This window comes from Babylonia areolata, chromosome 23, assembly GCF_041734735.1.
Source record: "Babylonia areolata isolate BAREFJ2019XMU chromosome 23, ASM4173473v1, whole genome shotgun sequence".
Taxonomy (NCBI): Eukaryota; Metazoa; Mollusca; class Gastropoda; order Neogastropoda; family Buccinidae; genus Babylonia; species Babylonia areolata.
This window is the reverse complement of record NC_134898.1, coordinates 43,815,797-44,038,296: the sequence shown is the minus strand read 5'-3', so window position 1 is coordinate 44,038,296 and position 222,500 is coordinate 43,815,797. Positions and strand designations below refer to the sequence as shown.

General features: G+C 40.6%; 9 protein-coding genes and 3 non-coding genes across 16 annotated transcripts in view; 6 read left to right on the top strand and 6 right to left on the bottom strand.

Annotated features, from left to right (window-relative positions):
* LOC143298063 (uncharacterized) overlaps nucleotides 1–556 on the bottom strand; it is a 67,353-nt gene extending 66,797 nt beyond the window's left edge. Inside the window, exon 1 of the mRNA XM_076610734.1 lies at nucleotides 90–556. Within this exon, the coding sequence (XP_076466849.1) occupies nucleotides 90–369 (280 nt within the window). The 5' untranslated portion in view covers nucleotides 370–556. The remainder of the gene's footprint in view (nucleotides 1–89) is intronic.
* A 20,564-nt stretch (nucleotides 557–21,120) lies between these two features.
* Nucleotides 21,121–51,874, bottom strand: LOC143298021 (macoilin-like). Its single transcript, XM_076610682.1, has 12 exons — nucleotides 51,647–51,874; nucleotides 47,144–47,285; nucleotides 44,745–44,871; nucleotides 43,927–44,056; nucleotides 41,147–41,213; nucleotides 38,633–38,729; nucleotides 37,132–37,678; nucleotides 32,129–32,287; nucleotides 25,999–26,181; nucleotides 25,077–25,200; nucleotides 22,430–22,604; nucleotides 21,121–21,421 (listed from the first exon to the last, which is right to left on the bottom strand). Exons 1-12 carry the CDS (start codon nucleotides 51,727–51,729, stop codon nucleotides 21,195–21,197), a joined length of 2,061 nt encoding a protein of 686 aa, XP_076466797.1. The 5' UTR covers nucleotides 51,730–51,874; the 3' UTR covers nucleotides 21,121–21,194.
* On the top strand, nucleotides 51,822–73,527 carry LOC143298022 (T-complex protein 1 subunit theta-like). Its single transcript, XM_076610683.1, has 15 exons — nucleotides 51,822–51,965; nucleotides 55,637–55,727; nucleotides 56,033–56,244; nucleotides 59,576–59,645; nucleotides 60,210–60,338; nucleotides 61,289–61,488; nucleotides 62,015–62,086; nucleotides 63,573–63,746; nucleotides 64,094–64,181; nucleotides 64,543–64,658; nucleotides 65,836–65,907; nucleotides 69,414–69,506; nucleotides 69,922–69,993; nucleotides 71,460–71,576; nucleotides 72,847–73,527. Exons 1-15 carry the CDS (start codon nucleotides 51,906–51,908, stop codon nucleotides 72,910–72,912), a joined length of 1,632 nt encoding a protein of 543 aa, XP_076466798.1. The 5' UTR covers nucleotides 51,822–51,905; the 3' UTR covers nucleotides 72,913–73,527.
* Nucleotides 73,528–80,274: 6,747 nt separating this feature from the next.
* Nucleotides 80,275–80,356, bottom strand: Trnal-aag (transfer RNA leucine (anticodon AAG)). The gene has a single exon. It is a non-coding gene; the product is annotated as a tRNA-Leu (tRNA).
* Nucleotides 80,357–84,208: 3,852 nt separating this feature from the next.
* Nucleotides 84,209–84,290, top strand: Trnal-uag (transfer RNA leucine (anticodon UAG)). Its single transcript has one exon. It is a non-coding gene; the product is annotated as a tRNA-Leu (tRNA).
* Nucleotides 84,291–92,567: 8,277 nt separating this feature from the next.
* LOC143297981 (tRNA wybutosine-synthesizing protein 5-like) lies at nucleotides 92,568–119,315 on the bottom strand. The gene is made up of 10 exons (XM_076610615.1): nucleotides 118,807–119,315; nucleotides 115,818–115,884; nucleotides 115,318–115,443; nucleotides 113,453–113,499; nucleotides 112,777–112,869; nucleotides 108,667–108,846; nucleotides 104,464–104,533; nucleotides 103,020–103,067; nucleotides 96,945–97,016; nucleotides 92,568–95,365 (listed from the first exon to the last, which is right to left on the bottom strand). Exons 1-10 carry the CDS (start codon nucleotides 119,247–119,249, stop codon nucleotides 95,261–95,263), a joined length of 1,251 nt encoding a protein of 416 aa, XP_076466730.1. The 5' UTR covers nucleotides 119,250–119,315; the 3' UTR covers nucleotides 92,568–95,260.
* Nucleotides 119,316–119,729: 414 nt separating this feature from the next.
* On the top strand, nucleotides 119,730–119,848 carry LOC143298398 (5S ribosomal RNA). The gene has a single exon (XR_013057389.1). It is a non-coding gene; the product is annotated as a 5S ribosomal RNA (ribosomal RNA).
* Nucleotides 119,849–124,399: 4,551 nt separating this feature from the next.
* On the top strand, nucleotides 124,400–150,587 carry LOC143297863 (heterogeneous nuclear ribonucleoprotein Q-like). Of its 4 annotated transcripts, none has more exons than XM_076610389.1 (12): nucleotides 124,400–124,491; nucleotides 128,238–128,400; nucleotides 130,755–130,975; nucleotides 131,474–131,581; nucleotides 135,567–135,743; nucleotides 136,424–136,559; nucleotides 136,989–137,197; nucleotides 137,811–137,984; nucleotides 143,016–143,134; nucleotides 144,905–144,987; nucleotides 146,436–146,558; nucleotides 149,229–149,456. In XM_076610389.1, exons 2-12 carry the CDS (start codon nucleotides 128,238–128,240, stop codon nucleotides 149,318–149,320), a joined length of 1,605 nt encoding a protein of 534 aa, XP_076466504.1. In that variant the 5' UTR covers nucleotides 124,400–124,491; the 3' UTR covers nucleotides 149,321–149,456. The 4 variants fall into 4 exon arrangements, with proteins under 4 accessions (XP_076466504.1, XP_076466505.1, XP_076466503.1 ...); XM_076610390.1 differs by having other exon boundaries at nucleotides 146,436–146,561; nucleotides 149,232–149,456; XM_076610388.1 differs by having other exon boundaries at nucleotides 124,411–124,491; nucleotides 128,238–128,313; nucleotides 146,436–146,557; nucleotides 149,232–150,587.
* Nucleotides 150,588–152,172: 1,585 nt separating this feature from the next.
* Nucleotides 152,173–160,240, bottom strand: LOC143297867 (protein DGCR6-like). Its single transcript, XM_076610395.1, has 4 exons — nucleotides 160,011–160,240; nucleotides 159,315–159,475; nucleotides 154,879–154,985; nucleotides 152,173–152,924 (listed from the first exon to the last, which is right to left on the bottom strand). Exons 1-4 carry the CDS (start codon nucleotides 160,097–160,099, stop codon nucleotides 152,709–152,711), a joined length of 573 nt encoding a protein of 190 aa, XP_076466510.1. The 5' UTR covers nucleotides 160,100–160,240; the 3' UTR covers nucleotides 152,173–152,708.
* Nucleotides 160,241–160,344: 104 nt separating this feature from the next.
* On the top strand, nucleotides 160,345–166,227 carry LOC143297865 (uncharacterized). The gene is made up of 5 exons (XM_076610392.1): nucleotides 160,345–160,551; nucleotides 162,074–162,280; nucleotides 163,274–163,419; nucleotides 164,300–164,638; nucleotides 164,771–166,227. Exons 1-5 carry the CDS (start codon nucleotides 160,548–160,550, stop codon nucleotides 165,149–165,151), a joined length of 1,077 nt encoding a protein of 358 aa, XP_076466507.1. The 5' UTR covers nucleotides 160,345–160,547; the 3' UTR covers nucleotides 165,152–166,227.
* Nucleotides 165,302–186,126, bottom strand: LOC143297866 (CUE domain-containing protein 2-A-like). Its single transcript, XM_076610394.1, has 8 exons — nucleotides 186,084–186,126; nucleotides 184,153–184,265; nucleotides 183,560–183,703; nucleotides 181,847–181,908; nucleotides 180,834–181,228; nucleotides 180,259–180,323; nucleotides 177,068–177,128; nucleotides 165,302–170,530 (listed from the first exon to the last, which is right to left on the bottom strand). The coding sequence occupies exons 2-8, from the start codon at nucleotides 184,233–184,235 to the stop codon at nucleotides 170,384–170,386; spliced, it is 957 nt and encodes a 318-aa protein (XP_076466509.1). The 5' UTR covers nucleotides 184,236–184,265; nucleotides 186,084–186,126; the 3' UTR covers nucleotides 165,302–170,383.
* Nucleotides 186,127–203,531: 17,405 nt separating this feature from the next.
* LOC143298195 (uncharacterized) overlaps nucleotides 203,532–222,500 on the top strand; it is a 40,237-nt gene continuing 21,268 nt past the window's right edge. For both annotated transcript variants that reach the window (XM_076610961.1, XM_076610960.1), the window contains exons 1-7: nucleotides 203,532–203,635; nucleotides 207,295–207,590; nucleotides 211,847–211,929; nucleotides 212,819–212,938; nucleotides 214,800–216,117; nucleotides 217,123–217,357; nucleotides 222,027–222,124. In XM_076610961.1, coding sequence (XP_076467076.1) covers nucleotides 207,329–207,590; nucleotides 211,847–211,929; nucleotides 212,819–212,938; nucleotides 214,800–216,117; nucleotides 217,123–217,357; nucleotides 222,027–222,124 — 2,116 coding nt within the window. In that variant the 5' untranslated portion in view covers nucleotides 203,532–203,635; nucleotides 207,295–207,328. The remainder of the gene's footprint in view (nucleotides 203,636–207,294; nucleotides 207,591–211,846; nucleotides 211,930–212,818; nucleotides 212,939–214,799; nucleotides 216,118–217,122; nucleotides 217,358–222,026; nucleotides 222,125–222,500) is intronic.

Sequence of the window (222,500 nt, the reverse complement as noted above, 5' to 3'; positions counted from 1 at the left end):
ACACACACACACACACACACACACACACACAAGCAGAGAGTAAATAATTACCAAAAACAAAAAGAACAATAATGATAATAGATACTCACGTATGGGGACCTTCTTGGAGTCGAGGCGCCCCACCCCTTCCTTAATCCTCTTCACACGATGGATAATCCTCTCCGTGTGATCAAACACCCTCTGACACTCGTCAGCCAGGTCACAAAACAAATCATCGGCATGACGAACCAAACTGGCCAGCTGGACCAAAGCGCCCAACACGGCATTCTGTGTGATTGCTACCTGAACCACATCCTCTCCCTTCTCCTCCTCCCGTAACGGTCGTCTGCCCAGGTAAACTGGTTCAATCGTCCGTACTGCCAAAGGCATGATGTCAGCGATTTCATTCAAACTCTCACATGTTTCGGAAATCAAGTCACTCCTGAGACAAATAATCGGGCGTACACAAGTTGACAACGATCAGCCCTGTTCGGCTTCCGACTCAGTTGTCGCCATCGTCCCAAACGAACCGTTCTGATAAGTAAAGAACTCGGGAGTTCTGCTCGCTGTGCGTGCGTTGCCTGCCTGAAAGTCGTCTGCCCCACGCGCGACCAAACTGTTCCGTCAAGGTGGGGCTGTTCTCGTATGCGTCGTTCCTCCCTCCGATTGTTAAAACTACCGAGGTCGAAACGTCGGCGATTTTCAGACGATTTTTTGATTGTCACTGACGTGCGCGAGCGAGGATTGGGCGGAGTTTTGTCCACGTTTCTCACTGGAGTTGATTTTGTTTAGTGGTCACGTACGCCCTTGCTGACCTGTTCAGCATTCTGTGTTTACATGACAGAGGGTGTGATTGTGTGCATGTGCCAGCTCAGCACGTTGGGCTTCGATCCGGAATAAATTACCTGAAGCAGCCAATCACCGGGCCCAGTGCAAAGGTTGAATCGGTGTTTTGATCTTGTGTTTTCATCCCACGCTTTCAAACAGTCCCACACTGCCAAACCGGCATCGGTTTCAGTTCAAAGAATTATTCTGGTGAACTTGAATCTCTTTCCAAAATCACTGGGCGTTGTAATATGTTTTTCTACTCCTGAGTTTGGCATCCATTATGAATTTAATCACATGGGGTAAAGATATACATGGTGCACATTCATTTTAACGCAAACACGAGCACACGCGCGCCGCGCAGCGCACTGACGCGCGCGCGCGCGCACGCACCCCCCCCCCCCACCCCGACCCCACCCCCCCACACACACACACAGCGACAGAGAGTAGGCCTATAAGATGGAAAGTAATATCTGGAGAAAAGAGAACTGACCGAACCACTGAAGGAGCAAACCTTCATATTGACCAACACCACTGGCAGAAACAGATCAAAACCCAAGCAAGATGTATTACTAAGCGAAACAAATCTGAACTGCTGATTTTTTGTTGTTGTTTGTTTGTGTTTTTTGTTGCTGTTGTTGTTGTTTTTGTTGTTTGTTGTTGTTGTGTGTGTTTTTTTGGGGGGAGGGGGCTGTTTTGTTTGGGTTTTTTTGTTTGTTTGTTGTTGGGTTTTTTGTTGTTGTTTTTTCAAGAGTGGTGTATCCATAGAGCAAAAGTCTTCGGCTGATTGTTGTGGAGATTGATAAATGACTTTAAACATCACTTACTCTCTTTTTTGCTTTAGTGACTTGGAACACCATTTACTGTTTGTGTGTGTGCGTTTCGGGCAGTCAAGAGGTTTTAATAAACTTGAGACATAACTAAGTGGCCGCGCGGTGTATTGAAACGGGGCACGGATAGAGAGGGGAGGAGGGCCGGGGGCGGGCGGAAAGGAGATAGCCTGACAACCATACAGCCTCCTGTCAAATCACACCTTTCACTGAGTGCAACAAACGCCAGCCCTTCAGTGAGAATCCATCTTCTGATTCTTTCTTCTTCTTCTTCTTCTTCTTCTTCAGTCTTCGTTCGTAGGCTGCAACTCCCACGTTCACTCCTATGTACATGTGTATGACCGGCGTTTTTAACCCCGCCAGTGAGGCAGCCGTTTTCGGGGGTGTGCATGCTGGGTATGTTCTTGAAACCCACCGCCGGAACGCTGACATGGATTACACTGAGGATCTTTAACGTGCGTATATGATCTTCTGCTTACGTATACACACGAACGGGGGTTCAGAAACAAGTAGGACTGTACATATGTTGTTGACCTGGGAGATCAAAAAAATCTCCGCCCTTTACCCACCATGCGCCGTTACCGAGATTCAAACCCGGGACCCTCAAAGTCCAACGCTTTAGCCACCGGCGCCCGTCCTCCTCTGATGATGAAGGGAACCATTTGTCATGCTCGACGTGACATGCAAACAATGGTGACATCAGTTGTAATGTAATAGTCCCCCCCCCCCTTTCCCCCCTCCCCCCGCTTTCAAACCTTTCCTTGCGCTTCACAATACACGTCAGTCAGACACAAAGCCCGCTCAAACACACACACACACACACACATACCGCGCACGCGGCACACACGTGCACGCAAGCACACGTAATAAACATGCACCGCACAAACATGTATGAAAGAAACAGTTCACGGGTTAAAAAAACAAAACAAAAAACAAAACCCAAAAACCGGGGGGGGGGGGGAGGAACAAACAAAAAAACAGAAAAGAAAAGGCATGAACTTCAAAAGGACAGACTGTACGCGTGAACAGCGAACAGTCCATGCGCTAATGTGCACAGCAGTCCGTGCAGGAAACTGTTGTGTTTATTATCAAACAAACAAAAAAAAGTAATGAAAATAGAAGAAGAAAAAATTAAGGGCGGGGAGGGGAGGGGGGGAGAGGGGGCCACGAAGGACGAAATAAGCGTTGGACTTTCTTTCAATCTGAGGGTCCCGGGTTCGAATCACGGTAACGGCGCCTGGTGGGTAAAGGGTGGGGATTTTTCCGATCCCCCAGCTCAACATATGTCAGTGCAGACCTGCTCAGTGCCTTAACCTTCTTCGTGTGTACACGCACAGAAAGGATAAAACACAAAGGACTTGTCAAATCTGTGGCTAAGTGCAAGTGAGTGAGTGAACGAGTGCGAGTCACTGAGTGAGTTAGTACGAGTCGGTGAGTGTGAGTGAGTGAGTGAGTGCGAGTTGGTGAGTGCGAGTCAGTGAGAGAGTGAGTGAGTCCGAGTCAGCCGGTGAGTGAGTGAGCGCGAATGAGTGAGTGATGTACTGAATGTGAGTGATTCGGTGACTGTGGGTGAGTGAGTGACTGGGTGAGCGTGTGTCAACAAAACAACAACAACAACAAAAAGCAGGCACAGAGAGACAGAGAGAGAGTGAGATAGGGAGAGGGAGTGAGACAGAGACAGAGAGAGCGTGAGACAGAGATAGGAAGAGGGAGTGAGACAGAGAAAGAGAGAGCGTGAGACAGAGATAGGGAGAGGGAGTGAGACAGAGACAGAGAGAGCGTGAGACAGAGATAGGGAGAGGGAGCGAGACAGAGACAGAGAGAGCGTGAGACAGAGACAGAGTGAGACAGAGACAGAGAGTGAGACAGAGATAGGGAGAGGGAGTGAGACAGAGACAGAGAGAGCGTGAGACAGAGATAGGGAGAGGGAGCGAGACAGAGACAGAGAGAGCGTGAGACAGAGATAGGGAGAGGGAGTGAGACAGAGACAGAGTGAGACAGAGATAGGGAGAGGGAGGGGCGGGCAGGCAGGCAGGATGAAAGGAGATAATGTCAATTATTGAGAATCAACTGTTTTTCAACTCGCTTTCATGTAAAGGAGCTTGAATGCCGAGGAGATCGAGCGAAAGAAAATCTTCCTATCTGTATGTATGCTTGCGTGTGTGCAAGAGCGCGCGTGCGCGCGTTGGAGATAAGGGAAGAGACGGGATGGGTGGGTGGGGGGAGGGGTGCGTGCATGTGTGCGTGTGTGGGTAGGGGTGAGGGTTGGGATGGGAGGGGGGGGCGTGTTCGTGCTTGCGTGTGTGTGCAGTTATGTGTGTGGAAGTGGGGAGGGTGGTAGCGTGTGTGGGTGTGTGGGTGGGGACGGGAAGGGGGGGGTGGTGCGTGCATGTGTGTGTGTGTGTGTGTATATGTGTGTGAGTAGTATGGAGGGGGATGGAGAGAGGTAGGGATATGGTGATTTCTGAAGATAAAGCAATGACAATTGCAAGGAGTTTGCGTGTTTGTTGTTGTTGTTGTTTTCTTTCGTTTTCTGTTTGTTTATGTTTTGTTGTTGCTGTTTTTTTAATGGCCTCCTCTGCAGTGTACCTTTCCATGCATTGAATCTCACTGTCCCGTCCTCATTCACACACACACACACACACACACACAATCACACACACACACACACACACACACACACACACACCAGATCAGTGAATTACCCAGTCACACGGCATTACACATTAAACAGCAAGATGAAGAGAGTGACCCGCCTGCAACTGAGTGCGTTAAGAAATATTTTGAAAAAAAAAAGACAAAGAAAACCCAGGCGCACGCAGAGAGAGAGAGAGAGGGGGGGAGGGGGAGGGAGAAACTGAGAGACAGAGGGAGAGGGATACATAGAAAGAGAGGAGAGGAGAGACAGACTGAGAGAGAGAGGGGGGAGGGGCGGGTAGTGGGGAGAGAGAGAGATAGAGAGAGGGACAGAGAGAGGGAGAGAGAGACTGAGAAAGAGAGAGAGGGAAAGAGAGGGGGGGAGAGATAGAGACTCAGGGACAGAGAGGGAGAGAGACAGACAGAGAGAGAGATGTAAAGACAGGTAGGGAGATAGCGAGGGGGGCTGGGGGGTGGGGGTGGGGTGGAAACGCGAACCAACGGGAGATAGTGTCAATTATTGAGTTTCAGTTCAGCTGTTTTCTCACCGCTTTGATCAAAGGAAGCTCAGATGAAAGGAAAACTTCTAGTCAAGTTGCGTAGTGTGCGTGCTCTCTAGTGCACGTGTGCATAGGTGTGTGGGGGGGTGAGGGTGGGGTGGCGGGGCTCGGGGTGTGTGTGTGTCCTCTGTGTGTGTGTGTGGAGTGGGAGTGGGGAGGTACCGGCAGTCGGTTATGTGTGTGTGATATTGTCACGGTGTGTGTGTGTGTGTGTGTGTGATATTGTCACGGTGTGAGTGTGTCACCGGATGTGTATGTTTGTCAGTTTGTGTGTGTGTGTGTGCCGGTGTGTGTGTGCCGTGTGTGCGAGCGCGCGCATCCATTAGTGCAGGCCGTGATCACTGCCGGTGTGTGCGACATGCGTGCACGGCCGGCACGCGCGCGCCGGCGTGCCAGTGTGTGGCGGTGTAGTGTATGTCAGTGTGATTTCTAACGGTGGTGTGGTTTCTGGGGACATGGATTTTCACTGTCACACTTTTTCAGCTGAAAGGATCAAACCCTTAAAGTGACGATAGTGGAGGGAGTTTTGTTTGTTTTGTTGGGTTTTTTTGTTTTGTTTTGTTTTTGTTTGTTTGTTTGTTTTGTATTGTTTTGTTTTGATTTTTCCTTTCCCCGTTTTTTTTGTGTGTTTTTTGTTGTGTTTTTTTCACCCCCGGTAGGCTTTCGATATGCACCGGCTTCAGATCTGCCTTCCACACATTCAGTGAATCCTCCCTAACTCTCCCGAACACAGAGAGAGAGAGAGAGACTGAGAGTGAGAGACAGATAGACATACAGAGACAGATAGAGACAGACAGAGAGAGAAGCAGATTTGGTGGGGTGGAAACCCACTGGGAGGTATATTATATTTTTAGATCAGCGCTGGAAACCACGAGAAGACAAAAAACAAAGGGGGATAACTTGTGGCGGAAAAGAAAACGAAGGTGGCCGGCTGCACCGCCTTGATCGGACGTCATGGAAATGAAAATCGAGGAGACGACATAGAAAACTGGTGAAGACGGACGATAGACAATAAATAAGACAAACCAAAATATGAAGAAATGATGACACAGAGTAATAAGAAAAGAACTGGGGAACTTCAAAGGTGTATTGCTGACGTAAGGCATGAATGAACTACAGTTAAATGATTGTAAAACTGAAGCAATTATTATTTCTTCGAGCAGACTGTCTCATAAACAACTCCTTGACAGTGAGCGCATGTGTGTGCGTGTTTGGAAATTACGCTTTGAGCTCTCTTTAAGGAAGGCAAGCGCTCAACAAATGTCCATTATTATCATTATTAGTATTATTATTTGAAAACTAAAATAAAACAATATAATTCAATTCAATTCAATTCAGTTCGAGTCGGAGTCAACTACTTTATCGTCTGCTTCAACCAAAACAGAAAATTCTCTTTCGGCTCACTTAATGTGCCTGACAGCAAATATCAAAGAGAAAAAAACAAGTAACTGACACACCGTTCAATGATTACCATGCGCACATCACTGAGCTACTTTTTATGTAAAAATAAAAACATCAGTTTGGGTGTGATAGTATGATTATAAGATAGAGTGAAACAACTGTGTATGTATGTGTGCGTGCGCGCGTGTGTGTGCGTGCGTGCGCGTGTGTGTCAGTGTATGTGTGCGTGCCAATGCGCGCGTGTGTGTGCCAGAGTGTGTGCAGTGCCCGGCGCGCACTGTGATGTACGCGCGCGCGTGTGTATGTATCAAATAAAATGATATAATGTAATCTAATACAAAGCTCGCGCGCGCGCACACAGACACACGCGCACACACACACACACACGAAAAGAAAGTTCCACAAACACTGGCTCCACACCATGCAGGCTTCCAAAGCCGCGTGGCAGAGATCACACATGTTGTCAGTGAGGAGGGACCGAGGAGACAGCGAGGGAGGGAGAGATACGACTTCGTACTCTTTTCTACTTTCCTGACGATAATCGATCGTTTGTTCATTTCCAGCTGAAAAACCACCGAGGCAACCATATGTTTGTTCTGTATTGTCCATGTGTTCTGTGTGGCTTGTTGAGGATTAAAGAAGGCTATGCCAGTCTTGAATGAAAGCCAGTTTGTGTTTACACATTTCTTCTGTCATTGCTGTTGTGTGCACATGTCAAATGATCGGTATAAGGACAGGCCCGGCGCTACCTTTTTTGAGGAAGTGTCTGGGTTTGTTCCAATGTACCTTTTATTTTATTTTATTTTATTTTTTGTTTTTGTTTTGTTTTTTATCACAACAGATTTCTCTGTGTGAAATTCGGGCTGCTCTCCCCAGGGAGAGCGCGTCGCTTCACTACAGCGCCACCCATTTTTTTGTATTTTTTCCTGCGTGCAGTTTGATTTGTTTTTCCTATCAAAGTGGATTTTTCTACAGAATTTTGCCAGGAACAACCCTTTTGTTGCCGTGGGTTCTTTTACGTGCGCTAAGTGCATGCTGCACACGGGACCTCGGTTTATCGTCTCATCCGAATGACTAGCGTCCAGACCACCCCTCAAGGTCTAAGTGGAGGGGGAGAAAATATCGGCGTCTGAGCCATGATTCGAACCAGCGCGCTCAGCTTCTCTCGCTTCCTAGACGGACGCGTTACCTCTAGGCCATCACTCCACCTACTTGTGTGCTAGCTGAATCGGTAGCGTGGCAGCACTGATTTGAAGTTGTGTACCTTGTGAATGGAGAGTTACCACTCTTTACTATTTGTTAATCATCACTGAATCATCTCCTGACCTCATTGTTTGTTAATTTCCAGATCGAGATAATCGGTGACGCCAGGTGACGGCAACGGAGTTTTAAAAAGAATGTAAGAAAAGCCCTCGGAGTTGCTTTTAAGTCTGTGGGAGACGCCAGTCTCAAAAGCGGAAACAGTCACTAAATATTCTGTGGAAATCTTTTGAGATGATTTGATAAAAGGATGATGTCAACGATTTCAAGTTTTATATCTTTTCAGCCATTGCAGTTGTCACCCCTTTGTTCACTCCCACGCCCACGGTGTCTTCTTTTCAAGTTCTCTTTTCTCAGTTGCTTTTATTTATCTTTGCAAATTCGTTTCCAAAACTGACGACAGAGAGGTTGTTCACTAGTGACCCGTTCATAATTTTTCACCAATCTTTACACACACAGAGAGTTTTCCACAAACGTAAAAATGCTGAAGTAGCTCAAGATTAGTCGTTTTCATAATTAAGGTTAAAAAAATAATTAAAAAAAAAGAAAAGAAAGAGCAACCGATACCCCCAGGGAAGAATATTATAATGAATGTAAAACTTGCGCCGAAAACGTTATGACTCTTTGAAAAAAAACAACAACAAAAAAACAAACCTACTGTCATGGCATGCACGTTGTGTGTGTGTGTGTGTGTGTGTGTGTGTGTGTATTTGTTTGACTTGTTTACTTCAGTATGTGTTTAACTTGTTTGATTATGTTTTTAATCATTTCATTTCATTTTATGACAAATGTTTTACACTACGAAACTATAGTGGCGTAGTGTCTTAAGGCCTGATCAGCGTTTTGGGTTGATAATGCGAAGGTCAGGCATCTGTTTCCCTCGCTTCACATCCCCTCTATATATATGTGACGCAGCACGCGAAAACCCGGCTAAAGTCGCAACTTTCGCAGGGTAGCCAGTAAAACCGTTGAAAACTGACTACATTCATACGCTGTCTTGATTCTTCAGGCCTAGGGGAGACGATTAATGCCTGTTCACTGCTTATTTCCATTGATGACTTCGCAGACCGGAGTTTCCCCGTCTTCGTTGCATTCAGCATGCAACTGGAATAGGGCAAAAGAGTGCAGTATTTTTCTACATGGCTTTGACAGGCATGCACATGAAAACATTGAAAATACTACAGTTCCAGGGTGTTTTGTGCAAAGATACTTACCGACAGCAAAGATAAGACTTCGAAGATGCGATATAAAAAAATAAAAATAAAATAAAATTTTAAAAAAATCCCGATATTCGTAATTTTGATACCAACTTCTTGTTTTTGTGTGCAGCTAAGAATCGCTGGATGCGACTTTAGCCGTGTTTTCGCGTGCTGCGTCACACACACACACACACACACACACACACACACACACATATATATATATACATATCAAAGCAGACGTGGTGTAGCGTGTATGGATCAGTCCGCACTGTTTGACACCTTGAACTGAAAGTGAAAAGCGCAATAGCCGAGTGCCAGTGGTTAAAGCGTTGGACTCTCAATATGAGGGTCCCGGGTTCGAATCTCGGTAACGGCGCCTTGTGGGTAAAGAGTGGAGACTATGATTTTTCCGATCTGCCAGGTCAACATAATATTATATATGTGCAGACCTGCTTGTGCCTGAACCCCCTTCGTATGTATACGCAAGCACAAGATCAAACACGCACGTTAAAGATCCTGTAATCCATGTCAGTGTTCGGTGGGTTATGGAAACAAGAAAATACCCAGAATGCACACCCCCGAAAACGGAGTATGGCTGCCTACATGGCGGGGTAAATATCCAAAACGGTTATACACCTAAAAGCCCACTCGTGTTCATACGAGTGAACGTGGGAGTTGCAGCCCACGGACGAAGAAGAAGAAGAAAAAAAGCAACTGGAGGACATTCTTTGTACTATTTCCCTGTCGCCGATGAACCAAAGGACAACTATTCAACTTCGCTTCATTGTTCTTTTTTTTGGGGGGGTGGGGGGGGGGGGGGGGGGGGGGGAGGGAGGTTGTGTGTTGTGTGTTGTTTATGTTTGTTTGTTTTTAACCTTACACCGATATTTTCTCACAAAATAAGTGTATCTTCACATCAGACTCCATGAGAGACCGCTAGGTGTACATAATAATGCCATAACTATCCTGCCGGGGAGATTTACTAGGTGAATTGAATCGGCTTTCTTTGAGCACGTATTACAAAATGATCGGTTGAGTTTTGGATTAACCCCCCCCCCCCCCCCCCACCCCAAAAAAACAAAACAACAACAAAAAAGAGCAAAAAAAAAAACAACAACAACAAAAAACAAAAACACAACAACAACAAACAAACAAAAAAACAACAACAAAAAAAGGTTAAGATAAAATGCGTACATGCAAATTGCAAACTACTACTACTACTACTTTCTACTTCAACTACTAAGATGATAACTCGTGTCAGATAGAACTATCATGACATGAGACAATAACCCGAAGAAATGTAAATGGCATGAATAATATTTGCTGGCGGTCATTTTAAATGAGCCGAAAGAGAATGTTCCGTTTTGGTTGAAGCAGACAAGAAATTATTTTGAATTGAATTGAACTGAATCATAGACAACAGTGGCTTTTCTATTGCTATGCGTTGTTTTTTTCTTTACTTTTCTTTTTATACACTTTTTTTTAAACACTCTCTTTCTTTCGACAAGGTAATCAAAGTACACTGAGTTCGGACAACTAGTTTAAACAAAAAATTTGCGTTTTTTAAATGTCACAAATACGTGCGATCACAACACACGCACACACACACGCACGCACCCTCGCACGTATACACACATACATACACATACACACACGCACACGCTTGCTTGCTTGACTGATTTCAACCAAACGTTGACAGAGATGAGGTAGGCCTTCAGCAAAACGAACAATGCTTTGTGTACTCAAAGAAATGAACGCCGCAACACATTCGATCAATATGGGGTGGTCCACAAACAACGCGCGCGCGCACACACACACACACACGCTCACACCCTCACACACACGTGCACGAGCGCGCGCACACAATGCACGCGCGGTCATGAGCACACATTCCCTGTCCCTATCCCCCAGGCGTCACCAACGTAATTAGATCACGCTCCAAATGGCGCTGACGTTGTGATGAAAACATCATTAAGGTGGGTGCATCTCTCTCTCTCTCTCTCCCCGTCTGCATTTCGCTGTCTGTTGGTCCCTTGGCTCTGCGTATTTCTTTGTCTGTCCCGGTCTCTCTGCATTTCGCTGTCTCTGTCTGTCTCACCCCCAACCCTCCCCCCCCCACGAGTAATTATTAAGCGGCGAAGCCTTCATGGCTCACGTGTGAATCCTGATGATTATAAAACTACGATAATGAAACCGAAAACGCGGGTGGTGGGGTGGGGTGGGGTGGGGGAGAGAAAGTGGGGGTTTCCGTTCCATTGGGTATTCATATAAACAGGGCGGTGCACTCAAGTCATGCTCGACCCTTATGCTCACTATCTGAAGCAATGCGTGGAGGAAAGAAGTAATATTCCCCCCCCGATTGGTGTCGATAAAGTAAGTATTTAAAGAGAAAATGAATTTGTATATGTTAACCACACACACACACACATACTTTACCACAATCATCAGTGTGACAGGACATTAGACAACCCCCCCCCCCCGCCCCCCACCTCCCCACACACTGAGACGACAAAAACACAGGGTTATTACACAGACTCACGCTATCCATAAGCCAATAAACCGGGGACATGAACAAGGGCTGGGTACTGTAAGCGATCATAGCAACGCTAAGTCTGCTTAGTGTTTCGAAAATTTTCCTCAAGTTTATGCTAATTCCATAGGCTTAGGAAAGCTCTTGCTCTCTGAGCAAACTCAGCTCTGTTCAGACCATTTTTGCAACCAAGCCCTGGAGCTTCCCCCCCCCTGCATAAGTGCTTAAAGCACCTCACTTTTATTTTGTGTAATGTTTGAGAAAATATCCATCTATAAATATCAATTATTCGAATCACAAATAATTATTTTGTTAAAAAAAGGAGTGGTGGATGGGAGGGGGTAGAAAGAGTGCCAAACCAAAAACCCAATATACATGTATAGGGTCTTCACTGGGTGGGAAGGGGGCAGGGTGGGGTATCGTAGCTTGGTATGAATTCAGCAGCTCACTGCTCTGCTCCTGCCTGCTGTTCCTTTTGGCGTTTGCTACACACACACACACATAATTATGGTTATGTTTGGGTGCATGCAACAAGGTCTTCAGAATCAACCACACCTACTCAACCCAAAACGTGAAGATTTCTGTGTGCATGTATTAGTAGTCAAAACATATCTAACGACAACATAATTTGCTGTTGTTCTTGTTGCTGTAGTTTTTTTGTGTTCTTTTGTTGTTTTTTTCTTGTGTTCGTTTTATTGTAGTAAACACAACAAATGAAATATTGCTGAAAACGAATTGAAAGGTTCAAATTTTGAATTGTCAAATATGTGTATTCCTGTTCAGTCCAAATATTTCCAGTTGTCACAAACAAAATAAAGTTCACCCACACAAACTGTCGATTATTTCTATGTACACACACACATATATATACAAAACACCAATACATACACTCTTTCAAATGAATTAAACCCACAACCAGACAATTCTTCTTGAAAGCACCAGAACACTGGGCCCAGTTTAATATTTAGGTCACGACAAAAGTGGCAGATTATCTCGCAGATACATTTTTTTTCAGTTTAGCTTTTTTTTTTCTTTTCTTTTTATTAACCATACACTTTAACAGCAGCTGAGACAAGAGCCTTTAATTGGTTCTTTTTCTGTTGCTTTCTGGGACAAATCATCATTCACTGGTTCCCTTCACTCCTCTTCTTCCCCCTTCAGTTCCCAACACACTATCTGGGATACAAATGCAGCAGGTTAAAACACGTGGCTAAATCTGAGATGGAGGGGGGCTGTGGGGTAACATTTCTGTCCACAGCATAAAAAAAAAATAAATCATGGAGTGTAGGCTTTAGGGTGGTTCACTAAAGTGAAGGCTGGCAAAGTAAGTCTCAACAGAACACCATGCCACATTCAACAGCAGACTGCTACATGCCTGCCAACCTTTTCAAGAGATCACACCAAAAAAAAAGCCAAAAAGAAAACAACAGCAAAAGCAAAACTAAAAAGCACATTCAGAATGTGTATATCTCTCACCACCCACTTCCAAATGTTCCATCAATAATATACTGCATTTTACTGATCGTGAGTGGAACTGTGGTTAGGGGGGAGGGTGTTAGGGAGGAGAAGTATAGCAGTACAATTCAAACAAAAGTTAAACGTAAGCTAGCTCCTTAGCAAAAGTACATAGACAGATCTTTGCATCTTTCATTTCTTTCATGAAATAAACCAACACATATATCAACATAAAAAAACAACAAAATCTGGGATGTCCTAAATGACACAAAGGTACCTTAAAAACATTTACATTCCCATCTTTCTCTTTCAATGCTGAAGTGGTTGACAAAAGGTAAAAACTTGTGAGCAAGCACTTTTCTCAGTCATTCATGAGTCGGGCTAAAAAAAAAAAATCATTTCAAAAGTTAAGCCAAAATCAAGAGTTTAAAAACAAAACAACCCCCCCCCCCCCGCCCCCTCAAATTTTTCACACCTTAAAAAAGAAAAAAGAAAAAAAAGTGTCATCCCATGAAGTACCAGCCAACTTTTGTGAACACAAATAAAATACATCAACTTTGACATTGTTGCTTAATATCCAGCTGACCAGACAGGGTCATATCAGCACCGTCAAACTCAATAAAATATTTGACCACTTTCCATATCTTAACCTTCCAAGGTGAGTAAGAGCTCAAAACAAGACTTTAGACTCAAAACAAAACAAAACAAGTAATTTAAAAAGATGTGTGAAACATCTCTGTCCTACACCAAACACCTTAGCTAATTCAGATACAACCAGGCCTTGACTGTTTCATCATTTTGTCAGTTTGTGTGTGTGTGTGTGTTTGATAAGACCTTTTTGTGTGTGTGTGTGTATTTGATATTCAAGTGTTAATTCTCCACCTCTGTACAAGCATCTAAATTACCACTATGTTCAAAATGCTTCCGAGTCATATCCTCTGTACAAACCAGCATTTCATATACTGTTAATTACCTTTAAATGACTGACTTTTCAGTTTACTTCAGTTAAAATGAAATGTCCCAAATTCACAACAACAAAAAAAGAAAAAAAGATGACTAAATTCTACAGTGAGTGATGGTAATTAAAGTAATTACACACACACACACCACACCACTCATACACACGCTAAGTTCACACACACACACACCACTCATACACACGCTAAGTTCACACACACACACACACACACACACACATTGAACAAGCTTCAAACCTGCTGGAGCTTTCAACCACTTCTTTACAACGTAGAGTTGTTCCACACAGCTCTAAGCACTTCCACAGTAACTTGGGCAACTCAATTCCCAGGAGATGTACTAGCACGGCTTTACATCGTTTGTACAAATGGCACAGTCAGGATAACACCTCTCCATGGTGGTGGTGTCCAGCGATTCAACTTAAAGCTTTCATTAACTCAGTGCTGCTATGATAAATACTGTGTTTCGTCACATATTCTTGTGTGGTGAAATTCACGCTTCTCTCCCATTGAAGAGCATTTTGCCACAGTGCAGTACCTTTTTTTTTTTTTATTTCCACCTGCAAGTGTATTTGAGTTTCTATCAAAGTAGATTTTTTAATTTTTTAATTTCTATTTTATTTTACAGATAGACCATTTATCTTAGCATTCGCAAAACAGTCATGGTTTTCAGCTTGATTAATGTCAAACTGAAAACAACGAGTGGAAAACAAAACAAAAACAACAACAAAAAAGAGAAGAAAACTTTGAACACAAAAATAAACAAGGAATACTGAGGAAAAACACCCCCCCCCCAAAAAAACAACAACCCAACAACAAAAAACAAACAAGAAGAAAACAGAGAGACAAAAAGAAGAAAAGAAAACCCAATGCACTGCCAATCTGCTAGCTGATCTCATCACACAAAAACACTATATAATAATTTTGTAAGTATACATATAATAATAATAGTGATAAAGCACTATCAACCATACACTAAAGTGTAATACTAGCAAGACGTACGGTGAGTCAACAATACTAAAAAAACAAAAACAAAAACAAACCCAATAAATGTTTACACACAAAGGGTTAATTAATTATAGGAGGCCCCCAAACTCATCAACAAAACAGCTGCTCTACGCTTGGCAATGGATTTTAGACATTACATGGTCACATGTAGTTATGCTGCGAGGAGATGATATCACCATACAAACCAGCACTATCTGCATGACTGTGAGAGCAGAGAATGGAACCTGGTGTGTGTATTTGGGTTTTGTGGTCGGTGTGGATTTTGTGCGTGCGTGCATGCCTGTGTGTGTGAGACAACAGAATGGAGAAGCATGAGGTTTGAGTGTGAAGTCACTAACTTCATGGTGTAGGATGGGCATGTTTGTGTGTGTGTGTGTGTGTGTGTGTGTGTGTGTGTGCACCATATGTGTGGGTAGATGTGTTTCTGTGAGATAGGTGAATGAGAGAGAGAGAAGAGAGAGAGAGAGGTGTGACTGTGCAAGAGAGAGAGAAGAGAGAGAGAGAGAGAGGTGTGACTGTGCAAGAGAGAAAGAAGAGAGAGAGAGAGAGGTGTGACTGTGCAAGAGAGAGAGAGAGAGAGTGTCTGTTCAAGCATGTCTGTAATATACATCTGAGATAACATTACCTTTCTAAATCATAACTTGACTATCCAGTACAGCATTGTAGCATATTTCAAAAGCAACTGTTAAAAACTGACGAGAAGGGGGGGGGGGGGGGGGGGGGGGGGGAAGAGTTCAGTTTTCTGGGTTCAGAGTCAGCACCAACATGGTCCACATTTACAAGAAAAGGAACATCCTTCACTTTTGTCTTTGGCATTCTACACCTTCACAATGGTCGTGTTAGCACTGATGCATGATCTGCAATGTGTGAACCACAGTGTATGCTGAAAACCCAAAGTCTGTGTGTTCATGTGTGCATATGCACCATATGTGTGGGTGGGTGTGTGTCTGTGAGATAGATGAATGAGAGAGAGAGAAGAGAGAGAGAGACTGTGTTAATATGTTCACTTTTCATTCTTCATTTCTCTCTCACCTTTTCATGTACAACAGTCCATACTGGGCTGACAAAAAGAAAAGAAAAAAACAAAACAAAAACAGACAAACATTACTGTTTATCCAACAGAGAATTTGAGAAGCCCATACAAAAATGGGTAGCAAATACTGAAAGCAGTAGCCATCACAAAATAACTATTCCTGTCTCAATTTCTTTTACTATTTATTCTTGAATCTTTCAGTTCACATGTTAATGTATAAACAGGCATGCATACCAATGTGTGTGCATGTGAGTGTGCGCTTGTATGCGTGTGTGTAAGTGCACATGTGAACGCTTTCCAAAATAAACATTTATGGACAATGATTTAGTTTTCAGCAAAATGATTCCCGTAATAGAAAATCATAGAAAAAATAAGATTTCAGTGAAAAATCTTAATCACAATGAAATGTACAATAAACAAAAACCATTCTACATCACATGATTTCCCTTCCCACTCTTGCTGTTGGCTACAAAACATACACCACACATTTAAGAAGAAAAATGTGTCATTGGCTTCTCTGCTTTCTTCTCCACTTGAAGGCATTGTCACCTGAAGACTCCTCTTTTCTGAATAACTGTAATCATGGAATCAGTCCCGTGATCAAAGTGGAACTAATTTACAAGGCTCAACAGATCCACCAGCTTCTGTCTTGTGATCTGTCCAAAATGCCCGGACACAAAAAAACAAAAACAGCACCAACAAAAATCTGACAGCACAAAAACAAACAGCAAAAGCAAACATACTGAATTATTCGGTTCAAATTGGACAGTATACCAGTGAACAAATACCACTGTGACAATACCGAGGCTCTCTGACAACAATTAGTAAGACTTACCCACTCAGTAATCATTTTATGACTTGAGGACTCTTTCCATTCACTCTTTCTTCGCTTTTTTTTTTTTTTGTTAGCCGCTTAGTTCAAAACGAGTGTTGATTATCATCATTGGCATCAGATTATTAGTGTGGTTTTCTGAAAGTGGTTTTACATGCAAAGGGATAGAAACACTGTATCACAGTATGTAAGAATAATGTGATAGTGTGTTCATGTGGGTGCAAGTCTACAAACATGGGAAACTGTGTGTGTGTGTGTGTGTGCGTGTGCATGTGCGTATGCCTGCAAGCATGTGTGCATGCATGTATGTCTGCGCATATGTGACTGCATGTGTCATTTTTTTGTTAATAATCCTCTCATTTGTAAATGTCAGTCAGTGTGGAAATTTAATGCAAAATTTTGAGGAATAAAATATCTAAGAAAGGATGAATTTATTTTGCTTTAATTTCTGTAGTTTCTTTTTTTTTTCCCCTTCCAGACATTCCCTTCCCAAAAATAAGTGATGAAGGTGGGGGAAGGAGGGGGGTAGGGGGTGCGGGGGTAGGGGTGCAAAGGCAGGATGAGCAGAGAAAGAACTGAAAATAAGACTGACAGATTCACCACAATGTTTCAGTCAACAGAGAGACACAGACAGGACCACCTTTTGTTCACAGTAACACAATACTGAAGCCACTTCAAAAGCAAACACTACACAACACATACTCTGACGTTTGACACAAGGGAAAGCTGAAGCCAAAGCACACTTACTTGAGAGAAACAGAAAGCTCAACTGCCACAAAACAACGAGATCGATGACACGTAAAAAAATATTTAGCAAAAACATGCTATACACCAGGGGCCAGGCCCCTTCCACTCTCAGCAACTGTTGAAAAATCATTTTTCAAAAGGACAACCAAAAAAAAAAAAAGAAAAAAAACACAAAAAAACTATCTATAGGGATTTTTCTACCTGTGTGAAAAGCTAGCCTCCAGTCCATGTACATTCACTGTTCCAGCACCGTAACATGGGGTGGTAGTCCACCTCTGTTGAAATTCAATCTGGTTTGCTTCCTTCCAGCATAGTGTGTGTAGTTCATACGCCAGGGACTTAAGGTCATCAGGAAAAAAATTGTACCTGTGGAGACTTTGGGAGACACCCACCTTATTTACTTTTTCTAATGATAGGTATTAACATACTGTCAAGATGGAGTCTTCTTGTGAGCAAATGGCTTGTCCTACAGAACAACAGATGCTTTATAACGGTTTGTCAAATTCTCCACTTGGACTGATCAATGAATCACTGCCACGTCACACAACTTGCATGATGTTTTGCACAAACAACATTAACTGGGAGAGAGTTCAGTAGAACCGAGATCTACCACACGGTCCAGCAATTATTTCACTGCACACAGAATGGATCAGAAATGTAAAAAAAAAAAAAAAAAGAAAAAAAAAAAAGAAAAAAAAAGACTTTGGTGATGAGGACTTGTTTCACGCTTCTGAGCTGTGATCTGTGATGACGCAGCTTAACTGTTCACACACATGAAGCAGCATGTTAAGTTGTCAGAGAGAGAGAGAGAATGGGGGCATGGGGGGGAAAGAGCCAGCAGTAGTTATGATTAAGTCACAGATCTGTACTGCAGATAACATATCGATGCCAGCACCACCCCTCCAGTGCCTCAGTACAGCAGGCGTTTCAGATTCCATAGCATCGGTGACAGAGTGAGCATGGTATGTACCAGTGAATGAGGGACAAACGTCCGTCAGCTGCCATTGGACAGACCCATTTCCTACACAACCAATGAGATCTGGACAGATGGTCAGCAGTGAGATGGGTGCTGACTAAAGCAAATAATCTCTAAAGATTACCCTGTGAACAGTTCAATGGCCACCTAAGGAGAAGCAGTATGAATGCAGATGGGCAAAAAAAAAAAAAAGAAAAAAAAAAGTGTATAAAGGCAATCAATGAAACTGATACAGAGCATATTTCTGAACAATGTACACTCTAACCTTGTAGTAAGTCTGGAATTTACAGGGAAAAAAAAAAGAAGAAAAAAAGGGGCTTCTTTTAAAAAGATCGGGAATATTGGTTGAGTGGAGTAAAAAAAAAAAAAAAAAAAAAAAAAAAAAAAAATCCTCCGTTGTACTAGAAATTGGAATTGAAAAAAAACCCAAAAAAACGAAGGATAAAAACGTTTTACACAGGGTTCATGAAAAAAATATGTGTAAATGAAATGCAAATATTACTATGATACACTGACCACACAACCTTTTGTAAATTAGGAGAGAGGAAAAAAAAAGTGTTGAGTGTCAGGCGAACTGCTGCACACTGACTGGAACTCCGATTTTTCTGTCTTTGATTTTTTTCATTATTGCCACTCTCAAAATATCACTAATATCTCAAACTGGAGAAAAAAAAGAACAGATCTCACAAGATTACAAATACTTGAGTTTTGATTCATATACTGTACCAAATGTCCCCCATCTCTGTGCAAAAAAAAAAAAAAAATAATAATAATAATAATTAAAAAAAAAAAAAAAAAAAGAAAAAGTTTCAGTTTCAGCAGCTCAAGGAGGCGTCACTGTGTTCGGACAAATCCATATACGCTACACCACATCTGCCAAGCAGATGCCTGACCAGCAGCGTAACCCAACGTGCTTAGTCAGGCCTTGAGAGCAGAGAAAGAAATATCAGAAGTTGCTTTTGTTTTAATCACTGAACGACAAGTTGTTTTTCTCATTGTAATTTATTTACTACTCTGGCGGAACGGACAACTGCGTGATTTTCTCACCAGAAATTTAACAGGTGTTTCCAAAGAACACCACCTCTAAACTATGAATGAACCATCTGTAGAAAAGAAGAAGAAAGAAAAAAAAAAAGGAAGAAAAAAAAAGAATCAAGGGGAATTTAATGTTACTACGAACATTACAGATACATATCTTAAAATATTAAACTCTCACTAAAAAAATAAATAAATGAAACATCTGTCAGCAGCAAGTAGATGAGCCAACAGATTGTGGCACAAATTCAAATAAAAACAGGTGCAGCACAGATTTTTTTTTCATTTTGTTGTGAAAGAGTAGAGCTATTTTTTTCATTTTTTGGTTTAAAAAAAAAAAAAAGCACCCCCCCCCCACCCCCAAAACAAAAACAAAAACTGCATAGGCATCTAAAAATCTGCAGGTGCTTTGAAACAAAACTGTCAACCAGTGTTGCTTCGCACGCACTAGTGATACCGCGCCAGGTACAAGTGGTGATGTTTTATAGCTTTTTATATAAAAAATATAGGCAGTAAGTGAAAATTCACTGCTGAGGGTTCCAAACAAAAAGGAAATCAGAACCATGAAGCATTTTTATATTATCTTAAGTAAATTAAAGCATATAATTATATATTTGTTTTTGTTTCTTTTCATGTATGTCTTCATGCACTGTTGTATGCTATCATGCACTGCTGCATACATATTCTTTCACAGGAAGCGCTTAGTACCTACTCTATGGGGAGTTTGCACCATATAAGTATTACATATTATTATCATTGAAACAGAAAAGTGTGGCAATGTCTTTGTGTTTGTAGCTTGTTTTCTTACCTTCTTGCAAGGAACTTTTGTTTATATTGCGAAGACAAAATTAAGTCTGAAGTCTCCATGTTTTCAGTACAGAATTCACTGGCGACCAAGGACATTACCATACTTAAAACAAAAAAACATAAAATGGGAGACTTTGTTTCTGTGATCAATCTGTTCTTATCCTGTATTATGAACATTACTTCTTTTTTTTTTCTTTTTCTAATTACGATTAACTTGTGAACACAAAGAACTGCTTAAAATTATTTTTTTCAATCTGATTTTCTAAAATAACAGCTGTACTTAAAAGACTTTCTTTTTGTCCTGTTGAATCAGTTGCATTTGTACTGCGACATTTCCAAATAAAATATTGTTTAAACCAACAGCCAAAACCTGCATCCAGACACTGAGAGAAATTTGAAAGATGAGTCTCAATCAGAAACTACATTTAAAAGAAAAAGAAAAAAGGAAAAGAAAGAAAGAAACCATCTGCCCAAACTCGACCTGCCTTGCTGAACCGATTCTGAACACTTGGAAATCCAGCTCTGATGACACACAAATCCCTTCCCGGCCCCCCACCCCCACCCACCCCCAGAACGCTTAGTCCAAACTGAAAAACACCATTAGCTCATTCCAAGCAGTCGCTAACTACAATAAATGAAGTGAAATGAAATGCAACTATCGACCCAGCCTGGTTTCCAAAAATAAACCTTTATTCTTCTTTTCTTTTTTTTTTAAGTCCAAACTTGTGACATGATACAGTGAGAGGGAAGCTACGAGCAATGTATGATATGCCGTGAATACCAGACGTCAAACTCTGCTGCTGTGAAGTCAGATCAGCCAGGTGCTGGTTGCTCAGTTTACCCTACAACCAACATGTCAGCGGTGGTGGTGGTGGTGGCTGTGGTGGCAAAAACATGGTGATTTATGCCACTGAGAGGGTTGGTGAAGCACGGAAAGAAAGAGGACTGGGAGCTGGCGGGGAGATAAGGGCCGGGGGGGAAGGTGGGGGGGGGTGGGGGGGGAGGGGGGGGGGGGACTGGAAGCAGATTACTGAAGGAGGAGGAGGAAGTCAATGGGGAAGGGGAGGTTGGGAGAGAGGGGCCGGGTGGTTATAATCAAAGATCTAGATGGTGGCCTTGGGGGTGTAGTCGGAGGCATTGGGGTTGAGGTCGGAGGCGACAGCCAGGTCCTCCTGGCAGAAGGAGGGGGTGGAGGAGAAGAGGGGGGAGGAGTTGCGGTCGGAGGAGCCTAGCGTCTGGTAGGACGTGGTGGTGCTGGGGATGAGGGCCATCACTTCCGCTATCTTCGACTTGAGCTCCCGGATCTCGTGGTCACGCTCCTGAAGGTCGTCTGCAAAAGGGGAACAGGAAGGAACACACCAGTGTAGCAGCTTGTTTGTACCGTCGATGGGTTTTTACCCCACGGTCCAAGTCTGGTTAGCCCAAATATACTGTATTGGTGATGCAGCCTATTTGTACCCTGCAGTTGGGTTTTACCACAGGATCCGTATCTGACTAGCCCAGACAGACTGGTGTTGCAGCCTATTTGTACCCCCCACTGAGTTTCACCTAAAGGTCCAAATCTCACTAGCCCAGATTAACTGTGGGTGGGGTCAATGTAGATTATCCAGGAATGACCCTTACCCCCAGGGCAGACTTCGGGAAATGACCCACCCTAGTCAGATTTTACCCCTCCTCGTCATGGACATGGGGGTCAATCTGGACTAGACAGACATCTTATGAAAGTCTTGGTGTCAAATGAATCACTTTTTAGTATATTCATCGCCATGGCTGCTTAAAGAATGAAACACTGATATCAATAACTTGTCATTAATACGCAAATGGAAAACGTTTATTCTAACATCACTGCTACGTTTATTCTAACATCACTGCATCTGTGTAATATTCACTAGCCATCTAACTAAAAAAAAACAAACCATAAATAATTCATCATGTGCTTGAACGTGATAAAAAAAAACTGCTTGTTGCTCTGCTGTTTATGTGTACACATATAATATGAATGAATGAATAAATGGTTTGGATACTTATATAGTGCCAATCCTCAATCAGAGACCAAGCTCTAAGCACTCTACAAACTCAGGGGTCATTTGCACAACAGGCTGCCTACCTGGGTAGTCAATTGATGGCTGCCATTGGGCACTCATCATTCGTTTCAAAATCCGTACAGAAAGACTTGTTTCTTCTTCTTCTTCATTCATGGGCTGCAACTCCCACATTCGCTTGTATGTTCATGAGCGGGATTTTACATGTATGACCATTTTTACCCCGCCATGCAGGCAGCCATACTCCGTTTTCGGGGGTGTGAGAGAAAGACTTGTTTAAAAGCAAAAGGACTCACTCTGCAGAACCTTGAGCATGTGCCTCTCCTTGCCGAGGGCAGAGAATAGATCCTGCTTGAAGCGCGTCTCCTGGGACAGGCTGTTCTCCAGCTCCACGTTCTTGTCCTGCATGTCCGACAGGGCCTTCAGCAGCACCTCCGCCTCCTTCTGGGCGTCCTTGTACTGTCGCAGGGACTGCACACACACACACACACACACACACACACACACACGCACACATACAGATATTATAATAATACATAACTTTTCTATGGCGCAATATATCCAGTACAAATGCTGCTCAAAGCACCTTACATCATCCAGATAGATGTAAACATAACGTAAAAAACATTTAACAACAGATCTTTGTCAGTCTGACACGTTCACAGTTGAGAATCAAAAAGCATAATCCAGCAAACAATAAAAACCTATCAAGTAAATAATGCTTAGATAAAAATAAAATACACTCCATAAAGTACACATTTCATTAACACACACACACACACACACACACGTGCACATTAACAGACAGTGGACTAGTAGCGAGACATCTTATCACCGAGTTGCCACAAAATTTCGGCCAAGAGGATCAAACATACAGGCCTGGTTTGCATCAGTTTGACATGGTACAGTATAAAGTACACATTAATCTGTCCTTGGAGACAATAAAGTTAAATCAACTTGACGACACACACAGACACATACAAGCACACATGCACACGCAAGAACACATGCATGCACACATGCAAACGCACACACATGTATGCGCGCGCACACACACACACACAAACACTCATGCACGAACATGCACACATACATACACGAAAACACAATAAGCACACATGTACACACACAACCTTTTTTTCTTTTCCAAACGAGATATCCACTCTTTGCATTTCTATAAATTTCACTACAACAGCAGGTGAAGACTGAACTGTTGCTGTTTTTCTTTCTCTCCACAATGACAACGGTGGACGGCGTCTTGCCTAATCATACAAACTTCAAACAAGAAAAAGAGAAAATGGTGGCGTTGGGACTTCTGAAAAGAGTCTAACCTCCACAAAGAATGCACACAAAATAAGTGTTTTCTACTGCTTTCCCTCCCTTTCCTTCTGTCCTTTCATCACAGTATTTTAATAATAATAACAACAACATTTCAATATTACTATCATCATTTTCTTATTATTATCATTATTATCATCACTGTTATCTTATTATTATTATTATTATTATCAGTATCATTAAAGGAAATTTTCTATGTAAAATTACGTTTAAATAACATACTTACCGTGACCCAACTAGTGCAGACTCCGGCAGGGGTCTGACATTCCTGCCTGTGCAAACTACTATCTGCCTATGCGGAGAAAACAAAACTACAACCAATAACCTCCCGGAAGTAGGTAACCTCCCCTTTGTCCCGCTGGCTAGCGCCCTCTTTTGACGGCAGCCATTATGACTCCTGTTCCTGTGCTCTCCATACGGCTAAGTTTTTTCGTTTTTTCTGTCTGTCTGTCAATTCTCTGGCGTTCTTGTTTTTTGTCAAATTTTGTCTCGAACCAGGTCACATAATTATATGGTTCGATTGCATTTATTATGTGCTCTACCTCACCACAGGGGTCCAGAGTGCGAATATCAATATTGGGGGGGAAATGGTCACAAAATCTTAACACCATGGGGTGCTAAAATCAAGACTTTTTAACAAGACAAATTAAATGTGTCAGTGACAAGGCACACACACACACACACACAAGCGTGCACACACACAAGCAGGCATACTTAAGATGTTTTGAATAATTATTTATTACTCTGACAGATTTCTGAATGCTTGAATTGAAGTCCAGTTGGTATGTACCTTTATATTTTTCTTATAAAGAGCATGCCTTATCTTCTTAGACTTATAGGAATGTTTGAGATAGTTACACTTTACCCTTAGTCCAATCTTTCGCACAGCAGAGCATGCTTTATCCTGTTATAGGAATGTTTGAGATAGTTTCACTTTACCCTTAGTCAGTCCAATCTTTTGCACAGCAGAGCATGCTTTATCCTGTTATAGGAATGTTTGAGATAGTTTCACTTTACTCTTAGTCAGTCCAATCTTTCGCACAGCTCTTCCTTTTAACCTCTGATGCATTTTATGTCTCCTTCCCTGTCTCAGTCATCCTACCGCCTCTTTTCATCACCCCTAACCCGTTTCCCCCACCCCCGTGTTCATGCATAGACATACTACATTTCCCCCCATCTAATATCACTTAACATATGTATGTATGTATATGTATGCATGTGTGTACATATATATGTTTCTGGTACGCATATATTAATAGCATTGGTCCATTTCATATGGAGCAATGTAGAGTAAAAATGAAGAACCTCAAATACATAGAACTACTAAGGACATATAGTTAGCGCTCTACAATGTTAATATATAAAATGTTGAATACATAGTTGATATATTCATGATGCATATTTTCTTGTTATGTAAATGTCTTCTGTTATTTATGTGAAAAATGTAAACGCAAAAATGAATAAAAAAAAAGTTTGAACAAAAAATGTATGTATCACTTAACACTGGAAAGATGTTAAACAGGAGAAAGAAAATGCACACACACACACGCACACACACACACACGCACACGCACACACACATAGAAAACAAACTGGAAGCAGTACCTGGGCCTCTCGTTCCAGAAGTCGGACCTGGTCCTCCCTCACTTTGAGGTCACGACGCAGCTGTTTGATGTCATTCTCCATCTCCCTTCTGCGCAACTTGCAGCTGTCTGTACACTCCCCAGTGCTGAGAGACAAAGAAGCAACAATAAAATAATAATAGTGCATTCATATATATTACATTATCATAATATCATATTATATATATTATACATTTCAAACCTCTCAAAGCACTTTACAACAGTATGTCAGACACACACACACATACATGTGCACCCCCCCCCACACACACACAAGCATGGAAGAAATGAAAGTTCATCCACGGAATACAGACGATGGAATGAAGTGCCTTCATTACACAGAGACTGACTGAAAAGGAATCTTGTTTCATTTTTTTCAAAGGATGCGAGTGAAGGACTGTGATGAAGTTGACCTATCACTGAGCAATTGAGTTTTCAGAGATTTTTTTTTTCAGAAATGCACACACACACACACACACACACACACACACGCAAACACACACACATATATCATACATGCACACAAAAATGTTAACAGCGATTACGTTTACTATATAAGACATACTGACAAAAGGAGCATTATTTAGACCTGCAAAAACCACATATTCATGTACATGTCTCTATCTTATCAAGTTGTCACTATTCATCTGAGTGTGAAACAAAACAAGAGAGGAAGCTTTCATGGCTAACATGTCATTGCTACCTGACTTAAAAACAATGAAAAAACATCTTTCAAAGACAAACACACACATGCGTGCGCAAGCATACAAACACACACACACAAAAACAGTTCCCAAAACCAATTTCTTCCAACTACCCACAAAACCAATGCCACTCCCCAAAATCATCACAGGCAGACACACATGGAAACCAATCCCCCACCCCCTCCCCCACCCTGGCCTTACCGACTGGCCGTCGCTATGGCCACGGCTCTGGCCGCTGCTGCCTCTTCAGCCTTCCTGGACTTCCTCTCCGACAGCAGCTGCTGGTCAACTGCCACCTTGGCCCTCTTCTCCTCAGCCAGCTTGCGTTCCATGGTGGCCACTGTGGCCCGGTCCTGCTGCCGCCCCGTCACCAGGTTGTGAAGTCTGCACACACCACAGGCACTCTAAGGTAATTTTTTGTTGCTGTTTTTGTTTGTTTTTTTTCTTTGCTGTCCCATCATCTGTCTGGAACAGTTTACCTCACAATCTTCGCCCCCCCCCCCCCCCCCCCCCCCCCCCTCCCCATTTCAATCTTTTAAAATTGGTCTGAAAACCATCTTTTTGAAAACACCTATGCATGGACCTTCCATCCCTTTCCAATGACATTCAGTTATAACCCATGCAAACTTTGTGTGTGTGTGTGTGTGAGTGTGTAATTAAGAAATACAATAGGCATGGTCTTTGAATCTGTTTTATGCTTTTTTGCCTCAAATCATTATTTTTTCTTCTTCCTTTTGTAAGTTATTGCGTGTGTGTGTATGTGTTTAATGTTTACTGTAAAGCACTTTGAACTCCCTGGAAAGTGCTCAACAAGTATCCATTATTATCATCATCCCCGCTGTTTCAGTGGCATTACTCCCACACACCACTCAGCCAACTCCCCCCCCCCCACACCCCCACCCCATTCTCCCCTCCTAGCCTCCAAACCCCACACACAGCAACATCCTGGTTCATCTGTTTGTGGTCCCAGCATCGGAAGTCCACAGGGAACTGTTGATGTTAGGTATCTAGAAGGCCACACCACCAAAGGAGAGCCTGTGCTGCTGCTGAAATCCCTTCGGTGGTGTTCAGTAGTGCCTATTCTGATTGAAACTTAGTAAGGATACCACCAAATAAGCAGTGAAAGCCAGGCAATGAAAGCAGTTTGAGGTACTGAGCCAGGTTAACCCTTTCAGTGCCGGGCGTTACTTAGGCCTGTGCTTCCTATTAGCCAGGTGGTTTCTGGTTGCTAAGGGTAATAATTAACAAAAAATTCTAGCGTGTATACCACTGCAAGAACATATACATAATCCATACTTTTCTGAATGGCAAATGAACAGACTACCAATTTCTCATAGTCTGAAGCTTACTTAACATACTGGTGAACTGTTACATGAGAAAAATGTATTTTCCATACTTTCTGAACATATGTCATAGATTGTTAGTAAAAGCAGCTGAACTGAACCTAGAAAATATATGAAAACTGAATGTTTCACTGTTCCTTATGTATATACAGAGTCATAAATTGTACTCCAAATTTCTGGAATTCTACACATTTTCAGCTCATTGTTTACACAGTTTCTTGGTAACTGCAATAGAAATGTGGTAAGCAAACTGTTTCTTTTCGCTTTTTATTTTTCAAGAGAAACAGAAATCACACACACACACACGCACCACGCACACACACACACAAGTCTTTCACATGCCATACGTGCCAGTGCCACACCCACTCACCTCATGCTCCCTTTCAGACAACATCAAAGAGGTTAACCCCTTCACTGCTAGTACGTTTTGCTATGGCCTATGCTGAGAAATGTTTTCAGAAAAACAAGAAAAACACGCCAATGATTTTAATTTGCTTATATTTCAAAAAGTACTGAAGATAAGTGCATAAAAGTATATATCAAATGAAAGAAAAATGAACCAAGATTTGGTTTTAATACTCAAATGTTCAAATAATGAGTCAATCTGACAGAAAAATTCCACAAAATGCATTAATAAAAAAAAAAAAATTGGGACTGTCATTCCATCATGTAGGTGCTACAATATCAACCAGTCTTTCTTGTGACTGTTGTGATCAACCACACACACTGTCAAGGCTGAGCAACAGTGTCTAGGTACATAAGACTCCAATACAGTCCACACAAAGAATGAAAAGGGTGTACTCACCCAGGATCTATCGCCAGTAAAAACGCTGTGTGTGGTACTTGCAGAAACAGTCTTCAAGACACAGTTTTGGTTTGCTGGGGCAGTCTGGGCAGTAGAACCCCACATCCTTTCTTTGTCCTTTCTTCCAGCAGACTCTGCACCTCCTTTGTGGCCAGGCCTTCTGTGGGGTAGGTGGGATGAAGTGTCATCCACACAAGACAAACAGTGTGGTCATCTTTAGCAGTGTCTTGGTCTTTGTCACCAAAAATCATGGCACTAATTACATCCTTCTGAAGTCCAGGAGTGTACTGCTGTTGCCTGCATTTTTGTACAGGATGTGTGCATTCAGCATGGCAATTTGTAGAAAATGCACACACAGCTATTTGTACCACTTCAGGGTTTTCCTTGTGACATCATAGGGCTGCAGCTGTTGGTCATGATGGTCCATGGCACCCATGTTTTTGTTGTAATCCAGAATTGCTGGAGGCTTGTTTACTGCCCTTTGGTCTTGCTGCTGCTGGTCTTCAGCTGTAGGTTTGTGGCAAGTTGTCAACTCCAGATAGTCCAGGATGAACATCGTGATCATCACCATGCTGCATACCTGAAACACATTGCATAAAAGACTAAGTTTGTTGGGTTTTTTGGATTTTTTTTTTTTTTTTACATATAAAAAGATCATGAAATGGTACCATTTTGTTTCTGATTGTTTTCAGAAGCTGAAATACAAACACACACACACCTGCCCCACCCCCCACCCCAAACCCCAGCCAGCAAGCCACGACCCCTTGGGCTGTGATGGTCAGACACAGTACCCACGTGACTGACTCTCTCACTCATACACACTGATCAGTGACTGATGAAGCCACTTACCACAGCTAACACATTCAAAAAACACACAATGCAGTCATATTCATTGTTACAACAAACAGAAAGCAAATAATAAACTGACGAACCTCGTAAACACCCACCTGCATCTTGAATCAGCTGAGCTTGTCTGTCTTCAGTTTCGTCAAGCAACTCCACCTCCCACCCCTCTCCACTGTCAACATCAGCGTCTTTGGCATCAACTTCACACAGTTCTGTCTCATTCAGTCCACAATCTTCATCTCCACTGTTTGCATCGTGAAAGAATTCTTTCAATACAAGTGCAAGTGTTGGGGTTTGTCTGCGTTCAGCCATGGCTTTGCAAACACAACTTGAGCTTCGTAAAAATTGCAAAACTTTCGCCATAAATATGACAATCCAATGAATAATGTTAACTTATGGAACTCAGGAGATTAAGAGCTCTCAGGGGAATGGTTAGCAGACTGTATTTTCTGTTATGCGGGACTCGAAACATAGAACGTTGTAACATGACGTACGGCGCACGTCAATACAGCATTGGTGAGCGACATTTCATGACGTATGCCGTATGTCAATAGCGCAGTCAAGAGGTTAAAAGTGTTCTAGTTGGCAGACAGTGCTGGGGAGGGGGTGAGAACAGTTTAGATTTTCACCTGCAGGCAATAGTTGATCCCCTTCATTGATCAACGCCTGTGTGATTTTCAAAAACCACGCTTCTCAAGTGATTGATGCAACGCACATTGTTCCACTTCCATCATCAGACCCACCCTGCCCTGAATAAGGGGATTAGTTGTCTTTGAGGTCAATTCTGGGTCAGCCGCAGAGCTATTCTTGGCTTCCTGTCTGCTCTCCCACTCCTTTTATTGCAACATCAAGTTCTACAGCTACCTCCCTTCACCATCTGACAAGATTTTGTAACCATAAGCACTAACTGCATCATCTTCAATAACTTTTAACACTTGTGCAGTATCTTGTGTGTCAAAATCACTAAGGGTGTTTGCAACACACTGCAAGTCACCAGAGCCAGATTGACATTCATTGTCACCCCCGAAAATGGAGTATGGTTGCCTACATGGCGGGGTAAAAACGGTCATGCACATAAAAGCCCACTCGTGTACATGCAGGTGAACGTGGGAGTTGCAGCCCACGAACGCAGAAGAAGAAGACATTCATTGTCTGCCATCTTGAAATTTTCTAAGAGGGGCAATGTCAATAATCCAGTTACTACCACACAGAGTGTATCTGGCCATTGCTCCTCATAGTTAATAAACGCAAAAATATCGAGCTTTCTGACTGGTGGCTTTGGTACATATCAACTTTAAAATAATAATCGACGGTTGACTGCCGAAACCTAGTATCTTTGTTTTTCATACTTCCGCAGGAAACACTTTTGAAAGTTTCGAACACTTGTCATGATGCTGGAAATCAAGTTTTCCTTTTTAAAAAATGTACAACACTGCAGACACATACCCCCGCACATGACAACTACGGTATCTAAAACATCTTTCTTCTTTGTTTAAATAAATAAATTTGAACCTTGGTGAAGATACAGCATTTTGGACAGCCATATGTGCCCAAATAGCGCAGCAGAGAAAAGACACAGTGAGATAATTGGTTTGTGCGGTTGCATGACCAAGCAGAAAATGAGAAAGTGTGGCTGCCGAAACCTGGTATCTTGACCTGCTGTTGCGAAGCTAGTGCTTGTACTGGTATTTTGGGCAGCAGAAAACGCGTATCTGTATTTACTGTCTTTCTGCTGTGATAAAATGCTTTTGTTTAAGTCTCACAGAAGCAAGTATTTTTAAATACACGATTTCGGCTGATAAAAGTATTAGCTCTTCTTGAATTCTGAAGCTGTATAAAGTAACTCATCAAAGTAACTAGTTTCTGCGGTCACAAAATAATGCTATTTATCCAGTGAACAGTCTGTTAATTCAGTGAAATGAGAGAGAGGGAGAGAGAGGGAGGGAGGAGACAGACAAACACACATGAACAGACACATACAAACATGCACACACATACAAACAATTGAAAAAAATACTCCGTAACGTACTGGCCATGATCCATTTAGCAACCAGACCTCCCCCTCACCCCCCTCACTTGTTCTGCATGTTTGTCCACCCCTCTCCCCCCCCCCATTCACTTGTTCTGCATGTTTGTCCACCCCTCTCCCCCCTTCACTTGTTCTGCATGTTTGTCCACCCCTCTCCCCCCTTCACTTGTTCTGCATGTTTGTCCACCCCTCTCCCCCCTTCACTTGTTCTGCATGTTTGTCCACCCCTCTCCCACCTCACTTGTTCTGCATGTTTGTCCACCCCTCTCCCCCCTTCACTTGTTCTGCATGTTTGTCCACCCCTCTCCCCCCTTCACTTGTTCTGCATGTTTGTCCACCCCTCTCCCCCCTTCACTTGTTCTGCATGTTTATCCACCCCTCTGCCCCTTCACTTGTTCTGCATGTCTGTCCACCCCTCTCCCCCCTTCGCTTGTTCTGCATGTTTGTCCACCCCTCTCCCCCCTTCACTTGTTCTGCATGTTTGTCCACCCCACTCCCCCCTTCACTTGTTCTGCATGTTTGTCCACCCCTCTCCCCCCTTCGCTTGTTCTGCATGTTTGTCCACCCCTCTCCCCCATTCACTTGTTCTGCATGTTTGTCCACCCCTCTCCCCCCTTCACTTGTTCTGCATGTTTGTCCACCCCTCTCCCCCCTTCACTTGTTCTGCAAGTTTGTCCACCCCTCTCCCCCCCTTCACTTGTTCTGCATGTTTGTCCACCCCTCTCCCACCTCACTTGTTCTGCATGTTTGTCCACCCCTCTGCCCCTTCACTTGTTCTGCATGTTTGTCCACCCCTCTGCCCCTTCACTTGTTCTGCATGTTTGTCCACCCCACTCCCCCCTTCACTTGTTCTGCATGTTTGTCCACACCTCTCCCACCTCATTTGTTCTGCATGTTTGTCCACCCCTCTCCCCCCTTCACTTGTTCTGCATGTTTGTCCACCCCTCTCCCACCTCACTTGTTCTGCATGTTTGTCCACCCCTCCCCCCCATTCACTTGTTCTGCATGTTTGTCCACCCCTCTCCCACCCATTCACTTGTTCTGCATGTTTGTCCACCCCTCTCCCCCCCACTCACTTGTTCTGCATGTTTGTCCACCCCTCTCCCCCCCACTCACTTGTTCTGCATGTTTGTCCACCCCTCTCTACCCCCTTCACTTGTTCTGCATGTTTGTCCACCCCTCTCCCCCCCTCACTTGTTCTGCATGTTCGTCCACCCTCTTCCACCCCCAGTCCCCCCTTCACTAGTTCACCCCTCTTCCAACCCCCTCACTTGTTCAGTAAGTCAGTCCATTCCCCCACCCACTCACTTGTTCTGTAAGTTTTCGTTGTCCTGCTGCAGCTGGAAGAGCTCGGAGTGGGAGGCCTTCTCACTGGCCAGCAGCCCATTGATCTGCAGCCTCAGCTCCTGCTCTGTGTTGCGGCTGCTCTGCAGGTCCGCCTTCAGCTTTTTCACATCGGATTCTAACCTGGAGAAAAAAAGAAAAGAAAAAAAGACAGCAGTCAGTCATCACCCATTAGATTAAAATGATGAGTGCCCAATGGCAGCCGTCAGTTAGCTCTACCCAGGTGGCTAGGCAGCCTGTTGTGAAAATGACCCCATGTTTATAAAGCGCTTTGAGTTTGGTCACTGACTGAGGATAGGCGGTATGTAAGTATCAATATCATCATTAAAAGGTCTGACTTCAGCCTCTTCATGTCAGACTCTAACCTGAGAAAAAAACAAAACAAAAAACCCCCCAAAAAAACAGGAGCAGCGGTCATTCATCACTATTAGGATAAAAGGTCCAATTTCAACTTCTTCAATTTGACTCTAACCTGGAAAACAAGAGAGGCAAGGCCTTCAAGACTCACTTGTGATAAATTAAGTCCCCTAGCATTAATTACAGAGTAATTTCCCTTTTTTACTATCTGCACCAAAACGTTTGCAAAATAAATTAAAATTCCATGCTTAGCAAAAGAAGTTCCTGTTTGAACAAAAAATGATAATAATGACTCCTCTTGTTGTTGTGTCAGAATAAGAGGTCAAAGTGCCACATTTAGAGAATACAAAAAATATAACAGTAAATGCAGTTTGCATATAATTAGGCTTCTTTTTTTAAAAATTTTTTGTGTCCATCCCAGAGGTGCAATATTGTTTTAAACAAGATGACTGGAAAGAACTGAATTTTTCCTATTTTTATGCCAAATTTGGTGTCAACTGACAAAGTATTTGCAGAGAAAATGTCAATGTTAAAGTTTACCACGGACACACACACACACGGACACACACACACAGACAACCGAACACCGGGTTAAGACATAGACTCACTTTGTTTACACAAGTGAGTCAAAAAAAAACGGATGAAGCAAGTCATTCATCACCATTAGGTTAAAAGGTCCACCTTCAACTTCTTCACGTCTGACTCGAACCTGGAAAAAAACAAAATGGAGGCAGTGGTCAGTCATCACCATTACATTAACTCAGTACTGCCAGTTAACTCCCTTGACTTTCCCCAAAGACAACCCACTTGCATAGGTAAGAGATAAAATCGCTTAAAAAAAAAATGTTAGAATATATGAACTGAAAACTTCAAAGACTGTTCAGTAACATAATAAGTCTAATTCTGTTGTCTGCCTTGTGACTGAGACAAAACTGGGTCAGAAGCCATTGCTGACACGCACTGTTCACATGAATCAGTCACTGCGAAAATAACTCTCCTGATCACGAGCGCAGCAACAAAAACACTGCATCTATTGGTCGCAGTGAAGAGTGGAAAGGTCAGTTAAGATATTATTAGCATATAAATTCTTTATAATGTCATTATGGAAAATAGGTGCCACTCCAAAAACTCAAAACTATCCTAGGCCTCGATTGGGTCCCTTCGTCTGAAACGGTTGTAAACAGTAGGGCACCGATCAAGGCCCTTTATCCAGAGTGAGTTAAAAGATCCCCTAGCCTTTTATGGCTATAGGGGGCAGTGAAGACATACCCACTGTGTCCAGGGCCAAATCCTCTCCTTTCACCATTTTTGTCTTCCCCAATCGAGGTCAGGCACCCTCACTGATTCACACCTGGGTGGAGTGAGGAAAATTGGAGCAAAATGCCTTTCCCAATAACACAACACCATCTGAAATGGGGCCTCAATCCATGTCGGGCCTGATCATTGGTAGCCGATTAAGCCATGGCACCTCCCTTTTGCCGAAGGACCTCTCCAACACCATTATGACATTTAAATAAGGTGATTTCTAGCTGCTGATTGCGCATAGGAGTGTGACTATATATTCATATTCATTGATTAGGGCAATAAGAGAGACAGAGAGAGAAACAGAGAGAGAGAGATTCAGATTCATACGATTTATTCATTAATAAGCATAGGCCCCTAATGAACATACATACTGTCAAACAAAATGAAAATAACTTACCCACCATGTATCAATGCACACAATTACAGAAACACTGGAGACAGAGACTGAGAGAGAGAGAGATACAGAGAGAGAGAGAGAGAGGCATAAGTTGAAGCATGTAATGAGTCTGAGGGTTCAAAAATAAATGTGAGCATGCATTTATGTGCCTACGCTTATGTGCATGTGTCAGTGTATATGCATGTGTGTCTGCGTGTGAGCACATTGCCTCATGGGTGGTATTTTTGTGTACAGTATAGTATGCCTGCATTTTTCTTTTTTACAAAAAAAAAAAAAAAGGAGTTTCCCAACCCAGCATATGTATATAGACCTCAACTTAAATTTCTTACTCTGGAAACAATTTCGTATTTCATCACCAAAAAGAGAAGTTCTGACAACCATGCAAAGTGTCTGAGAAAGCAGTTATCAGCATTTTTTTTCTGTAGAGCTCTCACTTACTGGCTGGTGAAGGAACCCATCTTGACACACAGAAATAACTGACCCACTGACCCATCTTAACACCGAATGGGAGCAAAGTTCAAGGGAAAGTGCTCTTTATAGGTATCAAAGACCAAGTAACAATCACCACTTTGTTTTCTGTGGCTTCAGTCAGCTGCCTTCGATTAAGACCAGTTTATGTGGTGAGAACATTGCTATGAAAACATTCAATACATATTCATACCCTTTGATCATTTATTTATTTGTGCATCCTCACCCTTTCATGCTTTTCCCAGGCATGGTTTCAGACAGATATGTGATGTGCAGCCTTACATCTGTTACATTCAGTAAGGTCACTTACAAAGTCTTTTTTCAAATCTACAGAATATGCGCAAACACGTGTACACACACACGTACACATATACAAGTGTAGAACTGAGCATATGCATGCAGCCAAACACATGCTCTCTGCATCTTCAGAAGTCCTCGTTGTGTTCACCTCATTCATGCATTGATAAGAACACATATTTTAAATCAGACAGAGGTTCAGGAGGTTCCACACGCAGAACAATAAAACAAGTAAAGACCGGAGTCCCAAAATGAGTCCCAGCATCTAACATACTGTTGGTCTGTACTTTCTCTCTTACTATGATGACCACTACTCCAGTTGCCAAGGCAAAAAGGTTAGTGTTGCAGACAGACGACTGGGAGGACATGGGATTAAGCCCCATCAGTGGTGGGGTTTTTTTTGGCCTTTGGCGGGCTTCTACCCAGAGCTAAGTGAGTGTGTCTGTGTGTGTACCCGAGTGCATGAGAGAGAGAAAGAGGGAGGGAGGGAGGGAGAGAGAGAGAGAGAGAGAGAGAGAGAGAGAGAGAGAGAGAGAGAGAGAGGGAGGGAGGGAGGGAGGGAGGGAGAGAGAGAGAGAGAGAGAGAGAGAGAGATTGAAACAAGGAAAAAAGGAGCAATAAGCCTCAGTCTCTTCATCATCATAATATGATAACGATCTAAATCATAAAAGTTTTCTTCCTCACTGTCTGCATTTTTCATAATTTCCTAATATGTTTAAAGGGATCATGAGTCCAAGACCATCATGACAAAGAAAACTGGTTTTCGTGTAGAAGACAGTTTCATTTTTTGTGAAAAAAGATTTCTTAAGAATAGTGTGTCTCAGTGAACTGGAAAAAAGGAAAAGAAAAAAATCACATTTAGGAACCTTGCCTAAGCTCAATGACATTCGTCAATGTTTTCCACCTGCTGAAATACGCACAAATTTTTGATGAAATGCCTCCATTAATTTAACTCTTTCACCGCCATTGGTGACTTTAGTTGACTAGACATCAAAAGGTCATGTTGACAAGACCATTTTTCACATTCTAACAAAGCTCAACAGCTGCAACCAGTTTCCTGCCAATAAAACAATGACTAAACTTTGCCCCCTGACTGAGTTTCAAGTGAACAAGTCCATTGTGTTGTTCTGACATGAATCGAAGCCTGTGACTAAGAGCATCATTCCTAAAATGTTTGGTGCTGTGGAGCGTTTTTCACACAGAAACTTGGCAGTGAAAGAGTTAACGGAGATAAGCGTAACAAAGGGCTTAAAAAGCTCTGTTATTTTAACAGACAAGGCAGTCAAGGGGTTAAACCCAAATCTGATTGCTGAGGCTGATGAGTTGTGGGCGCCTTATCCATGTCTGAAAATAACAGTTTTACCACCACCACTCAAAGCACACATGTGACAACACACTCAATGTCTGACAACATCCTTAGTTGATCACGATCAATCCACTCCACCAAGCTGAACAACAACAACTCTGTCTTGCCATAATATACCACATGAAAATGACACATCTCTTCTGAAGAAACACATGTTTTCAGACTTTTCTAAAGACACAGAAATTCATAATGCTCTGATGGTTCTAGTACCTATTAAGATCTTGTGCCAGCACCATGGCTTCAGACTAGGTCAAGAAGTATTCTGCAATTTCATAAACTGTGCTTCATGTGGACAAATTAACCTGGTTTTAAATATTCTCTTTAACCAGTTTCACTCCCTCTGATGTTCTCTGAAGTACAATGAAAACTGAGGATTATTTGAACCCCTGGATTAAATTTGAAGGCCATTCTTCTAGTATATAACTGTCAAATGTAACAGTTATATGATGCTATGACTCATGGCTATGACCAGAGCGATGGGTTTATGTGAACGTCAGGTATCTGCTCTTTTGCTTTTCACCCTAAAGCAGATGTGTAATGTGTGCAGATCCGAAACTGAAACTATAAGAGTTATATTCAATTGTTTGAAAATCACACACACACACACATACACACACACACAAAGTGTTAAAGTCCAGAAAAACAAAATAAAAGGAAACTGCAGTCACAAAAAAAAAAAAAAAAAAAAAAAAAAGAGATCACTTAAACATTGCTCTTCAAAGCTAAATCTTCCCCACATTTTTACTGACCCGAACTTTGTGCACCAGATAAACTCACCTACTAATATGCTCATCTTTGTTGTTTGTGAAGCTGGCTGAGGCTGGCAGCTGCTCTTTCCAATAGTTCTTTCCTTTCTTGGCACTGTTGTCTTTACTACTGTTCACCTGTTTGCTGCTCACAGTTTTTGTCACCGACGACGATGATGACGACGACGATGCTGCTGCTGCTACTGCTGCTGACCCTGACCCCGACGCTGACCCCGTTGAAGGCGATGGAGACGCACCACTATTACTCACAGGCACAGCTGCCCCATTTGTCGCTTTGAACGCTTTGGTTGGCTGCTCCCCCGAAAAACTGTCTGTGCTCTCATCAAACTGATTGACGTTGGGTTGCTTCTTCGGCAAGCTTTTTTCTATGTATTCTAACTCATCGTCTTCGTTCATGTCTGTGTTTTTCGCAGGGAGGGAGGAGGAGGAGGAGGAGGGTGGGGGAGATGACGATGACTTCTTTGTCTCCTTCTCCTTCTCCTCCTCCCCACCCTTGGCTGCCTTTTTGCCTGGCACGCCGTTCGAGATCACCTCCTCTTCCGATTTGGGCGGTAAAGCTGAAACAAGCACGTTGACAGCGTTAGGTTACAAACATTGGCAAAACTGATATAAAAAGGCACAAAACACAAAGCACATGCACCCATTCATTCAGTAACCATGCACACATACACATATACACAATCAGGTCACAACACACACATGCGTACACACACACACACAATCTAGTCGCCACACACACACACACGCATTCACAATTCAGTCACCACAAACACACACATTCTTTAACCCTTTCTGGCAACCAAGGTAACCTTGCCAAACAAGGGAATGGCAATGAACAACCTCAACAAATAACTAAGTAAAATACATACATAACACTGAGCACCACCAGAACACATGTATACACATGCATACGTAACTACCAGTGCCACCATTACTATCTGCTGCAGTACTAGATATCCCAATCATATCCATCCCCTGTGATGTTAGACCACCAAAACACAAGAAAAGTGGACCAGTCGGTCACACAACAATGTGAGATAATCATCTGTTTCTCCCGCTGACTCTTGGTGATGCTCTTAAACTTTAATTAACCAGGATTTTCATGACTGTCATGACCAAACCAATCGTCTTATCACATTTTATGCTTTGAATATATGGGCATGTACCCTTATATAATAGCGAGCAATGTGTGCACACTGAAGCATATGTATGTGTTGGGTGTGTGTGTACACATGCTTGTGTATGTACCATAATTGTCAAAATCTATGCATGAGCAAAGAAATGTGCAACATAAAAACAGTGCAATTAATTGCTGATCACATCCTACAGTACTGGAGAGAAAAGGAAACAAATCTATAAGGCTTTTACAAAAATTGTGAGATAATAATTTTTAAAAAACCCAAAAACAGAATGGTATTTCAGTTATTTGACACATAAGACAGGCTTTCCCTCTCTCTCACTATTGCACCCATCACACTTACACTCCAACACACACCATACAACGAACTGACCTTTTGGTTTATCTGAATACTGCATCTCTGGCGGCAATGCTTGTTGTAATATCTGCATGTAAAATTCATTTTCTTTCTGCACTACTTTCTGGCGTCTCTGAAACACAAATGTACTGAGGTTAACAAACACAGATCAATTTGTTTGGTTTAGAAAGGCATCTAAAAACAGGAATACAAAGCAAAAAAAAACAAAAAACAAAAAAACACACCAAAAACAAAAAACATTAAGATATTAAGTGTAACAAGGGGTATTGTGTGTTGTCTAAATGGCCACACTCATACAAATCACATACTCCTGCATGGATTCAGATCCAGAGAACTCAAGAAGGAAGTGATGAAAGAACTTGTGATGTGAAATACAGAACTACAACCAATCCTCCCTAACCCTGTCCACACAGCCCTGTGTTTAGCACTCAACCCTCGACACCAGCAGGCCTTTTATTATCATTGTTTTCTTTACTTGTGTTCAACTTCTATGTATTGAAAAAAAAGCAAAAAAAAAAAAAAAAGCAGTTGAGCTTATTCCACAACTCTCTTGAATTAAAAATTCTTTTCTTTTATTATGTGTCACTGTTCATCAAAATGGGAATACCTTTAAAGATTACAATGACTACAAATTAGGTTATTCACAATTTATGATGAAAAGGTGCTATCTTGAAGAACGGTGGGCAAAAGGAAATCTTTCCTATAAATGCTGTCCATCTGAAAAAGTAACAATTCAAAAATCAACAAATGCTTAGGAAATTCCAGGCATAATATCATCACTGATGCTAGAAAGATTCGCTAGAAAAAGTTATCGATTTCAAAAAGTGAACTGATGGTATATCTAATCAACAAAGAGGGAAAATTATAACTGACCTTCCAGATGATCAATCTGGTCCAAAAATAGTATTTTAAAAACTTTGAGAAAAAAAAAGAAAACATTACAGGCAAAATAATGGGCAAAAAACAACAAAAAATCCCACACCCTATGTGTAGAGCACAGGTTCAACGCCCTTCCGGCAAGTACAAAATGAATAAACATCTAAGTTGCTGTAAACATTGTCCACAAAGTTCTGTCAGCTCCAAACTCCTGATAGTGCACAGCTCTAATTCTGTTCACTTTTTTGACAACAACTCACCCTTCCACCAATGGCACCATGCAAAAAGAAACAACTTGTTATCAGGGAAACAACCCATGCATTTTTTTTCATCTGCTCTCAAATGATTCTCTCCCCTCTCTCACACTGCCCAGCAACTTGCACAAAAGTAACAAATTGACTGGGTCACATGAATGATTGAGATAATAGCTAGGGAGGGAAAAGAGTAAGGAAAGGGGGAGAACATGGGAAAGACACAGCTTAGGGAAAGAAAAGGGCGAGTGGGGAAACATGACAAACACTGTGGCCTTTACCCACATGTGATCAAGCGAGAATCATTGTTTTCATGGTTTCCAATGTCTGAAAGGTGTGTGTATCACAAACTGCAGTTTCAACAGGAGTGTGGGCAGAAGAGTGAAGCACTCAGTGTGCTGACTTTCACCCTTAAAGGAGGAAGTGGCAAGGGAGTGTATGGTTCAAACCCAAGGAATACATGATAGGTTGATGTTTCAACATTTATACATGATAGGTTGATGTTTCAACATTTAGGTATCTCCCAGGTCAACCTGTGAGCAGGACTTCCAGCGTCTTAAACCTTTCTGTGAATAGATGTATGAAGAATAACAACATGTGTGCTAAAGATAATCAAATCCAAGCTTGTGTTCAATGGATTATGGAGACAAAGAATGAATGTAGAAACGTACCCAGCATGCACCACAACTAAAAAAATTTTTTTTTTAAACGGTTGCCTAAATGGTGGGATAAAAACTGTCATGCCATGTATTGTTTGTACTACTTTTTGAAATTCAGACTGGTAATCCTAAGGGCAGCACATCACCACAGAGACACCGTTTTCTTTCTTTTTTTATATGCATGTTTGCTTGCAAGTGTACATATTTTTCAGACCATCCAAGTGGATTTTCTACAGAATTTGTCAGGGACAAGTCTCTTGTTGATATAGGTTCTTTTACTCTATGCACGACCTCAACTCACTGTCTGGTCTGAGAGACCAGCATCCAGACCACCAAATCAAAGTCTGATGGTGGGGGCAATAAAAATCCTGGTTCATGTAGAATTGAACTGTTGTACACTCGCGACCAAGTTGGGCACTCTATCAGTAAGCCACTGCTCCACCATGCAGGAGTAAGTGAACGTGTGAGATTCAATTCATGGAGCAGATGAAGAAAAAGAATCATCAATGTCTAGCTGGGCTCCAAGTTTACTATATTCTGAGAAAAATCATTTGAATTTTTTACTGTTACAACTGAACTCTGAAGCATTTTGGAAAAAACAAGAATCACATCAATATTTGTTATGAAGATGCAACTGCTTTCTACTAATCTTTCTGTTGTAGCATCAAGCTTATGACTAAAACTTCACACAGTGTGACATAAAAAATTTAAAAAAAAGAGATAAGAAAAATGCTGATACATACCAACCGCAGTCTGTAGGATATGTAGCTTTTGAATCCGAAGCCTAATGTGACCACAGGATAACCAATACTGAAACACACACACAATTACACCTTGCTATATGTAAACCCCATCAGTCAACCCAAAAATATATATATAATATATATATAAACACTTTGTACAGAAACCAAGAGCTGTAAACTGAGTCTGTTACTTTAATGTTTAACAAGCAAGTTCCAGTTGATTAAAAACCCTAGTTTTAACATCTATAAGCAACAAACATACTGACAATGCTGGAAAAGTTATTCATCAAAGTCCCTTTTCTTTTATTTTCACATGTGGAACATTATATCAAGGTGTCTTAAAATGGTGGCTTCATAAAACTGATTTTGCAAATAAAAACACAAAATTAATTATTGTTGGTGATGACTTTGCGATCAAAGATTTTCTGCACATGTATAAATGTTATATATCCTGATCAGCTGTTACTTTTTTTGTAGGAATGCAGAACTCACTGTGCATATGACAATGCATACCCTATCCAACAACAATCCTGAAATGGAGTGGTGTGGAGTGATGGTGATAAAAGGTAACGCGTCCTCCTAGGAAGCTAGAGAATCAAGCGCACTGGTTCAAATCATGGCGCAGTCGCCAATATTTTCTCCCCCCCCACTAGACTTTGAGTGGTGGTCTGAATGCCAGTCATTTGGATGAGACAATAAACTGAGGTTCCATGTGCAGGATGCACTTAGTGCACATAAAAGAACCCATGGCAACAAAAGGGTTGTTCCTGGCAAAATTCTGTGGAAAAATCCACTTCGATAGGAAAAACAAATAACAGTGCACACAAGAAAAAATACAAAAAACAAGAGAGGCAAGGCCTTCAAGACTCACTTGTGATACACTTAAAAAAAAAATCCAAGCTTTTTATGTATTGAGTATAATTTCAAAATGTAATGTTTGAGATGAGAAAGATCAGTTTAAAGCAAATTAACTCCCCTAGCATTAATTACAGAGTAATTTCCCTTTTTTACTATCTGCACCAAAACGTTTGCAAAATAAATCAAACTTCCATGCTTAGCAAAAGAAGTTCCTGTTTCAACAAAAAATGATAATAATGACTGCTCTTGTTGTTGGGTCAGAATATCAGATCAAAGTGCCAAGTTTAGAGAATACAAAAAATATAAATATAACAGTAAATGCAGTTTGCATATAATTAGGCTTCTGTTTTTTTTTGTGCCCATCCCAGAGGTGCAATATTGTTTTAAACAAGATGACTGGAAAGAACTGAATTTTTCCTATTTTTATGCCTAATTTGGTGTCAACTGACAAAGTATTTGCAGAGAAAATGTCAATGTTAAAGTTTACCACGGACACACAGACAGACACACACACACACACACAGACAACCGAACACCGGGTTAAAACATAGACTCACTTTGTTTACACAAGTGAGTCAAAAATGGATGGCGCTCTCAGCGTAGCAACGCACTCTCCCTGGGGAGAACAGCCTGAATTTCACACAGAGAAATCTGTTGTGACAAAAAACAACAACAACAAAAAGAGAGATATACAATACAAATGACCCCCCAAAAAATATGTTTGGAGCTAGCTAGAATTTTTTCTTATCTGGAAACAGATATATCATAGAACATGCATCCCTGGCATTTTGCAATTCCCCTGGAAGACGATAAACTGGTCATGTTCACTAATATTGATCAGGCATGGGAAGTGCTTAGAAAAAAAAACAACCGAACCAACCTCTAAAAACTATGGTATCCTGGTGGCATGCTCCCCTCAGAGAAAATGTTTTTTCAAAGTATGGAAATCTGTGCAATCTAGGACAATCCTGAAGTTATTTTCTAGTTGAAAAAGATTACTGATATAATACATAATTTACATTCAATAAATTGTGATTGGGTATATTTGATGCTAACAACAACTCAAGGTGACTTCTCTCAGTCTACCTCTCCACTGTGTGTCACTGTGCCACATCCGTTTGCAAGAAATGCCTCTTCATTTCCTGCTTTGTGCATTAATGCTGTGAAACAAAAATGTGGATGCACAGCTCAAGTGTCAACAAACACCACTGGAATGACACCATAGAAGTGCAGGGCCTCCTGATGGGTGTGGCCTCAGGGCAACCTCACACTTACTGCTGCTTCTGGGACTATGGACCAAATCAATAAGTTTGGGTGCGGCTATGTATTGGGGACATGGGATCAGCAGTGTGAAAGAAATGCCATTTAAACTGTGCAAAAACTGGACCAGTGAAAAAATGAATAAATAAAAAAGGCCACATGGAAGGGCTAACAATATACAAATGGATGCTTTCCAAATTCTGTAGTTCATTGGTGAAAGTAAAAAGTGGGTCAATCGCACAGTGATCTTCCTAGCCCAGGATGTGAGTTAAGCAGACTGTCAGGAATGCACAAGATGCTGCCTGTAGTATTCTAACTGCAATGCTTTTTATGTATATTTTCTTCTTCTTTTTTTCTCTCTATATACAGCACTAGACAGGTGTTGTTCCCTCTGGGTATGGCCAAGTTAATATTAGGCACATGAGACCCATGATAAAATGCTCTTAAGCACAGCTGACTATGTAGCACTGTGAATCATGCATACATATCTACAATGTAACAGCTGGTTAGGACACATCACACTTACACGCAACAGCATATTCATCAACTGCCTAACAACAAAGTCATCTGCTAACATGGCCATAACACATCAGGTGGGCAATTAGCCTGCTCAGTTCAGTGGCTGAATATTTGATAACAGCTGAATTTTGTACTGTGCTCACCAGTGTGCTGCAAACGGTCGACAGAGGTCTAAATAATACGGCAAGTTTCTCAGCTCTCTCATCCGGACTGACGCTTCTATGTAGACAAACAGCAGCCACAGTGATACTGTAGGAAGGCATATGCCTCGCTCTGAAAAAACAACAACAACAACAAAACGTTATCATTTATATTAAAATGTTATCATTTATATTTCATAAAATAAAAAACAAACAAAAAACGTTTACATACAGAATAGACAAACAAAAGCCATAATGATGAAGCAGGAAGAAATATTCATCGCTCCACACACACACACACACACAAACACAAAGTGCAATGTGATAACTGCCTGAAAGAGTTTCGAACATGCGTGCATGCACGCACACACATACACAAAGTGCAATAAGTGCATATTACATGTAATAGGAAATATACCTCAGACTGAACATATTTGACTATCTTTTTAGTTCAAATCATGCACAATAATTCAAGGAATAATATGAGGAAGAAAACATGTAGAAGTATTTAAAAATAAATCAAAATTTTTTTTTAAAGCCACAAGGGGAAAACAGACAAATGAGAATGCATATTTGCATGTGCATGTGCATGCGCATGTGCGTATGTGTGTGTGTGTGTGTGCGTGTGTGTGTATGCGTGCGCATGTGCACATGTGCATGAAAATGAGACAGACAGACAGGAAAAGTGAAGAAGGCAGACAGAATGCTAAAAAAAAAAAAAAAGAAAAAAAAAGACTGCATTAAACAACCAAGACAAATGACCTTCACAGAAAACTTTTTTTTTTTTTTTTAACACTGAAAAAAAGAAGAGACAAATGTACCTGTATGCCAGACATACTGCACCCAGACGTATGTGCTTGCAGCAAAGAAGAGCCACTGGACAGGTATGAACAGGTAGCACACGACGTCAGACGTTATGGCAATGCACACGAAGAACACAGAGAAAGCCTGAAAAAAAAAAAAAAAAAAAATAATAATAAAAACTGAAAAACTACACACTATAACAAATTATCTGTTTATTTATCTACAATTAGGAAATCTAAAAATCTACAGCTTCTTCTTCTTCGTTCATGAGCTGCCACTCCCACGCTCACTTGTATTTATATAAAGACAAGTAGGCTTTTATGTGTATGACTTTTTATCCCCACCATATAAAATCTTACAGCTCACAGATATAATTATATTTTCATTCCATACATTTTCCATTCTAAATTATAGAAACAGGTCTCTTTTTTATCCCTTTCTTTATGCATCTGCACAAGTGAAAATTTCAAGAGTAATTATTCATTGTCTAAAAGATTTTTTACAAAATTTTTGGCATCTAGTGACATGTGTCTATAAATATGTATATGCACTGTGAGTATGAGTATGAAATTATACATCTGAATATGTGTTCTCTTGTACATGAATGCTATATACCACTGTCAGAGCGTGTATCATTGTATGTGCTTGTTCATGCATGTCAGATAATCATTTGTTGATGCTACATTAACACACATATGCGCGCACAGGCATGCGCACACACGTGCACGCATGGAAACACCAATAAACCAAGAACAGGAAAGAAGTTTTGAAATCCTATATTTCAAGCATATTCAAATACTTTTGTCCTGAGACACCTGAATACCAAACGCCTACAGGAAAATGTTACCATATTTGTCAATTGTCAATACAAGATACCATCTGGGTTTATGTGAAGGTTTGAGGTCTGCTCCTTTTTTGTTTTGTTTTTTAAACCAGATAGCAGACACGGTGCACGCATAGCATAAATGGATCAGTCCACATGCATTGATACCCTGAAAACAAATGAAAAACAGAAACTGAGTTCAATGCAGGAGTTTCAATTAACAGGAGATGATAATAATATAATAAGATCAATATATATATATATAACTATTCTAAGAAAAAAAAGAAGATGATTTTCACCTATTAAAACACACACACACACACACACACACACACACACACACACTCACACACACACACATCTCAACTGTCAGGGGGGAAAATAATGTTTCTAAAATAAGAGAATAGTTAAAGGACTAAAGGAGGCATCATTCAGTATTAGGTCTGTACGTTATTGAGCTGTATTCTCTCCCTATGCTCTAACAATGGCAATCTCAACAGAAAAGAAACAAATTATAAACAAACCAAAAAAGACATGAAAAGGATAATGCTGGCATACACACTTGTTATAACAACTAAAAAATAAAAACAAAAATAATAATAAAGGCAAAACTCTCAGTGGGTAAGAACGAGAGGAGAAACAGAAAGACACACAGAAAGACAGAAGTGCATACAGACATGGTGTTATTTCTGGAGTAAGCTGTGTGAGCACACGCCAGCAACAGGTCTGATACAGCGATAGAAGGTCCCAAGGGATCCACAATTTCAAGGCATGCAGACCAGAGGAGATGCAGTTTATCATGAAATACAGATACGGTGGGAAAGATAAGAGCAGTATCAGGCCCTGAAAATGTGGTGACAGAGGAGATGGGTACTTCAGTAACAGAACCAAGGAATGCTGAGAAGTAATGCAGTTCCCAGAAGAAAAAAAAAGAAAAAGAGACAAATCAGCCAGAGACTGTGTACAGTTGTGCAGTTTCAGCATGCAAACATGACCCCCCCTCCAATTTCTCCTCCTCACCCACTTCTCTCTCTCTCTCTCTCTCCCCTCTCTCTGTTCACTAAACACACACTAAACAACTACAAACATTGTGCATAAAAAACTACAACAACAAAAAAACAACAACAAAAAACAGGACAGTTCTGGGGGCTTCTGAATTAATATTCCACAACTGATGCTTCTCCATATCTCCTCATGTGTGATAAAATGGAAAATAAAGGCTGCAGCACAGTTCCTTCCCCTATCATTTCCTTTTAAACTTTTCTTTTCATAAAACATTGAAAGAAAGTTGGGAGTACGGGAAGTCAAACATAACAAAGCTTAAAATAAAGACAAACAAAAGTAATGCAGGAAAAAAAGGCAAGTAAAATAACAGAACCAAACAAAACAGAAAGAAAACAAAAGCAAATGAGCTGGCTGTAAAGGCTGTAAGATGGAGTGCACAGCTCAATTAACTGGTGAGGATTACTGCAACAGACTTTTGCAGAAGATTACTTCTTTTTTTTTCTTTTTTTCTTTTTTTTCAGTTTGTTAGAGTCAAGGCACATTTATCTTTTCATCTTCTACAAAGGAAACCAGTTTTTCTGAACTCACCAGTCCTTGATACTTGAAGGAGTCATAAACGCTGCGCAGCAGCAACCAAAAGGGCCACAGATACTCAAAGCGGAATTCCAGAATGAAGTCTGCCATCAGCACCAGTGCCCACACCAACAGGAAACGCAGGTACAGAAAAGTGCTGAAACAAAACAAGCATAACTCATAACTGTACAATTACAATAATGACACATTTCTACAGTGCATGTTTCTGGTTAAATTTTACACTTTGAATGTTTCACAAGCAAATTTCTCATGAATCAATGCTGAGAAACATGACTGAATGATAAATTCACACACACACACACACACACACACACACACACACACACACACACTGACACTGACACACACACTAACACAAACAAAGAGCTCAGTCTGATATTGACCATTACTAAAAGGACAACAATAAAAACATTTATTAGCGAGTTATTTCAATCTTATATTGAAAATATATATCAAAATCATAAGAAAATATATATGACTGATTAGTGACTGAGTAAAAAGCAGCTTGTGCACATTCAATACATAATCTGAAGATCATTTCATATTGGATACAACAAATCAATTTTTATGGCTGAACTCACTGCCATATTGGTTTCATTAGATTTCATCATTAATATATATGAGATACTCTTAACATTGTTTTCTTTGTTGATTCTAAGTCAGTGCTTCTGGTGCTACAATCTTTGAAACAACAAACAAGATCTGAAATCACTGTAATCAGCCACTTAATGCTCTAGGTTTGCGTGGCAACATCCTTCCATATAAACAGGAACATAACATCACTCATGTGTAGATGAAAAACTAATAATTTTTAAACCAAAAATACTGGAAATACATATGGATTTATGAACAAAATATCATCCCTGAACATATCCTTACCTGTGATGTTATAAAGCAATATGAAATCCCAGTACTTTCAAAACATTCTGTTCAAAACATCTTAAAATCACCAACATATCATTTCTTTGTCTCCTCACCAAATAGTCCAATAACTGAATAAGTGATTACTCAGAGTCTGGACTTTTGTCTTGCTTTTAATTAAAATTTAAGAATGGCAAAATATTAAAGCATGAACTGACTAAGAAATGATCATACACACACATATATCATACGGGGAGTGGGGGGTGGGGGGTGTTAAATGTCACTCACAGTGAACAGATGTAAAATTGAACACACACACACACACACACATACACACACAGAGTAACAAACACGACTGCATGAACATGTTCATGCACATGAGCACACCAACACACACTGAGGCACACCAAACACACTATCTCACCACACATACCTACATATCAAAAGCATATGCACACCCATGCTTACTTGTAACAGAATGCACATACCATACTTATTTAGTTATTAATATTACATCATTTGTATCAATCAGAAAAATGTAAATTTTTGCACAGATGGCACAGTATAGTTCATTAGATTAACTGTTTACACACACAAACACACACGCATGTGTACACACACACACACTTGTGTGTGTGTGTGTGTGTGTGTGTGTGTGTGTGTGTGTGTGTGTGTGTGTGTGTGTGTGTGTGTGTGTGTGTGTGTGTGTGTGTGTGTGTCTGTGTGTGTGGAGAGAGACAGACAGAGACAGAGAGAGTGACACTGAGCTGAAATTAAACAAGTATATAAAAAACAAGAGAGGCAAGGCCTTCAAGACTCACTTGTGATAAATTAAGTCCCCTAGCATTAATTACAGAGTAATTTCCCTTTTTTTACTAGCTGCACCAAAACGTTTGCAAAATAAATTAAAATTCCATGCTTAGCAAAAGAAGTTCCTGTTTGAACAAAAAATGACAATAATGACTCCTCTTGTTGTTGTGTCAGAATAAGAGGTCAAAGTGCCAAGTTTAGAGAATACAAAAAATATAAATATAACAGTAAATGCAGTTTGCATATACTTAGTCTTCTTTTTTTAATTTTTTTGTGCCCATCCCAGAGGTGCAATATTGTTTTAAACAAGATGACTGGAAAGAACCGAATTTTTCCAATTTGTATGCTAAATTTGGTGTCAACTGACAAAGTATTTGCAGAGAAAATGTCAATGTTAAAGTTTACCACGGACACACAGACACACGGACACACACACACACACACAGACAACCGAACACCAGGGTTAAAACATAGACTCACTTTGTTTACACAAGTGAGTCAAAAATGAAAATTCCACTTTTGACAAAAGTGGGGGTGGGGGTGCATGTATGGGTGCATGCATGCATTTTAATTAGTTTCTGTCGTGTGTGTATGCATGCATGAGAGAATATATTATGGATGAGTATGCAGCTCCCTGTATGTGTGGTGTGGTGTGTATCTCTGCATGTGCGGTGTGTGTGTGTGTGTGTGTGTGTGTGTGTGTGTGTGTGTGTGTGTGTGTGAATGCACAACTGTGCTTATAATATAAGACTATAATCTATAGTATAATAAAATGTAGTTAAGTTTAAGAGTAAATGAATTATGAATGTTTAACTTCAGTTCAAGTTGAGAAAATGAGTGTGTGTGTGTGTGTGTGTGTGTGTGTGTGTGTGTGTGTGCGTGTGTGTGCATGTGTGTGTGAATGCACAACTGTGCTTATAAGACTATAATCTATAGTATAATAAAATGTAGGTAAGTTTAAGAGTAAATGAATTATGAATGTTTAACTTCAGTTCAAGTTGAGAAAATGAGTGAGTTTGCAAAGGTCTAAGCAAGACAGATCATCTAAAAAACAAAACAAGAATTTTCAATTATCTTTCAACTTCAACTTCCACAAGATGAAAATAAAAACAACTGGTCATTTAAGTTTTACATGCGCTATTAGTTTTCTCTCTAAAGATTTTCCCCAGAGCTTAAAAATAGAAGGAAAAAAAGTTTCCTGTTTCGAAAAGCACTGCTTCTTCAACTAACTTCTTTTCCTGTCAGTTTCATGATTTTGCTTCCTGGTCCAGTGAATCTCATACAGTGGCAGTGTATATCATACTTATCATTCAATCAGAGAGAAAAAATTTAAGTGGTTTTTCTTGCAAAAATAATGCAGTTTATTTTCTCAAGAAATTAAAAAACAGGTAACTTATGGAGAGATTTGCTTTCGGACGTTATATATAAAAAGAAAGAGAAGAAGAGAAGAAAAAGAAAAGAAATGTGAAACAATTTTGTGATTACTGCATTTCATTTATGAGGCACATCTGGAAGAGAGTGCAAGCTTTCTCTAAAACTAACTGCTCATCCACATTCAGTTAAGGTTTAAGCAATAACATTAAAGTTCAGGGCTCCCTCTTGTTTGCTGAAGAGGGTTGCTTTATCTCCTATCTTTTTTGCTCATGCCTCAAATGTCTTTCTTATAGGGAGTCCAGAAAATTAAAGTTTTTTTTTGTTTTTTTTTTTTTCCTGATCCTTACTAATTTCTTTCTTTTAAAGAGTCAAGAAAATTTAAGCAATACTTTATACCATACTGTTTATTCACCAATCTCTTCGTGAACTGTTCAGAACTTGACTTTGACTTACAGTGCATAATTATGGTCCTAAGCGACTTCTCAGTTCTAACCAAGGAGATGCACTCAACAGAATTTTAGCTAGTGAATCCATCTCCTGCTTTTAAATGCAGGCGACGAAGTGCATATATATATATGTATGAAATTATCTATGGAAGTGAAATTACGATCACATGTATTGAGCTCCTATATGTCATTGGGAGCCAGATTTTTGCTTCAGTAAGGAAATACTGTATACTTGCAGGCATAATCACTCACACACATACACACACACCCATGCACTCACTCACATGTGCGGGCGCACACACACACACATACAGAGTGTTATACTATAGAATAGATCCCAACTTCAACTGTCATCCACCAGACCTTAGGGCATGCATTCATTTGCGTTGTAGTCTCACACTTACCATCTTATTCATAAATAAAACTTAATGCTAAATAAAAGCACACGGACATTGTATGAATGCATATCAGACACGGATCATCTGATGAACTTGGAATCAAAAGCATTCACACACACACACATACACTGCATGTGTGTGTGTGTGTGTGTGTGTGTGTGTGTGTGTGTGTGTGTGAATTACAATGAGCTGCAAATGTCTTGACTTAAATATCCAGTGCATGAGCTTTGTAAGTTTCCCTGTTAAAACCATTTCTCCCTACTATAAATGCTGGCAGTTTGTGACGATGGAATGTAGGGGAACTGCTGTTAAGAAAATAAACTGCCATTACTATGCCAGCGTGTCTGCTGCTTCTGTGCTGATGCCACCAACACGCTTTCAGTTGCATCATATGTGTTGCCATACACGCAATACTAACGCGCATGCCAAAAACTGCGAACTTTATAAGAACTGTCAGTGGGTCTTACATAGAACGCCAGTTAACCGACCCGTTTTCTATCTGTGGCATCCTCTTCATCTGGCACTTTACAAAATATGCAAAGAACTGCCATATTGAAAAAAAGATGAAAAATGAAAGGAAAAAAAATAAAGGAAAAGTGAAACCATACCTTCCATAGATACCATCCGTTATCTTACTCCTCTTCAGAGGTCTTCGTATTTTCCCGCAGTCAACATTTCGCGGCCTCTTCATAATTCTGGCAGTCTTTGAACATGAAGTCTTCCCGACGCTTCTCTCTACAGAAACAGTCTTTTCCTAATTATTATGACAATCCTGGAAGTACTTCCACGGCTTGATGTCCTTGCACATGCGCCATTGGTCATTACCTTCAGCCCGAATTGCATGCTGGGAACACACGAACAACAAACATGGCGATGCACGTACCACGCGCTCCGGGCTTTGCCCAAATGATGAAAGAAGGTGCCAAGGTAACTTATCCAAGAAGTTAAAGCTATGTCAGGCGGTGAACTATTTACTTTTTGTACAGTGTATTTGATATCAGGCGCTAAAGTAATGTAATTTGGTCTTATCGTGAGGATCAAGAAATGATCATGCCGGTCGCAGCACGTTGTCATGCCAGAACATGGTTGCTGCTCTCGTGAGAAATGCCCAGAACATTCCATAAACGCGAAAAGTATTCAGCCGGTTATAAGAGTTTTTGTTAGCGTCTTAAGTTGTAAATTTTGGCAGAGGTTTTGTGTAACATTCCTCAGCAGTTATGCGCTAATTGAATTTGAAGTAATACTTGCCAGTTACTGAGTTTGTATCGATGTTCGTGACTCATAATTCCACACTTCCAGTCATTTTTCACAACCTAATTCCATTTTAGCACTAATGATACAACTGAAAAGTTACCGAGACGACACCAAAAAAACAACATCAATGATCGGTAAGTAATTTGATTATTTCAAAACACAGAGTTAACAAACTTCAGGACAGCCCAGCATGTATAAAACTTAAAAGTAAAATCACAGAATCACAGAAATGTTTGGCTATAGGCTAAAAGCCTTTTGCCCTCGTAATCAGTGTCCATTTATGTGCTTTTGGATCACTTGTTGTGAACAAACCCTTGTTTAAATCTGGCATAGTGTATACTATATTTATCTACAGCTCAGTAAAGATTTAACTCTGTGGAAAATACATGGTTCTTAAACTTTTTGTCAATGTGATTTTTGAAGGCGTTTACCGATGGTGCATTGATGGTGTCATAGGAAAGGTTATTCAACAGATTTATGATACAGTTAGTAAAGAACTTGCGGAACTGGTTAGTTACGAAATTAGTTTTGTTTATTTTGAAGTTGTGCCCTCGAGTTTTATCGTAGTTAGCCATAGTAAACAATGAAGAGGTGGTGCAAGGATCATAAATATTGTGCATGATCTTATATACTTCAATGAGATCACCTCTTAATCTTCTAAACTCAAGGCTAGGCATATTAAAAAGAGCCAGGCGCTCCTCAAAACTAAGATCACGAGTTCTAATAGTATTACTAGTTATACACTTGGTAAATCTGCGTTGAACTCCTTCAATCATATTTATGTGCTTTTTAAGGTAAGGGCACCATACTGAGTTTCCATATTCAATAATGGGTCTAACCAGAGCTTTGAACAATGGAATCATAATTTCGGGAGATTTATTAGTTATAGTTCTCACAAGAAGACCAGAAATTTGATTTCCCTTTTTCACTATATTATTTATATGTGCCTCAAAGCTTAGTTCTGGGTCCATCGTGATCCCTAGATCTCTTTCCGCTGTTGTACTATCCATTGTTCGAGTTACGTAAAACTAAATGACGTATAACCAGATATGCATTTTTAGTTTGAATAAAATAAATTAATGGTCAATCATTACAGAACATTCCTTTAAAAAAAAAAAGATGACACAGAAACAGAAGACAATCATGTATATTCATCATCTGTATCATACAAACAGAAGAAAGAAATAAAGCTATTTTTACCTTTATTATTGTTGAACTATATCCTGTAATTACATAAGAAAGTGACAGAATTGCAGTTCCCAAAAACACTTTCAGTCAATCAAAATCCAATGTTGGCAAGTCTGGGTGTTTTTTTGTTTTTGTTGTTTTTTTTGTTTTGTTTTTTTTTTTTGCTTTTCTTGGGGGGATGTGGTTTTGGGGTAGCACTCAGCTGAATAATGGATTAATGCACACATTTCAACCAAAAAGAAAGTTCTTATACATAAATTTGATAAAAGTATGAATTGCTGCATTGTTTACAAGGCTAACACCACATCCTTGTTTTATACCCCTTTGTGGACCTCTCTGGTTGTTTGCTTGACTCAAGATATCAAAGGAGCCAGCATGCTGTCTTTTTTTTTTCTTCTGTTGCATCCGCAACACTGTTTTACAGGCAATATTCACATGCCGCTCATTCTAAGTCCCTGTTAGTGTTACACAGCAACACCTAGGATCGTCTGTAGCAGTCCCAGCTTCTGTAGTTCACAGGGAAGTATCACATTAGGTCACCAGTATGCCACACACCAGAAGAGACCCTGCACTGCTGCTGACTCACTAAGGTGTTCAGTAGTGCCAGTACTGATTTAATGGACTTAGGTCACCATGTGCTAAGCCCCCTACAGAAGATGACTATAGCATAGTCACAGAGCTAGAATAAGTGAGCATCCCAACCAGAGTGGAGACTGCCACCACACCCCTCCAACTACAGTCCCCCATGAATCTGCCGACACTGAAGATCTTAACAGGACTCACCCAAGTATGGAAGTAGAGAGGAATTGAAACTGAGGTCACCATGAGAGCAGGGCATGAAAGGCCACAGCAAATTTGGACAGTTATGTGTTCAGTCATGATAGTGGAGTAGGAGAAGGATGACTATGTTACTAAAAAATACTAAGGAGGTCTATTTTGTTTTGTGATGACGTGATAAGGCTGTATGCTTCCTTTTATAATGATATCTGGTGTTAACCAGGCCCAAGAGATGCACTTGTATTGTTGGTCAGGAAATTTGAGCAACACACCCAAAGATGCAGCCTTAAAGTGGATGATTGATGCTTGACTGTGTTGTCCTAGTCTTCCCATTTACGCCTATACGTTGCTCAGCTTTGGATAGGAGCCGGCTTAAAAAAAAAAAAACAAACAAACAAACAAAAAAACCCACCCATTTCTGCTGTGAATTGAACCTGTGTATTCCCAGCTATCAGTCCACGGTGCTAACTGCTTTACACGCATCTGGTTCATTGTCAGAATCATTGTCTGATTCTGAATGTTGGTAAAACTTTTCACTTACACTTTCATCATTGAAACTGCTCTATTTCTTCTTCATTGCTGTCATAATTCTTAAACAACGAGGCCACCTCTTCTGCAGTCTGTCCTCTTCCATACTGCTGTAATGATGATGCCATTTCTAGAAAAAGACTCGACAAAAATCAGTAAAGAATTGTAAATTGGACTGGTCGAACAAAGCTTCCTATTTCTGCTTCCAGAATGTAGCGGATGGTTCAGCTTATAAAGCCAACTGAACCAAGCAAGAATAAAGTAGAATAGTGTGTCAGTATGACTGCTGGTCAACAAAGTGGTGGTACAAGTTGACTCATACCGGGAATAAAATATGTTAGATTTAATGCAAAACATTCATTACATGAAGTAACTTCAAGTACAAAATCAGGAATTACTTCTTTTTTCTTCTTTTTTTGAAAGGTATATGAAATACATAATGAATTGAGAATTTCTTCAGTGCTACATACTGACAAATCTTTAATGCTGTACACAGAGGCCACCAGGCACACCATGTCATAATTTTTTAGGTTTCTTGGCCAAGAAATGGTGAAGGGAAACATCTATGAAGCAGATGATCCTGGCATCAGACTGAAGCTTGAATACATGATTTTTCACTTTATTTATAATTTTGTGTGTGTTCGTTCTTGAAATTTATAGAAGTTGCGGGAGCTTGCTTGGTAAACATCTGGGGCATCCTTTCCATTTAATGATTTTGAAAGTGTCTGGGATTCATATTTAACGATTCAGACATGATCAGAAGTGATGCATATGCAAGTGCAAGTGGTCATCTTACTTAGTGATATATATGTGGTTTTGCTAAATCCAAGGTATTCCATGTGTTTTTTCAGCACTACAGTGGCTTGGAGGAAGCAGTGTACAGGAATATTGATGCCTGTAAAGAACTGGCTCATACGACCCGTTCTGCATATGGACCTCATGGTAATACTCATGACATAGACATCAAACAGTATCTTACAAAAAATATTGTGAATGCAATGTTTACAATTTTAACGATGGTTATTCTGTTTTGTATGTAATGACAAAAGACTAAGACAGGTGCCTCCTTTGTTCGTTCTCTTTTAATCTTTTTCTCCTTTTTAAAATTTTTTTTAATTTTTTTAATTTTTTTTTTATACAGGAGAGGTAGTGTTATTAAAATATTGATCAGTCCACATACTTTCGACACCACTTCAAAGCTGAAACTGAAAGTGAAACTTTGGTAAAATTCTCTAATTTTCCTTCAGGCCAAAACAAGATGGTGATCAATCACCTCGAAAAGCTGTTTGTCACCAACGATGCGGCCACCATTCTGCGAGAGCTGGAGGTGCAGCACCCAGCCGCCAAGATGCTGGTTCTTGCTGCACAGCAGCAGGAACAGGAGTGTGGGGACGGCACCAACTTTGTCTTGGTGTTTGCTGGGGTGCTTCTGGAAAACGCAGAACAACTGCTCAGAATGGTAAGTCTAGGTTCATGAAGCCACAGATAGTTTTTTTTTTTTAATTCTGCTGTCTGAGGGTGTGTTTGTTTTTGTTTTGTTTTGTTCTGTAATATGCACTATTACTAGTTAGTAGAATTTGTACAAACTGAATTCATCACTAGGAATTTATTTATGCATGTGATGATGTGCGTGTGTGAAGGGGTTTAAGGTGGATTATACACCTGTGCTTGTGAACAACATTGATGCCTGATGCAATGATTGGGGTGTGGGGAGAGTTGACAGGTGCACATAACTCAGGTGTTCACTGTGTTGCAGTCAGTGTCTCACTTGGTAGCCTGTGCTACACTAACCCGTCCTCTGTCTGTCTGACCTCTGACCTCTGACCTCTCTTCAGTGCAGCTCTACAGACAGGGGATACATACCATGATTTTTTAATTTAAGAAAAAGAACTCTTATAGCCTTTGGTAGACATTTTAGTGGTTTCTCTCAGTGTCTAAAGACAGGGGACACAATGTGTCCTTGTCATGTGTTGGGTCATGGGTGATTTTTTGGGGGGTGTGCGCAGTCATTATTTCTGACAACCTTTCAATAGAAATTTGAGATCACAATGAATCAAATGGTCATGAAACGAGTTTGGAGCATACATGAAAAAATATTCTTATAAACATTGTCTTTTAATGTTTTTGCAAGTGAACATTAAGAAAATTAGGTTATAATATAAATTGTACTGCGAAAGTAAGATGGCACAGTCTCGATTATCAAAAACATGTATACAAAAAGAAAACTGGTATTGCCTTGTCTATTGTGTCTGCTTTGTTGTTTTATTTGCTTTTTAATATTTTTAATGATTAAGGTATACTTGGAGAAGGTGGAAAGTAACTACAGCACATAACTCAGGTGTACACTGTATTGCAGTCAGTGTCACTTGGTAGCCTGTGCTACATTAACCCGTCTTCTGTCTGTCTGACCTCTGACCCCTCTTCAGTGCAGCTATTCAGACAGGGGACACAATGTGTCCACTTCATGTGTTCAGTAATGGCTCAGAGATCATTTTTTCTGGGGCGTACAATCTTTTTTTCTTTCTTTTTTCCTGAAAACTGTTGAACAGAAATATTAGATTGCACTGAGTCAGATTTCCTTGAAACATGATTTTGGACTGTGCACAAAGAAAATACTGTGACAGCCTATAAGTTTTAATGTTTTTGCAAATGGATCTATAAAAAGAAAGAAAGAAAGAAAAGAGAAAAAAAATCTGGTAGCTTTTGACAGACATTGGAATGGTTTCTCTCTTTCTCTGAGTCTGTAGCTCTACAGACAGGGGACAGGCTGTATTCATGTTATGAACTGGGTCTTGTGTTGTTTTTTATGTAACTGTAAGGACGTTCCTGTGCCCCCAGTTCACTTTGGGTAGAAATGAGAGATTTTACTGAATAAAACAGGGACGAAATCAAGTTTTTGCAACACTGATGAGTATGATTTATAGTAGCAAACAATTTTTGCTGTCTCATGTTTGCAAATGGATCTTTATGTTAAAGTTTGTGTACTGTGTGATTTTTATATCATGTTGTAAAGGGGAAAAGATAACAGATGCACATAACTCAGGTGTTCACTGTTTTGCAGTCAGTGTCTCACTTGGTAGCCTGTGCTACACTAACCCGTCCTCTGTCTGTCTGACCTCTGACCTCTCTTCAGTGCAGCTCTTCAGACAGGGGATACATACCATGATTATGTTTGTTAAAAAAAAAAAAATAAAAAAAAAAAATAAATAAATAAAAAAAAGTTTGTTTTTTTTAAAGAAAGAAAAGAAAGAAAAAAAAGAAATCTGGTAGCTTTTGACAGACATTGGAATGGTTTCTCTCTTTCTCTCAGTCTGTAGCTCTACAGACGGGACAGGCTGTATTCATGTTATGAACTGGATCTTGTGTTGTTTTTTATGTAACTGTAAGGATGTTCAAATAACTGTAAGGATGTTCTTGTGCCCCCAGTTCACTTTGGGTAGAAATAAGAGATTTTACTGAATAAAACAGGGACGAAATCATCAAGTTTTTGCAACACTGATGAGTATGATTTATAGTAGCAAACAATTTTTGCTGTCTCGTGTTTGCAAATGGATCTTTATGTTAAAGTTTGTGTACTGTGTGATTTTTATATCATGTTGTAAAGGGGAAAAGATAACAGGTGCACATAACTCAGGTGTTCACTGTGTTGCAGTCAGTGTCTCACTTGGTAGCCTGTGCTACACTAACCCGTCCTCTGTCTGTCTGACCTCTGACCTCTCTTCAGTGCAGCTCTTCAGACAGGGGATACATACCATGATTATGTTTGTTAAAAAAAATAAAAAAATAAAAAAAAGTTGTTTTTTTTAAAGAAAGAAAAGAAAGAAAAAAAAGAAATCTGGTAGCTTTTGACAGACATTGGAATGGTTTCTCTCTTTCTCTCAGTCTGTAGCTCTACAGACAGGACAGGCTGTATTCATGTTATGAACTGGATCTTGTGTTGTTTTTTATGTAACTGTAAGGATGTTCAAATAACTAAGGATGTTCTTGTGCCCCCAGTTCACTTTGGGTAGAAATAAGAGATTTTACTGAATAAAACAGGGACGAAATCATCAAGTTTTTGCAACACTGATGAGTATGATTTATAGTAGCAAACAATTTTTGCTGTCTCGTGTTTATGTTAAAGTTTGTGTACTGTGTGATTTTTATATCATGTTGTAAAGGGGAAAAGATAACAGGTGCACATAACTCAGGTGTTCACTGTGTTGCAGTCAGTGTCTCACTTGGTAGCCTGTGCTACACTAACCCGTCCTCTGTCTGTCTGACCTCTGACCTCTCTTCAGTGCAGCTCTTCAGACAGGAGATACATACCATGATTATTAGAATTTTTAAAAAGTTAAAAAATAAAAAATAAACAATTCTGATGGCTTTTGATAGATATATGAATGGTTTCTCTCTTTCAGTTCTGATAGATTTTTGGTTTGGGTTTTCAATTTTGGAATCCTTTCCTCTGTGTGTTAAATGGATTTTCAATGCCATTATGATGTTTATCTTTGACATCATTTTGTTATTGTAAAATTTTTGAAAAAGTCTGCTGTGAGTCTTTTATTTCACCAGTGGTCTTTGTACGTAATTTGTTTGTTTGTTTGTTATACTCTGTGTTTTCAAAATGCAGTCCTGAGTCTGGTATTTTACCAGCTGTCTTAGAAGCCAATTCTTCCCCATCCCCATTCAAAAGATTACAGCAAGTTTTTGTTCTGACTTGTTGATGTTGAAATGAGGAAGATGAACAGAAAAGGAGAAAGAAGACCGGTTTCAAACTTGATACAGTCACTGGTGCTGTTGTGTTTCAGGGTCTGTCTGTGACGGAAGTTATTGAGGGTTTTGAACTGGCTCTCAGGAAAGCCCATGAAATTCTGCCAAGTGAGTATGATTTTGTGATCCTGCTTATGATTATATAAAACCTGGATGTTTTCGTGTGTTCAGCATTACTGACAGGTTTCTTTCAATTGGTAGTTCAGGCTTGCTGTTTCTTGTAATCTTACATGCACTGGAACTGAAGTCTGCTGCTGAAGTAGCATTCAGTTTGTGTTATTCTCTTTACCCTAGTAAAATAAGCTTTAAGTTTCATTCCTTCTCCCCCTACCCCTCTGTACACACACTCACTCTGTCTGTCTGTTTCTCTCTCTCTGTCTGTCTGTCTGTTTCTCTCTCCCTCCCTCTCTCTCCCCTTTCTGTCTGTCTGTCTCTCTCTCTCCCTCTCTCTCCCCCCTCTCTCCCACTCTCTCCCCCCTCCCACTCTTCCTCTCTCTCACACTTGTACTCACACAAAAAAATAGGGAATACTTAAATCTGATCTCACAAGACTTTAAGTTGTTTTACATACTGAGGTTGATATTTCCCATTCTGTGTGATTTTCTCTTGGGAATGGTTCAGCAGTTCGAAACAGAGTGTGAAACAGTTATTTCTTGGTATGTGTGTGTGCAGACCTTGTGATTGGACAGGTGAAAAATCTGCACAACAAAGACGAAGTGAAGAATGCCATCCGTACTTCTGTAATGAGCAAGCAGTATGGAAATGAGGATTTCCTGGCAGACCTCATAACCAGTGCCTGTGGTAAGTTGGCAGTTCTGTTTGATCTTAACATTTTTTTCTTCCCCCCCCCGGCCTTGTTAATTGATCATGTGCTCTTTCAGGAAGATTGTTATTCCAACCAGGATGAAGGTGGCAGAATGGTTAAGACACTTATCTAATAGCCAATACAGTGTCCATTAGGTCTTGGTTCAATTCCTGCTCTCACCCTTTCTCATGGGTTTGACTGGAAAATCAAGCTGAACATCTGGTCATTCGGATGAGAATATAAACAAAGGCCCCATGTGCAGCACGCAGTTGGCTCACAGAAAAAGATCCCATGGCAACAAAAGGGTTGTCCTCTGGCAAAATTCTGAATGAGAAATTCACTGTGATAGAAACACATATATAGGCAACCAATCAAGGCCTAGGTGCATTGGGTTATGCTGCTGGTCAGGCATCTGTCTAGCAGATGTAGTATAGCATAGAATGATTTGTCTGTACGCAGTGATGCTTCCTAAGTAACTGAAACTATTCCAACCAGCCTCTGTGGTGAAGTGATTTGTGTCACGGACTGACTGGTTGGTTGCAGGTTTGATCCCCATCAAAGGTAGTATTTTTGGGGCCTGTGTCCAGCTTCCACCCAGAGCTGAGTGGTATGTGCTCAAATGGGAAGACTGGGACTACACAGTCAGGGGTCATCCAGTTCATTGATGCATCTTTGCTAGCGTTGCTCAAAGTTAATAATCAACACTGCAGGTGTGAGTCAGTATCTCTCAGTCTGGTTGATGCCAGGACATATTATGATAGAGCAGCCTTCTCAAATTGTCCCAGACCTAAACAGACTTCCATAGCAGCATTGTCATCACCCCTATCATCATTCAACATCATCGAGATATAGAGAGCTAAAATGTTCAAAATTCTGGGGCACATAAATACGGTGAATACACAAAGTGGTTGGCAGGTGGCGTTTAGCAAAGATGATGTGTTTCCAGTGTCTGTGCTGCCAACCAAGCTGTCGTTCAGCGTGGACAACGTGCGTGTGTGCAAGATTCTGGGCAGCGGCCTGCTGCAGAGCAGCATCATTCAGGGCATGGTCTTCAAGCGGCAGGTGGAAGGGGAGAAAACCAAGGTGGACAGCGCCAAGGTGGCTGTGTTTACCTGCCCCTTGGACAGCATGCAGACAGAGACCAAGGTAGGGTCAGTGGTTGTGTGTGCAGGTGGGTGCGTGGGTGGATGGGTGTGTGTGCTGCGATCTTCTTTGGGAAGGGTTTGGGAGCAGGTTTTGATTCTCTGGTTTTTTTGTGTGTGTAGATTCTCACTCCTGGGCTCCCCTCCTGGCAGGGCATCCGTCACTTCCCTTTTATACCCCTTCTATCTTGCTCACTCTCTCTCTCTTTCTCTCTCTCTGAGTCACATGCCTCTTTTGACTCCACATCCAACAAAAACACTCAAAATCTATGCATGAAGAAAGCATCCAGGCATGCTAAATTTCTGCATTGGGGGGCAGATTTCCATTGATTTTAATGTTGTAAAGAGAATTGGATGTAAAGAATGTTGGTATTTGAATTAAAGACTACTGTACTGTACTTGTTTATTGTTTTGTTTTTGTTTGCTTGTTGTTGTTTTCTTTATTATTGGCCTGTTTATTTGTTTGAGCAGTAAATTAATAAATGTATGAAAAAAATGAATGAAAAAAATTGCATGTTATATTTTTTCAGGGAACGGTGTTGATAAAGAACGCTGAAGAGCTCATGTCTTTCAGTAAAGGAGAGGAAGACTTGATGGAAGCGGTAGGTACTGGTCTGACTGGTCTGACTGATGATAATCATTACAGACCTACATGGGTTCTGACATCTCATGTCATATCTCTTCTCCATTTGTAACTTTGTTGTTTTCAAGCTGCATAAAAGATTTGAGAAATTTGACTTGCACAGACCTCAATATTAATACTATATAAACACAGAGATTCTATTGTTTATAAAATTGCACTTTGGGGTGTGCTTTTTGTACATTATGCTGCAACTAAATCTTCCCTGTTTTCTTCTTGTATTTCTTTGAAGTATGCTGTCAGGATAGCAAAAATGCATGATATGAGTTTAAAAAAAAGAAAAAAAAGGAAGCTTACATAAGTTAAAAACAGAGCAGTAGATTGATATCTGTTGCTTAATGCTTTAAAGGTGTTACTGCACTTAAAACACACTTTTTTCTGAGTTTTGTATCATTGATGTCCATCAGTTGATAATACATTATGGTCATCATCAGTTTGAAAATGGCCAAGGTTTAGGGAACTGAAGTAATTTCATATTTGGCAGGGTATTGTTTGATAACAGCCCAGAGACTTTCACCTTTGGACAAAATTATCACACTGAAAAGCACACTTTACAGAGTTTGATAATTCATACTTGTTGGTTTCTCAGTTTATGGCTGTTTGAAACCTGTCCATACAGATCATTGGATTGTGCAATTGCCACTAAATTCGAAGAGCACAAAAATATGTTCCTCTGTATGCGGCATAAAGTTGCATATGTATGTGTGTGTGTGTGTGTCCATCTCTCTCTTTCTCTCTCTCTCTCTCTGTATTTTTTAGTGCGTGTGGAAACAGCAGTACATCTCACATGTTTTTGCATCGGCTTAGCTCTTACCATTTGTGAAAAATTCACATGAATTTGTTAAACTGTAAATGATGAAAAAAGACAGAAAGATAGTCCAACCGCAGTCATCAGAAACAAAACCAGCAGCATAGCTTAATATCTGTCGCTCGCACCCAGTTGTGTGACCAGGTCAGACTTGTCTGACACTCTTCATTTTCTTCGGTCACCGATCATTTAGTTTCTCAGCCCCAACTGTCTGGAACTCACTGCCTGCTGACCTGCATAAGGCTACTTCCCTGGACTCGAAATTTCAAGTCCCAGCTTAAAACTTACCTTATTTGTCTTGCATTTAAGTAACAGTTTAGTCTAATTTGGGTCTGATTTGCTGTTAAATGAGGCATGTACCACTTTTTCCATTGCGTGCGTGTGTATGTGTGTGTGTGTGTGCTGTTCATGATGCAAGGATGGTGACTGTTTGATTCATTTTCATATGGTTGTTGCTTCTCTTTTGTAACATGTAATTTGTTGAGCACCATAAGTGATTGATTGTTATTTGAATTCTCTCGAGATTGTTGTTTCTTTATTGTTATGTTCAGTTTGTGAAGCGCCATGATGGCGTGAGCCTCTGTGTGAGGGAACAGCACTGTAGAAGAGCACTTCATTATTATTATTATTATTTTGGCAGCAAATCAAGGGCATCACAGAGGCTGGGGTCAACGTCATTGTGTCAGGGGGAAAGGTCGGTGACCTTGCTCAGCACTACTGCAACAAGTACAAGGTCATGGTCATCCGACTTTTGTCCAAGTGGGATGTGCGGCGACTCTGCAAATCGATAGGTGCAACAGCTCTTCCCAAGATTGTGAGTACTTACGTTTGTTGTGAGTGTTGTTGTTTGTATCAGTTTCCATGCCAGTTCCTGGGTTAGATAATGAATGAAGCTGGTGTTAAAAAGCTACAACAAATCAGACAATAGAAATCATTAAAATCTTAGAGCCTTGGTTACTGAAATAAATTCACGGGTCAATTACAAAAAAATGATAAGAACAAAAAAAAATGCATTTTTAGAACAGCTATGGTCTTGTCATGAAATACAGTTCTCAGAAAAATGAGATGGTAATGACAGTGAAACTTCAGTACTGAAGACAGTGGATGGCATGATGGAAAATCATGAAAACGGCTCTGAAGTGAAAGCTGCTTTTATTTCAGACCACCCCAAGGAATGAGGAGTGTGGACACTGTGATCAAGTGTACGTGGACGAGATAGGAGAAACACCTGTTGTTGTCTTCAGACAAGGTGAGACCAATAGACTTAAAAGTGAAGGACATTTATTCTTTCCTTTTGTTTTGGTCTATGTTTCAGCAGATTTAAAGACAAGATTTCAGTGAATTGAGATAAAGATGTACTCAGACAAATGAATAGATACAGTGAAGCCCATTTATTCCTTCCCTTTTGTTCTGGTCAGTGTTGCAACAGATTTAAAGACAATGTTTCAGCAAACTGAGATAAGGATGTACTCAGACAAATGAATAGATATGTTTATTGCTCATTGCTGGTATTAGGGTCATGCTTTTCTTCAGTAAGTTAGATTGACTGCATCAAGAGCTGTTTGCCCTGTGTGACACTGTACCATTGAATGTTCACTGTGACTGTTCAGCGAAGGAAGCCACTCCCATCTCCACCGTGGTGATCAGAGGATCCACAGACAACATCATGGATGACATCGAACGTGCTTTGGATGACGGTGTCAACACCTTCAAAGCTCTGACCAAGGTGAGCTGTTGCCTTTTGTTGATTCTTCTGTGTGACTGTCTGTCGCACTCTGAGTGTTGTATTCTTCTGTGTTCTCCTGTCTGTTTGTCACACTCTCTGTGAGTGTGTTGTATTCTGTGTTCTCCTGTCTGTCACACTGTCTGAACAATACAACACAGACAGTATGACAGACAGACAAACAGGAGAACACAGAAGAATACAACACTCATGGAGTGTGTAACAGACAAACAGGAGAACACAGAATACAACACACTCACGGAGTGTGTAACAGACAGACAAACAGGAGAACACAGAAGAATACAACACACTCACGGAGTGTGTAACAGACAGACAAACAGGAGAACACAGAAGAATACAACACTCATGGAGTGTGTAACAGACAAACAGGAGAACACAGAATACAACACACTCACAAAAGAGTGTGACAGACAAACAGGAGAACACAGAAGAATACAACACACTCACAAAGAGTGTGACAAACAGGAGAACACAGAATACAACACACTCACAAAGAGTGTGACAGACAGGAGAACACAGAAGAATACAACACACTGCCAGAGAGTGTGACAAACAGGAGAACACAGAAGAATACAACACACTGCCAGAGAGTGTGACAAACAGGAGATCACAGAATACAACACAGTCACGAGTGTTTTGTATTCTGTGTTCTCCTTTTTGTCTGTCTGTTACACTCTCCGTGAGTGTGTTGTATTCTTCTGTGTTCTCCTGTTTCTATCTGTCATACTGTCTGTGTTGTATTCTTCTGTATATCTGTCACACTTTGTTCCTTTTTTTCTGCCTTCCGCCTTAAATATTGCAGTTCCTAACAATATAAATTTAGAACACTATTCTTTCCCTTTTCATTCCTGTTCATGTTTAAAATGATGTTGCACTGAAGGAGCTGAGCTTCTCTCTGGGCGTTCCACCAGGTATCAATGTCTGATTGCAACTGAGGCAGGTGCTAGGATTTCTCCAGAAAATGAGGGGCAGTTTTGATTGCCTTTAAAAGCTGCTGTTTGCGATCTCGATCTCTCTCTCTCTCTTCTTCCTTTTTTTTCTCCTTATCTCTTTTCTTTTTTACTTGCTTTCTTTTCTTTCTTTGGTAAAGAAAACATGGTAAATTTGACAGATGTTTTAGATGTTGCCTGTACATTAAGTGTCATGTGTGTGATTGCAGGATGATCGGTTAGTACCAGGGGCAGGAGCCACGGAGATTGAGCTGGCCAAGCAGATTACCAGCTTTGGAGAGGTCAGTACGAACAGGAAACTGAATGGAAGGCATGCTGAAATATTATTTTGAAAGTTGAGCTACAAATGGGTACGCAAACATGGATGAATTCTGGCGTTTTTAAACAGAATTCCCATCTACAGGAATTTGAATGGGACATCATGTAGGTAGGACCACTTAAATTTTGAAATTCAATATATCTAAAAACTAATTACACCATTGGAAAGAACATAAAAAACTAAGTTCACATGCAAATTTTCATTGCATTATACCAAGTAGTTTTTAAGAAAAACTGCGTCTAAAATGTGCAAAAATGACGCGTTTTGACAGATTTAACAAATTGCTATTTTTAGACTGTCATAAAATTTTAAGATGAAGACTTACCACATTGTTCTTTGCTGTACTTGGTTCCACCAATACCTAGTTTATGCTGAATTTTTTCTGGCCTACTCAAGAACATGCTTAGGGAGAGACAGTGCCTTCAAAATAGCAAAATATTCAGTTTTGTCAAGTGTCGAATGGCCTGATTTCACAGTGATAACATGCTGACTTATAATGCTGATATCTCAGAAAGTTTTCATGCTACAAAAACATTTCAGATATGTGCATGTTCAGAAAAGCATGTAGAATACAGTTTTTTGGAAGACTTAATGCTATCAGAAATGCAATTAACAATGAAAACAGTCACAAAGTATATGGTTTTTAGTAACAAATGAGCAAGTTTTTTACAATCATGATGATACTATGCTGTCAGATATCACCAGAGTAATTGTAAATGTGCATATTTGACATAACAGAAGTCCAGTCATTTCAGCATCCTTGATTTGCAGTTCCCTTTCTTTTTCACTCAGTTTTGCTTTAAGAAATGACACCTCCTCTGTCGTTGTTCTTAGTTCCTGTGTGATAATGTCCTCATTTTTTTCTTTGCTGCATGCTGGCTCTGGGTCTGAAGTAGAGGTAGCTGTTTGACAGTTTTTTGCTTCTTCCTGCAGTCTCTGATGACCTCTGCACTTTCAAAAGGAAGTTCTAAAAAATCTTGAAGTGCACTCTCTCCCCCTGGTTTACTTCTGTTTTTACGCAGGTGAGCCTCATCTGCTCTGAGCCTCCCCAGTTTTAATTTGAGCTGTTGGGTTGGTGGCAAATCTCTGACCAGGTGTCATTTATGCAATGTTGCATCCTTTATCCTCAATATCCTAGCTAAGTTACATACTTCAGACACAAGACCAATAGGACAACTGAGTAAAGCCTCACAGTCCTCTACAGTTCCTTTCAAAAGATCTGCATGTGTAATTCCAAACTTCTGACAGGAGGGACCAGGGAAGATGCATGAATCTTTCCTTTCTTGTAAAAAACATTCAGCACCACTGATCGTTTCACACTTGCTGAATTCCTTAACTATTGACACCACACGTGGAAAGGTACACTCTGGGAACAATTTGTGTAGAAAATGTTCCATTTCCCCCCAGGTTTTGTTTTCTTGATACTTTAACATATTTAACTGCATCAAGAGTTTGTTGTTGGATGGAACCTTGGGTGCTGATGGTGGTCTTCCTCGTCCACTGTGTGCAACAGTCACCCTTAAGGCTTTATACTGATCATCATCTGAAATACACAGTCATGAAATTTGAGACAGCTCTAATGCTTTAAAATACTTCTTTTTTTTTTCATTTCATAGATGCTTTTGCATATATATCATTTATATGTGTGTGTGCATGAGTGTGTGATGATACATGATCTACTAATTTCATTACTACTCCACTGTAATGGTTTCACTTAAATTGATGTAAGTTTTATGTAACAACATATCTTAAACTTATTTCATGTTTACTAATCATATAAGTTATTTATTCTTTACATCATTTACACACACACACACACACACACACACACACACACACACACTAATCCATACTCAGGCAACCTCATGTATGCATGCTACATCAGTTCAACAGACACTAACTCTGTGCATACACTCTTAGTATATAAGATACATACTAATGCGCGCACGCACGCACGCACACACACACACACACACACACACACACACACACACACACACACACACACACACACACACACACACACACACACACACACACACACACAGACGTGTGAAATTGTCTTGGCGTTTGATGATCAGAACAGAAGTGGAAAGATACACGTGTTCCCATGCTGTCCGACGTCGGTCACAATATTAAACCATCAATCCGCTCTCACTAACTCAAAACCCTTGTACAACAAAAAATTACTGAATAATCTGACACTTCATCTTCTAGATACAGCTGTCGATCGTGGTAAATTTTTGAATAAAAGATCATAATTGTGCTAAAAAAAAAAAAAAAAATAACGTGACTGACGAAGCGTTACTGTTCCCAGTTACACATCAACACTGCTGAAGCAAAGTTGTTAGGATTCATCCAAACCCACAAAAATATAAAAAATATGACATTTATTTTCAAAATAAACATATTGAAAAAAAATTTGCTTACAAACCTGTAAGTTGGCGTGTTTTCCATTCTTCAAACGATGATGACGAGCAGACGGCTTCGATCGCCGCCATGGTCGAGCAGCGTTGCGGGATCCGAAATCGGTCACTCGTTTTTCTTCCAAAGCGCGTTCGAGACTCTTTCTTTATAGAAAAGCCATGAATTGCACTTGAAAGTGCATAGTTTAAACTTTCTTTTCTTGTAATTTGCTCGTGATTTGAAACACTGGTTCGTATGTTATAGGGTCGCAAACATCAGTCTCACACTTTAGCTGTGACTTTCAGATCTACTTTCTGTGAAAACCCCAACAAATTTCTAGCCAATCAAAAACTTGAGAATCCTGGCTTGCCAGTGACATAGTTTCTAAATTTATACATGGCCAAACAATGCAGCGCGAAACGATCGAGTGACACACATGTTATTCTACTCGCGCGGCAAGCACGGCGGAGTCTGTCACCGCAGTAAAAATCGACGCGACACCCTTTGTGTTTGAACGCCCGGCACATACCAGTTTGACTCGAATGATAAAAACAAATACCACAGGAAGATAGATGAAAGAATGAACTTTATTCCAGTATAAGATTGGTGTCATTTAATTAAGTTTGGTAGTGAAACGAGCGAGTTGAAAATGGTCAAATTATGGGTCTGGACTGCGCTGTTAACCACAGCCACAGTGGCCGCAGACCGACCTACATCATGTTATAAGTGTGATTGCCATGTGCAATCATGTTCACCGTAAAATGAGTTGTGTAAGAGAGCACTAGCTCAGTTGTTGAATTCAGTGATATGAATTTGAGTAAATTTCATGCATAGTACTTGCTGTGTAGGCATATGTAAATGTGCTCAGAAGCTATTCCAGTCTCCCATATTTTTTGTTTTCGGTCACATTCACCAATTTGTTTTCTTTCCTTTTCCCTTGTTAACATTGTTGACTTACTGTCTGCTCACAAATCTGTTTATGTGACATAAGGTGTAGAGTAACTGAGGAAGGAAGAATTGTTTTCAGAGCAGAGTGTAAATGAAATGAGGTTTGTATTTCAGAGTCTACCTGGGCTGGAGCAGTATGCCGTCAAGAAGTTTGCTGAATCCTTGGAAGTGATTCCCCGTGCTTTGGCTGAAAACGCTGGCATGAAGGTGAGTAAGATGTAAAGAGTGGGTGAAGAACACTTGTTGAAATTCACCTTTTGCTCAGAAATGGTGCATGCTCAGTGGCGTAGACATGTGTGTATTTGGAATGTTATTCTAGTATTCTGTCTGATCTGTAGGTATGACTTTATAAAACAGAATAACACATGACTGGTTGTCTTGACAGTTTGTTGATGGAAGTGGATGGTATTCATGGATATGTATGTGTGTGTACACACACATAAAAAAACAAACAACTTTACGTGTTTCTATGTCAAATTTGGAATTCGTGGTTCAGTCTGGTACAAGACTTTTCTTGGTGATTATGACTTTTTCATAGGTAAGCTTCTTCTTTTTTTTCTTTCACCTCCCTCTCTGTTCCAGTCTCTGCATGTTCATTGTCATAAAAACAATGTGTCTGCAGGCCACAGAAGTGGTGTCCAAACTGTACGCTTTTCATCAAGAGGGCAAGCAGAACGGTGGTGTTGATGTGGAGGTGAGGTTCTTTTTTTGCATTTATGAGGCTGAATTGACGATCCGCTATCTGTGGCAATGTTTAAGAGTATAGCTATATCATGAACATATACTTGTAGCACCAGTTGCTGAGAATGACAGAGTGCACAACATTTTGTGTGTGAGGGTGAGGACAGGCCAGGAAAATTCATTAGGATGAGAATTTATTTTGAAATTATGGAAATTATCCATTTGTGTTGACAGAGGTTGTGAAATAATCGTTGTGTATAGTTTGGGAAGGGGAGGGGGGTTATCTGGGGGTAAATGGAGGTAACTGGCCTTTTATGTAGATTGCAGCCTAATTTGTTACATAACATTAGATCAGCTTGGTATGTCGAGGAGTGTGATACAAGTCGTTATGGCTATTAGCACAGGCAGCACAGGTATCATTCTTAAATCCTGTTTTGAATCTTGTTGCTTTCTTTTTATCTAAAATACTATGATCCACATTTTCTTCTTCTTCTTTTTTTTTTTTTTTTTTTTTTTTTTTTTCAAAAATCCAATGATCCAAAATACTTCCAACAACAGATGCAGTGTTCACACAGAGTCAAGGAACTCTGAAAATATATTGGAATGATAATGACAGGGCTGGAAAGGTTTTGGGAGAAAAAATTTTATGCCTTTCAGGGTTTAGAAAAGTATTGGAATTTTAATGAAACCCTTGACATGTACCATTCAACAAAGAGCTTAATGCATTTATAAAAAAAAAAAAATAAAAAAGAAGCAAAAAGCGTTGAAAAAATAAGCATTGATATCAGGATATCCGTTGATCTCTTTCATCAGCGGTGTTGCAGACAAATTTTTTATTCAGTTTGTGTCTGGTGTGTAGAATGTTGTTCTTTGTTTGTGGGCTACAACTTCTATGTTCACTTGTACAGTATGTACAAGTGGGCTTTTACATGTATGACCGTTTTTACCCCCACCATGTAGGCAGCCATACTAATTTTCCGGGGTGTAAAATGTTCAGTAGTCTGGTGTGAAAAAAGTAAGTACAGAATTTTGTTTGGTTATGGCTATGAGAACGAGGCGTTCATGTGTGATAGGTCTGAAAAAAGTACAGAATTTTGTTTGGTCACAGCTATGAGAATGAGGTGTCCATGTATGATAGGTCTGAAAAAAGGTCAGAATTTTGTTTGGTCATGGCTATGAGAACCAGGCATTCATGTATGATAGGTCTGTAAAAAGTACAGAATTTTGTTTGGTCACAGCTATGAGAACCAGGCATTCATGTATGATAGGTCTGTAAAAAGTACAGAATTTTGTTTGGTCACAGCTATGAGGACCAGGCATTCATGTATGATAGGTCTGTAAAAAGTACAGAATTTTGTTTAGTCATAGCTATGAGAACCAGGCATTCATGTGTCACAGGTCTGTAAAAAGTACAGAATTTTGTTTGGTCACAGCTACATGTGTGCAACATGCATACAACATGTATGATGTGTGGTTCAGGATGCCAGCAACGTGCTGGATGCCAAGCAGGCCAACATCGTTGACCTGTACCTGACCAAGTACTGGGGCCTCAAGTTTGCCACTGCTGCTGCCTGCACTGTGCTTAGGGTGGATCAGGTAAACCTCCACTGCATTCTCCCTCTGTGTGTTTGTTTGTGTGTGCAGAGATGCCAACTGGTACGATTTCGCCTTATTTTGATACGCTTGATCGCAGTTTGATCTGACTTTATGCCAACATCAGAATTGTTCTGACAAGTTCATTTTTGACTACATTGCATGGTCACATGCTTTCCTGTCATAACATTACCCAAACCTATCAATCACGAGGCCAGGGCAGTCACTAATAACCTTGGTCTCGCGTGATGATGCTCAGCTACTCATGTGCGTGTTTACATTGAAACAGCATTGTGTGGGCCAATCAGTTTAATCATTTGCCCGATCACAAGAGAACATAGCTAAATCAAGTGTTTGTTTGCCTTGTAGATAAAATGTAAGTTTGCTGATGTGGCTTGGAGTCCGAGTGTTCCTACCAAATTCAAAATGTTCATACCAAATTTGCTGATTGTTCCTACAAACACTGGACAGGGGTTGGCATTTTTGGTGTGTTCCTACAAACACTTGACAGGGGTTGGTATCTCTTGTGTGTGTGAGAGAGGGGGGGGTTGGGGGCGAGGGGAGGTTGTAGCATGGGGCAGTCCAGCTGTGTTCTGTCTCAGTTGAAGTTTATTAAGAGGTGTGTTTTTTTCTGCAGTTCACATGTTCTGTTAAAAGTCTGGAATTCAAAAATGAAATCAAATATATAAATAATTTGGATGATCGTTGGGTGTCCATATTTGTTCGTTGTCAGAAGCAGTTTGTGAAGGCAAGAAAGAGGAGGAGGAGGTAGTTCAGATGAGCTGTTTTTCCTTCTTAGTCATGTATACCAGATATTTACATGGTTACTGCCAACCTCCAGATTGACTTCACATACCACAAACACTACAGATTTCATAACACAGTGCTCCTGCTCTGTTTTTGTTTTTTGTTGTTTTTTTAATCTTCAGCAAATCATACAGAAAATTAACACAAATAACAGCATACAAAAAAGACCTACATGAAATGCATAAAAGTGATCAGTCAAAATGCTACTTTCTTTTCCTTCTTTTTTTCCATTTTGTTTTTTATTCTGTTGTTTTGTAGGAAATACTTGTAGTTTTGTTGAACACATTTATATCAGCACAGGACTTTGTTTTAGATTTACATGTTCTTCTATTTATTTCAAACTGAGGTGTATTGTGACATATTCCAAATAAAATACTGTGTTTTAAAAAATTATAATTAAAAAAACAACAACAAAAAAACAAGAGGAAGTTCAGGATTTATTAAAGAAGACGCATTCTGTTTTCAGATCATCATGGCTAAGCCAGCTGGCGGTCCTAAGGCCAAGGAGAACAGAGACTGGGACGAGGACTGATGATTGTGCAACAATATTGACAGTTCTTCATTATGAACAGCCCACCTCTTTTTTTTTTCTTTTTTTTTTCCCCTCTCTGTCTCTTCCAAGCGCAGTTTGATGTCAACCACATGTGACAGATTCATCATGCATGAATGAGCGTCAGTGGAAGGCCATGAACGTTTGTGTGTGTGTGTGTGCGTGTGTACTTTTGGTTCCCATAACCATTATCTTTTAAAGATTTGTGATCTGATGCTGATTGAAGGCATCTGCTCGTTCATTATTTCATGAACATGAAAATTTGTTTAGAGCAAAAGAACATTAAACAGACACGTGTTGCTAGACTGTCATATGATTGAAGAGGCTTTTCTACTTTTGTTGCTGCCTGTAATGATAACCAAGTTATCTGATCATTGTGAATTAGCATGTTTTAATCTGTTTAATTTGTAAAGCAATTTTATTTATAACTTGGGAGTTTTATTCCAGAGTAATTGTGAGTTCTTCTTTTCTTTTTCATTATTTAAATTGCTGGGAGGTACTGTAGTCTTATAGGAGGATGGGATGGGGTGGCTGGATTACAAAATGGTAATATTGTTTTCTGACACGTTGCTTTGAAAAATAAATGAAGTTCTTTCATTTTTTCACTTTCAACTTCTCTCATTGACACAGTTGTAGTGAGCGTAATGGTTGTGACGTGAATTGTGAATTCAAGGAATTTGTATTGACGAAGTTCTTGTCAAAAGACACAATTAACACTACAATTTGATAACATCAATAATATTTATTCAGAAAAATTGCTTTTCTTTGAAATAGTAATTCATAAGGTTTACACAAGACGTACCCCACCTGCGCACACAGAGACTCACCTCCACACCCCATACCCCCCCACACATCCCTATCTTTCTTTGTTGCTTCTTGACAGCTTGAAAAAAAAAATTAAGAAAATTGCTATTCCTTTGTTGTTAGAAAAATGCTTCCTAAGAAAGTATTTGTCTGAGGATATAACCTATCAGGCAACCTCCCACTTCACCCCAACCAGTTACTTCCTCAGCCCATTCTGTCACACCCCTCCTGAGCTCTCATGTACACACCGCAGTTATTGTACCCTCACTTTCCACCTTTGCATATTTTGTCATGCGTGTGTGCAAAAATATTCTCTTTTTTTTTTTTACCATCTCTGAAGATTTTGAATACCTTATTTTAATTTTTTCTCCCTTCCATTAGGCCCCTTCCCCTCATTTTAATTCACAGACTACTTCTAAGTTATAAGTTTAAAATGTTTTGTTTAGTATGTATTGTGAGGGGCTGAGGCAAGAGAAAAAGAGAAACTAAAAGAGTGTGTGTTTTTTTAAACAATTACTTCCTCTTACGGTGATTGCAAACCGTCAGTTGATTGTTAGTGTGTTCCTCCCAGAACTATAAAAAAAATAAACCGTTATAGGTTTGCTTTTGTGTGTGTTCTCTTAAGAGGGGCAGGCAAAAGAGATTGGAAGGGGAGAAACAGAATTTCAAACCAATTCTGTTGTGACTGCACTCACTAAAACCAAATCTGAATATAAAGAAGAAAGCGCAGAAAATGAACATTCCTTCTTTTTTTTTTTTTTTAACCAGAATAAGCTCATATATAGGTTTGATTGCAAAGGTAACATGCTTCCTTTCTGTCTCTCTGCCCCTCGATCCAAGCAAACAAAAATAATACCAACAACAAAATTACAAACAAGCTACTCTCTATAAATGGTAAGTCAGCAGAAGTCTGTGATTCCTGCTCCCTCTAATGCTCAGGATCAAGATGAATGAGACTGGGTCACAAGAAAAGTGGTATCAGTAGCAGCCAATTAATGCCTCGCATGTTAACCCCAGTAAGACGTTGAATGCTGTCATGTTCAGTGGCATTTCGTGTCTAAAATGTTTCCTAATGAATACAAAAAAACACAAGTGTCCTAAATTCATGGCCTGGCTTCGCTGACGAAGATCTAGGAAGGGCGTTGTCCACGTCTGATGCAGGCACGCTCATGGCTGACAAGGCCAATGCAGGAAAAGCAGAGTCGGCCGCAGCGGTTGCAAGGGAAAGTCTGGTCTGGGTTCGCGGCTGCAGCGTCGTGGTTCTTCCTCCTCCTGCGTTTGTCCTCAAGGCTGGCCCTGCGGTTGTTTTCGAAGGAGGAGACAGCTTGGTGGATGGTGCGTCGCCAGGTCTCTCGATCAGCGGCTACTGCGGACCACTGGCGATGGTCAATGTGACAGACACCGAGAGCTAAATAAAACGTAAAAAAAACACACCAAAACACCACCACAAAGAAACAAACTAGATAAAAGAAAATTGAATGAATAGAAGTGTTCTCATTCCACCAGGTTATTTCAAACATTTTCATTTTGAATACAGAGACATGCCTGCAGACGAGAAGTAGAACTTTGAAAATAAAAAGTTGTACTCATGAATGGGGACACAAACAGGACAAAGAAAACGATGAGGGAAAGTGACATGTTTCAACCCTTGGGTGTTTACAAACCAACAAAGGAAACGAGGCAAGACACGGTGGGGTCACGTGAAAATGTTACATATTGTGCATGCATTCAAATAAAAACAAATTTTAACTGTAGTAAAGATGGAGCTTTTCAATGTTACAATGCGGCTTGCAGCATTTTTTGAGGAGAAATAGATCAAATTGCTTGAGATCAGCACATGATATCCCTTCTGTCTGTTGTGGAGAATGCCAGTCAGCTGTGCAGTTTTGTGCTCGTACGTATACAAATGCAACCTAATGCATTTCATCTGGTACAAGACAGGGCCTTGTGCTGCAGGAACTGGGTAAAAAATGGTGACGGCATCAGATCATGCAGAATGATAAACTGATTTTCTCTCTCTCCCACCACCTCAAATGTTTGACAGAGATTCTGCATATTAGATAAAAGAAAGAAAAGGTACCTGTGCCAGGCATCGCAGAAATGAGAATCCTGACTGCTGGAACACACTGGAGATAAAACATGAAAGAGACAACAAGGAGCACAAGCTTCTGACCTTGACCTAGTTGCCAGCCTGCCCACCATTGCATCATAGCTTTTGTGTGTTCTTATGCCATGTATGTTTCTGAAAATCGATTCTTTTAATAACAACAGATGAATATAACTATGACACAATTTCCAGTACCAATGCTGCTCAAAGAGCCTAACATGATCCAGTTAAAAGCAAACATGACAAAAACATCACAGAAGATTGACATGTCAAAAACATCCAATTCGTTCACACTTTCAAATCAATACCTGCATTCAAAAATGTAATAGAACATTTCCAAATCCACCAGTCAATAATTGTCTTGTATTAGATTATGCTCTGTTTAAAATGAAATACATTTCTTAAAGGAAACTTAACATGTACATCCTAAACGCGCAAATGCACACTAACCAGCACACACACATGCCCAAACACTCCACCCTCCACAAATATGCACACAGATGGAGGAACACACACACACACGCGCTCACACACACAAACTGGCTGTAATTAACCGGCATATAAAAACGTGACATCTAAGACCGGATCTACTTGGCTACTTATCGTGACGCAATGGGACAGACAAGACATGAGGATCACCAAATCCATGTGTGGCGCAGAATGGACCGACCACACACTGTCGGCTTCCAAGCTGAAACTCCATATTATACAGACCCCCACAAAGTAAAAAGCCACCAAAACGCCCCAATGTCTCCAAACTGAGGGACATCCAAACCAGAGTCCTTAACTGATGCCATGGACAGCAAACTCACATCGTTGAAGAAGAGACTAAAAAAAATGATAGAGAGCAAATGTCAGCCTTCAGAGACACAATAAATGCTGCAACCAGCAATGTAATCGGAATGGGCAATCGCTAGCAGAGGGACTGGTTCAGACAAAAACAATGAAAAATTTAATGCTATCCTTGATGAAAAGCACCAGCTTCATTAGACTCACCTGAACAAACCCTAAGTCAGCCAACAAGGAGGCTTTGAATGACAATGCCCCCCAAAAAAGACAGTGCAGAGGGAGCTAAGACAGATACAGGACAACTGGTTAATCAGCAATGTAGAAGAGATTCAGTCCTATGCTGACTGTAACAACTTGGAGAAATTTTATGTTTCGCTTTCAGCAGTGCACGGCCCCCATGCCTCTGGTTCTTGGCCACTGCTGAAGAGATTCAGTCCTATGCTGACTGTGACAACTTGGAGAAATTTTATGCTTCGTTTTCAGCAGTGTACGGTCCCCATGCCTCTGGTTCTTGGCCATTGCTCATCTCTAATGGAAATAACATCAGGCAGGGACAGTGGAAGAGCAGAGTGAAGACATGGCAAGGACAATCTCCTCAGCAACTGTCTTCACGAGCCTGGTTGTGATGTCATCAGGTTCACAGGCTTTTTTTTTCGGGTTGAGACTCAGAAGCAGTTTTCTTATCCCTTCCTCCATGATCTTGATGTCTTTTTTTCTTCTTCTTCTTCTTCGTTTGTGGGCTGCAACTCTCAAATCGGTTCACTCGTATATATACGAGTGGTCTTTTACGTGTATAACCGTTTTTACCCCGCCGTGGAGGCAGCCATACTCCGTTTTCGGGGGTATGTTCATTGTTGACTGATGTCACTACATGTGGGGAGCAGTGTAAGTCCGGTAGTGAGGGACATCACTGGTTAAAATCGTCAGCTGTGATGTACTCCTTGCAGCTGAAGACAGGCGAAAACTACTTGTTTAGAACCTGGGTCACTGATAAGCCTTCCTGCATCTTTTAATGCAGAGACACCAGATCCTTCAGTCTTCTTTGCTTTAAAGCTCCAGAACATCTGTTTAGTTGCGGCTTAATCTGGAGTGTCTGTTTTCTTCAGTTTAACGTCTATTCACTGTAAGTGTTTTTAGACGGAAGGAGTAAAGTAGTGGATAAAGGAAAGGGAATGCATGTGAAAATTAGTGTAAAAAGTGTTCATGTTATGTATCAGAGGAAAAGTATTTTATAAGAAAAAGTCTAAAGAGATTGTGGTGTGTATTGAATGAGGTGACATGGGAAGGAGAATATGTATATGCATATCAACAAGTATGTAATTTGTCTTGAATGTGCTGCTGGTGTCAAATTTAGAAAATGTTTGGGATTAGCTGCAGTCTTTGTGTTTGCACAACATTGGTAATATTGATTAATTGAATCTGTAAGTAATTTCTTAAATCGATTTCTAGATACATTTTCTATACAACTAATGCATTCATGTAGATCTAACTGGATGTCAAGTTGTATTGCGCCTTCGAAATTACGTGCTGCTGTTCTAGTTGCTTGGTCTACCCACTCATTTGAAGATATTCCACAGTGCGAAGGTACCCAACAGAAAGTTATTTTAATGCCTTGTTTTGTCAGTTGGTGAATAATATGTTTCATTTCCATTGTCATCTCAATCCGCTTCTTTGAATTTGGCGATTCTATAGCTTGTAATACTGGCTTCCAGTCTACACATAATAAAATTTCACTTACAGTTTTCGGAATGTCTGAAATATAATTTAAGGCTATAAGTATGGCTTTAAGTTCAGCTGTGAAAATGGAATATTGTCTACCAATATAGTATAATTTTTCTATTCTAAATGAAGGAATTACAAAAGCCGCTCCTGAATTACCATCTTCTAGAACAGATCCGTCTGTGTATATTTTTAGATAATTTGAATATTGATTTTCTATATCGGAGAGCACTTAAGGTTTTAACAAAAATGGTGACTGGTTCTTGGATAAATCTGTATAATCCATGTCAAATGTAGCTTTACACTGCTCCCATTCAGGGACTGGTGAAAAAGAAGGTATTTTTGCAATTTGCTTGTCTTTTGATTCCGTAGCACTAATGATATCTGATGCAAATGTATTAATGGATGTCATAGACTGTATCGTCTTAACTCTTTTAACAAAATCTTTTTGTGAACTCAAATTAGCTGCTTCTTTTGAAAAGGTTTCATATGCGAAAGATTTGATAACGAATTTCGCGGCTGAAGCTTTCCTTTGTTCACCAAGAGATAAAACACCTGCTTTTCAGTAAGTCCCTAAATTTGATGTAAGAATGGGCACACCCAGAGCGAGTTTATAAGCCTTACAATCAATGCTTTGCAGCTTCTTTAACAAATGCAATGGAGAACTGAAAAATACCTCTTGAGCGTATGTCAAGAGTGAACGTACGAGGGAGGTAGCGAGAGATATCAATGCTTTGGTATCTTGCCCCCACTGCTGTTTACAAATTATTTTAAGGAAATTTAGACCATTTCTTGCTTTGTTTAGTATGTATATAGTCAATATGATAATTCCACGAAAGGTTTGAAGAAAGATAGACCCCCCAAAATTTAACAGATTGTGTATATCTGATGATAGTACCATTAATATTTTATTCTAAACACGGGGAGCTTTTCTGGGTCTGATCCTGTATTAAATAGCATCATATTTGTTTTTTCTAAGGACAATGATAAGCCATTTTCTGTCATAAAGTTGCTGATTTTATCAAATTCCCGCTGGTATATTTTCTTCAAGTTATGCAATTCAATGTCCTAGTAGGCGTTTTATTTTTCATTGTCACCTTCATCCACTGATAAACAAATGTCATCAGCAAATTGAACCAAGACTGTATCTGCGGTGGGGTGTATGTGCATTTCGCCGTCTGTGTATGCTTTGATGCTTGGTTTTTAATTACGTAGACTGCGGAGATACTTTGGTCCAGTTCGCGGCTGTTTACGGTGACTGTTTAGTTCACACGGAATGGTTTTCGGCCGGCGGTTTTTGGAGCATGTGGATGTGATTTTGTGCCGTATAGAGTTTTTAATTTTGTTACATTTTACTAACTCGTAATGTGCCTCAGTTGAGCATCACTGTATTTTAATGAAAGGCGCAATATAAATAAACTATTATTATTATTATTATTATTATTATTATTATTATTATTATTAATCTAAATGTACTGTGCTTATTTATTATTGTAACCTACTTGTTTATATTTGAAGGTCGTTTTACGGTAATTTTTATAACGAGTGTGAAACTAGTGGAGACTGATGGCGGACCGGACGCATGGATATTCGAGTTGATGCAGCTGAGATCACGATTGTGTGCGGCTTCTGAGCGGCGCATACAAATTAGCTGAATGGCTTATGCATGTCTATAATTATCTGTACTAAAAGAATTAACTGTGTGCCACCACACCAAGCATCTCCATTCAGTTAAGGACAATAAATTATCTTGTGATCTTGTGATAACTTACGGTGTTCCTGAATATGGAAATACATTTCAATTGTTCTGATGGTGTTTGGGCTGGGACTGTGAAACAAAAGGTGGAGAGGGAAGAGTGTATTTATATATAATTATGTAGACAGTGAGAAGGGGTGGGAGGAAAAAAAAACGCCAGAAAAAAATATGGCAGCGGTGGGATTCGAACCCACGCCTCCGAAGAGACTGGTGCCTTAAACCAGCGCCTTAGACCGCTCGGCCACGCTACCGTATACTAGCAGCGTCTGATTTTAATACTACAAAACCAGTACATCTCCTCACCCTCTTTCTTCTTTTTGGCAAAAAGTCACCGACTATCCTTGTGATGCTGGTTGTTTTAAGAAATAAGTTTTGGGATTTAATCTAAAAAAGAAACAAAAAAAACCCCTGAAGTATTAAAGTTTGTGTCTTTTGATCTTTCTGTTTATTTTTATTGTTACTATGCTTTCGTGTGAGAAAAGCTGGACTACTTTATTTCCACAAAGAGATTTTTCTTTTTTTTTCAGAAACAAATGTAAGCATAGATCACTGAAACATACTTCAGAGTGGATGACAAGGGTCGAACGCCTGTCATCCTAAACTTACAGAAGCGACAATGCACGGTATATTTCGTGCATATTACAAAGCAGGCTTGAAGTACATCATAAATAACAATCATGTGATCTTTGCCATCCACTCTGGATAGGTGAATTGTGGTGTAAAGCCTAAAAAAAATTACAGTCAGTCGGTTACACTGATGTAAAAATATTTTTAGATCAGTGGTCATAACTCCTTAGTTAACTTGATAACGACATTACACGCTTTCCCGTACAGCCGCCATATTTGCTGTTTATAACGTGACCGACACGTCACCGTTGTGTGTGTGTGTGTGTGTGTGTGTGTGTGTGTGTGTGTGTGTGTGTTATCTATAAATAGCACGGGGCGCACATGGTACTGTTTACAAAATAGCGCGTTGTTTAATATTGTTTCCTCTCCAGTTTGTGTGTATCGTGGGCGGGGAAGGGGAGGTCGCGTCTAGTTCCCTCCTGATATTTTAAATTCTATATTCATTTATCTAAAATAAAAAATAAAAACAATAATTAAAAAAAAAGATCAGGGCATTTACTGAGTTTGGTTTTACTTGTTTGTTGTGCTGTCGTGAAAAAAAAACGGCAACAGAAGCAAAAATAAAAAAAACAAAAACAAAACCGGGGAGGCACGTGTGCATGCATGTGTACCTGGCGCGTGTGTACTGATGTGCGCCGCAGTTCAGAGACGCTGACGTAGGCATTGGCATCAGGTACCGCACAGATGGCTCACTCCTCAACCTCAGGAGGCTTCAAGCAAAAACCAAGGTGAGGACAGACACCGTCAACGACTTCCTGTTTGCTGATGACTGCGCTCTCAACGCTGCCTCCGAACCCGGCGGAAGCTGACATGCAACACAGCGTCGACAAGTTCTCTGCTGCCTGTGACAACTTTGGGCTCTGTCACAATCAGCACGAAGAAGACTGAGGCACCAGCCAGCTCCAGGAAAGCCTTACGTTGTACCAAACATCTTCATCAACGGACAACGACTGAACGCGGTGGTCAACGGTTCACATACCTGGGCAGTACACTTTCTCGCACCGTTGTCATCATGATCGACGACGAGGTGAATGCCAGACTCGCCAAAGCCAGCGCTGCCTTCGGCAGACTCCATAAGAACGTTTGGAACAGGAGAGGCATCACCCTGGAGACGAAGCTCAAAGTATACAAAGCCATAGTTCTCACCACACTGGTTTGTGGATGTGAATCATGGACTGACGGTCTACAAACGCCACGCCAAAAAGCTGAACCGCTTCCACACCACCACAGAAAACTTCTCGGCATAAAGTGGCAAGCGAAGATCCCTGACACAGAGGTGCTCACTCGTGCAAACTTGCCCAGCATCTACACCATCTTGATGCAGGCCCAGCTGCGCTGGGGAGGCCATGTAGTTCGCATGCCAGACCACAGGCTCCCCAAGAAACTGCTGTACGGCGAACTCCAACATGGCAAGCGCTCCCATGGAGGCCAAAAGAAGCGCTTCAAAGACACTCTGAAAGCTTCTCTGAAGGCCTTCAACATCAGCCACGACACATGGGAGCTGAATGCAATGGACAGGCCAAACTGAGTGGCGTTCAGCTGTCCACAAAGGCGCCAAATCCTGTGAGGCCAACAGAATCGCTGCAGCAGAGCAACGCAGACAGGCCAGGAAAAGCAGTGCCAGCAAGTCCCCGACAGGCGCCACCATTCCCTGTCCACACTGCGTTAGAACCTTCCGGGCGCGGATTGGACTCACCAGTCATCTGCGAACACACAGAGCCCAACCCACCCACCCCCAGGATGACTAGATGGTCCTCGTCGATCCCGACGGACGAACCACATGTGCATCGCTTGCACGTGTGTGTATGCATGTGCGTTTGCACGTGTGCGTGTGTGTAGTATGCATGTGCCGGCGCTTGCGCGTGTGCGCGTGTGTGTCACAGTGCATGTGCACTGTGTGTAGTATGGCATGTTCGTGAGCAGTGTATGTGCCGCGTGTGCGCGTGTGTATGCATGTGCGCACAGCACTGGCATGCGCGTCACAGTGTATTCATATGCGTGTGTGTATGCATGTTCGCATGCACGTGTGCGCGTGTGTATGCACAGTGTGCGCGTGCGTGCGTGTGTATGCATGTGCGTCCCCGCAGTCACTTGCGCGTGTGCGCTTCAGTGCGCGTGTGTATGTATGTGCGCTTGCGCTTGTGCGCGTGTGTATGCATGTCAGTGCGCTTGCGCATGCATGTGCGTTTGCGCACCGTGCAGTGCAGTGTGCGCCGCGTGTGTATGCATGTGCGCTTGCGCGTGTGTAGTATGCGGCATGTGTCTCCTCTCAGTTCAGTTGTCTCCTCTTGTCTCCTGTGCCAGCTGTCTAGTTATTCTAATCTTCAGAAAATCATCGGATGTCACCACTATTACTGTTACTACAGCTACTTCTGTTACCACTGCCGGATATCTCACACACACACACACACACACACACACACACACACACACACACACACACACACACACACACACACACACACTGCACACACACTGACACACACACACACACAACCTGAATACACACACACATACAACCTGAACACACACACACACACTGACACGCGCGCGCGCGCACACACACACACACACACACACACACACACACACACACACACACACACGTCCAATACCACCCAAAGTGAAAAGACGTTAAATTAAAGAAAGAAAGAAAGAACGAAAGAAAGAAAGAAAGAAAGAAAGAACACACACACACACACACACACACACACACACACACACACACACACACACAAACTGAAAGAACCACAATAACAATTTAAAAAATTAGAGAGAGAGACATTAAAATGATAAAATTTACTACTTTAAGAATACAAACAAAACAAAAGAAGAACAATACTCATCATCACCATCGTCATCAAAGTTTATATGTCGTCCTAGTAACTGAGCCGGTTTTAACAATGCCTCGTCAGGCCAACACGTCGCGAGAATTGACGGTTTTCATGACAAAAAAATATGATTCTGATGATTCCGATTCTTGCGACATGCGCTATTTTGTAAACAGAACCATGTGCACCGCATGCTATTTTCCAATTATACACACGAAACAATGACGTATTTTGTCACGTGATGTACAGCAAATATGGCGACTGGTAAAGGAAAGCGTGCTGTCGTTGTGAAAAACAACAACCAAAAACGATGAATTTCGAAGGCACGCTTTATAGCGGATGTTGAGATTCAAACGAATGTCATTATATACTTCATGCCGGCTTTGCAATAGACACGGAAAGTACAGTATATAGTTCCAGGACACTAAAATAGGCCATTATCTTCATGCACTTTACCGAGGACTTCACTCCAGATGCATTAATCATGCTTGGGAAATATGGCTAGGGAAAGGGCCTAGGGGGAAGAATAGGTCAAAGTTAGGTTTCCTCATTACCACAAAAAATTAATAACAAATAAAACGTGGGATGAATCCAGTGTCAATACACTAAGTAGATATTGTTTTTTTGTGCACCAATTGGCAGGGCGGTAGCGTGGCCGAGCGGTCTAAGGCGCTGGTTTTAGGCACCAGTCTCTTCGGAGGCGTGGGTTCGAATCCCACCGCTGCCATTTTTTTGAACTTTTATTTTCGGGGCAGAGGATGGAAATTAACTTAGACTTTTCGGAGGGATTATAATTTTTCTTCGGTCTTAAATCTTTTTCTTTTTAAACGAGTAACAGGGAAGACAATTTGACTCAGTATAATAAAATCCATAAATATATGGGCAACTACATGCACTAATTCATGTTGATGCACAATCTGAAATCTGCATAAAACTCCCAAAGACTAAATCCGTAACTGTCATGTTTCATTTCTTTGTGACAGATTCATTGTCTGTTCTATCATGACGATTTAGACAAATGTGGAACGTTATAATGCCTGCAACATTACTAGCTTCAGTTTCAGTTTTGAATTTCTCAAGGATCGAACTGTTACTGCATTCTGACAAATCCATATATGCTACACCATATCTGCTAGGCAGATGCCTAACAGCAACACATGACCCAGTTAGATAGCCAGGACCTGAGTGCATGCACATAAAATTTGTGTGCCTTTCAGAGTGGGGTTATCTTAAGGAATTTTGCCAGAGGACAACGCTTATGTTGCAATGGGTTCTTTTTCAGTGCATCTTCTTCTTCTGCGTTCGTGGGCTGCAACTCCCACGTTCACTCGCATGTACACGAGTGGGCTTTTACTTGTATGACCGTTTTTACCTCGCCATGTAGGCAGCCATACTCCGCTTTCGGGGGTGTGCATGCTGGGTATGTTCTTGCTTCCATAACCCACCGAACGCTGACATGGATTACAGGATCTTTAACGTGCGTATTTGATCTTCTGCATGTGTTTACACACAAAGGGGGTTCAGGCACTAGCAGGTCTGCACATATGTTGACCTGGGAGATCGTAAAAATCTCCACTCTTTACCCACCAGGCGCCGTCACCGTGATTCGAACCCGGGATCCTCAGATTGAAAGTCCAACGCTTTAACCACTCGGCTATTGCGCCCGTCTTTCAGTGCATCAAAAGTGTGCTGTACATGGGACCTCAGTTTATTGTCTCATCTGAATGACTAGATGATAAGTTTGATTATCCAGTCAAACTTGGGAGAGAGAGTGAGATCAGGATTTGAACCCAAACTATCACAGATACTGTATTGGCAGATAATCATCATCACCATTCTGCTACCTTCCTCCTGGCAATCAAAACATATATTTCTCTCTACCAAACTCTTTTTTTTTTTAATCAACATTTACCACTATTCTATAATGTTGAATGCAAGTTTTGAAAATAAGTACTTTGCAGTTATTGTCTGACACACTGACACAATCTATTTTTATTTTGCAAAATATAGCAACTCCCAGACAGAATCCAATCCTGTGTCAGTTGAATATGTATATTTCTGAATATGGAGCGCCTACCTTTGGATAGAGACCTTCTTCTTCTTCTGCGTTCACTCGTATGCACATGAGTGGGCTTTTACGTGTATGACCGTTTTTACCCCGCCATGTAGGCAGCCATACTCCGCTTTCGGGGGTGTGCATGCTGGGTATGTTCTTGTTTCCATAACCCACCGAACGCTGACATGGATTACAGGATCTTTAATGTGCGTATTTGATCTTCTGCATGCGTTTACACACAAAGGGGGTTCAGGCACTAGCAGGTCTGCACATATGTTGACCTGGGAGATCGTAAAAATCTCCACCCTTTACTCACCAGGCGCAGTCACCATGATTCGAACCCGGGACCCTCAGATTGACAGTCCAACACTTTAACCACTCGGCTATTGCGCCCGTCGGGATAGAGACCAAACTTAAGCACTTTACAAACATGGAGCCATTCGCACGAGTGGCTGCAAACCTGGATGTAGTGCTTTTGGGCGCTCATCATTTGTTTCCTGTGTCAATCAGGCTTCAGTCATGTGCACACGTCCACGTTTGTATGAGTGGATTTTTCTTCAGAATTTTGCCAGGGAGAACTCCTTTGTTGCTGTGGGTTCTTTTACTTTTGTTGAGTGTATGCTGCACATAGGACCACAGTTTATTGTCTCATCTGAATGACTCATGTTCAGACCACCACTCAAAGTCTAGTGGAGGGGCAGAAAATTCTGGCAACTGTCAGATTTGTTCCAGCACCCTATGCGGATGTGTTACCACAAGACCACCACTCCACATTTGGATGAAACCATATCCCAACTTTGACCTTGTGCGCATTTGTATATGCACACTTGAATGCCTGTACAAGTGCGTGTGTGTGTATGTGCTGTATGTGCATGCACGTTATATGAACAAGTATATGTATGCGTGGGTAGACATGTGCACTGAAATTTTGTTCACATCTCTCACGAAATGTGTGAGTGGGTGGGAGCATGCATACACATTTGTGACAGTCTCTCAGAGAGAGAGAGAGAGAGAGAAAGGACAAGTATGCACACATCTGTTCCAGACAGAGACATAACTTGGGAAAGCAAACAGAAATGGTGACTTCACAGAATTAAATACTTTATTATAGAAAGAATGAATAATTGGTACATTGCACTGCTTATATAGATTTATAAATATGCACTGCAAGAGGCAGTACATGATATTATTCAACACCCACATAAAAAAGCCAAGAAAGGTACATCCACCAGTTCATGAAAAAAACCATGAAAAGGCAAAGAAAGAGATCAAACAACAGTAGTATGAGCATAAAGTACACAATAAACAGGGAAATAATGGTCAAGGTAATAATTAACGACTAATGCATGCCTTTTTTTTCTTGACTGATTGACCAACAAAATGAGGGGGCTGGGGAAGTGGGAAGAGCTGGTTGACATTATGAGAGTGTTTATATCTACATCTATACACATACACACATATATTTGTATTTGTATTTCTTTTTATCACAACAGATTTCTCTGTGTGAAATTCGGGCTGCTCTCCCCACGGAGAGCGCGTCGCTACACTACAGCGCCACCCATTTTTTTGGTATTTTTTCCTGCGTGCAGTTTTATTTGTTTTTCCTATCGAAGTGGATTTTTCTACAGAATTTTGCCAGGAACAACCCTTTTGTTGCCGTGGGTTCTTTTACGTGCGCTAAGTGCATGCTGCACACGGGACCTCGGTTTATCGTCTCATCCGAATGACTAGTGGAGGGGGAGAAAATATCGGCGGCTGAGCCGTGATTCTCTCACTTCCTAGGCGGACGCGTCACCTCTAGGCCATCACTCCACACACACACACACACACATATATATATATATATAGAGAGAGAGAGAGAGACTGTGCGTGCGCGTGTGTGTGTACCATATCATATTTGAATAAGTGTGTGCCTGTGTGTCTTTATGAGTGAAAGAGAGAGAAGAATATGCAAAATTCAGCTGAAGGTCTTGTGAAAGACTAATAATATGAAACATTTATAACCAGACATGTTAAGTCACAGTCTGAGTCTTGATAACAAAAATGAAGTAAGAAAAATAAACACAATAATAATAAAAGCAACGACTGATCATAAACAGAAGTCTTGATTGTGGAAAAAAAACAAAAAACAAACAAACCCAACAAACCGGAAGTAAAGTCTGGTTTTTACTTTTCTACTTTTAACCTCCTAACATTTACACACAAACACAAAGATGCATATAAATTATTTTAAATGGACAGCTCTGCTGAAAATTTCATAATGACAACTCCACTCATCTTCCCTCCCCTCCCCCTCCTAACCTCTCCTGAACAACCCCCTCATCTTCCTACCACTCATGACCAATTAAGCAAAAAAGTGGTCAGATCACACTATCCAGAGTCAATCAGGAAACACATCACTGTTCACCTTTTCCCCTCCTCCCGACATGGCAATGCCACTGACATTTTCATGTTAGAAAGCACTTCAACAATGCACCAGAGTCGTGTTTCCTACACGCTCGTTTGGCGAGGTTCTCTTGAGACACGTTGAAGGTGCGTTTCATTTTTCCCATCTCACAGCTAGAGCGGCTTGGTTCTTGCAAGTCAAGGCGAGGTAGCCCTCAGAGCAACTTTGCCGCTAGGTAAGGATAACATCTACTTCCTGCCTTGCATCTGTTTCGTTGCACATGTACTCTTTGCCCTTGCCACTGATTAAGAAATGCATCTCAAATGTCTTATGTTCAGGAACCAAAATCAACTGAACACAGGAAAGCACTAATAAATGCACTGGCTCAGAGCATGTGCAAAAAAAAAAAGACAAAAAAGACAAAACAACACCAACAAAATCACAAATTCTTTTACTTGCACAATGCATGGTAATTTTTTTTAGCTGACTACCCATGAGACACACACTGGATAATAATACCAAAAATATTGCAAGGTATATGTTAGTAATTTGATACTAAAAATATTGTTTCAGAAGTCTTGATGATTTCTTTATAAAAATATATACATTCATATATATATATACATGTATATATCTTTTATATATTTACACACATACATCGATTGGTAAAAATGTGATGAAATTTTCTAGATTCAGAGTGTTATTCTGATCCAATTCCTTTATTCTAACCAATGATTGTATTTTTCTGAGACCAAAAAAAACAAAAACAAAACAAAACCGTATAATAAAGAAAAAGAAACAATAATACTCCTTGAATAGAAGCTTCAAGCCTCAAAAATATAATATTGATAAGTGTAAGTGAAAGCTCAATTACATTCTGTGAACACAAAAAAAATTTTTGGAATGTAAGTTTCAAATTCATTAAATAGTAAATCAAACAAGACATGTGTCTTTCAGATCCCACATATGAATGACTTAGATCATTTATGTATATAGCTGTTTTTAAAAAATATATATATGCTGATCAGTTTTAATGGTAAAATGATATAAAAACAAAAACAAAACCATCTGAAAGAAAAACCAGGGGAAGACTGGCCCATCTTGCCATCAGCAGTAAACATAAATAAATAACTTTCCAATACTGTATACATCAAAGCAAGAAAATATTCAAAAGATCAATTTCTGATTCATTTGACAGCTACATGACAGTATTTTGAAGCTTAATATGGCTAAACCAGATAACCTTCCAACATGGTAACCATTAAAGCAAGAAAATGGAAACAGGTAACAAATAATGGAATGAGAGACCAAAGGCTTTTGAGCAGCTTACTACTGTAACACACAAAGGTTAAAAAAATCCCCATAAATATCTTAACAAGTCAAAACTGCAGTAGATCCAAGTTTGTACAGTTTATCAGCAGCCGTGGCGAAGTGGTGAGCATTGTAGAAAGACTGCTGAGGGGATGCGGGTTTGAATCCCAGTGGTGTTGGGTTTTTCGGCCTGCGGCCAGCTCCAACCCAGTGTGCTATGGGCTTAAATGGGAAAACTGGGACCACACTGTCGAGTATCATCCACTTCATGGATGCATCTTTGGGTGTGTTGCTCTAATTTCCTGACCAACACTGCAAGTGTCTGTATCTCTCATGCCTGGTTGATGTTGGGATATCATGACAGGAAGCATGGAGTCTAGCCTTGTCACATTGTCCCAAACCTAAATGGACGTCTATAGCAGCAGCATCGTCATCCTTCATCATCAATGCAAAAAAAAGTCCCAGATTATTTGGCCTTTCATGCCCTGCTGTCATGGTGACCTCAGTTTCGATATCCCTTCATTTCTGCGCTTGGGGCAAGTCTTTTGCTGTTGGAGGGATGTGGTGGTGGTCTCCACTTTAGGAGGGGGGGATGCTCACTCAGTCTAGCTCTGCGACTAAGCCATTATTGTCATAAGTAGGGGGGTTAGTAGGTGGTGTCCAAAGTACATTAAATCAGAACAGGCACCACTGAGCATCACCAAAGTGACTCAGCAGCAGTGCATTGTCTCCTCTGGCGTGTGGCCTCCTGGCAACTTAACATCAATGGTTCCCTGCGGACTGCTGACACTGCGACTGTGACAGATGAACCCGGGTGTGGATGTGCAACGGGGACTTGGAATGAGTGGCATGGGAGTAATGCCATTGTAATGGTGCAGATGATGGGGTAAAAGAAAAAAAAAAAAATTTGTACAGATTGGCTCAAATGGAAACAGCTAAAATTACAAAACATAAAAATAAAAGATAAAGGGCTGTCCAGAAACTATCAAAACAAGAAAATGGAAACATGTAAGAATTGAATACAGTACACACACACAAAGGTTAAAATTAACCAAAAAAACAGACACCCCCCCCTCCCCCCCCCACCACCCACAAACAACAACAACAACAACACACATTAATATCGTATGTTAATATTTTAACTTGATAAAACTGCAGCAGATCCAAATTCGTACATTTTGGCTGAAATGGTAACAACTAAAATTACCAAAACATAAGAATAAAAAGACAAGGGGAAGTCTAGACCTAACAGATTCTTCACACCTCAATGATAATGCACTGCATAAGCAACAAGAATCTATTCACTTGTTGTTGATTAAAGTCTTGCGGACTGTGCAGGGCCTATCAGTGTTATCAACAAGTGAAAAATATTCCAAGATCACAAAGCTAGCCCAAGGCAAAAGTTCTTAAGACAAAAACAGTTTGGGTCATTTCTAATTATACTGCTTCATCTGCAAACACCAAATAGTGCTGAAGGTATCACACATCCCAACTTAATTCATCACCTACAGATTGCAAAAACAAGTTTAATAACAAAAGAGGCATGGCCTTCAAGACTCACTTGTGATAAATTAAGTCCCTTAGCATTAATTACAGAGTAATTTCCCTTTTTTACTATCTGCACCAAAACGTTTGCAAAATAAATAAAAATTCCATGCTTAGCAAAAGAAGTTCCTGTTTGAACAAAAAATGATAATAATGACTCCTCTTGTTGTTGTGTAGAATAAGAGGTCAAAGTGCCAAGTTTAGAGAATACAAAAAATATAAATATAACAGTAAAAGCAGTTTGCATATAATTAGGCTTCTTTTTTTGTGTGTGTGCCCATCCCAGAGGTGCAATATTGTTTTAAACAAGACTGGAAAGAACTGAATTTTTCCTATTTTTATGCCTAATTTGGTGTCAACTGACAAAGTATTTGCAGAGAAAATGTCAATGTTAAAGTTTACCACGGACACACACACACACACACACAGACAACCGAACACCGGATTAAAACATAGACTCACTTTGTTTACACAAGTGAGTCAAAAATATTATGTTGCTCTAGAAAAAACAACAACAAAACACATAAAAAAGGGACATGCTGGAAAACGGAACTGCAGGATGGGCAGGTAGCATTCCACCCCACTGTTTACATACATTCATAATATTGCCCAGTCATTGCAGAGCAGCAGTTGAACTAGCTGTTCATTCACTTGTAAATGAACAGAAACAGGAGTGAAGACTTTCAGAGAAAAGCAACAGCCCCCCCCCCCCCCCCCCCCCCACCACCCCCCACCCCCCCAAAAAAAAGAAACCCCCCAACCCCCCAACCCCCAAAACAACAAAGGCTGAGAAAGCCCTGTGGAGGGGAAAAAAAAGAAAAGAAAAAATAAACCGAAACAAGCACCCCGAGGGAGCAAAAGAAGAGATGAAATTTCCAGCAAGAAACCTCCAGAAGACAGGAAAACTATTTTTGACAGAAAGGTGCCTTTGCCAACTGAACAAGAAAGCTATTGTAATAAAAAAAATTTAAAAAGGAAAAAAAAAAGAAGGTTAAATGAATGAAAGATTAATAACAACAAAAAGTAGGTGAAACATGTGTAGGAGAAAATGAAGCAAATAACATCATAATCAACAATTATGATTATGAATGAGGGATATTATATCATAAAGTAATTCATCAAAGACTGTTGAATGGAAACCATGGGAATTAAATCATATAAAACGTTTCAACAATGAATTCATCTCTGTATGCATAGAAGAAGATTAATAAGATATTGAAGGAATAATGCAAAAAAATGGAAGGCCATAAAAGAATCAATAAGAAAAAATATAAAAATATAACTTAAAACGTGGGGGTAGGGGAGTGGGGGGAGGAAGAAGGAGGCCCCACTAATCAAATTAAAAAAGTATTTCAACAGGATATAATAAGAAACCTTGTTGTGTCATTAGTAGGAGACAATTAAACTGGATAGATACCAACATGGAATAACAAATAAGCAGTGCACTTGAAAATGTCCCTAGGTAAGGCCTACTTCTTTCGTTCTTTTATTTATTTATTTTTTTAGATCAAGGTTTAGGCAATGTGGCTAACACATTTCCATTATTAAAACCTCTATCTGTATGTAAAAAAAGGTTTAGGAATTTAAGTTCAATATTTCCATTGGTAAACCTTTTATTTGTATATATATATATATATATATATATATATATATATAGATAGATAGATAGATAGATAGATATAAAGTTTCGACATTGTGGTTGAACATTTCCAAAGTAAAGAATCAAGCAACAACAAAAAAAAGCTCCCAAAACATTAAGGCACTGTGGTTGAACATTTCCAAGGTTAAGTTGAAATTCTTCCGAACAAAAAAAGAAAGAAAAAAAAAGGCACTGTGGTTGATCATATCCATACTTCAGTCCTTTTTCTTACCAAAAAACAACAAGAAAAAAACCAAGAAAAAAACCAAAACAAAAACACGTAGGGTGAGAATACATGAGGCCTGCATGAAATGTTTAGGCACTGCAATTAAACATTTCCAGAACTTAGGTCTATCTCTTTTGAAAAAAAACAAAATGTTTAAGCACTGTGACTGAACATTTTCACAGTTCCACAAGCCCACTTACAAAAAAAAAAATAAAAAATCAGGCACTGTGGTTGAACATTTTCACTGTTTAGGCATACTTCTTTAAAAAAAAACACAAAAAAAACAAACGTTTTGGCACTGCTGTTTAACATTTCCATAGTAAAGGCATACATATTTCTTTCAAAGAAAAGAGTTAGCAGTGTGGTTGAATATTTCTATCTCTTTTCAATTTTACAAAATGTTTCCGCACAATGGATAACACTTCCATAATTAAGGCATGTTTCTACAAATAAAAAAGAAACAAAAAGAAAAAAAGATTATATATATATATATATGTGTAGATTGACTGAGTGATTGATTGATTGATTGATTCATTCATAAGAACAGATGTTTTAGTTTGATCCAAAGCTCAAAACAATAAAAGACTACTAATAAAATGAGAATGCAAAGCAGTCTGATTATATTTTTGATTTTGACTTCACCTGCCACCAAAAAGCCGAGTATGGCTACATAACTGGAAGAGTAAAAAAAAAAAAAAAAAAAAATGTCATACACGTAAAATCCCACATGTAGTAACGAACTGATATGGGAACTGTGCCTCCCAAAATGCAGAAGAAACCCTGGCACAGGAATTGGCCAAAACATTGAACACACTTTGCAAAGATTGCTTCAATTCTCTCATTTGAAAATTGCAAATCTGGAAAGAATTTCCTCCAGTGTCAGCTCTATATCCTAGAACCCCAGATATGAAAAACTGAGTGTTGCCATCACAGGATTACAGAGACAGCTGAAATGTCAAGCTGCTTTGATACAGTCCAGCTTTTCTCCAGAGCAATCAAATGAATGGCTGACTAAGTTAACATAGCACTGATACACCACTCACTCCACTGTTCTGTCTCTTAGCAGGGAGGGTGTGCAGACCCGCTTTTGTCCGATTTTCGTTGGGACTCCCCGGTTATTTTCCGTGAGAACCGCATGCGCATGCACGTCTCCATTGCCAGTTTTTTCCAGGTCACCTACAGGCTAAAATTTTGTCGTGGAAATCGCTGTTCCAACAAAAGGATTCTAAACTTCTTCTTCTTCTTCTGCGTTCGTGGGCTGCAACTCCCACATTCACTCGTATGTACACAAGTGGGCTTTTACGTGTATGACCGTTTTTACCCCGCCATGTAGGCAGCCATACTCCGCTTTCAGGGGGTGTATGCTGGGTATTTCTTGTTTCCATAACCCACCGAACGCTGACATGGATTACAGGATCTTTAACGTGCGTATTTGATCTTCTGCTTACGTATACACACGAAGGGGGTTCAGGCACTGGCAGGTCTGCACATATGTTGACTTGGGAGATCGAAAAAATCTCCACCCTTTACCCACCAGGCGGCGTCACCGAGATTCGAACCTGGGACCCTCAGATTGAAAGTCCAACGCTTTAACCACTCGGCTATTGTGCCCGTCAGGGAATCTGAACAATTTCTGTGGGTATTTTTGCAAGTTTACAAGCTATATTTAGTTTTTATAATTACACCAATTATTTGCTTTAATCTTTTATGTTTACTCTGAGCATGTTTCATGTCCAATCTCTGCCAGTAAGTATTCAAACTGATCTATTCACAATTCAACACAGAGCCTCACCTGGCTTCAACTGTGGAGAGGCTTGACACACACGCATATTTTTTCATATCTTTGTATGGAGGGGAAATTGTTGTTTTGGATAACTGTCAACAGGATCTATTATACATATATATTCTGTTTCAAGGCAAATTTCCATGGATTATGTGATTTGCTTTCTGTCATTTGTTTATGCCAGATCTTGATTGGAGGAATCTATAACACCATTTTCTCTTCTCTCTTTTTTTGTATAGTAATAAATTTACCGTTTTGCTTTCTTTTAAAATGCTGTTGACGTCTTGAGCTCCAAAGATCTTTTCGATGACATAGTTTTTGTTGTTTGGTTCAGTCTGTGCAAAAAGAAGATGATGCAACCAAACTCTTCCATAAAGTTGCCCAAAGCAAGGCAGTGCAAACCCATAAAAGCTAGTTACGGTGGTGGACTGCCCATGATGTTATATGACCTACTTCTGGCTCTGCAAGCGACGAAAAGTCCCCGATGAAAGCGGGCCTGCGCATTCTCCCTAGTGCCTTCTGAAAACCTGTCACAAACTGTGGTTGTCCAGTTCATCTGTTAATCCCTGAAATATTGCCCATGTTCGTTTGAAGTAAAAGAAGGAAAACCATTTTTTTTCAAAAGAAAAAAATTATCTCAGACCAAAATGACAACTAAACAATTATTAGGCAGTGGCGAGTGAATTCTAAACTGAAATAACAGGAGTGAAAGCGATATCAGATAAACAAAGTGTGTTTGTGGTGCAGATCTTCACAGTTCATCTCGGGGCTCTTCCATTTGTCCTTCGTCATCTTCCTCTTTGGCTGCCAGGATCTTCAGCTGGGAGAACACGCGTTTCTGAATCTTCTGCCAAGTCTGCAGACAGAAAAAAGTACAATGCTGGAAAAAAAAGTATCTGAAGAGAGTCTAGATAGACAGAAAGCAAGAACTGTGACACACTGATGAAAGACATACAGACCAAAACAGAAAAGAAAAGAAAAAACAGGAAGAAAAACAACAAAGAAAATCACCACAAAGAAAAACCTGTCACAAACTAACCAGCCCCTCTCTGTTTTGTTTTTTTCATTCTGTTTTTTTTTTTGTTTTTGTTTTTTCAATCCATCTTCTGTGCCTTGACTTCAATATGTTTAACCCCTTAACCGCTGAACCTTGGCGTAATGAGGTCAGTGTGGTGTGACTTTTGCCCTGTGGGTTGGGCACTAATAGAATAGACCACTGCCCTGCCATGCATGTCTTAAGAGGCGACTAAGGCAGGACCACCTCGCCCGGAGGATAAAGGGGTTTGCGTAGGGTTAACTACCCTGCCTGCAAAAAAGACCAGTTCCAAAAGCATCGACGACAAAGAACCAAAACATTCACCTGGGCAAGGAAGGGTTTCCGTCCCAGAGACTTATGAAGCAGCAAGGGACAAACTGGACTGGAATGGCCAGAACAGCCCAGAACAGAGTGCGATGGCGAGGGGTCGTCGATGGCCTATGATCCACCGGGAGCGATGGGCATAATGAATGAATGAATGACGTACTTCTGAAGTGGTGTCATGAATTTCTTTGAACACAATGTCACACAAACCCAAGAGGAAGCTGTCCACACAAAGAATGGTGACCACAATCCTGACCTGTGATCTCAATCTGAGCTCCGTACTCCTGACAGCCTCAAAGTGACGAGCACACTCGTCAAGGGTTTACACTTCTGACATCAAAAGTTGTGGCCAGAGATCTGTTCAGTTCTAACAGAGAGAGCTGTGAATCATACTTTTGAGATAAACGTTGAAAATCTGGATCAGACCAAATCTGACGATTGGACTTTCTATCTTTATCTGATTCCCTCTCTCTTTTTTTAAATTTTCTTATTTTCTTAATTTTAGTTGTTGTTGTTTTTTTACTGGTGTCCCTTTTCTTTTGCATGACAACAGTTCTGTCAAAAATGAAAATTTATTGGGCATATTTCCGTTTGCAGATGGAAGAGTTTTGCTCAAGATAAAAAAAAAATCTATATAATAATAATAATAATGGATACTTATATAGCACACTATCCAGAAATCTGCTCTAGGTGCTTTACAAAAACGCTTTTGTTAACATACAACATTACATCTATGTTACATACACACACCAAAATATGACTACACACACACACACACACACACACACACACACACACTGCGTACATACATTTTAACAATACATGTGTATCTAACAGCTACCCTAACACATACGCACACATAGTCAGGCACAAAAAACATAAAACAATCACAAAATATAAACATAAGCAGTGAAAGAGTACTCAATAGAGAGAGACACAGACACAGACACAGACAGATTTTAAAAAATAATAAAGCCAAACGAACTGGCATGCTTTTCCCTTTGTAAAAATAATTTATACCCAGCTGTTACAGAAAAACTATAACGGTGAAAGGTAAACAGTATAACATACACACCTCAACAGGAATTTTGTCGTTCTCTTCTTTGGGGAGCATCCCATCCTTGTTCAAATCCATCAACTTAAAAAGCTGGAAAAAAAAGGGGAAAAAGCAAAAAAAGCCACTTAGCAATGACAAGTTGGAAAAAAAAATTAGACAGTACTAACTGGTTATCTCCAGGATCTCAATCCATATCTATATCTATACACAGAGAGAGATACTGATGAGTGTGTGTGTGTGTGTGTGTGTGTGTGTGTGTGTGTGTGTGTGTGTGTGTGTGTGTGTGTGTGTGTGTCCATGTGTGTGTCTGTGTGTGTGTGTGTGTGTGTGAATAACAAGGATTGACACACACTGCAATGAGCGCAGTTTTCATATGAAGTCCCACGTAGCTAATTAGAATGACACAGTAATGTCTGTGTGTGTGTGTGTTGTGTGTGTCCCCGCGCGCGCGCGTGTGTGTGTGTGTGAATAACAAGGACTGACACACATTGCAATGAGCGCAGTTTTCATATGAAGTCCGACGTAGCTAATTAGAATGACACAGTAATGTCTGTGTGTGTGTGTGTGTTGTGTGTGTGTCCGTGTGGCTGTGTGTGCTGTGTGTGTGTGTCCGTGTGTGTGTGTGTGTGTGTGTGTGAATAACAAGGATTGACACACACTGCCATAAGCGCAGTTTTCATATGAAGTCCGACGTAGCTAATTAGAATGACACAGTAATGTCAAGTGAATGCCAGCACAGAATGATAGCCAGCCAGTAAATATTTTCTTTTAAAAAAAATTTTAAAAAAGAGAAAAAGAAACCTGAAAGAAAGAAAAGAAAAAGAAAACGAAGGAATGAACATTCATCTCAGGAAACCTGATAAAGCTTTGTTAGTGCTTAAAAATATGCATTCTTAAACACACACACACTCATACACACATGCTCTCTCTCTCTCTCTCTCTCTCTCTCTCTCTCCTGTTTCTTCAATAATGAATAAGGACACTTATGATACTTACAGATTGTTTAAAAGTGATTTTGAATGTGAAAAATATTTTGAATTCATGAACATAAGATGTTTCCGGGGCTGTCTTGTGAAACTACGAATCGGTGTGTTACCAGTAAAAGGACCCAGGTGGTGTAGGTCCCTCAACTTAAATTCCAGTTATTTATGCACAGTCTGTAAAGCTGATGAATCTGAACACCACTTTATTCATGTGTTTCCCTCATATACCAGCATCAGAAACAAGTACTTACCAGGTATTACCCAAGACTACACTGAAATACTGAAACATGGATCTATTGAAAAAATAAGAAAGTTGAGTATCTATCTTTTCCATGCTCTTCGTCATAGACAACGGTTTGCAAATGTGTAATTTGACCTTAATAAAGAATAGTATGGTTTGATTATTCAAGTTACTGCACAACTGACATGATATGCATACCAAAGATGTACACTCTTTTAGCCAGAGACCCTTTCCTATGGGCTGGTGGCCGCCTCAAGGTATGAACTTTATTCTTGTTCTTGTTCTCTCTCCTGTGTCTTTCTGAGATGAGACTAGCTTTTGTCAATATTTGAGGAGACCAGTTCTCTACAAAAGTGAATTTTGTTGATAAACCTAAAGACCATTTGAGCTCAATGTCAATGGGCAAAGAAGCCGAATGGTTAAAGCGTTGGACTTTCAATCTGGTGGTCCCGGGTTCGAATCACGGTGACGGCACCTGGTGGGTAAAGGATGGAGATTTTTACGATCTCCCAGGTCAACATATGTGCAGACCTGCCAGTGCCTGAACCCCCTTCGTGTGTATACGCAAGCAGAAAATAAAATACGCATGTTAAAGATCCTGTAATCCATGTCAGCGTTCGGTGGGTTATGGAAACAAGAACATACTCAGCATGCACCCCCCCAAAAGCAGAGTATGGCTGCCTACATGGTGGGGTAAAAACGGTCATACACGTAAAAGCCCACTCGCGTACATACGAGTGAACGTGGGAGTTGCAGCCCACGAACGCAGAAGAAGAAGAAGAGCTCAATGTCCAGGCAAGTACTCTGTAGTATTGTACACATTTCTTTTTATACCTCCTCCCCTCTCTCTCTCTTACACACAATCTCAATGTATGCTGGCGAGAGCAAAATTTCACACAAAGAACTCTGTTGTAACAATAAGTAATACAATACAATAATTGTTGCTATTCAAATACACAGGAGTGGTAGTACCACTCTATTGTTTTGTTTGACAGCTAGATGCCTATGCAACACATGTGTTAATGTTTTTGTTTTTTTGGTTTTGTTGTTGGTTTTTTTTTTCAGTTGTTGTTCTTTTTAAACAAGAATAAAGTGAATTTTGAGACGCAAGTTATTACAAAGGTAAAAATAATGATGAATGAAAGTATGGTCTGTCACACACACACACACACACACACACACACACACACCCTTCTCCCACCCATCCCACCATGCACACACACACACATGCATGTCAGTACACATGGGCATTCTCATTCACATGCTAAACATATTGCACACTCACACAGACACATTCCCTTGCCTACCACCAATAGTGAAGAACACTTAGGAAAAAGAGACAGGACCGAATGCAATACTGAGGATGCAAAAAAGCAAACAATGAAATACTCAATGGAAGAAGCAGAGATAAAAGCTGAAACAAGTTTCAGTTACTGTTTCAAGGAGGTGTCAGTCAAAATGTGTGGACTGATCCATATACACTACATATATGCTGCAAAAAATATTTTTTTAAAAAAAGAAAAAAAAGGGCAAATGCCTTAGGCCAGCCAGATGGAAGAACAGATTCAGCTTCAGTTTCTTAAAGAGGGTATCACGGTGTTCGGACGAATCCTTATATGCCACACCACATCTGCTAGACAGATGCCTTACAGCTGCACAACCCAATGCATTTAGGCCTTGAGCGCTTGTCAGGCCTTCAACACATACACATGTATTTGTGTACCTACCAGAGTGGATTTCTTTTACATTATTTTGCCAGAGGACAACCGTGTTCTTGCCATGGGGTCTTTTTCAGTGCACCAAGTGTGTGCTGCACATGGGACCTCAGTTCATCATTTCATCCAAATGGCTGGATGCTCAGTTTCGTTTCCCAGCCGAACTTGGGAGAGAGGGTGAAAGCAGGATTTGAACCCCGACCCTCACAGATACTGAACTGGCAGACAGCTTCTTCACCAGTCTGCTACTTTGCTCCTTGAAGAACACAAAGTTGCAGAACTGAAGAGAGTGAAGTCCAGGGAAAAATACCAAAGGCAACAAAACTAAAGGAAAGAGACAATGACAGAAAACTGCATGGGGGCAGGGCATGGGGGGCAAGGTATGGGGGGCAAGGCAAGGGGGCAGGGCATGGGGGCAGGGCAAGGGGGGCAAGGTATGGGGGGCAAGGCAAGCGGGCAGGGCATGGGGGCCAGGGCATGGGGGCAGGGCATGGGGGCAGGGCAAGGGGGCAGGGCATGGGGGGCAGGGCATGGGGGGCAGGGCATGGGGGCAGGGCATGGGGGCAGGACATAGGGGGCAGGGCAAGGGGCCAGGGCATGGGGGGCAGGGCATGGGGGGCAAGGCATGGGGGCAGGGCATGGGGGCAGGGCATAGGGGGCAGGGCAAGGGGGCAAGGCATCGGAGGCAAGGCATGGGGGACAGGGCAAGGGGGAAGCGCATGGGGACAGGGCATGGGGGGCAGGGCATGGGGGGCAAGTCAAGGGGGGCAAGGCATGGGGGCAAGGCAAGGGGGCAGGGCATGGGGGGGCAAGGCATGGGGGCAAGGCATGGGGGACAGGGCAAGGGGGCAGCGCATGGGGACAGGGCATGGGGGGCAGGGCATGGGGGGCAAGTCAAGGGGGGCAAGGCATGGGGGACAGGACAAGGGGGCAGGGCATGGGGGGCAGGGCAAGGGGGCAAGGCATGGGGGGCAGGGCAAGGGGGCAGGGCAAGGGGGCAAGGCATGGGGGGGCAAGGCATGGGGGCAGGGCATGGGGGGGTAAGGCATGGGGGGCAGGGCATGGGGGGCAGGGCAAGGGGGCAAGGCATGGGGGGCAGGGCATGGGGGCAAGGCATGGGGGCAAGGCATGGGGGCAAGGCATGGGGGGCAGGGCAAGGGGGCAAGGCATGGGGGGCAAGGCATGGGGGGCAGGGCAAGGGGGCAGGGCAGGGGGGCAAGGCATGGGGGGGGCAAGGCATCGGGGGGTAAGGCATGGGGGGCATGGCAAGGGGCAGGGCAAGGGGGGAAGGCATGGGGGCAAGGCATGGGGGGGCAGGGCAAGGGGGCAAGGCATGGGCGGGCAAGGCATGGGGGGGCAAGGCATGGGGGGCAGGGCAAGGGGGCAGGGCAAGGGGGCAAGGCATGGGGGGGCAAGGTATGGGAGCAAGGCATGGGGGGCAAGGCATGGGGGCAGGGCATGGGGGGGGCAAAGCATGGGGGCAGGGCATGGGGGCAGGCGGCATGGCACGGGGGCACGTGGCACGGCATGGGGGAGAAAAGCCACATGATGGAACCTCTCCAAAAGCAAACGACAGAATCACTGGTCTGATCCACAGGAACGAACACGGCCAAACACACGAACCACAGAAGACAACAAAAAAAAGAAGGATGAAAAAATCCAGTCATCCCTGATAATGAAAATGTCCGATTCCCTTAAAAAAGAAAGAAAAAAAGAGTTGTAATATTTCTGTTTTAAGAAAGTATGCCGATGGGTGCAATAAGCAAGCAGAGGGTCAAATACACACGTTAAAGATCTTGCAATCCATGTCAGCGTTTGGTGGGTTATGGAAACACGAACATACCCAGCATGCACACTCCTGAAAGCGGAGCATGGCTGCCTACATGGTGGGGTAAAAACGGTCAGACACGTAAAAGCCCACTCGTGTGCATATGAGTGAACGTGGGAGTTGCAGCCCACGAACGAAGAAGAAGAAGAAGAAAGTATGCTGATGGGCGCAACGGCCAAGTGGTTCAAGTGTTGGACTTTAAATCTGAGGGTCCCAGGTTTGAATCCATGGTCACAGCACCTGGTATGTAAAGGGTGGAGATTTTTTTTTTTTTTTTTGTATCTCTCAGGTCAATAGATGTGTAGACCTGATAGTGCCTGAACCCCCTTTGTGTGTATATGCATGCAGAAGATCAAATATACACACCAAATATCCCATAATACATGCAGACATTTGTTGGGTAAAGGAAACAAGAACACATGCATGCAATCCCCCTGCGAAAGAAAAATAGAGTATGCCTACATGGCAGGGGTAAAAAGGAAAAGCCAACTCATGTATACAAGTGAATGTGGAAGTCACAACCTATGAGTTTAAGTTTAAGTAGCTCAAGGAGGCGTCACTGCGTTCAGACAAATCCATATACGCTACACCACATCTGCCAAGCAGATGCCTGACCAGCAGCGTAACCCAACACGCTTAGTCAGGCCTTGAGAGGGCATCACAACCTATAAATGAAGAAGAAGAGGAAGAAGAAAGTGTGCATGTTAATCTTTCCGAGCAATTACCCGCTCATTTTGCAAAATGCATGACATCATACCTAACATAAACATGTGTACTTTCAGCATCAGATTGTGATGTAAAAAGAAAACCACCAAAGCAAGCTAACAAAAAAGAAAAATACAAGAAAAACACAAAAAAAGGGAAAAAAAAGGTCTTTGCATGCAGAAATCTTTCTTCCTTTTTTTTTTTTTTTTCAAGTAGAGAAAAACAAATATTTGCAAACTGTTTTTCTTTAATGAGTATTCACATTACATTTGACCCCACAGATTTACATCAATTATCTATATCATATGTAACATAATACTGATTAACATTGATTTATATCTCTTTCCTGAAACTTTTTCTTCTAATTTTGAGGTCAACGACAACATAGGACAATTATATGAAATTGCAGTTATTCATTGGGAGTTTTTTTGCAGGTTGTTTGAACAGCAATACATGTCTTGCATTTGGAAAGAATGATACATTTTCCGCTAATATGTCACCTGTAATGAAGTCATTATTTTCTTCATAGAGAAGGAAATCTAGAAAATACTTTTCTTGCTGATCTAAAAAAAAAAAAAATAAAAAATAAAAGTGAACGAAGTCAATAACATGTTTATTTACCTCTTTGGCCATATCCTCAGCCTCAGTCGGGGAATCCTGAAAAAAATCCTGTACACCTGAATTAGTTTGTCTGTCCACACGCTGGTTTCTCTCCATCACAGAACTGCTCTCTGGAACTGGGAGGAGGGCGGGGGGCGGGTGTGTGTGTGTATGTGTGTGTGTGTGTGTGTGTGTGTGTGGAAGGATGGACTGAGACCTGTGGAAGCGTCCTCAAAAACAAGCCAATTAATGATTTTAAATCTGTATCCATGTTTTTCCTAAATCGTCTCTAACCTCACCATACCAGTTGTAGTTTGTCATCACAAACTTATGACCCGTTTTATTTTCTTCAACAGATACATTCTGACAACAAGCATGCTATTTCCAGCTGTGTTTTGTTTGTTTTTATTTTTGGACGTCATTTTGTGGAAGTGGAAATGGACTTTTATTTTTGGTTGTACAAAAAATATTGTCTTCTCTTTCAAATGCCTAAACATTTGTCTACAATAAAAATTATTGGGATAAATAAATAAAAAACAAAAAAACAACAACAGAAGCCCAGATTCAGAATCTATATTCATTTCCTTTACAAAAAACATTTACTTCCTTTCTGTATTTCCTATAGTTTTTATGCTAGAATTAATATGGATATGTAAAATCTCTCTCTCTCTCTCTCTCTCTCTCTATATATATATATATATATATATATAATTACCCCTGCATCCTCAAATTTCTCTGGTAAGGGGAAAGCACTTTTTAGGTTTATTTACAAAATTCTTTGACATTGAACCGGTTAACTCTTGCCATACGAACGGCGAGACGACGTTAACAGCGTTTCACCACAATTACCATCATCAAAATATTGCAAGCGGAAGGCTCTTATACTGAAGACGTGAATGTTGACAAAGAATACCACAATTCTGACGACGGAAGCTAAAGGTTGGGTCATTCAGACACCCACTGGACATCCAAGGGGTCTGTGTAGAGGAGAAGAGAGGACTGGCCGTACTGAGTGAGTTAATACAAAGCTTTTCCCCTACAAATATAACTACCCTCCACCACGCCTTCCGGCCCCAAAGCCCACTACACTCAGCCTTTTTCCCCTGGACGTAAAGCTAATCACTGTGGCATAAACCTCTGTCCCGGTCTTCATTTGAAACTGCCATTTAATGTCAGTACTGTTGTAAAAGTCAATGGTGAGCAGTTTCATCGCAAGCAAAACAGTAAGTTCAATCAAACTAGCAAAAAGCAAACACTGTATAGTAACTCAAAACAGCTTTCACACAGTAAATAAGACACACAGAGAACCAAACATAGCAAAAAGAAAACAATGTATCGGTTTAACTTTCCGTCTCTAGTGTCTGGATAAAAAAAAAGTGTTACAGTTCAAAGTTATTTTCAGTCGAAGAGTAAAATCTAAAAGTGCCATGAACAATGAGATTCTGACATTTCTATAGATACTCACATCAGACAATGCTTGGGCCAAATCTTCAACAATGACAGGTTTACTCTTAGCAATTTCAGCAATCCAGTCCCTGCAACAGGAAAAAAAAACACGTTACAAATTTACATGAACAATGACCACACGAAGAATGTCAAAGGGAAGAACAAGTGATCATCAACTTTTGTATGACTTTCAAGCAGTTATGCAACTATCATCAACAGCGATCAAATATGCACGTCAAAGATCCTGTAATCCATGTTAACGTTCAGTGGTTTATGGAACCAAGAACAAACCCAGCATGCACACCCCCCGAAAACAGAGCATGGCTGCATACATGGCAGGGTAAATAAATAACAACAGTCATAAATGTACAACGTTACATGCCTGAGTGCCACTGAGCGCTCATCACTCATTTCCTGTGCCATTCAATCGCATCTCAAGTACACACACATACACACTCAGACAGACACGTAACATTACCGTGTGTGTATGCATGCGTGCGTACGTGCGCGCGCGCGTGTGTGTGTGTGTGTGTGTGTGTGTAAGTGTTTGGTGTACACACGTGTGTGTGTGGGGGGAGGTGGGGGGTTGGGGGGGGGGTGAGGGGGGGGGGGCAGATGAGCCTAGATAATGCCGTGTAGGGTGTGGTTTGGGATGACTTGCACACAGACCCAAGGTGCTTGTCAGGTCTTGAGAGTCTATCGAGTACTAGAATACGTAGTCAGAGGGGAAAAAAAAAAAAAAAAAAAATATATATATAGAGAGAGAGAGAGAGAGAGAGATACACATACATATATCTATGATATGATATGAATAATATAAATATCAGAAAATAAAGGAAGAAAAGGCAAGGAACAAGAAGAAATGGTGATATGGAAGCCACACAGCTTCCTAATGTAGGTTCTGCACAATATTTCTGTCTCGCTGTGCTGTTCTGCATGTTGTAAATATGAAGGTACAACCTAAAGCTTGTCCAAAAAACAAAAACAAAAAGAATTGTAAAACAAAAACAAAAAAAAGCCCAAACAAATAAAACAAATACAGATGGCACATTTAAAAAATATATTTCTTGGAAATAAGGAAAATTCTTAACCAACCAGGAAATAATAATAATAATAATAATAATAATGTCAACAGCTGGAAAATTGCAACATTACTCATTCCTACCTCCACTTGTTATTCTTTTTTTTCTGTGTGTTCTTTTTTTTTGCAACTGTTGCCCCATCAAAACACCATTAATATGGTGTTACTCTCATGCTGCTCAACCCAAACGCCACCCTACACAGCAACATCTAGGCTCATCTGCCACACACACACACACACAAATGTGTACGCCAAACACACACACACACACACACACACAAACATGTTCACAACATCTAGGCTCATCTCACACACACACACACACACACACACACAAACATGTTCACAACATCTAGGCTCATCTGCCACACACACACACACACAAATGTGTACACCAAATACACGCCACACACACAAAAAAGCAGCATAGCCATTTCAGTCCCCTCCCCCACCTCAACCTGCCCCCATGAGTAACCACACGACTAAAAACACATAAACAACAATGACGCAGTTGTGTAGCAGACTAGTTTTGTCTCACAGTTAACTGTGGAGTTTGGCCAGCACAAGCTGACTGCAGCAACCCTGAAGATAACTCTGGAACCACTGATCAAGGAATGTAAACCACCACCATCCCAGGAAGAAGACAAGAATGACTGCAGGATTCTTCAAAGACAAAAAACTAAAGTTTACAAAAACCTTTTGGGTGGTAGTTGAATCCTCTTTGTTTTGACACGACGTTTCGGACCATAGGCCCGTTGTCAAGTGATGAGAAGAGGACAGTGTGAATAGGAAAGCCTATGTGAGGAAAGGGTGATGACATCTCACTACTTTCTGTTTTGATGGGCCATGCACACTAAACACTTGCTGATCACCATTCAGTGCCATACGTACTCACTCACACACACACACACACACACACACACACACAAACCAAAAAAAAAAAATTGCATACACATATATATTGCTTCTAAAAAGAGGGATAGGAGGTAAAGAAAGAATAAGGACAGAGAGATCAGGCAGAAGGGCCCAGGCGCTAGACGTCAGTGACTCTGATGTTCAATCCACTCGGCTGTGCAGTCCCCAAGCATCATTTTGTGTGTGTGTGTGTGTGTGGGTGCGTGTGCGTGTGTGTGTGTGTGCGTGTGCGTGTGTGTGTGTGTGTGCGTGTGTGTGGGTGTGAGTGAGTACGTATGGCACTGAATGGTGATCAGCAAGTGTTTAGTGTGCATGGCCCATCAAAACAGAAAGTAGTGAGATGTCATCACCCTTTCCTCACATAGGCTTTCCTGTTCACACTGTCCTCTTCTCATCACTTGACAACGGGCCTATGGTCTGAAACGTCGTGTCAAAACAAAGAGGATTCAACTACCACCCAAAAGGTTTTTATAAACTTTAGTTTTTTGTCACCACCATCCCTTTCCATTGCTGGCAGCAACGCTCTCTTTGTCTCTGCCTCTCAGGCTCTTTCCTTGCATGACAGAGGCTTTCACTTCCACCCTGACTCCACTCTTAGTGCAGGGATGGCCTAGAGGTAACGCGTCCGCCTAGGAAGCGAGAGAATCTGAGCGCGCTAGTTCAAATCACTGCTCAGCCGCCCAAATTTTCTCCCCCTCCACTAGACCTTGAGTGGTGGTCTGGACGCTAGTCATTTGGATAAGACGATAAACCAAGATCCCGTGTGCAGCATGCACTTAGCGCACATAAAAGAACCCACAGCAACAAAAGGGTTGTTCCTGGCAAAATTCTGAGGAAAAATCCACTGCGATAGGAAAAACAAATAAAACTGCACGCAGGAAAAAAAAAAAAAAAAAAAAGGGTGGCGCTGTAGTGTAGCGACGCACTCTCCCTTGGGAGAGCATCCCGAATTTCACACAGAGAAATCTGTTGTGATCAAAAGAAATACAAATTCAAATACAAATAAAACAAATTATGTGAAGACCTCTCTGCACTGTGACCTATAGATAGGATAAAACACTTAACCCATTCGACCCTGGGGAAATTACAGCCGTGGCAGCCTTCCAGGCCATACTGATGTGGGAAAAAATGCAGAAAATTTACTGTTTTTCCTCCAAACTACATGCAGACACATCCGCAAAATACTCCAGAAAAGTTAGTAATCTTTCTTCCTCCAAACTACATGCAGACACATCCGCAAAATACTCCAGAAAAGTTAGTAATCTTTCTTCCTCCAAACTACATGCAGACACATCCGCAAAATACTCCAGAAAAGTTAGTAATCTTTCTTCCTCCAAACTACATGCAGACACATCCGCAAAATACTCCAGAAAAGTTAGTAATCTCTCTTCCTCCAAACTACATGCAGACACATCCGCAAAATACTCCAGAAAAGTTAGTAATCTCTCTTCCTCCAAACTACATGCAGACACATCCGCAAAATACTCCAGAAAAGTTAGTAATCTTTCTTCCTCCAAACTACATGCAGACACATCCGCAAAATACTCCAGAAAAGTTAGTAATCTTTCTTCCTCCAAACTACATGCAGACACATCCGCAAAATACTCCAGAAGTTAGCACTCTTTCTTTGCAGCTTATGCACATGCAAGGATATGAAAACCGTTTTAATGAGACAAATTCTGACTCCAGAGCAATGCTCAGGCGCAGGGCTCGATGAGTGTAAAAAAAAAAAGAAGTACAACTGGCATTCTCAACAACATTATCACATTGGTGGCAGTGGTGGGATTACAGACGCATTCTTCTTCTTCTATTATCATTATTCTTTTGTAGGCTGCAACTCCCACGTTCACTCGTATGTACACGAGTGGGCTTTTATGTGTATGGCCGTTTTTACCCTGCCATGTAGGCAGCCATACTCTGTTTTCAGGGGTGTGCATGCTGGATATGTCCTTGTTCCCATAACCCATCGAACGCTAACATGGATTACAGGATCTTTGATCTTCTGCTGGGGTATACACATGAAGGGGGTTCAGGCACTAGCAGGTCTGCACATAATGTTGACCTTTGGAGATCGGAAAAATCTCCACCCTTTATACCCACCAGGTGCCGTTACTGAGATCTGAACCCGGGACCCTCAGATAGAAAGTCCATCGCTTGAACCACTCGGCTATTAAGCCCGTTCACAGATGCATAAAAACGAACAAACCGTTTTTCTCTACAACACACCTGAGGTTCTCATAACTGCCAGCTAAAGTGTCCGTTCCATGGAGGACCACCTGGTCCAGACTCAGGTTGTGATTGCATTGCTCCTGGCCGGCCTGAACGTGGTCGAGGGTCTTGCTATCGTAATGGTTCCACCAGAAGTTGACCGCCACGTTACTGTTGTAGGACCGGACCTGGTGAATCCTGGAAACAAAAAAGAAAAAGAAAAAAGTGAGCAACAGAACTTAGTGACCAAAAAAAAAAACTATGCGGAAGAAAAAAACAAAAACAAAAGACTTTTGTTGCCATGTGTTTTAATCTCCCAACTGATCACAGCAAAACACTGCCGAAGGAGTATTAAAGAAAAAAAAAAGAAAAAAAAAGTCTTTCACCATCTACCTCTCAACAGCAAGATGAGAGTGTGACACCTTACTGAAGAGGAAAAAAAAGAAAAAGAAAAAAAACAACAACAAAAAAAACAAGAGAGGCAAGGCCTTCAAGACTCACTTGTTTATTTTTTTTGTGCCCGTCCCAGAAGTGCAATATTGTTTTAAACAAGATGACTGGAAAGAACTGAATTTTTCCTATTTCTATGCCCAATTTGGTGTCAACTGACAAAGTATTTGCAGAGAAAATGTCAATGTTAAAGTTTACCACGGACACACAGACACACAGACACACACACAGACAACCGAACACCGGGTTAAAACAGAGACTCACTTTGTTTACACAAGTGAGTCAAAAACCAAATGACAAAATAAAATAAAACTGCAGCCAAAAGCAGAGAAGAAGAAAACAACAACTTTGCCATTACCTTAATCAACACCAAGGTAGTGTAAAAGAAAGAAAGAAAGAAAGAAGAAGAAAGAAAGGGCAGAAAGGAAACAAAGACACAAAAATTCATTCACACATTTCTTTCTTTCTGTCTCTCTCCCTCTCTCTTTCTTCTTTTATCATTATCATCTTTTTTTATGTGGGCACCCAGCATAGGAAATTTTCTATCTAAAATTACGTTTAAATAACATACTTACCGTGACCCAACTAGTGCAGACTCCGGCAGGGGCCTGACATTCCTGTCCTGTGCAAACTACTATCCGCCTATGCGGAGAAGACCCAGCATCCTTTTTTTTTTCTTTTTTTTTTTTAATTAACAAAATGCATGGATTACACTGATGATACAAGGCAACACCAGGAAAACTTCAAGAATGCACAGAGAACATCATTACAAAACAGAACTTATTTTCTTACATGTCGTGTTAAGCATCCTACATAATTATGAAGTCACATAGTCAAAGTGTATCATGATTTAGTTATTGTTTCAAACTGGCTGAACATTGCTGTGTACTACAGCTACAAAACTCAAGGTACATTTCATCATCAAGCAAGTAAAACATGACACTGCATGTTGCATTGCCAAGAGACGGAACATTCTATTCTTTTTTTTTCTTTTTTTTTTTCTTTTTTTTTTTTTACCAGGCATGATGAAACACCTCTCTGTTATAAATGGTGTCCCTTTCCAAGGTGTCAAGACCAGGATCATTGCTGTCATTACTGTGACATCTGGTGACAGACATCCGTGAGATATTCATCAAAAAAAAAAAAAAAAAAAAGAAAAGAGTAACAGCTGGTACAACGTCAAAAGAAAAAAAAAATCTGTTTCACTCCACCGCACAACATTCAAAAGGACCCATGGGGATAGCAGCAGACATGACATCCGGATGTAGCTTTGTATGGGGGATTCAGAATGAATGATGTGTGAATAATGCCACTGAAATGGTGCATATGATGAAGCAGGAAACACACAAACAACAAAAAACAAACAACAACAACAAAAAACAACCAAAAAAAAAAACAAAAAAAAAAAGAAAAGAAAAAAGACCCAAATGGCAAATGGCTGTCACTGATGGTTTACTCTAAACATTAGTCTAACACAGTCTAACAATATCTATCTTGCCCTTTACCTCCTCCCCTGTACACAAAATTCAGGAATGGAGGGGGGGAAAAAACTAAAGAATCACACACACACACACATACACACACACACATATATATACACACAAATACACACACTCACACACACATGCAACACACACACACTCACACACACATACACACACTCACACACATATATATACATACAAATACACACACAAATACACACACACACTCACACACACACATATATATATACACACAAATACACACACTCACACACACATGCAACACACACACACTCACACACACACACACAACACACACACACACAAACACACACACACACACACACACAACACACACACACACACACACACAAACACACACACACACACAGAAATACAAATACAGACAGAACACTACCAATATAGTTAAGTGTGAAAAAAAAAAAAAAGCAAAACCTTTATATGGTGCAATCTCCAGTGCATGTACAAATGCTGCTTAAGACGGGCGCAATAGCCAAGTGGTTAAAGCGTTGGACTTTCAATCTGAGGGTCCCGGGTTCGAATCACGGTAACGGCGCCTGGTGGGTAAAGGGTGGAGATTTTTCCGATCTCCCAGGTCAACATATGTGCAGACCTGCTAGTGCCTGAACCCCCTTCGTGTGTATACGCACGCAGAAGATCAAATACGCACGTTAAAGATCCTGTAACCCATGTCAGTGTTCGGTGGGTTATGGAGACACGAAAATACCCAGCATGCATGAACCACGACAGAGTCATCGGCAAGTCGATGTTGGTCGTGTAACGGAAAGAAGAAGAAGAAGGCGCCTAACAGGATCCAGTTAAGACCAAACAGGATACCAAAACATCACAGAAGCTCTCTGTTGACAAAAGCATCTAGTGTGTTCACATCAACACTTGCATACGTTATAGTGTGTCAGGCACCAATGGTAGAGATTTTGCAGCACACGTTGCTTACTGACAGACCCCTCCTACTCCCATCCCCCCTCCTCTCCTTCCTTCCCCCTTCTCTTCTTACCAATACACTAAATGAACTCCTTCCTCGGACAGGCTGTAAACCCCACCAACCCCCTCCCCCCCACCCCCTTTTCGACCATCTCTCCCTTCCCCCATCCCCTTTATCCTTGGCCACAGAGTGCCGAGATAGCAAGAGCAGAATTAATGGGCGTTGATACTTCATAGGATGGCACCCCATTCTCTGCCTGTTATCCTACTCTACCTCTTCACCTTCTACACCTACCCGTACAACCCCTACCCCCACCACTACTCTACCCCTTTTAACACATACAAAATTACAGCAGACCATTTCCAAACCCATCAAACAGTAAATGATAGAAAGAAGCCGGGTGTTAACCACCCATTATGGACAGGCAATGGCAGGATACAGAAAAATGTTGAAGAAGTGAGGAATGTACACAACATAAGTCTTCATTAAAATGGGAACACATACTATACAATAAAAGAATTGTTCATTCAGATCTCTTGTGGGAAAAAAAAAAAATCATTCTCTGAACTTAAGAAATGAATTGCTTGATTCATAACAAATAAATCAACAAAAAGAAATAAAGCACATTCAAATTTTGAAAACTGAGAACTCACTGAAATATCAATTTAAAAAAAAAAAAGAATAGAAATAAAAAACCCACAAAAAACACTGAGACAGATTTGCTGGAAAGTTAGCTGGCACAACAACATGGAAGAAAGTAAAGGACGCTTTGTACAACACATGTAACAGTTAATGTTTAATGCTTTGATGATTATCCAGCTATCATCCTCTCATACCCCCTTTTCCCCCTCCCCTCCCTCCCCTCTGCAAATATTTGAAAAAAAAAAAAAAAGAAGAAGAAGAAGAAGAAAAGATTAATGTATTAACTATTATCCAGTTGGCTCATTTTTCAATTCCTCACATCCTGTCACAGAGTAATATCACCACCTGAACCAAACAAGACTGGTACCTCTCAACACTTAAGTCACTATGTTGTTTTTTTTGTTTGTTTGGGGTTTTTTTTTTTGTTGGTTTTTTTTTTTTTTTTGGTGCTGCCCCATCATCTGCACCATTTCAGTGGCATTAATCCCAAGTTGTTCATTCCGAGTCCCCCATACACGCAGCCACACACGGGCTCATCTGCAGTAGTCTCAGCGTCTTTGGCGGAGGTTATTACACAGAAGCACTCACCACTTGTACGGGATGTAGAGGCAGTCCCCTGCAGTAAGGTTCACATGGTAGAACTCTATCTCTCCCACAGCAGGGTACTTGGTCAGGTCCACACTGCAGCATCACAACCATCACATGCCAAAAAAAAAACCCACCTCACAAACTTCAGTTGACACTGTTTGCAAATCATTTGTAGTTGTAGTAATAATAATAATAATAATATATAGCATTTATCAAGCTAAATTCTTTCAGAAGAAATTTGTTGCATATATACGCACACACACACACACACACACACACACACACACACACTCACACACTCACACACACACATAGAGGCACAGACAGACAGACAGACAGACAGACAGACACACACACACACACACACAGCCCACAACTATGCAAAATAGTGGTAGGGATAAAAAGAAGAAAAGGAACACACAAAAACAACAACAACAAATGAACGTTTCATAAAAAAAAAAAACTTCTCTGAAAAAGTAAGATTTCAGATTTTGTTCAAACTCGGTTAAAGTTGGTGCATTTCTTTGACTACCAGGCAGTGAACTCCTAATGGCTGCGGGCAATCAAGCTGAAAACATGCAGGTAAGTATATTTCTTTTCGGAATTTTGAAAAGCTTCTCATTTGTTTACTATTTGTGTGTGTGTGTGTGTGTGTGTACATATTACATAAACGTACCTGTCAACATCAATGTCAGAATAAGCACCATCGTAATGCAGCTTTATCTGTGAAACAGACAAAGTATTCAAATCGATATTTGTGGTAAGTTTAATGTACTTAAAAAAAACAACTTGTTTTATTACATTCAACAGCATAATACTTTAATAGGGAAAACAATCACATTCGTTTGCCTTCTTTTGGATACTTTTTCACAAAACATACATATACTAAAGGCCTAAATACATGGTGGGTAAAGGGTGGAGAAGTTTCTGATCTCCCTGGTCAACAAATGTGCAGACCTGCTAATGCCTGGACTCCCTTCAAGCGTATACACATGCAGAAGATCAAGTACTCACATTAAAGATCCCGCATTCCATGTCAACGTTCTGTGGGTTATGGGAACAAGAACATACCAGGCATGCAACCCCCCCTGAAAATGGAGTATGGCTGCCAACACAACAGGGGTAAAAATGGCCATTCACATGAAAACCCGCTTGTGATACTAGTGAACATGGGAGTAACAGCCCATGAACGAAGAAGAAAAATACATACATGCTGTGGGGTGTTGGAGAGTTGTATCCACAAAAATAAAAAATCAGAGCATTCAAATATGAGTGGGACTCAGTTACCGGTACACTGCAATGGCCCGATATACGGACTCCAGTTAAAACACAGTATTTCAAATGAAGGCAACAATGTCAGGCCTCTAGGATATTACATTAAATGGTCAAGTTAAACTTAAATCATTTTCACATTTTCAACATCATATAAACCTAATGTAAGGGAAGTGTAATAACAGAATGTAGCAAAATCAACCATTAAAAAATATAAACAAACAAAAACAAAAACAGAAACAACACATTTGCCAAAACTATCTGCTGGGTAGCAGAGAGGAAGAAAGAAATTACTCCAAGAACATCTTGGCTTATAAGCTTTAATGCATTTATTAAAAGGGTTACATGTTCTTTCTTCTTCTTCTTCCACGTTCACTCGTATGCACACGAGTGGACTTTTACGTGTATGACCATTTTTACCCCGCCACGTAGGCAGCCATACTCCGTTTTCGGGGGTATGCATGCTGGGTATGTTCTTGTTTCCATAACCCACCCAATGCTGACATGGATTACAGGATCTTTAACGTGTGTATTTGATGTTGTGCTTGCATATACACACGAAGGGGGTTCAGGCACTAGCAGGTCTGCACATATGTTGACCTGGGAGATGGTAAAAATCTCCACCCTTTACCCACCAGGCGCCATCACCGTGATTCAAACCTGGGACCCTCAGATTGACAGTCCAACGCTTTAACCACTCGGCTATTGCGCCCGTCGGTTACATGTTCAAATGGCAAGTGTTATATACCTCAATATTTACCTAATCTAGAGAACTTGACACAAATAATCACGAGTGAGAATCATCACCACATTGACACATCATCAAATGAAAAGTCAGTTCTTTTGATACCAGTCAAGATGACTGCGTGTATGTCTGAATTTTTCCTTTCTTTTTTTTCCAGGATTTGATTGTATACATGTGTTCCTGTTCGGAAATTTTGCATGTGTGTACCTACATATGTGCATCTGTGTATGAATGCCTCTGTTTGGAAGCAGTCCACTGCTTCATGTCAAAGGGGTTTATAAATCATTTTAATACTTTATCCTGAAGTACTCCTTTCAGCTCACTTTTTCTATGAATGAGTACAAACTATGGAAAGTACAACCCTCCTTTCAAGTTTGTTTTTGTTTTTGTTTTTTCAGCAAGCATGCAAAACAGACAGACAAACAACCTTTTCATTGTTTTTCTGTTCCTTTTCTCTTCTCTCCACCTCAGGTAACCCCACCCTCCACGGCTCTTCTTTTCATAACCAGCCTTGGGCACAATACCTTATCTCGGTCTCTTGCTGGATCAACCATGACGAAAGCCTTCTCCCCACGAATCACGCAGATGATGTTGTCGAAACTGTCCGTGTGGATCACCGACTTGGTGCCACCGCTGCTGAACCACAGCATCTGAAGCGTCAGACAGACAGACAGACATAGTTTAACCCCTTGACTGCCGTGTCTGTAGAATCTATGGTCACAGTGATGTCCCTGATGACACCAACAAAAGAAGAGAAATAACTCTCGAAGGCTTCAAAATTCACACATGTTTGATCCAGAGTGGTATATCTCCAGAGCGTGTTCTCAGTTTCTGGCTGATTGTTCTGGATATTGGTTTGTGACTTCAAACACTATTTTCTACACACACACACACACATTCATACATTCTTTAGGTAACACCACCACAACCTAGTACCATCAGCAATAACAGCAACAATACCAACACTACAGAAACTGACTTTAGTAATATTACTAAGCAGCAAATGCTATTCACAAATACTTACAACAAGTGCCATTGAATTTTCCAGTAGTTCTTTATGCTGTATACTGCATGGCACCATCACATCAGGTCTGAAAATAAACCATATTAATCATGTTAAAAAAAAGTTATACAAACATGTTTTCAAAATGTTGCATACTCATGCTACCAATATCTCAAGGAACAGGATTATGATACTGTTCACAAATATATAGACAATAAACACAATAACTGGATAAGGAGTTGTATTTGTTATTTAATATCCACCCAGTTGGGGTATCTCTCTTTCCCTGAAATCCCTCCGCCTCTTTGAAAATTAAAATTTCATACTAATACATTCTCAGCTTTCTTGCTGAACTGTACAATATTTTGATAATCTTAAAACAATATCCAGGAAATTCTGGTCTGCTTTGACATACCTGCCATTTGCTATTATCTTCTTCTTTGTTTGTGGGCTGCAACTCCCACGTTCACTCTTATGTACACAAGTGGGCATTTACGTGTCTGACCGTTTTTACCCCACCATGTAGGCAGCCATGCTCCGTTTTCAGGGGTGTGCATGCTGGATATGTCCTTGTTTCCATAACCCACCGAACACTGACATGGATTACAGGATCTTTAACATGCGTATTTGATCTTCTACTTGCGGATACACATGAAGGGGGTTCAGGCACAAGCAGGTCTGCACATATGTTGACCTGGGAGATCATAAAAATCTCCACCCTTTACCCACCAGGTGCTGTTACCAAGATTCGAACCCAGGACCCTCAGATTGAAAGTCCAACACTTTGACCACTCGGCTATTGCGATTTGCTAAAATAACTGCTGCACATGGATTTAGTGTCAAACTCAAAGTATTTTCCACACATCAAAATTCAGTGTTTATACAGGTTTTCAGCCACAAAATTGAGAAGAAAAAAAAAACAGAAAAAAAGATTTTGTTAAATGAGTAGTAAAAAACTGAAAAGCTGTCACATCAGGAACTTAAATGAAAGGTATGGCATTTTCATATCCACCAAAAGCCCTTTCCATAAATTGTCATCAGATAGTAGATGAGAACATTTCATTTTCCATTAGAAAGATTCTTTAGGAATTTTTGTTTGATAATTATATTTTACTTTTATATGTAAGTTCGAGTGGAACATTTCAATTTTGTGTTTCTTCACAGACAACCTTTTTTTTCTTCAATACTACAAACAGCCAAAAAGGTTAAAACTTTCAACAAGCTTGGGCCATATTTTAAAGAGTTTGAAAAAGCACGTCATTGTTTACAAATTCTTGAAAAAACAGTATGACCCCTGAAAAGGTATTCCTGAAATGAAGGGTGATTTTTCAAATATCAGAATTGCTGAGATGTGGGTGACCTGCTGAGTTTTGGAGGCAGGGCTTTTGGCTGTCACACTAACAATAATTCAAAACTTTCAATCTGAGGATCCTGGGTTCAAATCTGAGTGACGGCGCCTGGTGGGTAAAGGGTGGAGATTTTTCCGATCTCCCAGGTCAACATATGTGCAGACCTACTAGTGCCTAAACCCCCTTCGTGTGTATACACAAGCAGAAGATCCTGTAATCCATGTCAGCGTTCGGTGGGTTATGGAAACAAAAACATACCCAGCATGCACACCCCTGAAAACGGAGCATGGCTGCCTACATGGTGGCAAACCAGCAAACTGGAAAAGTATTATTTTTGAAAGTATCATAAAAGTAGACGTCTCTCTCTCATTCTGCATAATATTTTGAAAGACAGTTATCGTTTTACATTCCTGCTTTTAAATTTACACTTGAAAATAAATACATCTTTTAAATCATTTGGACAGCCTTAATCATTGAAAATTGTCCCATCAACTACTACTTTTTAATCGTATTAAAGTTAGCATCCAGTTTGATTTCTTTCAAATATTCAATCTTCTTGATTGTGATTTAAAAAAGTAAATTGCAGAAAGCTTATTTACATCACTTTAAAGTAAGATTTGGGTGATCTATATATCATTCAAATGCAAACAAACTACCATACAGTCAACTGATGTTTGTGACAAATTTATATTTGATTCCATAAGATGGGACAAATAAACCACAGAACCCTAAAAATCATTCCTATCTACAACTGATACATATGGACCACAAAAGCCTTATAAACCATTCCACCTACAACTATGACATATGGACCACGAAAGCCTTATAAACCATTCCACCTACAACTATGACATATGGACCACAAAAGCCTAAAAGAACGGTCCCATCTACAGCTCATACATATAGAGCACAAAAGCCTAAAAACATTCTCATCTTCAAATAATACATGCCAACCACAAAAGTCTAAAAAAACAACAACAAAAAAACACAAAAAAACCCCAACCATATGGAGCACAAAATCTGGGGGAAAAAAAATCCAGACCCATTTACTGCTAACAACATATGGATCACAAAAGCCCAAAAACCAGTCCCAGCTATAACTAACATAACATATATGGATCACAAAAGCAAAAAACAACAACCCCCCCCCCCAAAAAAAAAACAACAACAAAAAACAAAACAAAACAAAACAAAACAAAAAAAACCAGTCCCATCTACAACTAACACATATGGACCACAAAAGCCTGAAAAAACACCCAAAAGACAACAACAAAAACCAGTCCCACCTAGGACTAACAAATGTGGACCACAAAAACCTATAAAAACAAACAAAAAAACCCAGCCCCATCTGCAACAAACACACATGGACATATTGGCAACAAAAGCACACACACACACACACACACACATATATATACATATATATATCCCATCTATAACTAATACATATAGTATATGGACACATGGATCACAACAAACAAACAAAAAAAATCCATCTACAAGTGTGACATATGGACCACAAATGCTTAAGCAATTTTTGTTTTGTTTTGAAAGTCCCATCTACAAATACTATGTAAAGTTTTTACTGCTGCCACAACTGCTTATGCTACTTCAATTAAACACAATAAAATAAGGAAGATCACAGCCACAGCTTCCTGAACCTGAGATAGGCTGGCACGTCATCAACGATGTAGTGCTCAGTGGCGTTGTATATCTTCAGAAACTGATGGAAATGCATTTCCTCCGTTCCCTGCTGGCGGTCCTCTTTTTTCATGGTCTCCAACTGAACAACTGAATCTGCTGGAACATCCAGAGACAGCAAATAATCATCTGTCCACAGACGAACTGCCCTGGAGTTTCGTGCTACCCCCGACAACTTGAGAGGTTTATAGCGTTGAACATAGTTGGCGAAAAAGTCGGCCGGCGCTGGAAATTCAGTTTTCTCCTCGATTTGCAAGCTGGGGCCACTCATACCAAACGGCTGCAAATGCCCTTTCATCTTGTCACCTGTAGTAACTTCTGCATTCTGCGAGTGTGGTACGTCAGCCCTTCCAGATGTTAAAACTGGAATAAAATATAGAACATATGGTAGCATGCGATACATGGCGATCAGGGTAATGTCGTCGGCGACCAGAAAGCGTAGAGACGCTGTTGACACAACTCTCCAAACTGTGACGGGAGAAATCCGGGATGAAGTGGGGCTACTTTCTAATCAGTGTCGGTGGATTTCCGCTTTCGGTTCCGTTGTGTTGGTGAGATTTGTGTCTACGTGAAATTCTGTATTTTTTGCCCGGGCCAATAACAGCTGGGGGTTCAACAGGCCTTGAGAAATTGTTCAGGGAGGGAGAAGGAGGGGAAGACATAAAAAAAAAAAATTAAAAAAACCCCAAAAAACAATGGACTGACAACATTTGCAGAATAGACAAGGAAACCATTTTCAGAGACCCTGGCTTTGAAACCAGAACTTGCCGACGCAATTGAACCTAGTGGAGGAAGTGACCAGTTCTGTGGCTCCTGTGAGAGGAACCTTCCTTCTGATCAGTACTCACTGATCTGTCAGTGGTGCTTTGATCACTTTTCTCACGCCAACGGCCATACCACGTTGAAAACACCGGCTCTCGTCCGATCACCGAAGTTAAGCAACTTCGGGCCCGGTTAGTACTTGGATGGGTGACCGCCTGGGAACACCGGGTGCCGTTGGCATTCCTTTATCTCAAGGCCTGACTAAGCGCGTTGGGTTACGCTGCTGGTCAGGCATCTGCTTGGCAGATGTGGTGTAGCGTATATGGATTTGTCCGAACGCAGTGACGCCTCCTTGAGCTACTGAAACTGAAACCGAAACTGAAACTGTGGCTCCCCAGTGACACTTCACAGAGTTGCAGTTGCATTGGTTTTGTAACAGTTCGTGCACATTCTTTACTACAAAAGCTTTCAGATGAATAGCCAAGCTTGAGCTTGATGTAGATAAACTTACAGAAAGAAGTAGATGACCGACTTTTCAAAATCGAGGAGGGCAAATTCCCACAACCAATGAAAGAAGCCGGCCATTGTACATATACAACGCAAAGTCCAGGAGTGAACACACTGAAACTGGAGGAAGTAAAAAGAATGGTCGACATCAAAGCAAAAGAATATACAGCTGAATCAGAGGATGGAACAAGGAGGCTATCAAACCTGATAATTTTCAGACTCCCTGAAAGCTCAGACCAAGACAATGAAAAAAAAAGAAGGCAGAGGATGAAGACAGAATCAGGCAGGTTCTGAAAGAAATTGGATCCAAGTCTCAACCAATATATCCGACGTATGAGAACCCAGACATCATACAAAAACTCAACAAAGAAGGATAGACCATCCTCATTCTCCAGCCAAGTAGCACGAGATGAAATTCCCAGAGCCTTCAACAAAGTAAAGAAAGAAGAGAGATCAATTGAAAATACTGAAGATGAGAGACTGATTAGCAAGACAGCAATGCGTCGGGACATGACACCAGCAGAAAGAAAACAGGAAGAAGAGCTTTATAAGAAACTAAAGAAGAAACAAGATGATTCACCGAAGTCGGGGGACGAGCTCACCAGATGGGCACGCAGGAACGGCCAAGTGGTCAACATAGGGAAATACCCACACAAGCACCCAGAATCGAAGAACTTAGTCACGAAAAGAAAGTAGCATGAAAAGGAGAGACCCAACAACTGTAGATAGTTTTAAAGTTTCCTTTGATTTAAACAATTTTGACAGTTCTGCTTCCAGTCAATCAAACCTTTCGTCTTGTTGCCCTTTGAATTACTCTTCTTGTTCATGTTTGTACACGGATGACTGTTTGATGAACAAAAGAGCTGAGCTTCAAGCACAGATTGAATTGTTCAATCCTGCTATTATTGCTATAGCAGAGGTCAAGCCGAAACATTGTCGATGCCCAGTTCAGGAATAAGAAATCGACGGCTATGACCTTTTTCATAACTTAGAAAAGGGACGGCGAGGGATCGCCTCATAGGCTAAATGTAGCCTGAAACCGTCTCTCCTTGAGGACCTTGAGACTGAATTTGAAGAATCGGTATTTATAGACTGCAGATTCGACGAACTTAAGGCAAAAGTATACTTGTGGGGCTTATCTGCAGAAGTCCTAACAGCAGTGCAAGGAATAACAGAAGGTTAAACGACCTGTTTAGAAAAATGACAGACAAAAACCCCAGCTCATCTGCTGCTTCTAGGTGACTTTAATTATCCAGAAATTGATTGGATAAAGGAGACTTCCAGCTTGGGAGAGGATCACCCAGCCAACAGTTCTTGAAGATGTGCAAGGACACCTTGATCCTACACCAGAAGATAGCTACCCGATATAGGGTAGGCCAGAAGCCAAGCCTTGTAGATTTGGTCTTCACAAACACGGAGGAACTTGTGAACGAAGTCATCACCGATGCAGGACTGGGAAAACGTGACCACGCTACGATCAGAGTGAACTTGTCATGCAGCAGCAAGAAAGAAAATTATAAGATATGCTACAACTTTTCCAAAGCTAACACTGGAGAAATAGTAGATGAACTGAGATCAGTCAACTGGGAATCGGAACTCATGGACAAGACAACAGAGGACACCTGGACCCACATTATGAATATATTGAATGTTGCAATCGAGAAGCATCAATTCCCAAGATCAACAAGACAGGCACACAATCCAAAAAATGGATGGACAGGGGAACTCTGGAAAGTGTTATGAAGAAACATCGAATGTTCAGAAAGCGGATCAAAAGCGAAAGCAGAAAGTCGAGCAGACAAGAAGACAAAGAAAATGATAGAAACAGCCAGGAGTTCCGAGACTATGCCAGATCCCGCAACCAAGCAAGAAAAGCAACAAGAAAAGCCCAGAGAAACTTAGGAAAAACTGTTGCAGCCCAGGCAAAGAAGAATCCAAGATCCTTCTGGACATAATGTCAAAAGCAAGACAACAACTAAGAGTAGCGTTGTAGATCTAAGAAGAGGCGATGGATCACAGACTTCAACTGACAGTGAAGAGGCAGAACTGCTGAACGACTTCTTCAAGAGCGTCTTCACTGCTGAAAAGGATGACGAGTTGCCTGAACCACCCCATTATACCTACACTAGCGAACTAAAGGATATCAAAATATCAGTAGAAAAGGTCAAGAAACTTCTGAGTGAGCTTCACACAGACAAATCTCCAGGTCCGCCGGATGGGCTACATCTTCTGATCTTGGCGAAGGCAGCAGATGTGTTGGCACCACCGGTCACTCGACTTCTCTTCAACGGGTCACTGAGCAAAAGAAAGATTCCTGATGATTGGCGTCACGCAAACGTCACACCCATCTTCACGAAAGGAAGTAGACTCTCCACCAATAATACCACCCTGTTAGTTTGACCTGTATGTTGGGGAAGGTGATGGAGAAGATAGTGAGAGCTGAGCTGATTCAACATCTGGAGAACAGACTGATCAGTGATAACTGAAACAACACGGCTTTGTGAGTGGGCAGTGATGTATCACACAGCTGATTGATGTGCTAGACTTTTGGACGAAGACTCTGGATGAAGGAAGTTCCGTGGATTTAATATACATGGACTTCCAAAAAGCCTTTTATAGTGTCCCTCACCATAGACTTATTTCCAAGATCAAATCACATGGTGTGAACGGCCAGGTGATCCAATGGATTGAAGATTTCCCGAGTGATAGGCAGCAGAGAGTGGTGACTGGTGACGCACAGTCTAGACCAGCTAGCATGATCAGTGGAATCTCTCAAGGGAGCGTGCTGGGCCCAATCCGATTAATTTTGTCATGTACATCAATGATTTGCCCAATTGTGTACACAGCTATGTTCGCCTTTTTGCAGACGACACTAAACTTTTCTTCAGGAGTGACAATGATGAGGCCACACATATCAAGTATTACAGGCAGACCTTAATAGATTACAGAACTGGTCACTGAGAGCAGTGGCTCCTCTGCTTTTACCCAGAGAAGTGTCATGTCCTGAAACTGGGGAGAAATAAGTCAGGGGCAGTGCACCAGATGAGAGGGAAGAACACTGATGACGAACCTTGCCCAGTCAACCTAATAGAGAGTGAAGTGGAGAAAGACCTTGGTGTCAACATAGACAACAAGCTCTCATTCAAAGATCATGTGGCTCAAGCAAAAAAACGTCAAAGGCCGGACGTTAGGAGTGATAAGACGAACTTTCGACAACCTGTCAAAGAAGAAATTCGTCCAGTTATACAAATCTCTCGTCAGACCTGTGCTGGAATACGGACACTCAGTCTGGCAGCCCCAACATAAAACATTGTGTGCTGAAATAGAGAATGTCCAACGCAGAGCAACAAAACTCCTGTCCTTTCTCAAAGACAAACCATACCCAGAACGCCTAGCTGCCCTCTGTACAAAATCCAGTATTTCAAGTACTGGAAGGTAAGGACATAATGGGCAATTGCCTAAAATTCTTCAAGGGACATAGCCGTTTGCTCATTAGAAGCAACTACTTTGCAGAACGTACGTGTCATCAACACCTGGAATAACTTTCCAGACTATATAGTTACAGCACCAACAGGCAACACTTTTAACACCAGACTGGGTGCCCACTGAGCAAACATACCGACACAACTAAATTCTGCTTGCTACGAATAGGTAGGACAGTAAGACCTGTATCGCCACGCATGCAAGCAGTAGTTCAAACCTGACGGTGAACAGGCCTTAGAAAAGGCCTCAAGCACCACAAGTTCAAGTTCAATTTCAAGTCGAAGTTGACTTGATTATGTGAAGCAGAAAGCAGCCCAGACTGGCAGATCAATGAAATGGGCCAGTGCATGAAATGCCCTCTAACACATCTGCCAACATACCTTCAACACACAGCATGTAGAATTTTCTGTTGAAATTGGTTTACTTCGCAAAGACCTACCTCTGCCGTTAGAAAACAAAACAAAAACAAACAAACAAACAACAACAACAACAACAACAACAACAACAACAACAACAACACACACACACACACACACACACACACGCACCCCCCCCCCCCCCCCCCCAAAAAAAAGGACAATATTTAACGAGGTGTAATGATAAAGCATCGCATTTGGCAGTGTTACTCTCTAATACAAAATAAGTGTTGATTCATTGCACATATCATGAAAGAACACTTCAACAAAGTCAATCTAGTTTTGATAGAAAATATTTTATGTATTGTTTTAGTATGACAAACGGAGCAGTTTTCTCTTTGCGCGTGTGCACGTGTGTATGTTTGTCCGTGATACCGAAACTGTAAACCCCATACTGGACGAAAGCCGCCATTTGTTATTGTGGAGGAAAAGATAGGAGCACGCGTAGCACTCAGAAGCATACGTCTACCACGAACGGTGAGTTTACATTGCCGTGTTTGTTATTTCAAAATACTGAACCAAAATTCTTGGTTGTAGACATAGCTACATTGTTCATGATCATCACAAGTCGTCTGTTGCGTTTTAATGTTATTTGTATCCCCCGACCGCTACTGTGAGAAGCCGCTGAAATATGGCGTCCAGGATCTTTTTGGCAACTTGTCATCCTTTGTCAAGAGAATGAAATCATCATGGTAAAAATCGAATCAGATCCGTTAAAGGATTTGAACCCAACACATCCCCCACACTGACATACATTAGCAAGATTTTCGCCGTGTCTTCAGGCTGAACTATGGTTCGTCATTTAAATTGTCATGCTTGTTTTTTTTTGTGTTTTTTTTCAGTCTTTTTTTTTTTTTTCCATTTCAACCACGTGGCGCTGGATTTGACAGGGTATCACTTTTAGCGTCTGTATTTTTCTGTTTCTGACTGTGGGCTTTACGCAGAACTGCAAATTGATTTTCGGCCCAGTTGTGTGCGTGATGGAAAGAAATGATAATTTGCGAAGTGAAGTGTGTGGTTTTGAGTCAACATCGAACTTTTCGAAGTGTTCATACTAACCATAGCTGCTACTTGCGCTACCCAAATTTTATTAAAAACCAGTAAAACAAGTGAACGAACTCGTTTTCACTGATTGCCTGTTTCAGCATGATGTCTCTGGCTGTATCCTTTGTTGTGGACTGTCTGAAGCCTGAACTGTCATAGGCCTACTTAAGTTTTTTGCAGAAGCTTGCACAAGTTTCCATTTTCACTTATGACACCTGTATTACTTGTGTTCTGTCTTCTCTTGCTGAGTCCTATTCACAGACTGTCTAAAGTGTCTGAATTGCCCTACTTTAGTTAATGTCTTGCAGAACCTTTCACAAGTTTGCATTTTGATTTTCACTGATGATACTTCATTACTTGCGAACTAACAGTAACACAGGGCATTGTGCTTTTTTTTATTATTATTTTTTTTTAATGACAAATCCCATTGGTTTCTCACTTTCTGTGAATTTTATGCCAGAAAATATACACTCTACTTTCCAATACGAAGTTACTTTTTTAATCAAAGTTATATAATCATTATGAATAAATGGCTGGCACTAAGCATTGATCCTTGATGAAGTTGATTGGGTTTTCAGCAAGCAGCATGACATGGTCCCAAACATAATGTTCACTTCTCATTCAATGAAAGTGTGCATATTTGAGTTCCAGTGTTAGAGAAATGCGGGCCTTTCTTGAATCTTGCTTTTGCTGCTGTCCGTCATGAACTTTTCACCAATGGTTGATAGATCCGGTCCGTGTAAGTCTTCAGAGCAGCAAAAAGAAGTCCAACCAGGAATTAAACTCTTGACCCACAGATGGGTCACCCCTATCAGTATCACCTCATCTTGACTCCACATTTGCCAAATCTCCCATCAAAATTACCAATGAACTCACACTATTTTTTGAAAATTACCTACAAACTCCTGCCCAAATTAATGGATGTAACGATTACCGGATGTAATGCCTATTGTCATTTAATGACATTCTCGTCAGGATGTCCGCAAAGCACATCATACTTAGTATCTTATTCTTTGATATATATTTTGTGTACTCACCTTTATTTGTGTGTGTATGTGAGAATGCATGTCTTGGATATATATCAGAGTATTTCATTCACAATATATGCATGGTATTTTGCCTTTTATCATTTCATGAAATATGTTTACTTCCCTTTTTCTGTTTCATGCAGTCTAGATACACAGCATATTATAGGTTACATGAACACACACACACACACACACACACACACACACACACACACACACACACAATTATACTCTCTTAATTGCTGGATTCCTGATAGTGTTAAATAGTTTGACTGAACCTGATGTACAACTCAGGCTGTGGGTGTTATTGTACTGATTTTCTTTTTACTAATTTTAGTTTGTTAAAAATTGGTGTTCAGTTTTTGAAGAAACAGGATGTTGACTGCACTGTTCAAATTAATCATATATCTCTTCACATTACACTTTTTTCATACTCATACATATACTCACAAGCATGCATGTGCAAATGCAAACTTGCTCTCTCTCTCTCTCTCTCTCTCTCTCTCTCTCTCTCTCTCTCTCTCACACACACACACACACACACACACACACACACAAACACACCTGCTCCACTGACAGGAAAGAAATGAGGAAGGGGGATGACTGGAGGGAGGAGGTGGTGGGTTATATCACTGTCAGCAGTCAGGGATTCTCAGCCCCAGCAAGTGGTCAGTGATTTGGCTCAATGCCAAGTTTGCCACAACCATTGACACCCCCACCCCCCCTTCTCCTTTCCATTGGTGGGGAGACAAGGGAGGGGAATGACTTTTCAACTCCAGCAAATAGGGAGGAGGGGCGTGGGGGAGGAGGAGGGGGGAGAGGGGTTAGTATGAATTGGTGTTTGTTCTTTCTGGAATGTGAGAGCATAGTATCTATATGTCTATATATTAATATAAAGTTTCACAGCTATCGAAGCAAAATGCAACTAGAATATCAGACTTTTGTGTGATGTTGAATTAAAAAGAAACCACATTACAGTTTTTTACTCACTTATTTAACACTCACTGAATTTGTAGCAGATGACACCAATGCTGTCCCGAGCACTTCCGGTTTTAGCCCCGGATAATATTTTGCTTACTAAAGCAAAAATCAATCAAATATTTGTAATGGGAATTCATGGTTTCCTTTTTAACATGTCCAGTTTTCATTCTGTATCAATAGTTTTTGTTTGTTTTACTCAGAAAAAAATAAATCGTATTCTGATTGAAACAGTGTCACACTACGAAAACACTGATGAAATAGATCTAAGCAGCTCAGTTACTGACATCGAAAATCCTGATTAAAAGAATTTCAAAATGGTTTCCCTGTCTATTCTGCAAAAGAATATTGTGCATGAAAGTGCTAAAGACATTCGTTTTCAAAAATAATATAAAACTTACCGATGAAACTTAAGATTTTATGGAGTAACAAGGCCATTTTTGTGTTTGATGAAGTGCCGCTCTCCTGTGTCGAATGTTGATTGGGCCGATGCAACTGATGAAGTGGGGTACCTGCTTTTGAATCGCTTGAGCAAATTGGGCATGGATCAAAAATCTTAGTTTCGGATACCATTGAAATCAGCAGAAAATGCTCTTTACCGCTCATGCAGTATCGCGTAGGGTCAAATTTCATTTTCGAACTGCGCGAGGCGTTGAAAGATAGCTAAAAATTTCCCCTGACTTTGTGCTTAGATCTAACTACCCTACTTCGCCCAAGGCTTTGAAAAAAATGCACGAAAGTTCTTGAACTTTCGCCTTTCACAGCTCCCAGTTTTTCAAACAGTAACCAGTGAATGGAAAGCAGTGGATGCGGTTTTTTTCACTGTGTGGTTGAAACTTTGTCGTGCTCAGAAAGACGCCGGCCGCCATTGAACAAGGATTGCTGTTTCGCGTTAAAGTACACCGCTTTTTCTTCTATCCGCGAACTCAATCACGCATTGCATAAAGCAAACAATAAAAATTTTAAATATAGATGATAAATAATTATTTCAGTCGGATAGTTTTTCACAAAATGAAATCAAATTTGAGAAAATGCACTTCAAAATTAGTCAATTTTTTAGGCGTTCATAGGTTTCCCGGCATTGGCGATGGGGGCTGCCGCTACCTAATTGATGCCCAGTTACTTCATGAATGGATAGAGTTCTCACTTCTGGGAATGTGCATTTTGTTTCAGATGACATCTCAAAATGGTGATGAACCTGTGGATCAGGCCACAGAAGAGCAGCTTCTCACGGAAGATGAGCTGCAAGGTGAAGACCTGGAAAACTTTAACAAACTGACAGAATATGGAATAAGCAGTGTGGTGGCAAAGGAGCTTGTCAGAATATATCAGACAGGTGATTATTTTCTTTTTTTCTGATTTTCACTCACTAATGTTCCAATAGTAGTGTTTAGATTGTGGAAGTCTAAAACATGGTTAGACTGCTGGAGTTCCATGCTTACATGACTTATAGAGGTGCGTCATATGATCTGTGCTCTCGAAGTTGATTGGTTCTCCAAACTAGCGAGCAACAGCGGTGATCAAGAGAGGCAGGACGGTGAAACAGCAGGCTTCTTTTTTGACTTGTTGCTTTATATATTTAAAAAAAAAAGAAAAGAAAAAACAGTGCACTTCATTGTACAGAGATTGGTTAAGCAATAGAAGCTGTCAGCTGAAGAAATAGAGGAAAGCATGTGCTTGCTGCTATTGTCAGTGTTGCTTGCCTTTGGCATTTCTAGCAGTTTCGATTGAAAGTCAGATGTATCAAAACTATCATGTGCATTCGCAAGATCCAAGATGGCCATGGAACTCTCAGGTGGTCTATTGTGTGTTTTCCCAAAAGTCTCCACATTGACATTCTGTTTGATCTTGACTGAATTGTCTTTTTTAAATCTATTTGTTCTTGATAGTTTAACTAATTTTTGAAACGATTTAAAGGTTTGCACGTATTTTCTGCATAAAAGGGAAGGTTTAATATCAGATTAAGCGAAAAAGTTTGAGACTTCATCCAGATGTACTCACTGCTTCTGGCGTTTGTTAAAAAAAAAAAAGATAATATCACTTCCAAGCTTTATTATTATATGGATTTGTGCCCACTTGTCTTTCCAAAGCAAAATGCACCATATCTAGATTGTGGATCTTTTGTAAAAATATTTCTGGTCTTCACTTTATGCAGTCTGTTTGGCATCTTCACATCGTAGTCAACAGCGTTGGCCAGAGGGACATTATTTCATACATGTGCTATGATTGTGCCTACCCCATTCTGAAAAGTGAATCGCCAGAAAAATTATATTGACTTTGGAAATGTAACATATATGAAGCAATGGATAGATATAAAATCTTGAGGTACTTTATCTTGATGTGTTGAGTTGATATCGAGGACAAAGAATGTCAAGTTTAACGTTAATCTTCAGCTCGGAATCATCTGTATTTTGCTGGAAAAAAAACCACACAAAAAAACAAAACAATGTGTGTTAACTTAAGAGCTTAACATATTACATTATTAGAAAAAAGATAAGACTTTATTAAGAGTAACTTTATTATCTCAGATTAGTGAAATTTGGTCATGTGCATTATCACAACATAAACAAGCAAACAACTTGGAAACTTAATTGAAAAAAAAATCAGATATTATGAATATGAATGTAAAATATTGTATACTCTGTTTCACAGATTCAATCCACACACTGCAGGTAATGTTTTAATGTAAAAGCTGAAAGAATTAATGAACATTATTCTGAATATATGAGCGTAACATACTATCTTACACATCAGTTACAGAGTAATCACATGTATACTTAAAAAAGGTGGAACAATAGTTGCTATAAACTTCTTAGCATGTCCACTGTCATACCTACTCACAAAATTATACATACACCCTTACACTCACCCACACACACACACACACACACACACACACACACACACACACACATGCAAAGACACACACATAGACACGTGAGCAAGTGCCTTGAGGTGCACCAGTAGATGTGGAACATTGAGCAGAGCTTACAGACTGGGAATGGACGGAGTTCTGTTGAGTAGGAAGTTGACTATCCACAGAATGAGCTTAGGATCAACATTTTAGTTGATCAGTTTCAGTGCTAGGAGATGAGGTTGTATTAAAAGCAGAGGAAAAATCTATAAAAAGAATGTGAATAAAAGGTCCTGTGTTATTTAAATGATTAAAAGCATTGTGGAGGAGAGTTAAGATAGCGTCGTCAGTACTTCTGCGTGGTTTGTGGGAAAACTGAAGAGGGTCAGTGTGTTGGTCAGTGAAAGACAATAGTTGGCAGAGAACATTTTTTTCAAAGCTAGGCAAAAGGACAGTTTAATTACACATACTTAACCGTGACCCACTAGTGCACAAGTTAATAAGTGCAGCTGGGTTCTTTTTCTTGGGGTGGGACAGGTGGTAGAGTTTTTACAGATGTTGGGGATAGAACAGTTCTTGAGACCAGTTGAAGAGTTTACAAAATATATCACATTTATTTGAAACATTTTATTGATTAATGATTTTTTTGTTTTGTTTTTCTTGATATAAGAAATACTAAAATTAGGAATAGTTTGGATGATATAAAATGGTAAACAGTGATAAGTATCAGTAAATTTATTTGTACTTTTCAGTAATGAGTATTACTTTTGATAGTTTATTATTAAACTTACTCAGTTACTGCTACTAAAGATCAAGAGTTTATTTTTTATGTGTAGGCAAGCTGTCACACTCGGAGTTGGATGAACGGGCACTAGATGCTCTGAAAGAGTACAATTCCAGCGACGCATTGGAAGTGTTGAAAGAATTCTGTGAGCCTGGACTTCAGCACGTGGGGAACAAGAGTGCATTTCTGTGCAACAAGATGAAGAATCTAAAAAAGAACAAGGCCACTGGAGGTGCTGCCCAAGGCAAGGGACCAGATGAAACCAAACTGCAGGTGTGTTCCTGGTCAATGCATTTAAGAAAAACTTAATTTTGGAATAATTTATTTGTCACTAACTCCGTGACTGGCTAGCTGTCACCTTGTTTCCTGCATATTTAGTGATTGGTATCTTGTCCCAAAGCATTAAGTTTACTTTTTATGCGTATTGTTGACCATCTCTATGGGAAATAAATGCGAGATTTTAGGTATGGTTTGAAAATTTGGTCTGACAGTGATTATGATCATCAATCTTGTAATTTTGAGATAAAGAAAAATTGAACTGTCTTATTGGATATGCATAATTTATGCTGTTGTGTGTCTGATTGCGTGTACTGAAGTGGTCAGTACTTTTTCAGATTCCTTAGATTTATGAATGTGGGTCACATTTTAGAGTATATTTGTATTCAGATGCACGATTATAAATGATGTTGGTAAAATTTTGGAGTATATTTGTATTGATATATACATGACAGTTCCCTAGTTAATGCAGTAATATTGAGGACAATCCTTCAGGAAATATTGAAGCGGACTGGCTATGAACTGGATGTGACATCCGGCCAGAGGAAGTATGGAGGACCCCCACCTGGATGGACACAACCTCAACCAGGAGCTGGTCATGAGGTACGTGTCATTGTGGAACCTGCACTTCTGGTGCTGTTGACCAGAATCTCTGCATTCTGTGTTGAAATGGTCTGGGTCACACGGGCCTGTTCACATGTTCTTTGTAAATTTTATCAGGCATGGCATTTAGCCTCAGAGTGGGTCTCAGAGGTCACTCTTGAGATTGACGCTTTGTGCATGAATCTGTTGAATAAAAGAGAATTGGGATTAGGGTGAGACTTTTCTCTATTCTTGAAAGTTCAATAGTTTGTTGGTGGGATGGTTGATGAGTTGAAGACCACCTGAGTCAGCTTAACACCACATTTTTGATCTGGCTAAGAGAGAGAATGATATAATGCAGGAATATAAGAGATGAAATATAAGATTATTAAGATTTTGAAAATGTCAAACAAACCACACTGCTAACTAAACGAATGAATTCAACACCTGAACAAGTGCTTCATGTGATCTGCTGCTCATGGGAACGTTCTTTAGATTGAAAAGACAGAACATTTATTGACAGATGAAAGACAGAAAGGTAATGTATTTTATTATGTTTTTAAATGAAACTTTATGTTAGAAAATAAATCGAAAAAGAAAAACATTCAGCTTTTCGGGCTTAGCCCTCCAGACATGCCTACCATCTGAGAATTTAAAAGGTGTCCTGGAAACACGGAATTCTACAGCATGTCCCACATAATTAGAAAATTTTGAGTGTACCAACTTGACCATGTTTGTTGGCAAGTGCCATGATGTCAGTTGCACTGGCTGCTGTTTCTCAGTCACAGTCACCTCACGCCATGATGTTGAAAAGGAAAGACATCCAAGTTAATAGATACAGAGATGAAATGATATTGCGCAAGTCTGTGGTTTCACCAAACCCTTTTCTTTAACTGATGGGTGTTTTATTGCGTTTCACAAAAAATGAATGTTGTTTTGAACAGGAGTGGAGTGTTGGCCGAGAGGTAAAGCGTCTGCCTAGAAAGCGAAAAAGTCTTAGTGCACTGGTTCAAATCACACAGTCAGTCGCCAGCATTTTCTCCCCCTCCACTAGACCTTGGGTGGTGGTCTGGACGCTATGGCTAGTCATTTGGATGAGATGATAAACCGAGGTCCAGTGTGCAGCATGCATTTAGCACACGTAAAAGAACACATGGCAACAAGAGGGTTGTCCCTGGCAAAATTATGTAGAAAAATCCACTTCGATTGGAAAACAAATAAAATTGTAGGCAGGAAAAAATTAAAAAATTGGTGACACCTTCAGTGTGGCGATGCGCTCTCCCTGGGGAGAGCAGCCTGAATTTCACACAGAGAAATCAGTTGTGATAGAGTAATACAAATATAAAAACAAGTTTTCCCTTTCACTTGATAAAACACTGCCTTTGGGATGTTTTCGCATTGGACTGTCAGCCTTGGAATTTCTTTTTAAGTTTTAGCCATTTCAGCTGAAAATTATGTTCTCTGTCCTCTTCGGAGACAGCACTGTTTTCGACATTTCATTCTTGGCTCTTCATCCATGGAGATCGATTGTCTGATACAAACTTGTTTGGTTGTTGTTAAAGTGGAATGACATTGGAGTCCGTTCCGTTGTGATTTTTAGTTTTGTGATGTGTGGTGGGCGGAAGATGAAAATGCTGTAAGAAAAATTATCCATTGGTTCTCTAAAATTAACGCCAAGGCTGCCTATATGACGAGATAACTCGTCATGGAAAGCATGTACGCTTCGCTGCCACAATGACGAGATAACTTGTCATCGAAATATTCTGACTTTTCCCTACTTTGCATTCAGTTCGTTGACAAAAATGCTGGTAGCTTTAGCTTGGGGAATCTTTCTAGATTCTATTCATAGCTAGAAACACCATTTGCGTCATAAGGCAGTCCTTTATTTGAACGTTTTGGTTGGGTTACTGGCCGCAGTCTTTACCTTGCTCCTCTCCTCGCTCGCTCAACAAAATGTCGGACTGACTCCATGCTCAAGACATGCAAATGTGGCGAACTAAATCAACCAAAATTACTTTCTTTAGCTGATGCTCAGAAAGAATTAAAGCATAAATTCGAAGGAGAAGACAGTGGTGAACATTTATAGGACAATTTGATAGAAAATAAAGGGAGCAGTCAAGATAGTGGCCAAGATACGACTATCAGTGAGTGATGCTGGCTGTTCAGCTCTAGCAGACAACAGAAGTCACCGAATTTTTAGCAGGCCACGGTGTGGGCTATTTTCTTGGCACTCCACCAACGCGGTCTGATGAGAACTGGACAAAGTGACTGTGTGAGAGGGGTGAAGAGAGGAGGGGGGGGGGGGTGGAGACTGAGGGGGCGTGGCCTCACATCCTTATTATCACTTGCAGAAGTCAGTGCATTATGTATCTATTTCTTTTTCAGTTTTTTTTATATTGTGGTTGTTCTAGTATGATTTTGTGTGTGCAGATATCCATTTGTCCAGAAAATATGATATTTTAGTGCAAATTACCTAATGTTCGTAATGAACAAGTTGAAAATGTGACAAAAAACAAAACACTGATTTCAAAACAACAGCATGTTACTAAAAATGTATAAAATGGGAAAACATCATGTGTTTTGTATTCTTTATTCATTTCCCTTTCAGAAAATATATACTTTTATGGGTCTTTCTCCAATAACAAAGAGCACAGAATTTTTTGAAAATTTATACCCATTTTTTGTGAAAAAACCCTGGCAAATAGATTTCACTTCAATGTTATTTTCCTGGCAGCGAAAGGGTTAACAACCAATGGCAAATCTCATTTTAGAGCTGCATATCTTTTTCTGGTGATCACTTATCAGACTCAAAACATCATCTGCTAAATGAAGAGAGTTTGATGATGAAGAGCATGATGGATGTTTTTGAAAACACAAAATGCTAGTCTTGAAAGATATAACTTGCCCAACTGGGCAAGTTTGGTATGGACATTACTTGCCCAACGATAACCTTGCTCCGTTTTCGGCATGATGAGGGTGTGCTTGAGCACAGTAGAACTGAAAGCTGATCTGAAGGCTTTAATGTGTGCGGATTTGATTTTTAAAACGTGAACAGTTAGCACACTTACCTGAAGCTCATCCAAAAATTCATGGACAGAAATCATGATTTTTGTGAGTTGAAGGGCAGCTAAGAATAGACGAGAATGTGACAGTCCAGGGTCGTTAAAATCCTCAAATAAGCTGCTTCGCTGTATAAGCCACAGAGGTTGAAGCTGGGAGAAAAAGTTGTGGTTTATAGACTGAACTTTATGGTACTGATTTGTTATGAGGGGAGGTACAAGTATTTCTGGCTGGTTTTTTTGTTGTTGTTGATTTTGCTGATTATTGGATTTTTTGCACAAGGTTGATCTGTAGATGCCTGTGTCACTGTCACTGTCACACATGAGAGAATTTAAGAAAGAAGCACATAAGTGCATGAAATGCAGAAATGTGTCGGAATGGTGCTTAGCAGATTATCACTGTTCTGTGGTACAAAGTTTCATCTGAATTGGTGAATTTTGATTTTTTTTATACATGGTCACTGGATATCATGACAGAAAAAATGATGGTGCTTAGCAGGTTATCACTGTTCTATGACACGAAGTTTCATCGAATTGGTGAATTTTGATTTGTTTATACATGGTCATTGGATGCCATGACAGAAAAAATGATGACATTGGAGTATGACTATGAGTGCACAAACAAGTTTAATGTAACATTTTTGGGATGGTGATTGAACTTTCTGGCCAACAAGCATAAAAGATGGTATTTCAGGACCTTTGCCTTTGTAGGCTTTGATAAATCAAATGGAATGTATTATTTTTTTGTAAATCATCTCGGGCAAAGAGAATTGAATAATTCACTTGAACACAGATAAGCTCTTTCAGAATTATTTAAGGGATTTGATCAAATCAGATGTTTTCAGTATGTTTTTAACTGTTCAGAGGTTTTGAGAACTACAGCATGGACTGTTTTCGTTCGTGTCCAGAATGCCCACTGACTGTTAGTCTGCATGATTGGTGTGCAGGTTTTCTGTGGTAAGATCCCAAAGGAGATTTTTGAGGATGAGCTGATTCCTCTCTTCGAGGAATGTGGGGAAATCTGGGACTTGCGTCTCATGATTGATCCTGTGACTGCATTCAGTCGTGGCTACTGTTTCATCACCTTCACAACGAAAGATGCTGCCTCCGAGGCTGTCAAGAAGGTTAGAGTTGACTGTCTTGAGTAGCTAACGTTTTAGGACTAAGTTAAATGTATGTCTTAATTTTGTTTTGTTTTTGTTTTGGTCAGTAAGATATTTTAGTTGATTTAGTGTTGATTATTGGTGCCTGAGTTGGAGGTTTTTCTGTCCTCCAGGTTCAGTGTATGTACTTATGTGCTATTGCTTTAAATCTACATGTGGGAATCCGCTTAAAGATCCTGTAACCCATGTCATAGTTTCATGGTTATGGAAACTACCATATTCAGCACACTTATCCCTGAGAACAAAGTATGGCTGCTGTATGGCTGGATTAAAAAAAAGGAAAAAAAAAGAAGAAGAAAGGTCACACATGTAAAAGTTCACTTATTGGTATAAGTAATCAATTATCATGGGGGTTGCAGCTTGTGAAAACAGAAAAGTAAAGAAAAGAAATTGAATGTTGCATGTGTAGATGTTTTTGCTCAGAATGAAAGCAAGCTATTGACAGTCTTATGATATCTTGATATCAGTTGCCTGTATATCTGATTTTGTTGATATTTTTTGTTAAAGATTTTTCTTTAAGTGCTTTGTGATTCTCAATAAAAGAAAAATAATGGTAACACTACTAAATTGATGTGTTTTGGTTTTCAGTAATTTCGGAAATAATGATGAAGTGAAATGTTCTGTTTCTCTTTTGTTAACAGTTTGATGGCTATGAAATTCGGAAGGGCAAAAAATTGAAGGTCAATGTCTCCATCGCCAACTTGAGGTTGTTTGTGGGGAACATTCCCAAAAACAAGTCAAAGACTGAAATTTTTGATGAATTCAGCAAACGTGCAGGTAAAACATGTTCACTTTTTTGTTTGTTTTCTTTTTGTTGTTGTTTTTTGACAGGCCTGTATGAAAAAAATAGTGTGAACACTTTTCTAATATTTTTGTATAAGTTAAAAAATGAGCTTTTAATTAAAGTTTATTTTTTGTATAATTTGAAATAAACAATTTATTAAAAAAAATTTTCGTTACTGTGGAAAGGGGGTGAAGAGGGTTGGGAGACTGGCAGAAAATGGATCTTATTTATTACATTAAAAAAAAAATTTTTTTTAATTATCTGCATGTCCATGAAAACCACACAATAATGATTCTGCATATCTTAGATTTTCTAACTTGAGTTTCAGGTATGTGTTCTGGGCAGAATGAAAAGTAATGTCATTAGCTGATACGCAAGTGATGCTGACCTGAGGTGTAATCCCATGTTATTTTGTTTGACAGATGGTTTGACTGAGGTCATTGTATATGGGTCTGCTGACAACCCGAAGCTGAAGAACCGTGGGTTTGCATTCCTAGAGTATGACACACACAAAAATGCCTCTGCTGCTAAGAGAAGGCTGACAACTGGACGGGTGCGAGTTTGGCAATGTGACATCATTGTGGACTGGGCAGATCCCCAAGAGGAACCTGATGAGACCACCATGGCCAAGGTAGAGGGTTGGTCTTGTTTTGGTTATGTGTTCATTTGCAAGGTGCATCTGGAATTTTCCAGAAATCTTGGTGGATGTGGTTGGGAGTGGAGGAGCGATACTTTGTGTTAGGAATGACAATGTTTTGAAAAGCATGGACAAGTGGTAGTGCAGAGGGAGAGTTTGGAGGGGTGGGTGGATTAGTGACAAGAAAAAGAGAAAATGGCAAGTGATAATTTATTAAATATGGTTTAACGTGACTTCTCAGGATATCTTACTTCTCTAATAATTATTAACAGAAAGGAAAAATGCATGACACATGAGTGCAACTCTTCTGTCTAGGCACGGACCCCAGCTTTTCAGTTTTTTACTTTTTTGCCAGTTAACCCATGCAGGCAGAAATGTACTCATGAAATAAACAGTATTGGAAACGAGTATAGAAGGAAATATTTCTTTCTGTTGTCACAAATGAAATGGTTGATGACTATGACTTTGTGCAAGAGTCTTTGCTTTTGATGGTTGTCATTGGAGTATTTTGAGGGAACAGTCACAGGTCATACAGTTATTTTCATTTTCATCATTTAAAAGCTGGGTTTCATTTTAAAAATTAAACAATTGCATTCTTTTTGGATAGGTGAAGGTTCTATACGTCCGGAACTTGACATCGGATGTAACTGAGGATCAGTTGAAAGAGAAATTTGGAGCCTATGGCAAAGTGGAGCGAGTGAAAAAGATCAAGGACTATGGCTTTGTGCATTTTGAAGAACGTGATCATGCTCTGAAAGCCATGGAAGAACTCCAGGGTCAGGTAAGTGTATATTATGTATATATAAACATGTATTACTTTTTGTGTGTGTTTGTGCTTGTTAGCTCCGTTGAGGGAAGAAAGAGAGCCTTATGGTTTTCCACATTTTGGCAAATTTCCAGATGTCTTTGTACTGAGATCCTTTTTTTTTTTTTTTAATAAAAAAAGAGAGAAAAGTGACAACAGTATGGTTGTTTGCCATCAAATGGCTTCTTTTTGCAGATACATGTGCCGTTAGCACTGCTCTTTTTCTTGTACTTCGTCTGCATATTGGCTGGTAAATGTTGGCACCCCTGCACCCTCCCCTTCCTTCCCCTCCAATTTGGTACTGTATTTTTAGAGCTGTCGATAGTGAATGCAGAATTGTTAATCACAGTGCCAGCTCCAGCCCACAGGTCAGATTGTTGTGCTGATCGTTCCTACACTGTGTACATTAAATGTGTTCAGTTTATCAGACCAGTCTTTCCTTACTGATCTGACTGATGACCATAAACAACTGTTGATTTGCGAAGTGTTATTTTTCAGATAAATGGTACAATGAAGCATGAACAAATGTCCAGCAGTGAATTGTTGAAAAAAAACAAAGGCTGTCATTGTTATATCTTACGTAGACATGTAGACAGTGCATCATAATAGGAACATGGTTCAAAGTGCCAGCTCCAGCCAACAGGTCAGGTTGTTGTGTTGATCGTTCCTACACTGTGTACAGTAAGTGTGTTCAGTTTATCAGACCAGTCCTCCTTGATCTGACTGATGATGATGAACAACTGTTGATTTGCAAATATGCATTTTTTACAATCAAGTATCAACCAATGTACAGCAGTGAAGTGAGAAATGAAGGCTGTGATTGTTGTATCTGTGGTAGATATTCTGTAGACAGTGCATTAGAATAGGAGTAGGGATCACAGTGCCAGCTCCAGCCAACAGGTCAAGTTGTTGAGCTGATCGTTCCTACACTGTGTACATTAAATGTGTTCAGTTTATCAGACCAGTCTTTCCTTATTGATCTGACTGATGACCATAAACAACTGTTAATTCGCGAAGTGTTATTTTTCAGATAAATGGTACAATAAAGCATGAACAAATGTCCAGCAGTGATTTGTTGAAAAAAACAAACAAAGGCTGTCATTGTTGTATCTTACATAGACATGTAGACAGTGCATCATAATAGGAACATTGATCACAGTGCCAGCTCCAGCCAACAGGTCAGGTTGTTGTGTTGATCGTTCCTACACTGTGTACAGTAAATGTGTTCAGTTTATCAGACCAGTCTTTCCTTACTGATCTGACTGATGACCATAAACAACTGTTAATTTGCGAAGTGTTATTTTTCAGATAAATGGTACAATGAAGCATGAACAAATGTCCAGCAGTGAATTGTTGAAAAAAACAAAGGCTGTCATTGTTATATCTTACGTAGACATGTAGACAGTGCATCATAATAGGAACATGGTTCAAAGTGTCAGCTCCAGCCAACAGGTCGGGTTGTCGTGTTGATCGTTCCTACACTGTGTACAGTAAGTGTGTTCAGTTTATCAGACCAGTCCTCCTTGATCTGACTGATGATGATGAACAACTGTTGATTTGCAAATATGCATTTTTTACAATCAAGTATCAACCAATGTACAGCAGTGAAGTGAGAAATGAAGGCTGTGATTGTTGTATCTGTGGTAGATATTCTGTAGACAGTGCATTAGAATAGGAGTAGGGATCACAGTGCCAGCTCCAGCCAACAGGTCAAGTTGTTGAGCTGATCGTTCCTACACTGTGTACATTAAATGTGTTCAGTTTATCAGACCAGTCTTTCCTTATTGATCTGACTGATGACCATAAACAACTGTTAATTTGCGAAGTGTTACTTTTCAGATAAATGGTACAATAAAGCATGAACAAATGTCCAGCAGTGATTTGTTGAAAAACAAAACAAAGGCTGTCATTGTTGTATCTTACATAGACATGTAGACAGTGCATCATAATAGGAACATTGATCACAGTGCCAGCTCCAGCCAACAGGTCAGGTTGTTGTGTTGATCGTTCCTACACTGTGTACAGTAAATGTGTTCAGTTTATCAGACCAGTCTTTCCTTACTGATCTGACTGATGACCATAAACAACTGTTAATTTGCGAAGTGTTATTTTTCAGATAAATGGTACAATGAAGCATGAACAAATGTCCAGCAGTGAATTGTTGAAAAAAACAAAGGCTGTCATTGTTATATCTTACGTAGACATGTAGACAGTGCATCATAATAGGAACATGGTTCAAAGTGTCAGCTCCAGCCAACAGGTCGGGTTGTCGTGTTGATCGTTCCTACACTGTGTACAGTAAGTGTGTTCAGTTTATCAGACCAGTCCTTGATCTGACTGATGATGATGAACAACTGTTGATTTGCAAATATGCATTTTTTACAGTCAAGTATCAACCAATGTACAGCAGTGAAGTGAGAAATGAAGGCTGTGATTGTTGTATCTGTGGTAGATATTCTGTAGACAGTGCATTAGAATAGGAGTAGGGATCACAGTGCCAGCTCCAGCCAACAGGTCAAGTTGTTGAGCTGATCGTTCCTACACTGTGTACATTAAATGTGTTCAGTTTATCAGACCAGTCTTTCCTTACTGATCTGACTGATGACCATAAACAACTGTTAATTTGCGAAGTGTTATTTTTCAGATAAATGGTACAGTAAAGCATGAACAAATGTCCAGCAGTGAATTGTTGAAAAAACAAAACAAAGGCTGTCATTGTTGTATCTTACATAGACATGTAGACAGTGCATCATAATAGGAACATTGATCACAGTGCCAGCTCCAGCCAACAGGTCAGGTTGTTGTGTTGATCGTTCCTACACTGTGTACAGTAAATGTGTTCAGTTTATCAGACCAGTCTTTCCTTACTGATCTGACTGATGACCATAAACAACTGTTAATTTGCGAATATGTATATTGTAGAATCAAGTATGAACAAATGTCCTGCAGTGATGAAAGAGAAACAAAGGCTGTGATTGTTGTATCTTTGGTAGATATTCTATGGACAGTGCATCAGTTTTGGAACATGGATCACAGTGTCAGCTCCAGCCAATAGGCCAGGTTGTTGTGCTGATCATTCCTTCTCAGATCAGTTTTACGTGACTGATCTGACTGTAATGAAGAACTGTCAGATGGGCTGATATGAATAGTGTGCAATTAATTACAAATGTGAATAGATGTCAGGCAGTGAAGTGAAAAACAAATAAAGTCTATAATGTCATGTCTTTGGATCATCTGTAGACAGTCCATCAATATAGGAGCTTGGAACTCAGTGCTAGCTACATCCAACAGGTCAGGTTGTTGTCCTGTTTTTTTGACACTGTGTGCAGTTACCTTTGTCCTTTCCCACTGATCTGACTAATGGATTATTATAACAACTCTTACTTTACCAACCAGAACTTCTGAAAATGCATAAAAAATGTGCATCCCTGACTCTTGAAAATGGAGGGGAAAAAAAGCACTGCATGCTCGTTCAATTTGTCTTTGGGACTTTTTAAACTAAAATTGTTTAAAATATAGACAAAAAAGTGGATATCCTGTGTTTGAACATTGAGTCTGACAGAGGATCATCTGCTGCAAAGAAAATTTCTTTCCCAGAACCAGTTTTTGCTCCAGAAAGCTAGATGATTATGACTAGAAGGTATAGGTATGTGTGTAGTAATGCAGATTTGATAAGAATATGCATCTTAAGAGTGACCCTTTGAAGGCAGCTTGGGACCCTCTAGAATTATTGTGAAAGAGGCTGTGGGACAGTCAAGTTTTTCATCATTAGATGTCCTGCAATTATGTATATTTTGCAGACAGATGTTAATAAATGTCCAGCAGTGAAGTGAGAAACGAGGGTTGTCGTTATCTGCAGTTGATCATCTGTAGACAATGCATCATTGTAGGAACATATTGTGTGGATCACAGTGCCAGCTCCAGCCAACAGGTCAAGTTGTTGTGTTGATCGTTCCTACACTGTGTACAGTAAATGTGATCAGTTTATCAGACCAGTCTTTCCTTACTGATCTGACTGATGATCATGAACAACCGTTAATTTTACAATTGTGCATATTGTACAGTGAAGCATAACGAATGTCCAGCATTGAACTGTGAAGTGAAAAAAAGGAACAAAAGCTGTCATTGTTGTATCTTACGTAGATATGTAGACAATGCATCACTATAGGAACATGGGTCACAGTGCCAGCTCCAGCCAACAGTTCAGGTTGTTGTGTTGATTGTTCCTACACTGTGTACAGTAAATGTGTTCAGTTTATCAGACCAGTCCTTCCTTATTGATCTGACTGATGATCATGAACAACTGTTGATTTGCAGATATGCATTTTTTTACAATCACGTATCAACCAATGTACAGCAGTGAAGTGAGAAATGAAGGCTGTGATTGTTGTATCTGTGGTAGATATTCTGTAGACAGTGCATTAGAATAGGAGTAGGGATCACAGTGCCAGCTCCAGCCAACAGGTCAAGTTGTTGAGCTGATCGTTCCTACACTGTGTACAGTAAATATGTTCAGTTATCTCAGACCAGTTTTACTTGACTGATCTGACTGTAATGGACATGAACAACTGTCAGATGTGTGGATACACACACACACTCACACACACACACACACACACACACACACACACACACACACACGTGTTAATAAATGTCCAACAGTGAAGTGAGAGAAACAGAAAGGCTTGTTATTATGTCATTGTATCTTTTGTAGATATGTAGACGACAATGCATCATTGTAGGAACATGAATCACAGTGCCAGTTCTAGCGAATAGGTCAGATAGTTGTCCTGATCGTTCCTACACTTTGTCTAGTGTGTCCAGTTATCTTGGACCAGTCTTTCTTTACTGATTTGCTTGTTATGGAGGAAAAGTGGTAAACAGTTTTTAACAGTGCCTGATTATAAAACTCATAGTGGTGATTGAAATTGATCATTTACCATGACAGTAACTTTGACTTCGAGTAGATTGTTCCTGATATTTTTTGTGCATCTGTTTCATGTCCAGAAAATTGGCAATCTGGAGATCAATGTTTCCCTGGCAAAACCCCCAACAGAAAATAAGAAGAAGGAGCAGCGCAAGCGGGAACAGGAAATGCGGATGATGTCACGTGAAGGGTATGCTGGGTGAGTTGGGAACATCAGATACAAAGTTCCACGGCATAATTTGACAGAGAATGTAGAAACTGTCTTCTGAAGTGAGGGTGAGATTTGAGAATGTTTTTGATAGAGGCATTTTTAACATTTCCACATAGCTGCCAACCATTCCTAATTTTTAGGATCCAAATTTTAGCACGGATTCCGAAAATAAAATTTTCTGCATATTTTTCCGAATTTCTAACTTTTACCAACAAAAATAAAAAACAAAAAACAACTTGAGAAACTGAATCCGTTTGGCAGGTCCGTACAACAATCCATGTTTTTCAACTGGAAAACAGTTATGCATGTGCAAGGCACCAGTGCTGTTTTACCAGCATGGCGTGGAGCAGTCTAAGTCGCTGTGATGTGGGCAGCAAATCATTCAGAAAAAAAGGGTTTACTATCGCTTTAGTTCACAATATAAGGAACAGTTTTCATTTATTGATTCATGCCACACACCCCTCCCAAGCCCATTTTTCTGATAGGATTCCTAATTTTGGGTCTGGAAGGTTGGCAGCTATGTTTCCATGAACAAAAGCATTTGTTAGTTTGCTTAGGAGGCATCAGTTTGCCCAGGAAGGTATCTGGGCTTACTTGAATCCACAAGGACTGCAGAGTTTGTTAGTCCATAGAGATTAGATAAGCAAATTGATAGTGGTTAACAGCCCTGTAATAATCCAGCTTGCATTAAGCCAGTGGACAGGCAAGATGTGGAAGTACATGCATGTTTGATAAGTTTTATACTGTAGTTTTCGGCCTTTTAAGGAGCCACTTTCTTAACTCAAATTTGACTCTGCGTCTTACAAGCTGTATGCGTCATGTCTGAAAACAAAATTCTTATCACTGCTCAGGGTCATGTGTCACAAAACTTAATATAGGACAGTATCATTGATAACAATAAACGTTCACAATTGCACTGAACAGCTACACTTAAGTATGGTACATGTTCACTATCGTATCAGATTGAAACCAAATCGCATGCTGCACCAAATTTCAACTGAATGTGATTGCAGTTCACCCAGTCCATGAAGCCAGAGATGGATTTTTTTTTCCACTTCCATTGCTTTAGTCTGAGTTTGGGATATATTTATAGTGCTAAAGTGGTGAGAAGTGAACTGATCGTTTTTGGAAAGCCCAGTGCGAAGCAAAATGGCGGACGGGACTGAAAGCAGGGCTTGCAGACTAGATTCTGATTGAAGAAGTGAATGAACTGGAGCTTTACAACAGTGTACATTGGACTGAAAGCTGTAGAATTGTAAGAAGAAAAAATGTGTCAAAAAAAAGAAAATGTGTCAAAAAAAAGAGAAAAAGCAGGAGTCAAGTCAAGCTGACGAAAACAAGCAAGTTGGATTCCGATCCAGTTTTCCAGTGATGATGTCACTTCTCAAAAACATCATCCGCGGTTGGCAGCACCATTACGTTGGACTTTAACTTTATGGCAGATGTAGCTTGTCAGATGTGTGCACCTTGTGGTTCAAAATGACTTTTTTCATTAAATTCAGGGTGTGCACCTAATGCGCTGCAGTGCCATGTAGGTTGAAAATTACTGTACATGTTTTCTGTTTTTGGATTATCTGAATACTTCAAATATATATACATGAGGCTTTAGTAACATTGGAATATAATCCTTTTATTTGTGTCTTCAGTTGTGATGGCAGTGAAATGATGTAATCAATCTAAATTCTAATCCACTTCAGTCCAATTTACTCGAATCCAGTTGATAGATCTCTTGACTTACCACAGAACTTCTGTCTCTAGGTGGGATGATTACGACTATTACCATCAACCTCTTCGGTCACCCGGGCCAGCTCGTGGTGGAATGAGAAGACTGCCACTTCCCGGTAGATTTTTCTTTCACTTTGTATGTGTGTGCGTGCTGAATTCATTGCAATTTGGGCCAGTAGTGGAATATCCCTATCATGCATTCCATTGGTACGTTTCTTTAAACTCTGTGATAGAGGCTTTAGACCTCAGACCCATTGCTTTATGAATTTCAGTCTATTTGAGATTGATGACTGATGATCATGAACAACTGTTAACTTTCAGATATGCATATTGTGCAATCAAGCATTAACAAATGTCCAGCAGTGAAGTGAAAAAATACAAAGGCTGTCATTGTATCTTAGGTAGATATGCAGACAGTATGAACATGGATCACAGTGCCAGCTCCAACCAGCAGGTCAGGTTGTTGTGTTGATCGTTCCTACACTGTGTACAGTAAATGTGTTCAGTTTATCAGACCAGTCTTTCCTTACTGATCTGACTGGTGATCATGAACAGCTGTTAATTTGCAAACATGAATATTTTGCAAACAATTTACAAAATTGAAGGCTGTCGTTATCTTTGGTAGATCATCTGTAGACAGTTCATCATTATAGAAACGTGGATCACAATCCCAGCTCCAGCCATCAGGTCAGGTTGTTGTGTGGATTGTTCCTAAAACAATTTACAAAATTGAAGGCTGTCGTTACCTTTGGTAGATCATCTGTAGACAGTTCATCATCATAGAAACGTGGATCACAATCCCAACTCCAGCCATCAGGTCAGGTTGTTGTGTGGATTGTTCCTAAACTGTGAATAGCAAATGTGTCCATTCGTTTCATGTATCTTAGGTAGATACGTAGACAGTATGAACATGGATCACAGTGCCAGCTCCAACCAACAGGTCAGGTTGTAGTGTTGATCGTTCCTACACTGTGTACAGTAAGTGTGTTCAGTTTATCAGACCAGTCTTTCCTTACTGATCTGACTGATGATCATGAACAGCTGTTAATTTGCAAACATGCATATTGTGCAAACAATTTACAAAATTGAAGGCTGTCGTTATCTTTGGTTGATCATCTGTAGACAGTTCATCATTATAGAAATGTGGATCACAATCCCAGCTCCAGCCATCAGTTCAGGTTGTTGCGTGGATTGTTCCTAAACTGTGAATAACAAATGTGTCCATTCATTTCAGACCAGTCCTTTTTCACCGGACTGTCAGTAATGGACATGAACTGGACATGAACTAGTGTGAGCATTCTTATTTTAGACCAGTTGCTATCTGCTGAATTGAGTATCATGGACTTCACAGTTGTACACAATTGGGGTGGGGGGTGGTACTGGCTGAAGAGTATTAAGGATGACAGTGAAAAGCATAAAACTTGGGGGGGGGGGGGGGGGAGAAGAGGAAAAGAGAAAAGGACATGATGAGAAGCACAGGTTGTGGGGAAGCATTCCAGTGAACATGAATACAGTATTTTAGATGTGTTACAGTGTATTACAGTGTCGACAACTTTTCTTGCAGATCCGTACTATGATGACTACTACTACAATGATGACTATTATGGAGGACCCTATGGACCTCCTCCTCCCTTCCAGCACCCAATGATTCGCACACGTGGACGTGGGGGTCCTTACTCTCCCCCTGTAAGTATATAAAGAACTCCACTAATCCAGGGCTCAAGTTAGGTGTTGTGCAGCATGTGGTGTTAATGTTACTGATGAATAGTGCCAGAGGTGGCTCATGGCTGGGCCATGAGCATGGTTAGTCTGCTGAGAATATTGACCAGGCCTCTCTTAGTGTTTGGTACCATGAAATATGTACATTCAGGGTGAGTTATGATGCGTCTTGTTGAAATGTGTGTCAGGTGTGTTCACTTGTGTAGACTTGCATGAAATACCTTTCTGTTTTGGGTGTTGTTGTGAATATTAATTCATTTGTAGATGTTTCTTTTTCCCCACTTTGTATTTAGTCAAAAAAAATTTAACTGCATGCAGAGGGACAGATTAATAGTTAACAGGAGAACAAAAGGTCTGTGAAAAAATAGCATTGTGATAAGCATTTTGTGGTCTGCATAGAATTTCTGGCTCACTCATGAAAATGAAAGTGAGCTCTAATTTAGTTGTCTGTCTGTGTCTGTGGTAAACATAACAAATAAATTTTAGGGGAAATGTGTAATATCTGTCGATGCCAAAGTGGCTTTGAAATAAAAAGGGAGAAAAGTTTTATCCACACACCAGTTATTCGGGTTGCAAATAGGAGTAGTTTTGATTATACTCCCTGTTTGGTAATATATACTTACCATGTCAAACTGATGTAAACTAGGCCTGTTGGTTTGCTCTGCTTGGCCTGGTCTGCTCTTAACCAATCAAACGCTTCTAAAAGCTGAAAGTGCTGAATCATTCCATGGCCATCGAGAAAACATCCCATGAGAACCATGGCAGAGACGCGGGGATGGATGGGCGGGCATCTGAGTTTGCAGACCTGTTTACCAGTACGATTTTTGCGTAATTTGTACATCATTTTGACTTGCAGTACGCCAGTACATGAAAATAGATTTCAGTACGTCTTTTGAGGAAAGAAAAAAAAAGTTTTGCCAGTCAGAGTTCTGGTCCACAACAGCAACAGTTTTGATGCGAGCAGCGTGGCAACAGGTTCTCTCGGACGAAAGTGTAAAAGTTCACTGCCAGTGCCTGCTTGTCAGTGTTACATAATAGCCAATGAGGCCTGCTGTGTAGATGCCACTCTTGGACCTGCTGAGTGCATCTGCCAAGATGTTGGCTTTGCCTGCAATGTGTCTTGCTGAAAGTGCAATGCCTTTAATGTGGCACCAATGAAGGAGACTGCCCGGAACTGCCCGACGCGTGTGTGCCTCCCCCAGCTGGGGAGACCGGCCGGATAGTGGGAAAATCCCCTCCCGTGGAGATACAGGGGTGGTTTGGCCTGGGGTGGGCAAATTAGGTCCCCCCGCAGAAAAAACCATGAGCTCCGAGCCTGGGAGAGTCTTACTGAGTCTTGATTCTGTCATGGGATGACTAATGAGGCATGTAACTGCGCTAAGCACCCAGCGGAAAATCCGAGGCCCAAAAGAGAAAGAATAGACAGGAGTGACTGAGAGTCTGAGAAAAAGTACGATTTGAGAAGGGGGGGGGGGGCGGGAGAGAGTCTAATCAAGTACAGAGAAGGTACATAGACAATAATATCAAGTAGCATGCAACAAAATAAGGCCAAATTAACATGCTTCATAGCCCAAAAAAAGCGTAAGATGAGACAGAGTGTAAACCTGACAAGATGGCGTCAATAGCCTTGGCCAAAGGAATGATTCAGCACTTGTAGAATTTATAGGGGTTTGATTAGTTAACCACGTGAAATTTGGCCAAGCAGAGCAAATCGATGGGCCTAGTTTGCATCAGTTTGACATGGTACTGTATAAGCTGGACTTCGACATTTTTATTTATTTTTTGAGATTGGCAAGATCCGGAAGCGAAGGAGGGTCATTACTGATAAGTAAACTTGTGTTTCATGACCTTAACTCTGGTCGGTTATGCTCTTTTAAGACTGGTAAGGCAAGACAGGACCAAAAATTTGCCACAGCAACCAACCAAAGTTCAGCTGAGGTAAAAGTGTTACCAGTTTGCCAGTGATCAGAAAGCCTTATTCAACTTTGAGGAGCTTCTCATAGATGACTAATATACCGGTTTGTATCCTATTTGGTTAGTGAGGCCTGGTCTAAATATTTATGTCAGTGTCAGAATGCATGGCAGGCTAGCTGTTTTGGAGTCAGTCTTGTGTTTGTGCCGTATTTCCAGATTGTTATAAACAACCATTCCTGGCTGAGTTTTACTTTTCTTTATTTGCTTTGGTGTAATTGTGTTGATGTGCACTGGACATGCCCTGTGTGACAAAGAAACAGGTGTTGTTGATGGTTTGGGGTTTTATTTTTCCTTTGAACCATATAAAATTCTTTGTAAATACATTTGAAATTTTGGCAGCTGGCTGCTATGTTGAAAAAAAAAAAAAAAAAAGGTTGAGTTTTCTGATTCATTTTATAAGCTGGATTTCAAAACCTGGATATGTGGCACAAACTGCATGATAAGTCTGGGAGGGGTGGAGGGGGGTTAAAAGAGGGGAGTGCAGGTGGTTTTAAATTTTTGCCTGTACAAATAAGTGAAGTCAGATCAGAATAAAAAGATAGCACAGTCAGAAAAAATTGAGCCCTGGATTCATTCCTCTCAACTTGATGCTGATATTCCACCCCTGAGTCCGGCTTGTCCTAAGAGCATGAAATGTCCTAAAATGTTGTTTACCTTTTGTTGGCAGCCTATGCGGGCAGGCAGGGGGGGTGGTGGCCCTCATCTGCGTGGTCCCAGCGCCCACGCAGGAATGGGAACACGAGGGGTGGGCGCTAGAGGGCGTGGCCCTCGGCCAGGTGCGGGATCGCTAAGAGGGGGACGTGGCGGCCCGCCCTTCAAAGTACAGCCAGTCCAGCCCAGGGGAGGAAAGAGGAAGGCGGGCGGCGACTTCAGTCAAGGTTTAACAAAACGACGAAACACGCAAGATGGCAACTGGGGAAACCAGCCCATCGCCCAGCAACCTCTAGACCAGTCTGGTTACGGCAGTGGTGGATATGACTATTCTGGCAATGATCCTGAGTGGTACGAGGACTCATTTGGTCAGAATTGGGGCTGAAAGATCGGGCTCAACAAGGGGAAGTGGTTTTGGCTTGTTGAACAGAGTAAGAGAATTTCTCTATCAAAGTATTAACAAACCTTGTTGAAGCTGGGTTTGTGTCAAGTCGCAGTTCAAAAGTCCTATGGATCAAATTTGATAAGTTAAAAAAAGATTCTCTCTCCTGGCTGTTTAATGGTTGTAAATATAGACGTCCCGTATTTTTTTCTCATTTTACTTTTCGGAACATACCATGGAACAAAACTATATATAATCTTGTTCCCCATTTTAGTTTGCCAAACAGCATAACCTGCTTAGAAGTGACTCATCCAGCAGAACAAAATTAACTGGTATTGGATATGACATGAGAGAGAGAGTTTGGAGTTGGTGCATTTTTGCTTCTGAAGACAAAATATTGACACTTTGTCAGAGTGCTGTTACTCATGGCAGGTATGACTCACGCAGAAAAGATAGTTTCCATCAAAAGAAAAAAAAAAGGCAGAGTAAAGAGTGGAGAGAGAGAGAGAGCTGGAAAGTGAAAGGCCCCACGTAAGTCCTTTCCATGCGTACTGGTGTCCTTCCCAAGGCAGCCGCCGTGTGCAGGCAGGGCCGACCTAGGCCCTGACGACAATATGCACCAGTGCTAACTTGTGCTTCCAAGCACAGAGAACCGGTTTTAATGGTTTCATGTCTTTAGGCTGTACGTTTCTTGTGATGGTCAAAATTTGATGGAAATTAATAACTTTCTGCAAATTTTAGGGCTTTGTTTTTTCTTTCTTTAATTTTTTAATTATTTTTTTATCATTTTATTTTAAACACACATTTTAATTTTTTTTAATGCAGTCATGCAATGTTCTCATGAAACACTGGTAACAGTAATTCTGTAAATGTGTGCATATGAAATTGCTCCATGACTGTACATGCCATCAAGATACACATTTAAACGTTTTGGCAGCAGCTTGTGTATCTGTGTGAAAACAAAATGAGAATAAAATTTTTTTTCCGGTCCTTTTCTTTGTGTGTGAGTTCGGAGAGGGTACGACAAATGGAAATATTTTAAAATGTTGGGGAAACCATAAGGCCTTTCAGTTTACCCAGTCTTAAGAGAAGAAAGCATATGTACACACACAAGAAACAGGTCCACTCATCAACATGCCATTATGTCCTTTTCTGCAGTGAAGCAAAATCAGACATTAGGGTTTATAATTTTATGACTGATTTTTAGCATCACAATTTACAGTATAAAACAAGTATTGACCAAATAAGCTTTTGGTTTTTCCCGGTCTCAAGAGATGAAAGTATATTCACACACACAAGAAACGGGTCCACTCAGCAACCATACCATTATGTCCTTTTCTGCAGTGAAGCAAAAGCAGACAGGGCATCGCAATTAACAGTATAAAACAAATATTGACCAAATACGCACTTCTTGCCTTCAGCATAACGAATGGTAAAAATTGAGCAGTGACCAAACATGCACTTTTTGCCTTGACTGCAATACAGCACCCATTGTTGAAAATGCATTATTATAAGAAAAAAAAAAAGCTGTGCTGGTGATGCTTTTCCCTGTGGTATTACCCTCACTCTCCACACCTGTCATTGTATGAAATCTTGTATACCAGCTCTGAGCGGTGAAAAAGGTGATTTCAAGTTCAGTTTTAAGAATGTATTCATACATTCGTGGCATTGCTACGTGGTGGTGGTACCCCACAGTGCAATTTGCAGAATATTACTGGAAAAGTTCAGTTTTAAGAATGTATTCACACATGGAAAATAGTTACTTAGTGGTATACCAGATGGTTAAACAGTGCATTCTGCAGGATATTGTTACTTACAGTTGTGTGACATTCACTGTAAGCCCTTTCACAGTTTAACTCAAAATTTGCAGCCTTTATGAAACAGTTTTAAAGAAGTGTAAGAACTGAGAAAAAAAAGAAAAACTTTGTAAAGTTTTATTCCAAGCTGACCCATTCAAATAAAAATCAGAATGAAGAAATATGGCCACATTTTACTGATGTTCAAATGAATTGTACAAATATGAAGTTGAGAATATAACACTAACAATAATTGGCATATACAGTGAACATAACACAAACACCAAGAAATTTACATATAATGTGAAACATCTTTATATATTAAAAAAAAAGGGGGGGCGGGATGAAAATGATTTCATTCCAAAGCTACTGAAACTAATATTTACTGATTAATGTACTCAACACATTTGGGAGTGTGGGGGTACATTTCAGAACTTGGAAAATAATGAACACATTATTCTGGGAGAATTATAAACATATTTCACTGTTAGAAAATATTAAATACATTGGGAGAATTATGAACATATTTTACATACATATTCCTAAACGAATAATTCAGTCACTGGTATTTTCTTTAGAATCATCTGCTGCAGTAATGCTCCCCATCTTATATGAGGAGCTCAAATTCTAAAAGGTGCTCCCAACTTCCCCCTGTGGTTTCCTCATAAGATATAACTTGTGACTGCAATCAAAAGATCCAGAGAGTTGTATAAATATGTTGTCTCTCTTGAAAGCTGTTTATTTTGAGAGGGAGGGTGAATACCTTTGGAGTTGTATAATTTTTAATTATTTTTTTGGTCTCTCTTGCATCAGATTTTTCTGATAAATCAGTTTGATTTCACTAAATTTTTTGCTTTCTCTCCTTGATATGAGCTGTCTGTAAAGATGAGTGGACTGAGTGCTGCTAAGAATTCCAGCAGCATAATAGCTTTAACTGCAAAGATTTGCTTCTCTGTATTTTGACAGAAGCAAAAACACATATTGTTTCCTAAATACTGAAATAAGAAGAAAAAAATCGGATAATCTATGAAACAAGAGTTTGCAAAAGGTTCTTTCCCTCATGTGTTATGATTTTGAGTATACAACATTGCACTTAATAAATAAAATATTAAAATAAAATGAATCGCACACAGCAAATGAACATGGTAGGCCACAGCCTGTCCAAAAATGACAAAACCTCTGAGGCAGATTTGAACTCGAACGAACAAATATCCATCCAGTCCCAATGCAGAATTTCCAAGTGGCTCCTTATGAGTCTCACCCTCATCTACCTCCACTGTCCTGTGTCCCTTAATGCACAATGCACACACATTCTCTACCATCCTTCCACTCCTCGTAAGTGAGCCACCCTGCACATGAAGTCCAGCAAATACATCTGTGTCTGAATTTCCTGCCGGTTGTTTGTGACAAAGAACCCAGGCGCTCCAGCTTTTTCCAAGACCCCCTGCTGGTCCATAACCTTCTTGTCCAGCTCCTGCATGATCTGAAAGTCCTTGCGTCGTAGTTCTTCATCGCAGCGTTTCTTTAACATCTGCAAAGATGTGAAAGAGCAGGAATTAATGGACATGGTACGAAGAAAGACAGGCGAAAGGTGAGCAAAGGCAGGAAAAACAAAACACATTCAGATGCTGCTGAACAAAAACAATGTAAAAATCAACCATTTAACTTTTAAGTGATTTTTTTTTTTTTTTTAATATGCTGTACAGACTTCCTGACAATTTCAAGTGTATTCAATGGAATTAACTGTCATTTTTCAGTCCTGGTTAGAGCTGAATATGCTCTGTGCTAAAATATGAATTACTGGGACCAAAGTGCTTCACCCACCCCCTACCCCAAACCTTAAATCACTGTTGAAGTTCCAAAACCTCATATGATGAAAATCTTAGTGTTGAGAAAACACACACACCCAGTACACACACAAAAAGGTTTGAAAAAGTCTATGAAGACAAAAACTGTCTCATTAAGGTGCCATAATGTATATGGGCTGAGAAAATGGATATTTCACTATTTGTTTCTTGCACTGGGACTCGCTGGTCTTTGGTCAACCAGTCAATTTTGGAAAGTATGAGGTTTTGGCAAAAGGTGGGTGTTCAAAATGCTGCTTTTGAGATTTTGCACAAACGGACATTGGAAATAATAGCAAGTGGTAAGTGGAGACATATAAAAAAAAAATTCATTTAGAATTGGAGTAAATCGAGCTTGTTTTCTGACACCTCTAAATTTCAGTCTGAAGTATACAAAAGGAAAAGGTCTTGTCATAATTTTTTTAAATCACAAAAAGAAAGAAAAAAACAGAGCCTGCACCTGTCAAACCTTCCCGCTTGATCTTTCATATATAATGTATTTTCAAGAACAGGTTATCACATACTCATATGCATTTTTGTTTCTGGAAGAAATGGTCAAAAAGATTTTTTTGGTTTATTTTTTATTCAGATCAGAGTCATTAGACAATAATAGTTAACAAAATCATTGGCTTAAAACTGTAAAAGTTAGTTCTGAAGTTATTCTGACATTTCACATTATCATGATTATGAATGAAATCAGATACAATAACCCAACTACTTTCATTTTTTCAGTCCTCCAGGAAAATAATCATGAATGTTGTCACTTGTTCATGAAACGATGAATCAGCAGTTGCTATGAATAGCGTCCATCACCGTAATAGTACTAATACTGTGCGGGGAAAGAAACAGGAAACTTGAACTTGTGTGAAAGTAAACAGTCTGTACTTGGAAATCTTTCAAACAAAATGGAAGATCTGTGGATTAAAAATAATAATTCTAAAACTTACATGTGTGACTTGGTTCTGGTGCTTGTCCAACACTAATTTTTTGGATGGATTAGCTGTAATGAAAGTTACAGGGGGGAAAAAAAAAAGCAAAAAAAAAAAAGCTCCACGAAACATTTACAGCAAAATGTTAACTATTCAAACAAAAAGCATTTTCTGTCTTTCAGAGTATTCAGAAGCTGTAACTGATTCGTGATGACTCAATATGCTTATTCATTTCTCCTGTTTGTGATACATAGTAGTGAGAGACAATGGGGAAACCAACTTTATTCATATGGCAGATGATCATAGAAAGCATGGTTGGTATTCTCTCAGCAAGACCTATGCCATCTTCTGCAGATACTGAGATAGTTGAGCATGGTCTTCCTGATGTGTGGGGGATGGGTGAATAGTGGAGAGATAATCACTGGTGTTATTCCTGTAAGGTCTCTCTGGAAGAGGACTCTACTCTTGGATGATGCGACATGATGGACAAAAACTCAATGATAGCATTTGTGGTAAAAATGAGTTTGGCCAAAATTATAGTTATAAGGTTTCCACTTACAGAACAACAACAGACATTTTATCTATATATCTAAATATACAAATAAGTATATATCTCTCTATATAATACATAAACATATATATATGTGTGTGTGCGTGTGTCCTCAACTGTTCATTAATGATTTTGCACACGGCTAAAGCATAAAGTCCTGACCTCCATCTCCCGTTTTATCTGAGATTCCACCACTGGCAAGTTATGAGGTCTGTTCAGATTTTGCAGCCGTAACTCCTTGTGCTTCTTTTCCATCTCATGGCGCTGAGCTGCACATAAAAATAAAAGGTTCTTGATTGGCTCTGGTATTGAAAAAATGTTGCGTAAATAAAGAAGTCATACCACTGACACCTTGAACATATTGTGATGGAAGATCACTGCTGCATTTCAATACAATTAACAAGACAGATAAAATATTTTTGCCTTTTTCAAATGGACATAGATGACAATCAACAAACTATGCAAATAAGTGTCCGTGTGCAGGATAAAGACCATGATAAACTATTAAAAATGTCCAAAATATATGAAGGATTATGGATATGTGGATATGATAAGCAAATATATGCATAATAATATTAATGCATGCATTTATATGCGCTCTTTCCAAGAGCTCAGGGCGCTTTACATGAAAGAAAATGTTACAAATTACATGAATCATTCATGACCCTTCTTTCTCAAAACCCCTACCTCCCCTGCCATACCCCCACACCACCCCACTCTCCCTCTCTCATTCATCATGCATCCAAAGTGAGATGACAAAGATGGTATTGAAGAAGAAGGAAGCTGAGAGTTTATAGATAGGTTTTAAAATGAGTTTTTAGTCCAAAGCGAAAGGCAGAAATAAAATCTGATGCAGGGATGTGATGAAGGTTGTTCCAGATATGAGGAGCAGCAAAGAGAAAAGAACGTTCACCATGGGTTCTTGTATTGACATGAGGAAGTTTCAGAAGGTAACTGTCAAAGGAAGAGCGGCGAGGTTTTGAGGGAGTGTAAGCACTGAAAAGGTGAAGAAAGGTCCTGTGGAGTGGAAATCAGTAGAGCAGAGACATGAAACTGTATTTAATTCTCACTTAAATGGGGAGTTTAGAGCACGGAGGTGGGGGGAAATTGATCAGTATGTGGGACTCTGAGAGTCAGACAGGCAGCATTGTTTTGAAGTTTATGAATTCAGTGAAGAAGATTATGTGGACAGTCTGTGAAAAGAGAATTACAGTAGTTGATTTGTGATAGCACAAAAGCAGAAATAAGAGTTTTTGTCATTTCAACAGAAAGGTACTGCAGATAAGAGTTAATCCAATATAATACAGGATTTAACATCAACAATGCAGTCTTGCATTCACTAATTCAGACTATTTGGATAGGTTCTGCAGACTTCTGTAGCGGAGTATCATCAGCAAGAGTGCTGAAGAACATAATGACCAGAAATGATATCAAAAAGAGGAGGAGTGTACATAATGAACAGAACAGGGCCCAGGACAGTGCCTTGTGGCACACCATAGAAAATCAGGGTTGGTTCAGACTTAAAGTAGTTAAAAGAGACAATCTGGAACTCAGTGGAAGCAGTTGGATAGGTATGAAAAAAACCCAAGTCAGATGAACTGAATGAATCCCAAATACATGTTCAAGCCTGGAAAGGAGTATACTGTGGTCTATTGTGTCAAATGCAGCTGACAGATTGAGCAGTGTCAACACAGTTTGCCTTCATCAACAGACAGTAGTAAAAGGTAATTTACTTTCAACAAAGCAGTTTCAGTGCAATGGGCAGATCTACATGCTGAATGTCAAATGCAGACCTCTAATTGTCCTGAAACTAGTAAATAATAAAATGATAAATCCATGATCATTCAATGTTTGATTCCGACAATTGTTCCTATATTTTAAGCATGAACTAACAGCAAGATAAGTGGATGTCGAGATCAGAATGTGTCCTTACTTTTACAAGTGTGAAATCTGGAAGAAACATCACAAAAATTTAAATGACTTGGGAGTCAGCCAAAGATTCAAAAGGCCCAACAAACTCCTGTAGGTGTGTTAGGGTTAATGTTACTTCAACTCAATTGATCATGAACTGTATCTGAAATTTAAAAAGAGACATCTGAAAACATACAGATATCATGTACGGGGTAAGTTTGGTTTGATAGAAAATAAATATCAACAAGTCCATGAAAAGAAGTGTAACACAGTCCACAAACATCTACATTTGATTATCTAACAATTTTATGGTCCACAAATAAAACGGAAAAGTCTGAGTAACCCCAAAGACAATCTGAGTAACCCCTAAAGGTGATCAGAATCTCCCCAAAAGGAAAAGCAATGTCTGACTCAGACTGAAACGAAAATAACTGAGGAAGTAACCCCTAAGGGTGATCAGAATCTCCCTGAAAGGAAAAGCAATGTCTGACTCAGACTGAAACCAAAATAACTGAGGAACATTTTTTTTTGCCATGGGAACATTCATCAGGTGCACTATTCCTGGTTTTGTAATTGTAGAGCAAGATTCTCGTATTTTAGTCAAACTGCAGTTCCAGTTTTTTAACTTTAGTCTGCAAGGTGCTTTGTTTTAGACAATAACGCTGGATTGTGACCTACATAATCTGATAATGCCGTCCTAAAATATTTCATTAGTCTATTTCCTGAAAGTATATTAATGGATTAAGATGTTAAAAATAATAGTTACGTCACACCATCTACAAGTCATGACCACACAAAAGGCACTGCCTGAAAGGTAATATTTAAACTGATTTCAATCTTACACCACAGATACAAAGATAAACAACACTGTCACAGATGATTTGTATCTAAACTAAAAATCAAAACTGAGTCTTGATGAGTGAAATAGAGTATTTTGGTTTGGGGAAAGTGTCAGAATGGTCGAGACGTTTATTTGCCAATACAATGTATGTGAGGGTCTGGGTTCAATTCCCGCTCTAGCCCTTTCTCCCAAGTTGGACTAGAAAATCAAACTGAGCATCTAGTGATTTGGATCAGACAATAAACAGAGATCCTGTGTGCAGCATGCACTTAGCACACTGAAAAGGAACCCCTGGCAACAAAAGTTTTGTTCTCTGGCAAAATTCTGTAGGGGATCAGTTCAATTCACTTACTTCAGGAGGCATCGCTGCATTCAGACAAATCCATAATAATGTATGCTACACCACATCTGCTAACCAGATCCCTGACCAGCTGCATAATCCAACACGCTTAGTCAGGCCTTGCCCAAAAAGGAAAATAAATGAACTGAAATAAGATAAATACACATACATTCACACATAAATACACACACACAAATTGAAAAACAAAACACCAAATAAAGGGGGGGAAACCCCATGCAAATAAACATGCCAGAATCTTCCACATATATGGAGTCAAGACAAATGAAAACAAACCAATCAGAAATATAAATCGCCCCTCACCCCCACCCTTCCAAACCACTCAGTTCTCCCTAAGTCTCCTCCTACCCACTTCCTCCATCTCTCAACCTCATCACTAATAAAAATAAAGCAAAACAAAACATAGACAAGAGCCATGAAATAAAATAAGTTATAAAGAAAGGTTAACAAGCTTTTTTTTTTTTTTTTTCAAAGAAAGAAAGATGTTGAAAAATGTGAAGGCCACAAATGTAAATGAATGAATGAGTGAATGAATAAACAAACAAAGGGATAATTATTATATGAATAAAAAGAAACAAAATATAAGGGAAAAAATGGAATTTGCCCCAGCAGTAGATGAGAGCGTGAGTTTCCCTACAAAACAATTGCGTCAGGTCGCACAAACATGGGGATACTGTGCATAAGAGGTTATCAGCCGTAACTACTTTCATTTTCTCTGCATAGACGGATAGTAGTTTGCACAGGACAGGAATCGGACTCCCTGCCGGAGTCTGCTCTAGTGGGTCAGGGTAAAGTATGTGTAGTTAAAATTGTGTTTGTGTTTTTATTTCTTATCTTGCTTTTATTTTTTTCTAATTTGGAAATGGGGAGAAACGTGGGGTTTGATGGAGGGCTGGGTGTAGGGGGGGTTAAAAAGTTTACATTAAGTGAATACAGTTGTGTCACAAAATGAGTAAGTCAGTGAGTGAGTGAGTGGAAGAGAGAGAGAGAGAGAGAGAGAGAGGGAGAGGGGTGGGGGGTGCATGTGTGTCACTGATATTGCCAGAGGCTGAAATTGAGGGGATATTCTGGTGGATAACTCTCCATTGATACGGTCTGAATCACACAGAATAAATTAAAGTAGGTTTCTTCTGTGGAACTGGAAGAAATCAACAAAAATAGATGCACATATAAATGCATACACTCAAGACCTGACTAGTGTGTTAGTTTATACTGCTGTCTGGCATCTGCCAAGCAGATAAAGTGTGGCATACATGGATATTTCCCAATGCAATGAAGGCTCCTTGAGCAACCAAAAACTGAATTTTATTTCTTACACCATTTAGGATAATAGAAATCACTTCTATGTGTTCAAAATGATGGATTTTTTTTTTTTTTTTCAAGTGGCCTTGCTCTATTAAACAGAAGTATACACACAAATTGCAACAGTCAACAGCTCCACATCAGAATCACTGGTGTTCACAGTAGTGTATAACACAAACATATCACCTTTATGCTCATGAACAATGCGTTGACGCTGAGTGCTTCTTGATTTCTCTTCCAAGTACTGAAGCTCCTTCAGAGTCTTCAATATCTCAAACACTGTTCCATCCAGAAGGGAATTTGCCAGCTGTGACAAGAGATCGTACGGGAGGCGCTGCTGATATTTCCTGAAAAAATAAAGAAAAAATCAGTACAGAAATACAATGGTTAAAAAAATTTTTTTTTTAATTTATGCCGAAATTTTGGTATGTAAAAAAAAAAAAGAAAAAAAAAGAAAAAGAAAAAAAAGTATGTGTGTGTGTATGTGTTTGTGTGTGTGTGTGTGGAACATTAATTTTTAAGGAGGCGAGAAGTGACAGGAGTGAAGCAGATATAACAAATAAAGACACAGAACATAATTTTTCCAACAGGGTCTCTGTATTTAACATTCTTATTATCTTAGTTTCTAATTTCATCCAATTCCTGATGCAACCACTGATACCACCACTGTAGTCCAGTTTGTGACGCAAAAGATTATGAACACAGAACAGTCATGGACACAAACATCTGAGTGTTAGTGTCAATGCCTCAGTTAACTTACCTGATAGTCAAACCCACAAGTTCCAATATAAACGTTCAAGGTCAACATCATCACTGCAAATTACTTCTTTTTTTTTCTTCATCAAAATATGAAGCACAAAATCAAGTCTTTGGTCAACTTACATTGGAATTTCTCTGGCCATATTCTGAAGCTCTTGCAACATTTCATAATGCCGTCTTTGCTGTTCTTCTCTCCCCGCAGTATCAGACATTTCCTTTTAGTTAGAAGTCTATAAAATCCGGTATCTTGATAAAAAAAAAGTCGGATTTTTCCTCGTCAAAGTTATATACAAACACGATCTATTCCATTTACATCTGTTGACATGATAGTCTCGTTTAATCTGGTGAACGTGAATAACCTCCTCTTGAAACGTTTTGAACCAATGGAAAATGTCAGTGCAAGAGTTGTTCATCCATTCAAAACGCTTGTTTCGATCCGGTTTGGCACCACTGTCGTCTGCAAAGCTGCTGAAACAGGGCAATGACGAACGCAGGCATGGAACAGGACATTGGAAAAACAAGAAGAAAAAGACACAACAAACAAACACAGATTTAGGTTAACTCATCAACGATAGTCTCTTCATTGTACTCATTGCAGAACAGCAGCAACTGATAAGCAAGTCATTTTGATATCAGAAAAAATATATACCTGATGGATTTATGGGTAAGCCAGAGCAACGTCCCAGAAAGAACTGACTTACTTGATAAGTATAAGTGAATATATCGGTTGTTGTTCGACTTTTCAGGCTCGCGTGATGAAAATGAGTCATTGTAACCATACAGTCATAGTTGCACTTACCGGTATTTTCAGTACGTATGTAGTTGATCTGGATGAGCAAATCTAATAAAATGGTAGAACGACCTTTCAAGTCATCCATTTAATGGTTATTCATAAAATGGATAAGAGGTAAAAAGGCAAGGTCATCACTTGTTAACAAGAACATGAAAACAAATACCCCCTGAAAAAAAAAATCAAGATCAGGGGTCAAAGTTCAAGGTTAAAACTGGGTAATGACTTCTTCCCCCCCCCCCCCCCCCGTTTCCCCAACACTTCAATTTTGGTACAGTGAATGAGTGTGAGCGGCTACAACTAGCACATATTGAATCATTTCGAAAATCGAGCTTAGAAATCCAAAGTAAAGGTCAAAGTGATGTGCAATGTAATGCCCCCCCTTACCCAGATTTTTTTTTCTTTCACCACAATTCCAGAGTTGGAATATGCGGGTACCACTCACAGGTTTTGATATTGGAGACTCTCTCTCAGTCTTTCCTCATTTTTTCCTTGAAAGAACTGTGCTTTCCAAATGAACCCTTGATATCTCTTCCACCCACATGCCCCATCCTCATCGGTTGTCTTCACCAAGCTCGATCCCTCTTGAAACAACAAAAGTAAACATCAAAAGGTCTCCCTCTGTTTTGTTATGATCACTTTATTTCTTTTGCAGTTGCACCAATAGATTGTATTATTAATCTGCTATTTCAGCATTGTTTTTCTATTTGTAAAAATGCACAGGATTTAAAGGTTCTTTCTCAAGCATAGTTACTAAATTGACTGTGTGTGTGTGTGTGTGTGTGTGTGTGTGTGTGTGTAAAATGAATGATGATATTTGAGAACAAATGGTCAAAAAGAGAGTGTATTTGTGAGTGTGTGCGTTTATATTATAACGTGCATGTGCGTGCGCACGCATGTATATATATATGCTTTTGTATGCTTATGTAATGATGTTGAAGAGCCAGATGATGAAGTGAATATATATGTATGATCTGTACAATAACAAACTTATTTATACATGTTAGAAAAGGACAAACAAACAAAAAGTCATGAAGCATTTAGTGATATACACAAGTAATGCATGACAAGAAATAGTATGAATAGTTGGCATATTATTCAAGGTTCAAGACATTTTTTTTTTTTTTTACATTATAAAAGAACATCATATAACTATTATATATTAGAAAAAAAATGTTGATAACTGAAGTGTCTTACATATATATATATATATATTTTAAAAGAGGATGTACATATGTGTATACATACAATTATTACAATAGCACATGAAAACCACTGCTTGCAAAAAACCTGACCAAATTATTTTTATACATGAACTACATGTATTGATGTCTCATGATGAAACATGGAATACCTGAATTGCAGCTGTGGATCATGGTACTTGTGTTCATTCCAGATGCAATTTTGTATCAGCTGAAAACTGCAGCTGCAATAGCTGTACTGCGTACAAAACCTGCTGAGGTTGATGCCTATCATTACACCAAGGAGCTCTGTACCAAGTATTTACAAGCTCAGACGCAGTGGCGTTCTAGGTACCTTCAAGCCCAGGATGCACTTTTGCATCTGGAACAGCAGCAGATAATCTGTTTGACACAGTCTGATGGTGAGTAATTGTTTGACAAAACTAACAGAATATAATTTATGCACAGTCACACATGCACACTCACACTGTTAATACTAAAAAAAGCATTTTCAGTAAAAAGACTTTAAATCTGACTCAAAGAGCAGACACACACTCACCCAGAGCACTTTGATGCATCTTGCATGAATACAGTCCAGCACCATACAAGGTGTGAAGCTTATTGATCGAATAATTATCAGTCTGTCTGGCTGTCTGTAACAGATTCCATTTGCCTCCGATAGATTGATTAAATATTGGTCTGTCTGTAACATACTCCATTTGTCCCCCATAAACTGAATAAGTATCAGTCTGCCTGTGATAGATTACATTGGCCCCTCCCTACCTCTTCCAAGACTGATTAATTATAAATATTGGTTTATCTTCCTCTCTGCAACAGATTTGATTTGCCCCCAGATATGTGAATAAATGTAAATATCAGTCTCTCTGCCTGGTGTAACAGATTCCATTTGCCCCCAAACATGTAAATGAATATGAATACCAGTCTCACTGCCTGGTTGTAACAGATTCTATTTGCCCCCAAACATATATTATGAATATGTAAATATCAGTCTCTGTGCCCGGTTGTAACAGATTCCATTTGCCCCCATAAAATAAGAATAAATACAAAAACCAGTCTGTCTGCTTTGGTTGTTACAGTTTCCATTTGCCCCCCAACATGCGAATAAATATAAATACCAGTCTCTCTGTGGTTGTAACAGATTCCATTTGCCCCCCCCCTCCAATATGCTAATAAATACAAATATCAGTCTCTCTGCCTATTTATAACAGATTCCATTTGGCCCCAAACATATGAATAGAAATACCAGTCTCTGCCTATTTGTAACAGATCCCATTTGCCCCCAAACATGTGAATAAATACAAATACCAGTCTCTCTGCCTATTTGTAAGAGATCCCATTTGTCCCCAAACATGTGAATGATACCAAATACCAGTTTGTCTGCCTGGTTGTAACAGGTCCCATTTGCCCCCCAACACCACCATCATCAGCACCAGATGCAAGTGGCTCTGGTCAGACCATCAGGTCTGTGTCTCACCAGCAGGCTCTGGTGTCCAGCTATCAGTTTATCCACAGTGTGGTCAGCCTGGCCAGAGCAGTTGTGGTCTGTGGTTGGTTGGTTCTTTGATGTGTTCTGTCCACTTTCATTACTTTGCATTACAATTATGTTCATCACCAGGTTTTTAATAACGAAATATGTAACATGCCATTTTCTGTGTGACTGAGGAACGTTATTTACATCATTAAACAGAATGGAATGGTTGTTATGTTCGTTGGTACATAATAAATGTAAGATAATTTTGCTTTGTAGAATGCTTGCACAAAATCACTGCTTGTTCATTTGTATGCATGACTTGTTTGTTTATGTATGATTTGCTTTTTTGCTTACTTTTTGATCTATAGAACTTTAGTTTTTTTTAATTTGCTTTTTTGCTTACTTTTTGATCTATAGTACTTTAGTTTTTTTTGTCTCCATAAATTTATACGTTCATATTCTTGGAACATTAATACTGGTGCTTAGTGGGATGAACATAATCATATATAGTAATTGACATCAGTAACATCCCTTGAACAAAGCCTTTATTTGTTACCTTGAAAGTATTGGTTTCTTGGATTAACAGGAGAAATAATTTGTCTCTGAATGCTTTAAGACTGGAAAAATATGACAAGAGACCGTATCTTCTTATGAGTCTGACAATAATCTTGTATTATATTTACTGTCATGCCTTTAAGTATAATCATAGCCATTGCTGCTCAAAGACACCAGTAACTGCCATTTGTATGCAATTGGAAAATTTTTCTTTCAGTATAACTACATTTGTGGAACATTCACCAACCGTCAACTAAACCAAATAGAAAATAATTTATCACATGCTTGCATACAATACAAGCTGCTTGCTTTATTGGTCGACTCTTTATATTGCATGTTTAATGATATGTTTTCTGAAAACAAAAGATTTGTTTAAACCATACCTACTTTGTAGGCAGAACCATCTCAGTCATCAAGAACAGATGAAGCCTCTCAGGAAGAGCGACACACATCACCCACTGAGCTGCTCTCCAGACTGGATTGCTTGTTGTCAGACACTGTCCCTTCCTGTGTGAGATACCTGAGAGCGGTTGTGTCCAAGGGAGATACAGACGTTTCCACTCACTGTGTCATGCAAGCCTTGGATGGCCTGATGCTGTTGCTTGACGACGCCGAGTTGATGGACGCTGTGAGCTCTGGCTGTCAGTCATGGCTGTTGCTGGAGCAGCTTGGTGGTCTGGTTGATGATTTGCTGGAGCGTTTGTTTGGGCCAGCTAGCTACCTTGCCTTTCAGGTAAATGCAGGTTTGTCAGTATGTGTGTGAGTTGTGTGAGCGTGTGTGTGTGTGTGTGAGAGAGTGAGTGAGTGTGCGTGTGTGTGTGTATTAATGTGTGTGTGGATGACTTTGACAAACAACTTGTTTCAGCATGTGCAGACAAGGAAACTGCTGCATCAAATGCTTCTGAAGCTGACAACACGGATGAGAACACCAGAAAAGTACTCCCTGCTTCACTCTCTAGCTGGCCATGTTAAATCTGCATGTGTGTCACTGACCCGTGATGTTTCCAATGGGTCACCCATAAACCCTGATTGTTACGAATCTCTGGGCATTGCCTTGGACTGCCTCCAACAAGGGGTGGCCTCAATCACAGTGGGGGACATTGATGTTGAGTCACTGAAGGAAATTCAGCAGGAGATGGAACAAGAACTGGACTCTCATCTGATGTACCACTTTCCTCTTGTCACCAGAACTGTTTTGAGACTGACATCTTTGATGGAACTGTGCTGTAAATCATCAGCCATTTAATGAAATGCCTGTCATCTTGTCACCATTTCACTGACTTCTCTTAAGAAATTGACCATGCAATGTGCATTTGAGGAAAAGGAACAACTCTCCATCCAGAAAAATTTAATTCACCATGTATCAGTGCAGTGGTTATTATCATTGTTGTTATCTTTTTTTGTTGGTGGGAGGGTACTGCTTATTGACAAGCATCACTTCCAGTGTTCCATTATTTTCAACAATCAGATAGTGATCTGTCATAATTATGGATGAAAGATTTGTGTAAGTTAAGGGGGAGGTTAACGATGACCCCAGTGGGTCTTAAAAAATTCCCAGCTCAGGCTGACTTTAGGTATTGAGTACAACTCTTCTAGGTATTGAGTTGGTACAGGAGTGAGGAAGTTTTAAGAGGTCAGATCCATTGTATGGAAACAGTAGCCAAATGGTTGAAGGGTTGGACTTTGTTGGTTAAGGATGGATATTTTTCCAATCTTCAAGGTCAGTATAATGTATAGATCTGCTTGTACCTTAAACCTCCTTTGTGTGTATACATGCACAAAGGAAGAAATAGGCGTGTAAACAGATCCTGTATTCCTGTCAGTGTTCAGCAGGTGTTGAAAACATGAACACATGTACATCTCTTAAAATGGAGTGAGGCTGCCCATATGGCAGGGTAAAAAAAAGTCATATATGTTGAAGCCCAATCATAATACAGGTGAAAATGGGAGTTGCAACCCATGAACACAGAAAGAAAGAAATAAGTGTAATGCTGTCTTTAACACACACACAAGTTCAAAATATATTGCGTTCTAACACACACTGACACACATACACAAAGGTAGCGAGACTTAACATGTGTACAAGGACATATCCTGATGTGTCAAAGATATACAAAGACAAATGCTGACACATAGTTCTCTTTAAAACTCAAAATGAAAATTAAATGGTCGTGTTACCACCATCTTTATTAATATGGATTTATTTTGTCACATCTCAACACAGATCTACTCCATGAAAATCAAGGGATGTCCAATCTGGCTGTCAGGAGGGTCAGTTTAACATGTTGATCATACGACAGTGGAACATGCCATACATTTTTTTTTTAATCAATTCTGACTAAGTGCCAGATTTTGTTTATTTATTAAAACAACAACAAATCTTTGATAATATATCATGATGGGTTTACCAGTCACATAATATAAAAAAATCAGTTACATAGATAAAATCATATTGTTCACCTGAGGATAGAAAGATGAACCCATTTGATTCCAATACAAAAACCTAAAATAAGCTGGGGTTTACTCTGAGATAAACAATATAAAACAGGATTCTCGCACAAAACAAATATATGTACAAGTGTGTTACATCGACAACATACTACGCATGCAGAACTTCTACAACATGCAGTATCACATATTTTCATGAAGTTTAAAATTTGCTTGAATCTTCAGTATTCTTGTATGTTTTAATGTAAAGATATAAAATTGTATTTACACTTAAAAACAGGCATTCATACTTCTGTGAATGACAAAACATTTGATGTAAAAGTGTGATTGACAAAACATTTGATGTATAGGTAATTTATAAAAATAATCAAACCCACTGAATGAGATCCTGAATATCTTTATTCTGTGCACTTATGTTTCATGCTTATTTAAATGCTGGTCTTAGAGAATAAATATGAATTAAAAGAAAATTAAATTAGTACGCTGGTGTGTGTGTGTGTGTGTGTGTGTGAGAGAGAGAGAGAGAGAAAGAGAGAGAGAGAGTTTGACACTGTGTGTGTGAGATGCGCATTTGGTGTGTTAAATGCTGAAGCCAGAAGTCACTACCTCAGAATCAAAATGTTTTGAAAGGATGAAGAAATAATTCTAACTTGTTACTGTTTGGACATATAAAAGAAAATTTAAAAGATATACTCTGCTTGGACTTCAAACGTACAAGAGAAAAGAAAAAAATTCTAACTCATTAAAATTATAACTATAAAAGGATCTATTTGAAAGGTAACTTAAAGAAACAAAAAAAACAACAAAACAAACAAACCCCAAAACAAAAACAAAAAAACCCATAAAAAGCAAAGTAAATGAAATAAATTCAACTAACCTGAACAATCTGAGATTATATGGACAGGAAAATGTGCACACGTTTGTTCGTAAAGTTAAAATTATTTGATGCATACTTCATTTCTTGTGTACTTATTTTATGACCAAATGCAGAACAGGAATATACCATTGACAGCTACTCTTGATTCTCTTTTCTGATAGATTACTTTGGATGCAGCTTTTGATTCTAATACTAATCAAAGATAAAAATCAAAACCACATTGGGTTTGAACTTGTGCTTCTTTTCAGATACCTGTGAAACCATTACATTTGCAGTTTTCATTATAACATAGCACCATTAAAAAACCCTAAGTTTTAGTAACGAAGACTACTTGCAACAGCTATTTTTTTTATTTCTCCGCATGGGTATGAGTATTATTTTCCACAGCAGGACAAGAATTAGACCCCTGCTGGAGTCTGCCCAGTGGGTCACAGGCATGATTAAACCAGTGTGCATATTTAAAAAAATATATATATTTTGTGATCCGCAGAAAACACTGTACATATCAAGTTACTTTCATTAAACACATTATAAATATAAGAAAAGCCTGGAAGAGTGAAAAAAAAGAAAAAAAAAAAGAAAAAAAAAAGAAAAAAGAAAAAATTACACTGGGTTAGTGGATGTAAGAAGATATAAGCGGTGTCATGTTGATGATTTTGAAAACAGTGAAAATCATAGGATAGATGTGCATGATCAAGTGTACACAAACATGTAGATATCTCTCTCTCTCACACATACACACAAACCAACAACAAAACCCCCCACAACAAATCTTGTCTGCAACAGAAAATGTAAAAGGGATAAGTATTTTTTACGAGTGTAAATATCTCTTAGTGTCTTTGTTCATCTGAGAAAAGCAGTTTTGCCACAAATTTGCACCCGTCTTGCTTCTCGGATCAGTTTTTGTTTTTGAATGATTCTTTGCTGTTTGAAGATACTTGTTTCCTGAATCTGCCCAACTCGAGGGAAAAAAAATCTCATTCAGTCTGTTAAAGTATACTTAAATATTGACTCCATGCTGGAGTCTGTTTTAACCATCTCAAATCAATGAGTTTAAAATAAGAAATAAGTGTTATATGATATACGTTTTGAAAAAAAGAGGGGCACACCATAATCTAAACATTTCCAATGGGTGCTCAGAGCCATAATCAAAACATTCCAATGGGTACTCAGCTTTTCTCTTTCATGCTTAACAAGGGAGACAAAGTAGAACTAGGATGGCAACCGACACAAACAATGGCCTGTCCAGGAAAGACTCACTGCCATCCCTTGCTGCCAACTACAGAAACAGGGTCAAATGCCTGTAAGAAGTAATCTTATCCCGGAAATCAGATATGGCTACCTAAATGTCAGGTAAAAATGGTCATTCATGTAAAATCCCACATGTGAGTGAATATGAGAGTTGCAGCACACCAAGAAGTAAAGAAAAGAAAGAATCAAATCTCAAAAGACTGTGGTGCAACCTCCAAAGCAGCAGAAAAAAGAATACTTGTTAATAAGAACTGATAAATGTGCGAACGTGTAAAAGCCCTAAAAGTGATCTAATTTTGATAAAATTGTAACAAGCAGGAATGTGCACACAAACAAAAACTCACATGAAAAACAAACGAACAAAAACCCATAAATTTCATCTAGATAATAAAGATGATGTATCAGAGGAAAAACAGACAAAAATGATGCCAGTGGAAAAACAAATCTGATGGTTTCCTCTAAGCATTAAACTTTTCTCTCCTCTTTTAAAAATTTCCCCTTTCTTCCAAACTTCAGAGTACAACATTAACAGGTTGATGGGTTGTCAAAAGAAATTAACTCTCCTATAAAATGTAATAAACTTTAAAAAACAACACATTTTCTTTCTTAAAAAAAACAACAAAACCACAAAAACAAACTTGATCAAGTGCTCTTAAAAAATTCACAGCACAATAACTGTAACACCATAAAGATATGTGGATATTCATTGCTGGATGTCATGGGAATAGCACCATTGAGATGCACATTGGGTGCCATACAAAATGCCATTTACTTCACATACCATAAAAATGATGGAATTAGAAGATAACACAAAAAACAACATTTGAATGCATTCACTTCATTACAGCACCCCATCATGTTCACTAACACAGGCATTGCAGTTAAAAAAAGAAAAGAAAACAAAACAAAACACACAACATCTGTGGAACACAAAATTCACTACACATCCATAAGATTGTGTAAAAATTTTTTTTACAATACTATCATTTGGTGCCTATGAATCTATACATGAAATGATGTCCATGAAACACAGACAAGCTGCCAAGGGAACTCAGTAAGGTGGCCTCTCTCCAATATGTACATCTGCGTCTGCTGCTGGGCTGTTTGACTCACTGTGGGTGAACATCAACATGTCCGGAATACAGTCTGGTGACGACAATGGGTTGGTGGGGAATGAAGGCATGAAGGGAACCAGGGGAGCATGGGCAAGGAGTAGACATGATAATGCTTATCAGGATGGCATGATTTTTCTTCTTTCTTAAATACACTGGCCCCGTTAATAAGAGTGCATCTCCAAAGTCTCTGGATCTCACTCAATATCTCTCCCTCTTGGAGAAAAAGAAGACAGAATCTGAAATACTCATATCACCTCTTTATAACACTTCGACTCATTTTCTAGAAACAAGAATAAAGAAAAACAAACAAAAAACACCCAACTTATTTGTCTTCTTTTTTTTCTTCATGTTACATGAAATAGGAATGAAGGTGGAAGAAGCCTAAGAGATCTTTAACTGACTGATGAGGCCACAACACCATATCTGAAATACAACTTGGAATGTTTGTATATGATCTGTCAAATGATTTATTTTAAAATAACTAATGCCAAGAGATGCTAAGCTACCATCAACTAGACTACAATCAAACACATCAAACATTTTAGAACTGTACATTGGAATGTCACAACTTCAGTGATTGATCTTTGTATCTAATAACAAATAACTTGAATTCAGAAAAAACAACAATCCATAATTGGATGAATCAGATTCTACATTCCTGCAACCTTTTATGTGCACAACCAGCAAAAGACTAGGCCATTTGTAACTTTGCCCTAAGGACACAAAATTCACAGTCTGTATAAAGTCTGTCTGACAGGGATGGTCAAAGAGTGAATGCAGCAGTCAGTCAGTGGAACCTGTATTTTCGCTGTGGTTTTAGGTTCACATATGTTTTCTTCAGTTCTTCACTCTCTTGCTTTTTGATTTCAGAGAATCGTTCCCCCTTCGTGCTCACCACTTGTCCCTCCCGATAGCGGATCATCTTTTTTTGCTCCTGGAACCAAAGTAACATCAATCAACATCAATCATGTACCAGCTGTAAATTTAAAGCTAAAATGGCCCCTCCCTGCAATACTTTCAATGTACTGAAAGGTCCCATAGCATTTGGGGCAGTGAATTTATATCAACTGTGCCCAGGGCTCCACATAAAAAAGCTAGCGCCCAATCTTTTCCTGCTGTTTTAACCATCCTTGATCAAAGGCATGTACTCATTCACAGCTGGGTGGAGTGAGGAAAGTCAGAGTAAAGTGCCTTGCCAAAATAGGGCCTCAAACCCTGATCACTGGATCATAAGTCCAATGCCTAACTGATACTGTCATGGCGCCTCCATTTTTTCAAATATCATCTGAAACCAGTCCTGGGAATGACCCATAATGAAATTGAATGAATTATGGGGGAAGCATCTGAAGTGGCAAAAACTGCTCAGATAAATGATGATACTATAGATCAATTCCTTGGGTGAAAACACAAAAAAACTGCAGAATGACAAAGATGGGGCTCCAATATCAAAAACTAAAGGAAATTTTCTATCTAAAATTACGTTTAAATAACATACTTACCGTGACCCAACTAGTGCAGACTCCGGCAGGGGTCTGACATTCCTGTCCTGTGCAAACTACTATCCGCCTATGCGGAGCAGACGAAACTACGGCCGATAACCTCCCGGAAGTAGGTAACCTCCCCTTTGTCCCGCTGGTTATCGCCCTCTTTTGACGGCAATATGCCATCACCAGCGCAGCAAGCAGGGAGAACAGGAAGCGGGGAGGACGGGAGGGTCTTAAATTTGGGTCACGGTAAGTATGTTATTTAAACGTAATTTTAGATAGAAAATTTCCTTTTAATTACACATACTTAACCGTGACCCAACTAGTGCAGAATAGCGCGACAAGGTGGAGGGCTCACCTGTTCTACTGTCTGTGTGCTGTGATGGTCTGTTGTGCAGCTACCACAGAAGCGATGGCTCTTGCGCCATCAACCCGCAGGCGTGCGACATCTCTCTGGTAGAAGTCGATGAGTCATTATCCCTAAGGCGATAGGTGTCCCTCAAGTAGAATTTGACGAAAGTAGAGTGTACTGTGTCGCCTAAGGACATTAGTGCGGGTAAAGAAGACAGAGGTCCACAGCTGTATTGTGGGGGAGGTCTGTGGACCACAGCTGAGCGGATGAGCGTCAATGCAAGGAGGTGCGCATGTGGTTTGATCTGATGATTCCACAACGGATTTGTGGGCCGATAGTGGAAGTGGTTTTTGTGTTTGAAGGAAACTGTGGCATGAGACAGAGGTAGGTCACCGTGTTGGGCCTGCCTCAGGCATGACAGCCAGATCTGTGGAGCTCCTCCATGCGAGCTGATAGGCGATGGGCACTCCCCCCCCTCTGCCCCTCCCCCCCCCCTTTTTTTTTTTTTTTTTTTTTTTTGACGTTGTCAAAAAATGACAGTACTGGTATGTTGCCTATGCATAGAATGGCAGACATTTGGCAACAAAAGACTTGATGTCCCTGGTGTCTCTGGGACAGGGTTGTGTAATTGCCCAGGTAGGTACCATCACGAAGGGACATACGCTTGGTGGCGTCTCTGCCTGAGTGTGGCATGTTGGAGTAACCTGCAGAAAGTTGTCGGCAGTCAATGGCTGGGTTGGATCAGGCTGTGGAAGTGCATTTCATGTGCCCACAGGCCACTGAGTCTCATTCTGTGGTGGAATTCCCAAATGGAAGAGGGCTTCCATGGGGAAAATTTTTTGCTGAAGGTTCTTTAGTGAGAAAGGGGACCGGATCCATGACAGGCCTCTGGCTGTGAGTGGTGCGCACTGAGTCTGGGATGGAGCAGGGCGGGGCAGGGAGGTAAGTGGCTCAAGATGTGTTGTACTGGCTATTGACATCAAGGCACTGATCTGACATACGTTTTTAGTATGGCCAACTGCAAGGTGAGAGCTGTATTATCAGTGGTTTCTTAATTGCAAAGGGAAATCATTTGCAGCTTAGTCTTTCATGAATGACTATGTCTCTCAGACTAGAAGTCAAATTGCACTGGGACTTAGTGCTGTAGCCTTAGGCCTAGGTAGCCTTTTGGAACCGTCCCAATGATGAGTCCTAAGGCCCTCTTGATTGAGGGACCGGGGATGCAACTTGGGCAAAACACTCTCTACTATAAATTGTATAATCGAATTCCAGCCCGAATAGACTGGACAGCAGATGCCTCCTCTGCTGTTCTGATGGAGACTGTCGTACACGACTGATTATCATATACTGTTCCTAGAAGGACACCAATCAGCATGGGTAAATCAGGAAACAGCTGCTGTGTGCTTCAGGGACGAAGGTGTTCACCATGCAGATTATGTTGCAATGTAAGGAAGCCGGAAAGAGTTGACGGGGTCTTGTGGTGCAACCGTGTGTCAGAAAGACATGGTGCTTGCTTCCGAAGTGACAACAAAGTCATCCTCTGACAGGCCCTTGACCGAAGGCTGGGGCTCCATGATGGGATAACCTGCCTAGGCTAGAAACCTCTGGAAGTGTCTCATTGGAAAGACAGTGCTTGAGGAGGAATGGCCATCTGTAACCACAGCAGTGGTTGTGTGTAGAGGCCGAAAGGATCGGGCAGGGGAGACTAAGTGCAGAAAGTGCTTTCAAATGCCAATTGTTTGAGATGTTGATGCTGGATTTGTGTTCAAGCAAGGTGATGGGGTGAACTGATGTGCTTGAATGCGGCATCTGCCGTGCTGGTATGAGTGGGCAGAAAGGTACACCCCTGTGGCTAATGGACGGTTCGTTGTGCTTTGTGGGACGCATCCGTCCTCGTCAATATGCCTTTCTCCCAAATGTAGAGTAAAACAATTATGACCCAGGCCTTCTGCTACTAGAGAGGAGTAGAAGAGATGGGCTGAGGGTGATTGTCTCCTGCCCAGTGGGCAGTTTTTGGGTCCGCTAAAACTTGTAAGGCAGGATAGACACCTCTTCATGGGAAGGCTGGCTAGGATGTAGGGCCTGTGTGGAGCTTTTGTCACAATCACAGTGGTGCAAACCAAGGGTTGTTGTAGGCAAGGGGAGAAAGAAGGGATGCCTTACAAACTTGGAAGGAATGAAAGGCATGTGTGTCCAGAGTGGCACCTCTAAGTTGGACTGCCTCATCCTTCCTTGTGCATCTCCAGCCTTATGGGTGATTGTTGCAGGCAAATGAGTTGGGTTGCCTTGTCCGTCCTTGCACCAAGAGAGGCATTCTTAGCCCTGTGGGTGTGAAGGGGGTGTGTGTGGATCCCAAAGGACCAACCCCTACTGAAATGTGAAGGAGCATACATTCAGGCGTGAATGAGGCTATTATTATTTTATTTTATTTTTGTGAGTGCAGTCGTCCTCCAAAAGCAAGGTAGGGATGAATTTATGACAATGAATACATATATGTGCCGAGGGAATAAAAACTTCCATCAGCTCAAGTGATGATGTCAGAAGTATGCCAATGACAAGAGATCGAAACACAAGAAATAAGCGGCTGTATAAGCATACATGTAGCGTGCACAGATATACCCAAGTAAGTGGGTAAGTGTGCATAATCATCAATGGAAAGGAATCTGTCCATGCACCTACATATGGGATGTACATACGCATATGAATAAAGTGCCAGTACGTAGAGGCAGAGAGTTCTGGGCATTGTGAACAGAAGGCCGCAAATGCAAGTGTGCCAATATTGCTATGTAGGAATCTCAATGAATAGATGTCATGAAAAGTAGATAGAAATATAATTGTACATGTTAATAGAAAGTCGTCTGAACTTTCCACATAACACATAACATGTTAACCGATAAATACGCATCTATGGAAAGCAAATTGTCTGCAACAGAAAATAAACGATAATATTAATTTTAGGTGTAAATATTTATTCTATGTTATTGAAATAGCATTTTACAAATTTTTTTTTTTTTATGTTTTTTTTTTTGATATATTCTTTGCTGTTAAGTATTGTTTTGATCTGTGGGGAAATAAATCATCATTCAGTTGGAAATATATTGAATCATTGCCTCCATTGAGCCTGTAACCACTAACATCAAGATTAAATAAGAATAGGTTTATGAAACATTTTGAAAGAGCACCATACAAATTCCATGGGTGCCAGAGGCCATATAAAAACCGAATGATACACATCGTTCGTGAACAGGGAGACAAAGTGATGCTGGATCGGCAACGAACAAAAACAGGCCTTAGCCAGGAAAATGACTTGCCTCCCTTGCGAACCGAAAACGGTCAACGTAAAAAGGGTAATTTGGTCATTAGGCCATACCCCTTGTAATGTCGACATGTTCCCTGTGTGAACAGGAGGTTGGACACAGTGTGAGTGAAGAGAAGCGTGTTCAAAGACTTCAACCTCCAAGCGAGAAAAAAGCATATTGTTAATAAGAATATAACGTGCCAACGTGGTAAAAGCCCAACCCAATGTGTCATCTTGTTGTACGCAGAAGTCGACCCAAATTACATGAAACCGCCCGTAAATCATTGTATAGATGATGGTACGAGGGGAATGACAATGTGATTGCCGTGGAGACATCTGGGGTTCCTAAGCATTCCTAATCTCGCAAATCCTTCGATCAGATACAACTTCGTTTCAGTGTGTGATTGGGTTCAAATAGACAAGTTCGCTCCATCATGTAGAGAGAACTTATAAAACATTAAATTTCTGTTTTCTTGAAAAAAAAAAAAACCAATAACATATTTCATCTTTTTTTCACACTGCGCATCAAGTGAAAATCAAAGACATAGTGGGTATCTTCTTTCTGTACACCATTCAAGCGGGTGATAAAAGCCATTTCACTTCACTAGCCTTGATAATTGATAAAAAACATTAAGGATTCATCTTCCAACTGTTCGATAAGGTGCATAATAACATGGAAAAAACACAATTACAATTGGGCAAAAATCAACACTCCAAAGTTTCAAATTGCAGTGCTACTGTGCCTATGATCTGTACGCAAGGCCCGAAACACAGACAGGCCAGAGGGCATAATGTGGCCATCAATATTACATGAGTTGCTGTGGCTGTTAGTGATACTTGCTGAACATCCAATATGTGGAAACAGTCGGACACATGGTAGGTGGTGGAAGGAAGGTGATGGGAACCGGGAAATGGGCAGGGTAGGACCTGACAACGCTCTATAGGCGAGAGCATGTTCCTTCTAAATAACTGCGCGTCAATCAAGGTGCAACCCAGTCTCCTGGATCGGATCATCCGACAGGAGGAAAGGTGCAGGATCTGAATACTCATATCCCCTTTTCCACCTTCCTCCCTAGACACAAGATGGAAAACACCACAACATTGCCTCTTTCTTATGTTACGAAACGGATCGAGGGAAGACGCTAGGGGTGCTTTACCGATGCATGGCGCCACCACACCATATCGACATACCCATTGGAATGTTTGATCAAAGATGCTGCTGATTTATTTTTTTAATTTTTGCTCCCCAAGATTTTGGGCCATGTCATTGGTGCACACTCGTGATGATTTGAAATGTAATAAAGAACTGACTCAAAAACAACTCCAATTAGGGAGAAATCAGTTCTGATCGCGTTTGATGTCCAATCAGCAAAATGACATGAATGGTAACTGACCTAAGTGACCACAAATCCTCTGAAAGTCACAGAGGATGGCGAGTGAATGCAGAGTCACTCAGGGAGACGCGTGGTAAGTTGAGATAGCTCGGTTTGCTTAAAGCTTTAAAGTGAGTGCTTACTTATAGGAATGCATGTGTGTGTATGTACATAAACACTGAGAAGAATAGAAGAATGTGCAGCAAGCACTGCATGATAATTACAAACATTATTACAGGCAATATAAAATGAATTTTGAAAGGGATCCTTTTACTATTTTTAGACAGGAAATTTTTTTTTTTGTAAGGAAATAGTATTAGACATAATAAAAAAAAAAGAAGAAAAGAATTTAAGGAAATGCTACACCAATGTTGTTCCTTACTGATAAAATTTTGATCATAAACGTGTAGAAGAAATGAACTGAAAATACAATTCTGAAAGACATAGCATAGTTGAACAGAGACTGCAGTATGATGTCACTGAATGAATTTCATTTTATGATCTCTAAACTTTAATTCAAAAAGAAAACAGTGTCTGCCTGACTATTACTACTGTAGAAAAAGTCTGTTTATTTCTTTTGTAAAATAATGGCTGGAGATTAGAAAATTCAGCTTAACCATGTAAAGTTTATTTTTGACATGGGAAAACTGTATAAACCTTTTCTTCCATCCTCTTTACTTCAGCCCCTTCTTTTTCTTCTGTTTCTTTATCACGTGTTATCAACATGAACAAGTTAGGGTACCTTTCGTCATGTCGTTCCTGGATTCATTACCAGCAATATCCTCTACACTCTAAAAGAAGTAAAAGGATTAAAAATAAATTTTAAAATGTTTTTTATGTGTGAGTGTCTTTGTGTGTGGGTGTGTATGAATGGATGCGAAAATGTGCACGTGTCTGTGTGCGATTTTGAGTGATTATACTGTGTAAAGAATAAAAGGTGGAGAACTGAATTAAGCGATCTTACCTTTTGGAATAACTCAGGTTTGTGCTCTGTTTTATCCTCTGATGTATCAACAAATGAGTACCTGCAGACAGATTGAGTACCTTGAACAACTCCAGCATTTCTGCAATGTTTGCACTGACATAATGATGTAGTTAAGTGCTCAGCTGGCTACCAACCGTAGTTCAACTCACAGCACAAGCTGAAAGCTGAGCTACAGCAGACACTTTTTTCGTAACTAACCGCTGGTCTCCAACGGCTCACACAGAATTTGTGACACCATTCCTGGTTTGAATGCAAAGCCCATTCTAAACCTATTCTCTAAACATCTATTAAATCAAGTCTGTATTGTACACTGCAACCACATTCTTCTAGTGTTTGGATGAGAATAGATCAGGTATTTAGAAGGTACAAAGCCAATTTTCATAGTCAACACTTAACGACAACCACTTCACAACTAGTGTTGCTGTATGCCACTAGGTGAGCTAAAACTAGTGCTTCTGACAACCCGTATTTAATTAAATATCTCCTGTCAGATCAGTAAACTAAAAGTATTATATATACTGGCTGAATCGTCACAATTCCATCTTTAAATCTATTCCATTTGTGTTTGCCTATGTTAAACTGATTTAACGCAGTTTGTAATTTTCAGCGACAAGCTCGCTAAAACTGACCCTTTTCAGGTGACTTAACCCTTTTGCTGCCAGGAAAATAAGATTTAAGTGAAATCTATCTGCCAGGTTTTTTTCACAAAAAAAAGGGTATAAATTTTCAAAAAAATCTGTGCTCTTTGTTATTTGAGAAAGACCCATAAAAGTATATATTTTCTGAAAGGTAAATGAATAAAGAATACAAAACACATAATGTTTTCCCATTTTATATATTTTTAGTGACACGCTGTTGTTTAGAAATCAGTGTTTTGTTTTTTGTCACATTTTCAACTTGTTCACTGCAAACATTAGTCAGGTAATTTGCACTAAAAAATCATATTTTCTGGACAAATGGATATCTGCACACACAAAATCATACTAGAACAACCACAATAAAAAAAATTAAAAAAAATTAAAAGAGACAGATACACAATGCATTGTGACTTCTCCAAGTGATAATATGGATGTGAGGCCACGCCCCCTCAATCTCCACCCCCCTCCTCTTCACCCCTCTTACATGATCACTTTATCCAGTTCTCATCAGACCGTGTTGGCTGAGTGCCAAGAAAATCGCTCACGCTGTGTCCTGCTAATAATTCGGTTAGTGTGTGTCGCCTGCTATGGTTGTGCAGACGGTATCACTCACTGACAGTCGTATCTTGGCCACTCTCTTGATTGCTCCCTATATTTTCTATCAAATTGTCCAATAAATGTTCATCATTGTCTTCTCCTTTGAATTTAGGCTTCAATTCTTTCTGAACATCAGCTAAAGAAAGCAATCTTGGTTGATTTAGTTCACCACGATCGCATGTCTTGAGCATGGCGTCAGTCTGACATTTTGTTGAGTGAGCGAGGAAAGGAGCTAGGCAAAACACTGCGACAGTGACCCAACCAAAATGTTCAAATAAAGGACTGCCTCATGACGTAGATGGGGTTTCTAGCCATGAATAGAATCTAGAAAGATTCCCCAAGCTAAAGCGACCAGCATTTTCAGCAACGAACTGAATGCGAACCAGGGAAAAGTCTGAATATTTTGATGACGAGTTATCTCGTCATTGTGGCAGCGAAGCGTACATGCTTGTGATGATGAGTTATCTTGTCATATAGGCAGTCTACGGGTTAAATTAAGATTGTAAATTCATTTAAATAATTAACACTTCATTTTATACTCATCAGAAAGTAGGTGTTTAGCTCTTCTTTGTTTCACGGGCCACGCTAGTGTCTTTGCAGTTTGCTTAACTTGCATAAATAGATGGAGTGGGTGATCACTGGTCACTTTCACCTGAGCCCGTTTGTGGCGATAGCCTGTTAGCTGACCACTGACTGAGTGTGTGTTGCTCACAGTGTGTTGCCCTGAGATGTCTTGCCACACTGCTTGTTAAAAACCCTTTTGTGACTGGCTGTCTGTATGTCCCTGGGCCTGCGCGTGAAGATTTTCTATCCTTTAATACAGTAAATCATTACATCAGTAATTCTTTTGTACTGTCCCCCTTCTTTAATAATACCACTTGGGACCACGGTTACAATTATACTGATTAGTGACCAATGTGATAGTAATAATTATATTTTGTCAGTTTGTCTTATCCTATGGTGCAATTAAAAAAAACAAAAAAAAAAACCACAAAAATTTGAAAAAATCAAACATGTTGACAGCTTGATTAAAAAAAAAAAAAAAAAAAAAGAGAGAAAAAAAAAAGAGCCCAATATGGCTGAAAAGAATAGAACTGTTAGTAGACGTAACAGAGTTAATGCGAGTGATTTTCTCCACTTTATTTTCGGCGACAAACTGCTTAGAGCATCAAACAATCATTTTAAAAAATATACACAGTGCTTCATCATGATGTTATACACCAATACAAGGCATATAATGATATGTCTGGAGGAGGGAGATTAAAACAACAAACAAAAACAATGGGTGGAGGTATGCTACTGAAGCAACAAATGAAAACAGATAACCTTTGAGATTCTTTTAAAAAGAAGGAAACCATCTTTAGCTATCAGGGTCAACTGAACTGAAAACTAAAACAATAACTTACGGTTCAAATCTAATATGAAAACTGAATACCGAAACAATAGTCAAAACACAAGTGATGTTATACCATAATAATTGTAATGCTACACTATGTTTAGAACAGGACAATGAGAACATCACAGCTGTAATGCTAAACTATGTTTAGAACAGGACAATAAGTACATCATAATAATTGTAATGCTACACTATGTTTAGAACAGGACAATGAGAACACCATAATAATTGTAATGCTACACTATGTTTAGAACAGGACAATGAGAACACCATAATAATTGTAATGCTACACTATGTTTAGAACAGGACAATGAGAACACCATAATAACTGTAATGCTACACTATGTTTAGAACAGGACAATGAGAACACCATAATAATTGTAATGCTACACTATGTTTTGAACAGGACAATGAGAACATTATAATAATTGTAATGCTACACTATGTTTAGAACAGGACAATGAGAACACAGACAACGCTCAGTCCCTGTTGAAGATCAGAAGCAAATTAAACATCTGTGATGACCCAATAATACTCACTTTGCCAGAATAGAATCTTTTAATGATTCATCATTGTGCAGATCACACCCTGTTTTGGAATTTTTCTGAAACATAAGATAATGATTGATAATGATATACTGATCAGGACAACACTATTTCAAACAATTAAATATAAAATAATGAAAAATAAAAGTAATACATAACACAATGTTATTTTCAACAACTGGAACAAGCTTATGTGTGCGGAAAACATAAACAAATCATGAATGGTGTTAAATCCACCTGAAATGTGTTCAATGTGAATATGATTACCTTCATGGCAAAGGCGAGGAGGGAAGTAAATCTGAGTGGAGGGCTGAAAACATAGCTGGAAAAGAATCAACCCTGAGACAAGAAATTATAGATTTTTGTGCACTGGAAATAGGGGCAAGTGCCAACAAATCTTTTCAAAGTAACAGAGTAACAGCAGGAAACTCTTATTCCGGCAGGGAATCAGACTCCTGCCAGTCATGGTATAGTATGGATTATCAAAACCCATTTTATTCAGGTATCACACAGCCTGATTACAGTAGACATCCGTTCACAAAGCCCACACAAAGAAAAAGGGACCATACCTTGCGTGCCTTGGTCTCCAACTTCTTGGTGATGGCAGTGCCGGACTCCTGGCGGTACAGCAGCAAACAGGCTGCCTCCTCCACATTCCCCCCACACATGTACAGGCAATGCTGCAGCTCTGCAGTGCTGGCTGCTGGACACAGCTCTCTTAGTGCACTGATACTGTCAGAGTCTGCACTTTGTACCACATGCACTGTCCGCTTCTCTCCACACGCTCCTGCCTCTCTGTGTAGTGAAGACTTCGGGGACTGGAGTTCGTTCTCAATGCTGCTTGATCCTTTTGTGTCAATCTGAACAATCCTGTCCAAGGCTTCCCCTGATGATCTAGATGAACAGCTTTTTTCACCATCTTGAACTGGATGCTCAACTGGCTGCTCTAATGTTCTGCTGGCATCTGAAAGCATGAAGCAAAACTATATTTCACGCAGACATGCACATGAATGTAAACACAACACTGAGAAATGCACTTCCGAAAATGGAGAATAGCTGTCTGCTTATATGGCGAGATAAAAACGGTCATGCATGTAAATACCCACTCCAACATGTATATGAGTGAATGTGGGAGTCGCTGCCCTTGAACGAAGAAGAATCACACTTGAATGCACAATGAAAATTACAATCACACAACATTAATGTACATAACTCTTTAAACTTAAGTTGTGTTAAATCTAGTGCACTTACCATAACTCAACAGCACATAAAACCAGTATCTAACTTTCACTTGTCTCCTAGAAAATATATGATGCATATACTGGGCTATAGATAGGAAACTGGTTTATTGCACTAATAAGTATTGGTAAGATTGCTTGATTGTACATAAAAAACAACAACAACACTTTTTCAAATCCAACTTTTCTTTAAGAAAAAATGGACTATTGAACACACATACTCCAAAATGAAACAGAATGATAGAATCTTTTTAACTGGAGAATAATTTTCTAGGTAAAACATGTAGATCTAACAAATGACAGCTTTGAATCATCTTTGCTCCCTAAGCTTGCTTTGTTCTTACCTGACTGCTGTGGCTGTGACAATTTCATGGCGGTATTCAGCATCCATTCACCAACATCATGCCTGATGAGGACACATATTTTTTTCACTGATAACAATAGAAATAAAAGTACATTTATATAGTATTTTCACACCTCTCAAAGCGCTTTTTAATATCAAGTCAGTGAGGGACAAAGCACAAAATATACACACATGCACATGCAAACACACATGGAAGAAATAATTGTGGATCTATAGAATGCAGATTTGGAATGGAGTGCCTTAATTATACAGAGACTGTTTGAATTGAAATGGCATGTATTTGGATTTCTTTGAAAGCATGTGAGTGAGGGACTATGATGAACTGAAAAAGGCAGTGAATAGACCGTTGGAAAGTTCTTTGCTTACATGACTTATAGAGGCATGTAACATGATCTGTGCTCTCAAAGCTGATTGGCTATTGATTGACCTACGAAACAACAGGCTTCTTTTTCAACTTCTTGCTTCACATTTAAACTAAATTATTTATTTATTTATTTTTTTTATTGTGCATATGATGGCACAGAGTTTTGTTGTTGCAATGGAGGCTATCAACTGAAGAAATGGAGGACAGCACATTTGCTGCTTTTGCCTACGCCGATCGCCTTTTGGCAACGCTCACGATTTTGAGTAAAAGTTTGATGCGCATGCGCTAGGTCCAAGATGGTTGTGGAACTCACCAGCGGTTTATTCCAGGTTTGTACAGCTGAAGAACTAAAAGCTCTCCTGCCGTGTTACTCTTTGTTGAATTTCAGAACACAAAAGATTAAATATATCAACAATGTCAGGTTGCCATCTGATGTTGCTACTAAGACGGCTTCAGCTATGTTCCAGTATGGATTATATCCAAAACACCACCAACAACAAACAAAAAAGTAGTAGAAAGATAATCAATGAGAACTGGGAAAGTACACCAATGTTTTAGTTTACATTTATTCCTCTGGCACTTCTGATGACACTGAATTCCTTTACATAATTTTTCCTTGTGACAAATATATCAATAACAACAAAAAGTTACTAAGATGCCACCAGATGTATGCATTTCTGTGTATTGATTTACAGCACCTGAATTGGAGTAAAAATAATAGAACAAAATAGAATAGAACAGAATATGTCTTAATTACCAAATGTACCGGACTCACAAGGAATATTGGGGGGGATAGTACATAACAAGATATGAACATAAATCGAAAATCATACACAAACACAAATACAGTAGAAATTAGGATACATACCAGTGCATATCAATATAAAAACTTGTGCATACTCACACATGCACGCACACACACATACACAAGCTCTCTCTCTCTCTCTCTCACACACACACACAAACACGTTTGAACAGAAGCTGCATGTTATATATGGATGCGGCTGATGACTAGATCTTCAGGTAGATGGCTGTTGATTGCACATTTCTATTTATCATACTGGATTTGTTCAAAAGACAGGGCATTGACTGCTTTGGGGAAAAAGCTATTGGTGAAGTGATTTGTTTTTGTCCTTATACTTCTGTACCATCGACCAGAGTGGACTGATGATCCTTTTTGATCAGGGCACACTGATGTAGTGGACTGGGAATTATGCAGAGGATGATGGGCTGACATGCAAGACAGCAACAAAAGAATAGGAAAAAGCAAGCTTTTCAAAAAATTTTTAAATGCTGCTTAGCTATTTTTCTCCTTAGCACACCACTTACGCACTAATTGCAGAAAAGCCAGGAAGGTAGGCCTCCACTGTTTCAGCAAAAGGTTCCACATCTTCTGTGTCGTCAAGATCATCACCAGGAGGCAAGCACTCCAGAACTCCCAGTATATAGTTGAGAACGATCTCATCATCAGCACTGAGAAGAAATAGCAATCAACATGGCTGCCAAAAGTACAAATCCACAAACAATTGAATGTGTGTTTAAATAATCTCAGACAGAATATTTCAAAGAGAAATTTCATAAATTAGATGAAATTAACTTTTCAAGAACTACACAAAATGATGCACAAAGTGTGTAAGTGCACATATGTATGCATACATATACATTCATACTCATGTATGCACTGAAATCCACATTGACAAAGCATGGTATACTTTGTGCAAGCAGAATAATTCTTTCCACACATACTCAATTCTTTACAGAGAGACTTAAATCAGTTCAAACAAAACAGAAAAACACCCACAAGTTTATACATACTAATAGTAACGTACCCCCATTCCCTCTCCAAAACACCTGTCTGAAACTGAACTGAACAAACATTATATTATTTCACAAACATACACACATATAATATATATATATACCTGCCAGTCTCTGGTAGAGAATGCTGAACAAGGAAGTACTTCAGCTCTTGTCTCACCACAGACTCTTTCTCATTCAGTTCCATCTTTTACTTTTGTAATTTTGACAAATGTACCTGCAAAAGCAACAATAGTAAAATTACAGTCAAAACAGAATTTGCAACAATGGTGAACACAACAACTAGTACTACTGCTACAGTCCTATCTATGCAAGTGAAAGTGTCTAAAACTTGATAGTCAAGTTACATGGAAGAGTATTTTTGGTCATTCATATCAAGGCATTTATCTTTGCTATATATAGATCACTTAATTTTTGTTTTTCATGTTTGTTTTGGGTTAAGGAATGGAACCTTGCTGCATATCAGCCTACATATCAGGGCATCTACACCAGTAATCCAATAAACGCCAGTGAGAAAACTTGATAAACATGTCTGCTTTAATTACTGACAAGGAGCAAAACTTAATAAAACTTTGTATGGTCATTCCAGTATGTTAGTTGTTATTTAAAATGCCCCTCTCAGGAATTTAGATGACACTTTCAAAATAGCGGACAACAATCACAAACACGCATAAGTGGTATGAAACAACTGCTTTTTGAAAAGAAAAAAAAAAGAGGAAATTTTCTATCTAAAATTATAGGAATGTCAGACCCCTGCCGGAGTCTGCACTAGTTGGGTCACGGTTAAGTATGTGTAATTAAAATTACGATTTTATCACCCAAGATGCTGTAGAAGCTTTACAAATCATTTCATGATAAGCTTAGTAGTAGCTGTGACAGACTCTTTGTCAGATGGTTCATTTGATGAGAAGGAAGGCAAAGGTGATGATTTTCAAAGAGGGAAGGGGTAGTTGTACAGTTAGATGTTGCCACATAAAGTAGAGGGAGCAGTGCAGGAGTATAGCTCTGTAGCTGTTCAACCATCCACTTACTCTGGGCAGGGGAAGTGGAGAGCGATGAAAGGGGGTAGAACAATTTTGTGTGACATGTAAAGCATTGGGTTAGCATGATTTTAGCAAAGCATGCATTTGCACATCAAAGAAGGATATCAGCTATCACATGCACATGAGACATGAACACTACTCATCACACTGTACTGTGTGCCAAATGGGTCACTATTAAACTCTTTTTGATATTGTCTAAAAGTGATCTTGACAGATGTGGTAGAAGGATGTGTGTGTGTGTGTGTGTGTGTGTGTGTGTGTGAGTGCATGCATGCGTTCATGTGTTGTCTTTGAGTGTGCAAGTGTGTGCATGAAAGAGTGCATATAAAAGTCTGTGCAATACAATAAGTTTTGATAATAAATCAGGACTCTATGTGTACATACAGCATGGACAAAAATATTCTTCTTTTTCTTCTCATATATATGTTCTTAGTTTATCTCAGCTACTTTTACTAACAATCTATTACATATATTCATATATAATCTTAGCTTTGTAAAAGTTTATCTCATATATATGGTTAACGTTATTGCTAATCAGTGTGTTAAATAACCTTAATACTATCAGAAATTGATTGTCTTAAGTCTGTTCATTTTCTTTCCGAAAAGTAGGCGTTAACCGTTAAATGTATATTTTCTCACTGTAGTTGGCGTGCTCTACTTTTTGTGTTAGTTATTACCCTCAGTAACTAAACAACGCCTGGCAAACAGGAAGCAAACATAAGCCAGAATAATGCGTGGCACTGAATGGGTTAAATGAAAAGCACATCCGATCGCCCTCTGCAAACAACATATCAGAGACGTGCATGTCAACATGTAAATATACTTATTTTTAAGGACGCAAAAATATGACATTACCCTAATACAGCCTCCTACCAGACGTGTAAAACATATTGCATAAACCGCATAACATACCATTAGTTGCATGCATAAAACCGATCAAAATACTGCAAATTCAAACGCACACATAAGCGAAATTCTGCATCACAACAAACCTGAAAAATATAGAATTTGGCTTGCGCGTCTTCAGGCCGGAAGTAAACGAAGGGAATGACGGGAATCAACTCTTGAGTACGATGAGCGCGTTGGCAGAGGCACGACGAAGAGGAATCTCTCGTGAATAGATCAGGGCTTACGATCTGAGCAAGGGCATAGATGCATCTAATGAGAGTCTGCATTTATTCATTGATGCACACCGTTTCTCTCATCCCTCCCACCTCCTCGATAAAGCAATGCACGTTTTTTTTGTGTTTTTCTTTTCATTTTTATTTTTCATTGCTTAAGTTCTTAAGTTTTCAGGCTTCGGTGGTGTAGGCAGTAGTAGCAGTAGTAGTATAGGGAGGGGTCAGCCCGATACTCCCCCGTGTCGATACTCCCTCTCACAAAGATCCAAAAACAGTCAAATACAGATGTATGTATACATTTGTGACTGATAATGCTTTCTGCTTGATCAAAGATGTGTTGTGGAATGATGAATGTGTTATGTGTTCTCTTCATACCAGCCGTCCGCCTTCATAGTTGAGCAGCGACTTGTGTGTTGGGCCCGCTGTTGTGTGGAGTGGACTAGATTTTTTCATCACGACTCAGTGGATCTGTGGGGAAACGCTCTCTCTCTCTCTCTCTCTCCGACTGCCACTCTGTCTCTCTCTCTTTCTCTGTCTCTCTCTTCGTCTCTCATTTTCTGTTTCTCTGTCTCTCCCCCTCTCCGACTGCCACTCTGTCTCTCTCTCTTTCTCTGTCTCTCTCTGTCTCTCTCTTTCTGTCAGTTTTTTTTCTCTCTTTCTCTCTGTCACTCACTCTCTGTCTCTCGGCATTTTCTGTTTCTCTGTCTCTCCGCCTTTCTGCATCTCTCTCTGTGTGTCTCTCTCATTCTCTCTAAGTTCTCTGTCAGTTTCTTTCTCTCTCTCTTCTCTCTCTCTGTCGCTCTCTCACCGTCTCCGTCTCTCATTTTCTGTTTCTCTGTCTCTCCCCCTCTCTCTCTGTGTCTCTGTGTCAGTTTCTCTCTCTCTCTCCGGCTCTCTGTCTCTGTCTCTCTCATTCTCTCTCTCCCCTCTATCAGTCTCTCTCTCTCTCTTCCCTCTGTCAGTCTCTCTCTCTCTCTCATTCTCTCTCTTCCCTCTCTCTCTCTCTGTCTCACTCTCCGTCTCTCATTTTCTGTTTCTCTTTCTCTCCCCCTCTCTGCCACTCTCTCTTTCTCTCTCTTTCTGTCTCCCCCTCTCTGCCTCTCTCTGTGTCTCCCCCCTCTCTGCCACTCTCTCTCTCTCTCTGTCTATCTCTCCCGACCCAAGCCTTTCAGTTTGTATTGTGGCCCAAGGCCGATGTACATCAAAACAGTTCTGAGTTCTCTTTGTATCTCTCATTCTCTCTCTTCCCTCTCTCTCTCTCCGTCTCTCATTTTCTGTTTCTTTATCGCTCCCCCTCTCTGCCACTATCTCTCATTCTCTCTCTTATTCTCTTTCTCTCTGTCTCTGTCTCTCTCACTGTCTCTGCCCGCACACACACACTTATACACAAACATATACGTTGTGTGCATCCCGCTGACACACAGTAAATACATTATTCGGTGAACACCACACACACACACACACACTGTTTCGCCGCGATATGAGATTCAGTATTGATGATGGTTTTAAAGTTAATCAATGTAATTTTTCACAATTTACAAAGAAAACCAAGAAGGGCTTTATGGAATAAGTTCAAACTGGAAAGAAAAATACCACTGAAAAGAAACAGGTCAGTAACAGAACGCCTGTAACGCTAGGGTACATTTTAGCTGGTCATTCTTGATAGTAAAAGACTGAGTGATATGATATGAATCTCTACAAACCTAATCTTAGTCAAATAGGACACTTCTTTAATAACAACATATCATTTTTGTTGATCACACACTTTCTCGACAATATAAAAACAGTGTCTTTTTTAATCATACCCTGGTATATTCATACCGTAAATCGTTTTTGGCAGACAGATATATTTGGATGGCAAATTGATAAAACTTTCGGGAAATCATTATGAACCCCCCCCCCCTCCCGCTTGGGTAAGGGGTGTGTGTGTGTGTGTGTGTGTGTGTGTGTGTGTGTGTGGGTTATGGCCACTTGAAGGTCTACCACCAATGACCGCTGACCATCAATGACTATTGCTGACCACTGACCGTCGCTGACCACCAGACCACCACTGGCTACTGACCAAGGCTGACCCGGGAGAACATAATGATGATGATGATGGAGTCTCCCGTCGGACCGACGGATGAGTAGGCAGGCAGGCTTATCTGTCGGTGTGTGTCCTCATATGGGAGAAGAGGCCGATTCTGGATGCGCAGCACTTCCCACATGTGTTGCAAGGGAAAACGTCTCCAGAAGTTGAGCCCTGCTTCCTTCGCTCACGCTTCCCCTTAATGGCTAGCGTTCACTTGTTTTCAAACGTCTTTATGCCACTAGAGCACAGCATCCTCCAGCGAGAGCGGTCAAGGGCATCAGTTTCCCAGGAAGCGATGTCTATGTCACAGGCTTTGAGGTTTGTCTTCAAGGTGTCCTTGAAGCGCTTGCAGGGTCTTCCAAGTTCGCGGTGGCCTTCCTTCAGCTGGCCATACAGTAGCATCTTCGGGATCTTGCTGTCTGTCATGCGGACAACGTGTCCTGTCCAGCGTAGCTGGCACTGGATCAGCAGGCTTTCGATGCTGGGCAGGCCACTCCTCTCTAGGACCTGGAGGTTGGAGACCCTGTCTTGCCACTTTATGCCGAGGATCTTTCATAGGGATCTCTGGTGAAACTGCTCAAGTTGTTGAATGTGACGGCGATACGTCGTCCATGTTTCACAACAGTACAACAAGGTAGTCAGCACAACAGCTCTGTAGGTTTTGATTTTGGTGCTGAGCCTGATGCCTTTGTTGTTCCACAGCTTGTTGTTGAGTCTGCCAAAGGCGGAGCTGGCCTTGGCGATGCGCAGCGTCACTTCTGCATCAAGGGCTCCGTTACTGCATAGGGTGCTGCCCAGGTAGCAAAACTTGTCGACTGACTTGATCTCTGTGTGATCGATCTTGATCGCAGGTGGGGGGCCGGCACTGGCGTTCTGTGAGCTAGCTGGTTGATACATGGACTCGGTCTTGCTGAGGTTGATGGTGAGTCCAAAGCGCAGTCATCAGCGAAGAGGAACTCTCTCAACATTGCTCCAAACACCCTGGACCTAGCGTGGAGTCGCCGCAAGTTGAAAAGATTGCCATCTGTGCGAAACTGAATGTAGATGCCCCGGTCACAGTCTTGGAAGGCGTCAATCAGTATGGCAGAGAAGAGAATGGAAAACAGTGTGGGTGCCAGGACGCAGCCCTGCTTCACTCCATTTACCACAGGGAATTGATCAGACATGTCAGTATTTTCCTGTACTCGCCTGCATGCCATCATGGAATGACGCAATCAGCTGGATTAGGCTCTCTGGGCAGCCGAACTTTAGGAGGATCTTCCACAGACCACGGCGGTTCACCGTGTCAAAGGCCTTAGTCAGGTCTACAAAGACCACGTGGAGCTCCTTGTTCTGCTCACGGCACTTCTCTTGCATCTGGCGAACGGCAAACACCATGTCACATGTTCCCCTGCTTGAGCGGAAGCCGCACTGTGCTTCAGGGATGACAGTGTTGGAGACATGGTCAACTAGTCTGTTCAGTATGATGCGGGTGAAGATCTTGCCGGCGATGCAGCACGTCTTTGGTGATGGGGAGGCAGTGGATGTTCAACTTTCTAGGGGGTTTCTGCCTGGCTGGCTGGAGCTTGCGTGCAAGCCTGATGTTACTGCATGCAAGGCGAGATAGGGGGTGGGGGGAGAGTAGGCTGAGGAAGAGATGGGGGGAAGACGGAGAAGGACAGTAGGACAGAGGATGGGTGGGAGGAGATGGGTGGGAGGGGATGACATCCAATAATTTTACTCCCCCATTCTTTGGATGAAAATGTGTGCTCTTTTTTTCTGTTTGTTTTTTGTGAAGCGTCTGCAGGTGATTGTTACTGCAGAGGGTAGGAGGTTGTGCTGACACAATCAGCTGCAGACACTCCGCAACAGTGAAAAGAATGAGCTATTTTTCCTCCAAAGTAACCCCACCCACTGCCCCTATTTTCGTTCTATCCTACTTTTCCCACTGTACCCCCCCAACCCCCGTATTTTCCTTCTGTCCTACTTTCCCTCTTCCCCCAAACCTTCCCCACTCCATCCGTTATTTTCCTCCTATCCTACTGACCCCAAACCTTCCCCACTGTCCCCCCCTTCCTGCTCTGCCAACCCCACTATCCTACACTCTCTTCCCCACTCAAACCCCCTATCCTACTCTCTCTCCCCCTTCCTCCACTGCCTAACCTCTTCCATCTGACCTGTCACACAGAGCACAAAACACAATTAAAAAAAAAAAAAGAAAAAAAAGGAAGAAAGACCACATATTTTCCTCCAAAGAACAGAGGAGTAGAGTTATTGGGTGTGATCCCCACAGAGATCTCCCTAACTCAGAGCTAGTTTTTGCCAACATTTTTTCGCTACAACGCCACCCAACCAAACTAGAATATTCATAATGACCTGGTGTGTCCACTTTTAGCAAATTTTAGCGTATTTCCTTCTTTCAATTCTTTTCGTTTCCCGAGCTTTTACTGCTTTATCAATGATACTAAAGTCCTCATTTCATACAATGTTCTTGCATAATTTGATACGGCATGATTACAATATTTGCTTGGTTTTTCATCCTTTTACAAAAACAAATCTTACATAATTATCTTATTAACATAAGACGTTGCATGACAAAAAGATAAGGTGTGATACATCACTAAAGTTACTCAGCTGCTCTCAGCGTGTATACTCATTAGCAAACAATGCTTTACCATCGTGTCAAACCGGATGTGAAAAGGAGAAATCAAATGATTATGTTGTTTGGGTACAAAAGCCAATGGGTTTAGTTGGAAATTACTGCCCTTCGATTAACAGAGAGAACATCCACTTTCACTGCCCTTTGTGCCAATATTCAACAATCGACTGAGTCATATCCGTACTCACCATCCCACCTTCCTGTCTTTCTCTGTCTTATTCATCATCAAGATCAAAATATAATCTGCTCAGTCTTTGGGATATTGTCTTATCATGCACGGAATTGAACATATCTAATCATCAGTGGCTTAAAAAGACGCACACACATAAACAAACAAATATAAATCTATCTCCAAGCCTCTCTCACCCCTCTCTTGGTGTGTGTGTGTGTGTGTGTGTGTGTGTGTTTGAAAATGTAGTAAATTTGGGACACTAGTTTACGACCTTAACATTCTGCTTTGTGTTCCTTCGAAACCAGTATACACATTGTTGGTCCTTATATTAATAGATTGTTGATCTGGTGGAGAAAATGTGAGGAGAGAGAGAGAGAGAGAGAGAGAGAGAGAGAGAGAGAGAGAGAGAGAGAGAGAGACAGACAGACAGACAGACAGACAGACAGACAGACAGAAACAGAAACAGAAAATGAAGGAGGGAGGGAAAGAAAAAGAGACAGAGAGATAGACAGAGACAGAGAGAGATACAGTGAGAGAGAGAGAAAGAGTGAGAGAGAGGGGTGTGAAGTTTCAAATGAATTGTGTAGTTAAATATCATGTAAATCAATTGGTGAGGGAGGGAGGGAGAGAGACAGACAGACAGAGACACAGAGAGATACAGAGACAGAGACAGACAAAGACAGAGACAGAGTTGAATATATCATTGGACTGATGTGGATTTTAGAGAAGAAAGAGTGCGGTGAGTTGAAAGAGAGAACTAACGAGCGAACGAAAATGTTTTAATAAACTTTGGCTATGGACCAATATTCAAAACCAGGGGACTGGAGGGTAGCACGGGAAGGGGTATTATGATACTTGAACAGCATCACACAATTTTATTCTGTTCATGGACGTGACATTTTACTAAATTATGTCTGAGTAGATTGTTTCTCCTTTTGATCACGTGGAAAATAAATTTTGATACTTGACAATTCATCTGCTTGTTGTTTGATCGGAGAAGTGTCATTGGAAACATATTTAAACAGTCTTGAAGAAATTCATCCGCAAATCAATGTACATATAACAAACAATAAATGGTATTCAGTTTCAGTTCATCCTGGCAAAAAGGACAGAGAGAGGGGGTGGGAGAGGGAGAGACAGAGAGAGAGAGAGAGAGAGAGAGAGAGAGAGAGAGAGAGAGAGAGATGGATAAACAGGCAGACAGATGGTGATGCTGGTATAGAGTTTCCAATGAATAGTGCAACTGTATATAATGTACACTGATTGTATTTCCATTTTATTGTGTTTAATTTACTATATTCCTGACACAGCACTTTCAGATTAAAAATATTCATAAATCACTTCAAACACCCAATAATCAAGCTTCTATAGTGTACACATGTGTAGGCATTAGTCTACGATACAGTCCAACAGATATTCAGACAGGTATTTTAATTATGTGTATTTAATGTGGTATTGTTAAGTTAGAGAGTGCGTTTTCAAAATTACGTAATATATGCTCTTTGCATCATTACTAAGCCTCATATGAATTTTGAAAATGTGTGTATTATATGTCGCAATATGTTGTAGCTCGCATGCAGCGTCGCCGGTGCAGTTGATCTTTTGGTGTGTCTCTCCTGGCATACATTGCCGGCGACAATAATTATGTGCATGGCGACAATTTGTGCCGCAACATGTGTAAGCCTCGAGTTCGTGTGTGTGTGTGTGTGTGTGTGTGTGTGTGTGTGCGTGCGTGCGTGCGTGCGTGTGTTTGTAGAGGGGCGGAGGGGAGGGGGGGAGGCGAGTGGATTCCTGTATATGCGCGCACGTGTAGGTGTATGCGAGTTTATTCAATAATCTTTAGGGTAGCAAATGGTAATGCTTACTCTGGTGGGGGTTGTGAATAGTAAGGCAAGTGCTGCTTTCGTTATTCCAAAACCTTAAGTCTCAGAGACTTCATCTGGAAAAGTTCTAAAAAGTTCTTCTTCACTGCTGAACAATTCTGATGGTGTTAAAATGTATTATTTCCGAAAAACCGTTTTTCAGATTCTATTTTGTGTTGACAGTAAAGCAGTTCTTCACGGTATCAGATCTTTAAAAGACACAGTCAGGTCAGAACTCTTGCCCTTAGCAGTCGTTCCAGCCCTCCAGCTTCACGCAGTCCTGCTTCTTGTCGAGGCTGAGCATTTTAGACCTGATCCGTGTCAGGTCGTCATTCAAATACACTCCTTTATGGGAGTGTTTGAGCTCAGCCCGTCTCTTCATTACTGCTGCCTTTGATTTACGAGAGACGAACTTCACTACGATCGCTCGTGGTTTGCCTCCTGGCCCAGCTTCTCCTTTCTTCCCTGTTCTGTGAACTGCAGCAATTTCGTCAGCTTTGACTTCACAGCCAGTGTCACCGAAGATCTTCATGACCTTTTCTTCAGTGTTTTCATTATCCGTTTCGTCAATCCCTGTGATGCAAATTGTCTCTCTTCTAGAGTATTGTTCTTGTCTGTCGAGATCAAACTTTAATAAATGTTCTGACGTATGAGTTGATTGATGACCTGTTGTTGTTCAGCACCGACTGTCTTTGCAATATTTCCAAGTGCTTCTTGAAAATATTTTTTGAATAATTTTTCGACGCAAGATGCCAAAAGAGGCAACAAAAGTTCCGTGACGCGATATGCAATATCGTGACAACCCGTATCTCCGTTGACGTCACTGGTAGTCTTTTTTTTTTCTTTTGTTTTCCCTGCCTTGCCCTTTCCAAGATTGTTGTTCACGGAATGCAGAATCATTTCTTCCACATCTGCTCTCAAATCGGAATCACTGAAAACGGACTGAAGATTGATTCCGGTCGTTCCGGCTTTCTGTGAACTGTGCAGGCGAGACATCCTTTGGCGTTACGGAAGAAAACAGTCAGCCGCGACAAAAGAACAAAAACGTATAAATATATAAAACACCAGTACAAATTCTGTAACAACTGCACAGTCTGCACCACATTGATCCTTGGAATTTTTCAAATTCTTCTCGACTGAAGAATCGAAGTGCAGATAAAACAACAACAAAACAACAACAAAAACAACAACAAAAAAACACACACAGAATTTTGGACACATGCCTTCACGGTCCTCAGTTCTCCAGCTGTTGCGATCTTCGGCCACCGCCTCCCAGCCTGCTGGGTCGATGTCACCTGCCCTCATGTCTCGTTTGCAGGCGTCCCTGTAGCGTAGGACAGGCCTTCATGCATGTCTGGAAACAGTGGCAATCTCGCCAAACAGGATGCCTTTGGGGATTCGCCCGTCATCCATTCGTCTGACGTGGCCGAACCACCGCAGACATCGCGGTGTTTTTACGACAGCAAACAAAAGTTCCCTGGGTAATTACGATTACGAAATTAGATAACTGAGAGACTCCATCTCGGAATTAATTGATAAAAAAAAAACAATGTTAAAGCATGACACCATGTGAATGACCACATTTCCAACTTCATGCAATCATTGAGCTTTTCCTCCATTTGAAAAGAGGTTGCATTGTGTTTTTGTCAACAATGGAAAAAGCCTTTGCCTTTATTAACTGGTCATTACTGTGGCAGAAGCTCAGGGATCTGGACTAAAGGGTAAGATGTTGCGTGTTATAATGAACATGTATAATAAAGCTAAGTCTAGCTTACAGTAGAACAAAACAAACTGTCTCAATATTTTTTGCTTGTTCATTTGGCGTCAGGCAAGGTGAAAATTTGTCCCCCTTTCATTTATCGGTTTATCTGATTGACCTCAAGTTTCATACTGGTCATAGGACAGACATTTGAGTAATTTGAAAGCGGAAGAATGGCAGAATATAAGAAAAGAAAATGTAAAGGAAAATTAAAACAAAAGCAAACAAACCTACAAAGACAAAAGAGGGCGATAGAAAAGAGGGGGACACTTCTTGCAAAGAGTTCCCGAAAGGCGAGAAGTACATATATACGAAAAAAAATCTTCAGCATCCTCACTTGCAGGAGGTGGATGTTGTGTTCCGGAGGATGTTGGCGGGTGGAAGGAGGGGTTGGGATGGGGGTTGTAGCCATGGGAGCTCTGCCGCTTCAGACTATTAGCCTTTTAGGATGGTAATCAGGGTTGCGAGTTTTGCAATGAACGGGGTTACCGGCACAGTATGTTTCATAAAAGATTCAGTGGCTGCAAGCACAGGGACAGTCGGTGTGGATAGATGTCACACGGTAACCTTTCGGACAGGATGGCGCGAGCATTTTTGTCGCCGCGAATACCCGAAACACTAGGCCAAGAGTTCAGGCGTCGATCATTCTCCATGCAAAAAAGAGGAAACGATGTGTGTGTGTGTGTGTGTGTGTGTGTGTGTGTGTGTGTGTGTGTCTCTCTCTCTCTCTCTCTGTGTGTGTGTGTGTGTGTGTGTGTGTGTGTGTGTGTGTGTGATAGAACGTGGGGGAAGTGGAGGGGCTGGGAAAATCTCACGAAGTCATGGTGTATGGCTGGTGAGTCTTAAAGCCGAGCAACAATTCTTCGACCAAGAACATAAGATCGGCGGATGGAATATGAGGACCATGCATGAGGTCGCAAAGACATCGCACGTAGCAGCAGAAGTAGATTGGCAAAGCATTATGAAGAACTTTTGGGCAGATCCACACCACTGAACCATCGACTGACAGCTGAGAGAACAGCAAGCAGGCGGAGTCAAGGCAGATCATGCACAGATAGACTGCAACGCTACGCACAATTATTAGCAAAGAGGAAGGTGGCAGAATGGTTAAGACGCTCTTTTGCTAATACAAAAGTCTGTGAAGGTCTGGGTTCGAATCCCGCTCTCGCCCTTTCTCCCAAATTCGACTGGATAATCGAACTGAGCGTCTAGTCATCTGTATGAGACGATACACCGAGGTCCCGTTTGCATGCAACACGCACTTGGCGCAATGAAAAAGAACCCATGGCAACGATAGTGTTGTCTGGCAAAATTCTAGAAGGAATCCACTTTGAAAGGTGCACAAATATATATGCAGGCACTCAAGGCCTGACTAAACGCGTTTGGTTATGCTGTTGGTCAGGCATATGCCTAGCGGATGTGGTGTAGCGTATGTGGATTTGTCCGAACGCAGTGACGCCTCCTTGAGAAACTAAGACTCTCTATTCTAACTCCGTTGGCTATGAAAACGCCTTCGACAGTGTAGAAATAGAATCGACTGGAGACTACTCATACTATGGCGTGTCAACCAAGAACTCTTCTAGAAGAGAAATCACTGAGTGATTCACGAAGGACAGTTCACCAACAGCTTTCAGGTAAAGACTGGTGTCTGGCAAGGCTGCTTGTTTTCCCCTTTCCTTTTCGTCCTGGCCATTTATTGGGGTCACGAAGACAACCACAATACAGATGAAAAACCATCCAGTGGATATGCTGGACCCATTAGAGAACCTAGATTTTTCGGTTGTTCTGACGCTGTTGGCCACAGCCAAAGGCCAACGCACAAAAAGACAACAACAACAACAACAAAGACTTGGCAACCATCTCAGAAAAAGCTGGTCTCATCATCTGTAAAGGAAAACAACAACACTGACAGCGTCACCCATTTTTTTCTGCCTGCAATTTTGTTTTCCTATCGAAGTGGATTTTTCTACAGAAATTTGCCAGGGACAACCCTTTTGTTGCCGTGGGTTCTTTCACGTGCGCTAAACGCATGATGCACAGGGACGTCGGTTTACCGTATCATCCGAATGACTAGCGTCCAGACCACCACTCAAGATCTCGTGGAGAGGAAAAAAATTCTGGTGACTGCCGGTGTGATTCGAACCAGTGCGTTCAGATTCTCTCGCTTCCTAGGCGGACGCGTTACCTCTAGGCCGACACTCCATTAACACGGAGAACAACAAAGACAGCCATGAAGGAAGGACAGGCATCATCAGAAGACTTTTCCAGATTTTCGCTGGTCAGACACGTCCACATCGAATGCCCGTCTCTGGCAGAGACCACATCAGCTACCTGCCAAGGACAGAAACGATAGGATTAACTCTCTCCATACGAACGGCGAAAGAGACGACGTTAACAGCGTTTCATCCCAATTACCATCATCAAAATATTGCAAGCAGAACGCTCTTATACTGAAGAGGTGAATGTTGACAAAGAATACCACAGTTCTGACGACGGAAGCTAAAGGTTGGGTCATTCAGGCACCCACTAGACATCCGAGGGGTCTGTGTAGAGTAGAAGAGAGGACTCGCCGTACTGAGTGAGTTAAAAAAAGAAGAAAAAAAAAGATGGTAGGTGGATTGGGCACAGCCTATGGAAGTCTGCATCCAACAGAATCCGTCAGGTCTGGCATGGAAGCCCCAGGGAAAGCGGTAAGGTGGCCGACCGAGTAACCTCTGGCCGGCGATGTGTCCTAAGATTTGAACTCAGAACTCAAAACGTTTTTCATTCAAAGATTATAAGATTTTTAGGCATCGCCATATTATTCCAATCTATCCTTGCTAACCTATATCGCGCACGCACACACACACACACACACACACACACACACACACACATATATATATATTATATATATATATATATCAGAATAAAGAAGAAAAAGAAACATGTTCGTGCAGGTGGACACAAATGATAAAGAAGACACACACTCAAAACTCGTGAGTTTTTCACACATACGCAAACACACACACACACACACACGCGCGCGCGCGCACACACACACACACACACACACACACACACACATGCACACACACATGCAGTTACACTGACACCTAGTGCGCGAGTGCGTGCGTGTACATGGGCTTGAGAGAAGGAGAGATGGACGGAGGGGAGAGATAATGGCAAATGAAACAGCGTGCACGGATGTAAATGTTACATTACAAAAAAAAAGTAACAAAAAAAAAAGAAAAAAAAGAAGAGAAAAAGCATTGACTTTTGCGTGCACATATAACGTCCCCTTCCCTCAATTTATCATCCACCTCCATCTCACCCAACGGAGAGAGAGAGAAAAAAACAAAACAACCGCCGACAGACAGACAGACAGACAGACAGACAGACACACACACCACAACACGTCACCACCTCAACGATCACCACTATTCGGAGACAACACAGCGCAATGCCAAAAAATTCAGCCTGAACGTGCACTGTTGGTAAATGTCGGCAATAGCGGCTGTTCACAAGTTCCAACCAACATTCATTTTGCAAGCCACTGCCCTCAGATCCTCACCTCACCGGCTTACTGTTATGGCTATTCTCTCTCTAAAAAAAAAGAAGAAAAAAAGACAAAAAGAGACATAGGCTATATACAAACTTTTTAATTCAAATTTTGTCTCAGCCATTGGTCTTCTATGCATCTTTCCTGAGATATTTAAACATTTACTTACTTGTTTACTTGGTATATTTTATGTTAATGTTTTATATATTTTGTTTTGCGCATTTACAGGTTTTTTAAAAATTATTTTTTTTATTTTATTTTTTTACCGTTGGGAAGTCATTAACAGCTTTTGTGAAGGACTATGACACTCTAACCAGAAGGCAAGACTGCAGTGGCTCTCAGTGCTGCACCATCCCACTATAATCAAATTCTAGTCCAGACAGTTTGGACAGCAGTTGCTTCCTCTGCTGTTCAGATGGCCATAGTCGGACACGACTGACTATCATACGGTGACGGTACAGGGGTCACTCTGTACGATTTTACACTTCCTTGAAACTGGAATTCTCAACCGCGGCGAAAGCCAGCTAGCCACAGTTTGTAGACTTTGACCAATCAGCGTTTCTCAAGGAGGAGGAGGAGGAGGCGTCACTGCGTTCAGACAAATCCATATATGCTACACCACATCTGCCAAGCAGATGCCGGCTGACCAACAGCGTAACCCAACAGGCTAAGGCCTTGAGGAGAAAAAAAGAGAAAAGGAGAAAAAGAAAAAGAAAAAAAAAAGTGCATAAGAAATAAAAAGACAATAATGAAACAGAAATCACTATAACACTTACCACTCAGTGCCTACTGCGTAGCGCGCGAGCGTGCGCGCGTATGTGTGTGTGTATGTGCACGCGCGCTCGTGTGTGTGCGTGTGTTTGTGTGTATGCGCGCGCGCATGTGTGTATGAGTGTGTGCGTGTGTCTGTTCGCGCGCGCACGGGCGCTTGAAGTTATCGTTTCGAGGTTCTAATTATGTGGTTATTCCTTGAATTAAGTAACTCCAAATCTTGTATGAAAACAGAGAAAGCATCTGAACTGGTCAATATTCCAACTTATGTGTGTGATCGGTGATGAGATGTGTATCTAGAATTAAGACACACGAGAACACAGCCAGACCGGCATGAAACGGTACACAAGGCAAACATCATACCCTTCTCTACACACGTGTGTTGGGCCTGTCGCTGTCATTACGCTCAGCTTATATCACAGCTTATATCATAGTATGTACATTTTCCTTTTTACTGTGCTAGAACCTTGTAGAGGTTGAACATGCTGAGATAGCAAGCGGGAAAGCATACAGACAATTAATGATAGAATATTGTAAGATGAGGTGTGCTATATTACTTTTTGGATGGAGCTGAGGGGTGAGATTGGGGGCAGAGGGCAGGGGGAGTTAAGTGGAATAAGTTAATTGATGATGGCACAAACTTTTAGAGCAGTATGTCACAGCTTGTGATAATTTGGATTCAGTCTTCATAGTTGCTGCAAATACTGTTGAATTTGGAGACAAGAGATTAATAACCTGGTCTTTCAAATGATTCAGTTGATTTTTTTTCTAATTGATTTTTTTTCTCAAGGCCTGACTAAGCGCGTTGGGTTACGCTGCTGGTCAGGCATCTGCTTGGCAGATGTGGTGTAGCGTATATGGATTTGACCGGACGCAGGGACGCCTCCTTGAGCTACCGATACTGATACTGATTATATCACAGTATGACATTAGCTTACAGTTAGGCCAACAGCAAAGTGAGACCTGAATGATCAATGGTTTCTCCATTGCGATGGGAAGTCATTTACAGCTTAGTCTTTTGTGAGGGACCAAGACTCTCAAACTAGGAGGCACGATTGTACTGACTCTGTGTGCCGTGGGAACCATCCCAACGCCAACTGTCCTAAAACCCTATTGGCCGAGAGAGTGGGGATGTGTCGGGCAAGACACTCTCCACTATTATCAAATTCTATCCCAGATAGTCGGGACAGCAGTTGCCTCCTCTACTGTTCTGATGGTCATAGTCGGACACGACTGACTATCATGCACACGTAGTGTGTGGAGGGTGTGTCCTGACTGGGTGTTGTCCTTATGTTGATGTTGCTCTGACTCATTTTTGGTTCAGATGAAAACCGAACATTACCGTTGGACAAGCTTTGGGCAGTTATAAACGAACACTTTTATCTTCTTTTCCCCGTCAAAAAAAAAAAAAAAAAAAAAAAAAAAAAAAAAAATTGATGTAACAATCATTCAAGAGAAGGGCGCAATAGTCGGATAGTTAAATCGTTGGACTTCCAGTCTGAGGGATCGATCCCCGGTTGCGGCGCCTGGTGGGTTAACTCACTCAGTACGGCCAGTCCTCTCTTCTCCACTACACAGACCCCTCGGATGTCCAGTGGGTGTCTGAATGACCCAACCTTTAGCTTCCGTCGTCAGAATTGTGGTATTCTTTGTCAACATTCACCTCTTCAGTATAAGAGCCTTCCGCTTGCAATATTTTGATGATGGTAATTGGGCTGAAACGCTGTTAACTCTCTCCATACGAACGGCGAAAGAGACGACGTTAACAGCGTTTCACCCCAATTACCATCATCAAAATATTGCAAGCGGAAGGCTCTTATACTGAAGAGGTGAATGTTGACAGAGCATACCACAATTCTGACGACGGAAGCTAAAGGTTGGGTCATTCAGATACCCACTGGACATCCGAGGGGTCTGTGTAGAGAAGAAGAGTGGACTGGCCGTACTGAGTGAGTTAACGTCGTCTCTTTCGCCGTTCGTATGGAGAGAGTTAAAAGAGTGGATATTTTTTCCGACCTCCGAGGTCAACAGATGTGGAGATCCTGCTTGTTCCTGACTCTGTTCGTGTGTACACGCATGCAAGAAGATGAAATGCACGTTAAACATCATGCAGTTCTCATTAGCGTTCAATGGGTCATGGAAACGAGAACAAAGCCAGCATGCACACCCCCGAAAACGGAATATGGTGGGGGAAAAAACGGTCGTACACGTCCAAGCCTATTGGTTCATAAGTGTGAACATGGGAGTCGCGGCCCATGAAGGCAGAAGATGTTACATTTAAACAGAATGACTATGATGACACAGTTTGACGAATGACTGGTCCAATCCATGTGACCAAGTTGATTTACAAAGTCACTAGATTGCCGGACTACTAGTTGACGAAGAGAGACCATAATCATTCTCGACAACCCAAAGTTTAGCCAGTCAGAGATCTTGAGATCTGTTGTTGTTGTTGTTGTTAGTTTTAGTTTCTCAAAGAGACGTCACTGCGTTCGGACAAACCCATATACGCTACACCACATCTGCTAGGCAGATGCTTGACCAGCATAACCCAACGCGCTGGTCAGGCTTTGTGAGCATGCGTTTATTCATGTACCTATGAGAGTGGATTTCCTTTACAGGATTTTGCCAGAGGACAACACTTGTTGCCATGGGTTTTTGCTGTTGTTAGTGGTGGTGTTGTTTTTTTTCTCCAGTTCAGTGCACGCTGCACACGGGGTTTCGGTTTATCGTCTCATCCGAATGACTAGATGCTCAGTTTGATTTTCCAGTCAAACTTGGGAGAAACGGAAAGAGCGGGAATGAAATCCGGACCCCCACGGACACTGTGTTGGTAGATAAGCATCTTAACCATCCTTCCAGCTTCATCCTAACTGAGAATATAGTTTAATTAAGAATACAGAACAACCACCCGGACCTTGTCTTAGAAACATTCGTGCTGCGCCCTATTCCCGCTGTCCAAAGTACATTTCTTATTTTTCTTCAGTCATTTACCCTCTACGTATCTCTCAATCTATTTTTTGTTTTGTATTTCTTTTAATTTTTTTTCTCTGTGTGAAATTCGGGCTACTCTCCCCAGGGAGAGCGCGTCGCTACACTACAGCGCCACCCATTTTTTTTTTTTTTTTCCTGCGTGCAGTTTTATTTGTTTTTCCTATCGAAGTGGATTTTTCTACAGAATTTTGCCAGGTACAACCCTTTTGTTGACGTGGGTTCTTTTACGTGTGCTAAGTGCATGCTGCACACGGGACCTCGGTTTATCGTCTCATCCGAATGACTAGCGTCCAGACCACCACTCAAGGTCTAGTGGAGGGGGAGAAAATATCGGCGGCCGAGCCGTGATTCGAACCAGCGCGCTCAGATTCTCTCGCATCCTAGGCGGACGCGTTACCTCTAAGCCATCACTTCACAATCTAGTATGTTTTAATGAATTTATCTATTTATTTTGTTAAATTTTGTTTGATCACGTTGTTTCATTTCATGTTAATGTTTACTGCACAAACCTTGGGAAGATTCTCAAGGACTGTCCAGCGCCTAGAGTCTATGCCAAGGTCGGACATCTGCTCCCCCACGCCCCTTAAAAAAAAAAAAAATTCTATCTTAAAGCAGATGTGGTGGATCCGTTTATGGATCAGTCCTCACGTTTTGACACCCCGTTGAAACAAACTGAAACTGAAACTGATGACACGACTGATAATGTATTAACACCCTCTCATTAGGTAAACGACGGCCATTTTGGAATTTGACAGGCGTGTATAAGGCGTTCGGCATGAAATGCCAGTGGAACCCCCGCCCCTTCCCCCACCCCCCGACCCCCCACCCTCCCACACCCCAAACACCCCACCTTTTTTTTCTTTTTCTTTTTTTTCCCATATCCATACGTAGGTGATGGTGCAACGAACAAGCTAAATAAAACATGATGAGCACACACACACACACACACACACACACACACACACACACACACACACACACACACACACACAACAACAAAGGGCACTGGAGGACTGATGGCGATCGCGGTGGAGCCGGATAATACAGGATATACATCAATAATAAAACACTTTTTGCCCCAATGAATTAGCAGCGTCTCCATCTGCGGTGTGTGTGTGTGTGTGTGTGTGTGTGTGTGTGTGTGTGTGTGTGTGTGTGTGTGTGTGTGTGTGTGTGTGTGTGTGTGTGTGTGTGTGTGTACGCACGCGCGCGCTGGTACACATATATTATATTCACACATGTATATGGACGGCAGTTTTCAGAGAGACAGAGACAGAGAGAAAAGAGAGACAGAAAAAAGCCAGCCAGACCCAGAAACAGAAACAGGAACAGAGACAAAGAGACATACCCACTGGCCTGTCACATTGCACATTTATGACTGTGACGTTTGGACTATTATTTTCTCTCTCCCACCCCCTCCCTCTCTCTCTCTCTCTTAATGCGGCTGTCTCTCTGAGTGTCGATCTCAGTTCTCTGGAAAGCTGATCAGTCGTGTTGTGGCATTACGTGGCGCTGTGCGCTCTGTTCGCTGCTGCTCTGACTGTGGGAAGGCAACGAAAGCCATCATCGTAGGGACAAGTTACAATTACAATACATTGTCTCCTGCAAAGGCAAGGTAGGTCAATGAGAATTGAAATAATTAATTTCTCATGAAATAAGAAAAAAATACTAGGGAGCGGAGAACTGTAATGTTCATTTATGAAAAAAAAGAAAAAAGAAAAAAAGGGGAAAAAAGAAAACAAGAGAGGCAAGGCCTTCAAGACTCACTTGTGATACACTTTAAAAAAAAAATCTAATCGTTAAAATGTGTTCTGTATTTATTATTATAAAGCTTCGGGTTAAAAAAAAAAGAAAAAAAAGTCCTAACCAGATTCGAACCCCGCATGTTCGGGTGAGAAGAAACTGTCTTACCCATTACACTATCGTGGCTCCTTAACTGACGTTCTAAAATTTAATATTTGAACATACTTTTTTTTTAAGGGCGATAAATCAATTGCGGTATTCTCAGTGAGAACACTGTTTAAATCATATTATTCTGGTGTATCTTGGGCATTCAAAAAATCTTTAAGGGCAATAAAAAATTCTTTTTAAGTCTGCGGTAAAGGAGACGTGGCTATCGCCGCAATCACACTGCAACTGCACATTTAGCCATTTTCTCTAGATCTAGATAGATGTACAAGTTTAGTTACACCCACCGGGAATGTAGTATGACACGGTCGATTCAATTTCTCTTTTATGTTCATTCTAGTTTTATAGTTTTAAAGTTGATATGAAATTTGAGTATTTTGTTAAACTAATAACATACTTCTAAACGTCGTAAGAAGTGAAAAGGACTTCATTTTGAGAAAAGTCAAGACCGGAATTTTTTTCGTTTCATCGTGATCAATTCAAGGGTATTAACTCGCATGGTTTACAATTTTTAACTGTGAATTCCGACTGATTCTGTGGATATTTATCCAGTAAGTGATGAGGCGTTCACAAATCTTTCTCTGAATAAATATTTAACGGTCTCCTTCTCCAAATTTCCATCACATGTTATCGTGTATTGTCCATTGAATATAGGATTGAACGGGCAGGTCAACAACCTGAAACAAAATGGCGTCGTTCGCGTTCGCGAAGAATATGAGCACGCGCTTTGAATGTGTATAAATATGTGTACGCAACTGATTTTTGCCCATGACCTTCAGGGCTCAGCCAATAGATCTGTAAAGTCCACTCGTCGTATTGATTTGAGTATTTTCCGAAAAAGACCACTTGGGCGAATGAACATAGTGAAAGCCCTGTACACTGAGAGTAAAACACACAAGCTTTTTATGTATTGAGTATAATTTCAAAATGTAATGTTTAATATGAGAAAGATCAGTTTAAAGCAAATTAAGTCCCCTAGCATTAAATACAGATTAATTTCCCTTTTTTACTATCTGCACCAAAACGTTTGCAAAATAAATAAAACTTTCATGCTTTGCAAAAGCAGTTCCTGTTTGAACAAAAAAATGATAATAATGACTGCTCTTGTTGTTGTGTCAGAATATCAGATCAAAGTGCCAAGTTTCGAGAATACAAAAAAATATAAATATAACAGTAAATGCAGTTTGCATATAATTAGGCTTCATTTTTTATTTTTTTGTGCCCATCCCAGAGGTGCAATATTGTTTTAAACAAGATGACTGGAAAGAACTGAATTTTCCCCATTTTTATGCCTAATTTGGTGTCAGCTGACAAAGCATTTGCAGAGAAAATGTCAATGGTAAAGTTTACCACGGACACACACACACACACACACACACACACACAGACAACCGAACACCGGGTTAAAACATAGACTCACTTTGTTTACACAAGTGAGTCAATAAGAACAAAAAAGTATATAAAAAAAAAGAAAGAAAGAAAGAAAGAAAGAAAAGAAATGCCACGTTCGCGAAAGACTGTCCTTTTAATTTGAACTGGTGATGTTTGGAGCTGAAGACAAAACACAGCCAGACCTCATGATATTGTCAGGCTAAGTTCTGTATTCACAAATGTAGCATAAAAAAAAGACCAACAATTCCAGTACTGTTGAGAGAATTATATTACGATAACCGCACAGAAAATATTCATCTAGCATGGGAAATGCGTTTGATCCGAATCTGAACTGAAATGGTTCCCATACTCGAGGTTAGTAAATGGTAAACGTTTATGACTGTAATTCTGTTTTGTATATGTGTTAAAAAGAAAGAAAGAAAAAAGGTAAAGGAATTGAGTCTTACTGCACTGCAATCCACAACTACTGAGATGCCGTGACAGATGTGTCTATTGTTATGCCGTGGTAAACTTTTTCAGTTATTATCATTACTGTCTTTTCTTTTTAAAATTCATCTTATTGATTTTACTGGTCCTATGTTAGTCAGTACCCATACACATGTGTGTTGGTTTTTTTATCCCCCCTCCCCCCCCGACCCCTTTTAAAAATATTAATATAATTTATCATTTTCTTGTAATGGGAAGGATGGGGCTGCAAGGGATTGAGATTTCGTCGAGAGTATGGTGTGTGTGTGTGTGTGTGTGTGTGTGTGTGTGTGTGTGTGTGGACTGATGCTAAGTGAGAGAGACAAACATAAAAATTCCACCATTTTACGTAGCCTGTGGTGCTTCTCTCGAAAGTACTGTTAAACATATTTTTCCGAATGTCTTTGTACATGTAAGGAAATGATCTATTTTTTGATTATTCATTTTTCACTGCGTTTTTTTTTTCTTTTTGATGAACATATATTGTTGGTTTTTGTTTGTTCGATTTAAAAAAAATATTTCTAGTGTTGTGGGCGAAGAATTTGTATTAATATGTGTTGCATAGTGGTAGGGAAAAATAATAAGAAGAAGAAACAGGGTGACTGCTGGAAAAGGATATAAAAAAAATAGCTACAAGATCCTAAGAATAAACAACAACAAAGAAACAAGAGCAGCAACAACAGCAATAATAACAACAACACACACACACGCCTCCCCCCGCACCCCCGCCCCCCGCACACACACACACACACACACACACACACACACACGCTTGTTGAAACGTCCTATCACACGTTTTTATGGGGACCTTTCAAGAGTCTCTCACACTAAAAAAAAAAAAAAAAAAGTATGTCATTCAGGCAATTCAGGCGTGTGTTTGATGGATGTTGTGTTGTACCGAGGTATATCTTTTTTCTGAGGGAGGATGGATGAGTGTGTGTGTGTGTGTGTGTGTGTGTGTGTGTGTGTGTGTGTGTGTGTGGGGAGGGGGGGAGGGGGGGGGGAGGAGGGAGAGAGTATCTGAAGAATATGTCACATTCGCCAATGTTCGGTTTATGCAATTCATATTTTGCTCGGAAGAAAACAGAACTGGGATCATTTTTAGAGAAAAGAAATTTCACAAAAAATGGGAAGGGTGTATAATCTGAAATATACATGTCAATTATCATTTTAAAAAAAAGTTTACTTTCTTTTAAGATAGTGTTTTATGCCTGTTTCGTTTGAAATTGTCGAGCTGAAGTAGTGATTCTATGTGAATCCTCCGCACCCGCGATGTGGTCAAAGGATCAATATTTTCTTTGAATCTTTTGTGAAGCACAATAGTTTAGGGGTGGCTAGGTCAATGTGAGTAGATGGATGGATGGATGGATGGAGAGAGAGAGAGAGAGAGAGAGAGAGAGAGAGAGAGGGTGTGCTCGACTGCAGTCACGTATACATGCATTTTATATGATTTTTCACTCACACTGAGAAGCGAAAATGCCATGTTCATAATTTTTTTTCCGGTTTCAGAAGGGCCTAATCAAGACTTAATTCCCCTCCTGCGATGTCCAAGCAAGGAAATATCTACACCAATGTCATGGACCAACATGAAAACACCTACAATGAACCGGACGAACAGAAAGACGATGAAGACGACAAGAGGAAGGAGGGGGAGGAGGAGGAGGAAGAGGAGGAGCCCAGCGTGCGTAGCATTCTCACCTCTTTTTCGGAGAGTACCACCATGCACGGAGTGGCCAAAGTAGGCTCCCCTGAGAAGCACGCGCTGTCCAGGTTCATCTGGTTTCTGTTTGTGATGGCCTTCTTGGGTACGTGTGACTGTTTGGTAGTAGTAGTGGTAGTGGTAGTTGTAGTCGTAATAGTAGTAGTAGTAGTAGTTGTAGTAGAGTAGTGGCAGTAGTAGTAAAAATAATGGTAATGATGATAATAATAAGTGGTAGTGGTAATGATGATGATAATGATAATAATGATAATGATAATAATGTTAGCAACAGCAACAACAACAACGATGATGATGATGTTGTGAATTAATATAACGCCTATTCTCTAAACCGGGCGGGCACGAGGCCCTTCAACCCCCCCCCCCAAACCCCCCCGCCCCCCCAAAAAAAACAACAACAACCAAAAAACAAACAACATCAAAACAACAAAACAAAACAAAAAATAAACCCAAACAACTGGTATGCACACACACACACACACACACACACACACACACACACACACACACACACACACACACACACACATACACACACACACATACACATACATACACACACACACATACACATACACACAAGCACATACACACACACACATACGCACACACATACACACACATACACACACACACATACACACACACCCACACAAACATACACATACACACACGCACATACACATACAGATACACACACACACACACACACACACACACACACACACACACACACACACACACTCACACACACATATACGCACACATACACATACACACACATACACACACACACACACACACACACACACACACAGACACACACACACGCGCGCGCGCGCGTACACACGCATACACACACATACACATACACACACACACACACATACACACACACACATACACACACACATACACATACAGACACACACATACACACACTCACACAGACACACAGACACAGACACAGACACAGACACACACACACACACACACAGACACACACACACACACACATACACACACACACAGAGACGTGTCATTTCCACTAATGTACTTTTAAGAGGTGTAATTCATTTTGCTGTACAGAAGTAATACACTCTGCAGCACGACTCACTCTTAAAGCTAAGAAACGTCCACACATCACTCCCCTACACGCTTCCCTTCACTGGCTCCCCATTTGAGCACGAATGCAATACAAACTCTCAGTCCTTTGTCACAATTTTTCACTGATTCGTGTCCTGTCTATCTTTCAGATCTACTTTCTGTCTATTCACCATCCAGACAACTCCGTTCTTCAAATGACAAGCGCACACTGTCCATTCCAAAGATTCGTACTAAAACTTATAGTGAACGTTCCTTTTCTTTTGTTGCACCTAAACAATGGAATTCACTGCCCTCACACCTCCGTTCCACCCCAACACCCGCATTCAAGAGAGCGCTCAAAACATATCTTTTCAAATTGTATTTCTCTCACTGAAAATTTTCCATCTGCATATCTTGCTGTGATTTTTGTTACTGGATGTGCTCTTTGTGTTGATCTGTATGCATCTGTGATGATTTTGGTGTGTTTTTCGTGATTACCTGGTTCCCTGGTGTTTATGTTTGACAATGGTGAATGTGATGTGCTTTGTTTTGCATAATTTGCACCTGTGTCATTGACTGTGATGGCGTCTGTGTTGATTTACGTTTTTTTAATTTATTCTTTTTTTTTTATCACTTTGTCTTACATATGTATATTTTAGCCAATGTCATGTGAAGCTGTGTACATATTTTACGACACTTAGTCTTAAATTTGTATAATTTATTGTAAAGCGCGGTGAGTCTCATCTGAGATGGGGGTACTGCGTTATATAAGCCTACATTTTATCATCATTATCATTATTCATAATATCTCAAGATGAAGAAGTCCAGTAACAGAATGGTCACTGACATCCTGACTTTAATCTATGTCTTACCTCTGTAAGGTGACAGCCCTTCACTGACATCCTGACTTTAATCTATGTCTTACCTCAGTGAGGTGACAGCCCTTCACTGACACCCTGACTTTAATCTATGTCTTATCTCAGTGAGGTGACAGCCCTTCACTGACACCCTGACTTTAATCTATGTCTTATCTCAGTAAGGTGACAGCCCTTCACTGACACCCTGACGTTAATCAATGTCTTATCTGAGTAAGGTGACAGCCCTTCACTGACACCCTGACTTTAATCTATGTCTTACTGTGAGTAAGGTGACAGCCCTTCACTGACACCCTGACTTTAATCTATGTCTTATCTCAGTAAGGTGACAGCCCCTCACTGACACCCTGACGTTAATCAATGTCTTATCTCAGTAAGGTGACAGCCCTTCACTGACACCCTGACTTTAATCTATGTCTTATGTGAGTAAGGTGACAGCCCTTCACTGACACCCTGACTTTAATCTATGTCTTATCTCAGTAAGGTGACAGCCCTTCACTGACACCCTGACTTTAATCTATGTCTTATCTCAGTAAGGTGACAGCCCTTCACTGACATCCTGACTTTAATTTATGTCTTTCCTCAGTAAGGTGACAGCCCTTCACTGACACCCTGACTTTAATCTATGTTTTACCTCAGTAAGGTGACAGCCCTTCACTGACACCCTGACTTTAATCTATGTCTTATGTGAGTAAGGTGACAGCCCTTCACTGACACCCCGACTTTAACCTATGTCTTACCTCAGTAAGGTGACAGCCCTTCACTGACACCCTGACTTTAATCTATGTCTTATCTCAGTAAGGTGACAGCCCTTCACTGACACCATGACTTTGGCCTGTCTTACCTCAGTGAGGTGACAGCCCTTCACTGACACCCTGACTTTAACCTATGTCTTACCTCATTGAGGTGACAGCCCCTCACTGACACCCTGACTTTAATCTATGTCTTACCTCAGTGAGGTGACAGCCCTTCACTGACACCCTGACTTTAATCTATGTCTTATCTCAGTAAGGTGACAGCCCTTCACTGACATCCTGACTTTAATCTATGTCTTACCTCAGTAAGGTGACAGCCCTTCACTGACACCCTGCCTTTAATCTATGTCTTATCTCAGTGACGTGACAGCCCTTCACTGACATTCTGACTTTAACCTATGTCTTACCTCAGTGAGGTGACAGCCCTTCACTGACATCCTGACTTTAACTTATGTCTTATCTCAGTGAGGTGACAGCCCTTCACCGACACCTTGACTTTAATCTATGTCTTACCTCAGAGAGGTGACAGCCCTTCACTAACATCCTGACTTTAACTTATGTCTTATCTCAGTGAAGTGACAGCCCTTCACTGACACCCTGACTTTAATCTATGTCTTATCTCAGTGAGGTGACAGCCCTTCACTGACATCCTGACTTTAATATATGTCTTATCTCAGTAAGGTGACAGCCCTTCACTGACACCCTGACTTTAATCTATGTCTTATCTCAGTGAGGTGACAGCCCTTCACTGACACCCTGACTTTAACCTATGTCTTACCTCATTGAGGTGACAGCCCTTCACTGACATCCTGACTTTAATCTATGTCTTATCTCAGAAAGGTCACAGCCCTTCACTGACATCCCTGCTTTAACCTATGTCTTACCTCAGTGAAGTGACAGCCCTTCACTGACACCCTGACTTTAATCTATGTCTTATCTCAGGGAAGTGACAGCCCTTCACTGACACCCTGACTTTAATCTATGTCTTACCTCAGTGAGGTGACAGCCCTTCACTGACACCCTGACTTTTAACCTATGTCTTATCTCAGTGAGGTGACAGCCATTCACCGACAACCTGACTTTAAGCTGTGTCTTATCTCAGTGAAGTGACAGCCCTTCACTGACACCCTGACTTTAATCTATGTCTTATCTCAGTGAGGTGACAGCCCTTCACTGACACCCTGACTTTAATCTATGTTTTATCTCAGTAAGGTGACAGCCCTTCACTGACACCCTGACTTTTAACCTATGTCTTATCTCAGCGAGGTGACAGCCATTCACCGACAACCTGACTTTAATCTATGTCTTATGTGAGTGAGGTGACAGCCCTCCACTGACATCCTGGCTTTGACCTGTGTCTTATCTCAGTGAGGATACAGCCATTCACTGACACCCTGGCTTTAACCTGTATCTAATCTCAGTAAGGCGACAGCTATTCACTGACATCCTGGTTTTAACCTGTATCTTATCTCAGTGAGGTGACAGCTATTCACTGAGAAGCATGTTCGTCAGTAGATGTAAAGGCGTTAAGATCGATTTTTGAAAAAAAAAAGCAAAAGTCTGAAATCGATTGTATTGTATTGTATTGTATTGTATTGTATTGTATTGTATTGTATTGTCTGTGGCAGGCTGGGCGATTTACAACGTCGGTTTGATCATGCTGACCTACAGTTCAAACCCCATCTCCACTCTGGTCACTGTCAAGTTTGAGGTAAGAACACACGTACAGTCATCCGCACGCACGCTCTCTCGCACACACACACACACACACACACACACACACACACACACAGAACACACACACACACACACACACACACGCATACACACACGCGCGAACGGGCAGACACGCACACACATACATACGGACACCTACTTAAGTCACTGATCTTGAAAAAACGTTATCCGAAAGGAAGACAGAATGAGAGAACGGAAGAAAGAAACACAACACAACACACAGCACACACACACACACACACACACACACACACACACACACACACACACACACACACACACACACACACACACACACACACACGTGCATCTGGGTGAAATGTACGCATGCATTCATGCATTCACATGTCTTGTATATTTATGAATTGTTTCATATAAGGCGCTTAGAACCCACTGTTGTACGGGAACTTTGCGCAATATAAACACTGTCTGATGATGATGATAATGATGATGATATTGTTGATGATGATTATTATGTGTACTATTTCACACCATCAGGTGCTATTGTATATTTATGTATTGTTTCACGTGAGGCGCTTAGAGCCTACTATATGGGTAGTTTGCGCTGTATAAGCACCAGAAGAAGAAGATGATGATGATGACGATGATGATCATTATGTGTGCTCTTGTATACCGTTATGCGGTATTGTATAGTTATGTATTGTTTCGTGTGATGCGCATAGAGCCTCCTGTATGGGAAGAATGTGCGGGCGTGAATATCTAAACACCATCCGAAAGAGTTGCATGCTTCACACACACACACACACACACACACACACACACACACACACACACACACACACACACACACACACACACACACACACACACACACACACCCTGCTGTATATGTGTGCATCCAGGACGATCAGCCCTTCCCTGCTGTTACCATCTGCAACCTGAACCAGCTGCTGTACAGCCAGTACATTGGGAATGCGGAGTTGAAGCAGCTGAAGGAGGCCATTGAGGACATTGATGAGGACGTAATGCATTGTTGTCTTATTTATTTATTTATTCATTTTATTATTATTATTATTATTATTATTATTATTATTATTATTATTATTATTATTATTATTATTATCATCATTATTATTATTACTACCTTTTTTTCATATTATAATTATTATTTATTTATTTATCTATTTATGTATTTATTTACTTATTTATGTACGCTTATCTATTATTCATTCACCTTTTTTTTCTCAAGGCCTGACTAAGCGCGCTGGGCTACGCCGCTGGTCAGGCATCTGCTTGGCAGATGTGGTGTAGCGTATATGGATTTGTCCGAACGCAGTGACGCCTCCTTGAGCTACTGAAACTGAAACTGAAAATGAAACGTAGTGCAGTGTGGGAAAGGGGTAGAGAGAAGAGCAGAGGAAGCGAGTGAAACAATGACAATAACAATAACAATGACAATGACAATGACAATTTTGTTTCATCGGCAAATAGCGTTTCACAGCTCTAGTGCCAAGGGGGTGTTAGGGGGTTGGGGGGTTGTTTAGCTTATTTTAGCAAGCGGCGAAAAGAAAAAAGCAAAACGAAAAATAAGGGGAAATAACAAAGCAACTGAAGTACATATTCATAAACGCATAAACACTCATACATTCAAGATCAAACCCACGACATTAAAACAACATATTCCATACTACTCATGCATAATACTAAATAATTCGAACATATGACCATAGTCCAACTTTGCAGCCGAACTTCTTTTTTGTTATTTACTAATCTAAATGGAGTTAAAAGTCTTATATTTTATTATACATTATGTTTCTACCACGCTAAAACTATCTTTCGGCTAATCTTTTCTGTCTAATGTTATATGCCTATACAATAAATTTGTCGAGTGAAAATAGAATGTCTTCATTATTTGATGAAAGAATAGCCTCTAGATCATGTCTTAATGCAAACAGACGTGTAAAGGATGTGTAATTATTTTCTGATAACATTGTATTCCTTAGAATGGGAAAAAAAATGATCCTCGTTTTCTAAATCCTGGCGACACATCAGACATAAACTATCACTCTCACTATTTTCAATAAACCAGGGAGCGAATGAGAGAGAGAGAACGGAACGGAATGGTTTATTCACATATAGGCCTCAGCCCCAATGGAAGGGAGAGAGGGAGGGGGAGAGAGACAGACAGACAGAGACAGATAGAGGTAGGGAGAGAGAGAGAGAGAGGGGGGGGGGGAATAGAGAGAGAGAGAGAGGGAGTGAGAGAGACTGGGGTGAAGGAGGGAAGAAGTGAGGAAGAGAGAGAGAGAGAGAGAGAGAGAGAGAGAGAAGTGAGGGGGAGAGAGAGAGAGAGAGAGGGAAATATATATAGAGAGAGAGGGAGTGAGAGAGACTGGGGTGAAGGAGGGAAGAAGTGAGGAAAAGAGAGAGAGAGAGAGAAGTGAGGGAGAGAGAGAGAGAGAGAGAGAGAGAGAGAGAGAGAGAGGGAAATATATATATAGAGAGAGGGAGTGAGAGAGACTGGGGTGAAGGAGGGAAGAAGTGAGGAAAAGAGAGAGGGGGGAGGCAAGGAAGGAGGGAGGGAGATAGAGATGGGGAGGCGTTGGTGGGGGGAAGGAGAGTCAGTAACAGGGAGAGAGAGAGAGAGGGGGGGGGAGGGGTTAGGACTGTGCGTGTGTGTGTGTGTGTGTGTGTGTGTGGGGGGGTGGGGGGGGGGGGTGCTTAAATATCTCTCATGAATGCCCACGCTATATTTATTTTTTCCCTTTTTATCTGTCTATCTATCTATCTATTAGTTAATATGTATGTATGTATGCATGTATGTATGTATGCATGTATGAAAATACGTATAAAGCAATGTCCCTCGCATACTCTCCCTCCCAGGACTATGACTTTGACTTCTTTTCTACCTTACCACCTCTGCCTCCACCATTACCGACGCTACCAACAGGATCCCACCTCAAGCCACCACCACTACCGCCAACAGGATCTGTAGACATACCACTACCACCACTACCGCCAACAGGATCTGTAAACACACCACTACCACCACTACCACCAACAGGATCTGTAGACATACCAACGCCACCAACAAGAGGATCCGTCAACTTACCCCAGCCACCACTACCAACAATAGGATCTGTTAACGTACCACCACCACTACCGCCAACAGGATCTGTAAACGTACCACTACCACCAATAGGATCCGTAAACTTACCAGCACCACCGACAAGAGGATCCGTCAACTTACCCCAGCCACCACTACCAGGATCTGTAGACGTACCACCACCATCACTGCCACCAACAGGATCCGCAAGGTTACCATCACAAGGATCCGCAAACGTACCACAACCTCCAACAGGATCCAGAAACGTACCCCAGCCACCAACGGGATCCGTGAACGTACCAACAGGAATGCCAGTCTCGGTATTCACTTTCAACTTCCCACAGGGGGGAGGAGATCCACCCGAGCCAGAAACGACCCACCCGCCAGCGAACCAGTCCACCCCGAACTCCTCCTCCCCCTCCTCTTCCTCCTCCTCCGACCCCACCAGCGACGCCCTCAGTGCATCCTCCACCGTCAACGCCGGCTCACCCCCGCAGCCACCCGAACCGCCATCAGGGCCCAACGCCAACGCCAGCTTTCCACGGGAGCCAAAGTCATCTCCGCTGCCACAGCCGCCGTCATCAAGCGGCAATCTACCTCCGGCAAGCCCTCCACGAGCCCCGGGGTTCAGTGTGTCGGCTGGAAGCTTTTCAGCCTCGGCCCACAGTTCTAGGTCCTCGTCCTCGTCCTCGTCTTCGTCCTCGTCCTCTGGTGTCTCAAAGTCTCGACACGCCCGGGATGTGGCGGATTCCTTTGTATCTTCGTCGACATCACCATCACCAACAATATCGTCGTCGTCGACGTCGTCGTCGTTGTCGTCGTCAACTGAGTCAGCGACTGGCGCGTCATCAACCACGGTGTTGGACACAACCTCAGAGGCATCTTCTCCGTCGACTGTCACGAATGCGTCGTCGTCGTCTTCTTCTGTCGCTTCAACGACGTTTTCGTCTGCGTCCACATCAACTGATTATATCACATCGACGGCTACTGATTCAGTTTCGTCTTCGTCCACCACAACTGAATACACCACATCAACGTCTACCGACTTGTCAAGTTCTAGTACCACGACAGAGGCCTCAACGTCTCAGTCTTCGGGTATTGTTTTTTTTAAAATTTTTTAGTGTGTGTGTGTGTGTGTGTGTGTGTGTGTGTGTGTGTGTGTGTGTGTGTGTGTGTGTGTGTGTGTGTGTGTGTGCGTGTGAGAGCGCGTGTGTGTAATGATGTGTAGTGTAATTCTATTTTATTCTATTCTATGTAATGTAATCTGATTCAATTGTTTGTTTGTTTGTTTGTTTGTGTGTGTGTGTGTGTGTGTGTGTGTGTGTGTGTGTGTGTGTGTGTGTGTGTGTGTGTGCAAATATGTATCTATGTATCAATACGCATGTGTCGGCAATAATCATGCCACCCACATTCGTATACATATTCACCATCATCTTCTTCTGATCCAGTACTGAAGTCTCGCACGCACCCATCCATTCCTCAGCATCTTACACCCACACCACTTCCACCACCACCACCACCACCACCATCACCACCACCATCACCACCCGTAGCACAATTACCGCCACCACCACCACCACACTACCACCACCACCATCTCCACCCGTACCACTCTTGCCACCACCACCACTACCACCATCACCACCTGTACACCACTCTTACCACCACCACAGGTACCACCCTTACCACCACCACCACCATCACCACCTGTACCACTCTTACCACCACCACATGTACCACTCTTACCACCACCACCACCACATTACCACCACCACCATCACCACCCGTACCACTCTTACCACCACCACCACCACACAACACCACCACCACCATCACCACCTGTGAAACTTACCACCACCACCATATAACACCACCACAACACACCACCCGTACCGCTCTTACAACCACCACCACCACTCCCACAACCTCCACCCAACCACCACCATCACCACCATCCATCCACCACCACTACCACCCAAACACCGCCACTACCCCCGAACATCATTCCTAACAACAACAACAACAACAACATCAACACCCCAGCACGTTCTCTCATCCACCCATGTCCTTCCTTACTTGCCCTTCTTACTCCTCAAAAAGAAAAGAGCGTGGAGGACCCCGACTACGCGAGTGACTACGCGGAATACCACTGGGAATCGGTCCCAGAGAAAGTCCCGCCCCAGGCAGAGATGATCGAGCAGAGCGAGGAGAGCAAGGCCAGCATCCGAAGCTTCATGGACAAACTCAAGCCTCGTCATCGTTTCATGTTCGGCCACCAGCTGCGGAAGATGCTGTTGGACTGTCAGTACCAGACTTGGAGCAGCTGTTCTTACAAGTAGGTGGAAGTTCGATTGTTGGCCGCTGTTCTTTCTCTGTCTCTGGACCTTGTTCAATTGGAATGAACTTCAAGTCTCCACACTCAGCTCTTTCAAGTCTGGCCTTAAAACCCACCTCTTCCCAAAATAGCCTCCCTTGCCTGCCTCTTCCTTGTCTTTAGTTTCTACAGTTTTAGAGTTATGCATGCGTGTGAATGACTGGTGCGAAAGCGCTTTGATTTGTCTCTGCACAAGATTCAGCACTATATAAATACCATTATTATTATTATTATTGATAGATTGATTGATATGGATATTTATATAGCGCCTATCTCGGTCGGAGACCAAGCTCTAAACGCTTTACAAACTCGGGGTCATTTACACAACTGCTTGCCTGCCTGGGTAGAGCCTACTGACTTCTGCCATTGGGCGCTCATCATAGTTAATGGTAATGACCATAGTGAAGGAAGGAATTTTTTGTTTAATGTCCCGTCACACATATCGGTGATTGAAGACATTTTGTAAAAGTATTTATGAATACATCTGAGTATTATCTGTTTGAAGGGGTGGAGATGTGGATGAATGGAGGGGTTTGGGGAAACTCGGGCAAATGAGGGTAAAAATGAGGGTGAAATTTGAAAGAAAAACAAAACAAACAAACAAACAAAAAAAAACCCCTCTAAATACAGTTACAGGAAATTACTTAAAGGACTTCGTAAAAGAGAAGTCGTAAACTGACAAGCGAAACAACTGATAATGAATGCAAAAAGTCAAAAACATCAACGTTCTCAAGTCACATGTGAAGACACACTTTCGTGTACAAAATGGCTTCATCAAGCTACAGTGAAAAATTATATGCTCAATTGTCAGGTTATTAAGAAGCATATACACTTGACATTAAAACAATACTTGGTCCGTAATGAATTTGATAATAGTCTGAGAGCTAAGCTCAGAATTGGTCTGCGAATCGGACCAAAGTCTGAGAGAGTCAACTGACGAGTTTTAGACTTGAATTCAAGCACCTATAAAAGTCTCTTTTCTAGGTATATTGCTTATTTCCTTGTATGACAATGGGCAATATACTTTTATACTATCTTATATGATTTTTTGCTCCCCTTTTTGCTGCCCTATCTGCTTGGTCGTTATAACGGAATCCAGGTGGGGATGGTATCCAACAAAAATCACATTGTACCCTTCACAAATAGGGAGTGCAATAAATACCTAATTTTCAAAAAATAAATCTCTCTTTGATTATTCTCAAAAAGGAGGCAAACCTTTTAAGACAGATTGAGAATCAACACAAAATAGGATATTACTTATTATGATTGGTATATCAACAAGATGATTTAAGCCATAAGGATGGCCACCCAATTCAGCTGTAAAAATTGAATGTCCCTTACCTAAATATTATGATTTTCTGTTTTTAGGTCAGGAATGACAAAAGCAGATCCTGCACTGCTATCATCCAGGACCGAGCCATCAGTGTAAACTTTTAAATGATAATCAAAATTTTCTTCTAATTCAATTCTGACAGATGCTGCTATTATATGTGGAGATTCTCCTTTTGTTGTGTCAGAAGCACATATGACCATAGTGATCACACATTGACATCAGCTTACAGTTGGGCTAAAAGCAAAGTGAGAGCTGTATGATCAATGGTTTTTCCACTGTAATGGGAAGTCATTTACAGCTTAGTTTTTTGTAAAGGACTATGACTCTGATACAAGGAGGCAGAATTGCACTGGGTCTTAGTGCTGCAGACTCGGGGGCTGTTGGTCTTTTGGGAACCATCCCAACGCCGACTGTCCTAAAAAACCCCCTCGGAGTGGGGATGCAACTTGGGCAAGAATGACACTCTCCACTATTATCCAATTCTAGTCCAGATAATTTGTATTTTGTATTTTGTATTTGTATTTCTTTTTATCACAGCAGATTTCTCTGTGTGAAATTCGGGCTGCTCTCCCCAGGGAGAGTGCGTCGCTACACTACAGCGACACCCATTTTTTTGTATTTTTTCCTGCGTGTAGTTTTATTTGCTTTTCCTATCAAAGTGGATTTTTCTTCAGAATTTTGCCAGGAACAACCCTTTTGTTGCCGTGGGTTCTTTTACGTGCGCTAAGTGCATGCTGCACACGGGACCTCGGTTTATCGTCTCATCTGAATGACTAGCGCCCAGACCACCACTCAAGGTCTAGATGAGGGGGAGAAAATCTCGGCGGTTGAGCCGTGATTCGAACCAGCGCGCTTACATTCTCTCGCTTCCTAGGAGGACGCGTTACCTCTAGGCCATCACTCCACTATTCGGGACAGCAGTTGGCTCCTCTGCTGTTCTGATGGTTATAGTTGGACGCGACTATCATACAATGTATATATGAAAAATAGTCTGTCGTGTCCGACTTTGACCGTTGGAACAGCGGGGGTGGAGGAGGAGTGTATGGTGGTGGTGGGAGGAGGGGTGTGTGGAGAAGGGACTGTGAGGGAAGGTGGAAAGGGAAGGGTGGTGGAGGAAGATATGCCTACATGGAAACCCGCACGTGTGCGTGCGTGCGTGCGTGCGTGCGTGCGTGTGTGTGTGTGTGTGTGTGTGTGTGTGTGTGTGTGTGTGTGTGTGTGTGTGTGTGTGCGCGCGCGCGCCTGTGTGTATTTGGTGGTTAGGGGGCAGGGATGTGGTACGTGTGTGAGCGTGTAGGGTGGGGCGTTTGTTTGTTTGTTAGTTTGTGTGTGTGTGTGTGTGTGTGTGTGTGTGTGTGTGTGTGTGTGTGTATCGTGTGTGTGTGTGTGTGTGTGTGTGTGTGTGTGTGTGTGTGTGTGTGTGTGTGTGTGTGTGTATCTATCTCCGTATCTATATCTATCTGTTCAGTGGATTCTTTCGGTGCCAGCCAAGGGAGGTTGAGTTGAGTCGTGAGGCGCCGTGATAGTATCGGTGATACATTGGACAGAATTCTGATCCAGGGTTCCCCAGTGATCAGGGTTCGAGGCGCTCCGTTTCGGCATGGTGGTGTGCCCCTGAGAGAGACACTTTACTCCGATTTCCCTCACTTCACTCTGGTGTGAATAGGTACAGGCACCTGACTCTGGCTTGGGAAGGGTAAAACGAACGAACGAACGAACGAACGAACGAACGAACGAACTTTTTTATTGAGGGAAGTGGAATAAGCATACATGTGCTTTTTTTCATCCAGCCCTCAGGGCAAATGGAAAATGAAAATGAATCAAAACATCCACAAAGTAGCAAAGAGATGAAGAAATAAAGACATGACATTCACATTCACATTTAAACATCTACATAATAAACATGTACATCTACATAATCATGATACAAACATCATCATATCATGAAGGAAAAAGATCAAACCATGCACCCCCCCCAAAAAAAAAACAACAAAAACAAAAAAAAAACAAAAAACAAAACAACAAACAAAAAAACAAAAAAACAACAACAACAAAAAAACAGAAACAAAACAAAAGAAAAAAACACACAGCCCCTCCCAAGCCCCCCCCCCCCCCCCAGAAGAAAAAAAAAAGTATTCAGGACACTGATTGTGGTTGTATATCATTAAGTAGTGCGATAGCCGTTAGACATACAATTAAACTATATATGCGTATTCAATAAGATAAAGTCAAGTTAAGTAGGATTGTTGACATAATTGTCCATAAGGTGTGTATGGTAATGTTTTTTGAATTCTTGAATGCTTTTCTGAACATTAAGATTGGATGAAATATTGTTCCATAAACAGCCTCCTGAATAAATGAGACTGGATTTAAACAGATCTACTCTTGGAATGGGGATCTTAATCTTGTTGGTCTGGCGGACTAGCGTGGTGGGAAATCTATCTCTCAAAGATGGAGCATAATTAGACATGATTTTAAAAATAAAAACTGCTTTGTTGTATTCAAGTTTAAGCTTTAGGGGAAGAATATCTAAATGTCTGTAGTCGTCAGCAGTCAGTGATGAAGATTTCAGAACGGCGGAAGGAGAGGACTGGGCCCCGCCTTTTCCTGTGCCGAGCCCTAGACAACAGTGGACATGAATTCGTTGCCTCAATGGTTGTGAAAGGCTGTGGTACCTTTACCCTTTAACGTGTGACCACTGATAACGTTGGTGATGATGATGGTGATAATGTACATAACCCGTAATTAAGTGTCAGTAACGTCGGAAGAATTAACCCTTTCACTGCCAGTCAATTTAGAGTGCGAAATTCCCTTGTGCTATAAACACAGAAAATATAGTGTCCAATAATAGCTGGGGATTTCCCCTGTCATGTGTAGAAGATATGACCTATCCTACAACTGAACACAAAGAGCAGTAGGTTCATGGACAACAGACCCATGGTCTGGTCACCCTTCAGTGACATGGGTCTTCTACCTAGCTGCTGCATAAATGCGAGTTTGGCAGTGAAAATGTTAATTCTTCCCGTAGTGTAACTTTTCTTTCTTTCTTTCTCCTATTTTTTTTATGTGATACATGCATTGATATCGATGGCGACGACATCGCTGTCACTACCATATTACTGATGATCAAGATGGTTGTGAGAATGATAATGATGATGATTACTGGCGCAGCAGCAGGAGCTACTGCTGTTGTTGCTGTTGCTATTTCTGCTACTGTGATTGGTAGTTTTGTTGTTGTTGATGTTGTTGTTGCTGTTGCTGCTGCTAATAATGATAATGATAATAACTTTATTCCAGAAACTTTACCAGATTTTACAGTCACTATTTCGGGAACTGCTACACCTTCAACAAAAACGAGCTGGTGGATTCGGTTTCTAAGCCTGGTCCTCTGTATGGTAAGCCGTTTGATCATAATAATAATATCAATGATGATGATGATGATGATGATGATAAGGAGAAGAAGAAGAAGAAGAAGAAGAAGAAGAAGAAGAAGAAGGAGGAGGAGGAGGAGGAGGAGGAGGTGGAGTAGGAGGAGGTGGAGGAGAAGGAGGAAGAGGAGATGGAGGAGAAGGAGGAGGAGGAGGTGGAAGAGGTGGAGGAGGAGGTAGAGGAGATGGAGGAGGAGGAGGAGAAGGTTGAGGAGATGGAGGTGGAGGAGGAGGAGGTAGAGGAGGAGGAGGAGGTTGAGGAGGTGTAGGAGAAGGAGGAGGAGGAGGAGAATCAGGAACAGACGAACCGGGATGGCTTCATCACAAGACGCAAGATGCTTAT

Bases quoted from the DNA above. Each gene is read 5' to 3' on its own strand.
- LOC143298021 (XM_076610682.1), bottom strand. From the start codon at position 51,729: ATGAAGAGGCCGCGAAATGTTGACTGCGGGAAAATACGAAGACCTCTG. The intron at 37,679-38,632 runs GTCAGTTCGTTG...TGCTTGTTTCAG, and splicing joins GTATTCAGATAAACCAAAAG to CTTTACCGCCCAAATCGGAA. The intron at 25,201-25,998 runs GTAAGGCCAGGG...TTTGTCTCTCAG, and splicing joins GCCATAGCGACGGCCAGTCG to CACTGGGGAGTGTACAGACA.
- LOC143298022 (XM_076610683.1), top strand. From the start codon at position 51,906: ATGGCGATGCACGTACCACGCGCTCCGGGCTTTGCCCAAATGATGAAA. The intron at 63,747-64,093 runs GTGAGTACTTAC...CTTTTATTTCAG, and splicing joins CAACAGCTCTTCCCAAGATT to ACCACCCCAAGGAATGAGGA. The intron at 65,908-69,413 runs GTCAGTACGAAC...TTTGTATTTCAG, and splicing joins AGATTACCAGCTTTGGAGAG to AGTCTACCTGGGCTGGAGCA.
- LOC143297981 (XM_076610615.1), bottom strand. From the start codon at position 119,249: ATGTATCGCATGCTACCATATGTTCTATATTTTATTCCAGTTTTAACA. The intron at 113,500-115,317 runs GTATTGTGCCCA...TCTGTTTCACAG, and splicing joins CAGCAAGAGACCGAGATAAG to ATAAAGCTGCATTACGATGG. The intron at 103,068-104,463 runs GTGAGTATCTAT...TCAGGTGTACAG, and splicing joins TGGCCCAAGCATTGTCTGAT to GATTTTTTTCAGGATTCCCC.
- LOC143297863 (XM_076610391.1), top strand. From the start codon at position 128,238: ATGACATCTCAAAATGGTGATGAACCTGTGGATCAGGCCACAGAAGAG. The intron at 128,401-130,754 runs GTGATTATTTTC...TTTTATGTGTAG, and splicing joins TGTCAGAATATATCAGACAG to GCAAGCTGTCACACTCGGAG. The intron at 135,744-136,423 runs GTTAGAGTTGAC...TTTTGTTAACAG, and splicing joins CCTCCGAGGCTGTCAAGAAG to TTTGATGGCTATGAAATTCG.
- LOC143297867 (XM_076610395.1), bottom strand. From the start codon at position 160,099: ATGTCTGATACTGCGGGGAGAGAAGAACAGCAAAGACGGCATTATGAA. The intron at 159,476-160,010 runs GTAAGTTGACCA...TTATTTTTTCAG, and splicing joins ATGGCCAGAGAAATTCCAAT to GAAATATCAGCAGCGCCTCC. The intron at 152,925-154,878 runs GTCAGGACTTTA...ACATCTTTGCAG, and splicing joins AGATAAAACGGGAGATGGAG to ATGTTAAAGAAACGCTGCGA.
- LOC143297865 (XM_076610392.1), top strand. The intron at 162,281-163,273 runs GTGAGTAATTGT...TGGTTGTAACAG, and splicing joins CTGTTTGACACAGTCTGATG to GTCCCATTTGCCCCCCAACA. The intron at 164,639-164,770 runs GTAAATGCAGGT...AACTTGTTTCAG, and splicing joins CTAGCTACCTTGCCTTTCAG to CATGTGCAGACAAGGAAACT.
- LOC143297866 (XM_076610394.1), bottom strand. From the start codon at position 184,235: ATGGAACTGAATGAGAAAGAGTCTGTGGTGAGACAAGAGCTGAAGTAC. The intron at 183,704-184,152 runs GTATATATATAT...ATTTCTTCTCAG, and splicing joins TCTCTACCAGAGACTGGCAG to TGCTGATGATGAGATCGTTC. The intron at 177,129-180,258 runs GTGAGTATTATT...ATCTGTCTGCAG, and splicing joins AAAGATTCTATTCTGGCAAA to GTACTCATTTGTTGATACAT.